This window comes from Triplophysa rosa, linkage group LG11 (assembly GCF_024868665.1).
Source record: "Triplophysa rosa linkage group LG11, Trosa_1v2, whole genome shotgun sequence".
Classification (NCBI taxonomy): Eukaryota; Metazoa; Chordata; class Actinopteri; order Cypriniformes; family Nemacheilidae; genus Triplophysa; species Triplophysa rosa.
Window position 1 is genome coordinate 19,648,639 of NC_079900.1, and position 288,358 is coordinate 19,936,996.

The 288,358-nt window shown below is 39.3% G+C and overlaps 8 protein-coding genes and 1 long non-coding RNA gene across 18 annotated transcripts in view; 2 read left to right on the forward strand and 7 right to left on the reverse strand.

Annotated features, from left to right (window-relative positions):
• Positions 1-11,318: 11,318 nt before the first annotated feature.
• On the reverse strand, positions 11,319-178,991 carry LOC130562076 (uncharacterized). Of its 2 annotated transcripts, none has more exons than XR_008963894.1 (3): positions 178,749-178,991; positions 12,450-12,575; positions 11,319-11,793 (listed from the first exon to the last, which is right to left on the reverse strand). It is a non-coding gene; the product is annotated as an uncharacterized LOC130562076 (long non-coding RNA). The 2 variants fall into 2 exon arrangements; XR_008963895.1 differs by lacking the exon at positions 178,749-178,991 and adding an exon at positions 146,970-147,167.
• On the forward strand, positions 14,066-98,474 carry olfm2a (olfactomedin 2a). Of its 2 annotated transcripts, none has more exons than XM_057346880.1 (6): positions 14,066-14,635; positions 71,955-72,104; positions 81,013-81,168; positions 82,542-82,761; positions 87,168-87,274; positions 97,534-98,474. In XM_057346880.1, exons 1-6 carry the CDS (start codon positions 14,579-14,581, stop codon positions 98,206-98,208), a joined length of 1,365 nt encoding a protein of 454 aa, XP_057202863.1. In that variant the 5' UTR covers positions 14,066-14,578; the 3' UTR covers positions 98,209-98,474. The 2 variants fall into 2 exon arrangements, with proteins under 2 accessions (XP_057202863.1, XP_057202862.1); XM_057346879.1 differs by lacking the exon at positions 14,066-14,635 and adding an exon at positions 56,562-57,184.
• Positions 178,992-180,173: 1,182 nt separating the features above from the next.
• trip10a (thyroid hormone receptor interactor 10a) lies at positions 180,174-207,961 on the reverse strand. Of its 2 annotated transcripts, XM_057346014.1 has the most exons (15): positions 207,713-207,961; positions 196,182-196,297; positions 192,985-193,041; positions 191,818-191,965; positions 189,635-189,697; positions 188,256-188,360; positions 187,943-188,071; positions 187,680-187,826; positions 187,408-187,596; positions 184,005-184,169; positions 182,287-182,396; positions 181,944-182,076; positions 181,772-181,860; positions 181,580-181,704; positions 180,174-181,499 (listed from the first exon to the last, which is right to left on the reverse strand). In XM_057346014.1, exons 1-15 carry the CDS (start codon positions 207,734-207,736, stop codon positions 181,348-181,350), a joined length of 1,752 nt encoding a protein of 583 aa, XP_057201997.1. In that variant the 5' UTR covers positions 207,737-207,961; the 3' UTR covers positions 180,174-181,347. The 2 variants fall into 2 exon arrangements, with proteins under 2 accessions (XP_057201997.1, XP_057201998.1); XM_057346015.1 differs by lacking the exon at positions 184,005-184,169 and having other exon boundaries at positions 207,713-207,959.
• A 467-nt stretch (positions 207,962-208,428) lies between these two features.
• icam5 (intercellular adhesion molecule 5) lies at positions 208,429-222,979 on the reverse strand. Its single transcript, XM_057346582.1, has 9 exons — positions 222,820-222,979; positions 221,842-222,090; positions 221,428-221,751; positions 212,416-212,664; positions 211,992-212,321; positions 211,659-211,898; positions 211,326-211,553; positions 210,965-211,219; positions 208,429-210,798 (listed from the first exon to the last, which is right to left on the reverse strand). Exons 1-9 carry the CDS (start codon positions 222,869-222,871, stop codon positions 210,635-210,637), a joined length of 2,091 nt encoding a protein of 696 aa, XP_057202565.1. The 5' UTR covers positions 222,872-222,979; the 3' UTR covers positions 208,429-210,634.
• Positions 222,980-223,444: 465 nt separating this feature from the next.
• Positions 223,445-227,311, reverse strand: angptl6 (angiopoietin-like 6). The gene is made up of 6 exons (XM_057346584.1): positions 226,829-227,311; positions 226,522-226,655; positions 226,270-226,457; positions 224,208-224,401; positions 223,712-223,982; positions 223,445-223,636 (listed from the first exon to the last, which is right to left on the reverse strand). The coding sequence occupies exons 1-6, from the start codon at positions 227,309-227,311 to the stop codon at positions 223,452-223,454; spliced, it is 1,455 nt and encodes a 484-aa protein (XP_057202567.1). The 3' UTR covers positions 223,445-223,451.
• A 2,831-nt stretch (positions 227,312-230,142) lies between these two features.
• Positions 230,143-235,950, forward strand: nr5a5 (nuclear receptor subfamily 5, group A, member 5). Its single transcript, XM_057346583.1, has 8 exons — positions 230,143-230,249; positions 231,266-231,561; positions 232,110-232,222; positions 233,536-233,677; positions 234,030-234,745; positions 234,885-235,004; positions 235,085-235,232; positions 235,312-235,950. The coding sequence occupies exons 2-8, from the start codon at positions 231,462-231,464 to the stop codon at positions 235,557-235,559; spliced, it is 1,587 nt and encodes a 528-aa protein (XP_057202566.1). The 5' UTR covers positions 230,143-230,249; positions 231,266-231,461; the 3' UTR covers positions 235,560-235,950.
• Positions 235,951-245,016: 9,066 nt separating this feature from the next.
• On the reverse strand, positions 245,017-278,286 carry camsap3 (calmodulin regulated spectrin-associated protein family, member 3). Of its 5 annotated transcripts, none has more exons than XM_057345926.1 (18): positions 277,796-278,286; positions 266,717-266,982; positions 255,100-255,240; positions 254,680-254,766; positions 254,445-254,477; positions 252,578-252,716; positions 252,352-252,491; positions 252,122-252,215; positions 251,983-252,028; positions 251,749-251,813; positions 251,527-251,563; positions 249,011-251,009; positions 248,810-248,934; positions 247,984-248,267; positions 247,802-247,895; positions 247,603-247,715; positions 247,179-247,297; positions 245,017-247,028 (listed from the first exon to the last, which is right to left on the reverse strand). In XM_057345926.1, the coding sequence occupies exons 1-18, from the start codon at positions 277,926-277,928 to the stop codon at positions 246,726-246,728; spliced, it is 4,218 nt and encodes a 1,405-aa protein (XP_057201909.1). In that variant the 5' UTR covers positions 277,929-278,286; the 3' UTR covers positions 245,017-246,725. The 5 variants fall into 5 exon arrangements, with proteins under 5 accessions (XP_057201909.1, XP_057201906.1, XP_057201907.1 ...); XM_057345923.1 differs by having other exon boundaries at positions 248,810-248,931; positions 251,527-251,599; XM_057345924.1 differs by having other exon boundaries at positions 247,984-248,264; positions 251,527-251,599.
• Positions 278,287-279,066: 780 nt separating this feature from the next.
• On the reverse strand, positions 279,067-285,209 carry xab2 (XPA binding protein 2). Its single transcript, XM_057345888.1, has 19 exons — positions 285,044-285,209; positions 284,616-284,764; positions 284,404-284,527; positions 284,126-284,323; positions 283,859-283,993; positions 283,361-283,525; positions 283,125-283,269; positions 282,892-283,043; positions 282,696-282,815; positions 282,466-282,597; positions 282,203-282,334; positions 281,978-282,091; positions 281,394-281,556; positions 280,650-280,840; positions 280,399-280,521; positions 280,153-280,315; positions 279,940-280,066; positions 279,653-279,759; positions 279,067-279,551 (listed from the first exon to the last, which is right to left on the reverse strand). Exons 1-19 carry the CDS (start codon positions 285,077-285,079, stop codon positions 279,490-279,492), a joined length of 2,538 nt encoding a protein of 845 aa, XP_057201871.1. The 5' UTR covers positions 285,080-285,209; the 3' UTR covers positions 279,067-279,489.
• Positions 285,210-285,631: 422 nt separating this feature from the next.
• LOC130561657 (uncharacterized) overlaps positions 285,632-288,358 on the reverse strand; it is a 5,003-nt gene continuing 2,276 nt past the window's right edge. For 2 of the 3 annotated variants that reach the window (XM_057346116.1, XM_057346117.1), the window contains 6 exons: positions 288,195-288,355; positions 287,655-287,813; positions 287,038-287,185; positions 286,559-286,842; positions 286,433-286,471; positions 285,632-286,353 (listed from right to left, as the gene is read on the reverse strand). In XM_057346116.1, coding sequence (XP_057202099.1) covers positions 286,126-286,353; positions 286,433-286,471; positions 286,559-286,842; positions 287,038-287,185; positions 287,655-287,813; positions 288,195-288,355 — 1,019 coding nt within the window. In that variant the 3' untranslated portion in view covers positions 285,632-286,125. The remainder of the gene's footprint in view (positions 286,354-286,432; positions 286,472-286,558; positions 286,843-287,037; positions 287,186-287,654; positions 287,814-288,194; positions 288,356-288,358) is intronic. The other variant, XM_057346118.1, reaches the window with a different exon arrangement.

The following is a 288,358-nucleotide window of genomic DNA, read 5'->3' on the forward strand; positions in this document are numbered from 1 at the left end:
CTCAATCTGGAGATAAATTCTTGACAATTACGTATTCGTTTTTTCTAAGCCCACACCTTAGACCACAGTCAAACTCTGCTCCTAGAGGGCCACCGTCCTGATTTTATCACTCAAACATTAAATCAAGAAATTGAGATGTGAGAATCTGACACTGAACTTGAAAATCACCGGCAGGTGTGTTGGAGTAGAAATGAAACTAAACTATTCATCCTGTTACAGCAACACACAGCTACTCGGGCATGAAGAAGTAACCAATAAGTCCTTGCATAAACGGTGCTGACAGAAACCTCCCATTGTTGGTTTATCGACTGAGACATCCAGAGCAACTACAGCGCCGTTTGATTCTTAATAAAGCACGGAGCACATTGGAAACAGCACAGGATGAGCCGCCAGCATTCATAGTGCTAGAAATTTGTGTAGGGGTACTTCAGTAGTCTGCATTGTGTGAACAAAGGGATTGACTTTTTATAATAACTGAAAGGGAAGCCATTTATTCTGATGGAAAAACAGGTGCTTTAAATAAAGCGTGTCTGGTTGAGGGATTTATTTGCTAAATGGGAAATAAAATCAAAAGGGAAGAGGCGGAGCGAAGACAGAAATTTAGCACAAAAATTAGATCGGCGAATTAAAGGATACACGCATAAGAAACGTGCATAAGATTGAATTTTGAGAAGTCATCACTGAAAGGCCCCGTGGATGTTATTTAGCGGCATCTAGTGGTGAGGTTGCAAATTGCAACCAATGGCTCACTCCACCCCTCCCTTTCGAAGCACTACAGTGGCTGACACAGGACTAAGATGTCATCACGTTTTCACTTCTTTGCCAAAGGAAATAACATATTTACAAAATGCGCTCTGTAGAGCTAAAGAGCATCATTACTGGTCATATGTCAAACTCACTTGTATTCGAGCGCTTTTAGTATTTTTCCTGGTAAAGCGATGCAGTACAGATGCTGCATACTGCATGCTTCCTCCAAAATAAAGCACTCACACCCGCATGTAAGATGAGGATATGCTCCCTCAATACCTTTCAGCACAAATGTAGGGTGTGCGTTTCACCCGATTTGTATTAGAAAATCACACACTAAATTAAAAAAAAAACTATTAGCAGTCACTATTTATTCTTAGTAAAGTCAGCCCATTGTGTGGAATTGAAAATGAAAAATATGCATCATTTGTTCAATTATAACACTTTCATACACACACTGCATAAAAAACTTCTCTTTCCTTCACCCTATATCGGTGTCCATTTTGCACTAATTTATGTTTCGCTCTCTCACACAAAAACACGGATGCTCAAAGAATGGTTTCTTAGATTGATTGTAGTCACAGAGAGGAAAAAGAGGCGAATGGTCCCTTTGACCGGACCCTGCTGTCAAATGAGATATGAAGGTCATCAGAATAATTGAAGAAGGTGTTTTATATGAAGAAGACAGAGAGGAATGAAGTGGAATTGAATCTCGGAGAAAATGAGAAGGGGAGCGAATCTCAGGAGACGGGCTCACAAAAGCTCTGCCATGTTTGAAGAAAATACAGGATAATTAGAGTGGTCAGTACCTTCCTCAGACTGGAACCCTTCTCACACTCACACTCTCATCCTCAAACACAAACACAAACACACACATGCAATTACATAGCAGAAGATTCAACACACACGCACACGCACACACACACCTTGACAAGTATAAATCAACTGGCTTTTGAAGCTCCCATGAGCGCTTTCTGAGACAGTCCACTGTGAATACATATTACTTTGAGGAGCAGCCCGAAGGTCTCGCACCAAAAAAAGAAATCACTTCAGAGCCTTCACATCTCGTTTTGACTTTCTCTTCAAGAGGGCCAATTTTAGCCAATTTTGCTAAAATAGGAGAGCTCACGCACACCTCTCCCCTCCCCTAGTTCAGCTGTTGTGAGAGCTAAAATAGTCTCTCATAGTTCTTCCATCAAAATTGGATGATGGTGTCGAGAGGAAAGAGAGAGACCGGCACCTGCACTCTCTCTAGTACGAGAGAAAACGTTCTCTCTTCAGATCGCCTATTGATCCCAACACCGGTCCCCATCGGCCTGTCCACACGACAGCAGCTAGTCTCCATGACAACAACAGCATTTCAGATGCATATTCTTGTGTGGTTTTACTTGTGAGAATAATACCCCGCCTTTTTAGCATATGCCCACTCTGGAGGATTACAATATCTTGCACAAATAAGCCCAAATTTATGGAAATTTATGGACATGTTCTTCTCGGAATAATTATTTATCCATCTATTCCGCAGCATCTGATCAGTCAACTGTGAAAATGTACGGCTTACTTTGAAAAATAAAGGTTTTTTGCAGGACCCAAACCGGATTTTATGGGGTTGCTGATGTGGCTATATGGATCTCTAAAGCTCTTGATGTTACATTATATTTTCATCAGAACAGCGCACTGGAAGAAAAGTAAAGCGCTCTTGCCAGGATGATTCAAGGAGATTGTAATATTGTAGATTAGAAATACATTTTGTGCTTGGAGTGTGGAAGGTCTTTTATTGATTTTGGTTCGCTTAAAGGTGGACAATGCAGAATTTTAAACTGTAGACTCTTCTTAAAATTGTGTCTACAGCAACTTCACAAGCATCACAATTTAAAACTATTCTGAAACCTCTATTTTTTCAGGAGAGTTGACCTTTACTGAACAGAGGGACAGTGCGAGTGGAAATAAGTCCTGTGGTCTTCCATCATTACCCCTCCCAAACTCTCTTGGCCTAAATCCCTCTCTATTGATTATCCTGGGAGAGTTCAGGTAAGAGAAAATAAATAAGAAGTCAGTGGCCATGAACGTTCCTCTCACTCACAATCACATGAGCAGCAAAAGAACCATTTTCCTCCTTTAACAGCCTGCTGCTCTGAGCATTAACAACCCAAAACTTAACCTTGAAGAAGCTCCCATCACCACAGACAGATGTTGCCCGGCAAGCTCTCGGCTGGATAAGACGTTCCTTCAAGCCCACACGCCGTTCAGCAGTCAGACCTTGAGCGCAGGGTTGATCAGCAGTCGCGGGACCACACGCCACACCAGGCTCAGGGTAAATAACGTCTGATAGCTCGCCGCGCTGTGAGCAGTGAACCGGCGCACCCGCTTCTTCCATCTTTCTCTGGCTGATTTTTCGAACCCATATCTGTATCAGAAACAGCAAACTGAAAAGGCAAATTGCTTTGTTACACCCAGACATGCTTGAGTACACTAAATAATTGCACTGCAGCTCTGGAAAGAGCTGTTTTCCTTTTATCTAATGAAGCCCTTAAGGGACAGGGAGGGAGGCGTGTTTCGCTGAGGCTTTTGGGTCCCCTGAATGTGTATCGCTTTATCCCTTTTCAGCTAAATGTAAGTCAGGGACATAGCTTGAGATTTTGTTCTTTAACGTACAGTATGCAGGCAACTTAAGTTTGACGGTAACACTTTAGATTAATGGTCCGTTGTTAACAAGTAACTATGCAGAAAGTAATAGGCAGTACTACATTAACACTTACCTTAATACTATTAACTAATATAGAAGCAAGATTAACTAAGCAGTAAGTAATAGCTAATTTAGGACAAAGGTAGTTCCTTACTTGGTATTTGATAATTACTAAAGAAAAATGCCATCATTGACAACTACTTGCGAACTATGACCAATTAATAAAGAAAAAACAATTAATTACTAATCTCAAACATTAACGTACATAAAGTGAAAAAATAGGTTGTTTGTGGAAACTAATTTATGAATAAATACAAATACCAAATACCAAAACATGAATGGATATATTCTACATATATAGCCTATCCATAGAGATATATTTCATGTAGTACTGCCTATTACTTTCTGCATAGTTACTTGTTAACAACGTACCATTATTCTAAAGTGTTACCTATGAAAACAGCCGGAAAAGGTTGCTTCAAAAACAGAATGACATAAGAGAGAATAAATTATTACAGATTGATTATATTTGGGTGAACTGTTTTTTTACTAAGCTACAAAGTCATTTTTTTTAATGCCACACATAAAATGTCCCAACACCTGACATGTATACAAGTGTAACATTTTTGCACCTCTAGTCTCACTGGATGTAATTTAAAAAAAAGTCTTGTTTTTGTATGTATGTTTGTGAGTAAGAAGCAAGACAATATCCTGATATTGCAACAAAGCTTCAACATATACCTTTACACTTTCTACAGTTGGATCATTTTGCAGAATCATATATAAATACATGAGAATAAAAACTGTTGAGAGGTATACGGCAGAGAGGAGGAGAAACAGAAACAGTTTGTGGAGTGTGTGGTAAGTCTCTGATCTTCCTGGGTTTTGATAGGGTGGATTTTTTGTTGACTGCAAGCAATAAAAATGTGCATTAACAAACAAATACCACTGAATCAACCTCCTGCACATGCACCTCTCAGTGCTGTACTTACCATTTATGAAAGAAATATAATGAAATATGTTGTTGTTTGACCTACAGTAGCAGGCCCACGTTTTGATTGTTCTTATATAATGTCCAGGGCTGGTTGAAGGATGTTATAAGGTTTTTATTTTGGATCTTTGACTATTATTTCTTGTTGTAATATAGGACATCTCTGTATGGGTGTGAAATTGTACCGCAGATTTTAATCCGCAGTGAAAAAGAAAGTCTTCAGACTGTTTAAATGATAAGGGCATGTTGTTCTACTGGGCGAAAATGTCCATGTTACATTGGAGTAGTATTTTTGGACCTAATTTCTTGTTTTTCAATTGCAACTTTCATTGCATGACAATGCAACAGTTCACACACACATACAGAGAGAACGAGCCAGAATAGTTTTGTCTTTGCTCAGGCATAGATCTCTCTCTCTCTCTCTCTCTCTCTCTCTCTCTCTCTCTCTCTCTCTCTCTCTCTCTCTCTATATATATATATATACTTTTCCTGTCTTAAAGGTGGCCGATCTCTTTATTCTAAGTGTGTTGCAGGACAGAGCATCTAGAGTTTAGCGTCACATCCAATTTGAATATTACATCGTTGTTATCATTTTAATTCAATAATTTTTTGGCTTTCAAGAGTAAATTCTTCATGAAATCATTCAAATGCAGTAATGTGTTTGTTGTTCTCCTTTAGAAGGTATAGTGGTTGGAAGGGGGAGCTGAACAGTGGAAACAGGAACAGATCAATGCCTGTTTACTTCGAAGACTGTGCATTGATTTTGTGGCCTGTCCCGATACGGTAGATGGGAAGCATCGGAGTCTCAAATGTCTAAGCTGTTGTGTGTCCTGCCTGAGAGCAGCTTAAACATCACATTTCTTCTTTTATGCAAGTATGCAAAAGACTTTCAAAACCTGTCTGTCAGCCAAGGTAAAGTTATTGTCGATAATGTGGCATTCAATTTAAAATTTTACAGTATCTACTTGAAAAGTGCAACAAAATTCTGCTTAAAGGTCCAACATATGAAAATTTGTGGCATCTAGTGGTGAGGTTGTGAATTACAGCCAACGGCTCCACCCCTCCCTTTCAAAGCACTTCAGAGGCTGACACAGAACTAAGATGTCGCCACGTTTTTGCTTCTTTGCCGAATGAGGTCCTGTATTTAATGCACTCTGTAGAGCAGTTTGTCTGTTTAGGGCCACTGTAGAAGCAACGTGGTGAATTCCATGCAAGGGGACCCGCGGTGTATGTAGATAGAAACAGCTCATTCTAAGGAAATAAAAAATAACGCATCATTATGCAAGGTCTTTATACACCTCGGAACAAATAGTTGTGGATATCATATTGCATTTCTGTCAATAGATCCTCCGAAAGATTACACAGCACCTTTAAAGTCAGACTTCCAGCTTGGAAAGTGTGATGTAAATTCACAGCCAGTATTCTAACAGCGCAGAGATGCAGGTGGATGGTGCCACCAGGGAGATGTACACAGTTAAGTTTTTACATTACATTAATTAAACCTGCTTGATGAATCTGTTAAAGAAATGCTTGCGCTGCAATTTCATTTCCTTAAATATCGTTTTCCAAGTATCAGAAAACAGAATGCTACAGTGCATGGTGAGAAGCTCGAGTTATCAAGTAGTAATTTCCAACATCAGACTTTGAACTGAGCGCAGCATCGGTCCAGCACAGTCCATGATTATTTCCGTCTCAATGTCCCATTCTCGCTGACATTGAAAAGATTGGTCATTCCTCTCATCTATGAGCTACAGTACTGACTGATTGAGATACTTACTCGGGCAATAGTAATCCCAGCTCTGGACACATCATTCTGCCCTCCTATGGGGCAGGAGGTAAGGAGTGGCTTGTTGCCATAGCAATGTCCATTACCGTCCCAGTAGGGGAAGGTGTGAGAAGCAGATTGCTCTTTGGCCAGCGGCAGAAGGAATCAAACATTTCACACCCTCCCTTGGGTAGTTGCACATTTAGTACCTGCCCATAACCATGGCAACCGGGGCAAGGGCGAAGCGAGTTCACAGAGTGAAGTGTTGTGATGCGGTGCACTGATGCGTTGTTTGTATAAGTCTGTGAACTTAGATTGGCAAACAACGCATATCTTCACTTAGATAAGGCTTGTTGTGTGTTCAGACCTGACTTCAGCTGCCTGTGAATCGCTTCTGCTGGCTGATTGATTGTTTAAGGAAAGTCATTTATACCGTGGCCTCCACGAGACTCTTTTAATCACATCCATCAGTAAAATCACAGCACTTCAATATAAAACGCATATGACATTTACAAAGTTGACAAGCACACACTTATTCAACGCAGAGATGGAATATTGGCTTCTGCCCGATAGTCTGTTTTCTTATTTTATTGGATGCAAAACAAAGCATAATGGGATACAAGAAAAACGCATAACTTCCTGTTTTTTTTTTGCTATCGACAATTCCTTCTCTGTTGTTTTTCTGCTCCATTGAAACAGAAGACATCTCATGTTTTTCCATAAATTATCATTTCAAAACAAGCTTCCTGTGTTTCCACGATGACAAAATCGGCTGAAGGTCTTTTTTGTTGCAGTCGGCCCACAATCTAAATACGATGTCACCGTTAGACTGCTGAACTTCTGATGGCTTTTCTCACGGAGACCGACTTCTCATTTATCAAATGTGCTGTAACATTGCTACCCATTTGGAGGTGTATGCTCGTAAAGGGCATCGTGCTGTGAAATTACATGCTTTTCTTTGTTTTTTATTAGAGGGAGAGAATTGTTCATGCAAATATTACAATTGATTCCGTAAGGGGCTATTAGGGTTGGTATGGCAACACCATTTGTAATCCAAGGGTAGAGGCCTCGGCACACACTACAGATTATGACATGGCAGGAATGGGTTGACAGGAATTCTCCCGCTTTCCGTTTAGCTTTACCAAAGCTCGTGACCTTAGAGGTTATTCCGAATGATGTGTGTTTTCCGTGGCTGTTCCCACTGCGTCTGTGTGTACAAGGAGACGCAGAGAGAAAAGGGGCTGGGGGATATAAAAGAACGGTTTTACATAATTAGGCAGATAGTAGCGATTACAGGAGCTTAGCGGCAGAGCACTGAACTCCGCACACGCTCTGCCTCATTATGAAGTTAAATACTCCAAACTGTCACTGATGGTTTAATTACAGTTCTGCTGCAAAACAATGGCTTCAAACCCGACGGCGCGATCCGCAAACTTTCCCCCGAATGCGCAGAATCAACCCAGAACCCAGCCGCATTTCGCTCTATTCCTGCGTTCCATTTACCCCAGAGATAATGGGAGGAGTAATTACACAGTCATGATGCACTTCCCCTGTTGGCGGACACCACAGCTCTCCACTCTGATGGAGGGTTTCCTTCGCAGTCATTTTCACCTGTTCACAACTCCACACTCTAACTGAGCATATTTACACTGTCACTTAATGCAGTCTTAATAGAGGTGTAATGTGTATCGTGCCCAAAGGTGGACAGTAACGAAGTAAATTTACCTGAGTACTGTACTTAAGTACACTTTTTGAGTATCTGTACTTTACTTGAGTATTATTTTTTCTGAGTACTTGTACTTTAACTTTACTACATTTGAAAGACAAATATCATACTTTTTACTCCTCTACATTTATAAAAAGGTCCAAAAGTAGAAAATGGTTTCTATGCAGCGGGGTTTCCTGTGTGCGCAATTTATCTGGCTTGCGATCTGCCAGGACCTTTTACTGTTGCCAAGTATTTCAGTTTTTCTGAGCTCGCGGTTTTCCGGCAAGCTTTGAATTGCCATTTGGCAGTTTTTTTAACGGAAATCTGGCAACTCTGGGATCTTCCCCGCTAAACTAATGTAAGCGTAGGCGCTGCTACACCGTTGATAGCGCTCTAAAAAAGCAAATAGAACAATAAAAGAGGAAAAGGGCACATGTTAAAGTGTGGTGTAATCATCTGTGGGTTACGATCAGTCAAAGATCGTAGAAACATTGTCATGAAAATGATCGGCATAACGGCTAAACGGTAAATAAGCATCACATACACCTTGAGCTACACGTGCGTGTTAACTTCTGATCTGCTGCTATATCATTTAAAGCGATTTGGAGAATGAATGATGTTTTTACTGAAGTAACTATAGTTGAAGTATTCCTGTTGAAATAAAAACAATAGAACCCTGCCCAAAATACAACATAAAATGTAATGGATTTAATGGTTATAATGGGAATTGTACTATGGATACTTGTTGTCTACTTGTATGTGATGGATTCTATTGGTGGGATGGTAAATCCTATTGGAATAAAACCCAAAACACACTACAAAGAGGAATTTAATTTAAAAATCTCATTCTAATTCAAAAATTCATTGTTTTTTTCAGCAGGGATGGTATTTGCAGTAAAACCACAGTATCCACAAATTTACCATTTTCTATATATAGGAACCATACTCCAATTAATAATCTTTAGTAAAACCACAGCAACTAAAAATACCATAGTTTCATTATACTAGCTATAGTTTATGTTTGTAGTTAAATTATGGTAATACAAATGGTAATAAATCCAACAAACACATGGCTTCTACACTTTACTATTTACAAGAACCTTACTACTTACTGGTAAATTGCTGCTAAAACTGGTGAAGGGAATATACAAAACAAAAGAACACTGCTCATAGATACATATAGGCCTAGGGGGCTAATGAGGATAATTAGGTTAATTATCATACAGGATTATATCTAAACTAAACATATATGCGCTAAACATATAAAGCTCTTAAAGGAGTTGCTCACTGCAAAATTTGCCCCCATTGACCTTCCATAGTAGGAATAAAAATGACTATGGAAAGTCAATGGGGGCAAATTTTGAAGTGAACTACTCCTTTAATACAACTGATCTGTGAGCTACTCTGTGTATTCAGTAGGTTGCTTCAGAGGCATAAGGTATAGGACAATAAAACAATGCACAACTGACATGAAGGAAATTTACTTTTAATACTTGAGTACTTTTAAAAGCACGTACTTCTGTACTTTTACTTAAGTAAGAATCTGTCTTTATAACTTTTACTTGTAGTGGAGTAATATTTGACCAGTAGTATCTGTACTTTCACTCAAGTAAGGAAGTTGTGTACTTCGTCCACCTCTGATCGTGCCACGGTATATTGTGATACAAAGCATTACAATGTATTGTGAAACTTTGGCTCAGTAGTTTCGTTTCCAGTCCAGTGTCTGTTGAATTTCAACTAAATCAAGCCTCAGGAGACATAAAGTCATCCAAAATCAATGTGAAAGACTGAGAACATGACAGTCACAAGACACATGAAAACTGTGATAAAAATCAAGGTTATCACATAAAAAATACTTTTGAACTTTTCCTAAACACATACAAATATGACTGTTGCATTGCTTAAAAGTGAATATAAACTTGTTTTCTTTGCAGTATTTCAGGTCTGAAAAAGTACAGAGCATCTTTCTCCAGTTTTCATTTTCTGCAAATAAATGCAAATAGAAATAATGTTTTTATTTGACATTTGGGAGGAATGTTGTTAGTTGTTCACAGAATCAAACAAAAATAATCATTTTACCTACACATAGTAATTTAAGAAAAAAAATTCAGCGGCTGTACATTGGAGTAAATTGATAAAAATGGTATAATATATATATATTTTAATTTTAACAGTTTGACAATTATTCCATTTACTGTTACTCTAACGTGTTAATCGGTGAAATATACAGTAATATTCTAGAGAGAAACAGCTTTCATTTGATGTATGAATCTATCTGTCTATGAAATTGAATATTATTCAGTGGTATTCACAGGAGGGAGGGGGTGGGTTTTGGGAAGACGAATTCATTGTTTTTATGTAACATAAATGCTAAATTAATGGGACTGGGAAGAAAGCTGAGATTCTAAGCTTTCAAAGTTTTCTAGTTTTGTGCACAACTTATAGATTTGATGATGCAATCTTGGACCCTGCAGGAGGTTTAAGAGGTTCATTGTAAACTGTAATCTAAGCTTCTCTGTTGCCATCTCTTAAAAATGACTGAAAATTATACATAATTATTAAAAGCTCACTGTTGTGAATTGGTTAGGTAAAGAGACAGATTTCAACACTTATAGTTTATGTAGTCATTTATTTATTTATTTTTAACCCAAAAAAGCGTTGGGCATTTGAGTGTCATCCATGACTGCATGTTTTTTCACCTGTGGATTGCAGGGCTCCCAGACTTCCACATGCTAATGTACGTGTCAGGTTTACATTTGTGTGCCTTGCTCTTGGCTCTGGCGTGTCTCGTATGCGTCTCAATCCATCACCTGCGGCGGTTTGTGTGATCAGTCTCGGATATGTCTTGAAAAGCATTTACACTTTGTCTTCTCATGATTAGATATACAGTAGCTGTCTGATCAGTAAAAATACAAATAGTGACCAAGTGTAATACTCTCTTCCTTGCTATTTCTTATGTGTCTCACCCTCACCTTTTTTTCCCCAGACATTCAATTCCTCTGACTGTCACTCTCAATTATATTTTTCTCTTTTAATCAGTCCTCTCTGTATTTAAGTATGAATACTGTCACCTGACAGTCACCTCAGGCCAAGAAGCCACAGAGGTCTGATAGAATTCTTGGCTTTGGCACCGGCTCTCTCTCTCTCTCTCTCTTTCTTGCTCGTCCTTTTTTCTCTCAGCACCCCTGCAGGTATCAGTGTGTGGAGTGAAGCGTCAGCATTTCTTATGGCCTGCTGTCTGAAGACCACTGCTGTCTTTTATTTTCAACTCATCATATGCTCAAAAAGGGACAAACCCAACCACTGGGATAAATTAATTCATTTTTTATATGACCCAACGATGGGTTAAAAAAACCTAGCATATTGGGTTGAAACAACTTGGCATAGGTTCATTTATAACCCAACGGTTGGGTGTGTTCCTTTTTGACCCAGTGGTGGGTTTCAAAATAACTCATCATTTTTTGGAGTGTACTTTATGGATTTTGGGGTAAATTATTTGTTAAGGACTAAGTTAGGAGAGACAGCTTTGTTTACCACTCGTCTAATATTTCTAACAAAGAAATATTCATGGTTTTATTTCTTATTTTCTCACACTTACACTACCGGTCTAAAGTTTGGGATAACTTGACAAAAATGTTTCTCATGCTCTTAAAAATCTTTTAATCTGAAGGTGTTTCAATGTTTGAAATTACTTGTGTGGACAAAAATACAATTGTGCCAGCATATTCATTTTTTCTAGAAAACAAAATAGAAGTAGAATCTGGCAGTGTGTTGTATCATGGGGCTCAAATCTGCAGGCAATGATCACAGATTCCCACCACTGTCGGATGTGGTGATCATCATTGAGTATTAGGCCAAACCAGAGCTGTGTCTGTCAGTCAGGTGTTTTCAGGAGCCTGAAGATGAGACATAACAAGCTGATTTTAGTGTAGATGCCACTCGCATAAGTAAAAATGATGACAAGAGAGAAGTTTGGTTGAGCTGACTCCTGCCATATAAACATGTTTATGCAGTTCATAAAGATAATGTTTGTCTAAAGATTCATTCATAAATTTTGTTGACTGACTGAATGTCACAGAATTTGCCTCAACCATTAAACCAAAGTCAGACCTGCAGCTGTCCAGGGACTATGTTGCGTGAACTTTGCCACTGAGTTAAGACTGTGTATTAACAACTGGTCCCACTGACTAATAAATCTTACATTTGAGATTTTAATTTGACCAATCTACCTTTTTATGGTTCTGACTTAAAGAAGTTATGACCAGTCTTGAAGAAAAAAATCGGATGAGTAACTGTAAGACTAGTCTAAGGAGTTTATGCAACTGGCCCTAGCTGTGAGTTTGGCGTACAGTATGGTTCGCCCAGAGCCATTGAGAGAGAGAGAGAGAGTTGCGCCAACGGAAGTTCAAAATTTTCACCTGTCACGTGATTCATGGAGCCTTCCATGAATCACAGAAGTTCCAGGAAGTTATGTTTTCTCTTTAAATGCTTTATTTCTTTCATTATTTTATTCATTAAATGACTTACGTCTTTAAATGGGTTAAAAGTTTACCTCAGTTGGTCTGTTTAGTCGCAGCTCCATGCGTTACTAGTAACTTCGGGGAACTATTGAGAGCCTCCATGAACTGCCATTGCTGTGAAAAAACTGTTCCATTGGAGTCAATGGCTCTGGATTCGCCTAAAACAGAGACAATTACATGTGCTATAAGAACACACACAACTTCCATTTCCAAAATGATTTAACAGTAAATTACTATAACTTTGGTGTAGGAAGGGTATCAACTTTAAAACAAACGTGAATAAATCAACTTTTTGAAACACCAGACACATCAGACTTCTTAGCTGAAGAAAGCCTTCACTCCCAACACAAGCTCTGAAATATTCATAAATAAACCTACTGTAGACACATGTTGTACCACATTCTGCTTAGGAAACATTAAGATAATGTGCATGAAAATATTTTAGAAAATGGTTTATTGAAGTTTCTGAACCAGTAGAAATAAATAACGATTGATACAATGTCACCCAATACATTATATATAAATGTATACGCTTAACATGTAAAAAAACTATTATTAAAATTATTTATTGAAATACATTTAGTCAAACTGGTAACACTTTAGAATAATGGTCCGTTGTTAACAAGTAACTATGCAGAAAGTAATAGGCAGTACTACATGAAATATATCTCTATGGATAGGCTATACTGTATATGTAGAATATATCCATTCATGTTTTGGTATTTGGTATTTGTATTTATTCATAAATTAGTTTCCACAAACAACCTATTTTTTCACTTTATGTACGTTAATGTTTGAGATTAGTAATTAATTGTTTTTTCTTTATTAATTGGTCATAGTTCGCAAGTATAGTTGTCAATGATGGCATTTTTCTTTAGTAATATCAAATACCAAATAAGGAACTACCTTTGTCCTAAATTAGCTATTACTTACTGCTTTGTTAATCTTGCTTCTATATTAGTTAATAGTATTAAGGTAAGTGTTAATGTAGTACTGCCTATTACTTTCTGCATAGTTACTTGTTAACAACAGACCATTATTCTAAAGTGTTACCTTTTCATACAATAATTGTTCGTAGCGAACCTGTCTGTTGTGCACCAAAAACTCTATAAACGTAGTCAGTTTCTATTGCAAGTCTTCTGAGAGCTTTGACTGAAATCCAGTTATTCGCAGAAACCCTTCCCTCCACCAGAACCATGGTTTTGATGTCACAATCCCATTGATTCCTACAAGTGTCGCAATAGTTAGAATACGTGAAGCAGTATTTCAGAGTTGCAGGAACAATTGTATTTGACAAAACTCTCTAAATTTCAGTCTGTTCCTCACACAAAGCTATCCAATGGCCTCAGAAGTCTTAGAAAGTCATATAATAAATAATAAATGTCAGAATTTCGGAACTGTTCCAAACATTGATGTTATTTGTTGGAAAATGCTATTTTGATATTGATAAATTGCTGTATATACTGTTAAATATTATAGAGACACCAGCAACTCTCAGAACTGGCAATGCACTTTCACATGCAAAGATCCTCTAATCTGCTGCTGAAAGTCTAATCCAATCATCAAGATGCCTGTATCATAATGTCACAGCTTTCCGGGGGACACGCGCGTTTTTTATTCCCGTCTCAAAAATCTATTGTTTGTGAAACAGACCGGGCTGTCAATACAAAGCCTCTGTTTCTTCACCCTTCCCTCTCTCTCTCTCTCTCTCTCTCTCTCTCTCTCTCGCACACATACACTCCGGGCTGCCTCTTGAGTGGGGTATTTCTTTTGAACCCGCTCCCAGCACGTCAATGTTGCGCTGAAGCAGCGCGAGCGCATTTAGTCACTGCAACTCGAGCTCTAGTCAGTGGACCCCACTTCAGAAGATCCTGCTGAGAGGGGATCCGCGCCGGAGCTGACCTCTTGGTGGCGGTCACACGCGAGAAACAGGAGACTGATCACCAAACACGAGGCACAGTGGGGGTAATCTGCCTCCGTGAGCGGAATAAAGCTCGGCGCGAGCCGCTCGGTGATGTGGATCGTCGCGCGCGCTCGACAGAACGTTGACGGAATCCTGCGCGGACCGTGAGCGAGAGCAGGCGAGCACACGCCGGGGGTTTCACAACGAAAGTGTCCAGTCAGAGGGAAGTGCCGTCAAAACGCTGTCACCTCGAGAGGAATGCATCTCTTCAGTGCCATGTTTCTTCTACTGATGTTATCTGCTCTACCCTGCCAGGTAAGATGCCCGCCTGGCACGCGAAATACAGCGGTATTCATTAAAACTTGTGCTGTAAATACACGCAGTGTTGCCGCTGGCGTACACGGAGGCGAATTGTCTGTAGCTTTCCTGCTTTCTTTGATTTGCAGTTTCTAAACAAGTGCTGTGCAGTCTAATGAGCCCATTGGAGTTGGCTGAATCGTTGTTGGTTTGACTAATTCTCAAATAAGCGTCTCAGCATGCAGGGGAGATTTTCTGTGGAAACCGTGGCTTGCACTGCGAACTCGATTTTCTGGGGTAACCGCTCGAGGACAGAAAAGTTGGGAGATAAATGACAAATCCTCAGCAGAGGAATTACGCTTGCTCCACAATGCACAACAATACTTGATGCACAGTTCGTGTTGTTTGAGATGCACTTGTATAAGAGCTGTTTTTTATACAATTCTTGTGAGAAATGAAGTTGCGACTGTATTTGTGAATTTAAGTAAAACACATTGACTGACCCAGAAACGCTGTAATAATGCATTAGGCTGTACCTCACTGTGAAATTATCACAGGCATGCTCACACTGTACACAAGAGGTTATTTTCGTTTAGTTGCTAACGTGGACATGTTAGCTACTGACAATCAACTGTTGACAACGAATATGTAAAAACGGGTGAAAGGCGCGTGTATTTAAGAGCAGCAATGACTGGTCCATTCAGGCCTTGGACAGCGCTTAGCCAATCAGAACCTGTCTTTGCGGTAGCCCTGAAGTTGCATAGACATTTACGACATTTATTTGATCTGCCACGTCATTAAACAGGTTTTTATTAGCTGTATAACTAATCAGTTGGACAAATCCAGCATTATGGATGTGGCATTTTCAGTCAAAACCTGAAATATAAATTCTCAGAGAATGTATTTATATTGAATCCTCTTGAATCATATTTTACTAAACCTTCGATGATAGAGTGCAGACATCAGAAAAATATCAGTATATGCACAAGATTTATGTTTTAAAAGAGGGAAAAAGTTATACGCTATGGATGTGTCGCAAAAGGACAAGTTTTTGTGGGATTTCTGTGAATTAAAATGTACAAACTTGAAGCAATAATACCCAACAAATAGAGAATTCTCTTTATAGAACATAAATTATTTACATTATTTGAATTTTCATGTGCCCATTTATGAGGAATATGGACAGTTATGGATGTGACAATTCTGTTATGGATGTGACAATTCACTTACCTGATGATGGAAAACACAAAAAAAACTAAGAAATTCAAAAGGTGTTTGTTTGTTTGAGATTGGCATCTGACCAATCAATATGGTGAAAACCTTTGGTTAAAAGCTTCATTTTTTATCCTAACATTGACATTTGCATGGAATTGCCCAGTTTCCAGTTAGCTTTGTCATGCTATAAAGAACATGATATTAAATGAGTTCATCTCACCCTTGGTAAAGTTTTACCATAGCACCGTTTGTTGTACTTTTCACGTAATATCGGAAACTATGGTTATCTTGGTAATTATTTGTCAAGATATTCTTAATTCACATAAACAAATTGAAGGAGGGTTTCACCTCATGCTATACAGTATAACTACATCGTTTTAATAACATATTATGTTAAGAATGAGTTTAAATAAATCCCACAGAGATTTAGATTCCCACAACGTGACATAATTGAAGAGCGGTGACGATGCATTTGTATAGCAACCTCTGTGCTCTATTAAACAGTACTGTATATTAAACAGACTGCACCTGATTTTAAACCAAAATTTTAACCCGAGCGTTTGTTATATAAGAGGGAATCGTATTCAAGCGAACATCCTGTAAGTGTCAGACCTTAAAATGCCCTTGTTACTGAAATAACAACTGTTATTGACAGGAGGCTCAGTGAACGCCAGGTTCTGGAATGCACCTATAGATAGGTTGAACACCGCCTCCACAGAAGAATATCAACGCCTATTTCTCGAGCCCCGCCCACTGGTTCACGCATGACAGTTCTGAACACAAGCTGCACGGAACCAGATAGAGCGAGTGTAAGCATCGTGCCGTTAAAGATTGCAAAATATTGTGCAGTGCCTGGTTGTGGAAGAACACAGTCGCTGCATAACCTTCCTTCGGATTCCGACAGTAGGAATGCGTGGTTGAAGTTCATTTTTATAGATGTTCCAGCTCACGTGGGGAAAACATTGAGCGTTTGTTCGCTTCATTTCAACGCGGATTCTTTGTGGAGAGACTAAAATTAAAAAGCAGTGCTGTGCCGTCAATATTGGATCCGATAGGAATGGCGCAGCAATCTTATGTGAGTAAAACATTCTTGTACTATGCGTCACGATTGCTTCGTTAGAGATCGCTTGATATGCCCTGATAGTATTACCTGGGGACCTCTAGTCATTTGTAATAATTGTAATCGGCATCTCTGTGATTTGGCGGGCTCATATATCATTTTTCAAGGTTTTATCCACCGTTTGCGAATAATGGAGGCTGTTTTGAAGTGTTTTGATATTATTTCTGGTGCTGGGTCATATCCATATCTGCCAACACTGTCGTTTTGGCCGGAAGTCTACCGTTTGTTTATTTTTCATGAAAACTATAAAATTTGAGACCCGCGATCGCGGTGATCTTCTGTCCGGTTCGCGGGTCTTAAATGCTGACATGTACGGTCATATATCACTAAACACCATACAACTATAGGCTATACAAACTATACGCAAAGCCTTGCCATCACATCCGGGAAATAAGTCTGTAAATTTGAGTAAAATCACGTTACGTGTCTAACCAAATTCACAGAAGGCTCCAACTAAGTCAACTACGCAAGCTGCTATCCAATCACAGCAGTGGGTGTTTACTTCCGGCCCGCCCTTAAAAACCGAGCATTTCTCCAGCCGGCCTCAAAACCAGGGTAGAAAATAGCCTATTACTTATTGATTTTGATGTTTTCGAAATGTAAAAACCACGCGAACGTCACAAGTAGACATCAGACAATAGTATAAAACAATAAAAACGGCCAGTTCACTGCACCTTTAATATCAGAGAAAATAATGTGGCACTTTGTGTGTGTTTGCAAATTTGGCTGCTGATCTAAACATACATTAGGATATGAGAACGCTAGGAGTTAGAGCAGTGTGAATGGAGGTATTACTGTCTCTTCACCACAAAATGCCCATAATTGGCCCTAGGGGACCATTTGTCGTAAGTGTTTGTGTTAAATATTAAATAGAGAAGAGAAAAAAATGGCACCGCGCATCTCCCTGATGTAGCAATGTAGACATTAAAAATGGATGAATTCTTTTGGTGCGTCTCCATCCCGATAGGAATCCTCCACATAAGATGCAAAAGAACATCCACTGGCACAGACTCTCAAACACACAGACGTAGACACGCAAACCTATCAGCCACACTCACAGGCCTGCATACATACACACTGGCTTTGAACAAGACATGAAATATGCAACATGCTTTAATGAGACAAATGCATTAGTTCGCTCACAACGTGTGTTTGTTAAGTACCCACAATGCGTTGGGGTCATGACATCCAGTGATCCAGACTGGTGCCTCGTCGACCTTGGCAATAACCTATTATGTTGGGGTTACCCCACTACCACATTTGGCATGCTTCAGTAGCTCTCACTGAGATGTGTGTAAGTCTGTGCAGTTGTGTACAGTATATGAATTTATATTTTTGGAGTTTCTTAAATGCAGTCAAGCGAATCCAGTTCTATTAAGGTTTTAAAACTGGGTTTAATTATGCTCTGGGAAAATGTGAAGATTAAAGCAGAATGCAGATTAGCAACAATAACAGTTTTAACAAATTAAAAGATCATTTTGTTCTCTCTGCGGTGACTCAACAATCATTAAAAAGATACTGTGCACAAGCTTTTATTGCTACATTGGACATTATAACTGACATGTTTGGTGTTCTTTCACTTGGCGTAAAGCAGTATATTATTATTTATAGCACAGTGTGGGACACATGTTCTGCCTGTATCAACTGAAGCATGGACTGATGATTTAAAGTAGTTTTAGTTAGGTAGGATTAGCCATCTATTAATGGATATTATTAGTGCAGGCTCAAAGTGACGATCTAGTGCTTTTAGGTAGGGATGTAATGATTCACTCAGCTCACGATGCGATGCGAGTCATGATTCTGATCTCACGATGCGATTTATTCACGATTTATTTTTACAAAATGAGTTGAAACAAATTAGAAATGAACAACTTCCCTTGCATTATTTCTTAAATGCTTCACGTTTCTTTGTATAATAAAATAATGTTTTATTTCAAATAACAAATCTAAACTGCAATTTTATAAATTAATAATAGAAAAAGTCTCTTTAATATAAACAAACTAATACTGTCTGAGCTTTTCTTGGATTTTTTTGCATTTAAGAAATATCAGCATGTCCACGTTTAGATTTGCAGTGAAAATAGTGGCCCCTGCTGTTCAAAAAATGTATTGCGATTCAGTTCACACCTCAACCGATTTGAATCGTCACTCATTATAACCGATTTTCAACCGGCTCAAGGTGAATCGTTACATCCCTACTTTTAGGTTTAGTGCTGGGTGTTAGTATACAGATCCTGTCCTTCTTCAAAATAAAACCCCATAGCTTGTTTGTGCAAGCAGTGTATTGCACCCTATAGTTACGTTCTATATTTGCATTATCCTCTACTTGGCGTGTTGTGTCATCATAATGACTTTTTACATCCACTACCGATTAAAATGCGGGTTCATTTATATGTATTTTGTGAACCATTTTTCCAATATTTTGTGTTTGGCCGATGTTTTGGATAAGCAAGTTACAGTAGATCTGCTGGATTGTCAAAAAGTGATAAATCACCAATATTTTGGCCAATATTGACATTATGTTTATTTAATATGATTACTTACGGACTTATTGAGTTAAATAAATAACTTGTTTTTTTTAACACTGGAATCAACAGAATAAGGAAAGTAAACATATATTACTTCATATATATACAGTATATATAAATAATCTATGGATGTATATATGCAGTTTATTTGCAAAAACTCTGTTTTTAAAAAACAGATAGCTGTCAGATAGCAAAATTGTGTCAGATAGCTGTATTTTATGAGTTATTATTACTTAATTAAAACAACCTGACTTCAGTTTGATTTATATTACACACAATTAATTCAATCATCAAAAATAATTATTTTTTTGTTTGTTTTTTATTGCCAAAATAGAAATTTAAACTTGATTACGATTAATTGCACGTCCTTAACTTGAAGGCTAGTATGTGTTTTTCCTGGGATCAAACCCGTGGGTTTTTGTGCATGGCTTATGACCTGCTGTTAAAGGAAATCAGTTCCATACAGAAGGAACTGTGCTACATATAGAGACTCTACACAACATTTTGAAACAAAGTGACAGAAATTGGCATGCATTTCAAATATGTGCTACAGTATAATTGGACGTTATACATGATGACAGTATTAAGTGTCAATACTACAGCCACACAATGACAGCCATTAGCTACAAATCATCTTGCAATAAACGTCATCAAACGTAATTAGCCAGTGTGTTCGAGGCAAACACGTGAGCTCAGATATGCAGCTCAAGGGGACCAGTGGATGTGTCTGATCATTGCTTGCTTTAATGGCATCACAACACTGTCAAGAGTGAGATGAAGATCTCTTTTCAGTTGGAAGACAGTGTGCTTTCATTTGAAACCATGCATCAATTAAATAATGTTTTTTTTATTTAAAAAAGAGCTACCAGACTGTAGTAGAGGCTCAGTGGCCGGCCCCTAGAGATCTACAGATGTGAAGCCACGTCACTTGATTGTGAAGTTAGCATGTTGAATGAAGGGGTTGTCTGTTTACCGAGTGTTTAGCCCTGTCATATCAAACCCTTTGTGGGGGACGGGCGCTAATTGGTTGTGACTGCGAGACAAACCCTTATAAAGTCGATCAAATTCTGTTTGCGGTCTCCGTTTTTTTCTCGTCTCATGAATACACCAGAGACGCGCATCAAAGGCGAACGGTTGCGATTGTTTAATAAGACTGCTTAAACGTGGAAGCCTTTGAGAAATAGTTGCGCCTCATGCAGTGGAGGGACGTGAAGTAATGCGCTTTAGTATTTCAGACCTGCCGCTCGCAAGAAAGTCTCCGTTGTACTTTGAAATTCACTTAAATGGAGTCATTTAATAATCAGCTCAATGGAAACTGGCTGCCGCAGTCCCAAGATTATATTAAGAGCGAAATTTGAGATAAAACGAATAATTTCAGTTAAGCTGCAGTCAGATGCAATTTCTTCTCTTCCTGTATAGAGATTAGTCATACGGGGTCAAGCGAAGCTTCCATGGATTATATAAGTAGGTGTCGTTCACGTTATTTTATTTAAAGTTGCCAGAATGCATTGGGCTGGTGAAACAGTGTCCATCCAATCAGGAGAATAAACCAGATTTGGTCAGGACACGATGGAAAGCAGCTGCCCTGAAAGCACCGCTACTACCGTTCCACGTCCATCCTGAAGAAAGCTTTACAATTAAAGCGCATTATTCGTCCAGTCCAAGTAAATCCGTCTTGCCCACAAGCTAAAAGGCCTATTATAGACCCATTTGACCAGAAGCGTGATAATGTGCGAGGACCTATTAGGGCTCCTGTTTCTAAAGTTAGCTTGGCAATGAAAATGGCCTCATAGTGGATTCTGGCCGTTGAGAGACTTATAAATATCGTCAGCGACGCTTGCGCGGCTGAGATCAAGGGCACTGGGAGGCAGGTCTGACAGGATGTGCTCTGCCAGCCATCAGTCCCACTTCCAAATGGGGAATTAGACAAATGAAAACGCTCAGGACCAGTGGCATAAATCTCACGGAGGACTGCGTATCAGCGGCCGCAGTAGACCCAGCACTGTCGAGCAGTCCTCGCTAATGCACCGTGACCTTCACTTCAGCCTGTGCATGTGTTTATTTATGTATATGTGAGCGAGCGTCACTGACGTGCAACATCGACGCTGGCCGGGTGGACATAAAAAACAACGTCCGTTTTTAATAAAGCAGGCACACGCGTTGTCGTCCGCTCGTAATGATGCTATAGTTCACGTCATTATCTCGGAGGCTGCGCGTGAGGCGTGCTAACAAGCAATGAGAAATGAATGAGCCTCTTCCCTTTGCCCACCTTCAAGTGTTCCTATTAACATTCAATTGTGCTGCATTACAATCAGGGAGCGTGTGCGGACGCACGGCCTGATGAGGAGATTGAATAGCTCAGCCTACGCTGAGAGAGGTGGCTGATTGAGACCCGCTGATGAGACCGTATTGTGTGCGGCACGGCGGAGGGGTCGAGCGTGGGCAGAATGCACATACGTGCGCATCTACATGTTTGTGCGTCTGGGCTTAACAGAGAAGGTGTGAGCAGGGAAGCTACCGTTTGTGTTGTCTGTGAGAAAGATAAACAAGAAAAGTGTGAGATTAGATTCGTCTTGGTTGTCGCCCTCTCATGACACCTTTTCGTTGCCTGCTGCTTTTAATATTTTATCCATGTATGAGGATTCTGAGGAGTGTCCTCACAAAAATGCAGTCCACATTAGAGCGCAGTCAGAAATTGGGCTATTGTTTATAGAAATCCATTTATTAAAGTGATAGTTCACCCACAAATGAAAATTCTGTCATCATTTACTCGCCCTCAGATTGTTCCAAACCTGTAAAAATGTCTTTCTTCTGCTAAACACAAGGAAAGATGTTTGGAAAAATATTCTCATGTTTATTAAACAAATATTCATCAGATGGATTGAACACAAAGGAAGATACTTGGAAGAATGTCAGTCACCAAACAGATCTCATCCCCCATTGACTCCCATAGTATTTATTTCCCTACTATGGCAGTCAATGGGGAATGAGATCTGTTTGGTTACTGACATTCTTCCAAGTATCTTCCTTTGTGTTCAATCCATCTGATGAATATTTGTTTAATAAATATGAGAATTTCCAGCATTGTATAGACCGTTTCATGGGACGCGCGCATGCCTGACCCCAGTTAACTTCCGGTTTGTGTTTGGCTAGTGTCTAATAATATAACTATTTATATTTTATTTAGTTTATGTTACTTTTAAAATAATTGTATAATATAAACGATTGGTTGAATTTTGTTGTAAGTTAATTTGCTTAAATAAACAATTTGTTGAATGGGTCCTGTATTTGGTCGCATTTAAACAAACCGTATGGTACATTGACATCTAGCGGTTGAGCTTGGTATCGCAGTCTAAATTCAAAATATTGGAGAGACAAGTTTAGCCTAACATCGTGTCTACACCGACCCGACAGACGCGATGCAACATGACAACCTGTTTGTTCTTAATGGGTTTGTCGCGTCGCTTGCGCCGCATCCAGTGTGGACAAAATTTGAAATAATAATGGGTTCTAATGAGTTTCTAATGTCTTTTGTCGTGTCGGGCCTGTCGCGTCCGGTGTGGACACGGTGTAATGGTTCTTCTCGGTTTCTTTTGATTGTTATCAGAAATAATCTACAGGCTCTCTATTGTTTAAATTGGGGTTACAAAAGTGCACATGCGCAGTAACGTTGGTTTATGTTGTCAAGATGAAATTGAAAAGCATGTCATTGCATGATATTTTGTCCAGTTTAAAGTAAAACTGTACATTACAATTTCTTTCAAAAGTTATAAAATAAGTGTAATAATATAGAAAAACATCAACTAATTATTCAAACAGATTGAAATTTTCTGTTAAGCTAAAACTATTGAACTATTATTAAAAGCCATTTTTGTGTACAACGGATGTCCAATTAATATATAGACGACCATTTCATCAACATTCATAAACAAAAAAACTATTCTTAATGGAAATTAATTGTTAAATTTATCAGTAACCTTTTTTATAAGTAATATGTTTTTTATTTATACAGTTAGGGCCATAAATATTTGGACAGAGGCACATTTTTTGTTATTTTAGCTGTGTATCAATATGTTTTCGAGTTACAGTTTTATAATAGATATTGTCTTAAAGTGCACACTCTCAGCTTTATTTAGAGTGTATTCACATCCAGATTAGCTGAAGGATTTAGGAATTACAGCTCTTTAATATGAAGCGCCCCCCTTTTTCAAGGGACCAAAAGTAATGGGACAGTTGAATAAAAAGCTGTTTTATTCACATGTATGGGCTTTTCCTTAAATAATTTTGTCATAAATGAAGCATGTTAAAGGTCTGGAGTTGATTCTACATGTGGTGTTTGCATTTGGAAGCTGTTGCTGTGAACCCACATCATGGGGTTCAGGGAGATCGCCATGCAAGTGAAACAGACCATAGTTAGATTTTAAAAACACTACAAATCCGTCAAAAATATGCCAGGAACATTAAGAGCTGCCAAATCAACAATTTGGGACATTCTGGGGGGGGAAAAACACACCGCTGAGCTCAGTAACAAAACAATCCTAGGTGTCCATATGAGATCAAAGTGGTGGATGATGACATTATCCTCTCCACGATGAAGAAAAACACCTTCACAACGTCCGGACAAGTGAAGAACACTCTCCAAGAGGTAAATATGTCAATGTTTGTCAATCAAAACAATAAAGAGAATACAAGGAAAAATAGAGAGGGTTCACAACAAGGTGCAAAAGCCTCAAGAATAGGATGGGTAGATTAGACTTCTGAAATAGCCGAACAAGCTCTAGAAAGCATTTTTTTGGAGAGATCAAATTAATTTCAGCCTGCATAAGACTAAAAATAATAAAAGATATGGAGAAGGCTTGGAATATCTCATGATATGAGCATACAACATCTTCAGTAAAATAGTGTTCAGGCAGTGTGATTCCATTTCCGTGCATGACGTCCTGAGGCACTGGGTCACTGGTGTTTTTTGGTGATGTAACAGAAGACAGAAGCATCCGGATTAATTCTTCACTTGTCTGGAAGTTGTGAAGATGTTTTTCTTTATCATGGAGAGGATAATGTCATCATCCACCACTTTGATCTCATATGGACACCTAGGATTGTTTTGTTACTGAGCTCAGCGGTGTTTGTTTTTCCCCCCAGAATGTCCCAAATTGTTGATTTGGCCGCTCTTAATGTTCCTGGCATCTTTCTGACGGATGTGTAGTGTTTTTAAAATCTAACTATGGTCTGTTTCACTTGCATGGAGATCTCCCTGAACCCCATGATGTGGGTTCACAGCAACAGCTTCCAAATGCAAACACCACATGTAGAATCAACTCCAGACCTTTAACATGCTTCATTTATGACAAAATTATTTAAGGAAAAGCGCATACATGTGAATAAAACAGCTTTTTATTCAACTGTCCCATTACATTTGGTCCCTTGAAAAAGGGGGGCGCTTCATATTAAAGAGCTGTAATTCCTAAATCCTTCAGATAATCTGGATGTGAATACACTCTAAATCAGGGGTCTCAAACTCAAATTGGCTGGGGGCCATTGCTGTGACTGACATCTCATAGGAGGGCCGTTTTAACATTGAAGCACAAAAAGATAGCACAAAAGTTCTGGAAATTTACTTTAATTGCTGAGATATTAGCTCACATTTCTTTTAAAACATTACTAACATATTTGTGTCATGCTTAACAAAAATACAAACAACAGTGTCTGTGCATTGTTATATAATTTAAAATTTTTAACAGTTACCTACTTTATTTTAACTTAAGTAACTTATCAAAACTGTGCTGAACCTTACATTGAACAACTGCGATCTCTGAATACATTTGCAAACTATTCTATTTCTTGCCAGACACTTGGCAGCGCTTCTGCTCACACAACTGACCCACGTTTGCCCTGATGGAGTTCACAGTTGAAACCCTGAGTACAGCTTCAAGATGAGCATCACGAAGCCTGGACCTGAATTTGCATTTATTGAAGTTCATAGTTGAGAAAAGTTTCTCACACAGGTATGTGCTTCCAAAAAGGCACATTAACCGACTGTACACTTTGGAAAGCTCTGGGAAGCATGGATTTAATTCTCTCAGAAACTGTGCAGTCTTGTCTGCATTTCCTTGTGCCTCTCTGAATTTTGTTTTTAGCTCACTGTTGCACTGCAAGTCAATAAGTTCCATTTGCAACAGATTTGGGACACTCTCCACATCAGCTGAGAAGGGGTCTGCAAACAGTTGGAAAGTGTCACGGTGTGCCTTGAAGTCAGCAAAACGTTGATCAAATTCCTGAAGTAGGTTTTCAACAGCAGAGGCATATTCATCACCATTGAATGCTATGCCCTCCTCCACAAGAGATCTGCATGTTGTGAAATGACTGAGATTTTTTGCAGAAAGCTGAGTTTTCCACAATCTCAATTTTGTGGAGAAGGCTTTCACACTTTCATACACTGCTGTGATGAGCTGACCAGGGCCCTGGAGCTTCAGGTTAAGGATGTTCAGCTCCTGTGTAATGTCCACTAGGAATGCAAGGTCCATGACCCATTTAGGATCATCAAATTCAGGAACATCCATTCTGCCATCTTCCATAAATCTCTTCACCTCTGTTCTTAACTCAAAAAATCTCTTCAAGACATTTCCCCTGCTGAGCCAGCGTACCTCAGTAAAGTAAAGTACATCACCATATGTTGCTTCAATTTCTTCCAAAAAGGCTCGAAACTGGCGGTGCTGTAAACTTCTTGACCTGATGTAATTGATGCATCTCAGGACAACAGACATGACGTGTTCATATTTTAAGCATTTGTTGCACAGTGCCTGCTGGTGTATAATGCAGTGCAGAACAACTGCTGGATCTGCATTTTCCTCTTCCAACTTTCTTTGTACCAGCGCTACCAGTCTATTTTTTTTACCTGTCATAGACGGGGCGCCATCGGTGGTAATGCCTACTAGTCTGCTCCACGGCAAACCAGCGCGTTCAATCGCGTCGCACAGCTGCTGAAATATATCTTTGGCTGTTGTACGGCCGTGCATTGGACACAAACTCAGCAATTCTTCCGTCACCTCAAACTGGACATTAATGCCTCTGATGAAAATAGCTAGCTGAGCAGTGTCAGTTTTGTCTGTACTTTCGTCAAGCGCCACAGAGTATGCAGTGAAAACTCTAGCTTTCCCGCGTAGCTGATCATAAATGTCACTCGATAACTCGGTAATCCGCTCTGCCACTGTATTTGCCGATAAAGAGAGATTGTTGAACATGTTCTTCTTTTCTGGACATAGAATATCAGCGACCTTCAACATGCAGTCCTTCATAAACTGCCCTTCAGTGAATGGCTTTCCTGCTTTAGCGATCATTTCACTCACCACATAACTCGCTTCAACGGCAGCATCAGCATCCTTTTTGGCTCTGTGGAAAAGGCTTTGCTGGGACGTTAGCTCTCTCTGCAACTGTGTGGCTCGTTTTTTTCTCTCGTCTTCCTGGTACTTCTCATATTGGTCTCCGTGTTTAGTCGAGTAATGACGCTTGAGATTGTATTCCTTCAGAACGCCAACTTTTTCTTTGCATATCAGACAGGTGGCGTTTCCATTAAACTCCACAAAAAAATACTGCAGTGTCCATCTTTCTTGAAACAGTCTGTGTTCATCATCCACTTTCCTTTTCGGTTTGGAATTAGACATATTTTCGTTCACAGCCAAACAAAAAAAGAAACTGCTAAAGCCCAGAAACCAGCTAACGTCTTATCAAGTCTTCCGGCAAGCGCAGGGTTTTTTTTAACCGTGTTTTTAGTACATATTGAATTGGGTAGTTTAAATTGCTATAAAACAATTACAAATAATAATAATTTTAAAAATAATAATATTTTTGCGGGCCGGATTGCGTTATATTTTTGATGTCAGTTGCGGAGGGGGAGGGGGAGTGGGGGCCGTAAATGGCCCGCGGGCCGGCAGTTTGAGACCCCTGCTCTAAATAAAGCTGAGAGTGTGCACTTTAAGACAATATCTATTATAAAACTGTAACTCGAAAACATATTGATACACAGCTAAAATAACAAAAAATGTGCCTCTGTCCAAATATTTATGGCCCTAACTGTATATCGTCGCCGTCCTTCTGAAACCTCGGATGTCCAAATTCGCAGTTTTTCAGGAAATGGAAAAAACACTTTCCCTTTTAAATGATTTAATACTGTGTTGTCAAAGTTGACAAGCACTTTTCAATACTTTTTATTGGTTAGATATTTGCAAAACCCAGTGACAAACATAAAGGGTGACTAATAATAATGATTTATGACAAAAAATAAAAATCACGAAATATGGAGATACAAGGATTTTTAAGGACAGCAGCGATATTTTCTGTTACTGTTATTTAATGGAATTTCTTCCTAGATTTACGGTACCAATTTATTGTAGATCTACCTTTTAAAAGAGAAAAGTTAAAAAGGCACTCAGAAGTGTTTTGCGCGGTCTGTAATTTTTTAAACACTTTTTTTAGCCTGAGTCAAATGCTTAGACATCACTGCTGGATGCCTTTCCACTATGGTTGTAGCAATAGTGCTGCATGTACAGAGCATTTGGTTGAAACTGTGAATAATGGCCCTCTGGGCAGTGGTGGCTCAGATATGTCCCGAGGACTGTACAAGAAAAACGTTCTTTATTCTTTAGGGCTTTGCTGATGTTTTTACCTAAAAGCGTGTTTGTCCTGGTGTGACACTGCAGAGCTGCACAGGGGATCAGTAGCCTAAACCGACCACACCAGGTGTTCTGCCTGAGCTCTTATGGGCCTCAAGGTGCTGTTGTGATTTTCAGAGTGGTAGATGTGCGTGTTCCACTGTCTCATGGCCTAATGGAACACCAGGCTATGTATCCTTAAAGGCCATGACAGCTGGAGTGAAAGGTCTGTTTGCATGTCTTCTCCACTCATCCGAAGTGTGCAGGCTGTTACATCAGAACGGCACAACTCAATCTAATCCTACACGTCAGTCACGTTCCTTTAACAGCCAAATAAAAAGCCACGGAGACCGCGTCGTAATTTCGCTCCGTGAGGAAAAAACTCAGCACGGTTGACATTATTAAATTACGTTTAGTACAGCTGGTACATGAAATTCTGCTGTTGGTTCTGCTGAATCTGTCCCGTCGCCCAAGCGGCACATTAACAGAGCGTCCTGTTCAATCGCTGTGTCATGTCTTTCTCTCTCTGGTCTCTCTCTTTGTGTTGGGTTGTGGCTCACTCAATCTGATTGGTGGCATGAATATCAGGTCTGCGCTGAAGGCTGCCTGGCTCCCTCAGCTCCAGGGATGTGACTCTAAATGAAAGTGACATTTCTCTGACAGCAACGAGAGCAGCCCGTAAGAGGCCTGTCCTCCTCTGCTCTGGCCTACTAATACTGTACAACCACACACACCACCGCAGCAGGTCTGACCTAATAAACACACGCGTGCGAATGGCTAACGAGACCACGTGTGTCGTGAATGACAACAACAGCCGGGGGCAGGGTCACCTGGGGCCAACCAGAACTCACCGAGCGTGCAACTGGCGGGAGTCAACAGCGCGAGGGCGGGGCTAACCGCTGGTGGGACTGGGAGGCCGCCTTGTCTTTGTCTGATGCTGGTGTGTTGTAGTAACTACATCCTGACCGGTTTCCTGCGCGACCTTGCTTTCCACCAGCGAATGAATCTTTTATGAGCTCTGCTATGTAGGTTTTCGGTGTAGAAGATTGGAATATAAATATGGCAGTTGCGCACAGAGCCTAGAGCCTCTGCCTGTAATTTTAAATTGTTATGCGTGAACACTGGGAACTGGGTTGGTACAGTATGTGTCGCCTGGCTACACATGCATGTATATGCATGGCCTAACATATGCATACTTCACTTGCTTTACGAAAAACAACGATGGCTTATTGCGGAAGGAATGCATGATCTGCTTCGCGGCGGTATCCACGCAACAGTCTCATCTTAAAATAAAGCGATCTGCTTATCAATTTGGTAACAGAACAATGCACACTGCAATTTGCTCTCAAAACTCTTAGCAACTAGGCATGACAGTGCTAAATATATTGACGGCGTGTTTTAAAGCTACAGTCTCTTTGGTGTCTCATCTGTGTCACTCTGCATTATGTTCTGTACTCCAAATAAATGTGACCATCTGTTTACAATGAATTAAGCTGTGATTCTGCTCGATGTATAGAGCCAATTGACATCATATGAAACTCGCTGTGAAGGTTCCCAAATGAAAATTATGAGCGCATCTATGCGAGTTTCGTGGCTTTACAAGTTTTGTTGTGTATTTTCTATTGAAACAGGAAGCAATGGAAGGACAAGGGACTTGTTATCATTATAAGACACTTCAGGCTTTGTTTGTCAGTCCAGGTTGCTCTATTCTCTTGTGAGATCTGGCAACCCTGGACTTGCCCTTTTTAAAATAGCTTAAAGCCTTTTGTTTGCTACGGTGCCGTAAATCCACGATTTGTCGTGTTTGTTTGTCTAAAGCTTATAGACAAGAATTAAATGCCACAGATTTTCTAGTCTTTAATAGAGATCTCCGGTATGTTTCATTTAATTAACTTGGCCTCAGATGTTTAGGAAAAAATTAACAAAACACTTATTATAAAACGGTCAGTTCTGGTCCTTGATTCTGATTGGCTGAGTTGAGTTCTAATATCCTGATTTATAACGGCTGACCGCATTACATAGCCTAAATATAATTTTATTTACTTTATTTTATGAAACCTTGCTACGCATAAGGAATAACCGTTTTATAAAAACAATTAGCCCCGCAAAGCAGTGGGTTACAGTGCATTTTATAACAGCTAAGGCCGTGTTCACACTTGACAAGAAAAAGTTGACAAAGGCGCTTTTTGGTAAAAAAAAACGCTGGCCGCGTCTGTGCACGAAGGCAGCCCAGAGAAACAGATAGGCAGCGTAACGGAAGTCTATTTGAATTATAAACAGAGAGCGTCTTTGCAATAACCAATCATATATTTAAAAACTACAATACTAATTTCTCGCTAGAAATGCAATCAGAAGTTGTTGAAAGTGAAAATTAAACTTACATTTATACAAAACTATGCTCCAACAGGTGTTTCGGCCGCCATTTTATTTTTTCGAGCTTGAGCATTCTCGACCAGTCACGTTCCTCGCATGTTGTTATGGAAACGAAAGGTCTCTGTCATTGATTAGCTGTGAAAAAGGAGCTTGACGTAGGCCGTTTTTTTTTTCAGAAAAGTTGAACTTTTTTCAACCTCAAAAGACGCTCTGAGCTGCAGAAAAAGATGCCGGCGCTGGCGTTTAAAAAAGCGCTCCGGACGTTTTTTGAAAACACGGTTTACTCTATAGGATTATAATGTAAAACAGACGCTAGCAGCTTCGAAAAAGAAGTCAAGTCTGAACACGGCCTAATGGAGTTTTAGGCACGATGAGAATGCCCTTAGCTGTTATAAAATGCACTGTAACCCACTGCTTCTTGGGGCTTATTGCTTTATTAACATACAAGTATTGAACTTCAAAATTACCATGGATATCACAGTCCAGAAATTTGGTTTTGGGAGTACAAAATGTTTGAGTTCTTAATGAAATTTCAGTTTAAAAGATATTGGCATCTTGACCAATGCATGCACAATTTTTTGACGCTCTTTAGATCTCATCTGACACTTCAGAACAGATCCATGCGTGTTTATGCTTAGTGAAAAAATCGATGAAGAAATACTCAACCAAACATCTCTCCAAGCTTTATTTAATCTAAGTGCTGACTTGAGCACAACAATTGAGACATTAAAGACATCTTTAGAGGCTAAGACTTCCAACCCCCTTCTCTCTTTGTACCCAATGCTTTCACTCGCTTTCGATTTCCATCTCTTTTTAGTCCAACCCCCCTCCCTGCTTTTTTTTTCAAAGGATATTTTCCTTTCCTACACCCTCAGGTGTGACAATGCAGCATCACCTGCAAAAAGATAACCTGTCAAAAAAAGAGCAATACAGAGAGAGAGCGCGCGATAGAGAGAGATTCAAAGAGAGCCGAGGTAAAACGAGATATGCAAACAGGGAGGGAGAGATAGAGAGAGAAGACTCTTTCATCGACATGTTTGTTCTGCCGTAAGACAGACAGCTAAAGAGATACGCTGGCCACTCTGGGTGCCGGAGCTGTCTCGGATGCTTAGACACGTCTCTCTTTCTCTCTCTGTCGCTCTGTGGCAGTGCTTAAAAGAGGTTCAGAAGTGGAAGGAGCCACACAACAGTAGCTACACCTGAACCAAGACCTGTATTGGGGGAATAAAAACAAAGAGTTTCACTGACAGAGCTCATTTGATATTCTCAAAGAGTACAAGTCACTCCTGTCTGCACATGGCAGCACAACCTGCTCGCTCTGATACTCTCTCCTGGGACTGACATGAGGCACATGGGATCTACATGTATGTTTCAGAACGAGATCTGCTGATGCCAGCACACATGAGCGACACCATTTCAGATGAACACGTTTAACTACAAGTCATTTTAAGACCTCATAGGGCTTTTTGCACTGTGTTAAAAAAACACAAAAGGCCAGTTTGAACCTTGTGTTAAAGGAATAGTCTACCCAGAAAAATAAAAATTGTGTCCTCACTTTCTGTTGCTGTTGTATAAAAAAAGCATTTGGTTGCATTTTAATGGCTCGGACATTGTAATTTAAAGGGATAGTTCACGGAAATATGAAAATTCAACACCATTTACTCACCGTCATGTAATTTCAAACCTGTATGACTTTCTTTCTTCCGCAGAACACAGAAGAAGATCATTTGAAGAATGTTGGTAACCGAACAACGGCGGTACCCATTCATTTGTGTCCATACAGTAGAAGCGAATGGGTACCGCCGTTGCTTAACATTTCTCAAAATATTTCCTTTCGTGTTCTGCAGATTAAAGAAAGTAATGCAGGTCTTGAAATGACAAGAGCGTGAGAACATGTTGAGAGAATTTTCATTCAATTGTATTCTAACATTCTTGTCTAATCGGTTAATGGTTATAGGGATGCAACAAGGACTATTGATATAAAAACGATGATCGTTTGAGTCTAAAAAGACTTTTTTTTAATAAAATGAATTTATTTCTGTGGCTTCGAAAGAGCACAGTGATGTCTGGCTTCGTTTGAAAAACTTGACAAAAAGTACAAGATGTGTCGCGCCAGGCTGGCATACAAATCTACAACAAGTTCGATTTGTTGTCATTTTACACTCCGTCTACACCGCACGCGAGCAGCGCCAAGCAAGAAAATAGAAACCATTAAGAACAAGGTACGTTTAAAGAACGTTTGTCGCGTCTCATCGCGCCTCTGCAAGCGCCACGCGAGCGTGAAGCTCAACTTCCATAGGAAAATTTAAGGTGAGACCACTACTATCTGGCGAGCATAAGAGACTTTACCGTCAGACACTGACAGACAAAATGCGATAGGGCAAAGGATCTGGTGCTTCACCTCGCGCTGATATTTCGTTTAAATATTTACACTATTTTCAAAAACATTGAAGCTGAATTTAATGATTTAATTATTTACTCAATCTTGTCATATTTTATCAATTTGATCAGTTTTATCGATTAATTATCGATTAACAAATCGTCGCTGTCGGGCGGAATCCTTGTATCTCCAAAACCATTATTTTTCAGGAAGTTAAAAAAACTGCATATTTTTTGAGTTATTAAACATTGTATCGTTAAAGTTGGTATTATACCTTATATTGCTATCATATACTGTTGTGTACCAACATTAACACAACATTTCCCCAAAACCATGTTTAATTGGAGATACAAGGTTTATGATTTGGGAGATACGAGATTACGCTGTCATTGATAAGAATGGTACGGACACAGACGTCGCTGCTGCCAGCAGTGTTCATCAAAGTCTGCAGTCGCGTTGAGCCTTTTGACAAGAGACGAGGCTTTAAGAGCTAATGAAAGCTAATGATTGTGGTTACATACATCTTCCTAAACTCTATTTTAAACGTTAGCGCTATGAGTGATGCAATACCAAAATAAAACGTTAAACAGGCTGTCTAATATAGGCGGAAATTAATCTGCACGCAAATAAAGTCGGCGGTCGCGTTGAGCCTCTTGACAAGAGAAAAGGCTTCAATTGTTAACCAAAGCTAACGACTGTGGTTACATACATCTTCCTAAACTCTATTTTGAAGGTTTAAGAAATATAAGTGATGTAATACAAAAAACGATGAGCTGACTCTAATAGGCGGAAATTAGCCGAATCTGCTCGCAAACTTACCTTCGTGGCTCACGGACTTCCTTCTGCACCGAAGCATTACAGCTATTGATTTTTAACAAAACAGACCTACTCAAATGTATCTAACCTAACTACTTTTACTCGTTATTGTCTAAAAAAAACTTTCAATCAGGAGACGTAATGCCGAGAGGCTCCCGCGGAGTGAAGAAGAGGTGGAGTTACGAGACTTCTCAGACAGTTGTTGTGTCCAATGGAGTTAAGAGACAGTTGTTGTGTCCAATGGAGTTAAGACATTTGCTCTCAAGCTTTTTCAACACTTTAGATTGGTTAATAATTTGTAAAAATAACAGACCCACATGGGGACTGACCAATAGCATCGATTTGTGAAAAAAATATGAAATTGACCAAATTTGGACATAGGAGGTTTCCGCCCGACAGCGACGAAATGTTGGTTGCCGGTCAGCAAACAATGTACAATGAGCATCCCTAGTGTCTTTTTAAAAATGCTTTTTGAACTGTGGTACATGACGTGTAAAACAATGTTTGGAATGAAACCGCAAGCTGTTTAACTTCAGACAACAAATCATAAACTGTCTCAGTGCTTACCTCATTAAATATTTATGAGCTGTACACAGGCACCCAAACTTTCACGCTGCGTTTAGTTTCAGTGTCTGAGTTGATTCAACCTGAGATAGCAAACGTGTAACTAGGGATGACGAGAGTATACAGTTTTTGTGTTTAAAATGATGCGTTCAGAAGACTCAAAACAACATTTTCCAAGAACAAAAAAACTGATGACTCATCATTTACGAACAGGCATATACAACTTTGTGGTGAACAAAATGATTTGTAAAAAAGAACAAAACTCAAAAAAGAAACTAAGACCAAACTCAAGACCAATAACTTTGAAAGATTTGATCACAAAAAAGTATTTTAAACCTTATGCCTTGTAAACTTTCTCCTTGTGTGTCATTACTTCTGGAAGACACGCAAAACAGTAAATCAGATTAGAGCTTGCCAGACTGTGAAAGTACTTTCCAGTTTTGTGACCATTGGGTGGTTGTGATGCCTGAGAGTATGGTTTTGCCAAGCTTTGTCATAAACTAAAGGCTGCTGGCTATTTGGCTAAAAACGTGGACACGCTCCTTAATCTGTCTCTTTACAAATTCTTGCCTCAAAGCAATAAATCACCCAAAAATGAGAACTCTTTCATCATTCACTCGCCCTCTTGTCATTCCAAACCTGTATGACTTTCTTTCTTCTGCAGAACACAAAGTAGATATTTTGAAGAACATTGGTAACCAAACAACTCTTCTGTTCCACAGAAGAAAGAGTGACATGAATCACATGAAGGCACATAAATGATGGCAGAATTTTTATTTTTGGGTGAACTTTCCCTTTAATAGCAAATACGTCAACACAGGACAAAAATGTGCTCGTAAAACCATTAAATATGTGTGAACTGAGCCATCTCTGCTTTAAAGCAATGAGTCAGTTTTGTTACTCATGCTGGGAAATATATGTGGTTTTATGGCAAAAACATTCAGATATTTATATGTTGAGGCAGGTAGATGAGAGTGCTCCATGACACAAGAATGATACATGTGCATTACACAAGCATTATAAAATGAAATACATCAAAATTCCAGATCAGATCAATGCTAAACTAATTGATAGTTGGTTTGCCACTGTGGGCCCTTTGTGTATAAATGACCCATTTGTATTTGTGACGGGCTTTACTGTCTTTTCTTGCCATAGCAGACAGTAATTAAATGATAAATGTCCAGGCCGCTTGTTCACTCTCATTTCTTTTACAGTAATCGTCCTCTCCCTCACGTTTGCACGTTCTGTTTTTTTTGCACACACTCTGTTTTTTCATCCTATAAAATGCTCTCCAGAATGCAAAACACTTTCGCCTAAAATATCATGGCTCAAAGTGTTTTTTTTTTTGTAAAGATGTCTCTTACAGTTTATTGTACCTTTTAAAAAAACAAAACACATTTTGGAAATAAATAACCAACTATTTAATAACTACCGTGCTTATTTCTGGGTAAGTTATATAGTAAGTTATAAAATGAGGGAATAAAAGTATTTATTTAAATCACATCATTGAAGACAATACTGTAGCTCTGTATTTGAATTCAATTTTAACTTTTGTACATCTGTGGAATTTTATTTTTAATTATTAAAATGATTTTTCCTGAATTTACTATCCATAGATAGTAAAGGTCAAATTATAATTTTATTTTCATTCTGTGAACTACTAACAATATTTCTACCACAGAACGGATGCATTGTATCTTCAAATGCTGCAAAGAAAACAAGCTTATATTTACTTTAGAGGTTGGCGGAATGGCCAAAAATCTATTTCACGGAATGAGTCATTTTATTTAACGGTAACAATATATTTCACGGTACAATCTCCCATTATAATTCTATATCTTATACCTCATTTTTCATAGATTGATTTCCTTTATTCATTTATTACAGTTCATTTAAATGCTCACCATAGTTAAAATGTAGGCAAGTTATGAAAATGTACTGAAGATATTAAGTTCTGATAATGAGATTTATTATTTATTTATATTTATCTTCTGGCTATATCATATGTATACAGTAGGAAGATAGACAACATGTATAACAATAGAGTACAGTATATGACTGGTGTTATAAACTGGTGTTCATGGGGTCTGTACTGTAGGTCTTTATCGCTCTTCACTCTCTATTAAATGAGCACTTTTAGTGTGTTGCGTCTTTAGGTTTGTTTATTGTGGCGCTTGTCTTTGCACTGCGAGTCTCTGGTGACTCCACACACGTCTCCCAAAACGGGGGAAAGCGGCGCGTCATCGCATCGTCATCGCATCATCACATCATCGCGCATTTCAATGCAAGTTTCACCTTGGCTCGCGTGAAGTTAAACTTTATTAAAAGTATTAACAGCTTCACAAAGCAATCTGACTTCTGAAATACGTGAGAATGAGCTTTTTTATATGCTCGCGCAGATCACTGCACGAGCACTGCGAGTGAGAGAAGCGCCGGACTGGAGCGGATCACAAAACTACAGACTATTTGACAGACTAAAAGAATATTTGATATGTTAATTTGTTATGGGTGGAATAATTCACTTGTTTTTTTTTTCAGAATAACGCCCAATTTGCAGAGCGCCGAGTTAACCACGCCTACTTATTTACATTACACGGAATACACAGACTAGAAAAATCTCTTACAGTTGACATTTTATTCTGCGGTAACAGAATATTCTGTCATACCACCCAATGGTATGCAATACAACAGTAATATTTGTGCATGTATTTAGGAAAATTTTAAACCAATTTTTATGTGATAACCTTGATTTTCACGTGTCTTGTCATGCTGTCAGTCTTTCACATTGCTGTTGGATTTTGTTGAAAATTAACCGACGCTGGACTGGAATAGACACAATACATCTAGGAATGCTGATCGAATGAAAATTTGGAATGCTCACTTAATATTTCCCGAGGCTATATCTTTAGTTGACTTAATTCTCATACTGGAAGCAATAAAGGAACGTCATCCTTAAAAAATCATCATACAATCTGTCAAGTGTAGTTTAGTCACACATTTGACATTTGATAAAACTGTGTAAAGTTTACTTCACACGGCAGCTTCTGGACACGAACCACCCACATACACAGAACAACAACATGTGACTAACATATAAAATGCCAACACAGTTCTCCTACTTCTACTGATTCACCTCATCTTAACGTTTTGTGTTGTATCTCTCTGTTTTACACACAACGAGCACTGAAAATCGTTTAATTTCAGAGATGGGTAGTGGAGCTGTCAGTGAACGGCCTGAAGATCTGAATCCATAATCCCTCTGAAGGGATGGACGAAGAAATACTTGGGTATGAGAAACAAAGCGAAAGAGAGAAAATGAGAAAGAATGTGCCTTCGGGGTTATTATCTTAGCCACCCTAATGAAGAAAGGAAGAATAATTAGACCCCTATCGCTCCGTTACTTTGATTTCCCCTCCTGAATAGCACCGACACGCCTTACAGATTGAGTTTAATTAGAATGATATTGTTAAATCAATACATGCGGCACAATGCCTCAACAATAAAACGACAACGAGTCTTCTTACTGTATAAAACAGTGTACCTTAGGGGAGAGTAAACAAGAGGAGGAGAGAGAAATCGAGGGATACTCCGATTTGATGAATGAGGAATTTATGATGCATGTGACATTTCTCTAGCTTTTCTCACACACACACACACACACACAGATTGCCACATCTCGAGTGATTCGACTTCAGATATAATCTCAAGGTGTGAAAACAACAGTGGAGGAGAGACCATGCTGACACGGAGAGACAAAAGAGGAAATTCGATTTAAAGAATAACAATATCCACCCCGATATGCTGTAAGATGGATGATAATGTGCGGTCGATGGTTGCAAACAGCACACAAAGCCCCAGCGAGCATGACGCCGGAGACCAGCCTCACATGCTGCCATCTTAATTCTGAACTTGTTGCGAGCAAGGACAGATATGTCAGCACTCTGGCGGCGCGAGGAGGGGAGGTGAATTTGTCTGCCGCAGGAGGAGGGCCCCCCCGGCCACTGAGACGGCCTCAGAATTCTCCTCTTCATCTCCACACCTCTCTCTCGCAGTCTGCGCCGTGCAGCCGTGAGAGAAGAGAATGGAGAAGTGGAGTTTGACAGAGACGGAGACGGAGAGCAGCACCTCATGCGTGACACGCACGTTTTTCTCGTTAGGTTGGCCGGGGATCGATGGCAGCAACTGGGCTGATACCTTTGTTGGTCTTCCAGCTCTCTAGAAAGCTTTATTAAAAATGAGTGACAGAACGGAGACTCTACCTGGCTTCATTTCTTTAGTATAACTGTCATTCTCTGCTATTTGGAAGACTAAAGGTCATACGCATAAAAACGAACCCGGTCCAAATTTTTTTTATGACGGACGAAAATATCGGAGGCAGTGTGTAAATGTGATTGACACAACATGAGGTCGTATTTATTTTTTAACGTGCGGAAATTTCGGACGCAAATTTCGGACTCAATGTGCAATGGGCTTAACAGTGGAGATGCACAAACATGGAGATGTTTGTATTGATTTTGTCCTCATGAAATGCCAGTTTCACAATTAAAGTGTTGGCACTAAAGGCAGAAGACCCTTTTCAGACAGATATACTTATTGTATAAAATTATGGTAAGCTCACCCTCATATCATTCCAAATTCCTATGACATTCTTTCTTTAAGTTTGGCCTATCACAACATTTACTTGCATACAGACAGTGTTATTTTGCCAAGCCATTAAAATATTCTATATTAATTAGGGACGCACAATACAGTATATTATAAGCCATATCGGTACCGGCTGATAAATGGACATTTTTAAACAGTATCGGCCTGCTTTGATTATTTTTTTATATATTTTTGTTATTTTTGCATATATTAAAGCTGATAAATACCAGTAAGTGTGAAGATATTTATGAATCTGTGAAGTTTAAGAGCAAAAGCATATTGTTTGACTAGTGCAATGTAAGCTTGGTACATGATTAAAAAAGAATTAATTTAGATACTGTATATCGGCCAATATTATTATCGGCTACCAACATTGAAGAATGATGAGTTATCGTTATTGGCCAAAATGTACATATTGGTGCATCCCTAATATTAATATGGATACTACTCATTAACGTTATACTAACACCTACTATACATAGGCATCGCCCCTTAAATCAATGTTTAAAACTGCGATGTTAAAAAGCACATGAATACAAGACGTACAAGTTAACATAAGTGTGATAAAATGGCTTAGTAACATTGTCTTTGCACAGTTACAGTAAAACTCATTGCAATGTGAAGCGGTAAACCATGATACGCTTACAAGGATAGCATAAATGGCATCTTTACATTGAGAGCACATCTGCCAAGAAAAATTCAATCACTTCAAGGTCGATTTAAATGCCAACTCAAACACGCATATACACACAAAGAATTAATATAGCAGAAGAAAGTGAGAGAGCTTAACCAGTTAAAGAGCTTAACTTGTATTTAACCCTGAATATTTCTTTAATATTGTCAGACCACACCACATACAGCATTCAGTACAATCTGCCACACTATGATTCACTGGAAATTACAATAATTTTAGCAGCTATTGCATGCTTCATAAATCTCAGGGTTTTACAAAATCTAATGGCATGCTGGTTTGACCGAGGTTGGGTTGTGTGAATTAGGACATCTGACTGGGTTGACATTTGGTAATATGACAACTAAGGGCGCGTTCACACTTTTTTGGACTTTTTTGTAAACACGTTTTACTGTATAGGATTATAATGTAAAACAGATTAAAAAAAGATGGCAAGTGTGAATATAGATTAATTCTGCGTTCCAGACAACTGGGATTTCGAATATTCTCCACCTCAAAAACAGAAATAAAAGTCTAGAACTGCATTCAAAGTCGGACATGGGACATCTGAACTTGCGGTAGATCGATCAACCCCGACCTTAGGGAGACTTGTTATTTGATGTCACCAAATTGTATTCATAAATTCAATAAGCACAACAATAAGAAATAGGCCTATAATTTATTGTACTGTGACTGAAACACATTGAGGTCAGAGGAAGGACATTTAAACTGGGATGTGCCCACCTCCGACTTCCTCTTAAATGCGGCATAAATTAGAATGTGTACTGTACCTTTCTCGTTCTTGCAAGTCTATATATGCACATATGCAAAACTAAAGTCCTACCCCCTGTCCAGCAGAGATCCAAAAGTAGCCCAGAGGAATAGTAAGACAGAAAGCCCAGAAATACTTGCAATTACTATAATTGAATCTGGTAATGTGATAAAGTGGTATCCTTCGCAATAAATTACAGAAACCGGAGAGTAAAAATGTTCTAGATTACCCTAATTCACTTTATTAGAATAACACAGTTAATACATGTACCCCATCACTGCCTCTAGCCTCCACAACACTTAATATTACCATAGAGTGTGAGAGGGTCTGCAAACAGACATCTCTTAATGAGGGAAAATACAATGAATTGTTAAGTATTAATAAAAGGAAATTTCACTTTAGGGAGGAATCATTTCACATTCCCAGTGCTATTCTGAATGGATTAGCAATGTGATGGCATGCTACAGAAGCAAAGCCAGGATCTCATTGTTATGGGCCGCGGATCTACACCCCAAGTACAATGCTAATACACAGAATACAATGAAAAGCCACAGGAATATTTGCCTTCCATTCAAGAAATCTGAAATTGCTGCTCACAACTCTACGTTAAAGACCAGTTTACACTGTCATAAATTTTAATTAAGATTAGTGCTGACCTGGTTCTAGTCCACAGTAGTGGCCAAAAATGATGTTCTGGGGGGCATATGTGTAGGGTGAATTGCCCTAAAATGGAACAATGTATAGGGGTGTCAAAATTAATTGTTTTTACGATGCATCACGATGCAAACGAGGACAATTCTGTATCGGTTCGGTAAAAGACCATAACCGGTTATAACGTACTTACGTTTTTCTGACGTCATGTCGCATACGTGCTTTTACTGCTTTAGCATACAATGGCGGAGGTAGGCGAGATGCGGGTGTGACGAGGGAGGCGTGACGAGAGCCGTGGGAGGAGGAAGCAAGGCCGGGACGCGATCGATAATGAGTGTCAGCTGGGCGTCACACCGGCCTCGTATCTCTCACGGAGGAGATCGGAAGCATGAAAGGACGAACGGCAGGAGAATACTGTGAGAGAGGACCAGGCCCGGTCATACGTTAAGTTTTGTTTATGTTCGTGTGGCCAGCAGTCGTCCGTGAGGGGCTGCCGGCCTGTTTTACTGCTGGTATATTGTTTATTTATTTTTTATTACAATGTTAGAATGTTCGCCGGTTCCCGCCTCCTTCCTTCCCTTTTATTGAGCTTATTACATCGGTTAATTAAAAATGCTCCAACTACTTTAAAAGCCGACATCTGGGCACATATTGGCTTTTATGAAAAACCCGGTAAGCACGACCTGGACAGGACACATGCTGTGTGTTAATCTTGTCACTCACAAATAAAATATGCAGGGGGTATACCACTAACTTGAGAAACCACGTCAGCCGTTTTCACCCTGAGCTGTTAAGGCCTGTCAGTGCCACTGCTGTCTGTGCTCATCGAGTTGCAATAACATGGCGATTCCTGGACTTCGGTCGTGACAGAGTCGTATGTGACAATAACGGCACATTACATTAGCGAGGACTGGGACGTTCACACTGCAAGCCTTAATGCTCAATTCTGATTTTTTGCTCAGATCAGATTGCTGAAATTGCATACATTAATATCTGTGAAAAGTTAACCCATTTAATACATTACATTGCCATTCAAAATGCAATATAATGCAAATGTATAAATAAGAAACATTAATAAAAATAGAAAGAATAATTTCAAAGGTAAACAACTAACTTTGCATTTAGTTTATCTAAATTAGTTTAAGTTTTTTTTTACTATCAAATAGTAATGTATTTGTCCACATAAAATACCAAGTTAACCGGACTTGTATTTTGGCAGGTTGTCTGAGGGCGCTTATTTTTTAGTATGTCTGCTTCTTCACTCAAACCATAAAATGTTCGTGAAATAAACTCTCAGAGCAACTCTGGAGATGAAGTTCATGTGTTCATGTCCTCATAACACGCAGACGCAGACAAATTCATGAGCATCACGCGTGTAGCACATTAAACTGTGCAGTTAATTTACTCAGACACGCAGAACGGCCAGATGGCATGTGTAAATAACAGGATTTGGCATCAACTAGTCCGAATCTAGTTTTATGGACTCAATGCAGCCGGAAAGCAAGTTTCACTCGCAAAATAGACTAAAACAGTAAAAGAGCAGTTCACCATTTCAATAAGCTCTCAGTTATTTATCAGCATGAGAAATACGTGTGAGCGTGTGAACAGACTAAAATGCATGTGTCTCACGATGAATGCGACAGCCCTGTAACATGAACAGAGTTTAGCGGGCTGTGCGTCAGTAATAACGGTCCGTGGGGAAACGCAGTGCTCCGTGTGTACTGTAGTTAAATGGATTAAACGAGGCTTCGAGGAAACAAAAATTGCCTTGATGATTTTTTGTAATCAAATTACTCTTCAGAGAGCAGCACCTGCCTTCTAACAGCTGCCTGCATGGTTGCAGATTCTTTGTTTTCTCTTGCTATGTACGCATCTCTGCAGAGTGCATGCTTCCGCGATTTACCGTGTTTTTGGACCGTATCTAGTTTAAAATGAGGGTTGCAACAAAGGCTGAGTTGTCATCAAAAATTAGCCATGGGAATGTTTTCTGCCACTGTGGATTGAAATTGTATTTCCTACCAGCAGTGGAGGTTGAACCGTTATCGCCGCTTGGTCCCTCATTTACGTTTTCGTCGCCTTCCCCTTCCATATCCTCCTCAGGATCGACTGTTTCTGTCACGCTCTGACTTATGAAATAATGACTAATTCATGTATGTTCCGTGTCTATCTCTCACTATGCGTTACTGCGTTTATCTGAGTTTTTTTTTTGTGGCGACTGAATGCACTTTGCATGGATCACGTGAGTTTTTTCTGAGACCACGTTATTGGTGTTTTATCTGCTTTTCATAGAAAAAAATCTTTCGCACACGTGCAACTAAATACATTTTCCAGTTCGCACACATCTATTTTTAGTCGCAAATGTGAGTGAAATGCTCGCACTGTCGAGCCCTTGTCAGTAGTCCATTTTCCCTGAACATAGCACAAACCGAACCGAAACCGTGACCCTAAAACCATGACACAAACCTAACCGTGAGTAATTTGAACCGTTACACCCCTAGTTGCGTGTGTTCGTCAGGTCCCTGTTAGGGACACCACCATCCAAAACAACTTGCTGGTGATCAACTAGCACACTCACAAGCAAATGAAACACGCACCGACACAAAGTCCTTGAGCAAGAGAGGACAAACAAAGTTCCTGCATGTCACGCTTTGATGACCGTGCCCATCTATCCTCTCCATTACAATAAAATTCAGCCCTCTTGTTTTGCCAGCTCATTTACCCCCTGAACTCCCTCCTCCCTTTCATTTATTTGTTCAATCATGAAACGGATCAATGGGTTCTACACACAATTACTGAAAGCCTCCAGTGGGACATGGACCAAGTGTTCTACAGTAGTAGTGGGATCCGTTTTACAAGTGAAGAAACATGCTTCTAAACCGTCTTCTATCACTCATCAACGTTATATTTTTTACATGCCTAAACTTAATGCATTTCAATTTCTCATTACTCACTGTAATTTTCTGTCCAAAGCAACACGCTTGTCAAACTGTAACCGGAAATTATTTCCCGGAAAGAAAGCCATAAACAGTTCTCGAAATGCCAAACTAAACACACAAATCTGTTTAAACACCGCAGCCTCTGGACACATTATTCATTTTGAAGTTATAGAAGTTTCCTCTACACTGCACTAAAAGCCTTGGAATGCAGAATTACCCCCCCCCAGAATAATTCCCATTAAGTTGTTGTTCTGGGGATGTGTTTTGATTTATACATGCGTAGCTGTTGGAGTAATTATAGCATCCCCCTCATTAAATGATATACAGTGCACGTGCACATCCATAACCTGCAGAGAAGTGGAGTCTGGAAAACACGTTTGCTTGAAAAACCGCTTTCTGCATTGACCCTTATTTTAACACACCACCACAGGCTGTTCGGTCTCTAAATGGCCGTATGCCCACTCACAGCAGCGTAATACAAACAAAAACTGGTAAATTGCTTGGATTTGTCTTTAGTTTCTTTAGTGCTGCTTTAATGAACACTCAACAAAGAATATGCTGGTTCCAATATGGTCATTCTGTGCCAACCTCTCACCAGCTTTAAGCCGTAAGAAGCAAAAAACATGTACCTTATTCTCTTCTACAACACACAATAGTGTCAATTTACATCTGGTTGCTATAATATCGCGTTCTTTCTAAGCATTTGGGAGCATTAGGAGCTTCACGGTGTGAGGAGAAAACACTTTGAGATGAGAAATGTCCCTTGTGATGTCATCATGTTTTACACGGTTTTTCATCTAAAGACTGCTTGAGCCCACTGTCCCATTTTTCAAATGTATTCCCACTCATCCAGACATACTTAAACCGAACATATGGATCCCTGTATTTTTTCTCTTCTGCTATATAGCAGTAAGCCTAGAAAACGCTATTTACCCGTGATCAAAAAGTATTACGTTCCAGCACATAAGGCGTAGGCGAGTGAGATTTGGATATGTCATTTCTGAACTGAATTTTGAAGAGATAATACACCCAGCTGCAGTCAAACCTTTGAGAGTTGCATTATGAGATACCGAACTGTATGACGTGACTTTATTGATCGCCGTGACACAGAAAATAGAAAATGCACACCACATATATACACTTGTCATCGTAATGACATTTTATATTCAACTAGGTAAGGTACTTAGAATGATGATCGCCGTCTCACACGATACAGATGAACAGCCTCCAGCGTAAAATTTGTGGAACTGTAGTGATTGGTAGGGCACCTAATGCCGTGGAGATGCGGTCGCAACGACATACAGTAAATTCGACGTGGGGGGTAAATGATGTGGCTAAAAATGCAGTAGGTCTTTGTGACTGCCTGTTTCTAGTAATATGAGAGATTGCTTTGGAGGTCACACTGGTGATTTTGGAGCCGTTCTTGGCTCTGATATAATATGGAAGCAGTTCCTGGCAGAAATGGAAAGGAACCGAGGTACAAAGGGGAAACAAACAATGCTGTTTACAAATGAACTGAGGAAAGTTACCGAGCATGAACTTTGGATATGAAGCAAGCACTTGCCAAAATAAAAAAGCATTTAGAAAGATAAACCTGCAGAAATTTCACAATTAAATAGAAAAGAGTGGCAAGATAGTCAGTGAGATAATGAGGCTTGTCTTTGTGTGGAAATGATGCTGGAGGTTTTTCACGCTTTGGTCCAGCGAGGGCTGTAATTTAAAGCGCAGCAGTTCAGCAAAGTACGTTTTGCTGCATACACCATCTGATCCCGGGCCTTTGTGGATTTAAGCTGCTTACACACCTGAAGGTTCAGCCTGAACTTACAAGCGTTGTGATATTTTACTGTAGCTACCTCGCATGCTTTCTAGCATTCATGTGACCTGTACATTGTATGTTGCTGAATGTGTCTGCTAAGGGTGCAAGCAGCTCAAAGTGATAGTTCACCCAAAAATGAGAATTGTTTAATCGTTTATTTGCCCTCATGCTGTTCCAAACCTGTATGACTTTGTTCTGCAGAACACAAAAGAAGGTATTTTGAAGAACGTTGGTAACCAAGCAACACTGACCCTCATTGACTTCCATTGTATGGACACAAAATCCCTGCTCATTGCTTAAAATATCTTGTGTTCAGGTTTGTGGGTTTTAGGCGACATGAGAGTGAATAAATTATGACACTATTTTTATTTTTGAATGAACTACCATTTAACACAGCTTTAGGAGCTCTCCATGATCAGATTTTAGGGTGAAGCGACAAACAACAATCTTATCTACCTACAATGCCATTTCCATCTCATTGCAGAAGTAGCTTATGAATATTTCTATGGTTAGGCCTATAATTGATTGATAGGATTGTTATTTGAAGGCCAAACAGAATTTTGAGTCTAACTTTGTCAAATCAAGTGCAGTTGGGTGAAAAAGTGCTTCTGGGGATGATGTAGGAGGTCAGTCCTCTTAAATCAGGTGTGAAAAATTGAGTTCACTGGTCGGAAAGGAATCGAGTTGAACTCCCTTAGGTGTCACATGTCTTCTTTGGGTCGGTTTGTTCATAGCAGCCATGGTTTTGATTACATTTAGTTGCCCTGAAGTTAGCCTGCCGTGTTTCTGATCTATCTTGATTATGTGGGTTATATAGGCCTGATGTGTTTTTCCCTGATTCATGGTTTCACTGGAGCAATAGCTTTTTTCTTTCTTTCTTTTTTGAGAGTATCAGTTTCTTTGTCGCCCATGGTGTATTATTGGGGTGCACAAGTGATTTTTGGGAGAGAATGACAGAATCAACACATGGCTTGATGTATTTCAAGACAATGACAACCTGTTAATAGAAGTAAGAGCATTTGTCATAAAAACAGGTCGCAGGTGCAGTGGAAAGCGCTTTACAACAGCTTTCAGTACTGGAGGTGGTTTTTGATTTGACTGTCCTCTCGTCCTTCTCTAAATGCTTTACTGCCGGGGTGTAAACATTGACAACCAGGACGACGTTATCATATGCTGAGCCAATGAGAACAGATGCTCATAAAGGGAAGTTTGATTTGTTTACTGAATTGATTTCTAATAGCCTGTTTTAATAAATCATCTTAATTACCCAGAAATGGAAGTCCTACAAGGCATTATACATGATACATATTATTTATGAAATATGTTTATTAAATAACTATAAATAAAATGTTACCTAGAGTTGTTTTATTAGTAAGAGCAGTGTGTATTATAGTTTGCAATGACTTGTCAATTATTTCTGCCACTAGTCAAGGATCACAACTTCACTTCTTTATTAAAAAAAATGTAAAAATTTGTCTTAGTATTTAGGGATGGGCACGAGTACTCGAGTACTTGGACGTGACAGCGACGATCGATGATGAAAACGATGATTGTTTGGGTCTATAAATACAATTTTCAAATAAAATTATTTTCTTTCTTTTGGATTGGTTATGCTGGCATTTCGGGTGATAGTGATACCCAGAGATTTGATTGGTTGCTTTGCGAGAGTTTGCGGTCCAAAGTCAAATCCAGAGCATAGAAGGGCATATTGAAAGCGCACAGCGATGCCTGGTTTCACTTTGATAAACTTGACGAAAACACAGTCAAGTGCAAAATGTGCAGCGCCAAGCTGCATACAAAACATACAAATCTACTACAAGTTTGATTCGTTATCATCTTACACACCGCACGCGCAATGCAACGTGGCAAAAGCAAAAAAATCTTGTCATAGTTTTATCAATATAAATTTTCATGTCAGTGTTGTAATTAAAATCTTTTCATTGTCACCATGTGGGATACGCCCCGCTCCGCCCCCAATTAATCGAGTACTTGTACTCGAAATGAAATATGATCAAAAATACCCATCCCTATTAGTATTACATCCAGATGTATTTGTGTAATACTGTACACAAAAGTGAAACTAAAGCAAGGTAGGTATTTACTGTATAGACGTTTCATCGGACACACACGCATGGCCCGAGTTTAATTCCGGTCTGTGTTTGTTGATCGGTCTGGCTAGTGGCTAATATTCTTTTATTTAATGTATATTAACTTATATTAATATTCTATCATATAATAATTAAACAATTAAATTAAATAAACAATTTGTGGAATTTTAGTGTATATTAATTTTATTAAATGAACAATTTGTTGAATAAATTGTGTAACTTTGTCACATTTAAGTTAAGCTAAGTAAGTGTTCTTCTACTGGTAACCCAAAATAATACTGGCTAGACATACATTTAGCTTGCTAGCTAATGTTATTTACTTGTTATTTTGCTTGTTTTCAGAAATAATTTACAGGAACTCTATTCTTTGCGGATGTGTACCGGAAGTTATGTTTGGGCCACAATAGCATGCATGCGCAGTAACGTTTATGTTGTTGCTTTGAAACGTCTAAAACTGAAAAGTTGTTCCAAATCTATTTGACTTGCTTTCTCCCTTGAAACACAAAACTGGATGTTAGGCAGAATGTTAGTGACGGACACCTTCAGTCCTAACCCAATTTATTGTTTAGGGGAAAGAAGAAAAAAATCACTCTTCATATTTTCTCTTTTACTTTACAGATGCAAGAAAGTCATATGGGGTTAGAACAATTCATTTTGGGTTTAATTAAAATGTTCACATACAAGTCAAGACATATGCAAAGCATCCACAACAAATCAAAGGTCAGCTAGTTGCTGAAAAAAATCAATGTTTTGCACCATTTAAGAACATGCAAACCGGATTAATCTTTCAGTCGAGGTTTGCACATTTTCTTTTCTCAAACCCACATCATCATCATCATCATCATCATCAAGCAGACTGACATTTCCACCACCCACACGCTTTCCATCAAAGCAGCGTCCAAACAGCAAAGAGCACAGATGCTGCACGTCATCTGATGAGTTATTTAAACAGAGCTAACAATGACCTGTCTAACTAGTCTGTTACTTTTCTGGATGACTATTCAACTCATAAAAAACATCTTGCCTTAGCAGTATTCTCAAAGGAGCAGTGACACCTAATTGCTCGGTTTTAATAAAAAAATCTTCTTCGCCAGCTCTAGCAGCAAGCAGAACAATAACTTATTCGAAACACCCTCACAGATCTTCGTCGTTTAATTATTTCTGACATCTCTGCCTACCTCTACCTCAGGAAAATGCTCGCGGAAGACAAATCTGTTGTGAAGGCCCTGAGGATCAGCACAATTCAAGCTGAACAAATCCTGATCTTTGGTTTAAGAAAAGATACATCCATTGGCTGTGAACGCTCTCATTTATTGCTTTTTCGGCTTGTTTTTATTACAAAACACTTCATTAAAATTAAACTGAACTGTTGAAAACATGTATTTACACAAACACAATACTTAAATATTCAGGGTTCTCAAAAACCTTTTAGAAACTTAGCCACTGCTGATAGCAATCTTCTGTGTTCCATTAGCAACATATTCTTGGTTAATGCTGAAGCAGAAGCAGTTAATTGAAAAGCACATAACAGAGACTTTGAGCCCACTGGGTCATAACACTTATTCAGAATCTTCCTAGCACACGTGCCATGTGTTAAACAGCAGTGGAAATAGCGCTCTTCAGTGCTTTGTCCTTGGAGGGTATATAGTTCAACAATATAACCAAAGTGTACAAGCATGTACGTAAACATTCAAAAAGAACAACTTGTGAAGCTTGCGGGTAGGTAAAAGAGGAAGATTGACACCACAAACCACAGGTTTAGTACTTTACTAATGTTATTTCTCGTTATTTATTATTTGCAGTCTGGGGTAATTTCTGGAAGCGCTTCTATTTTGCATAATGCATTGTTTTGCATTTGGCATTCAACATTTTTTCATAACAATTGATATCATCATAATAACTTGAGTGAAAGGTTCAGATTTTTTCTTTGTTTTGCATTTTTCAAAATTTCTGGGTTTAAATGGAGAAATCACAGATTTGCTTTTGCTTAGGTGCTCCTGAGAGTACCCATTTCTTCATTTTATTTAGGTTACAATTGTTTATTAGTCCAATTTAAACAATCTAAGTAACTTTGCATCTACGTGACGACTAACCCTCATTGGCGTTTTAGTAGATTTTTTGGTTGGGGTTAATGGAATATGATGACATGTAGTTGCAAAGTTTTTATAGGTAGTAGAACATCTATTTGGGGACCATCAGAGCTACATTTTTAAAATAGTGTTACCAATATTTGTTTGTTTGTACAATCGAAACACAGAATTGACTATTCCAAACTCCAAAGTCTATGATTATTTACTATACAATCAATTTTAATACAGACAATTGTTTCCATGAGCCTGGAAAGCCTCAAGACAGAGAAAATAATCATTTTGTCCATTGAGAAAAATAGCTCTATTTAAAGATCATTTAAGGCATTTACCAAAGACATTGTCAAGACTGATCCCAAAAGCAGGCGGACGGGTGCTCAGACAGCACACATCACCTTGCAGTGTTGCCCCAATTAACAGTCCCCTCGCCCATGCTTAAGACGCCCAATTTTCCATCAGCAGTTAGTCAAATTACAAGAACCGAAGAGATTTTTTCCCGTTTCCCAGCACGGAACGAATGTACGATTAGTTCAGATCAGTGGGAAGGGTCAGCGTGTCGAGTCGGTGTTCATGTTGAATGTTATTCGCAGAATTAATCTCTGTGGCTGTGGGTGTAATTGGGTCATTGAGGCGCGGAGAATGCGAACGGTGATCATTGTAATCGGTTGTGAGATGAATGTACGTGGCATCATTAACTCAATGGGAGGCATGGCTGTCTTATTCTCACCTAGAGAGACAGTAAGGGATTTGGCTGGCGCGCTACAGCTCCGGTTTGAAGATCTCATTTTCTCCATGTCTACTGACTCATCATGACATACAGCAGGACCAGTCGCAAATAGAACAGAGCGGCACAATGCTATCTATCCCTGCACAACAGCAGAGTTGAGCTGTATTGGCAGAGGATGTGAGGAAAGTAAACTGCTCCACTGCTGGGTTCTGCTTGAAATGCTGCGTGCATGTGTGAGTTTGGGTACGTGCGGTTTGAAAATGCAGTCCAGATGTCAGAATGTCTGTATTACTGCTGTAAATTATATTTTTTGCGGTATGTATACTGTTTACGGTATATTCAATTTATGCATTCCTTAAATTTTTGGTCACTATCTACATTTGCTAAGATCTGTGAGGAATACAGCTTCCAGCAATGCGTTCAACTTGATTTTCCACGTCCATAGTAAATAAACCAGAAGTAATAGTAAAGCTACAATATAGTCCGTTTCATTGGACGTGTGCGCCAGGACTGCCGTTAACTTCCGGTCTGTGTTTGTTTATCAGCTTGTTTATCTATTGATATTTTATTTAATTTGGGTTAATATTCATTTATATTATTATTTTATTTTATAATAATTGTATTAAATAAACAGTTTGTTTAATTTTTTTGTATGTTAATTTTATTAAATGCGTCGTGTATCTTTGTCGCATTTAAAGAAACCGTATGGTACTTTGACATCTAGCGGTTGAGTTTGGAATCGCAGTCTAAATGCAAAATTTTGGAGAGACAAGTTCAGCCAAATAACGGTTCTTCTTGGTTTCTTTTGCTTGTTATCAGATATTATCTACAGGTAATCTATTATTTGCGGAAGTTAAATTCCGTCCACGAACGATCGCATGCGCAGTAACATTTGTTTATGTTGTTGCTTTGAAACAGTCTATACAATAAAGCATATGATGTCAATGTACTTTTACAGTGTTTTTTTTTTTTATAGAGATGCACCGATATATTGGCCAATAATCCGTATCGGGCGATAAAAGCTATTTTTCATAGGCTATCGATCAATAGTTTAAAAACAGCCAATGATCAGGGCTGATATATCTTGTCATTCAAAAGAGGACAGGAAAATGCAATTAATTTGTGCTCTATATATATAAAATGTTTAGAAACATCATCAGTTTGATGTTCAATATTAATAGTCATTACATGAATTAATAACATTCAGAAAGTTAATAAATGTGAATTTAATCTTCAGAATCTGTATCAGCCGATATCACTCTGAATAATCGGCAATCGGTAGAGAAATTTAGTATCGGTACATCTTTAGTTTTCATCCTTTCTGGGGATTCTCAGATGTAGAATCAACAATTTTTCAGAAAGAATTCAGAAACAGAAAAAGTAACAGAGCATACAGGTTCATTTTTAGCTTATAGTCACATCACTCATAAAATAAAATACAATTACAACAGCAACCCCACAGCATCAAAAACTCCAAACCTCTGGAACCAAAGTGCTTCATCTCACATAACAGCCTGTTCACCGCTGAGCAGCAGCTGAATAATGCTGCCAGTTTAGACATATTTATCATGAGAAAGGTAACATGAGCGTAAAACAGGAAGACAGGTCAAAGCAGCTAATGGCATCCGTCATCCCTCATGCGGCACTGTCACTGCTGGTTAGCAGCACATGAGTAAATGCGTAACCGGCCTGCATCATAGCTCTAATGTTTCTCAGAACACATAAAGGGAGTTGATGTGTTCGGGGTGTCGTAACGCAGCAGGACACAGCACTGGCAGTGGCAGGTTGCATTATTTAGCGTGGTTTGTGCAGGAGTTAAGTGATGGCGGTAAGAACCGAGGCGGCCGTTTGTTGTTCAGGGTGGTCGCTGTGGGCACTGGCTCTCGGGGATCTCCTTTGTTCAAATCCCAAATGAACAAAGCGCTTTCTGTCCGTACTTATCTGTATGCAACAGCTGCAGTATAAACCTGACTGACATTTATATGAGCTATGACCGTCAACATGAAATGTTGCGTGATGCTATGAAAATGGGTTTAATCAGGGCTTGTTGGTTTAGAAAACAATGGCTTTTGTATGCTCAGTTTGCAAACTGACAGAACGCTGAATATTTAATGTGATATTTGATGAACGCTGCGTGCACGAGCAGGTGTTGGAAAACTCTTAGAAGACAGCGTCTCTGGCCTTGGATGTCTCGCGTGTTTAAAGAAGCGTCTAGCAGGTACATTTATTATGGTACAGGTTCTTGAATAGTCTAGAAATGTCCTTGGATAGGTTTTGGGTACGTTTGGGAACCACACTAGATCTTTACTGCCATCTGCAGGTGAACACAGGCGTTGCACTTTGCAGCTAAGGTTAATTTAAACGGTGTGAACGGATTAAAATGCCCTTTAAACCAGAAGCCCTAAGGGGAAACACTACAATCTTATTTTGAGTAGATGTGTAGCACAGAGTACCTTTGCCGAGGAACGCGTGTATATGTGTGCACACATCTGCTTGCATGTGTATGTGCGTGACAGTGTTAGCGTGCAAGAATATGAGTAAGATCATTAATGAAGACGTGAATGTCTTGGACAGAAATAGCAGAATGAGAGGCCCGGAGGGCAGGAGGAGAGAAAATTTAGCAGTGGCAAGTCTGCTGCAGCATGAAAGACATTAGCCACGAACCTCCATGTTCAGTCCCAGTCTAATCTAAGTCATGATTTGGATTTGTCAGAATGCGTCGTTGCTATTATTTTGCTTATTTTACCCCATCAATCACAACATATTCATATGCGCTGCAGCATAGACATAGCACTACCCAAAGTAGCTATTTGTTGGACAGCAGTACCATCTAGTGGTCATCTGTAGAAATGACCTGCCAAGAGGCTAAGAACAGATCAAGCTACTTTAAAATGCAAAGCTCATTACCACAAACAATCATGTAAAATGTATTCAATACTGAGAAGGACTTTTGTGTTTACTTACATGATTAAAGAACGTGAAGTCCTCCGATTTCAAACTCAATTCTCACTCTCCATTTAATGAGTCTATCCAAAGAAGGCCTGTTGTGCCAGTGAGGATACAAGTGCTAAATACATTTGACAGTCTGTAGACTGAATTATTCCATTTCCAAAGGTGCTTCAGTTAGAATCTCTGTCTTGTTGAAAGTCTGTTTTCACACACCTTGGTGAAAACAATAGCTGCGTTTACTTTACATGGACGAATGTAATCTGATTAAAGGACCAATGTAATCCGGTTAAAAATCCAATCCGAATGAAAACGCTCCATATAAACACGTCAATCAGATTAAAAATGCCCAAGCCGATTGAAATTTCAGTCGGATTGTAAGGGGTGGTTTATACCGTTTGTAATCCGCTTGATGGGACATATAAACACTTGATCAGATTAAAAACTGAAGTAGGAAATTGTGCGCATGTGCAAAGACGACTCTGGCTCGTACAGACGTAAAGGAGGCGTATGACGCACGGAACGGAGCAGCTGCTGCTAAAGAATCCATAAATCTGACAGAGCGGTACACATTTCCATATGCTTGTCATCTCTAAATGAACATATTAATGTTTATATGCATTTAAAATGTCTTAACTGTTTCCCTGGAGTGAGTTTTTAACCGCAATTTCTTAGTTCCTTTTTAATACACGATACATTTGCAGACGTACAAACATACTGTAGGCTAAAATATCTAATCATAAAATTTCATCAGTAGGCTACCGAACACTTATTTTATTTATCGTTTACTTGCATGTGCTTTGGAATGATTAACTGTTTTTATCATGGTAATTTGCTGTAACGACCTTGCTTCATTGATATGTAGACATTATTTTGCGTATTGTACATTATTATGCTGGTGTCTGTGACATAAAATAAACACATCTGTGCTTATAACATTGTTTGAGTAGCCGTTTTGTGAATATTATAATGATACCTGCGTCCACCGCGCCCGTCTCTGTTTACCGTTAATGCGGATATATGAATCCGCATATTATCACTTCTAAAGTTGGGTATTAGCTGTTGCTAAACATTTATTTAATTATTGTTTGCCTGAACACTTGTGCAGTGTGCGCATGTCAGCAGATTATATCGGATTTGAAGCTTGTCATGTAAACACGCACATCAATCAGATCACTTAATTTACCTTTCATGTAAACACAACGTTCAATTCAATCCGATGTGTCCATGTAAACGCAGCTAGTGTGAGAATACATGACTCAGATGGATGATAAGGACTCATTTTGCTTCAAAAGCAACAACACAGAGAAAAATAATTGGGGTCATTCAAATGAATGAGTGTTGTGCTTTGTTCACCTCTCTGTATGATTGTGTGGATGAGATGTTATATGTGTTACTTTTTAAGTAATTTATTTGAGGTTTGTATGATTTTTTTAACTACAGTACACACAAATATTTTAGATAATTTTTTTTTACTTTTTTATATATAAATTATATTTTGGGTTGTTTCACACTAAGCTGTCATTCTGGCTTATGGAAAAAAAAACTGTTTGATCATCGATCTCAGATTGTTCTTTTGACAATCTATTTTAGTGTTTGCATTGTAGTGTGTTGTAATTGTGCTTAGGCAACCTTAAAGTTGCAGAGTGTAATTTCTGTGGTTTAACGGCGCTACAGAAATAAAAATATATTTTCAAACCCTAAAACACTACCCCACCTATAAAACAGATAGTCCTACACCAAGGAATCAATGTTGTTGTTTTGAACTATGTTCAAACTAAGAACTTTCATTATATTTACCATTATTATACCATACCATTACATTACCATAAAGTAGATGTTTGCCAGTAACAGTCTGGAGATTGTGAACCCTACTACATACACTGTTTTTTACTTCAACCAATCTGCATATTCATAAAATAAATTCCTTGCAATTCCAGAGAAATTAGAACATAGCGGATCAAGTGATTGGCTTGAAAACAGCAACCTAGAAAACAGGTTGTGTACCTCCTGACGGATCTAAGCCAGTTTTGGACTACAATGGATTTCCAAATATTGATAATAAAAAAACAGCCATACTGAAAGAGCCAAAGAGCTATGCAGTTTACACTTTTTGTGGTAACCAATTTAAAAATGGCATTAATGGAAGATTAGTATTTTATTGAAAAGTATTTTTATAAATTGAAGTAGATGCTACTGGGTTATTTTAATGTAGTTGCAGTACTTATATACAAACACATGGTGTCAGTGTTGTGCTGGTTCAGGAAGATTTAGGCGATTTGCATCAGGCGATCTGAGACTTCAAAGGTCTGAGTCAGATGTCACTTTTGATCAATCGTTATGGTAGCTATGACAATCTCAAATCACTTTCAGCCTGTCTAAACACTGAGTGAAGACACCAGTTGTGAGCTAAAGAACCTGTGCAGACACAACAGGACTGCTTATTTACAAAACAAAAAATAAAACAGTGAGACTTAAAAGGACACAGTTCTCCAATATTCTGTTGCTGGAGATGGAACAGCTTCCACTCGAGTCATCTCTTTAATTATGTGACGTATATCGCTTCGGGGTGAAGATGATGGGAAACAGAGAAAGTGGCCTGCATGGCTGAGCTGCTGATGGACTGCAGTCAGCTCTGGTTAGTGCCGAGCACCAGTGCTGTGCTTGTCTGCATTCAGATTTCCCATTATGTTTTGATTAAGGAAGTGTCACATGCACATGTGATTGATGAGCTGTCGGGGAAGCTGCCAACTGGAACGCCTCATCGTCTTCCTCATTAAACACTCCGGGAGCACAGTTCCTCTTCCTCACGCACACACAAACAACACACACACATGGAGAGAGAGAGAGAGAGAGAGCGAGAGAGATCCCAATTTAGCTGCCTCTGTGCAGTTGTGAGGGAAGATAGACCCTTCAAACAGCAACGGCTTCAAACAGCCGATTGTTCCACAAAGATCTGGGAGTCAGCGTCTCCCCTTCCTCTGATTTTTTGTGCTTGCCAGAGAGAAGTGGCACGGGGGAGCCAGAGGAGAGGAAGACGAAGGAATGGATGTGGAACGAAACTGGAGAGAGGCAGGGGCGGGGAGGAGGAAGAGCGAGAAATAAAGAGAGAGATAGAGAGGCAGCCAATGCGCAGGGCTGCATCTTGAAAGAGCAAGTGGAGAGACAGAGCGAGGGAGGGTGAACATTGGCAGTTGTTCCCAAGCTGAAGAAAAGTGTGCGCGTCGTGCACCGCTGTGATGCCGTTGGATCCGAGCAGCTGGCGGGTGTGAGCCAGTTTTGAGATTCCCAGTGTGCACGTGCGGCCGTTCGCTGGAGGAGGAGGGCGCATCAGGTTCGTGTCCTTTCTCGCGTGCTGCATCTGGACCCGGTGCTAGGGAGTGTGGGGGGCACTAGGGCCAGGCGGTCGGCTGGGGGACGACATGAGCGTTCCGCTCCTGAAGATTGGCGCGGTGCTCAGCACCATGGCCATGGTCACTAACTGGATGTCCCAGACGTTGCCCTCACTTGTGGGACTCAACGGAACCACCATCTCCCGCGCAGGCACCTCAGAAAGGATCGTCAGCGTGCGTAACCCTTCACTTTCTTCCCTTCTCTTTCCGTCTGTCTGTTTGTCTTGCTGCATGTGTGTTTGTTCTTCTGAATGAGCTAGGACCTTAGTGTTAACGAGCAGTGGCACTTCTCTACGGTGAGATTTAACAGGCAGGCTTTAAGAGGGATTTTCAGGCAAGCAAATTGAATGGGTGTCTGGCTGCAGGGGTCGCTTACAGAGGAATTGATGGCTGCTGTGGTTGAGTGATTCTCAGTAGGAGATGATAGATGGGGAAGTTTTACCCAGCGAGATTCGTGGCTCCAGTGAGGATATCCTCAGCTTGGCAAGAGGAGCAGAGTTAAGTGCCTTAAGACTGATGCTCAGGTCAGGAGTGAGTCGGGGAGGTAAGATTGTGTCTTTGAGGCAGTGAGGTAGTGACTCGTCTGACTGATGTTACCGAGAAATGCAGGGACTTTAATAACTCTCTTCCGAGGATTTCTCCTTCACACCCCCTCAGACCTTTTTTAAATCAACTCCACTGAACCTCTGGGAACCGTGCACTTTGTCTCTGTCCGTAACAGAAATAAAGAAATGTCTTGTGGGAGAAAGGCCCAGTCTCTGGCACGATCAAGTTACCCACAATCAAAGTGTAATATGTATTTGTATAAAGATGAATGAGGATGATTTAAGCAAAACTCTGGAGCTACAAACATTGTTATAGGCTAAATGGATGTTAAATGAATGCTGGCTTCAATTTTACCCTCTCAGTTCTGCCAGTGTGTGAATCATTTCACTTTCAAGCACCAGCGTTTGTTATGTTTTTGATGGTGATCCCTGGCTGAAAGGCCTCTTATAACGAACTAGACCTTCTTGGTCAACCAGCATTGTGTTGTTGTTTAACAGCAAGTCTGACTTGCTCCAAAAGCTAAGATCTGCACCAAAGCAAAAGACCAGAGTAAACAATCCCCTTGTCACCAGGTCTCGTGTGTGTGAGTGTACTGTGTGTGTATTTCGTGAGCGTTACTAAAAGATTGAACCAGGTGCGAGTAGGTGGAAGGGGGTGGATGGAGGGATGTGTTTTCTGTAAAATTTTCTGGATCATTTATGTTGAGAGATTGCCTGGGGTCTCGGCTGTGTACTATATGAGCATCTGCCCCTCAATAAGTGCTCTACTCGGCACAGCTTATGGCCAGGGATGACACTCCATCTGGATGAGGAAGAGGCGCTGTAGGGGTCGGTTGAGTCGGTCTGGAAGCCCACGCTAATGTCCATCTGTCTAGAAGAGATGTCTTCAGAAACTGTCTATCACAGCTTTCCGTAACACGTTCACACTCGCTTTCAAAGACTGTTACTACTCTGCACCACAGGGTAGAAGCTTTATGGATTTACTCCACACCTCTCTACAATGCAAGATGCTTTCCTGCAGAGCTGTTTGAACCTCTCTACAGTCAATTCCAACAATACCCATATAAAGTTTGCTTTTTATCCACCCATGTGTAAATAGGCACCCAATGGTCACGCCACAGGATAGCCCTCTTTAGGAATGTGCAAAACAGGATAGTTCAAAAATCGACTAGTCAGTGGGTTAACAGCATTTACATAAAACATGAGGGTCTGCAATGGAATGAATTAGTCTTAGGATGCAAATACAGTTTTTATAAAGTGTTGGCATGCCATAAACACATAACCTGTGCAGGGTGTGTAAAAGGCAGCGACACATAGGCCAAAGTCTATCTGATTATTGTATATTTTTGTATTGACATACAAAACTTGGTTTTTAAGCAAGTATATAAAGAAATCTGTTTTCAAAACTTTCTCCTTACCATGATTTACAGTGGTAAGCTTATTTAATGATATTATATTGAGCTTTCAAGTTGAGCTTTAAGGTACAAATTTTTATGCTACAATGGGTTCATAATGTAATAAATTTCTCATATAAAACTTTAACATCATGTGAAAAATCATCATTACATTATATAAATGATTGCATTACGGGCACAAGATTTTATTTAATTGAGAAAATTATTACATTATAGACATTAATATGTAATATTTATTACATTATGTGCAGTTATTACTAGGGATGGGTATTGTTATGATTTTACCGATACCGATATTGATACTTCTTATCGATACCGGTACTTATCAATACTGTTATCGATACTACGCTCTATAATTTGATGCAAAAACACATGATGTGACAAGATGTTAAACATTTTAAGTTTCTTTATTACAGCTGAGCTTTAGAACGGCATTTTACAAATACTTCTGAGCAAACAGAAAATGCCACATAAAATGTGTGTGTGTTCCTTAGCAACCACTTACGGCACTTAGCATGTGCATAGGAGCACATCATAATGTAATTCAACATATTTACTTTACATCACTATGGTTATTTGGCTGGTAGACCGCATTTCTATTTTCCTTTCTGGTTTTAGGTCTACATAAATTTAAGTACTATTAGTATAATAAAGTAATATTTTTTAAATTATATGTACTATTTTTTTATAATTTTACTAGCACATTTACTTCAATTTACTAAAGTAAGTAAATATACTACGTGGCAGAATTATTAAAAACCATGTTATAACTTGTTTTCAAATAAAGGACTTTTATTTTGACGGGTTTCTGCAAAGGGGTGTTTGACGGAAGCTTCCTGTTGTGAAACGCGGATGCTGAAAGCTCCACAAGCGCAACCATGCCACTCTTTCACTCATAAACACGCAAAACAAGCAGATTACAAATACACCGCGGAAATCATATGACCCTAGATATCACACATACGTCGAGCAAACTTCAGCCATTCGGACATCATTCAGGGATGGAAAATGACAGGCAGCAGCCTCTAATTCACCATTTAACACACGAATACACAGAGATAAAACAACGCAAGTATCGATAACAGTATCGTTTGTCATGAAGCTTATCGACCCAATTATGTACCGGTCCAATTATGTACCGGTTCTCGGTACCCATCCCTAGTTATTACATTATTAGTTGTTACAATGTATTTTGACTTAAACCTATGTAATATAACCTGTAATTTTATGTTTCACACAGAGGTGGCGACATAGAGGCAAGCGATACAGATTGTAGCTTTAAAAAAAATGACCTCACCTAGCCAATAGGCTAAATACAAAAATACTAATTTTTTAACTAATACGAATTTTACTTCGCTTATTGACTAGTTGACTATTCTTAGTTTGCTTTGTGTATGATAAACCCAAACATAACCACCAAAGGTTTACCTTGTCTTTTTGGTTAGAAAGCATGAGTAAGGTGCATCCTTTTGAAATTGGATAACACTGTATATTAACAAGCTGCAAAAGTAAAAATTTCTTTGTTAGAAAATATTCCAAAATTGTTCTTAACATTTATTTATCTAGCTAAAGTGGTACCCACTATAGGTAGTTGGCATTAACCAAAACCCATTGTCATTCTGGAACTCCCACGTCTCTCGTTTGAAAACCAATCACTTTAAAACATCGCCTCACTTTACCTGAAGGAAAAACCGAGGGGAAATTAGCATACTGTAGATAAAGACAATCATCTTTAATCTACCCTTAAGTGAGGACTTGGTTTTTAAATTTGAGGGATATTAGACCGATGTTACTCTCATACTGGGGAAAGATTTATTCTTTCTAATAAGTGTGAAGCCATCTAAAGCATTCTGACTTTAAGAGACTCAAATTCTAATATCAAAAGCTACTTTGCTCTCAGTCAGAAAGATATCTGAATTCCACCGTCTTGAGATGAAGTGATGATGGTGTGAAATGAGCTAAAGAGTGAAGGTGTGGTTCATGAACAGAGTGACTGATGGATTTGTAGCGAGGCAGCAGGGATGTCCTCTCTCCTCATCAAAGCAACTCATCTTCCATGACACTGTGGGACCCCGCGTGACCGTCCGTCGTCGTGTCGGTCCTGCACATACTAACCGTGCCATTTTCCATCATCTCTGACTCACAATCACGCCACGCCTCACTTGCTCTTTTTGCCCTTTTGAGCTCAGCTGCTAATTCATGTGAACTCATCACATGTAAAAATCATCGCTGTGCTGAAAGGTGAAGCATGTCATTCCTGCGTCATTGGCCGCACCCAGTGGAATTTACCCTTTGCAAGCAGTTTGATTGACAGGCGAGCTGACCAATCATAACGCCGATATTAAGTGCCCCCGTGACTGACCACCATTTTGTCCGACAAACAAACCAGTCTGACAAGCCTGGCGTAGTAGAGCTTTGGTGATTAATATGAAAAAAAAATGCTTTTTAATGATTGTAATAGTAAACCGAGAGATATATACCCAGCTTTAATGGACGTTCACACTATAACGATAAACAATAACTAAGTTATAACTTTTAATAATCATTCTAAATGAAGGAGAATAGCTCACATCACAACTATACCAATACAGATACTAAACACAATATTGTTGGAATCATTAATGTATGAACTACAGACTGAAGCGTTCGGGAAGTGGTGTTTTATGCCGTATTTATTAAATGATCAATTAAAAAAATCAGAAAATTCACAGAGATATAGTGCGAGGCGTCTAATACAAAGTGTGTTAGGTGGCATTTCAGTGCCTGTATACGCTGCAATTCCTAACCGTATTTCGATTTAATGGCTCAAACTGACATATCCAAGTTCATAACATGTGGACTTTTCATTGATTATTGCCTGATGTTCTTCAAATGTGAAGTCACATGTGATGGATATTAACCAATCCTTCTCATTGTCTCATTACCTAAATCTTACATCCTGGAAACCTGAGAAGTAATTAAGTGGAAGAAACAACATTCTGCTAGACTGTAGTGAATAGGTAATGTGGAGATTTGGACAGATTTTTTGGCGCATTTCAGATCTGCCTGTTATAAAAGCTTTAAAACAGCTCTGCTCAGCTGTTGCTGCCCAACGGGGATCTCTGAATTTGAGAAAGAGAGAGAGTTTTAGCCACTTTGGCTGCCGTGACCAAACACACACAGATGGTGATGTTGGCTTCTACAGCTTCAGAAGCTTAAACTCGACGAAACCTTCAGATTATTACTGTTCACTTTCTCTGGACTGTTCCACCTCACAAGGTACAAAAAAAGCATGTGATGGACAATACGTTGATGATTTCACCTCTGTGCAGAAGCTGATTTCTGTGAATCAGCACTCTAATTTTCTCAGCATTAAACAAATGGAAATCACTTTAAGTGCAAACTGAAACACAATCAATAGCGATATCAATAGTGCTGTAGATAACCAGACCGAGATGAATCGCAGGACTGCACGAACGTCATCAGTCCTTTGACTCTGTAGATCTAAAGAAGTACGAGTCAATCTAGATGTACTTTAAACTTCTCTGTCCGGCTGGTAACATTATCAATCAACACTGGAAAACGATATCTTTGATTTTCAGTCAAAAGCAGGACACTTCTTAAATTCACATTTAGAAACTCACTAAATGAAGGAGAGCAACAGGATAATATGCTCTTTTTGTACAAACTGACTGAGTACCATGCACTTAAGAGGGAACATTTACAAAAACGTACAGTGATTTTACTCAATAACACATAACAGTGTTTTTCTAACAAATGTGAAAAAGTGCATTATAATTCACTTAAAAGTGATAGTTCACCCAAAATGAAAATTCTATCATCATTTACTCACCCTCATGAGTCATTTCAAACCTGTATGACTTTCATCTGCAGAACACAAAAGAAGATATTTTGAAGAATGTTGTTAATTGGCCCCCATTCACTTGCATTGGTTTTGTGTCCATACAATAGAAATGAATGGGTGCCAGTTATGTTCTGTTACCAACTTTCTTCAAAATATCTTCTTTTGTGTTCTGTGGAAGAAAGAAAGTCACAAAGGTTTGTAACAATAAAAGGCAGAGTAAATGATGACAGAATTTTCATTTTTGGGTGAACTGTTGCTTTAAATGTACTTGAAGTGCTCTATTTCCACATACTAACTTTGTACTTAATATACAAAAAATTGTTTTAGGACTCCACTATGCTATTTTGAGACACCATGAATAATATACTAAAAATGTTTTTTTTATGTCCAAGTACAAAATTAATGTGTGACAATAGAGCACTTTAAGTGGACTTAAATAGTGTACTATTTCTTAATAAGTGTGCTAATATAATAAAGTGTGCACTTTTTACCTGGGTATGCCCATTTTCCTTTATACTCACTGTCAAAATATAAAATGATTGAATATATTTGGAAATGTAGAATAATATGGAATAATACGGTGTCAACATATTATAATATATTAAATAATACATAAGGAATATTATATATGAGAATACATGCTGTTTCTTATACAGTATATTGAAAGTCCTTGGTTCTAAAAAATATGTACAGTTGACATTATATTTTCCAATATATTACTCTATATTTTTGTTTTGTAAGGGCTTTTTAATTGCAAAAGGGCCATAAACTATTTAAGCAAAATACTACCAACATATAGATTTTCTTTATAGATTTGTATGGTTCCTGTGGCATTCCGATTTTGTGTTTTACTAGGTTCAATGGCAATACAGAATGAGATGATTTTTATTGCATATTGTCGTTCATGTAACTACGCTCATTTGCTACGACGTTCGGAAGATTTTAATGATAATTTCCATCAGCATCTGTGTGTTTGCGTCGATTCTGAAACATTAGTGCCGTTTCTGAGTATTATGGAATGATGTTATGACAGAAGCAGTTCTCGGGCACATGGCAGAAGCTCACATTTGCGTTTCGAGCGGAGACAGATGCCATTGATGAGCTTCAGGGTAATATCATGTAATCACAAAGCTGACAGAAAGCCTTATGTTGATGAAAACGAAAGAGAGCGAAAGAAACAATGCAAGAGTGGAAGCACCGGGTCGAGAAAATGAACACTCACCAAAGGACATCCAAGGAGAAAAATAGGGCAGTTTTCAATCTCCTTGTTACTGTGGTAACTTGTGGCCGCCTCCCACGCTCTTTATATGAAAGTTGTAATAGACTTTCTGTCACACGTCCATGAAATGGAGCCAACAGATTTACGATCTAATTTATGTCCAGTTTAGCGTTGGGCTCAAGGATCGGTCTAATGAAACCCGCCCTGGGTTCAATCCAGTAGATTCCTCGGGGACCGCGTGAGAGACTGTAGTTGGTTAATCCCTTCCGTTGTGTATTAATAGTGTGCACGAGCAGTGATGGTGTCTGTGAGAGAGGGGATGTGACCCTGACTTTCTCTTCTCAGTACCGTTGAGCTGCCTATTGATCACTTTCCGTTTTCTCAATTGGACGTCGATACCCGGGCCGTTTCTCTTCGGGAGGGAGCATGTGACGGTCTCCAGTTGGGCCGGGGATGAAGATCAGACTGCGGGATCGAGGCTGTTAAAGGTCGAGCGGTGTGTGAGAGTGTGTGGGGTTCACGGTGGGATGTAATGGAGCTGGTGTCAGGCTTTGGCAGCCATTCGGCTGAGTAAGAAACTGCCACTTGGAGTCAGAAATTAGACCTCGGCATCTTCCCCCTCTGCAGCTCTCTGTTTTCACTCATAACTGTCGATCTCTCTCTCACGTACACATACTGTCTGCAGATTCTTGTTATCTACTGCACTCACACTGGCTTCTGCCTTTGGTCTCTTGCTTTCTGTGTGTTCGTATTTGTGCCTTTAATTTGACATCTGTATGTGTTGAGTAAGTGTGGACCTGTGGGACATGTATTTACGCCAATTATTCTTCTGCGGCCCCATTTAGCCCATGATGTCATTCTCTATTCAGCGAGCTGGGCTCCATTGATTTCCGGATCTCCCATCAGCCCCTGTTTATAGATGCTACTGTTATCTTTGTAATAGCTTTGAGCTCAACAACAATTTTGGTTCTCACACCGTGTGCTAACCTGGCACAGCATAATCATTTGAGTAACAAGTAATCTTTCTGTGCACTTTGAAAAATTTTAACTACAGAAAATAAGAATGTGTCTGGTCTTTATATACGTTGCACCAATGAGATTTGAGATTTGACAGCAAAAAATGTATGCACTGCAAAAGTGTGACCCAGTCTGTGAAAACCCACCTAAAGGGCCTATTTTTTGGTGATTTACTGTTTTCTACATAAAATCATCCTACATAATTTAAAGAACATTCAGTGACAACATAATATTGATATCTTTAATATTGACTGAGTAAGGCCATGTCAAAAATTGAAATCATAGTGAAATTAATGGTCAAGATCAAAATTTCATGCTCATCTCAGAATAATACCAAAATAACACCATCTTTGGCAAAAATGTATTTGAAGTGTAATTGGTTTGGCGTACATCAGGAGCGGCGCTAGGGGTGGTTAAAGGGGACTGAAGCCCCAAATGCTGTCAGTAAAACTGTTCTCATTACCCTGCCCTGTACGGATCACTTAGGGGCCGTTCATTTTCGCGTCTTTTGCATGTGCAAGTTCATTATTTTAAATGTTGCGGCTCTTGTTTTCCATGATCTATTTACTCTTTCAGTGAGCTAGGATCGGCAGACTAATTATCAGTCGTATAGCACTGTATAGGAAAAGGAGGATTTTTGCAGTAATATATCAGCGATATGACAGATCCTCTTTACATTGCTGAGCACTTCGTTAAGCCAAGCCACAACAGCACAAGCTCCCGAGCGTTTTGAAAAAACGAGAAAGCAGTTCGGCTTGCGTTTTTCACACGTATGTGTATTCTGACAATTGGATGTCTCTGGGCTAAGCCTCGGATATTCACTCAACCTAGAACCGCCCCTGGTTCTCCATTCGTTTACATGGAGAGTTTATGACCTATACTAGCCAGCCACCAGGGGGCAATCAAATTGCTTTGGCTTCACTTTTCAGGATGTGTTTTACTTAAAAGAGATGTGTTCAGTTAAGGATGGGCTGTGTTGTTTAAGTTCACATTTTTTCACTGAGAGAATTTTTATGGATAAAGCATAACTGAACTTTTTTTAAGAAAATGAGACATATTATCTCAAGTCATTTTGATTCAAGTAAATGTATCATGATTCCAAAAGTTTTAGATATTTATACTGAAGAACAAAACAAAAGTTTCACCTGGTTAGGAAACTTTGTTTTCTAAGTGCCACAGTAGGTGATCATTTGTCAATTGAAGCCATTATGTTAACTGCTTATTGCGATCCACATAGCACCTTGTGGACCCTCCATTCTTAAACGATTACAAATAAGCTGTGCATTAATATATCGACTCACTGTTGTGATTTAAGCAGAATTATTTGTTTCTTTGGAGGGTGTTAACGGCAAATAAAAAAACACATGCACATAATCAGGCTGGCTTTCACGGACGACAGCTCAACCATCACTTATTAAACACTGCTTCATTTTAACCGGCCGTGTGTTCATAAATAACTGGCCTGTTCTGTAACATACACCCACATACGGTCACTGAATTTGACATAGACACGTGTGGGTAATGTGCACCGTGTGTGTGTGTGTGTGTGTGTGTGTGTGTGTGTGTGTGTGTGTGTGTGTGTGTGCGCGTGTGTGTGTTTGTGTGTGTGCCCCCTGTTCTCCGCTCTGCCATTAGCGGTAGATGAGCGGAAATTACGGCAGAATGAATTGGTGGGTGGTAATGATTCCAGGGGTGATTCTAATCAGTTCTTAAATTAAAACCCAACATTTATGCAACATTAATGAACAGAAAGCGTAGTTATGTGAAAGCGCAGCTCACGGTCGCCCCCTCGGCTCATATCTCCCACCCATCGGATAGGCGCACGTGCCAATGTTTAACATGTGAAGTGCATGTACCGCGAGGATGATTGATGCGACAGTTTTATCCGCATGAGAGACTGCGGGCAGCAGATTGGCGTATAGATTGAGTCGCACTTCGACGCTAACCACTTGTGACATTCTCAGACACCAAGCCGCAGGTCCACCAAGATGGGACTGAGACTGTTGATGAAGGTTACTGCGGTAATACACTCAGCACGGATTGAAGAGTCAAGCAAGTGAGAAAATAAAATAATATTTCTTACGTTCGGGCTGGTCTTGGATCAGGTCTGAGCAGTCAGCGGAGCGGACCGCCAGCACGTGCCATCTTGAAACCAGACGTGTCCGTACCGATCACACGGGTCAGGCAGGATTTCTGTTTTGGCTCACCTGTAACATGTTTGGAAAAATTCCATCCATCCTGACCGAGCGGTTTGTGTGTGCCAATGACACAAAGCCCACAAAAACAGCACTAATGCAACACAGGACTTGCTAGACCTGACAGGTGCTGAATGCCAGAGCGGGCAGGAAAATAGCGCGGCACTCACAAAGGCCCTTTATAACAGAATGGGGCATTCTTATGCAAATGAATATGTTCTGTACAAGCGGGAGTTGAACAGAAGGAAAGAGGCTAATGACCAACCTTATCAAATTTGAGTATGAATCCCCGATGGGAGTGTGTGTGTCGAGTGTGAGCGGTCTTATGTGTCTCTGTCTCTCATGCCTTTAGGCTCAGCAAGCACCTTCACTGGCGTGAGTTGCAGGAAATTGTGTGTCCCAATCGACTGGGTCACGAACGGCAGTTGTGTTCATTTTTAAAAGAACTTTCCTGTAGCTCAGTGGTTAGAGCATGGCGCTAGCAACGCCAAGGTCATGGATTCGATCCCAGGGATTGCACATACTACATAATCAAATGTATAGGGGTGTCTTCGACTAAGGATTTACATAGTCGAATCAGAATTGTCACGTCATGCCTATAGTCGACTGATAGTCGAATCGCATGCGTGTGTGTGGGGGGGACGACAACAGGCGGTTAACAAGGGTGCAGCACAACATCGATGCACCAAAAAACAATCAAACATTAATTGACAGTTTTTGCTTAGAACCGAATATACCTATATATTAATTCAAATAAAAACAAAATAAAAATAAAACACCAAATAAGACAGATTAAAGTCACAGGGCCCTATTGTACACCCGGCGCAAGGCGCAGCGCAAGTGATTTGCTAGTTTCCGCCAGACGCAGTTCTCATTTTACCATCCTGCACCGCGTTGTTTAAATAGCAAATGCATTTGCGCTCATTTGTGCACCCATGGGCGTGTTGGTCTAAAAAAGAGGTGTTCTCAGGCGCATTGTTGGCGCATTTTGAGGAACTGAAAATAGACTGCACCATAGACCAACTCAAACCTGGTCTAAAGTCAATGGCGCAATCTTTTTTTAGTTATTTAAAGAGGCATTAGGAATATGTGCCTATTGGCGGGTGCACAGCGCTCGTACATTCTGCTTATTACACACAAAGGGATGCGCAGCAGCACACAATAATACCAAATATTACAAATAAATGGATTACAATGTAAAATATTATTATTGTGGACACAAAGATAAAAATCTGGCTTGTCCTGTAGACGGTTTGCTTGCGCGCTTTAACTTCTCGCACGAGCAGATGCGTTTCCTTTCTGGAGAAGTGTCTGCTCTTCCGAATTCCGCTGTGTAAATAGCGAATCCGCCATGGCGCGAGCGCAACTGGGGAATGAGAGATGAGACTCTGATTGGTTTACTGCATGTTTGGCCCACAAAACACCCATTACTCATTAAGAGAATCGGGACAACCCGTTTAGACCATGCGCCCGGGCGCGCCGACAGTTTTCCCGTCGTTAAATTAGCAAAAGTGGTTTCGGACACGCCCTGAGTGCACCTGCGCCGTGCGCTTTAAACCATGCGCTTAGATCGTGAAAATAGGGCCCACAATGTGCAAAATATGTGTTTAGGCAAAATGTCTGAAATGCAGGGGAACATATTTTCAAAGCACAAGCCACAAATAGTAAAATTAATGGACATTTTCCTTAAAGGTCTCCTCAGACAAGCACTTTCAACAAGTTGGTATGATTTATTAGGGTCTTCATGAAATGTCTGGAACATATTTTGCTTAAAAACACCCACTGGGTGTGTAAACAAAACCCTTCTTGCCTCGTCGAAAACAACTATGATAAAGCACTCCGGTTTGAAGTGATTCGTGCAAACAAGCAGGTTTTTACTTACGGTTTCTGATGGATTTCCACTAAAAATAAAATAAATCCACTCCTGTCTCTTCCTAGGTTTGGACTCTGTGCAGCGACTACATTGCATGTTGTCCACGAACTTTAGCCATGGCGTCACGTACACCGCTGTCGCTTGTGAAAACAACAATGGCGGAGCGCGGTGGGTGGAACTGTGTAGATTAAGGGGCGGTAACATTATAATAAAATCCGCTTTGGACGTCACAATCGGAGCGAAATCTGAACGGCTCGATTTCTCACATGCTTGCTGGGAAAGGCATACCAAAACAAACTTACTGGGTTCTTATTTTTCACGTTTTCTGGGTTGCTAGATGCACCAGGGACCCGATTATAGCACTTAAACACAGAAGAAGTGGGGTTTTCATCTGATGTCTCCTTTAAACATCACGTTACAATGCTGTGCCACTTACTAAGACCAGATCTCGCCTCAAAACTATTTTTAAAACTACTCGATAATAATGAATTATTTTTATCAAACGGGAATACAGCACGTTCATTACCAATGAACTACCAATAAAGTGACTTTATTTACCGCATGTAAAGGAGGATCTTACCATTTAAACAGTCAAAAAGTCCCTTTTACCTTTTTTCCTGTGCACTCTTTCTCCGTCCTCCTGACACGCACGCTTGCTTTCAGTGCAGAGAATGACAAGTTCCAAAAGTCTGCACGATCTCCTTACTTGCTATATGCGGTGATTTGGGTTAAATTACTCACTAAGGACTATTAAAAGCATGCTATTTCTGCTCAATGTGTGCTATGTCATTTTTTTCTTATTAGAGTATCACATTGTCATTTTTATTTCAATAAATTATGAGCCCCGTCCATTATGTGCTGCATGTAGGCACCATTTGTACAGTGATCTGAGTTGCTGTCTATGTAGAGCGCTCCAAATCAGTTACCAATAAGCATTTCAATTATAATCTATTAGGGAAGCTTACTGTATTCTGGAATAGAACTAAAAGGGATGAACGGAAGGAAACCAAGAAAGTAAATGGAGAGGAGAGAATAAATGATCGAAACAGACGAAGGAAGATAAATCAATTGTCGCCTGTGACTCCAGTCCCAAACTGAAAAAACTGAAAACACAAGCATCATTACACAGTTCAAATAAATTGCAGCTCCAAAACAAACATGTCACCACGTCTTCAGCGAGATCAAAAACATGCATGTGACTTTAAACAAGACAAAGATTTGAACAAAAGACAAGACCCAAGAGATGAGAGGTCTTGATAGGAGTCGGTTGCCAAGGGAGCGAAAAGCACTGAGCCACTGCCATTACAAGATAAACAGAATGAAATATGGCTTTCCTGTTTCCCAAAATTAAAAAAAAAAATCATACAATAAGATGTTTATTCCACAAAAACACAATAATGTGCTTCCACATGATAAAGTAGAATAAAAGTAAATTGGAGCCAACTAAATGAATCTCGAGTGTAATAATCAGTATTTTATCAATGTATTATTGTATTCATCTACATTTCTGGAACCTGCCTCTGTATCTAAATTTACTAATCGACTCCTTTAGACTTTGCGAAATTACATTTTGCCAGGCTAATAAAGCCTTATTGAGTGGAATCGCAGTAATCTCGACTAAATTGAGTGGCTGGGAGAGATTGTCCAGGGACAACCAGAGCAAAAGACACAGCTAGTGGTCCAGATGAGAATGATGGGGAGGCGAGGAACACACATCAGAAGAAGAGAAGCGATCTGGAGGAAGGAAAGCGTGAAGGAGAGAGAGAGAGAGAGAGAGAGAGAGAGAGAGAGAGAGAGAGAGAGAGAGAGAGAGAGAGAGAGAGAGAGAGAGAGAGAGAGAGAGAGAGNGGGAGGGAGGGAGAGAGAGAGAGAGAGAGAGAGAGAGAGAGAGAGAGAGAGAGAGAGAGAGAGAGAGAGAGAGAGAGAGAGTAGCAGGGATTGGCATGATGTGACAGTGAGCTCATGGGCAGCCACTGCTTTACTCTCCAATCACATAGTCTCCCCGTCCACTCGCTCATTTAATCTGATGGAAGAGAGTAACAGACAGAAGGAGGGAAAGAGAGTAAAGAAGGGAAGGTTAGAGCAGAAGGAGACATTTTATTGCCACTCCCCTTTCTAGTAAATGCTATCTGTCTTTAATGACATTGTCAATGGTTATTTTACGTTCTGACTTCTAGTCTTTGGTCTTCTCTTGAATACTGACGTTTATATCAGTGTAGGAAATGGGGCTGCCCCCCAAAAAATTAAATGCTGTATTAAAAATAATAAACAAAAACAAAACAAAGGGGAAAACACAATATCATTAGCTCTGTATAAAAAATAGAGTCCTCACAATGAAAAGCAAAACGGATTTGGATATACTTACAGTATGAGAAGCAAAACGGATTTGGATATACTTATGAGTGCCACATTTTTTAAATGTCCTCACAAATATTGATAATAAATGCTCATAAATTGTCCAAAGAAGGTTTTGCATCAAATCTAATCATGTCAACGGGTTTCAATGAGGGTCAGTTCTTGGAGTACGGTCCAGCAAATACCATTATTTCAGTACAAAATCCATTCCGCTAACATTAGCTTCAAAGGTCTGTGTGTGTGTTTGTGCGCGAGCCTGAACATTGATTCTGATTAATAAACGAGACATCCATCACACAACTCCACCCCCACTGAAAAAGCCGCTTTATCGATCCGAAGTGGCTCTATTTCCTCCAACTGTCTAAGCTGATCAAAACCTCCTCTCCTCAACAAATGCCACATTCCATCTTGCTCATTTTTTTGCTCTGTCAGTGCATCTCCAGCTCTCTTTTCTCATCCCTCCATCTCTTCCTCTGTGCAGGCACTGTACCCGAGCCCGGAGGAGGGCTGGCAGATCTACAGCTCGGCACAGGACGCAGATGGGAAATGCCTTTGCACTGTTGTGGCTCCAGCACAGAACATGTGTAATCGAGACCCACGCAGTCGACAGCTCCGTCAACTTATGGAAAAGGTGACAGCCGTCCTTCACGCATCACAAATGAGACACACGCTTGTACAGTGTTTCTAAGCAAATCCCAAACAAATGAAGAGTTTGGTTCCAAAATGAGATAACGCCTTTTTCATTTTTTCAAAAATCATGTTTTTTATTATGTTATGTTTTTATTGTGTTTTATTGTGTTTGTTAGCTGTATTTTTTTGTTATTATGGCTTAAATGAAAACGAACCAACGGCAGTTTGATTGATAGTAATTGGAATGCACAACAAAAAACGGAGTTATCTCATTTTGGAACCAAACTCTTCAAATATTGTTTCGTGGATGTTGCACAGACATTACACGTACAGCTCTAAACATTACATAATTCTGTCCCTCATTATAGAAAGTTTGTGAAAGCACATGATGCAAACAACCGCCTCAAAGATGTGTCCTAAATACGTGAAATTAGAGAATGTTTTTGTACCCATTAGACTAAGAATAGGCCGACTTAAGACATTTAAAAATAACAATACTTACTAAATCTGGAAATGGAGCACTCAATGCACACCGCCTTATTAAAAGACAGAGGTCTGCACACAGAGACCCTGTTTAATATGGCAACAGATAGCATCATCTATGCAGCTGCGGGAGGAAGAGGGGGGTCTGCAGACTTGAGCGGGGTCTTGAGGAGGAGAGATTATGTAAATGTAACATTAAACTCGATGCACCCCATACTGACCCGGTGTGAAGGAAAGAAAGATAAACAAGGAAAGAGGAGAGGAAGGAATGAGCCCTGCTCAATAAGGTGACTTTCACACTTGCAATTTAGTTTGGAATGCGGCACGGTTTGCAAGAAAAATCACACATTTGAAAGCTTGTCAAGCGAACTCGGGTGCGCACCGAGGTACCGAACCCGAGACTACCTGAAGGAGGTGGTCTGAGCGTGGATGCATTCAAACTGTGGCGCGGTTTTCGTGAATATGAAGCAACACAAACCCGGGTGCGCACTTGTTCAGGAAGTAAAGCAACCTGCTAAAAATGTGTTTTCGCAGATCGTGTTCGCAGAGGCTATTTAGCAGATAAACCAATTCACTCAAATGAATCAGACTTTCCAATTCGGCAAATGAAAAAGCACCTCTTGGAAAGCGCCTCTTTTGTTAAAGTAGCTTAAAAATAGCTGACACCAACTAAAAATGTTAGAATTGTTATTTTGGTTACACGCGATAACTTGGTCTTGAAGTTGAGCACACGTTATATTCAATTAGAATGATGAAGCTGCACAAACAAACAAAAATAATGGAGGTACAAGTGTGAGACAAGAGGTAAATGGAAGTATAAAGCTATATCAAGAAGTGAGGAAGATGTTTCACTACAGTGAGAGACGGTTGGATATTGACTTCACAGTTCTATCAGAATATTGGCATGGAAAGACTATCAGGAGGATCTCAGCCAGTTTCCTTTTCCTCTTCTTTAATCCTTCAGTCTTCTACCTCATCGGCCCCTCTGTGGTTTTGTGGACAGCAGCCCATTGATATCACGCTTGTTGATTTAAAAAGAGCTGGAATCACACAACAATGCAAAGCAGCTGTTTGACTCGCTAATGAGGACAGTTAATGGAGACCGTGAAGAAGAGACAGGAATAGACTGACATTGAAACTGTTTGTAGAACAGCTGAAGAACGCAAATTTGAGATGCTGAACGTATGCTTCAGTCAGAGTGAATCAATGAGACGTAACTCCTTTGTACCGAGCTCACAATCAACCTTCTCTTTCACAAACTGTCCCAAAACCTCTTCCACAAACTAAGTTCTCTTTAACGTTGTCTTACGCTTTAACGGACATATCCGCACAAAATAGCAAGTATCCTTGTAAATGCAGTCCATTATGTAAGATGTTAGATTCGTGCATTAGCTCTTAAAGGGACAGCAGTATAATAAACATGCTGTTTATAAAACTGTTTAATGTACAATAAAGGACAAAGACAAAAAATGACTCACTGGTTCTAACTGATCTGCAGTGTGGTATAGTACTTAAAGGGGTGATATGACACGGCTAAAACAAATATTATGGTTTGTTTTAGATGTGATGCAATGTGTATACACGATTTAAGGTTCAAAAACGCTGTATTTTCCACATACCGTGCGTGTTTGTATCTCCTCTTTGCCCCGCCTCTCTGAAACGCACAGATTTTTTACAAATTTCATCGCTCTGAAAAGCGAGGTGTGCTATATGATTGGCCAGTTAACCAGTGCGTAGTGATTGGTCGAATACTGCAAGCTTGTGAGGGAAATGTAACACCTCTTACCATATTTATAACATCAGGTTATAAAGCAATTGTACTGACAGGTACGCCCACCTTACTTGCGTATACATTTGGGTGGTCTTAGTCAAATCATACCACGAACTGACGTAGATTTGTGGGGGTGTGGTTACACGAGGCGTTTCAGGCAGGTCTGGGTGAGCATTCGCTTTAAGATAGAATGCATCTTTTGTCCCCACACTTTCATTTGTGCCATTTTACGTGTCTAATACATGCATGGGCAACTTATAACACACCAAAGACACAGAAAAACACGTGTTCAAGCCATATGACCCCTTTAAGTATTTTTAGGTTTACTCAAGTACATCAAGTATCTGTACTTTTTGAGACTACTTTACGTTTTATTTTGGAAAAAAATACTGCGCTGAATTTTAAAGCATATATCATGTATTTTACTCGACTACATTTCATAAATAAATTTTACATGTTTTTTCTACCTTTAATACATTACTAAGTACATTGTTAAAACATATATATGAAATGTAGTGGAGTAAAATATATGAGTAAAAAGTGTGATAAATGCTTTAGAATGTAGTGAAGTATTTGTTTCAAAGTAACAACACTGAAAAACATACAGATATTTAAAAATGTACTGTACTTGAAAGTGAAAACATTTAAAGCAACACTTTGTAGTTTCTTCGACATTAAAATAATGTCTCTAAAATGATTTCAGTGGTAGAACAACTCTTAACCGGACAAATTCTACTCCCCCTGCTACCTGAGCAGCCTCATAGTGGCTACAAGCACACTCTGTAAGTTCTGTGTTCGGGTCGGTACACAAAGCCCCGCCCATCCCCTGCCTGCGGAAGAGTTGGAAAATGGTTTCCAAACGTTTCTGCATTCGCCGGTTTCATCAGTTTAGTAAACAAATTCACATGTATTGCACTGCCCAAGGAGACGCTTATATGGCAACATTATTTACCACACTGGTAACAGACAATTGTGCTTATCAACCACATGGGGGAGCCGTGAGCAAAAGTTCAATAGTGTGGCTTTAAAGCGGCAACGAGTAACTTTTGCTTACCGTTGCCCCACGTGGTTGTTTAGCAGAATTGTCTGTATGCAGTGTCGTAAAAACTGTCGCAAAGATTTCCCGCTGGCAGCTCAATACACGTGAGTTTGTTTACTAAGCCGACAGACCCAGATACATCGTTCAAACTATGTCCACCGATCAGGTAAAGTAGTCCGTGTTACCATATGTTCTTCTATACTACAACCTCAAAGTAGACTCGGGGGTAGCAGCTGATTGTTAGAAGTTAGCACAGAGCGTGCTAGCTACATGGAACATTTGTATTTACCCAAAACTCAACGCATGGACTTGAATGTGTTTTGTAACCTATAGTACTTTTCTTTTGTTATTATATCGGAAGTCACTAAACACAATTGCGACCAGGCGTTGTGTTTTGTGTAATATATGTAATAACTACAGTCAACTCGGTATGAAAACAGCGCATAGCATGTACATATACACTCACCTAAAGGATTATTAGGAACACCTGTTCAATTTCTCATTAATGCAATTATCTAATCAAGCAATCACATGGCAGTTGCTTCAATGCATTTAGGGGTGTGGTCCTGGTCAAGACAATCTCCTGAACTCCAAACTGAATGTCAGAATGGGAAAGAAAGGTGATTTAAGCAATTTTGAGCGTGGCATGGTTGTTGGTGCCAGACGGGCCGGTCTGAGTATTTCACAATCTGCTCAGTTACTGGGATTTTCACGCACAACCATTTCTAGGGTTTACAAAGAATGGTGTGAAAAGGGAAAAACATCCAGTATGCGGCAGTCCTGTGGGCGAAAATGCCTTGTTGATGCTAGAGGTCAGAGGAGAATGGGCCGACTGATTCAAGCTGATAGAAGAGCAACTTTGACTGAAATAACCACTCGTTACAACCGAGGTATGCAGCAAAGCATTTGTGAAGCCACAACACGCACAACCTTGAGGCAGATGGGCTACAACAGCAGAAGACCCCACCGGGTACCACTCATCTCCACTACAAATAGGAAAAAGAGGCTACAATTTGCACGAGCTCACCAAAATTGGACAGTTGAAGACTGGAAAAATGTTGCCTGGTCTGATGAGTCTCGATTTCTGTTGAGACATTCAAATGGTAGAGTCAGAATTTGGCGTAAACAGAATGAGAACATGGATCCATCATGCCTTGTTACCACTGTGCAGGCTGGTGGTGGTGGTGTAATGGTGTGGGGGATGTTTTCTTGGCACACTTTAGGCCCCTTAGTGCCAATTGGGCATCGTTTAAATGCCACGGCCTACCTGAGCATTGTTTCTGACCATGTCCATCCCTTTATGACCACCATGTACCCATCCTCTAATGGCTACTTCCAGCAGGATAATGCACCATGTCACAAAGCTCGAATCATTTCAAATTGGTTTCTTGAACATGACAATGAGTTCACTGTACTAGAATGGCCCCCACAGTCACCAGATCTCAACCCGATAGAACATCTTTGGGATGTGGTGGAACGGGAGCTTCGTGCCCTGGATGTGCATCCCACAAATCTCCATCAACTGCAAGATGCTATCCTATCAATATGGGCCAACATTTCTAAAGAATGCTTTCAGCACCTTGTTGAATCAATGCCACGTAGAATTAAGGCAGTTCTGAAGGCGAAAGGGGGTCAAACACCGTATTAGTATGGTGTTCCTAATAATCCTTTAGGTGAGTGTATATAACAACAACATTAGCCTAATCAACCACTGAACTGTTCAACATTCACGTGGTTTACTGGTCTGAACAAAATAATCTGCTACTTTTTACCACAACACGTTTAGTGTGGTTGTTTAGTCTTTATTTACAAGCACTACACACATTCATGACGAGACACGACAACATGATAGCTATCGACACCGGCAACCATATATTATCTCTCAGCTACCTTACGCTTATAAAGTGCGAACCGGTGTTGCGCCAATGACACAGACTAATAACAAATACGTTCAAAAGTACAGGACAGTAACAAAAAATTTACAATAGGGCTGTCACGATTATTAAATAATCGTCTCATCGCGATTGTTTGACCTCATCGCGATGGTTTCAGATCATCGCAATTATTGCACATCTCTATAGAAGACACTAGGGAGAGCTGTAGTGCATCTGCATATTGCATATTTTAGTGTATATATGGTTACTAAAGCATGGTAATACTTGTAAAATGTACCACCACAACACAATCACTTACCTGCAGTACAATTTAATATTATTTAAGCAAATCTCAGTGTGAAAACCAGTCTACCAAAATTTCATTAACATAGAAGTAAACTTTTATTGTAGTCTTGCAAGTGAGAAAAAAACAGACTAGAAGCTTTTCTATGACTGATAGCATTTTAATGGTGGCTTCAATTCACTCCTGATCAATTTACTTAATTTACAAGTATTTGGTGGTTGTATTATTGACAGGTAAAAGCCTAAACCTTAAATATATGATGACCCAATTTTTTCCAATGTATTTCCAATAAAAAAACATAGTCTTGTATTCAGAACAATATGGTCGTTTCAATCGCTGAATCAAAAATCTATGAGAATTAAATGTCAAAGCTCAAAAACAGACAATTAATCGTCATAAACGCCAAAGCCCTAAAACAGACAATTAATCGTCATAATCGCAATGATTTATTAGACAATTAATCGTCAGTCAAATTTCATAATCGTGACAGCCCTAGTCACAAATAACACTTACAAATCCAGGAACAGGACCGCTAGGTCTGCATCCATTTTGCAACCCGTTGCCTCTTGCTGCTCGCGCCACCAAGTGTAAGCCCGTCCGATATTGATTCGTGACCGGTAGGGATGTTACTTCACTCAGCTCACAATGCGATGCGATTCACGATTCTGATCTCACGATGCGATTTATTCACGATTTACTCACGGTTTATTTTTACAAAATGAGTTGAAACAAATTAGAAATGAACAACTTCCCTTGCATTATTTCTTAAATGCTTCACGTTTCTTTGTACAATAAAATTGTTTTATTTCAAATAACAAAACTAAACTGCAATTTTATAACAAATTAATAATAGAAAAAGTCTCTTTAATATAAACAAACTAATACTGTCTGAGCTTTTCTTGGATTTTTTTGCATTTAAGAAATATCAGCATGTCCACGTTTAGGTTTGCAGTGAACATGGCGGCCCCTGCTGTTCAAAAAATGTATTGCGATTCAGTTCGCACCTCAACCGATTTGAATCGTCACACATTATAATCGATTTTCAACCGGCTCACGGTGAATCGTTACATCCCTAGTGACCGGCCTCGTGTCCGATCACTCTCTCGCTTTCTTTTCTTTGCTTCCTCTGACAAACCCTCTTTGGTTTTTTGGCTGGCTCTGCCATGGTGATGTTCTGGATAGTTTCGTCTTACTGTTAGCTCTGCTGTTGGCCAACTTCTCCCAGGCTACGAGTAAAACATGAGGCATGCCGTAAAGCAGGGGATAGGCGGGGCTTGTACCGGCCCGAATACCAAAGTTACAAGTGCAATTTCAGCCGATAGGAGGCTGCTTAGGTAGTAACGGCAGTAAAATTCGTCCAGTTAAAAGTTGTCCTACCACTAAAATAATTTTAGAGACATTATTTTAAGGTCAAAAAGTTACTCGTTGCCGCTTTAAGTACTATACAACTAGGGCTGTCACGATTATTAAATAATCGTCTCATCGCGATTGTTTGACCTCATCGCGATGGTTTCAGATCATCGCAATTATTGCACATCTCTATAGAAGACACTAGGGGGAGCTGTAGTGTATCTGCATATTGCATATTTTAGTGTATATATTGTTACTAAAGCATGGTAATACTTGTAAAATGTACCACCACAACACAATCACTTTAAAAAAAACTAAAACATATACAAATTACCTGCAGTACAATTTAATATTATTTAAGCAAATCTCAGTGTGAAAACTAGTCTACCAAAATTGCATTAACACACAAGTAAAATTTTACTGTAGTCTTGCAAGTGAGAAAAAACAGACTAGAAGCTTTTCTATGACTGATAGCATTTTAATGGTGGCTTCAATTCACTCCTGATCAATTTACTTCATTTACAAGTATTTGGCGGTTGTATTATTGACAGGTAAAAGCCTAAACCTTAAATATATGACGACCCAATTTTTTCCGATGTATTTCCAATAAAAAAACATAGTCTTGTATTCAGAACAATATGGTCTTTCAATCGCTGAATCAAAAATGTATGAGAATTAAATGACAAAGCTCAAAAACAGACAATTAATCGTCATAATCGTCAAAGCCCTAAAACAGACAATTAATCGCCATAATCGCAATGATTTATTAGACAATTAATTGTCAGCCCTATATACAACACTGCTGATCTGAAAACTACTGACAGACCAACCTGAAACACCAAAAATGTACTGTTTATTTTATTATGTATGTTTGTTTTATTGCCTTTATTTGGGTTATTGTTTGTAATTTGATTATTTGTTTTTATTATATTGTTGACTGTTAACTCATCTTTGACTATTTTTAGTTTAAAAAACAAGGAATCAATAACTAGACCTTTTTTATTGTTCGTTAAGTTTTTGAACCACTGGCTCAACCAGGCCAGTAGAAGAAATCCTTAGCGTTGAGCCCTGACCTTTACCTCAACCTCTTTCACCAGACACAAACGTAAAGGGAAAGTTCACCAAAAATCGTTTACTCCCCCTTGTTCCGAACCGTTTTGTTCTTTTTGTTCTGTTAAACACAAATGAAGGTATTCTGAATGTGAAAAAAACAGATAGCTTTGGGACACTATTGACTACCATTCTTTTCCTACTATGGTAGTCAGTGGTGCCCCAGAACCGTTGGTTACAAACATCTTTGTGTTCAGCAGAATAACAAACTTTTTTACAGGTTTGGAACATGAGGGTGAATAAATAATGACAGAATTTTCATTATTGGGTAAACTATCCCTTTTCAAATTCTACCATAAAGGCTGTTAAGATCTAAACATCTGCATCCAGAGACTCACTAAAGAACAAGACAACCATTTAGAAATGTATGTGGGCCATTCCAACAATGGTGAAGTACAAATGCTCTTACCTAATAACACCTAGACTAATGAGAACACCTGGGTCAATCTCTATCCCTCTATGAGCGAGATGCGTTCAGAATGAAACTACCACCACCCACGCTCTCCTGTGAACTTGTTAGCGACATGCATGACAAACAAATAACCGAATGCTCAGTGAATTCGTGATCCCACCTAACCCTTGCCCGCATTCAAACATCCACAAACTAAGCGTGACGATCCAGTCTGACAGCTATGCAGATCAGCTCATTAGACACGACCCCTCATGTGTATCAGTCTAAACATGGACGTGAGCAGAATACCAGCATATAGACCGTGTCCTCTTCCAACAGAAGGGAAAGTGTGTAAATGTGCGTGTGTGGGGCCTCTGGGAATATGTGGGAGTATGTAGGAGCTGGCTAGGTGTATGCGTTTCGCTCAATAGTCACGCTTCAATCGCTCGTGCGTCCATGTGGGCGAGATGCTCGGCAGGAGGTCTGAACATGTAGGAACGCTGATTTGAACCACAACAAATTGAAAGTGCCACATTGTCATGCCCTCAGAAAACATGCCCTGATTGAGTCTGACTTTATTTTTACAGGTTCAGAATATAACGCAATCCATGGAGGTGCTAGATCTCAGGACGTACAGAGACCTGCAGTATGTACGAGATACGGAGAACCTCATGAAAACAGTGGACGGCAGACTGAAGACGGCCTCGGAAAATCCACGCACCATCAACCCCAAGAGCTTTCAGGTACAGAAGAACAGCTTAACTATAAAGAACTGCCTCAAAGCAACAGGCGTACGAGGTTTGACCTTTTACAAAAGACGCTCACCTCTGATTTTAGTGTCTAATTTGGACGTACCAAAGATCCTCTGAGCGAATTCGAACGCTCTTACATTATTTATACCCGGGACCCCAGGGCAAGGATGCTGTTGCTTCAGTAATGACTGTGTACAAAAGGTTCTGCTTTCTGTTCTTTTTAGCTACACAACTGCTCTCCCGGAGGCTAATGTACAGACCTTGGATTATTGGAGCTATTTATCTCTCGAATAGGACGCCATGTTTTTTTACAGCCATACGTCTGAGACGTTCCAGTTGAAGCAGTCACCGCCCATACGTAGAGCACTTAATAGCAAAGTGTGCTTTGAGATTAGTAACATGTAGTCGTCTGCCAAGCAGAAAAAAGGGAAGCCGCAGATGCTCTTCATCTCTGGAGGTATCGCTCTCATTCTGTATACTTACCAATCATCCTCCCTGCATGTCTGCGGTCTGATTCATCCTCCCAAATGTTGCATAGAAAATGATTCCGAAATGTTCCAGAAATCGTTCTTCATCTATCGATACAATTTCAAAGCACCTAATCCTTTTTCTTCTTTTCTCTGCTGGCGCTGTGAAAAATTCGTGAGATGCCCCAATGTTAAAAGCACCATTTCAAAGAGCGGGAGTCTCAAAGCCAGGCTTTATTGCGCTGAGGCTGCTGATGAATGCGGAGAGCTCAAAGTCGCCCGTGGCAGGGCGGGAGATTAACGAGACCAAATTTTTGTGTCTCGGAACAGGAAAATGAGATTTATGATGTGGCGCCGCGGGGCTGAGAGCAGCTCCATCACCAGATTTATGATAAACCTTAACAAGGAGGAAACAGCCCCTCCTGCGGTGTGCATGCTTTATGGATACACCTGCTGTTCGGACCCCCCCATTGATATACCTCAGCCCACGCCTGGCCTGACACCCCTACTGGCCGTCGTAACGGATTGCCCTGGGTGAGCTGAGATGTGAGCTTCAGCTTCTATTCACAGCGAAGTGGAGATGTGACAGTTGTCTGATGGGTCGCCACTCTGGATGGGCAATAGATTGTGAGCAGTAGCAGATGCGCTTTAATCAATAATCAGTTAGGCACCAGCTAGACATGAGATGTAGTTCCAATGTGAAGATGTATGGGAGCGCAGCGAGAGAGATCGGTTACGCGAGTTGGATGCAGGACGGTCTGGCTACTGGAGATGAAACGCATTAGCACGTTAGCTATTCGGTGTGTTTACTTCTCATTTAGGAAACCCTTTTGGACGGAAGATTAACTCTGTTCTTTCTTTTCTTCCCATACCACCTTGTCCCACTTGCCGCCTCAGGAGCTGAAGGACAAGGTTTCTCAGCTGCTCCCCCTGCTGCCGGTGCTGGAGCAGTACAAGACGGATGCGAGAATGATCCTGCGGCTGAGGGAGGAGGTGAGGAATCTGTCCCTGGTGCTCATGGCCATTCAGGAGGAAATGGGAGCCTATGACTATGAAGAGCTCAGACAGAGAGTGCTGCTGCTGGAGACTCGCCTTCACTCCTGCATGCAGAAACTTGGTAAGAGTTTTCATTTTTCGAGTGTGACGGTGTGTAAAGATCATGGGTTCAGTTTCCAGTAAAAACACATTACTGGTTTACTGATATGTTGAGAAGGCTTGAAAATAGGTGGACATTTGGTTGTTTTCAAATATCAGCATTGGCTGTTAGCATTGGCAACTTAAATATAACTCTTAAATATATAACTGAAATATTTATGTCCATGGACCTTGCAAAAAAAGGTAACACTATACAATAAGGTTGTATAAATTAGTAAATGCATTAGCATGAGCAAACAATGAGAATTATAGTTTTTCAGCATGTTGCAACATTTTTGTTAGCGTTAATGTCAAAACTAGAGATGCACCGATCGATTGAAAGTATTTTTTCACACGTCAGGGTCGATATATCCTGTCAATTAGAACAGGACAGGAAAATGCTATGAATTTGTGCTGTGTAAATAGAAAATGTTAAGAAACATCATCAGTTTGATGTTCAATATTAAATAGTCATTATATGAATGAATAACATTTAGAAAGATATGCAATATTCATTTAATCTTTAGAATCGGGATCGGCAGGTCTCACTCTTAAAGGACCATCATTTACTCACCCTGGAGTTGTTCCAAATCTGTATAAGTTTCTTTCTTCTGATGAACACAAAGAAAGATATTTGGAAGAATGCTTATAATCAAACCGTTCTTGGACCCCATTGACTACTACAGTAGGAAAAATAGCTTTATAAATTTCTTTGTTCTGTTGAACACAAAAGACGACATTTTGAGAATGTAGGACAGCAAACAGTTCTGCAGCACTTTTGACTTCCATAGTCATTTTTCCTATTATGGTAGTCAGTGGGGTCAAAGAACTGTTTGGTTACAAGCATTCTTACAAATATCTTTCTCTGTGTTCATCACAACAAAAACATTTAAACAGATTTGGAACTCGAGAGTGTGTAAATGACAGAATGTTTATTTTTGGGTGAACTATTGCTTTCATAATCAGCTATCGGTGGAGGAAATTAGTATCAGTGCATCTCTAGTCAATACAGTAGTTCATGTTAGTTCATGGTGCAGTAACTAATGTTAACAGTTACAACATTTGTAGGGATGTAACGATTCACCGTGAGCCGGTTGAAAATCTGTTATAATAAGTGAAGATTCAAATCGGTTGAGGTGTGAACTGAATCTCAATACATTTTTTGAACAGCAGGGGGCACTATTTTCACTGCAAATCTAAACGTGGACATGCTGATATTTCTCAAATGCAAAAAATCCAAGAAAAGCTCAGACAGTATTAGTTTGTTTATATTAAAGAGACTTTTTCTATTATTAATTTGTTATAAAATTGCAGTTTAGATTTGTTATTTGAAATAAAACATTATTTTATTATACAAAGAAACGTGAAGCATTTAAGAAATAATGCAAGGGAAGTTGTTCATTTCTAATTTGTTTCAACTCATTTTGTAAAAATAAATCGTGAGTAAATCGTGAATAAATCACATCGTGAGATCAGAATCGTGACTCGCATCGCATCGTGAGCTGAGTGAATCGTTACATCCCTAAACATTTGGTTTTAATAATGTATAAGTAAATATTCAAATTAACATGAACTAAGAGTAATAAATGCTGTAAATATTGTTAATTGTTTGTTCATGTATTAACTAATGATAACAAATACAACCTTATTGTAAAGTGTTAAAAAAACGCATGACAGCATTATATTTGATCGCCTAAAGAGAAGCAAGACAAAGCTTACATTTTGTTGTTTATAGATTTTATTAAGGTGCATAGCATAGTGGTAGCATTCGGTTAAATGAAAGTTTTGAAGCAAATCTTAATTAACAATTTAATGTACACCATTTACAATTTACTATGCGATTGACCCTAAAGCCCATTGCACATTGAGTCCGAAATTTGCATTCGAAATTTCCGCACGTTAAAAAATAAATACGACCTCACGTTGTGTCAATCACATTTACACACTGCCTCCGATATTTTCGTCCGTCATAAAAAAAAATCGGACTGAGTTTTTCGCATCCGTAGCAACTTAGCAAGCATTTTGAGAGGCCTTTTTTAACAATTCAGAGACACCGTACAAACGAGCGCCAAATACGAAAAAACGCATACGAACATTTCGGACTGTACACTGCGTTCCAAATTATTATGCAAATTGGATTTAAGTGTCGTAAACATTTAATTTTATATTGTTCAATTAAACTTATGGATGGTATTGTGTCTCAGTGCTCTTTGGATCACTGAAATCAATCTCAGACACCTGTGATAAGTAGTTTGCCAGGTGAGCCCAATTAAAGGAAAACTACTTAAGAAGGACGTTCCACATTATTAAGCAGGCCACAGGTTTCAAGCAATATGGGAAAGAAAAAGGATCTGTCTGCTGCCGAAAAGCGTCAAATAGTGCAATGTCTTGGACAAGGTATGAAAACATTAGATATTTCACGAAAACTTAAGCGAGATCATCGTACTGTGAAGAGATTTGTGGCTGATTCAGAGCACAGAAGGGTTCGTGCAGATAAAGGCAGAATGAGGAAGGTTTCTTCCAGACAAATTCATCGGATTAAGAGAGCAGCTGCAAAAATGCCATTGCAAAGCAGCAAACAGGTATTTGAAGCTGCTGGTGCCTCGGGAGTCCCGAAAACCTCAAGGTGTAGGATCCTCCAGATGCTTGCAGTTGTGCATAAACCTACTATTCGGCCACCCCTAACCAATGCTCACAAGCAGAAACGGTTGCAGTGGGCCCACACATACATGAAGACTAATTTTCAAACAGTCTTGTTTACTGATGAGTGCCGTGCAACCCTGGATGGTCCAGATGGATGGAGTAGTGGATGGTTGGTGGATGGCCACCATGTCCCAACAAGGCTGCGACGTCAGCAAGGAGGTGGCGGAGTCATGTTTTGGGCTGGAATCATGGGGAGACAGCTGGTGGGCCCCTTTAGGGTCCCTGAAGGTGTGAAAATGAACTCTGCAAGGTATGTAGAGTTTCTGACTGAGCACTTTCTTCCATGGTACAAAAAGAAGAACCATGCCTTCCGTAGCAAAATCATCTTCATGCATGACAATGCACCATCTCATGCTGCAAAGAATACCTCTGTGTCATTGGCTGCTATGGGCATAAAAGGAGAGAAACTCATGGTGTGGCCACCATCCTCCCCTGACCTCAACCCTATTGAGAACCTTTGGAGCATCCTCAAGCGAAAGATCTATGATGGTGGGAGGCAGTTAGCATCAAAACAGCAGCTCTGGGAGGCTATTCTGACATCCTGCAAAGAAATTCAATCAGAAACTATCCAAAAACTCACAAGTTCAATGGATGCAAGAATTGTGAAGGTGATATCAAAGAAGGGGTCCTATGTTAACATGTAACTTGCCCTGTTAGGATGTTTTTGATTGAAATAGCTTTTGATTTCAGTAAATATGACCTCCTAATGCTGCAAATTCAACAAATGACCATTTTCAGTTTTTTACAACCTATGAAATGTTTTCAAACTCTGTTGTGCATAATAATTTGGAACAGTGCATTTTGAGTTTTTCATTTTTTAAATAAATACTGTTGTCAGTGGGAGGTTTGTTCAATAAAATTCCAAATGTACCCTAACTGTTGATTACTTGAAAATTATACTGACTGTCATTTGCATCGACAAATTAGGAAAACCAGAGAAAGATATCATTTGCATAATAATTTGGAACGCAGTGTATGTGCAAAGACCTTTACTCGATATATACGCTTCCATTATACACTGGCATTATATTGGCCATCAATCCAATCTGCTCTTTAAATAACACATATTGGTCAACCACTATCTCACATTGATAAAATGCTCTCGTTATACTGTAAATTGCTTTGGATAAAAGCATCAGCTAAATACCTAATTTAATAACCAGGAATATGCTGCAACAAACCAACATTACTGCCAACCAGGAAATGACCTATTCCAAAAAAAATCAGAAATTTGACCTATTGAATTTCTAGCGCAAGACTCCTTTGGCATGTTTCTTAGCCACTGCAGTAATTTACTGTTAAGTGGAAAAAGCAGAAGTAAACTAGATGATGTTAGATGGTTGCAGAGACCACGTTAGACTCAATTAAATCAAAATGTGCTTGCAGTCTAATTAAATAAGCCATTTCGGTTCCAACGTTAAAAGCCAGCTAGACTCATACCGTGTTCGGAAAACCCAAAGTTCAAGCGGCTTAAAGAGTGATCGCCTTTCATATGCGTGATGAAGCAAACACGTGTTCTATCAAAGGCGAAACTGATGACTTTACAAGAAAATTCAAAACGGTGATTTAACAGATAGTCCTTCTGCACTGTTTCGCTTTCTGCAATTTATGCTGACTGGTTCATCAGAGCTCCGTTGAGCCGTGTTGAAGACTTCCATTAAACACACCTTTGTGTTTTATTACCAGGTTGTGGAAAGCTAACAGGCGTCAGTAACCCCATCACTGTCCGCGCCTCAGGGTCAAGGTTCGGCTCCTGGATGACTGACACAATGATCCCCAGCTCTGATAATAGGGTATGAACAGACGCGCCACAACACTATCACTCCATCACTGTCACAGCGATGATGAGCTGCCTCTCCCTGGAGACACACGCACACATAACGTGACTGAGTCAGTGTTTCGGTACAGTGATGCTGCCCCTCAGCATTCAGAGAGCTGAGTCACTGATAAATTGTTCTTCCCCCATATTATCTTCCTCCCTTCTTTCCCCTCTGTCATGCTCACACTCTTTTGCTCCATCACTGCATCCTTTCCTTAAATCTTACTTTGCCTGTCAGAGGCACAGCCCTCATATTAATCACTCCAACAGGGGGTCGGATATTAACAACTTGTTTATGCGGCTATGTCACCAATCACTGCCAGTAATTACACAGCTCTACAGGCACTTGACAGTCTTGGTGATGAAGACTTTCCAGCTAAGCACCAGCTCAGCCCGGCTGAGAGACCAGTAAGACCAGCTTGAACCATCTAAGGCTGGTTTAGCAGTATTTAGCGGTTTCATTTCTTATATGACTATTTTTTTCACCAAGAAAAACAATTCTCATTAGAGAACAAAATTTAATGTTTTTGAAATTCGTGACTTGAAATGAATAATAAAGCAGGCCCGAATAAATGGAAATCTGATCCCAGGGTGAAACCTCAGAACATTTCTAGAATTCTACGCAAACTGTGACAACACTGAATATACCAGTGGCGTAACTTTGTTTTGAAAGTGGTGGAGACAAAAACAATAAATACTTTAATAAGTTGTTTCTGTAATAACACATTTGGAATATTTATCATATAGTGGGCGGCAGGGCCGGAACTTTTGAGGGACATGTGCTGAAACTGAAAAAGGGCACCCCCCCTTTATTGGTCACATCTTTATGACAAATTAAATCAAACAAAATAACAGTCTCAAAAGCTTTAGATTTACTCACTGTTAATAACAGAGTCGAACAGGTAGAAAATATACAGAAATCGAATGAAGTTCTCAAACACTTTCCAGTCTTTACTGCTATATTCTAAGTTAAATACAGAAGAATACTCATGAAAGCTACAAAAAACACAATCATTTCTTCTTTTCTTTTGTTCTTAGATTAACATTAGTGACAGGAGTCACAGCAGCAAGTTTAAGATTGCGGCCCCTTTAAGAGCTGACGCTCTGCACAGATCTGATGCGTTCCCCAATTTGCTTTGTGCTTACAAAAATACTAAACAAACTGTGCTTTAAGGCATAATCTTGAGTGTTTTTGTTCATTCATGCACAAAGGAGAATGTAATACTGGTGCGCTGTCTGACACATTCTGACAGAGATCAGTGACACATCCTTTAGCCCGTGTATATATAAGGTGTATAGGCTACACTAGACGGGACCGTTGTAGCATTGCGTTGTGTCGCAGCTAGCTGTCTCTATACTGTGCGCGTCAAAGCAACCGTTTAAAATCACGCCTAAATGGTTTAAAGGCTTTTACATGAATAAGAGCATGATTGTATAATGTAACGCTAGAAGGATGACAGAAAATTGCGTTAAATATTTTTAAAGCGTTATTCTGAAAAGGTGATGCCATTTGGGAAAACCCATCACATGGCGAAATCGTACATATTACAAGTTTTGTTTACATATAAAAAAGCTCGTTCAAGTCACTTCCAAATCCAAGTTTTTACAGCGTGAACATGAATTAACCATGCGATCATACAATACGATTTATTAACAAATGAAGTGTATCATCAATCATAAATTAAAAAATAAATGTCTTCGATATATTTTACCAAGGTGACGAGGATCACTCAGTGGCTCAAACTCAAATGCAGTTAAAGGTGGGGTGTCCGATTTCTCTTAGCCTTTGCTGATGTTCAAATCACCAAAACAAACACACCCCTACCCCCATCTGTCGCTTTCGTCAGCACTCGGCTCATGTCCGTCCTGTGCACCTTACTGCTGATTGGCTACAAGGTTGTGTTGGTACTCGGCCCGACTAAGTTGTCTAAAGCGTAATTCGGAAATCGGTTACCCCGCCTTTAACGTTACAGGGTTTTTGACCAGCGAATGTGTGCAAATGTGCTCTTTGTCCGTCATCATACAAACACCGACATCACCGTTTTAATCAACAGGTTACAACGTTGTTGTATATGGGTGCTCAGTTTTCCTGTTGTAAAATACATTTGGCCAAAATCTAATTTATAAAAGATGAAATGCTACTGTGTGTACAGGCTATTGTGTACGCAAATGCTAGCCCTCTCTCTCCGGTCCCAAATGTCTCAGACCTCAATTACATAAAAATGAACATTTTAGACAATGTTTCTTGCGTAAAGAAAACGCTGTACTTGTTCAAACAACAAGACCTTTATTTAATGACAACATTAAACTGCAGTTCAGTGACAGAGGGGGTGGAGCCATGAGGTTTTACTGACAGTTTGAGTGTATCCAACAAGATTTAGTCACAAGCTCTTTTTAACCTTTCATTGGCTTAATATTTGTAAAACAGGCAGACAGACGTAAAGGGTGACCAATAGCACTGATTTAATGAAAAAATACACCACCATAAAAGGGCATTTCGGAGTATAAGGGCATGTGCTCTGCACAGGTTGAGCCCTATCTGTGCACGTGCCTGGTGGGCGGTCCGTCCATTGCCTACTCCGCTTTTTGACTCCAGCTCTCACAGTATGTGGTTCCCAACCTGTCGTTTGCGGAAGGTCACTTGACTGTTGCGGTGCAAAAATTACACTTAAAAAACAGTTTATTCCTATGACTAAAACTGTCACTTGTTCGTTGGTTTATGCGTTTGTGTGCTTGGACACTGGATGCACAAGTAAGCGCGCGAACGTGGATGATGCACGCATTGCATTCTGGCCGCGTTTCTGGAGTCGCGACTCTCTGTCTTCTGCAAAAATAAATAGAGTGTGAGCAACGGGAGATGGTGAGAAAGCGCCTGCGTTTTCCTCGACTTTTAGATGTTAATGGCCCCTAAACAATACACACCCCCGGCAAGCATTTCTTAATTTTTTTATTTCTTAATTTCTACACATGTCCCACCCGCAAATTGCGACTAAAACATGGTTTATTTTTGTTGTTGTTGTTTTCAACAGCATAACATTTGTGTTATTTTATTGTTTTGTTCTTACAGCTGTTTACTATTATTAACAAGGAATGTGACCCTAAACTTTTGAAGGTACTGTCCCTGTCTGTGAAATCCAGGCTAAAGTCTCAAAATCTAATTATGAGATTAGGACCCGGTTTCAAGACACGTTTTAGTTTAAGCCAGGCCTTGCCTCAGTTGAATTAAGATATTTATGTCGCTTTTATAAAAATGGCTTATAAGAATACATTACTGGTGTGCATCTTGAGACAAATCAATGTAACTGATATATTTTAAGTAGGGCTGTCAAAATTAACGTGTTAATAACACGTTAACGCAAATTCCTTTTAACGGCACTAATTTTATTAACGTGCGATTAACGCAGCGCACATTTTCTGTTTGAGCCTTGGCCTTGCCCGTAGTTTGAGAAAGTAAACGATGCAGCAGCAAACAGAAATGGAGAAATAAATAGGTCTTCTGAACGTAAAATTCATATATAAAACGATGTCTGATGGTTCTGTCGACAAGACTAAAGTGATCTGCATTTATTGTCGATGTGAATAAGTTATCACCGCAGCACGTCGGGTTTAAAATATCACTTGATGGCGAAGCACACAACTGACGCAGAGAGCTCTCCTCCTCGCGGCAGACCACACTAGATTGTTTTCAGCAGAGATGGATGGACAACTCCACAAGCAACAGACTCACCACATCGAGAGCTAAATGGGTGGCTACAGCATGTAGGCCAGTTAATGTAGTGGAGGACGAGGGTCTACTTGAAATTATTCGCATCGCATCTAACGATTACACATATTAACTACCTTCGAGAGCCACTGTTACAAGCAAGATTCACGACTCTTACGAAGAGGAGAAAGCGAAAGTCGAGGAGGCGATAAGACAGACAAACTCGGTTGCGCTCACCAGAGATTACTGGACTTCCCTCAGTAACCATAGCTACCTGGGGGTCACGGCTCATTATTTTGACACACACTGGAAACTACGGTCGTACGCTTTGACCGTCATGAAGACAGACGAGAGGCACTATGCTGACGTTTGCGCTGAGCACTTTCTGCAGGTAGCCAGACAGTGGAATATTGAATTCAAAATTAGCCCACTGACCACCGATAGTGCACGCAACATGATTGCCGCGGCCAGGCAGCTTCCGTTCGAGCATATGCCTTGCACTGCACACAGCCTCCACCGAGCTATCACAGTTGCGAAATGTAAACATGCTTGTGTAAGTAAATAGCTCAGTGCAAAGAAAGAAGTAATGGGAACCTGTGTTTTTCCTGTTTTTTTTCATGTGTTTAATAGACATGTACAAGTTCTTTGAAAAACATCTATGACCCTTGAAACATGTCTAGTCTTCATGCTCTATGTTGAGTATGGTTTCACTAATAATAAACAATATACATTTACATAAAGCATCAATATTTGTCCATGCCCATGTTAATTAGAGTATTAAAAACTTGAAAAGTATTCATGTAAGGTACATTTATAACGGATGAAAATGTGCGATTAAATTGCGATTAATCACGAGTTAACTCATTACAATCATGCAATTAATCGCGATTAAATATTTTAATCGATTGACAGCCCTAATTTTAAGATATTTCTGGCCAAGTTATATTCAGTTAAGACATGTCACACATTAATTTTAGTCTGGGACTAGCCTTGAGCCTCGTCTGTGAAACCGGGCCTAAAAGTCATAAATGACAAAAACAGGTGTTTATCTCAAAATCTATGCTATAATCTATTCTAATGCACAGTCATACGGTATTCAGATGTTTAATACAGAAATTGATTTTGACACAGTTGAATTATTATACACAAAAATACTGAAAGTTGACTAAACAAACATTGATTTCAATCATTGACGTGGTCTTTGTCAATATTAAACATATGAAGTATTTTCACGCAATGTTTTTTACATTATGGAGGGTGATTTCATGCAAAAAAAGATGAATATATAATAAAATATATTAGGGCTGAAACGATTCCTCGAGTAATTCGAATACAAAAAATCTGTTTTTTTCTCACTTGCAAGACTACAATAAAAGTAGAGGTGCACCGATTTACCGGCCAGAGATCGGAATCGGCCAGTTTTTCGTATGATCGGCCGGACCGGTGACTGGCCGGTCAGTCTCACGTCTCGCCGATTCCAAGCCGATCTTCTGTTTCCCGTGATGCGGGCAAGAACGTCACAGCCGTCAGTACACTCAAAGCCGCAAGTAAACTTGTAAACGTGCGCGCGCACAGCCTGTCTTTCACGGCTCGTTTATACTCGCATGTGTGTCCACCGGACTGCGAGTCTCTGCTGACTGATGCACATCTCTCATATCCGCTGACTGCACGCGCACCATGTACTGTACAGACTGTAGTTCATCTCTCGCTGCTCCGTATACATGGGGTATGTATGCTAACAGTGACGCTAAACTCTGACACATGCTAAACTCATGTTGAAGTCGTTCACTCTGTGTAAAACAAACGTAAATTCCACTCAACCTGATTGCTTGTCTTACGTTAAAACTGTGGTCATTTCACCTAGGTAAAATGACATTCAACATGACTTCTACTTGTTTTTAAAAATCCAAAATATAAAAAAATGAATAAATCAACCAATATATGTGATATATATCTGATTGAGTTCTTTACTAACACAAAAAACTGCAAATACATATACATCTTTAGAGTAGAATTCACTCATAAGATTTTTAACTTTTTTATTGAAGTTGCAGCAAAAATCAACCCACTTCTTTTAATACAACAGACCCAAGATAAAGACAATTTATTTTACATTTCAGAAAAAATGAAATAAAGCAATGTTAGTTTCATAAACGGAAACAGACGAGAATAAAGTTGAAGTATTTTATTGTTATCTTAGACTTTTGTGAGATGAGTACAAAAATGAAAAAGGTCAATTAAGTGACATGTTTAGTTATATTTTATTATTTGTACTTCTTTTCAGTCACAGAGTTCTTCAATTTAAGAGTTGTTTGGGAAAGAGAAGATTCTGTAATTTAATGCAGCTTGGAGAACTAAATTTAGGGAAATTTGGGGAAATTGTAATGTTCAATCATTTATTCAATGAAAATAAAAAAAATGTGTATTGAAGAAAAGTTAATATGGTTTTATATACAGTATACAGTCAACTATAGTTTGTGGATAGAAAATCGGAATCGGCAAAGAAAATTGCAATCGGTCGATCTCTAAATAAAAGTTGACTTCTATGTTAATGAGATTTTGGTAGGCCGGTTTTCACACTGAAATAATATGAAATTATACTGCAGGTTATTTTGATGGTATATGCTTTAGTTTTTTTTTTAAAGTGATTGTGTTGTGGTGGTACATTTTCCAAGTATTACCATGCTTTAGTTACAATATACTGTATACAATAAAATATGCAATATGCAAATGCAGATGAGATGTGCAATAATTGCAATGATCTGAAACCATCGCAATGAGGTCAAACAATCACGATGAGACGATTATTTAATAATCGTGACAGCCCTAGAGTGAAGAAACAGGCATACTAAAAATAAGCATCTTCCGACAACCTGCCAAAATAAAAATCATAGGCTAACATATATATTACTATTTAATAGCAAAAAAAGAAACAAACTAATTTATATAAACTAAATGCATCATGCATAAGCTGAAGTTAGTTGTTAACCTTTGAAATTATTCTTTCTATTTTTATTAATGTTTTTATTTATATATTTGTATTATATTGCATTTTGGATTTAATATGGCAATGGAATGTACTAAATGGGTTTAGTTTTCACAGATATTAATGCATGCAATTTCAGCAATAAAAACTTGAATTGTTCTAAAAAGGAAACAAATTAGTTATTTTCTCTTGTATATTTAGTATTGCTCTTTAATAAAGAAAAAGTACTTAATATCCGAGTACCCGATTAATCGATGGAAAAATTTGTAGAATACTCTATTACTAAAATAATCGATAGCTGCAGCCCTAAAATATTTAGTTAAATAATAAAAACTATAAAATCATATATCTGTTCGCCTGTACATTATCTTATCTAATAGAGCATTTTGTTCGCAGCTCGGGGGTCTTACAGTAAGTTCGATCCCTGGAGAGCACACATACTGATAAAATGTCAAAATCTTGTAATGCACTGGTACTTTGGATAAAAGCGTCTGCCAAATGCAGGAAAATATTGTTGCTGCCAGACTGCAGCCTGCAGACTGTAGTTGAGGTAACGTCACTTGATTCAGTGTTTTTTGCTTGTACACTCCAAACATATATAGCCATTACAGTGTACTGTACTATACGAATTTGCGCATTACATGTAATATCAATAACCAATCAAGTATATTGACAAAAGTACACCATAGCAATCGAGTCAACAATCATATCAATCAGGCAGACGGTCGGTCGGCAGATTGCCTTTGGAGTCTCACACATGCATGCAGAAAGAGCCATTCAAACAGAGCTTCCACATAGGCCGATATGAGGCGACCGCAATGTGACCACAGCTCGACTCTGTGCTCTACAGGGACCCATTTAGCCGACAAAGGAAATGCTATACTTAATGTTCCAATTATCCTGCCTGTCCATAAGTCACCTGCTCGCCTCCACTCCAGTCGAAATGCAGCCGCACAGTAGCCTAAAAATAAAACCATTCAGTGCATCTCTCTGTGGAATGAGAAATGGAGGGAAGAGGCAGTGAAACTGCAGAAGGGAGGGAGAGAGGGAGGAGGAAAAATATAGCATAGGCGCGTTAAAATCCTCCGAGGGCCTTCATTATACGGCAGCGAGAACATAATAACCATCCTAAATAAGATAGCGTCTGAGGTTTCATTAGGATTACTTCATACAGACAGTGTGTGCGCACGGCTCTGTAAAGATATGGGCGTCGCATGGATGTCGTGCGCATGACGGATACTCCAGTTACATGAGAGAGGAGGAGAGAGATGGAAAGCTGCTAACCGGATTGATTTCCTGTGAATGTGGAGTGGGAAAGGGCAGGGAACGTTTGCTGAAGCCGAGTGCAAAGCACATGCAGCTTTTCCTCTTCCACACAGAGAGGAGATCAATAGATCTGACACACACACACACACACACACACACACACACACACACACACACACACACACGCTGTGCACGGGGAGAGTCACCGCTGGTTACACAGGAAGAAAGACTCAGCTGTCACTCTGTCAGGAGATGGCGTATTGTTTGATGTAGTGTACTATTATCGCTCTTTATGCTCTCACTTTCATTGCTATTTCTTCATTCGGATGGTGCTTCATTCATTTCTATCCATCATGCATTTTACATCTGGGTCATTCGTGCTTTACAGGGTAGTTTAATATCCAAGTAATGTAGTCTTAATATGTTAGATCAAAGTCATATTGCACGGCTAAAATGAATATTATTGTTTGTTTTAGATGTAACGCAATGTCTATACACCATTTAAAGTAATAAAAACGCTGTATTTTCCACATACCGTGCATGTTTGTATCTCCTCTTTGCTCCGCCTCTCTGAAACGTGCTGATTTTTTACAAAGCTCGTCGCTCTGAAAAGTGAGGTGTGCTATGATTGGCCAGTTAACCAGTGCATAGTGATTGGTCGAATACTGCAAGCGTGTGACGGAAATGTAACGCCTCTTACCATATTTGGAACATCAGGTTCCAAATATGGTACTGACAGGTACAAGGTACAGGTACAAACACGTATTTCCGCCATATGACCCCTTTAAAATCACAATTTATAAAGATGAATTTATATTCTTTTACTGTCATCACAGAGTCACGCAGGGATGAATCTTTAATGATTTCACTTCTTTGGTTTGAACTGGTGTTGGTTCCATGTCCACGAAAAACATAACAGGCGTTTTTTTTTCATCTTTTTTGTGTGTCCCCAGTTCTTCCTCCAGGAAGTAACATTTTTGGTTGGACAGCAGCATAAAACATGCACAAATATGTGACCCTGTCTGTGAAAACCCAGCTAAAAACATTTTTTTATGTTTTCTACATAAAATCATCTTACGTAATGTGAAAAAAAACATTGTTAAAATATCTTCGTGATGGGCTACCAACATTCTTCAAAATACCTTCTTTTGTGTTTTGCAGAAGAAGTAAGTCATACAGGTTTAAATTGACAAGAGAGTGAGTAAATGATGACAGAATTTTTATTTTTGGGTGAACTATCACTGTAATATCTTTGATATTGTCTTAAGGCCATTGGCAAAGATTCAAATCAACGTTTAGGAAGCCAACTATTTTTTTATTTTTGTAAAATACATTATAATTACATACATTATTATATTATACATTATAAATACATATTTGAGTACTCTATATTAATCTATCATAACGTCACTGTCCTTCCGAAACCTTGGATGTCCAAATTCGCTGTTTTTCAGGAAATGGAAAAGACTGTGCTGTTTAAATGTTTAAATACTGTGTTGTCCATGTTGACGAGCACTTTTCAACAGTTTTTATTGGTTAGATGTTTGCAAAACCCAGTGACAAACATAAAGGGTGACTAATAATAATGATTTATGGCCAAAAATAAAATCGCAAAATATGGAGATACGCAATTTCAGAAGGACAACAGTGTTAAATTCTACTGCATAATTTACAACAGCAAACACACATTACCTATTTTCATCATTTTTTGCTCCTAATCTCATAATTAGATAATACAACTTTAAACTGGATTTCACATTAGCAACGAGTGATCTAAAATGTATCACATGATGGTTAACTAAATGTGAAATTTATCATCAGGTTGACTCTCAGGTAAAACACATCTCAATGCCTCACTGAGCAATGGCTCTCTTTAGTTCTTTATTTCCATCCTGTTAGCAATCTTGTTCATTTTCACACCATTATTATGAAGAACCACGCTTCAATTAATTAGGATTAAGTGTCTGAATTGAGAATCCTTCTCTTCCTTATGAATCCCTTCCATGCATTTCAAATAGCAGATTCCAACCTCAACTGCATTAAGAGAAATATCTACTAGAGCTGTGAATCTTCACTTGCTCATTTGCTGATTTTGAAAGAACAGAATGAAAGACGGGTTTAGAAAATGTATGTTAAAAGCAACGTTTTCAAATAAGATAACCTCATATGGTAACTGTTGGCATATACATTACATTTAATTATTTCGAAAATATTTCGCATCAGAATCGCAATGCATCTTAAAAATGACCCATCTCTGTTTTTACTCTCCATGTCTCAGGTATGGTCAATGGACGGTTACTTCAAGGGTCGTCGGGTTCTGGAGTACCGCACGATGAATGACTTCATGAAGGGCCAGAACTTCGTGCAGCATCTCCTGCCCCACCCATGGGCCGGCACAGGTCACGTGGTCTACAACGGCTCGCTCTACTACAACAAATACCAGAGTAACATCCTCATCAAATATCACTTCAGATCGCGAAGCGTCCTGGTGCAGCGCAGCCTCAGCGGCGCAGGCTACAACAACACCTTCCCCTATTCCTGGGGCGGATCGTCCGACATCGACCTCATGGCCGACGAGAACGGCCTGTGGGCCGTCTACACCACCATTCCCAACGCGGGCAACATCGTCATCAGCCGTCTGGAGCCGCAGAGCCTGGAAGTGCTACAGACGTGGGACACGGGCTTTCCCAAACGCAGTGCCGGCGAGTCGTTCATGATCTGCGGCACGCTCTACGTCACCAACTCCCACCTCGCTGGTGCCAAGATCTACTTTGCGTATTACACCAACACCTCAACCTACGAGTACACGGACATTCCCTTCCATAACCAATACTCCCACATCTCCATGATGGACTACAACCCCCGGGAAAGAGTGCTGTACACTTGGAACAACGGACATCAAGTCCTCTACAACGTCACGTTGTTCCAGGTCATCAAAACCGCAGAGGACTAGGTTGCGCGGACCTCGAAAATGCATCTGCTCACACACAAACGAACACACACACACAAAAGCCCACACACACACACAAGTGGAGGAGGACGTGACTAAAGCTTAGACTTTTTTACTGCATTCCAAAATTCATAGAGTGCTATTATTAATCTAAATTGGTACAGCTATGTGGACCGAGCCTTCATTTTCTTTCCTGTGATGATTCAGCATGAGTACTTTGTTTTTATTTGTGGAAAAAAAGAAGTAAATAAACATCTAACTTTACCTTTTCTCAGAGTTTTGCTTTCATTTCAAAGGCCTGTGGTGACTGATAGCTGTGTTGTGTGGAGATCTTCTGTACATGTTTGTTGGTTGAAACACGTTAAGCTAAGCCCTTCTCTGAATTCCAGCTATAAGCGAACTAGAGCCGACTGCTCTCGGAAGTGAGTCCAAGCCGTCCTGCGGAGAGATGTCAGTCAGACGGAGCTCAGTGTCATGAAGGGCAGAAAGGTGAGGTATCAGTGGAGGAGAGATGAAGGATGAATAAAAACGTAACAGCCTTCAGTCAGACAGATGAGGCCCTGGGCTACGGCAATGCCTCCTGATGTTGTTGTTGCTGTTTGTTTGCGCTTGCCATTTACAATCTGTTAGATGTGTTTTTATTTCACTTGAAATAGCAGCAGGTTGAACGTGTGTACAGTATATGAGTGCTGAACTGTACAATCAACTCCGATGAATGCTTCATTCATATTTTTACTTTAACAAAACCAAACTGGATACCAGTGTTGGGTAAGTTACTCTGAAAAAGTAATTAATTACTAGTTACTAATGACATATTCAATAGTGTAATTAGATTACTGTACAAATGACTCTCTCCAAAAAGTATTTCATTACTTATTACTGATTACTTTCTATATCCTACATCAACCTTGATTAGTTAAGTGATTGAAGGATAGACATGAAACGGCTCTTTTAATTCATTCAAACACATAATATAAAACTACATAAAGTATTATTAACTGACCAAAGTATTACAAATGTGAGAATTATACATTAAAGCACAGATTTTAAAGTTAGACTTTGAATTTGTCAATTCCACTATTACACACACATATTACACAATGTATTTAATTTAATTAGTTACTTCTGATGTAATCTAACTACAGACAAACTACAGAAACTAAGAGCAATCCCTTACTTTACTTTTTCAAGGGAATAAAATTACAGTAACTCATTACTTAGTAACTAGTTACACCCAACACTGCTGGATACAGACAGTGTTGTTACATATGTTTGGTAAAAATTGCTTTCAGAAGTCAAATTGTCATGGCAGAAGTATAATTAAGTGAAACTAAAATATAAAAAGAAATGGTTATGTAATGCTTGGACTTCTGGTGTCAATTAAAAGACAACTAACACATGACTGAGCCTATTTCATGTTAAGCAACTTGGTCTGGCTAACCGCTGGGAGATAATAAGGATGGAGTGGGCTAAAAATACAGTTCTTAAAAATATCAGATTTTTGGATAAGAATCTGTAAAAAGAGGAAGTCATCTAAACATGCACAGATTCGAGTTGTGCCACACTATGTATCCTTCTGAAGAGCATTAGAAAAGAATGGCTTGGGGTTGATTTTGTTCTGACCCGAACACTTTCTTTTTTGTGAAACTGTTACATTGTAATGCAAGCTTTGCAAAGAGGTTGTTATTAAAAGGAGGGAGCAGAGCAAACTATATCAGACTCAATATAATAGAAGGTAGAAATGGTCAAACTAAATTACTGAAACTGAAGCACAAGCATCAAATGAAATTCCTAAACTAAATCATCACCCCATTTTGGTGCGGCTAACATCGCAGGGGACTAAAAATACACAAAAATCGTATGTTATAACACCTATAAAGAACTATAAAGTTGTTTTATCATTTGCTTTCCCACATCGTTTCAAACCTGCAAACACAAAAAGAAAAACTTCTAAACTTAGTATAAATACACTGGCCTCTCTTCCTATTCCAATTCCTTATGGCAAGATTTCAAAACCATTGCTACTCATTAAAGTGACCCAAAAATGAAAATTCTGTCATCATCATCTTGTCATTTCCAACCTGTATGACTTTCTTTCTTCTGCAGAACACAATGCTGGTAACCGAACAGCGGCGGTACCCATTGACTTTGATTGTATGGAGACAAAACCAATGCGAGTCAATTTGGTTTGGTTATTTTGTTTGGATAACATCATTCAAAATATTAAATGGCAGTCAATGGTGGCCAAGAACTGTTTGGTTACAAGCATTCTTCCAAATATCTTTCTCTATGTTCATCACAACAAACAAAAAAATGATTCAGATTTGGAACACCTCGAGGGTGAATAAATGATGACAGAATTTTCATTTTTGGGCGAACTGTTCTTCAAGCTTGTATACTTTATTGTATAAATGTAGTACTGTATAGTGTAAATGCAGTTATCAGATACAGGTCACTTTTAAAAGATGATGTAAGCTGGTCATCAAAAAAACTGGACATAGCGAACAAATCGCACTATATTCTTAGTTTTCTAAAGCCAAGCAATAGCTTTGTGTAGTAAAATGTAAACGTCTTGGCACACCTACACCAGCATCTTGACATCTGTTTAAGCACTACTTGACACGTTAAAGAGAGAAGGATTGATTTCTGTTTTGTGAATGAAGCAGATCTTTTCAAACAATACAGGTTCATCCAGTTTACAAAAGCAGCCATTCGTGAATCACACTGCTCAGGTTCTTCACATAATAAAGTCTCACGGAGTCTATCTAAAATAGGCCTACTTGAAATTTTATTCTGCTTTTGTTTGCTTTAAAAGCTTCTCAGTCCCATTCACTAAAAGACCATTGTAAAAACTACCGGCAAAATTATTCCGTTTCGCCTCGTTTTTCACTGAAGAAAGTCACGCGGGTTTGGAACGACACACGAGTAAATTATGACAGACTTCAAATGAACTATTCCTTTAAAAGCCACAACAAAGATGCAGTTAGTACAGTCAGACCCTAAATAAAGTCAGACAGAGGGGAAGGAGAGAACAATGCAAGTTCAGCAGACTCCACAAGAATTTACAGATGCCACTGTCTCCTTTCAGGTCCTCCTCTGCGAGTTCTGCAGACTCCTGCTGCAAAGCCTCACACAAGCCTCACGGATACGTTCTAATAATGAGCACATAAATGAAAAATAATCGGATATGTGTCAGACGTCTAAAGCTGGCAGAGAGCCCTAGATAATCGTTTCATTTGTAAACATACAGGGAATTAGAGCTTTGATGCAATGAGGGAACTACAAATAGAACCCGTGCTGAGAATGCAGCAATGTTCCAAAGCCAAGCAAAAGAAATCTCAAGTAAGCTCCACCTCTATGGAAGCATATTGGTTGCTATTTTCAATTTGAAATGCAATCCGCAAAATGGCAATGCAGTATGTAAAATGACAGTGCAATTGTGTATTTAAATATACATTTGAAATAACATATGTACAACATTAAGTGCACAATGAAAATAAAAATTAAATTATATCAATTACATTTGTCAGTTCCTACACTAGTTTTAATATGTTATTTAAATGGATATTTTAATGCTCTTTAAGTTGCGAAATTAAAATGAAAATGCATTCCCCGGATTGATTATATATGTTTAAGAAAGTCAAGCAAAACTGTAGCAAAATGAAAATTCTAATGTTATTTTCCCTAAATGCATTAACATTAACAGGTTGAACATTTGGGATTGCATTTTCATTTTAATTTGCACACAGCGCGTTGGGTGTTGCAAAATTCAATGTGGACTTGAAAATGCATTTCGAGCTGGCCACGCCCCCTCCCCGGTACAGCGTCATTGTGTGAAGGCGGAGCCCGCATCACTCGTTACGTGCATGGATGCGCAGCTGCAGATCTGATAAAAACATTTAATCGCATGCACACGAATTAGAGCACAAAGACAAAAATTACTTGCATGTTTTTTTAAGATTATTACATGTCTGTAGACGATAGAACTAGTAGCTACATTGCTAGAACATCTCGTAGAGAATTCTCTGCCTTATCAAGCGGTGAACTCGCCTGTTAAATGTCTCATAATCACTATAAATTGACTTTCTCATACGCGTTTTCATCATGAACACATTCAGTATTTTGATTATTGTCACAATATCTTCACAATAGTTCAGAAATGGTCGTTTTGTGAGACCACTCTTCAGTAACTTCAGTTATCAAGTTACACTGCATCTGTACAACACAAACGCGATCCATCCACGTGAAAAAACACCTGTCTGTACTGTGCTACTAACACACCTGTCTGTACTGTGCTACTTTCGTGCTGGAGGCAGTGTAAGGGGAGAGATTATGCACAAATATACATAAACATTGCCAAAGTGGAGATCTGCCCTTACGAAAATTAACCTTAGTTTCTTATTCATCCGGATGCTGCAGTTTGGGCCGTGACAGATCCACTGTAACTCGATTCCTGAAGTTACGGAAACGTTGCGCCACAAAAACAGTTTCTGAATGATTATGTTAAGATATTGACTAAGACAACAAATACTGAATGTGTTTATGTTGAAAACGTGTGTGTGTAAGCGATTTAACGCTTTTATCATCTCTGCAGTCGTACGTGTTTTCAGCACCTCAAAACAACACATGTAACGAGTGATGCTGGCTCCGCCCTCACACAATGACGCTGTACCGGGGAGGGGGCGTGGCCAGCTCGAATTTTGCAACACCCAACGCGCTGTGTGTAAATGAAAATGAAAATGCAATCCCAAATGTTCAGCCAGTTAATGTTACTGCATTTACGGAAAATAACATTAGAATTTTCATTTTGCTACAGTTTTGCTTGACCTTCTTAAACATATATAATCAATCCGGGGAATGCATTTTCATTTTAATTTTGCAACTTAAAGAGCATTAAAAATATCTATTTAAATAACATATTAAAACTAGTGTAGGAACTGATAAATGTAATTGATATAATTCAATTTTTATTTTCATTGTGCACTTAATGTTGTACATATGTTATTTCAAATGTATATTTAAATACACAATTGCACTGTCATTTTACACACTGCATTGCCATTTTGCGGATTGCATTTCAAATTGAAAATAGCAACCAATATGCTTCCATACGCCTCAAACTCTCTGAATTTCTCCTTCACGCACATACACATACACACGTCCCGGCTGTGTGAATCTTGATTGCAGGTGGAACAACATTAACTCAGTCACATCTCTTATTTGAGTGTCTCAAATCAGCAGGCATCCCTGCTGAATAAAACATGAGTCTTTAACCACCTCCATTGCATCGTCTCACTGCTATTCATGCAGACTAGCGCGCTGGGAAAACAGAAAACTTTCAATGACAAAAGCAAAGCTGTCTGTTAGCATCCCACTGAATGTCTTTATAGGGGACGGAGAGGATGTGATATAGAGAGAGCCTGTTTGTTAACGCGTGGGTGTTTGTGCAGGCTTCTCTGTGGCGAGGCTGTGGACACCCCAGAATTCACTGCAGTTTAATTAAGACTTACAGCCCATACGGTGAGCATGACAGCTGTTTAATACACAGCCAATTAAAATAGCCACCGGTCCTGCCTTCCTCAGTAGTGTAACACCATTTATTACTGTAAAATGACCATCTCTCGGTGATTCACACCTTCTCTTCTCAGGCACACAACACGCATCAAGGGTTAACAGTTATGAGACGTGCAAGTATAAATTCAATTTGGTGGTTACCGTGTGTAGATGAAACACAGTTACGGTAAAATAAGATACAGGTCAGCTGGCTGGTAAACATTTGGGCAATTACAACATACTGTTTAGTATAACATAAGCAGTTGCCACATTGAGAGTTACACTGTGTCATGTGACATTTAAAAATAACCGTTGCTAAAATAAAATACATTGTAGCTTGTCGCGTATCACCATCGTGGCCGGTGTGGACAAAAAACCCTAACATGAAAAAGATACATTTTGTAATTTTATCTCCCATTCATGCATTATGTAGGCCTATATTACATCCAGAGTAACGGATTACATGTAATCTGGATTACATAATCAGATTACAAAAATGAAGTACTTGTAATTAGAGTAAACTACATTTTAAATTCTCGTAATCAGTATTACATATTATTCACGAAATGACAGTAAGTTGCTTACAGTTCAGTGATTTTCCCATTTTTTTAGTTCAATTTTTTTCTCAATTTTTTATAATAAACGTCATTCTTGCCTCTCGTAAAGGACTTGGATCTTGCCAGGTGCTCTCTTTTATTAGTGAAATTCGACATTGTTTACAAGGCATAGATCTGAAACTGTTCAGCTGCGCACAATTTTAATATCCTTTGCGATTTACATATTTCACATTTAAATGAGAGGCGTATGCAGGTTTTCTGTGCAAATGTCTGTTTTTTCTACCCAACATATTATACAACAATAATAAAACCACAAACACCCAGCATGTTATACGCTTAAATTGGACGTGTGAGGGAAAGCGATCGTATATAATTGTCAGTCCTCTTCCTCCACTGACTGAACCCTCATTGCTCATCATTTCAAAGAAACAGTTACTATATAAATGTTATGTTATATGCGGCACAATCGCTTTTCTGAAGGGATCTGTTCCTGAATGTATTTAAAACAATGTAATGCGAATTTGCAATTGCTATAGGCTACTTGTAGTACAGTCAGCTGCTGTTCAGGCGACGCGCGCGAACGGTAAAACACATCCGTCTAGCCTAGCACATGCTTGCATGGAAAAAAATTGAAAAGTTGCACCACCCCTGTGGAATGGAAGAACACGTTCGCTGTAGCTCACAGCATGATGTGCAGTAAAAAGTAGAGTATAAACTTACCGTGTTACTTATACAAACAAAATCCGATTAATATGATTTGAATTTGTGATCAACATTTGGCAGGCAATTTGAGGGGTGGGGGCACACTGGGGGGGCCAATCATCTTTTAGAGTGGGCAAGTGCGCTCATTGTCCCACCCCTGGATACGCCAATGAGTGTTACTATCAGTAAACAAACAGCAAGTTATATCAGTGTTAGTATTTTGTACGTACTGTACTTGATGTTGAGGCTCTTGTTGGTGATAGAGAATGGAATATTTTTCCTCGTTGTATCTGTCAAAATAGTACACAATTTTCCTGCTTCAATATATGTAACATCAAATAAGATTCAAGTCGAATGTAATCTAAATGTAATCCAAAAGTAGTCCAATTACGTTACCAAAAGTGTGTAATCTGAGAGATTACGTTACTGACTACAAATTATGTCACGTAATCTGTAATCAGTTACTGATTACAATTTATAAGTAATCTACCCATCTTTGATTACAGGGAATTCGTAACTATTTTACAAGGTGGCTAATTTATATGCAAGCAATGTGAACAAAGAAAAGGTCAAGCCTTTAGCACATATTTTGATTGGTACCTTATTGGAAATTGTACCACCAGAAGTTTAAAGAACATTTTTTGTCATAACTCTAGAAGCCCACGTTTTTATTGTTAGGCAACCAAAACAAAATAATCAGAAAGAAGACTTTTGAAGTGGCTTTTTACAAATTACTAACAGTAATTCTTGGCTTTCCTGTGGCTCAGTGGTAAGAGCATGGCACTTGCGACGCCAAGGTCATGGGTTCGATCCCAGGCGATTGCACATAGTCAGAAACAAATGTATAGTATAATGCAATGCAAGTCGATTTGGATAAATCATCTGCCAAATGCATAAAACATTTTTTTTTTTGCATAAGGTGAATGCACAAACTGGACAAAATAACAAAAGAGGAAATGTTTTCAGACCTTGAATACTGCAAAGAAAACAAGTACATACTCATTTTAAAATACTAACTTTTTCATGTACTGTATTTAAGAAAAGTAAAAAATGAATATTTGATGGGATAACTCTTATTTTCAATCACAGTTTTCATGCATCTTTGCATTCAGTCTTTCACATTGCTGCTGTGTGACTGTATCATTTTTGAGGTTCGTTTTGGTTAAAATTCAACAGATAGGCCTATTAGAATGGACACAATACATTTAGAAATGCTGATTAAAGGCACATTTGGAGCAGTCTCTGCATTTTCGAGCAGTATATGTATTGTATTTGTTAAGATTGAACACATTAAAGATAGACATTTATGTACTGTAGATATTTGTGTTCACTAGGAATCACACTAAAACAGGAGTGTATTCTGTGAAATACAGTGTTATTACAGCTAGGAAATATTTATGACCAGAACATTTTCTAATTTCACTTACTGTGGAATAAAGTTCATTTTGAACCCAGTGCACATCCTCATCTAAGGTCAATACTCCCCAGAACATTTATCAGCCCCACACATTATTTTAGGTGCTCCCTTACTACTGAAACACATTACTTCAATAACAACTGCTCTTTCCCCATTCGTTTTCACCTCTTTACTCAATAAAGCTGAAGTATTGAGTGGCAATTATGCAACACCGACAAACCATCCAAAGAAGTTAACTCAATCTTTCTCTATCGCCTAGCAACAGAACAAGAAGCAATCCAGACTCAAATTAATTCCTGCTCGCTCCAAACTTTAGACAGCTGTTCCCACGTAAAAGGAAACGGTGTAAAGAGGACAGACAGAACGGAAGCGGTAGGAAGAAGTTTTCGTTCCCTTCCTCGCGTCCCGCGAGACTCCACTTGGTAACTGGTCCTGTAATTGTATTTTTTTCCAGTCATTGATTGGTACTCCAAGCTCTAATTTTATTACTTGCTGATTTGTGAAAGACAATAAAGCAGAAGTATGATGCTGTGAAACCACAGGTCATTTGTCTTCATAACCCTTCTGTCTGGACACGGTTCACTCCGCAGAGACAATAAAGCTTTAAGGGAGGTTTAATAACATAAGGTTGCTGCAAAATCCGATTTGACGTCATTGTAACGTCTTAAAATCGATGCAGCAGGAGTACAAGGCTGTACGGTCATGAAGGTGTACAGGTGGTTAGGGTTACTGGGTCATTACAGAACGGATCCAACAGGCAGAGAACAAGTGTAGCAGGTGGAACAAAGATACCCAGCAGTAAAGAAAAAGAAACTGCCATATTGTCCCTGGTGTAGTTATCGGGTAAGAATGGTGTAGCTGCAGTGTAGACATCCAGGTGTAATAGGAATCCAACTGCTCAACCAAGCTGCAAAGTCAATGTTGTTAAAGCAGAAGCAGGACCTGAGCATCACAAATGGAATATCCATAATCCTCCCGTGGCCATCTCAGACAGCATTACCTCTATTTCTCTCTCACACGCTCAGATTCTAGTCAGAGCAACAGCTGTATTATATTTGTGAGCGGACTTCATACTGTCAACGATTGAATTTCCCATGCTCTCCTCTCGCTGTTTGTCTCTCAGTGGGAAATCTGTTTTCTGATGGACTGCCTGTTTTCTTACAGAAACCCTCGAGTGTGCCATCTGTGCTCGTGTTGCTGTGGGAGTGTGCGTAGGTGTGGGCTGGACACAACGGCACAAACTAACCTGCACAAACCAGAGTACAAAACTACATTTCTAGCTCTTAACTAGGAAAAATAGTGTCTCCTAGACCCGGGTAAAACCGGCTAACATTTTTAAAGGGATTCTGTGGAATGGATTTAAAGTAGGGCTGTCAAAAGATTAATCGCGATTAATCGCATCCAGAATAAAAGTTTGTGTTTACATAATATACTGTATATCTGTGTACTGTGCATAATCATTTTGTATTTATAAACACATACACATCCATGCATATATTTAAGAAAAATCTAAAAATTAATAAACATTTATATATCATTTAAATTATTGGTAAATATAAATAAATACATGTAAATATTTGCTAAATATGTATTCATGTGTATGCGTTTGTATTCATAAATACAAAATGAATATGCACAGTACATAGACATATGTTATGTAAACACAAACCTTTATTCTGGATGCGATTAATCACGATTAATCGTTTGACAGCCCTAATTTAAAGTCAACATGAGATAAAAATGAAGTCAATTCAGATTCTTAATACATTTCCTCGTCTCATTGTGAATAATTCATTAGTTTGTCTTTGTCATCTTTTATCAAAATGTAATAACTTACTATGCTAAAGAAGAAATTACTCATCACCAAGCTCTCTTATCTTCCAACACCTCCTCTCCAACCACATTAAATTGACCTGTTCTGACACAATTCCTGATGAACGAAATAAAATCTTTTTTTCTTTCATTTTTCTGTTTCAAAGAGTCAAAGCAGATAAAGCACAAATAAAAAGGTGTTTACTCCTGTTGACTTTAAACGTGGTAAACTGTATTTGAGTGAGGAAAAACTGTAGGGCTAGGCTTAAAGTCACCACGAAACGGAAGTTGCGATTGACTTCTTTTCCGTATCGTGACGTGTCTCCAAGTGAAACGGCTTCTAAAATTAGAAAAAGAAGTAGGGCGGGGCTTTATTTTGCCCATCCCTTTTGGATTGGTTTGTTGTTTAAGGGGAGGGCTAAAAATGCGTGGCCATTGGACAGTCAGTATAGCCCTACCTCTTTTTTGTTGCTGACGTCTTGTGGTAAAGAGTTGTTGTTGAGAGGGGGAGAGGAGCTTAACGTTTTTGATTAAAGATTACAAGTGCAAATGAATGAAAAAAAAAAATAATGGTGTGCACGGATAAATCATTTATAATAATCACTGCAACACTGTGTAAATTTTAAAATGACCTGCACAAATAAATCATTTATAATAAACACTGCAATATTCCATCAAAAACTATTGTCATTTTTTATTTAAAGGGGTGATATATGACACGGCTAAAACAAATATTATGGTTTGTTTTAGATGTAATGCAATGTGTATACACGATTTAAGGTTAAAAAACGCTGTATTTTCACATACCGTGCATGTTTGTATCTCCTCATTGCTCCGCCTCTCTGAAACACGCTGATTTTTTACAAAGCTCATCGCTCTGAAAAGCGAGATGTGCTATGATTGGCCAGTTAACCAGTGCGTAGTGATTGGTCGAATACTGCAAGCGTGTGACGGAAATGTAACGCCTCTTGCCATAATTGGAACATCAGGTTCCAAAGCATTTGGGTGGTCTTAGTCAAATCATACCACGAACTGAGGTAGATTTGTGGGGGTGTGGTTACACGAGGCGTTTCAGGCAGGTCTGGGTGAGCATTCGCTTTTACATAGAATGCATCTTTTGTTCCCACACTTTCATTTTGCAATTTTACATGTCTAATACATGCATGGGCAACTTATAACACACCAAAGACACAGAAAAACACGTGTTCGCGCCATATGACCCCTTTAAATGGTGACTTTAAAGTAGGGATGCACCGGTATCGGTATTGGGTCTGATGCCAAGCTCATGTACTCGTACTCATATACACTGATACCAAAAACCGATAACTCACAGAACTGCCTGAAATTTGTACCTTGAAAGTTTGTGACAAGCACATAAGTGTCTTTTTTCATAATGTGTTTTGATGTTTTGAGGCAGAGTTAAAAGTTTCAGTGTGTTGTGCTCGGAAAATTGCCACCTCACAAAGAAAAAATACAGGTACAGGCATCGCTATTGGTCTTGGTATCGGCAAGTACCAGAAAAAAATATCGTTACTCGTTCTTTAAAAAACGGTATCAGTGCATCCCTACTTTAAACATCATCGCATTACAACAAATGTTTAATAAATGAACACAAGAGCGTTTGGAAACACATAGGTCTTTTGCATATACATATTGGTTGATGCGTTTGAATGGGAAAAAGACTTTCCCCAAACTTTTGGTACCCGTACCCGTGCTTGAATTGAGTCACGTCCCATCAGTTTAAGCGTCTGGCGAAAGATCTGGAGCTCTCAAACAAATGGCCTTGATGAGAACGCTGCGTGTTTCAGTTTGATGGAGCTGTTCTCTCTGCCCGAGGATTCGGAGCAGTCACAGTTCACTTGAAACAGAGTTTTCTCTCTCACGCCAGATAAATGAGAGACCTGCTGGAGAGCAGATTAGAAAAAGACAGTCTGGACAACTGCAGCCACAGGCAGAGAGGAGGGACGAAGAAAGAGAAAAGCAAAGATAATGTTTAAAAGCAACACAACTAATTTGTGAATTCAGACAGACGTGAGAGGGACTGACCTCTGGGACCGCCGCAAAAACTGCAAATTCATACAATAGTCCTTTTGCATTTCTGCTGTTTAAATGCGAGCTGACTGAAAAGAGATTCTCTCTCCAGCATCACATAAATCTTTATTATGTCTATGGACTCAAAGTGTCAATTCGCCTCACTATACATAATACATCAGAACGTACGTTCAAAGACAAGAGCGTCTGCAGATTTATAAGTGCTACTTGGAATTTAAAGTACTGTATACAGAATCTATATGATGTTGTTGGTATGCAGAGATGCAGAGGATTGTGCTTACATTGCATTGCGGTGTCTCCCCATGTTGTTTCATCAGTGCATCATGAGATAGATTGTCCTGAACAAACAAAACCGCTACGGGAAACGAAAAGGTAATAGGTAACCCCACCACCTCCAACCCTCCCCGAAACACTTCATGCGCTCGCATTCATTAATATGGAAATTGGGGCGAGGCCACAATCACAGTGGCGTACTGATCTTGTTATTAAATTAATTTCCTCTAAACAAGCTGCTGGCGCTGTCGAGCTAGCCTCTTGTTTGTGCATTTCAATGAGCCCATATCAATTTTGCATTCACCACAGCTAGCCGGTGTCACCAGGAGAGTCGGCACTGCGGCGTATAGCCTGTCATTGCAACGTACGCACGCTAGCAGTCATCTCTCCAGTGTGGGGCATGCCAACGACGGGTCACGCAGGACCCCTTGGGGTCCCGTTTCAGGTCTCTGAATCAGGCAGGGATTCCACTCACGTCCCGCTTTCGCCCACTCTCAGACAGTTATTTTCCAGACTTCACTGAGAGATGGTGTAGGTCTGTCTGCGAGAGCCCATTTCCCAGGCTCTTCACTGTCGACAGAGTGATAAAAGGGTTTCGGGACACAACGATGAGAAAGATCAAACAGCATTTAAAGCAACAGGTCTAGTCGTGGGACTGGCCACACGGAGGTCCCAACTGGTGCCATTTATAATTTGTCTCCCTACTGAAAATTACAGCATGGCTAATCACCAGCATATGTTGTGTTATGGATGTTAGGAGCCTCGGACGGCACGCCCCCACCGACCATCTGATGCATCTAGCGGACAGAAAACGAAGGCACTTGGGCAAGATCTAATTTGATTGGCTCGCATCCGGGTGCATAGGTTTATATCAGAACTCAATCAGTGAGTGCTTTGAGAAGGATGTAATTACTAGATTTACCAAAATTTGTCAGATTAGTGGCATCAAATCTTGGAATAATAATACTCAAGGGGGATTAACAAAGAATGAGTTTCGACTGCGGAGTATTCTTGATTTGCTCCTGCATTGTTTTAGCAGCTAATTTACTAAATGAAGTTTGATATTAAAATACACCCTGGGGTAACACAATCTACCTGTGTTACGGTACCATTGCGAGGCTAAAGTTGAAAAATACTCATAGTACCATAAGTAATGTTCCAGAAGAATGAAACAAGCAAAAAAATTGCTGTGAAGAAGGACAGGAGCAAGAGTTTTACTAACACCACACTGGCAAGAGTGATTGATGTTATACAGTATACAACAAACAAAATGCTACTATTTTTGCGTTATTTCGCCAATTTAAATAGTTCTATATAGAGCTGAACAATTGTGTTTTTCTGAATAAAGTGATTTCTTCCAAAATGAATCTGTGTTTTGAACGATTCAGTGTCATCGAAGAGTCATTCATAAAGACAAGTGCTTCGTTCTTGAATAAATCAACTGAGTCGGAGTAAGACTGTGCATGTAAACGCACTCATTGTTGTCTTTAAAAAGTGATTTCTGTTAAAGAAAATATCTTCCCTTTTCTGTAAACTTTGAACGTTGCGATTTGGCAGATGTTGTTTATGCTCAAACAGCTAATATACTCACTAACTAAATTTAAAGAAGTGAAATTCCATCAGACCTCCCCTCTAAAGTATACTACAGTATTTTTTACAGTTTATCCAATTACTATAGATAGCCTTATACTACAAAATACTGTAGTGTACATTAAAGCTACCATTTATAAAAACCGTTGCTAGAGGGCGCACGATCAAAACAACAACAATGCCGTTGCTTGATGATGCTGTGGAGCGTGGAATGATGGGATCTGTTGTCTTCAACTCCACCACTGATGGCCATCAATCAGACGGGAATGAGAAATCATGTTAGCGGATGAGGTAATGTAATAAAGTTTTATAAATGTTGCGTATAATTGTGGTCCATAAATAAGTGACTGCTCGAAACAAGCTTGTGACTTGCTAGACGCTAGATACTACTTCCGCATTTGTCCACGACACTGTTGTCATGCGGTTTCTACATCAGTAAATGCGGAAACGCGGATATGACGCCATTGACAGGCGACTGCACAGCCCCGTGTCACTGTTTAGAAATTTCCGATTTACAAGTAGTTGGAAATATTTGAGATATTGTAAGTACTCAGCTGAACAAAATATATAACACTGGCCTAGTGGTTGTGGGATATTTTACTGCAAAACTGTTACAAACTGTACCTTTAAATAAGTGTAGTAATACTGAGTAAACTACAGTTTACTATAGTAAATACAAATGTATACTACAGTATTTTTTATGCAGGTTGCTTCATGCCATTTGTATGATTGACTTAAGGTTTTCATATAGCCAGGTTACACATTTAATAAAAAAAGTATTCAGAATTGGGAAAGTTTGTTAGGAAGATTCGATTATTAAATACCACTTGGTATCGTGATACTTCTGCTGGTATGGTATTGTAAAATATGTTCATGGTATCGTGACAACCCAAATACACTCTAAAAATACTGGGTTGAAAATAACCCAGCATTTTGTAGAGTGTACTTTCCATAGTCACTTTGTTACCAGGCATGTTTCAACTTTTCCAATTCAGTTACTGTACTGCATGCACACAACTAAATATTGACACAATATATAATTGCCCTCATCTGCCGCTTTATGCGTGCCTTTAATCACAACATCAACATATTAACGTCCCCTTTAAACATTATTGTACATTAGTAGCCTATTAATACATTTTTGTATTGTTTATGCGAGTCTGCATCCCTTGTTTGTCTTCAGGTGACCTTGGACAGTTGCTGCTGGTTTGGGACAGCTGAAGCACAGTTTGCAATCGTTAGAGCAATTACTACTAAAACAGAAGGCCACAGGGAGCAATTACACACTCAATGTTTACTCTCGGATGCTGGGGCCAACGGGCATGAGGGAGAGAATGAAGCAGAGCGGTGGACATCCAGTGAAAGTGCAATGAAGGAACACAAGCAATAGGGCAGAGAAAGAACAGATAGGGAGAATAAAGAGAAACATTTGACTTGAGGACAGCGAGAAAAGGTGTTGTAAGCGATGTCAGCAATTCTTGAACTTCCTCTAGACTAAACCAATAAATGAGACACGCCCCCTCCTCTCTAAAACCACGCCTCCAAAAACATGCATGTGGATAGATGGTGGATAGATGCTTGATGACTGCGGTATTCAGAGACGGAACATCATCTCAATGTCATATGAAAGAAAATTCAATCTAAACAGAACACAAAATTGATTGACAGGCTGTGGAAACAGATAATAGCAACATTTTCTGTGTGCAGTCCAATAAAACTACATACAGCACCTTTAGGAAAGAATCTGATGTTTGAGGGGATTTTAGAAATGGTCAGACAAAGCCAGTCCAACATTCAATAAAGCAGTCAGCTTTAAGGCTATAGTTGGTACTGAGGTTACTTCTGTTTCAAAAAAAATCTTTCAGGCATCTTTCAAACAGACAGACACCCTGTCTCTATGTCGGCTCCTATCTGTCAGCACAGGTGCTAACCGAACTGAGCTAAAGGCTGTTCTGAGAACAGTTTAAAGAGGCAGAGGTGTAGGAGGTCAGCTCTCTCGCCGGTGACAAAGAGAGACGTACGGCCCCTCAATCTCATCTCGGAAAGGACAAGACTTTCGGCTCCAATCACAGGCTTTTATTCCGTCTCTCAATTCTGACCTTTTGTCTGCCGCGCTGAAGGAGAGGAAAAGGTGGGGACTGGTGGGGGGATTAGCAACAGCCGGCTAAATCTTCATTTCCAGTTCCAGCGATTTACAGGCCGTTCACATGAGACCGTTTTCAACTAAAAACTGAAAACTTTTATGCGTTTTGGCTGTTCTGTTACACGAAAACGGCGTTTTGGGGGACTGAAAATGCAAACTCCTGAAAACGGGTCTCAAAGTGCAAGTTTTTGAAAACAAGTTTTCCGTGTAAACTCTGAAGGTGGCGTTTTCCAAAAACGATGAGATCTTATGCATGCGTATTACGCGTCCAGTCTGTAGGCATGTGCGAGCATTCCCCAAACAATAATGGCGGCCTCATGCTGCATGTTTGTGCCGCATATTTATGATAATTTCTCCAGCAAAAAGTAGATTTACTGCACCACTACAACCAGCGGAGACATAGTATTTATATCCACAAACTATAAACACACATACACACCCAACAAAGTGTATTAAAAGCGCTTTTAGATTAAAACAGGGTATGTGTATGTGCGCAGGCACGTAGTGTTTCTTTACAGCTCAACAGCGCCACCCACTGGCCTGGCATGCATAATACATGGTTTTTATTCGTTTTCCTGGATCCATGTAAATGCAGATCGTTTTGATAACGCTGTGGTTTGTACGTGAAACCTTTCAAAAACGCAAAGGAAAAGCCTTTCCGTTTTTTATCGTGTAAATGTACTCTTAAACAACTGATTATATTGTACAAGCGTACATAAAAAATGTACACAGTGTTAATGAAAATATGTCTACGTTTCTAAAGTAGTTTCTTATATCGAAAAATTGGTAAAGTCTGCAAATATGCTTTTTTAAAAATTATAACAAAACAGTTTATTGATTCTTGTAAGTTGAACTGTGAGCGATATAATATGAAAGTCCTATCACATCACATGTAGTACACCCATGTGCAGATTGCAGTGCACGTGTTTATATGTATGCCAAACAGTGTTGGGCAAGTTACTCTGGAAATGAAATGTAATTAAATTACTGATTACTCCTTTCAAAAGTAATTAGTTACACTACTCGTTACATTACTACCCCCACCCCTCAAAAACACAAAATAACCTCTTTAGCCTTCTCAAGACTAAACTTTATTGGGAAGTGCATACTCTACTCTATCTCATCTTTAATTATTTTAATACACTCTTTCTGCTTATTCCATACTAAAGCCTGTCATAAATAATAATAATAATAATTAAACTCTGTGACATTTTAACTTAAAACATTTTTTCATATGTTAACTAGTATTTCTAAACCTGCATACTCCATAATGTAAAAAGTCTCTCCTTAGTTTCTTATAACTTGTATATCTTAACTAGTGCTTCTGCATATTTCTATGATGATTTCTTCGTCATTTAACAAATATAACAGCATTAGAGCAGCAAAAACTAGTCTGACAAAACATAACATGTTGCTAATAGCAGCCTGGCACTCGACAGTAGAAGTTGATTCATTGCTCTCCGTGCCCGGTGACGTTACTTTCTCCAGAAGTGTAACCGTGCTGTACTGCCCTTTCAGGTTGTTTTTCGAGGGGGAGAGGGTTTTGCTTACCTCCACATGACCGACAACGCACAACAATGTTCTTGCCTTCGACAGAAATAAACTCAATAATGTTTGTATTTCCAGCTACAGAACGCATACGTTTCTCTATATACGGACATGTTTTTATATCCCGGTGGGGACCTAAACCTGAATGCACACCAACACATGGGGACTCGTGTCACCGTGGAGACCAAAACTGAGGTCCCCATGGGCAAAAAAGCTTATAAATTGTACAGAACAATATTTTTTTTAAATCTAAAAATGCAAAAAGTTTTCTATGATCTTTAGGTTTAGGGGTAGGGTTAGGGGATAGAATATACAGTTTGTACAGTATAAAAAACATTACGGCTATGGACTGTCCCCACGGAGATAATAAACCAGACATGTGTGTGTGTGTGTGTGTTGTGTGTGTGTGTGTGTGTGTGTGTGTGTGTGTGTGTGTGTGTGTGTGTGTGTGTGTGTGTGTGTGTGTGTTTGTTTCTTCAGAGTGATGCAGTTGCGAGGACAGCTTAGTCCGAGTTAGTTTAGTGGCGGAGTGATACAAGCAGTCAGTGAAGCGGTTCCCGTGGTGATACTGTTGGCAGGCGCGGATTAACGCACAGGATTGTCTAGGCTGCAGCCTAGGGGCCCCACCTGCTAAGAGGCCTCTGATTGGCCAGATTTTTTTATTTTAAATTTACTTCAGTGAGAACAAAAAATAGACCCTCATTGGCCCATAAGAAATAAAACAAAAAATAAGCCGGTGATTGGATAGATGTTACATTTGGGTCACATCTGTCCAATCAGCTGCAGGTGAAATCATGTCAATCATTTTCATTTACGTCACTGCTATTGCTAGACGGCATAGCGGCAAAATGTCTGAAAGAAAGTACAATAGTGGAGCACAAAAATGGAAAATACAAAGGTTGAAAGAACAACGTGACTAAGATAGCAGCAGGAGGACTGGCAGCTTGCATTGGCTAACATCGGTGCTGCGGTTGAAACGACTGCAGCGGGATCCTTCGCTGTTGCAGCAGTTACTGTAGCTCATCATGTCATCTGTAATATTTCAGGGAGTTATTCCACAATGACACGCATATTATACAGGTTGGTTTTTAATTATGGATTTGTTTTATACATAGTTTATGTAATGCACAGTGGTTTATGTCTCAGTAAAGATCCACCGAGGCGTTTTTAGGGGCCGTTCATATTTGCGTATACTTGTACTGTACATTTACATTTAGCAGACACTTTTATCCAAAGCGACTTACAAATGAGGTAAACAATGGAAGCAGTTGGAACAACATACTTGTATAAAACTGGAGCTTGCGCTCTCCTGGTGTTTGCCGTTGCTAAGCAACCAGGAATGTAGAGGAAACACTGTAGTATTTGCTGTCTCAATGTGTGTGTATCCGTGTGCGATTGTTCCCGAAGGCCCTCGCAGCGTAGGTTGGAGTCTCAGCTTGATTCTATTGAACCCTGGTGCGTTTGCATTCATCTTACGTCATTGCGAATGTGCATAACACATGACAGTAAACAGAACACGGGTCAATATGTTGTGTTTTTTATTCACTTGATGCTATTATGCGCAGCGCAGAGTAAACAACACTTGGTCTTACTGTATGTTCGCTTACAGAGCTTTCTGCTCCTTGCAAACGGACAATTTACGACAGACGAAAGACTAGAAACATCGTATTACCATTCATTTGCCGCTCTGGTTCCACTCGCAATGCGCACAACAATGCAGGCTCAAATCCAAGGTAAATTACCAAGGCTATCCTCTCTAACATGTGTTTTTTTTTAATCGGCTAAAGCGCATGCACAGGGTTCGGTACCCTGGTGCGCACCTGAGTTTGCATGACAGCTTTTACATTAGCGATTTTTCATGCAAACCATGCCCCGTTCCGAACTAAACCGCAAACATGAAAGGCACCTGAAAGCCACCTGAGGGGGGCCTCACCCAAAGAGCAGGCTAGGGGTCCTTGACCACCATAATCCGCCCCTGACTGGTGGAATATTGCATGGCTCTCAGCCAATCAGATTTGAGAACCAGAAAGAACTGTTGTATAATATTCAATAAAACTAAATTATAATGAATAGGCCTATAAATTAAATAAAAAATAAATTGTTAAATTATAACCAAACACAGACCTGAAGTTAACTTTAGACCAGGCGTGTGTGTCTGAGGAACCCATCTATAGGACAATAACAGCACAAAGCGATTGAATAACAAACTAATGCAAGGTGTTTCTACAAATGTGGCTTTCATATTATTCGCATAGATTTAAATGTCAAGTTTTCATGTTACAATTGTGATATTTTAGTTTACATTTTGCAATTTCGATGCGTTTCTCTCACTTTATTAATTATTAGCTTATTTTTATGTTGCTATATGAGTTTAATATTATAGTTATTCATAAATTATTTTTATTTATAGCTAATAAACTATCAGCTTTAGTTTTAGTTTAGCTTTATTTATTTTCAGTTGATTATTTTATTGCCTCAGCAATGAACTGAAATAAGTATAAGGTTTCCAAATAACATTTAGGCCAATATTTAATTTAATTTAAATGAAATGTTTTAATAGTTTTAGTTTTTGTAAACAAATAACCTTGACTATTAGTGATAGTGTTGTGTTGGTGCTGGGTGGCTGCTCTGGCAAAACCACAGCTTTTGCCTGTAGATATAGCAACGCTCCAGATGAGCACCTAAACTTCCAAAAACAACATCCAAATTAACATTTTCGTTGTTACTTGCATTATTCATTAGCTTTTTATGGAACTCAGAGTTGCTCTGGACACCTGCCGCGGAACGAGCTCCTTCCCCGACTCCTGATTGGGTGGGCGGATGGAAGGATGAAGAAATATGGGGACAGAGAGAGAAATTTGCCTGCCAGGGGACTCCAGGGAGGAGGAGGAGGATTTGGTGGAAGTAAGACTTATTCTGGAGGTCAGAGACCCTTAGTGACCATACATCAGCCTGGAACAAAATAAAAGATTTAGCGTTCTGTCCTACTTACCATCAAACATCCTGGCATTCCCTTGTTTTTTTAACAGCTCCCGGTTCAATTTTTAATGCTGGCATATGGCCATGCTAAAACCGCATCATGCCCCCCCATCCCCATGTTTCTCATCATCACCTCGCAGATGACAAAATTCTCATCAATCTAAGAAAAATCTGATAAAAAGGATTTGGGGGGAATTAGCGTGCGTTTCAGTGTGACAGTAGCAAAGGCGCATCGCTTGCTGTGAAGGTCAACACATCAAAAGAGTCTTGGTATGTATTGCAGTATTTGTAGCTGCTTTCACTCAACTGGCAACAGCCATGCCAAGGTCATTTGTTTGATTTTTAAGGAACACATTAAACATCTGATTAAATACATTGTGACTGTACTATAAGTCACTGTGGATAAACGTGTCTGTCAAATCCATGAGCTGATTCTTGACATGAGGAAAGACATTCTCCCCAGCTGTTTGTGGTGAAGGCTGTTATTCTGAGATCTGGGACTCACACAGACACATGCCACAAATTGCAACAAGAAAAATTCTGATAGATTTGACAGAGGGATTAAATTCAACATGAACCCATTTAAATGTCATAACGTGACAGTCCCGAGTGAAACGGGATATTCAACAAAAACTTGATTTCATCCATCAGACTGGATTGAAGAAAGTCATCATTATATAGAGGGACAGATCAGACGTACATGTAGGTTTGAAGTGGATTCGGGGACGTCTCTCCTGAAACACACCTTGACTGTGGACATTAAATAAAATGGATATATACAATGAAACGTGCGTGGGATGCAGATACAGTGAGGGAAATAAGTATTTGATCCCCTGCTGATTTTGTAAGTTTGCCTGCTTACAAACAAATGAAGGTTCTATAATTTTTATGGTGGGTTTATTTTAACTGATAGAGACAGAATATTAAAAAAAATCAGGGGAAAAAATGTTATATAAAGGTTATAAATTGATTTGCATTTCAGTCAGTGAAATAAGTATTTGATCCCCTACCAACTAGCAAGAAATCTGGCTCCACAGATTGGTTATGTGCCTATATGGAGCGCAGATTAAGGTCAGTTTATGGTTCTGCGTAGGACCTACGCCGCCTACGCAGAGCCGCGNTACAGTGAGGGAAATAAGTATTTGATCCCCTGCTGATTTTGTAAGTTTGCCTACTTACAAACAAATGAAGGGTCTATAATTTTTATGGTGGGTTTATTTTAACTGATAGACACAGAATATTAAAAAAAATCAGGGGAAAAAAATGTTATATAAAGGTTATAAATTGATTTGCATTTCAGTCAGTGAAATAAGTATTTGATCCCCTACCAACTAGCAAGAATTCTGGCTCCACAGATTGGTTATGTGCCTATATGGACCACAGATTAGTCCTGTCACTTTAAGAAAGTACTCCTAAGTCAGCTTGTTATGTATATAAAAGATGCCTGCCAACAGAATCTGTATCTTCCATTTGAACCTCTTCACCACCATGGTCCAGACCAAATAGGTTTTAAAGGATGTCAGCGACAAGATTGGAGACCTGCACAAACCTTGAATAGGCTACAGACAGAAGCTTGGTGAGAAGGAGACAACTGTTGGCGCGATTATTTGGATATACAAGAAATACAAAATAACTATCAATTGCCCTTGGTCGGGAGCTCCCTGCAAGATTTCCCCAATGGGGTAAAGATGATCATGAGAAAGGTCAAAGATCAGCCCAGAACTACACGGAAGAAGCCTGTTAATGATTTCAAGACAGTTGGGACCACAGTTAGCAAGCAAACCATTGGTAACACGCTATGCCACAATAGATTGAAATCCTGAAGCACCTGCAAGGTCCTCCTGCCCAAGAAGACCCGCCTGGCTCGTCTGAAGTTTGACAATGAACATCAAAATGATTCAGAAAAGGCTTTGGCGAAAGTGCTGGCACTGCTGTGAGACCAAAATGGACTCCTGTGTTTGGAGGGAGAGAAATGCTGACTATGAGCCCAAGAACATCATGTCTACAGAGAAGCACAGTGTTGGAAACATTCTGCTTTAGGGCTTTTTATCTCTGCTACGGGTACAGGATGACTTCACCGCATTGAGGGGCTGAGGGACGGGCCCATGTACCGTAAAATCTTGGACGAGAACCTCCTCCCCTTAACTAGGTCACTGAAGATGGGTCATGGATGTGCCTTTAACATGACAAAGACCCAAAACATATTGCCAAGACAACCAAAGAGTGGCTTAAGGAGAAGCACATTAAATGTCCTAGCCAGTCTCTAGACCCTAGTCCTATAGAACCTCTGTGAAGGAGGCTAAAACTCCAATTTGCTGAGCGACAGCCAAGAAACCTTAAAGATTGACAGAGGAGTGGACTAAATGTATCCGGACACATGTGCAAACCTGCTGACCAACTATCAGAAATGTCTGACCTCTGTGCTTGCCAACAAGGGTTTCTCCACTAAGTACAAGTTATGTTTTGCTCGGGGATCAAATACTTATTTCACTGACTGAAATGCAAATCAATTTATAACCTTTATATAACATTTTCCCCCCGATTTTTTTTAAATATTCTGTCTCTATCTAGTTAAAATAAACCCACCTTAAAAATGATAGACCCTTCATTTCTTTGTAAGCAGGCAAACTTACAAAATCAGCAGAGGATCAAATAATTATTTCCCTCACTGTAGCCTTAACACCACATATGTTGACATTTTATTTTGACCCATTTAAAGAAATAACTAAAAATAATTGATTATATATACTATAGATTGATTCATTGGTTAAAAAAAATCATGGATTCAATCTGATGGTAAACAGCCAAGAGGAAAATACGACAGCCTATGTAAGTTTAAACTTTATCTGACAAGCATCCTTAGTATCACTGTCTATTATGTCCTTTTGAGCACTGACATTTACAGCATTGTCCAGTTCATCGACTTGACCTGGTGTGTAATATTTACAAAGCATATTTTTAATTCTGTGTCCGTCACTGGCCGACCTTTTTAACATTTGTTGCCATATTTGTGGGTTGTGTGCAGAGTGGACCATTGAAAAATATAAAGGCTATAAGGTCAGAATGTGAACCTGATCCCCTTCCAATCTAAATCAGACAGTACAGCCACACTTATCACAGTCGGATAACCAAATGCAACCTTTTTACATTTTCAAGGTTTTAATCAGCAAAAATAAACGTTCATTATGGGAGAATGTTTCTTGATGGTATGCCAGATTCCCCCTTAAGAGCAATTTCCACATATCCCACTGTTTCATACACTTCATATTCAAATGTGATATTTGCTATAATTGCTGTAATCTTCGTAACATTAAGCCAGCATTAAATTACTGCATGACATATTGGCAGAATTATTTGAAGTTTTATTTATTTATTTTTACATACTAGGTGATGGCAGTCATTTTAGAGATCTAGTGTATTTTCACATTCGCTAAAATACAGGAAGAGAAAAGAAAGCGTAGAGAAACAAAGAAAAAAACTAGAAGAGAAAAGTAAAGAAAATAAAAGCTGTGGGAAAATCTGTTTTTCTCATTTTAAAATTAACTTTATAAAACGGTCAGTTCTGGTCCTTGATTCTGATTGGCTGAGCCGAGTTGTAAGCCATTATAAACTACCCCGATTTATAACGGCTGACCGCATTACATAGCCTCAATATAGTTTAATTTACTTTATTTTATGAAACCTTGCTGCGCATATGGAATAACCGTTTTATAAGAAAAACGGTTATTCCAGAAAAATGCTTCGCGTCGTGCCACAACGGCCTTAGCTGTTATAAAATGCACTGTAACCCACTGCTTCTTGGGGCTTACTGCTTTCATTTATAGGTATGCTTTTAGGTAAAATTATTCTTGTTATATAGTCGTTTCATTCTGTGAACTACTAACAATTTTCTTCCAAAATTTCAAATAAAAACATTGTTACTACTTGCATTTATTTGCAGAAAATGAAAACTGGAGAAACCGGTGGAAATATGTTACAACAGTAATACGCACATGTACATGTATTAAGGAAAAGTTATTATTTTTATGTTATAACCTTGATTTTGTCATGCAGTCAGTCTTTCATATTGCTGTTGGATGACTTTATGTCACTCCTGAGGTTTGATTTTGTTGAAATTCAACAGACACTGGACTGAAATGGCCACAACACATCTAGAAATGCTGGTTAATTGAAAAATTAAATAGTCTCTTAATTTTCCAAAAATAAGAGAAATGCAAAGCAAAGAGAAGAGAAAAGAAAAGTTTGTCTCTAAAAATTCAAAAACATTCTAATTTGTATTGTGTACTTTACGATTTCTCTGTAAGTGCAATTACAAATATAATTGCTCAGTTTATTGTTGATATATGAAGAGTGAAAATTGAGCTTTTGCTTTTTTGTTTTTGGCACAGAAGAGAAAAAAACCCATTTGTGCCAATGAAAGCAGAACAAAATGGAGGCAAATGTTAAAATCAAAGCAGAGCAAGAGCGAGCGAGAGAGAGAGAGAGAGAGAGAATGGTGGCAAACTAAAATGAATGGGGGGTAACGGATGGCACAAGTCTGAAGAGGAAGTGATGAGAGGCCCACAGGAGAAGAGCGCCTGATGAAATGATTGCAGGATAGAGAAAACACAAGGAAAAAATGGAGGAGATGAATGCTAGAAACAGGAGTTTGTGGCGGCGGATTGCTCTGTAATCATCACAACCCTCATTTCCTGCTATTCACTGCTGATATTGTTTCCAACAGCAGCGTCACACACACACAGCACGAAAAACCCTCAGAGTAAAAATTCAGACCTGATTATCTCTTGTGCAGTGTTTATTGTTGTAGAAAAACAAAAACGCAACGCTCTTTAAAGCTCAGCCTTTTCTTTCCTTAGCCGCATTAGTCTGGTAAAGAGAGATGGCTCACAAAACCCAGCTGAAGAGTGGAAGGAACCAGGCGACCTGCCGTTTCTATGGTGATTTCAAACTTCATCATTCAGCCACCATTGCGGGCTCAGACGGAGCCGCCAAAGGTCATCATTTATTATATCTCTCATCAGCCTGGTGTGTGTGCATTGAGTTCACGAATGTGTGGAGCGGCGTGATAGCGAATCAGAGTATTCACAGTAATACTTTCTGGGTATGAATTGTGTTTACTGTGAATGGCCAGTTGTATGGCTCGACTGCTTCGAGGAGAAAAACAGACAGTAGTGGATGGAAGGGAGGGAGGGGCAATGGGAGGGAGGTGAGAATGGGAAGAAAGAGAACAAGCTTCAATGATGTCACTCATACACCGGTGCTTCATTAGTCAGAAAGCAATGCTGAAAGTCAGCCGTGAGATTTCATACAGGTTTTCTTTCCATTTCCTTCACCTGTCATTTTCTCCCTTTTTATATCCTGCCATCTGTTTCACCTGTCAGTAATTCTGTGGCCTTAGTACGGCTCAAGACTTTACACTGGTCCTCCCCATCTCTTTTGGTACAGATTATATAATTAAATGACAAAAAAAATCAAGTACTTGTAATTAAATACATGTAATAAGTTTACAATTACTTTGGTAACACTTAATATAAGGTTGTGTTTGTTAACACTTATTAATGCATTAACAAACATAAACTAACAATGCACTTCAACATTTACTCATCTTAGTTCATGTTAATTCAGCATTTACTAATACATTATGAAAATCTAAATCTGATGATGATAATCAAATTACTGGTGAAAATAATAAAATTACTGGTGAAAAAAAATCAAATCACTGGTGAAAATAATCGAATTACTGGTTAAAATAATCCAATCACTGGTGAAAATAATCGAATTACTGGTTAAAATAATCCAATCACTGGTGAAAATAATCGAATTACTGGTTAAAATAATCCAATCACTGGTGAAAAAATCGAATTACTGGTTAAAATAATCCAATCACTGGTGAAAATAATCGAATTACTGGTTAAAATAATCCAATCACTGGTGAAAATAATCGAATTACTGGTTAAAATAATCCAATCACCGGTGAAAATAATCGAATCACCGGTGGAAACAATCGAATCACTGGTGAAAATAATCGAATCACTGGTGAAAATAATCGAATCACTGGTGAAAATAATCCAATCACTGGTGAAAATAATCCAATCACTGGTGAAAATAATCAAATCACTGTTGAAAATAATCAAATCACTGTTGAAAATAATCAAATCACCAGTGAAAATAATCAAATCACCAGTGAAAGCAATCGAACTACCGGTGGAAACAATCCAATCACTGGTGAAAATAATCCAATCACTGGTGAAAATAATCCAATCACTGGTGAAAATAATCAAATCACCAGTGAAAGCAATCGAACTACCGGTGGAAACAATCGAATCACTGGTGAAAATAATCAAATCACTGGTGAAAATAATCAAATCACTGGTGAAAATAATCCAATCACTGGTGAAAATAATCAAATCACTGGTGAAAATAAATAAAATCACTGGTGAAAGCAATCGAACTACCGGTGAAAACAATCGAACTACCGGTGAAAACAATCGAATTACTGGTGAAAATAATCGAATTACTGGTGAAAAAAAATAATTACTGGTGAAAATAATCGATTTACTGGTGAAAATAATCAAATTCATTCCTACATTCTTCCAAATATCTTCTTTTGTGTTCAACAGAACAATCATATAATATCAAATTACAAGTTATTAATATCACGGTTATCGTCAGTGTATTGGTATACTGCAAGACCCCTAATGTGAAGTGAACACAACAGTAGTATCGTGAAGAATTAACACCCAAGAGTGTCAGCAAAACTGATGAAAAACCACCTGACATTTAAGCACTTTTACGGCGGCCACTCCTCTCTTGTTTTTACATATATGAAAGCATTTCTTGTGTAAATCCATGAGGTTTAAGCATTCTCATGAACAAGAGCAATGCTGGCAGCATGATTTTACTGTCAATTTTATGATGGTTCCGAACAAATGCCATCCTGGGGTCCTAACAGACCATCGCAATCTCCCTGAAGAGCACATCTCGAAACTTTCCTGCATGCTCTGAAGCACCGGGACGCCTTCACGCCAACAAAAACACCAGCGCAAACAGTTTATTGGTGATCGCTCGCCTCAAGTCGTATTGTCGGGAGCTACAAAGACATGAAAGAAGTCTGAGAGGCAGAAATAAGAATGGAGGCATCTGTTAGCTGCAGATGAGTGAAAGATTGAGGTCGTCCTCCTCCAGATCCTCATTAAGTATTGAGGCTCCAAATCGGAGTCTCCAAACCCTGGCGCTCCACACGGTGTCAAATGTCTGATCACGATCTCCAGCTGCAGGGTGAGAAGAGGTGCACAGGGACCCGTGCGGCTCAGAAGCTCAATGTTTCTGTCAGACAGGGAGCCTGTGAGTGACTCAACAATCCCAGACTCTCACGCAGACTTACGTTCCATTTCGTTTCATCTTACACATCGAAATCACACCTTCAGGCGCTCTTTGCTTGGGATTCAACTGCACTAGACTTTGACAAATGAAATGAAATGTTTCTCAGATGTAGTCAGTAGCGAACTCAACCTCACTGTACGTCAATGAATTACGACTGTCTTCGTCACAAATATGTTGCGATTTCCATGAGGCTTGATATTATTTTTGGCATATTATGTATTATGGTACTAAAGAGTACTGCTGTGTGCTTCCAGTAATTCTATAGGTTTCATATTTGGGTCAATGACGTATAAGGATTTTTGACATGCCAATTTTAAAATACAAATAAATAATATCTATTGCAGTTATTCCAACATTAAGAATGTGGTGTACACATAAATCGAGCTTAACATTTTAAATGAATTGATTTTAGTGTTTTTCATCTATGAATAGGCCATTGAAAATGTCATGTGGTACAACCGTGATTTATCTTAAAATGAATTCATTTCCTTGACATGCTGAACTATTTTTTTATACAAATCTTTAGTATTTAAAGTGTTTAGAAACAAAGTATTTGCATTTCTTTGAGTTTTGGCAAGTCATCATATTTTTATTCTATAATTCTGTCTTTTTATAGGAACAAAATAAACGTATTTTTCCTGAAAATCGCATACAACTGATCTAAATGTTTTAAAAATACCATTCACTTAAGCAAACTGTATCAGAGATTCATATTTCAGCCACAAAAATTTTATCTATTTTAGTTTTAAATGAATACAATTATTGATATTATTGGTCGCACCACATGGTCATTATACGTCACTGACCCATAAACATTCACCTTTTATAACCATATGCAGTATTGGTGTCTTAAATAGGAGATTTGATTTACAGTATAACCATCCACCTCATAAACCCTGCCATCTAATGATGGTTTGGTCGTAAACAACTCTTGTAAGTGAATGAATTGTTCTCATAAGTCATATGTCATTCTTTTGTAAAGCACTTTGCAATGGCTCACAGTAGCCAGAAGGAGGATTTCATTGATTGAGCTTACTGAACTACCAGGATGGTCATTTAAGCCTGAAATGAGCGAACGGAGGAGGACTGGACAAAATGAATGATAATCTACTGACGAACAATAGACTGAACAGATCAACCAGGCCCATATGCGGTTTAGAAATACTGTCTGGGATGTTGAGATGTCACGCTGACTTGTGTCAAAATACTCGGAACAGTGAGGCATCGGAAATTTTCAGAGCCATGTGGGATAATGGAAAATGACTTAAAGGAACACTGTACCCAAAAATGAAAATTCTCTCATAATTTACTCGCCCTCATGTTACTCCAGATGTATATGACCAGTGCTCAAATCAAATATAGCAACATGTTGATGACATCAAAACTCATTGGGCAATTTCTTAAAACGACCTGTATAACTATTCACAAGACACAAGAAACAACCACCAATTTTGCTAAATAAGCTCAAGATATTTATTGCTTTCTCGATCACAACTATCGTTTCGCTTATTTAGATAGGGCCTATTTATAAGTTCTTTGCAGTAGTTTGGATTACTTTTATAATGTCTGCACTGCAAAAAATGACTTTCTTACGTAGTCTTTTTTTCTTGTTTTCCAGTAAAAACGTCTACAAATTCTTGAATCAAGATGCATTTTCTTGATGAGCAAATTGACCTACGAAAAAGTCTCGTTTTTAGAAAAATAATTTTGAATTAAGGTTTACCTTTTTCTTAGTCACTCAATTCAGGATTATTTTTCTTAACCCGTTGGCAGATTTTTTTTGCTTGTTTTAAGCACAAATTCACTGAAATGTTATGTTTTTTTTACTAAAAACGAGACTTATTTTCTTAGGTCAGTTTGCTCATCAAGAAAATGCATCTTGATTCAAGAATTTTTAGACATTTTTACTGGAAAACAAGAAAAAAAGACTAAATAAGAAAGTCATTTTTTGCATTGTGTACAAAGACAATGTCACAACACTTTATATATCATGTATTGTCTGTGTTCAAACATTTACATCTGTAATTTGGGATATATAACCGAGACGTTTCTAGAAATTTCCTTTGTTATTTCTCATATTATGTAGTCTGAATCTGAAAAGTCTTTAAACTAAAAATAGGTGACACCGATTTTTAGGGATTGATGTTGTGGTATCTCAATTGCATCAAATTAATTTAATTAGCATAACAACCATGAATATCAGAGCTCAGTATACTGTACGAAATGGGAATGAACAGACTTAACAGCTCTTTTTTGTGAGTGTAAACGCCTACTCTTGTCAACTTTCAAAGCGAGGTGCTTGACATCTCAAACAAGCCTAATGACTGACTGAAAGAGAGAACATGTAGTCGGTTTAGTTCCCTGTGCGAGTCTGTCCTTCTCATATCAAGCGGAGAAATGGGAGTGCAAGCACAGCGATAAATGTGTAGCGCTGAGGCAGGTTTTATAGGTAGGCGTGTAGCATAATGTTCAATTTATAAATGTGTAGAAATGACTGATGACCATGCACAAATAAAATGACATTAATTGCGAGAAGCTAATTGGAAATGCATTGCTTTGCTGCACAGTGTAACAAAATGGTGGCAACGTTTTCCCAGCAGTGTTAATGGTAGTTATTGAAACTCATAATTCATTTATTTAGGCAAAAGTTGTCTTTTTATAGCTTTAGCAAAATCTAAACCAGGAGAAGGAAAATACATACCCACTATAGCATAAGGTGTACGAATGTTTTGTAAAATTATTTAAAAAATTATAACCTGTTATTTATTTTATAATATTATAAAATAACCATTATAACTTTAGCTATAACTGTTTTATAATATTATAAGGAGTAATTATAACTCCTTATTTGGCTTGTAGACAGAGCAGATGGATCCAGCAACATCTTTAAGGGTCCAACTTTAAAACAAATGCATTCACTCTCAATGACAGAAAACAAAGCTGCACTATAGGTTATCAATACACGTATTTTCCTCTTTTGTCAACTTTTTAACAGCATTGTTTGTCCATGTTGGGTCATAGGGGCCATTTAGCCTCCACATTAAAGGGGTCTTTCAACCCAAATACTACCATTGCACAATTGGTGAAAAATAGTGATTTAATCACTTTATGGGAAACTTAAAATAAGCTGAATGCCTGAGGCCAGCAGTTCATACTCATTGAAAACAGAACAGAGCACCTGAGCACCCTGGCCAAACCCGAGTCTATCAGCATCAATTCCTCTCCACAACATCCTTGAGCAACCTTCCAACACACCCCTACTCTTTCTCCACCGCAGCCTCGTCACACGACAAAGCCTCAATGTCCACCTGCCGTGTTCTGCTCAACTAAGTGGAAGCACTGGGTCACAGTTCACGGTAGTAAGCTCGAGGTATTACTCAAACACAAACCGTAGGGATGCTGGAGCTGACTCAATACTCTGTACTTCAGAACAACACTAACACCTCCCCTGCAGCTTCCTGTTAGGACGAGCATCTCGTTCATTCGACCGGCTCGGGGTCATTGCCACTCGCGCGTACCGTGCAAATACAGCACGTTAACCGCCAATATTTTGACTCTCACGAAAATGAAATCAGTTCTTGCTCTAATTACACTGGGTCGCAGTTTGAAACACGTAGCCCAACCTCCAAGCTTCACGCGCGCGCACACATACCTCTCATTACACGCCACACGTCGGGTGCAAGCAGGCAGGTGTGCTACGTTCCACGTTGCCTCCAAGGAACCGGCATATTTAATTAACCTCCCAGCTGGCCTCCTGCCTCTCCCAACACGCTCACACACACCAGACATATGCTCCGTAATTACCATGCACATTTCCGTGACTGCTAAGAAAACACTAGATTGTACTGTAGATGGGGGCAATCGCTCTGCACGCATTTAAATATGCATTAATTACTATGCGTGCCAGCTTCTGCAGTAAGATACCAAGGTGCGCGTGGTACGCACCACATTCATGGAATAAAGTTTGCTTTGTAAATGCCACAGTAGTCGCTTGCATACTAATAAGATAAGTAGACCGCAGAACCCCAGAAACCCTAATGTTTTTATGCTCTCCATTTGCATACCAGCCCTCTCTCATCTTCACAAGGTTTTATTGATGATACTCATTTATATTTGTGGGAAAACTAGGTCTACTGCAGCTCGCAATGCAGGTAGCCTAATTAAACGGCTTTATAAAATATGGATGTTGGTCTTATACTTATTCCCCTTCTGTATCATATGGTAATGCGATTAAATTGAATGAGAAGAGAGAAAAGTCATCAATAAAGAAACAGCGGGACAAGACGAACGCTTTTGCAAGCGGAAACCGGGCTTGAGTGGAGGGAGTGTATCGCAGGAATTATCCTTTTAATGCCTCTCCTTGAAACCACGGGACACTTAAAGGGGTCATATGACATGGCTGAAATGAATATTATGGTTTGTTTTAGATGTAATGCAATGTGTACACATGATTTAAGGTTAAAAACGTTGTATTTTCCACATACCGTGCATGTTTGTATCTCCTCTTTGCCCCGCCTCTCTGAAACGCGCAGATTTTTTACAAAGCTCATCACTCTGAAAAGCGAGGTGTGCTATGATTGGCCAGTTAACCAGTGCGTAGTGATTGGTCGAATACTGCAAGCGTGTGACGGAAATGTAACGCCTCTTACCATAATTGGAACATCAGGTACCAAAGCATTTGGGCGGTCTTAGTCAAATCATACCACGAACTGACGTAGATTTGTGGGGGTGTGGTTACACGAGGCGTTTCAGGCAGGTCTGGGTGAGCATTCGCTTTTACATAGAATGCATCTTTTGTTCCCACACTTTCATTTGTACAATTTTACGTGTCTAATACATGCATGGACAACTTATAACACACCAAAGACACAGAAAAACACGTATTCGCGCCATATGACCCCTTTAAAGTCAGTTAGAGGTTGTCCTGAACGCCTGGAGTAACTGACCTACCATTTACATTAGCATCGGTCAAACTTTGCACCATCTGCCATTTACCTGGTTTGAACAATACAACAATCTTCCATCGTTTTCCATTTACTGTATTGTTACTTCTTGTGCTCTGCTAAGATATTTTCTTTTCATCTTTTTGAATTTCTGTCATTTTCCACAAGTTCAAATCAATCTACGCTGCATTTTATCTGGCCTTTAAAAGGCCAGACACACCAAGGACAAAAACAATAAAGGGATAAGCAGCGTCCACACAACAATGCAGAGGAAAGATATCTTTGGGATCACTTTTAGAATGATTGCTTTACAAAATATATTCATGGAACATGATGGAACATGATGAGAAAAATTGATCATTTTGACCCATACAATGTTTTGTTGGCTATTGCCACAAATATACTTGTGCAACTTATGACTGGTTTTGTAGTCCAGGGCCACATATCATTATCATTTTTTGAAAAGCAAACATCCAAATTAAAGACTACTATACTACGTCATAGGGTTTTTGAATTCCCATTTATAGTGATGCCTGTGAGGAAAAAGATCATCTAACTTAAACAGATGAACAGTTTCATCAGATCTAAATTCTCTTGCACTGTAAAGACAGCTCTAGGCAAATAATTGTACTAGTTAGGTCTACAATGTACCACTCTAGGGCTGATTATGTAAGATCATGGCCAAAATAATCCCCAATAACAATATTATTAAACTGTGTTAAATTAACACAATATCAAAAATCATGGTTAATAATATTACGATTATGTTCAATACCAATATACTGTCGACCCCCCTATTCCACACCAGTGTTAAGTTCCACAGGAAACAAAAAGATGAGACTGACCCATGCTATACATGGATTATTAAAAAATTAATTCAAACACTGAGGGAGAGGTAAAAAATATCACTTTAAAAAGTTCTCAAGAGCCAAATGGATAACAATGAGTAGCAATAATGATTTTATTTGCCAATGAATGATGCTTAATTTCGGTTTCTCGTCTTGGACGAGAGATTCAAAAACATTTGGCATCAAATTATTTGTTCTGTGTTGCACGTCGCCAACACAGGTAAAATTGCGTTTTTCCATCTTAAGAATATATCTAAACTACGTCATATGCTGTCAATGTCAGATGCAGAGAAGTTAATTCACGCACTCATGACATCAAGACTAGATTACTGTAATGCACTGTTAGGTGGTTGCCCTGCAGGCTTATTACAAAAACTCCAACTGGTCCAAAACGCGGCAGCTCGAGTTCTTACACGTACAAAAAAGTTTAGCCCGGTTCTGTCAACCTTGCACTGGTTACCTATAAAGCATTGCGTTAACTTAAAAAATCTTGCTTATTACCTATAAAGCCCTACATGGTTTATTTCCTCAGTACTTGAGTGAACTCCTCTTGTATTACAGTCCTTCACGTGCATTACGCTCTCAGGCGTCCTGTCAGTTGGTAATACCTAGAATTTCAAAATCAAGTGCAGGTGGTAGATCCTTTTCCTATCTAGCGCCTAAACTTTGGAATAGTCTTCCCTGCACTGTCCGGGAGGCAGACACACTCTCCGTTTAAATCTAGACTAAAGAGCATCTTTTTAATCTTGCATACACTACTCTTCCATAATATAAATCCTCTGAGGGTTTAGGCTGCATTAGTTAGATCAACCGGAACCAAAAACACAACTGATGTACTTGTTGCATCAAAGAGTACAGAACAGTACTCTACTCTCAGCCAGTCTTGTCTCATTGTTCCAAGGTTACCACAGCGAGCAGGATGCAGTTCATGCCCAGACCTGATGGTAGAGCGGAGAATGGGAAGCGGCGATCTGACAAGAGCTGAGATGATAGAGCTGGATAACGAAGGACGCGGTCACCTGACACATCTTCATGGCCTGACCTGATGGTAGAGCGGAGAATGGGAAGTGGCGACCTGACATGAGCTGAGATGATAGAGCTGGATAAAGAAGGACGCGGTCACCTGACACGTCTTGACCACAAAATTTCAAATGCTATTAGATTATTAATGATAATCTTAAAACTATAATTTACCTTATTAGTATGTTTATTTTTATTTAGCCTTGTTGTGCAAGCTCTGTGGAGCTTGTGCAGAGGCAGCAGCTTTTGCCAGAGGGGAACTGGAATCCCCTGGTTGGGCCTGGGTTCTCCTGAGGTTTTTTTTCTCGATTAGAGTTTTGGGTTCCTCGCCACCGTTTGCATACTGTTTTGCACTATTTTCCTGGCCGGGGGGCTGCTTTAGAATTTTAAAGTTTTACTTACTTAATATTGCATATTGGAATTTATAGTCCGTTTAATATTTGACCTGTGTTTCTCTCTCCTTTATCTTAAATGTGTGCTTTCACTGTGCGTGCGTGCGTGCGTGCGTGCGTGCGTGCGTGCCTGCGTGCGTGTGCGTGTGCGTGTGCGTGTGTCCGTGTGTTAGTACGTGTGCATATTGTGTGTGTGGGGTGTTTTGAATGTGAGTATGTCGGTCTTCTGAGTTTTCAACTTTTTCTTGTTTTTACAGGTATAGCTTTAATTGTTTTGCTTATAGTCAATATGTCTCATGTACAGCTGCTTTGTAACAATGAAAATTGTAAAAAGCACTATATAAATAAAGTTGAGTTGAGTTGTTCTGCTGCCAATAATGCCAATTTGAACTTTAACGTTAGTCAGAGTACACGGGCAGCGAGGGAACAGGGCGGCGGGCGATCCGAGAATGGGGTGGGCTATGGTTGGTAAGTACAATCAGTCACAGATGAGAGTCATTTGTCTCAGTCTGAGAGGCACTCATTCAATTATTCCCTAACTGTTTACTCTGGTGGGAACAGAGACATGCAGGCAGGAGTATTGATTCATTTATTTTTACACCACACCATTAAACAGCAATACGAGAGCAAAATAAGATTGAATTAAGGCTACTCACTTCCACCGTTGCAGCAGACAAATTTAAGGTAGCGCTTACAGCCGCTGGCCTCCGGCTCGCCCCCGGATCGCCCACTCCTTTTCCACTTCTGCGCGTGTCCACGCCGGCCGCGAGAAATAGCAGCAAATCGTTTCTCACAAATTGCTGACTCATGTAAATAGATAAGGCCCAATTACACAGCGGGAGAACCTGGGAATCTGCAGCTAATTGAACTGCTATTTCAAACTAATTTGCTATTTTAAAGATTTTTTGTCCATCTTAAAAACTCCTGCGAACGTCAGCGCCGTGCTGAGGAGAGAGAAAGCGGCTTACGGACAAGTAGCTTTTACAGGCCAAATTAAGTTCTCGATCATGTTGGCAACAGCTCAGGCTCCCAGCAATGTTTGCTTTCTGTTTGTGCCTTTGCATTACTTACAAAACTTTTCCATGACATTGACTCAACAGCTAAGAGGTCCCCCATCATATGTGATGTGTGTCCAGTGAGCCATGCGGCCCGACGTCGGGATAATTATTCAGTCCGGTGACAGAACGGGGCTACAAACCCAATTTGCCGGAAAATGGAAAATCTAGATGGAGGATCGAGATGGACATTCAAATGGAGGGTAATAAAGCAGATGGGTTATGATGGGATTTGGAGTTTACAGCAGCAGCCAAAACAACAGATCTGGGATGCAAGTGTAACAGTAACAGATCCACAGGGGTTTAGTTGTAGTTTTCTCTCACCATCTAAGCTATTAAACCAAACCAGTTCTGTTACGTATGATATCTAACCGAGAACATTGACCAATCAGAGGTGTTTTAAATCTCAGCATATCAAACATTCTTATGCTGTATCACTACACATGCGAGACAAAATATAACATTTTCAGTAATTGTCTCATTTAGAGAGTCGTTTCATAGCAGAAGCAGGCATTTGCTTCTTTACACTCTTCTTGTGCCTGTGGAAAATGTCTTTACACAAGAGAGCACAATGTGTAAAACGCTCTTTAAGGTCGAGAGTAGACTCATTTGGTAAAGAAAAAACATTTTCTACCTTTGTAGAAATAATGTAAGACCGGTGAAATGGTCCATCCAGCGCTAGAATTGAATCAAGTCTCATGGGGGGTCTCCACCATGAAATTACGATTTTTGGTCCCACCCAAAAAAAATATGTAAAACTATAAAGTCTATTTTTACCTCTTATAGGGGGTCCGTATAGCCTTATGGAACCCCAAGCCCCCCACACCCCCCCAATCCGAGCACTGGATCCATCTTCTTTACAGTCACTAGTTCATCAGTCAAACTGATTACTTCCATACAGTGTAAAGTAAAAGGCAAATTCATGCTTCCTGCTTAATAAATCCAACTAGACAATTTAGCTCAGCTTGCAAGCCGACATTACTTTCCTTCTTTAAATTACGGTAATCTGTGGAATGTGACAAAACCTTAACATAATACTAACATCCACAGCATAAAGGAAACGGCCGTTTCACAGATGCTACGTAATAAATCGGACCACCGCTGTGTGAGACAGCCAGCACACACAGACCCGACGACATTACTGCCAGTTAAAGAAGAATGTAATCTGTGGAATGTGACAAAACTTTAATATAAAACTCATTTCTGCCCGCAGTCCGAGTATTGGAATACAGAGAAAAAGATTTCGGAGGAAGTTTGCAGACATTAAAAGCCAGCTTTGGTGAACGGAGTTATATTTCACATCACAGCAGATGCACGGCAGACACTCGCCCGCTGAGAGGCATTTCCACCCGATGCAGTTCACACCCTGTTACAGCCTCATTTATGGGTTTCCTTCTTAGGTCAAACCTTCTGGCAAGCTGGTCTGTGCTGAGGGACGGCCTGTCCACACCTACCAGCCACTATATAAACAGACTGTCTTCTGGGGAGAGGAACCACAGTAACTTGCTTTCTAATGTGAAAGGAGTAAATAATGTTTTTTTCCAGGTGGCTACGAGGTCATGGTGCTTAAAACATGTGGGAAAAAAGTCACCCACAGATTTGTTGTTCATGACTGTGAAAAGAATAGTCGTCTCAACGTCACTGGTTTTAAAGGTGCTGTGTGAAATATTTACGAGTAGACAGAAATGCTATTTAATATACATAACTATGTATTCAGAGGTGTATGAAGACCTTTAATAATGAGGCGTTATGTTTTTATCATCTTAGAATGAGCTGTTTCTATCTACATACACAGCGGGTCCCCTTACACGTAATTCGCCATGTTGTTTCTACAGTAGCTCTAAAAGGACAAACTGCTCTACAGAGTGCGTTTCGTAAATATGTTATCTCCTTCGGCAAAGAAGCCAAAAAACGTGACGACATCCTGTGTCACCCACCATAGTGCTTTGAAAGGGAGGGGTGGAGTGAGCTGTTGCTAGCAATTCGCAACCTCACCACTAGATGCCACTAAAATTTCCGCATTGCTCCTTTAAATGTTCTTTTAGAATTGTTTATTAAACCAGTTTATTAAAAGGGGATTTTGAATTTAGGAGGCGGTCCATATTTGTCATTTGACTCAAATGAATGTAGCCCGGCAAAAATGAGTAGCAGTGTTGCATAACCACAAGCCAAATGTTCTACATTGTAGAATAAATCAAAAACCTGACATAATACACTTTGAATGGAGCTAAAAAAAATTAAACTAATAAGGGATGAAGTTTATTATTTTCGTTTTAATTATTTTGCAGCTAAATATCAATTCTTATTTTGTAACTATATAATGGAGTATAACTAAAATAGCAATTGTATATGTTTTTGTATGCATACTACTGTAGGTGCAGCGACACCAATTACTTTGTGATTTGATGGACTTGACTATGCCGCTATTTTCATTCTTTTCCTATTTTTGGCTTCGAGCAGGTGAAGAGACATTAATTCACGAACAGGCAGTTTATCCATTTCTACAGTGCAGACAGATAACAGCGGGGGGAGATGGTGAGGTGGGTGAAGTACAGCACAGAATGCTGCTCAATAAAAGTTATGCACTGTATCACAATTCATTTTCAGTACGAGTGTTCCTGTAGCTCGACAAGTATAGCATGATGCTTGCAACGTCAAGCTCATGGGTTTGATTCCCAAGGAGTGTCTATACCGATAAAATGTTTAACATGAATGCTCTGTACAGAAATTCACCCTAGACAGTATGTGAATATGCCCTCAATATGAAACACATATGGGGATAAGTTCAGGATTTCACCAAAAAGATGCGTGTTGACCAGTAACACCTTACATGATACAAATAAATTAACGGGGCCGGTCAAAGTGCTTGGTCGCACAAGCTAAACAATTGGTTTAATGTAAATGAGATTCTGAAAGAAGAAAATGGATGTCTATTGAACGGGTAATATGCTGCAGTTGCACACATCAGAGCCCTCTGTGGCGCTAATACATGAAACCAGCATTAGACGTGATGTTAAACTAATGGTGTTTGTTTCTTTTTCCATTTTTATTCCTCAAATTAGAGTATTGAACTAGTTTTTGCAATCGTTGCCTCTGATAAACGACTGATATGCGTACAAAGGTACACTGCAGCATTTATTATAGAGCCATTATTTACTTTTGGTTCAGGCCGGCTGATATTAGGTACACTGAGAATCTAATCTCGTTGTCTAGGACAGGGGTTTTCAAACTGGGGTCTGGAGACTCCCAGGGGGCCTCCAGAAGGTTGCAAGGGGTCCCCCAGAAATTTTCTAGGAAAAAAGATTAAGCCAAAAACGATAAAAGTCCACAGTGTTTATCTGCTTTTTTTGCTATGGATAGTTTCCAGAATTGTTTATATTTGAATCTTTCTAGTGAGTTTTTCTCACCATAGTTTCTTTTTTTGGACTCGAAGTGAAATTGTTGCCAACTATTTAGGTTAAGAAACAAGTTGTTGTCTTTATAATATCCTATTAACTATTTATCTAACAAATTTTAAACGTTTCTTTACACAGAAAAAATATATAGATTGATATATATTTTAGAAAAGGGGGTCCCTCACAAAAGGTTAATCATATTTGGGGGTCCTTGGCATCATGAAGTTTGAAAACTCCTGGTCTAGGAGACACAATTGAGATATTAAGGAGATCTCATTTGTGATTTTCATTGCTATGGGAAGCAGTCCTTCCAATAGGGACCATTCATTGAAATGTCACTTCTACTACCATAAAATAGTGCAAATTCAGCTTCCTTGAAGTGCTGCCATCACATCTGCCAAAACTACCTTTATTCCTTCATCTACAGCTCAAAAATTTAATATAGAGGAGAAAAAAATGAACAGACATTTTCATAAAATGTTTAGTAATTTCCTGACCGCTCTGCACTAGTCTGTCCTCTCTCAGTCCCAAGGGCACAAGAGCACACTGAACTGCAGATTTCAATCATACTGTGTGTGTGTGTGCAGGCGGTGAATGAGATTGGTAAAGAGATAGAGGAGAAAGAGAATAGAGTGCTTGAGGTAAAGCGCTGTGCTGGCAAAACAGACATGAAGAAATGAGGGAATTGGTTAGATATGATATGAATATAACTGCCAGAGCTGACAGGTGGGTGATGTATGTTTGGTGTAACCACAGTAATTGGTAATGATATTTACAGTAATTTAAAGAATTGTTTTGTGTATTTATCCGTGTCGTGATTATTTAGGGCAGATTTATGGACAGCCGCAGTGATGACCTTGGTTTGACCAATTTAAGAAATCAGAAAAGGGGTTTTCAGAGTCTAGTGTTGAATCATGGTGTTTGGTTCATCATGCTGTTTTGCTCCTGAAAAATGAAGCAGATAAAAGTATTTTCTGTTGCTATCTTTCGATGGAAAAATAAAAATATCTTCCACAACTAGGGTAGCAGGGTGTACCGGCGCTATGGTAGCATTACAATGCCAAAGCTTCTACATACTGTCCATTTTTTTAAAACAGTAGCATATGCACTGTTATACTGTTATAGCATATTCACCCCCTGTATGCTATATAGTGCAATATATCAGGTGTCCTCCATTTTGTAGCCTAGGGTTGTCCAAATTCTGAATGAACAACTCATTCCCTACATTCGTTCACTACTACCCAACTTACAACAAACTAGAGGTCTGCAATCCCGCGGCTCTCCTGCGGGACCCGATGCGGATTTTTGGGATAAAAAAACAGTAGCGGTCGGAAACTCTGGTACTATGGACGGGAGCAAGTCATTGGACGGGTGCCCACTCCCGACATCTTTCTAACTGACCACATGTAGAGCCTGATCTGAGGACTGTGTTATGCATGTGCTGGGCGCAAGGACCAGTTCTTACTCAGTTTTAAGTTTAATTTGCACGCTTCAGCCCCAGACAGAGTGGGCAGGTCGCCGAGTGCACCTTAGAGAAGAGAGAGAGAGAGCGTTCGTGTTTTTTAGAGGGGTCATCAGGACATTTCTTGCATGGATGATAAATAGTTCGGTTAAAAAAAGGGATTTCATTTTGCACGAGCGCTAGCTATATACAGGTGCTGGTCATATAATTAGAATATCATCAAAAAGTTGATTTATTTCACTAATTCCATTCAAAAAGTGAAACTTGTATATTATATTCATTCATTACACACAGACTGATATATTTCAAATGTTTATTTCTTTTAATTTGATGATTATAACTGACAACTAATGAAAATCCCAAATTCAGTATCTCAGAAAATTAGAATATTACTTAAGACCAATACAAAGAAAGGATTTTTAGAAATCTTGGCCAACTGAAAAGTATGAACATGAAAAGTATGAGCATGTACAGCACTCAATACTTAGTTGGGGCTCCTTTTGCCTGAATTACTGCAGCAATGCGGCGTGGCATGGAGTCGATCAGTCTGTGGCACTGCTCAGGTGTTATGAGAGCCCAGGTTGCTCTGATAGTGGCCTTCAGCTCTTCTGCATTGTTGGGTCTGGCATATCGCATCTTCCTCTTCACAATACCCCATAGATTTTCTATGGGGTTAAGGTCAGGCGAGTTTGCTGGCCAATTAAGAACAGGGATACCATGGTCCTTAAACCAGGTACTGGTAGCTTTGGCACTGTGTGCAGGTGCCAAGTCCTGTTGGAAAATGAAATCTGCATCTCCATAAAGTTGGTCAGCAGCAGGAAGCGTCAGAAGCGTCTCGCCTGGGCTAAAGACAAAAAGGACTGGACTGCTGCTGAGTGGTCCAAAGTTATGTTCTCTGATGAAAGTAAATTTTGCATTTCCTTTGGAAATCAGGGTCCCAGAGTCTGGAGGAAGAGAGGAGAGGCACAGAATCCACGTTGCTTGAGGTCCAGTGTAAAGTTTCCACAGTCAGTGATGGTTTGGGGTGCCATGTCATCTGCTGGTGTTGGTCCACTGTGTTTTCTGAGGTCCAAGGTCAACGCAGCCGTATACCAGGAAGTTTTAGAGCACTTCATGCTTCCTGCTGCTGACCAACTTTATGGAGATGCAGATTTCATTTTCCAACAGGACTTGGCACCTGCACACAGTGCCAAAGCTACCAGTACCTGGTTTAAGGACCATGGTATCCCTGTTCTTAATTGGCCAGCAAACTCGCCTGACCTTAACCCCATAGAAAATCTATGGGGTATTGTGAAGAGGAAGATGCGATATGCCAGACCCAACAATGCAGAAGAGCTGAAGGCCACTATCAGAGCAACCTGGCCTCTCATAACACCTGAGCAGTGCCACAGACTGATCGACTCCATGCCACGCCGCATTGCTGCAGTAATTCAGGCAAAAGGAGCCCCAACTAAGTATTGAGTGCTGTACATGCTCATACTTTTCATGTTCATACTTTTCAGTTGGCCAAGATTTCTAAAAATCCTTTCTTTGTATTGGTCTTAAGTAATATTCTAATTTTCTGAGATACTGAATTTGGGATTTTCATTAGTTGTCAGTTATAATCATCAAATTAAAAGAAATAAACATTTTAAATATATCAGTCTGTGTGTAATGAATGAATATAATATACAAGTTTCACTTTTTGAATGGAATTAGTGAAATAACTCAACTTTTTGATGATATTCTAATTATATGACCAGCACCTGTATATAGCTATATAAGCCAACGGGTTTCGTTTATTCATATCTTGCTTATAGTTTGAGTGAAAGACGTTGTATTTAATGTATTTAATTAATTTTTCTCTGTGACATTTTGTCTACTGATTGACATTAAAATGTAAGAACAATGTTGTATATTGACAAGACAATAAAAAATAACTGATACTTTTTTGTATAGCGTATTTTATATTTGTTATGGAGAAATTTAAATGTGAGATCTGGAAACGTGATCTAAATTTAGCGGGATCCGATTACTGCGTATACTGTGTATATTACAGTATAATACAGTTTACAGTATAAACCTATTTGCTGTTTTTTGTTGGTTCAACCTAAAAATGATTGCCTAAAGTTAAGTGATTCAACATTAAAATATTAGTTAACTCAATGAATTTCAACTTTGTGCCACAGCTGGTATAGTATCGTAAGACATGTATATGTGCTTTCATGACAACCTAATCTGCTACAGAAAACAAAGAAACAGCTCCTACAAAACGAAAAATTGTGTCACACATTTACTCACCCTCGTGTCAATCTAAACCTGTACCATTATCTTTTTCTCACTCGAACACAAAAGGAGACGTTCGACAGAATGTCGACTTGCCATGCAAATGGAGACCCGAGACTGTCAAGATGTCCCACGCAGCACTGTCAAGAATCAAGAAACGACAGGCACAGGATGTCCCTTATTCTACACAGGCTGAGTGGGACTATACAGACAAACAGAGGCCTAGATGTAAAGACACCTTCTTTGCCAAACATCTGCATGAAATCCCACATGGAAGTTATGTCAAGATTAAAGATCATTGTGGAATGCTTAAAAACTGCACCATCAACACTCAACAGCAGAGACGACACAAAGAGTAAAAAAACATCATCCACAAGCCCCATAAATCCAGCAGGCGGTGAAACTTGCATGACTTAAACACACAGTCTACATTATGCATTTAACACATCTTCAGCAGACGTGTGAGGGGAAAGTCAGTACAGCTTTGATGTGATCAAACCTATTGTATCCCCAGACGAACTGAAGGCTGAATCTTGAGAAAGATTTTTCTGTTTATATAAAATACTTGAAATGCAATATCAACTACTGGGAAAAAGAGAAAAACAGCCACTACACTGCAAAATAATGATGTACTTGATGAGCATTTTTTGTCTTGTTTTCCATTCAAATGACTACATCCTATTCTATTGCGTATTTCTGTTTGTCTGCCGGTATGATTTGATTTCTTTAGAGATTTGATCTTTATTTTTATATGGAAATTGTTTGTAAGGCTATGTCTGAATGTCTCTGGATATTGGAAAACTGACAAATACAAAAAATAGAAAACATTCTTAAAACAAGATCAATTTACTCGAGAAATAAAGTGATGTGAGAAGACTTGTTTTCAGAGAATACATCTTGGATTAAGCTCATTTTTCTTACTCCATTAACAAACAGTTTTGGTCTCCATATGTTGATTTTTAGCTAAAAACGAAAAGGGAAAAACATTGAAAAAACGGAACTTTATTAATTTTTTTGTTTTGCAGAAGGTGGAGAGTACCCAACGGTTAGACACCGTAGGTGGTAGGTGTGGTAGGTGTGTCTTTGCCTATGTGAAAGCTCTTGACCAATTAGCATACGTGTAATCACTTGGATCAATGTTTGTCCATGTGTATGGGCTTGTGCCTTTGAGAGCGTGCTCCTGCATACATATTTGTTCTCCGCACCCCCTCTGCTCAATATGTGAGGGGTGTCAGCTTGCCTTACCAATGACATCCATGTTTAATTTCCATGCAATAACAGAAAATGCAACTCTCCGGGAGGCCGGCGGAGCAATGTGCTTTTCATCAAGGCCGCTATAACGTTATAATGCCGCCGTACATGCAAACACCACGTGTCACGTTAAACTTGCTGATAGGAACTCAAACAGTAAACAGCCTTAGCAAACAAGGACGTGAGGGCGTCACGATCACAGAGACGTGTGAGAGGTGACCTTTCCACCACCTAGAAGAGCACCAAACAAAAGCCTAGAGCGATTATTCTGTGCAACAGACATAAAACCATTAGGGCATGAAAATGTCTCCGAGCTTTCCGTGCATCATGTCCAGCTTCTCCTGGTGTAGCAGGAAGTGTGCTGAAAGGGGTCACTGCTGATCCCAGGTCTGTAATGAGGCAAAAAACATCACCTACGCAGTGTAGCTAATGATGGGCTCACACTGATCCGGCTTCCGCTACTAATCGTGTTTCAGGCAGCCGAGCGCAGAGCCTGATCCTCGCTCCCCTACTAACAACAACAACAAATACAGGCGAGCGGGAAAAAAGCACCCCCACAAACTTTTTCTGAAACTCTGAGCAAAGATGAAAGTGCTCGGCTTCCTGATGCAAATCCTAAAATGATGAATATTTATGCACATTTAGATATAACGGAGCATGTAGCGAAACCCGCGCGCCTCCCTCAACCTCGCGAGCTGAGGGCCAAAACATCAGGCAGCAGCTCTATGCAGATTTCAAAAAATACAGTTCAGACTGCCGTCAGAGAGCCATGGGAGTCCTGCATTTGTTTAAACCTGTGTCAATAGTGCTCCTTATGAACCGCTCTAAAAGGAGAAATACAAATAAAATACAGAAAACTACTTGTTTGGTTTGGCACATAGATGCATTTCTCAACAAACAATGGCTGCCAGACAAAATTACAGCCGGTTCTTTTCGTCCAGAGATAGATAATCCTGCTACTAATTTCAAAATACAGGAGTTGGTGACATAATAATGGAGCCGTTTAACACAGTCTGTTTAATAAGGGCAAAGCTGACTCAGACCTCCTGTTTCAATTTGGACATAGAGAGTGAGTAATGGTGCAATGGGTAGGATACATGCTGTGATCTATAAAAAAAAATCGTAAAGGGATACAGTGAGCCAGGACCATGTGAACTGAACCTTTTAGTTCTGCTGCAGTCTTAATCATTAAGTATTATTTAAACGTTTGCTTGTTCCAGAGCCAGGCTGACTCATTTCTTTTGTTTTCGTAAAAGCACTAAACCTGACCAAATGTTAAACAATCATGCCGTTATCTTCATTTCACTTTTCTCACTTGCGTCTTAATATAACATACAGTAACCAACATAACGAAAATCAATTTCTAGCCACTTTTTCCTAGTTCACCTTATGGCCTAACACTAGATAGTCAAGTAGATGTACTTCCTAGACTGTGACACTTTGCACTGCATGATTTAGGTCACGGTGATATAGTATATCCATAATAATCAACTCTAAAGTCAGAGGGTGACAGGTGGATTAAAACTTGTCAGCTCTAAGAATAAGACATTTCTATAGAAACACTTATATCAATCAGCCATGCTAATCATATTAGCTAAAAAAATAAGCCTCACCCAAGCAGACAACAATCCCAACGATTTAAATGGTGTGGTCACTCAAAAAAATGATGTGGTGGATTTAATGAATTTTTTTATGTCAACATGTTCCACATTACTGGATTACGTTGAATTTAAGCAACATTATCTATTTCAGTAAACTTAAGTTAGTTAAGTAAACTGGACAAGCAGCAAAAAAAATTTGTTTTCAGTGTCTGATTTAAGGTAGCATCTTGTTATCACTTTCTATCTTTCTATCTCTATATTTTAGTTGAACAGCAGCAGAGTTTAGTGGTCGACCCATATGTTTTTTAACGGCCGATGCCGATAGTGATATTAAGAAAGCACTGAGGCCAATAAAACACAAATGCAAATAAATAAATAAGCAAATGAGAAACATACAGAAAATCGATGAGCAATGATCGTAATACATGCATAGTTTGTAGCATGTAGCTTAGCAACAAAACAGACATGAACACATAAAAAGGTCCATATGTGACATTACGTTAATCGCCGGCATCTTAACGTGGATTAATATGAATAAAATACATTTAAATTCAAACGTATTATTAATCCTCACCAGCGTTTCCGCTAGGATTTTGTGAAACTATATTGCTAAATTACATGCTGATTAACATATTCATGATGTCATCGCATAGTTTTTGAGTTACAAATTCAGACGTGTTTTGCTTTTACTTTCTAAACATTCTGTATTTTAATACAGCTTATTTGCCCAATAAATCCATTCTCAGGTTCATATTTTCTGTTTCGCGAGACCTGGAGCTCAGGTGGCAGTACTGACGATATTTTCCCACTGAGTGAAAGCTAAGGTTTAACCTAAAAGATGCTAGGTTTGTCTGTATGTGCCTCTACTGAACAAAAGTCGCTAAACTAGTGAATGAGTTGCAACTGATGCTGCCTTCAAGTGCTCTCGGAAATTGATCATTTCCACTTCAACCCGGAAATAATTTATTAGCAGATGCTTGTAATGTTTTAATGCCACTAAATCATTAGTAACATTAATGTCCAGTTACACAATAATCCAGACATCACTTCTGGGTTGAAGTGGGAATTATCAAATTTCCAAGAGCATGTGAAGGCAGCATTAGCAACATTGGCTGCACAAATTGGCAATGAATGGGAAACAGTGCGTCACCGAGAAGCTGCAGCCATGGCGAGGAGGATTTTGGTGTAGCGGCACGTCCTCAGCAAAATGAATATAGCGTAAACGCAATTTACCATACAGTATTTGTATCTCATCCACATCACACCTATGTAAAACACTGGCTTTACATCTGAGTGGCCTTTTTATGAACAAAATGCTAGAACAGAAAGAAAATATAGATCAATGCCAACACTTTAAAAAATTCCCAATATCGGCCACAGAATTGTATCAGTGTATCACTACAAGATTTAATCTAAAAGTGGACCGAGGCCCAACTTTTCAGGGTTTTTCAGGGGTCCACTTGTTTGGTGTGCACCAGGGTTGGGTTCACACTTATTCAAATAAACCACAGAACAACCGAACCAGTGTTTCAATTGTTTTAATCGAACCAAACCCACAAATGTTAAACGGGTGATATGACACAGCTAAAACGAATATAATCATTTGTTTTAGATGTGATGCAATGTGTATACACGATTTAAGGTTCAAAAACACTGTATTTTCCACATACCGTGCATGTTTGTATCTCCTCTTTGCCCCGCCTCTCTGAAACACGCTGATTTTTTACAAAGCTCATGGCTCTGAAAAGCGAGGTGTGCTATGATTGGCCAGTTAACCAGTGCGTAGTGTTTGGTCGAATACTGCAAACGTGTAATGGAAATGTAACGCCTCTTACCATATTTGGAACATCAGGTTCCAAAGCAATTGGACTGACAGGTACGCCCACCTAACTTGCATATTTGGGCGGTCTTAGTCAAATCATACCACGAACTGACATGGATTTGTGGGGGTGTGGTTACACGAGGCATTTCAGGCAGGTCTGGGTGAGCATTCGCTTTTAGATAGAATGCATTTTTTGTTCCCACACTTTCATTTTTGCAATGTTACGTGTCTAATACATGTATGGGCAACTTAAAAAACGCGCCATATGACCCCTTTAACACACCCTAAAAGTTACAATCTGAATGTTATTAAAATAAATTCTAAGACTTCATATTTTAGCACAACCTTTACACAGTCACCCAAGGGTTGAGTGCCAAGGTTTTACTGTGTGTATTGAGCTGAAACATAATCCTTGTTTTAGTCTCGTCCGTTGATACGACAGGGAATCAGAATAGGAAAGTATGATTAGTGGAATGTAGAAATTAGATTTCCATAAATACCTCAAATCTAATTTCCATCTGAGGGCCCTGTTTGGAGAGGTGTTTGGACATCTGCCAATGTTTGCTAGAGCACTATGTGCTTATACTGTAATGATTTATAGTAGGCAGCCTTATGTAACTAGACTACAGAATGCGAGACCACACAAAGTTGAGAACTACGTAAACATGTTACCCAAGTTTCACAAAATCAAATTTGTTTACCTTCCCAAACCAGCACGCCGACCTCCTGGCTCTGCGGAAATGTTCTCTTCATTAAAATGAAACGAAAATGTCCCTGTCTGTACGAACAACAAAGTACTTCATGAACAGTTCAGTTCCCTGCAGGAGACAAGTGCTGGGTAGCTCTCCATCTCAACACGTGCACAGATCCTAAGCAGAACCACCAACCGTCTCCTTCAAACGGCGCCGGACACACACTGTTCGCCAGCGAGCATTAGCTCAGCTGAGACTATAGTATACAAAGTGTGCTGCGTGTCTTGTTTGGCTGCACAGCAAGCATCTACAGTACGTCTGCTCATGACACGTTTATCACTTCTGCAACCTTCATAAAGCTGCAGCAAAAAAAGACCTCTCTGGTGATAATAAAAACATGTTATGAAAAGTTGCTAAATTGTTCCTGGACTGTGTAATCTAAAAGATTGATACCACCCTCTGCTCTTATTTTGGCTGCGGCTGCTCTCGTCTCGTTGCTTTGGATTTGGCAGAGAGGGATATGCTTACTGCAGCAATGAGAGCAACGGCCAGCGATTACTCAAGATGCACAAGCTGTGTGTGGACACTTGACACACGCATTCCAATCTGCATAGTCACATGGACATGCAGACAGACGTGCCATTCTGCAGAAACTTTTTAAGAGGAATCGAGCCATTTTATTATAGCACGACGATGGGGAGAGTATGGGGTCAGCCATATATTTTAAAATTATGAGCCAAATAACAGGAGAGGCAGAGGTCACATGATCTACACTGGGCCAATTAAAGAGCTTTGAACAGATGGCAAGATCAAGTCTGTGAGGGATGAGAGAGAATCTCTCTCCTGAGATGGACCGTAGCCCGCGGTCATAAAGGCCCAGACTGGCTAAGGTCCTTAAATGACGTCTGATACTTGATTTCTTCACTGGAGAGTTTTGTTTGATTGGCCAACGCTGTAAAATAAATCAGTCTGCCTGAAGGCATAAGACGAAAAAAGATTTAAAACAGAGACATACATTAAAAAAAATTGGAATATTTTTTTTATGACAGCTACGCACCTTTTCACCCAACTTTTTCATTACCATAATGCATCCAATTTACTTTCAGCTTGTTTGTAATTCTCATTATTCTTTATAGTGATTCTCATTACTAGTTATGAGTCATTTACAAAAGATTACTACAATACAATTTATGCTGATTAAAACCGCATTATCTGAAAGTAGGACAACAAATGCCATAAGACTTTAATAAAGACTAATAATAGATCAATTTTTTCGCACTACAGTAGAGATTGTGGTAATGAGGGTGTGGGGTAAATGCCCTAAATATAATATTACAATGCAAAAAAAATATTTTTAAAGTTTTATAAAAGCTTCAGAGAAAGCTACGGTCACAGAAAAAAATATTTAATTCGATTTTCTTCAGCATTTCTAGATGTATTGCGGTCATTCCAGTGCAGTGAATTTCAACAAAATCAAACCTCAGGAGTAACAAAGTCATCCAACAGCAATGTGAAAGACTGACAGCATGACAAGACACATAAAAACGGTGAAAAAAATATAACATTTGAACTTTTCCTAAATGCATGAACAAATACTACTCTTGTATTGCTTAAAATTGAATCTGAACTTGTTTTCTTGCAGTATTTGAGGTCTGAACAAATACAGAGCATATTTTCTGTTTTTTTTGACCTGTTTCTCCAGTTTCATTGTCTGCAAATAGAAATAATATTTTTATTTGAAATTTGAGAGAACTATTGTTAGTAGTTCACAGAATGAAACAAAAAGGATCATTTTACCCACATACCTATGAATAGTAAATTCAAAAGAACAAAATAATTTTCATTTTATCCACCGGCTGTATATTTTTATGCTTTTGGGCTGCAATATGTTCTTTTCAAGTATCCGTTCATCCAAACCATCGCCTGATGTCATCAGCTCCAATGTATTAATTATGGACTGGTTGCCACCAAAGGAGGCTCTTGTGACTTCAGCATGAGATGAAATATCTTCTCGTGCAGCCTAAATGTCAGTGGTGCACTGCAGTGGGCCACGGTGTACCGACGGGAGGCACAGTGAGTACGAAAAACAGGAAAAACAAGTGAGAGAAGATAAGCAAAGGTGATAAATGATGTAACTCCAGGGTTGCTCACAGACAAAGAGCACTAATTTACAGTACAGCTATACTGAGATTACAAATTCACAACTAAATGCATTCAGTCACCACCATTTATACTCGTAAAAGACACTTTCTTAGTAAAGCCACTTATAATGAAACACACTTGCTCTATTCTAGTCATCCAATTATGAGTGCATTAGTTTGCGAGTGTGCGCGTTATAAATCTACTTTTGATGCTTCCTGGAACTCCTTGTGCTACAAGGATCTACTCCAATAAACCCTCCTTAGCAAAACAACGGAAACATGTTAACAAACAGCAGAATTAGCACTGGGCTGGAGACATATGTTTGATGCTGGAAATGGAGAGCCAGCTGCTGCCGTAAGGGCTGATGGGTAACTGCAGACAAGCCAAAACCAGCGTGTGCGATCGAGGATGAGATTGACATGATCCGAAACCAAGATGAGCAGATGAGAAATAACAAGTCATTCTAGCCCCTTCTGTCTCTGGTCATGTTATCAGACTGCCAAGCGGATGAGTCTATGCTTGGCCTGTGTCAAGAGCCTCTCCACCAGGTGCTGACGTTTCGCCTGAAAATGTACTCTGCAACACAAATGTATTTTCTTGAGAAAGAAAGAAAAAAGGGTGTGAAGTTTAAATAATTTTATTGAATTGGGTTATTTGGATGTTAGTTTAAAAAAAACTCATTGGCATTTTACTTCTTTTTGCATTGAAATATTGAATCAACATCTGCTGGTCACCATTACGCTTCATTGTTTTGCTTAAATGAGCAATGTGGTGATTTTAGCGGCATCTAGTGGTGAGGTTGCGAATTGCAACCAACGGCTCGCTCTACCCCTCCCTTTTGAACACTGGGCGTTTAATTGACAATCTAAAACGATATCATGACATTATTAGGCTTTTATTTTTAAAACGACTATCAATATCTCTATTTTTCTATTTTAATGTGGGAATTGGGGGGCTTTAAATATCATTGAGGACAGTAGGGGGGCTTGAAGTCACCGAATCACTGCCCTAGCAGCAACAGTGAATTACATGGTTAGTAATTTTAATGTAGCATTTTATTTCTATAAAAGTGGGCTTGACTGTAATTTAGCTGCTTATGAGCAGTTTGTACCTCGAGAAGCCACAGTTTCAAATTAGCTTCTCAAACACAGTTTCAAGGTGACAAACCAACAAGAGAACTATAACAATGAAAACCCTCTTTGTAAACTTCATCTACTCGTATCAGATTCATTCCACGTTCAAAACAAATAGGCACGTCATAAGCATATACCCAACAGCAAGGTTAGGTCTTTTGGCAAAGCCACACTGACTGCTTCAAAACTATCATTAGCATATCCACCGCTGTGCATGAGAGCAGATGGACAGACCATTTGAGCTTTATAAATAGTGCAGTAGGTCAATGCGGCTCAATCTATTATAGTTATGAAAGACACGGTAAAAACTAACGAGACTGCGGGTTTGGAAAGAGCTCAGCCGCAAAACTCACAGTCTGATGTTTTTATAAAGCTCATCTCAAAGGCCCACCTCTTGAGATCATAAAAGCAGAAATTATATTAATTTTCTGTCAGTCTGAGTACTTGACACACAGAGATTGATTTTTGGTGCATTCACAGCAATTGAGCGAGCGACCACAGACTATAAAAGAGTGAGACGTGTTCATATTAATAGGTTTTCGCTGGATTTTTCGGTTGAAGTTGAAGAAGCAGCGACTAGGAATAGAGCAGACACATTTTCATTGATTTAAATTGTGGTAGTATTGTTGACAACGTGAGGCACACAAAACACAAACAAATGAAAAGGGAACCATGTATTACTTGCTGGACCCCAGGCTGAGGGAGAGAAACTGAAGCCTTGTAGGGGTGATCAAACACAAACATATAAAAAGAATGTAAAACAGAAGCCTCTGCGTGAACCTTCTGCCAGACACACACAAACAAACAATCACACAAGGGTGTCCAACAAAGAAAATCGTCTTTAAATAAATAAACCTAGGAAATAAGAATGCCGTCCTGTTTTAAGCAAGTCACATAGAGAGGTTAACAAGAAGCAGATTTAGTATTTTTATTTTGCGTATGATATTTGCATAACACATTGTAGTAGTTACTTGGTATGTTATGTTACATGAAAAATATTATACACTGCGTTCCAAATTATTATGCAAATGATATCTTTCTCTGGTTTTCCTAATTTGTCGATGCAAATGACAGTCAGTATAATTTTCAAGTAATCAACAGTTAGGGTACATTTGGAATTTTATTGAACAAACCTCCCACTGACAACAGTATTTATTTAAAAAATGAAAAACTCAAAATGCACTGTTCCAAATTATTATGCACAACAGAGTTTGAAAACATTTCATAGGTTGTAAAAAACTGAAAATGGTCATTTGTTGAATTTGCAGCATTAGGAGGTCATATTTACTGAAATCAAAAGCTATTTCAATCAAAAACATCCTAACAGGGCAAGTTACATGTTAACATAGGACCCCTTCTTTGATATCACCTTCACAATTCTTGCATCCATTGAACTTGTGAGTTTTTGGATAGTTTCTGATTGAATTTCTTTGCAGGATGTCAGAATAGCCTCCCAGAGCTGCTGTTTTGATGCTAACTGCCTCCCACCATCATAGATCTTTCGCTTGAGGATGCTCCAAAGGTTCTCAATAGGGTTGAGGTCAGGGGAGGATGGTGGCCACACCATGAGTTTCTCTCCTTTTATGCCCATAGCAGCCAATGACACAGAGGTATTCTTTGCAGCATGAGATGGTGCATTGTCATGCATGAAGATGATTTTGCTACGGAAGGCATGGTTCTTCTTTTTGTACCATGGAAGAAAGTGCTCAGTCAGAAACTCTACATACCTTGCAGAGTTCATTTTCACACCTTCAGGGACCCTAAAGGGGCCCACCAGCTGTCTCCCCATGATTCCAGCCCAAAACATGACTCCGCCACCTCCTTGCTGACGTCGCAGCGTTGTTGGGACATGGTGGCCATCCACCAACCATCCACTACTCCATCCATCTGGACCATCCAGGGTTGCACGGCACTCATCAGTAAACAAGACTGTTTGAAAATTAGTCTTCATGTATGTGTGGGCCCACTGCAACCGTTTCTGCTTGTGAGCATTGGTTAGGGGTGGCCGAATAGTAGGTTTATGCACAACTGCAAGCATCTGGAGGATCCTACACCTTGAGGTTTTCGGGACTCCCGAGGCACCAGCAGCTTCAAATACCTGTTTGCTGCTTTGCAATGGCATTTTTGCAGCTGCTCTCTTAATCCGATGAATTTGTCTGGAAGAAACCTTCCTCATTCTGCCTTTATCTGCACGAACCCTTCTGTGCTCTGAATCAGCCACAAATCTCTTCACAGTACGATGATCTCGCTTAAGTTTTCGTGAAATATCTAATGTTTTCATACCTTGTCCAAGACATTGCACTATTTGACGCTTTTCGGCAGCAGACAGATCCTTTTTCTTTCCCATATTGCTTGAAACCTGTGGCCTGCTTAATAATGTGGAACGTCCTTCTTAAGTAGTTTTCCTTTAATTGGGCTCACCTGGCAAACTACTTATCACAGGTGTCTGAGATTGATTTCAGTGATCCAAAGAGCACTGAGACACAATACCATCCATAAGTTTAATTGAACAATATAAAATTAAATGTTTACGACACTTAAATCCAATTTGCATAATAATTTGGAACGCAGTGTATTATTAAGTCCACTATGGCGTTGATGTATTTTAAGTAGTTTCAAACAGTACGCTATTAAGGGTTCTGATATATAGTGAATATAGAAAAGGAATTACAATGAATGGGGAGGAATACAACGCTCAATACAGCTGCTCGAAAATGTTGATTTTAGCACAATTTAAGCTCGGCAAACCAAGTTATGGGACAGTTTAGGGCTGTGTGACTAATCGCAATTCCCATTCAAATCGCGATTACATCGATGTGGCTATCGCGATTGTAAAATCGCAAAGGCTGCGATTGTGTTTTATGCGCAGCTTAAGTTCAGTTCGTGAAGCACGGCTCTGTGATCAGCGGGAAACGCTGCTCCGTCTGAAAGCACTGCACGTTTGAGACGCTTATAAACAGCATTTAAAAAAGCAACACCCGTCAAACATCATCATTATAAATATACTTTATTATCTCGTAGGACTCGTGAGGAAGCTTGAAAAACAGGGAAAGAAAGACTGCATTTCCTGGTTATACGTGGTGGTGTTGTTCTTCTGTGGCACATTAGTCTCGAGTGGGAACTTTCGCCGCTTTCTTAGGCCAAGGCCCACCCAAGAGGGCCAATGACTGACAGGTAAAGCAACCAATCACGTTTCGTTTTGTGCAGCATCATGTTTAGAGGCGTAGAAATATCCTCGACTGGTGTACATTCACAAACGTGTCAAAAGTTAACAGCAACAACAATGACTATACGTTTATGCCGTGATCTACGCATACTTTTAAGAATTAAGCGTTTAATCGATCGTGATGAATTCTTATTTCAATAGTTGTAAACACGACAGTTTACTGTATAATATCAGCTTAATATCCACCCTATAGTTGCTGTCCTCTCTACGTCAATCTCTTTCAACCACCATCCTTCTATTGGAAGACATTTTGTTGCCATGTAGCAAAACTAATAATTATGGGTGCTATGGGTGATGCTCAGTGACAAATAGTAGTTCAGTGATGAGTTCATAGCATGATTTATCATGAATACAGCTTGACCAATCAGCATTGGGGAACAGAACGGTCCATTTTCGAAGCACTCCGAAATGCCACGTGAACAATAAATTTATCCTCCTTCCCCGCTTAACATAAACTGCACACTGCAGTCTATCTACTACAGAGACACAATCTGGGGCATTACAAACACACCCACGAACACAGTGACTAATCTAACAAGAGGAGTCATACGCTGTTGTGCTTATTAACACATCTCAACCGAGGCAGGGACGAAATGTCATACTGGGAGCATTTTCTCTATTATCAGCAACAACAACAAACAGTAAAGCACTACATAGAGCAGGAGTAGCTTACATTTTACAGACTATCAATGGGGACATGTTTTGCTTCCCCTTTAATTCACCGGCCCCTGTGGATGTGGAGTGGCCCTGTGACCCATCGGGCCAGAGTACCGCTCAGAGGTGCCATCCATCACTGGGCCAGGACTGTAGCCTGGGGATAGATTTCCACTCCCTCAGCTGACTCATCAATCAGCGCTGGCTCCCCTCTGCATACTGAAGCAGACTGGAGAAGCCCAGCAAGGCCAGGCAATGTCACACTCTTCCAAACCTGCCAGGTGCCCCTGAAAAAAAGACTATGAAATCAAGATAGAAGCATGCGGCTAGTGGGACCTGTGTGTACTGGTTTTTTTTTCATTTTTATCATTTAATACATTTATTACATGTATGCTGTTGGAACAGATGCTGTTGGAAAAGGACCAGGTTAAAATTGTGACAATGCACCGCTTAAAGGGACAGTTCACCCAAAAATAAAAATACTGCCATCATTTACTCACCCTCCAGTTTTTACAAATCTGCATACATTTCTTTGTTCTGATGAACACAGAGAAAGATATTTGGAAGAATGTTCTTGGCTACCATTGACTACCATAGGAGGAAAAATGACAATGGTAGTCAAAAGTACCCCAGAACTGTTTTCTGCTTTCCTACATTCTTCAAAATATCTTCTTTTGTGTTCAACAGAACAAAGACATTTATAAAGCTGTTTTTCCTACTTAAAATCTATTTTGGACTATGCAGTCAAAGTAGTACTATCATTCACGTTTGAAGATGAATGAGCAGCACACAGAATATTATTATTACTACCCGGAAATCAATGCATTAACGAAACTAACTTTTTTTATTAAACTGTAATACTTAAGGTAATAATAATAATAATAATTTAAAATTCTTGCTCCATTACTTTGTCAAAATAATGCATTTTGCATGTTAAGGAGTTTTTCAAGTGTTGCAATGTGAGACAGATGTGTGTTTGCTCCAGGTTGCTCTGCATGCTCGATTTGAATAGTTAAAGTAAAAAAGTAGTCTACACACTGAAAACATACAAAAAGACCAAAAAGGTCTATCAAAAATATTACTTTTAATATATGCAATGTGTACAAGCGTTAAAAGTGCAAAACGTGTTTTAAAAACGGACCCCAGAGCAGACGTTTCAGTAATATTTTTGATAGACCGTTTTGGTCTTCTTGTATGTTTTCAGTGTGCTGACTACTTTGCTTTAACAATATTTTGCTCTACGCACCTAAGGATCACACTTTATTTTTTTTAGCGCACACAATTGCTTACAGCGTTATTTATTTGTTTTATTTTTACATTTATTTTCATTTATTTAAAGCACAGACTATAGTTTTATTTTCATCTGGCGTTTCTCTGGAGGAGGTGTATTATGAAAATCTTGCCAACCTTTGTGTATAGCGTCTCGGAAACAACGCCATTACACATTGCATTTTGTCATTTTGTATGGAACACATAACAGGGCATTAGTATACAGCAACAATAAACAAAGAAATACAATAAATGGAACTCAAGAAATATCAGATGGAAAATTACATGTGTAGAAAATCCTATACAATAAAGCAGTACTTCTGTACTTCTGTGCTGTACTGCTAAACATTAAAGAAAATCAATGGGCTTGATTCTGCAATAAAGGTGATAATGAAGCAGTGTGGATTCATAATAATGACATAATTTCCTAAGGCTGATGCATTACCTGACTTATCTACTGCGCATGTTCTGGGAAAGGCTGTTCGGACAACAAATGCACATTTAAAGACCACAACAACGCCATCAAGTATAGACATGTGTACAAGAAAACAGCAACTTCTGTGTCCAAGCTAACTGACAAACTAACACTGGAGCACAAGTTTGTGCCTCAGTGTTATGATATGCAAATAAAGAGATTCAGAACTGAAGTACATTTTGACATTTATTATAGTAACGTGGCCTGAAAAAGATTAATAATGCAGGATATTCTGTTCATAGTTGACATGTTTTATTCATAGTTTACGTTTTATAACTATCAAGGCACAGCATAGCTGATGTTCATTCATCTTTTAATGCTGCCATTCATGCTAGGTCCAGTGCGAGTTGCCTCAAAATAAAAAGGCTGAAAAATCACGTTCAGTTTCGGAAACGTTTAGATCATGAGTGCAGTTGTGGTAGTTAATAACATGTGGTAGTTTAATGTGTTGTAACTGTATGATAAACGAACTTTAATGAACCTCCAATAATGCACAGCGCCCACCGCAGCTTCTGTGCCGTACAATCCCAACCTGGATTGCATTGCTGGCATCACATTACCCTTCTCTATGTGCACAGTGGCTAGAGCAACCTGGGAACGTTTTTTATTTTAGCACAATCGGAGCTTAAGAAACTCATTTATGGAACAGTCGATGTTTATAGTTTTGCATGTGAGGCAATATAAAGTAATTTTTTCACCATGTTGTAAAACTGTGAACACATTTTACGCCTACTGATCCTTACCGCTCTTGAATCAATTTCATATAACCGGATAGCTAATTTTTCTAACTACGCTTAAGTAAACCCCTCTCTCTCAAATGTTACTGTACTGTTGCAAGTCAAACCAAAGAAATATGTCCTCGAGTTTCAGAAGATATCAATAGCTCCAAGAAAACACCGGCAGCACCTGATGCAATCACACTGAAAGAGGATGAGGAAGAAGAGTTTGCGCCTGTCTTTAACGCAAATACAGCACATAGCGTTTCAACGAAGAAGTGATATTGCAAGGTTAAGCAAAGCCATGATCACACAGCTGCTCTGGGCTACCATGGCGACAAAAGAGTGTGGGGTCCATTCTTGCGAATATCTTAACTTAAACTACTGCGTAAAGCATGTGACCTGCCAATTCAATGTAAGTTTATCCATCATTTAGTAAAAGATAGCTCGCTCGCTCTCTCTCTCTATCTGGACGAGTACAATATTAAAGCGCATTCTCGAGTACATCTCAACCTAAACTAAATTTGCCTACTCCATCATTCAGACGCGAGAAAGTCGGTCGAGATACTTACTACATGATCGCCACCTCATAACATTAATCACACTTATCATCTGATCACAAGAGATCCAGTGGTCAGCTTTTTACTTTGACTGCACGTTTATATCATATTTATATGTTATACATATTGTCAATTTTCAAAATAATGCAGGCATACTGTACAACGTAGCCTAGAAGATAATAGTGTTAAATAATCTGTTGATATCTTCAGGGTTCATTTTTATTAAATTCGTTAAACTGCTTATATTATTATAATAAAACTATGCGGAGCATTTACATCCAAAAAAATGATCCGATCCGAGACACAAAATCCGTAAAATGATCCGAACCATGAGTTTTGTGATCCGTTGCACCCCTAGTGTCAACAGAACAATGTGAAAGTATGCAGTTGTCCCGGTCGTATACAATCTATATACACCCCGCCATAGCCCACTCTGTTGACTGACAGCAAGAGGCCAGCACCGCTAGCAATTAAAAACTTTAATTAATCAGAGCTATTTAAAGATGCCCATTCATTCCCCTCGGCAGGCGCACAGACGAAAAGATAAACGGAAAACTGCTCTCCCCTCCCTCTTGTTCTGATTTTCCTTCATTTCATCTCTCTGCCTCTTGCTCATTCAGAGAGCCAAAGAGGTAATGACACAATAACACAACGGTAAAGTGCGAGCAAATTGTGATCAAAAGAGGCACCTAATAAGATTGTATGGATTTATGATGTAAACATACAATTCTTTCAGAGCTCAGTTGGATCACATAGATCTGTAATTATTGGTGCTTGCTGAAGCAAGTATTGCTTATACTTAAGGTTAAACTAAACTCGCCCAACATTGGTACAGACATAATACCTCAATTGTGTACACTTGAAAAAAAAAAAACGTAAATGGACGAATGTAATTTAACCTACGTGGGTTGTTTTAATCTATTGTTGAGTCAAATATAAACGTGTGACTCTCATGAAATCTCTACTTCCTTAAAAGAAAATGTGTTGATGCAAGTGTTTTTAATTCATAAAAACAAGTTATGACATGTTTAAAAGCACTCATTTCAAAACTGACAGTTTAACACACTTTTTAACCTTTTCTACAAACAGCCATTAAAATTCTCATTACCATAACGATTTAAAACTGTAAATCCCATAGCATGTTTTGCTCAAAAAAGCGAAGCCATGATCCCTAAGAAAGTGGTTATTAATCATACATTATAATTAATGAGTGAGGTATAATTTAAATTATACAAGTAACATTTTTAAATGCAGAAAACTACCTGTATCGGTAATGAGATTGAAAAAAGAATTCTGTACACAGTGTGACAAGAGAGTTTTTAACTATAAAAATATAAAGTAATCTGTTGACCTGGCAGCCAGTTGAAAGATACTGGTGGATGTGTTCTTCCAATAAATTCAAACTTTCATTTAAACGCCATTGTGTGTTTTAGAAATGTTACGGAGGATGAGATATCAGCCATGGACAATTCTTTCTTTCTTTTTTTCTTTTTTGTTATACATGAATATCCTGTCATTTTTTTTTTTGCCATTTGAGAACATCTAGTAGAATATCCACCTGCTTTTTATTTTAATTTACAACAAATAAAGCACTCAATTCAGGGCGCGTTACGGTAATGAGAATTTCAGCAGAAAAAGCAATCAAATACATAAATAATTCATTCCTACAGTACATAGAAATTATGCTTTGTGCAACACAGTTATGTATATTGTGATCATTTTTTGTGTTACTAAATATGTTTTATAACTAAAATCTTGACTGCCATGTTTCAGTGGTTTCGTGAGAATGACTCAAACATTTAAAAAAAAAAAAAAAGATTTACCCAATGCTGGAGTGTAGCTTGATGCTTTAAAAGACAATGTTCACTAGACCACCTAGAAATGTTCTTCAAATGACCAACACCACCCTAGTAATCCTGACAACCCTACCAAATAACCCATGACACCCAAGCATCATGGCTGCAAGTTTTGGGCAAGAATCACGTTTTTAAAATTGAGAATTAGGGTCCTCATCATGAAGCAGTGGTTGTGAATGTCTTAAATTAAAGGTCTATCCACCTTTCATGAAAATACTCTCGGGTTGTGAGCGTGGGTGGTACATCATTTACTGGCTGTCATGACTCTGAGATGGTATGCAAAGTAACTGATGTGCTCAAGTGTTGTTCTGGGCCAGGTTCAGCTCACAGAACATCTTTTATCTCTGCTCTCTTTTAACCTAGACTACACGATGAAACTTTCATCAGCCTTACTAGGCAGTGAATTAATTGCTTGTTTCATTGTAATGTTCAGTGATGAAAAGATGGGTTATATGCCACAAACACTGCCAGTGACAAGTCAGATAAACTCAGGGGTTAGAGAAAAGACATTCGTTTAATCCTAACACAAAATCTGTGATATTATCTAGCTCATAAGATACTTCTGAAACAACTGAAATGCAATAAAAACACAGGTCTGTTGACCCTATCAAAACACTGAATATAGTTTATGCTAAACAAAACACAATTGATGGATGGATACATAATTACTTTTAGGCAATTATTCCTCACAGGGGCCATGCTGGTAATTGTTTTGTTTTTTTTGTCTTAATTTTAAACCATTATACCAAAATGTTTAATACTATGATTTGTCTTCACACACTTCCATCGTCTAATGTAACAATTTATTTGACAACATAAAACCATTCATTGAAATATGTTATGTAAGAAAATTAGTAAGTGGGTAAATAAAGCATGATTTCACGGGAATTAGTAACTATTTTACGAGGTGGCTAATTCATAGGAATTTGTACAATGTGAATGAACAAAAACATATAATTTAGGGATGCTCATTTCGGTTAATTTTCCTAACCGAGAACCGACGCTCGTTATCTATACATTAACCATTAACTGATAAGATTTTAATATTAAATTGGAATTAAATAAAAATACATGCGGAGTCTGATTTCGAAGGCTGTGTCCTCCGGAGGTCGCATTTGTCGGCCACATACGCCTTCGCATGCGACATCTGGAGGAAACAGACTTCGAAATGAGACACAGCTACAGTTGACGAGGGTCTGTGACACGTTAAAAAGCCAAACATTTTTTTCACAGATTTATTTTAACATGCAAAAAGCAGCATAACGAATAGATCAACAGCAGAACCTGCGTTCATATATCACATTTTCACCAACCTGCAGCGTTTTGGACAATGGAGAAAAACTAAAATAATATAAATCCAAAGCATAAAATAAACAGGCTAGAAAATAACTTAAAAAAGTAACAAATTATGACCACACGAAAACACAGAAGAACCGGCAAAGTTTATTTCCGTCAGAAAGTTTTTTCATCAAATAAAAATAGCAGGACTACCTCAATCTAAAGCTTGGCTAGTTTTTATTTGATACAGTAACATGTTTACGTGTTGTGGGGGCAGTCTGGAGCCTGTTGACAGTTAGACCCACAGCAGAAAACACCCTTTCAGATGGCACGGATGTCCCAAGAATGCAGAGATAATGCCTCGGGAAGTGAGTTTCATTTGCTTTCAACCAGCCAGGATTAAAGGGGTCATATGACGCGAATACATGTTTTTCTGTGTCTTTGGTTTGTTATAAGTTGCCCATGCATGTATTAGACATGTAAAATTGCAAAAATTAAAGTGTCGGAACAAAATATGCATTCTATCTAAAAGCGAATGCTCACCCAGACCTGAATGAAACGCCTTGTGTAACCACACCCCCACAAATCTACATCATTTGGTGATATGACTTGACTAAGACCACCCAAATCTATACGCAAGTAAGGTGGGCGTACTTGTAAATCTCATTGTATCGTCGCCACCGCAGCCATGTCGTGGAAACGCTGTGTGTTTCGTTGCGAAAAGAAAGCCTTTTTGTTTGCCCTTCCAAAAGATGAGACAACTAAAAACGAATGGTTACATCTTATTAACAATACTGTTCCAGAACAGCACAATCCGAATATTCAAGTGTGTGCAGCTTCATGAACCTGGGAGAGATCAAGGCCGGCTGTGCACGAAAGCTTTGGTTAAAAAGTGGGGCAAATCCAACCATTAAAACTTCGCTGGCGCTTCAGATTCGCAGCCTGTAAGTATATTTTCATTGTAAAAGACTTTGTTACGGACTAACGCGAGTCGAGTTTGTTGTGTGTTTGTAGCGCATGTTGTTTCTTTGTGTGATCTGCAAATGCAGACACGCGCACCATGAAAAACGACAACATAAGTCCTAATAATCAGTAATTATGTTCCAACTAGAGGCCACAAATGTCATGTTTATAATGGGATTTATTGTCTTTGTTGAGTCGCGACGAGACATGGCGTAACATTGATTGATCACTAACGGCAAATCTTTATAACGTCGTATATAAAAGGTAAAACAGTTAGCTATAGTTTTTAACTATTTAACATATATTTTTTTTAAAACCTTACCAATGCTTTACATCCTGCTCAAGTCGCCCTGGAAAAGTTGATGTATCGGCTTGATCTTCATTTTCAGGATCAGATTCGGACTCGAATTGATAAGGAATGTACCGATGACATTTTATCACCTGTCAGTACAATTGCTTTGGAACCTGATGTTCCGAATACGGTAAGAGGCGTTACATTTCCATCACACGCTTGCAGTATTCAACCAATCACTATGCACTGGTTAACTGGCCAATCATAGCACACCTCGCTTTACAGAGCGATGAGCTTTGTAAAAAATCTGCGCGTTTCAGAGAGGAGGGGTAAAGAGGAGATACAAACATGCACGTTATGTGGAAAATACAGCGTTTTATAACCTTAAATAGTGTATACACATTGCATTATATATAACAATAAATGATAATATTCGTTTTAGCCATGTCATATCACCCCTTTAATATCCAAAGAGGGCACTTGGCCACATAAATCCGATCTGCTAAACCCGCACAAAATACAAACATTATTTATTACTTATTCATATTTCACGTTCGTATTTTTACAAATGTGAAATATGAATAACTATTTTACCATTTCAACTGATAGTATTAATTGGTCTAAATTTTCAAAAAATCTGTTAAAAGTGAATTAACGTCAATTTGAACTAGGGCTGCACGATATTGAGAAAATATGTGATATGCTATTTTGTTGTTGAATATTGCGATAACGATATTTCTTGCGATATAACATTTCCTAGAGAAATGCCTTTTTTTATTTATTTATATACATGTAATTATCATACTGAAATAAACAGGTGATATATATTCTTCTGATGTAATTAAATCTAATTCAGGCTAAAAAAACTATTGAGGAAGAGGCAAACATTTAGACTTCATTCATGTTCAATTCAACAGGACTTTTATTTTGATGGGTTTTCTGGGAAGGCTCAAGTTTTTGTGTGTTTGCCAATAGCTTCACTCAAACAGTAAAACGCTCATAAAATAAACTCTCAGAACAACTGTGGAGATTAAGTTCATGTGTTCATATCCTCATACAGTGCAGACGCTAGATAGTGCAGATAAATCCTCGACCATCACTCGTATAATATGTTAAACTGTGCATATAATTCACTCAGACAAGCAGAACAGCCAGATGACATTGAAATAACGCGTTCATATCTAGTTAACGTACGTTACATGGACTCAGTGCAGTGCACTATTGATTACTGTTACACACAAACAAGCACAACCACGACAAACGCACTTCACACATACACGCAGCTCTGTCTAATGCACATATTCGTATTATTCTACTGTACATATATGTCGCACTGTTGTTATCAATTTTTTTTCAAGGTACTTGTCCTGTCGGGCAAGTAAAATTCTCTCTCACTTGCCCATACAAAACATTCACTTCTCCCGAACAAGCGTTAATTTCGAGCCCTGCAAAATATTGCCATATTTCAGACGTAACGTACTGTTCTTTTTAGGCACAAGTTCGTCGTTGTCATTTTCCTCGCTCGTCTCCATTCCTGCCATATTTATTTTCCGCTCTCTGCTTTGAGCCGCTAGGTTCACCTTTGGGCCCGCGATCTAGCCAATAGTATAATAGCAACTATTTGGCGGGTATAAAGATAGTAATGCTCCTTCTGATTGGTCCAATTTGGACAATCTAAGCATGCAACACACAAATGATTGACACATGAAACAAATTAAATTTATCGCATCGAGATAACGATAATTTTTCGATATATCGTGCAGCCCTAATTTGAACATCCCTAGTATAATTATAATAGAAACAGCAATACTGAAGCCACACCCCTAACTCTGCCCTTAAACCAAATGTCACTGTGGATAAATATGTTTATTTAAGGTCCAGTGTATGAAACTTAGCAGCCTCTAGCTGTGAGGTTGCGAATTGCAACCACGGCTCACTCCACCCCTCCCCAAGATGTCATCGCGCTTTCGCTTCTTGCCGTGTTTCCCATTCATTAATTAGACTATGGGGGCCCGCCATAGTCTAATTTGTTCTGCCATAGTTTCGAAACGAACCAAAAAAAAGTATATACTTATAACATATCTTTGTGTTGTCTGTTTCCCATATTGATTTATTCATCGCGGCCTGCCAAACTATCAACACTAGCCACAGTTTCTTCATGATTCCCATTTACATTTTAATTTGACCATTTAAAACAGCTAAATTCATTGTAGCGTTGCAAGCGCTCAGTGCCTCTCTCTCGCTCTCATGTTGCGTGCAGCGCCTCGACAGCGCCTCTCTCACATGTCAATGAACGAATTAAAATGTGGCGTTGTTTTCAATATGCGTTCCTCCATGTACTTGCCTTTCCACATAAACAGTCACAGATGTTATTGACAGAGAAGAAGGCTGATCGAGTTTATCATGACTTAACGAATGGTTAGAAGTGTTTTTCGCACACTCTTTCTCTATGTGCTTGGTGTGAGTCTGTGTGCACGCATGTGTTCTGTAGTTGTAACCATCTCCTGTTTCTGAATTTGCGCGGAATTGTTTGCACTATACGCGATATACAATAAAACTATCACTCGCATTTAAAATACAAAAAAGGCCCTCGTAACACAACAACACACTGATGAGAAGAGCAACAGCAGCAACTGCATGAGACAAACAAGTAGGCTAATATAGCCAAAATCACCTCATATATCCGCTCTTCAATGTAAATGTATGGTGACTGACGATGACGATGTCGCGTTTATAAATCAGGATATTAGCAGCAGTTAATTTCATACAGTAGTCAATTTTATACTCGTTTTATGTCAGACAACAAAACAGATAAGTGAAAATAGCATTCAGTTGTGTTAAAATACAATATAATGTGATCAGAAAGTAGAAGCGAAACAGATTTCAAGTGCCACAACTAGACCAAATGCAACATGGCGTGATGACGTCACAAATATACTAATTAGTGTGTGACGTCATCAGCGCCACAGTCTCTCAAAATCCTGTGGGAAACACTGTATAACATTTATGAAATGCGCTCTGTAGAGCAGTTTGTCCGTTTAGGGCTACTGTAGAAACAACATGGTGAATTCCATATAAGGGGACCCCCTGCGTATGTAAATAGAAATAGCTCATTCTAAGGTAATAAAAACATAACGCTTTACTTTGTAAGGTCTTTATACACCTCTGAAGACATAGTTATTATATTGCATTTCTGTCAATAGATCCTCCAAAAAATAACACACAGCACCTTTAATTCAAATGTACACCACCCCTTCAAAAAATATATATACTGGAGATGACCGAGTACGAGTACCGATATTTGTTTTCTGGTACTCGCCGATACCGATGCCTGTACGAGATGCCTATACCTTTTCACAACACAGTGAAACTAATAAAAATAGAATAACTTCATAATTACAAACAACTCCACCTTAAACGCATTATGAAAAAATAAATCATTTTATGTGCTTGTCACAAACTTTCGAAGCAAAATTCACAATAAATTTCAGTCAGTTATGTCACATGAGGTATCGGTCTTTGGTATCGGTGCATTTTTACGAATAAGAGTACATGAGCTTAGTATCGGGCCCGATACTGGTATCGGTGCATCCCTAATATATACTACATTATAAACTATAAAACTATATTATATTACTGTGGCGAGGGAGGCGGGACGAGAGCCGTGGGGGAATGATGCGAGGCCGGTGGCGCGAGTGATAATGTCAGCTGTGCGTTACACCGGTCTCGCATCCCTCACGGAGGAGCTCTGGAAGCATGAGCGGAGGAGCGACAGGAGTGTACGACGAGAGAGGACCGGGCCCGGACATGTGGGAAGTTTGTATTTATGTTTGTGTTCACCTCACGGGCGACTGCCAGCCTTTTACTTTCGTTTTGTTTATTTTATTTTATTAAAAGTTTATTAAATGTTCGCCGGTTCCCGCCTCCTTCCTTCCTTTTTATTGAACCGTGTTACAATTACATATAATGATCATCCCTTTAAATGAACAGAATACAAGGTGCAATTCTCACTTTCTAAAGATATTTACAATAGCCGTTCCAGCTGAACTGCACTAGCTACCAAAAGATAATGTTTGTGAAGTACGGTAGGTAGGAGACTAATGTTCTGTGAAAAGAACATTCAAGAGCTCACTCAGATGTTCAAATGAGCAATTCCATCCCTGAAAATATTCACTCGCTGTGATGTGAACACAAAGCAGAAATTGGTCCTTTGATACGCTGTAAACAGAGCACTCGTGCATATATACAGTTGCTATGTGACAAAGCAGACATAGAGACAAAACGTGTATATGGCACGCACACACACACAGTACACATGATGACAGACAGGGAAATAAAAGAAATATTGTAAATGGCAAAATAATTCATAATTTTCCCATGAGAAGTGCCTCTATCATCCTCATGTTTTTGCTTCTTGGTATCTGTCATGTCAAATCAATATTTTGAAGGCTCGTGTGCCATGTTTTATTGAATTTAAAATCATTAGTCGCTAATAGATTACATTCACTAGAACACCAGAATTATAAATGAAACGCCCAGATACCCACATTACAAATCAAAAACATTACTGAATCCATTAACAGAATCCATGTATTCCCTGTCACAGATTTGACTGTTATTCCACTAGAGAGCAAGTAATCCTGCTGCGTGAGCCACCTTCAATAAACACAAACCTTGGGGCCCTATTTATTCCGTAGTGCGAATAATGTCGCTCGAAAATGTGCAAACATTGTCATGCCGTAGCATCTTACTCATCCTGATACGCGCTGTGAAGTGTGGAGTCTTGAAAAAGGAGAAAATTAGATGACTTTTTGAATGTATTGTTTGCTGAGTACAGTATAATGCAGAATGGAGCTGATGTTTTATGTATTTGCTGTAGGAAAGTGCTGGTCTTGCTTGCAGCCGGAAGAGTGATAGTTCCAGTAGTGGGGCAGCTTATCTTTTGGAGGAGCTCATTCCCCCAGAAGCCCCTTCTTTACCACACACCTATCAGTTTCAGGCAGGTTTGCGCAGTGTTATGGTAAAACTGACCTTTAACGTGTTTTAGAGACTAGTGTCAAAGCATACAAATGAAGCAGCGCACCGCCCGAGGAGCAAACAAAAGCGACAAAACCATAGCACGGCACAACAAAAATAAAAAGTATTGGAAAACCAGCAGCATTCAGAACATTTCACTAAAATGCACTTCAAAAAATCTTGCTTGAGCATAATGAAACCTTAAAATCACAAATATCGAAATGTATTAGTCAGTTTTACACGCACGCGTACACAGTTTTGGGGTTTCTATGACAATATTTCTTCAACAATTACAAAAACAAAATAATCGAGGTAAAACAATTACTGTGCCGCATTCCATTTTGCATGGCTCCTCTCTTTTTTTGTGGAATAAATCCACCGTATTTATATATATTTATATAACCATATATAAAGCGCACCCCTTTCCTTTACAGTGGCTCAGCTGTGCTATTTCTTTGCATTTATTTTTCAGTTGAATACACAGTTTAAAAGGCAAGTTTTTTCATTTTTCTAGGATTGTTTTAAAAGGTAACGAGTAATCGTGTTAAATAATCGGGATCTCAATACTGGCCAAAATAACCGTGTAATACAGTTCGAAGTAAACTTTAATCGAAATAAACAAACAATAACACGGAAGTAAAACGGCCGACATCCACCTCACGGTAGACTGCCGGCCACACAAACATAAATAAAACTTAATGTCCAGGCCCAGTCCTCTCTCGTCGTGCCTTCCTGTCGCTCCTCCTCTTATGCCTCCGGAGCTCCTCCGTGAGAGATGCGTTCCCTCGCTTCGTTCTCTCACGGCTCTCGTCCCGCCTTCCTCGTCACAAACCGTGATTATGATTTTTGTCATAATCGAGCAGCCCTACTACAGAGTAGTATTGCATACTTCGTATCTTCGAAGAGTCTTTAGTTTGATAAAAACATTTATAAAAGACAGATACAGCTGTATGATTATTTCCAAAAACAGACGGCATCCTGAAGGCGTGCAGGGGGGCAGAACTAAAGCACGAGCACACAATACATTGCATTATTCCTGTATAACTGTTGATTCACCAGTGGTGTAAAGTATTGGAGTAAATGTAATTAGTTACTGTACTTAAGTGTCTTTTTGGCTACTTTGTAGTTGTACTGAGTATTAAAGATATTAGCAACTTTTACTCTCTACTTGACTACATTTTTGAACAAGTATATGTACTCTTTACTCCACTACATTTGTAATAACTAATGCAATTACACATTACATTTTGCATGGCACCTATCTTTTTTTGCATCAGTTTATTTTTGCTAGAATTAATATTGCCATTTACAGGGCATTGCAGGTACTATAATCTTGTGGATTTTCCCCTAACTTACTAAAACTTGTCAACATGGCTTCTTGATGTGAATACGAGTGCAGTATCAGGTAGTTGTCAATCGCTGGCGGTTTATATGTGAAATGAGGACATGACTGCAGCTGGCGATGAGGTCAAAACCAGCATGTCCAGTGCAAAAGGGCTTTGACTTTTTGATCTTACTTAACATTATTTTATTTATTTGTTATATTGAAGAGACCTTTTTGAAGGAGTTTGGTTTACTTATGAGCACTTGAGCTTAAATGAGACTTGGGTGTTTGTAATGACATAGGTTATGGTGTCGGCCATGATTTGTTGCAATTTTGAGGTGTTCAGTCTTATTATGATTTCAGAAAATAAATGCGATTGCTCTCCTCACGTATCAACTGTTTCTTGTTTTTCACTGACGTGTCTCTTAAGTGTTGAGGACTAGTGCTGCTTTGAGCCTACATTCAGTATGAGTAAAATACTCAAGTACTGTTAAAATCAGATACTCGAAGACTTTTACTGAAGTCGTTTTGGAATTGGTGACTTGTAACTTGTAATGGAGTAATTTTCGCTGCAAGGTATCTGTACTTTTACTTAAGTGGTTTTCAGGTACTCTTTACACCTCTGTGATTCACTATAAGTTTGTGCTGTTTTCCATATGCACGTACGCACCGATTGCCAACAAAACACAGACATATGACTTAGTTTCACTTACCGCCAACGGTTAATGTCCGGCATCTTTTAGTGCTGGGTCCGCTCCATCTATCAGTTTCAAACGATCTCCAAATCCAGCATTATGTCCACCGTTTATATAACATCCAACACTGAAATGACGTGAACAAACAAACATAGCTGAACTTCGCGAATGAAGGAGCACATTGATGGGCGTGCTCTTTCTCCAAATCTCCCTGGATGACGGGTGGGCATGCTCTTTCTCCCACTCTCGATGGGTGATGTGTGCGCGTGCTCTATCTCTCACTTGACACGTGAGAGTCCCTTTTTGGACAATTCTCCAGGAAAAGCACGAAGAAAAGTTGTTACGTAAGGGAATTTCATGTTTGAAAAAAACTTTCCGAAATCTATACGAACCTTGGTGGGAGTGTATCGAGCACAGACATACTACGTCATATGTCCAACTCATTTTTTGACAAGTTGACCATGTCAAGCATGAGAAGCCAGCACATTTAACATTGCAAAGAAGTCAGAATGCATGAAACACAACCCCTTTAACGTTTCTCCAGCAAAAAGTGGATTTACTGCACCACTAAGACCAGTTGAGACCCATTATTTACATTTGCCAGACTTTAAACACACATATACATCGACCAAGGTTATTTAAAAACACTTTTAGCTTATAACTGCGTATGTGTATGCACGCAGGCACATTGTGTTTTTTTTTCAACGCAACATCGCCATCCACTGGCCAATGCATCTTTTTTATTCGTTTTCCCACATCCGTGTAAATGCAAATCGTTTTGATAACGTTGTTGTGTGTATGTAAAACTTTTCAAAAACGCCAAAGAAAAACGTTTCCGTTTAAACGTACCCCGAGGCTGAGGTTTGCAGAATACAACAGATTAAAAACACCACGAAATGTTTTGACCACCAGGTCTTTTCTGTGTTGAAAAATGTACTATTAATACAGTAAGTTGGGGTGGAACACAAAATATTAAAAGCTAATATTTCCTGAAAAATAGCTTAACGTTTAGTCTACAGTTGTTACAGATGGGAACCATGATATTCAACTTGCCATTTCTAGAAGCAGGCCATTCTAGAGAAAGGCCATTGTTATTCTGAGAAGCATTTTATTGAACAAAGTGCAAGATAAGCCATCAATATTTGAGTTCATTTAAAAGTTAGCAAATGGGTCCATGACATGACATTTTTTTGTGTCCCTGTGATTTAATTACATTTAAAAGGGTTAAAATTTGCTAATTACTGGCATACATTCTCTTTTCCGAGGACCAAGACTGAAATTTTGGTTTTAATTTAGCTTAAAAACAATGAAATTCTCAATAAAACAACATATCAAATAGCTTGGCATAATTTTACATTAGCCCTATTTAATAGTAAATAAAAGTAAATGGAACACCATTGTTCTAAATATTATAATTAATTCGGGGAATCATGCTAGTTAAGTCAAATTCATGAAGTGTCACGGTGGTGTGACCACCATTTAAGGAGTGTTAATATTATTCAAGAAGACATGTGACAGGAAATGAAATCACATAGAAGAACCCCTGGTGATGCTAACAGCTCCATGCAAAGGTTAGAAACACTTTTTAAAAAGTGAGATAATTTGACATTTTTAGGGTGTGTCAGGTCTTCTTATATATGAATGTCAAATGGTATGACCCCATATGTGTTTACATAGGTGTCAATTTATGCCTGTCAAATTTGATTTTAAATTGAAATCTCAAATAGTGTTACCGGTTACACTATTGGACTTCTATAACAAACCTTTCTGTAAGGGGCCAATTTAGTCAAATATCACTCATTTATGATGTTAATTAAAGATGTAATATAAACCTAACTACGATTTGGAACTATTTTCAAGTGTTCAGTGTTATATTTTTTGAGAAAGTGGTGCAATCCACAACGTCAGAGTTAAAGTTCTGAAAGTCCAATATAAATTATGATCAAAAAGATATTTATGTTCCTTAACTTTAGTAGAAATATTTAGCTTTAATGCATATTTCTATTCCATTCATTTAAAAATTTAAGCAATATATAATATAATATAATGTAATATATACATGCATGATTTAATAATGTAGCAAGTAGCAGAATGAAGTGGGTTTGAACATTTGAAAATAAATTCAGTGCTAAAAGAAATGATTAAATTTCGGATATTTTATAATTAATACGGTATCAGACTATGTGCATGCGCCAGGACCTCTTGTGGACGGGCTTTGGAGACTGGGGCAGAAGTCAGGAAATTGTTGAATAAAGTTGAAGAATACCAAAAATATTGTTCTCGGTTCATAAAATTAAAGTTGATTTTAATGATGTCTTTATATTTAACCATCATGCTTGATTTTCAGTGTTACTGTATTAAACAAACAATGGCCTTTGGCTGTAGAAGCAACATGGTCAGGTGGTGTAACTGGTTTGTGTCAATTGGCGTAATCAGTATCTTTCATAAAAATAGAATTATATACAGGGAAATGTATTTGTAATAAAAGAGAAGCATCTAGTGTAGTGTATTAATGTGGTTTTTAGCCATTTCTAGATGATTTGTCCATGATTAATTGGAAAACAAAGGTGTTTTCAGCATATGTGCCAATAAATGTTGGCACATATGCTAAAAAATTATTAAATAAAAATAATATTTAGAGATAACAAATAAAATTTATTTTGTGTGATATTTTAAAATAAATTATTTATTTTTATAGGTATGTTTACATTCCATCTAGGTGGATAAAATGTTTAATATTTCTCATTTGCCAGTTACACCATTTGACATTTTCAGGTACCTTCAGTCTTAACTTTTGTATAAAATGGTGCAAATGTGATTTGTTATTACACAAAATCAACAAACACACTAATTACATTTTAAAATATATGATACACTCTTTTAAAACCAGTTTTTAAAAGATTTTTTATTTTCTCATCTCACTCATCAAGTTTTAATACTGCTCTTTATGAGTAAAAGGATTGTACATATGTGACCCTGGATCACAAAACCAGTCTTAAGTAGCACGGGAACATTTTTAGTAAAAGACAAAAATACATTGTGTGGGTCAAAATGATCGATTTTTCTTTTATGCCAAAAATCATTAGGATATTAAGTAAAGATCATGTTCCATGAAGATATTTTGTAAATTTCCTACCTTAAATATATTAAAACTTTATTTTTGTGAGTGGATGGTCTGCCACAGTGCCCCTGATTAACAACTTCAAAGGCAATTTTCTCAATATTTTGATTTTTTTGCGCTCTCAGATTCCAGAGTTTTAAACGGTTGTATCTCAGCCAGATATTGTCCTATTCTAACAACTCATATATCTATAGAAAGTTTATTTATTCAGCTTTCAGATTGTGACCCTTTTGTTGACCCTGGACAACAAAACCAGTCTTATGGGTCAATTTTTCGAAATTGAGATTTTTACATAATCTGAAAGCTGAATAAATAAACTTTCTATAGATATATGAGTTGTTAGAATAGGACAATATCTGGCTGAGATACAACCGTTTAAAACTCTGGAATCTGAGAGCGCAAAAAAATCAAAATATTGAGAAAATTGCCTTTGAAGTTGTTAATCAGGGGCACTGTGGCAGACCATCCACTCACAAAAATAAAGTTTTGATATATTTAAGGTAGGAAATTTACAAAATATCTTCATGGAACATGATCTTTACTTAATATCCTAATGATTTTTGGCATAAAAGAAAAATCGATCATTTTGACCCACACAATGTATTTTTGTCTTTTACTAAAAATGTTCCCGTGCTACTTAAGACTGGTTTTGTGATCCAGGGTCACATATAGTGTAGGGATGCACCGAATGTTCAGCAACCAAAAATATTCTGCCAAATAAGTGAAATGGCCGAATAAATTTTACCGAACATGATGTGTGAAGTTTATAGTCGTGTGTACTCTGTAGGTACGGCGTAGCCTACGCAGAGACGCGCATCCTACGCCGTAGCCTGACACGCACCTCTCCAAAAATGTAACAGTCAATTCGACATGGAACGCAAGCGCTGTGATTGGTCTGCTTTCAGGTAAAATAAAACCTCTGCGATAGCGTCAGCTTTACTTATACGCATTTATGAATGAATTTTCTAAATGAATTATGTGTTTTTATGTATTTAACAACACAAGCTGCAAAAATGACTCTTTACTTTACTACTAAAAATGACTCTGCCACTATCACTGCTAAAGCCGCAGGTATACTTGACTTTCCGTGTCCGTCTTGCGCACAAAGTGTCCGCACAGCTTCTTGAGCATACTCATCTCTGATTAAGCGTGGACGTCCGAGTTCGACACATGTGCAATACAAATGAGTATGTGTGCTCTACCAGACCGTCAGAGGGCAGCGCTGAGTCGCGTCATTCACAGACCCACTGCAAATTGATGATAGAGGAAGTCATTCGCCATTGCAAACAATCCCAGCAAACGGCACTCACTAAATCCTTGGTGTTTCGAGTCAGACGTGATCACCCAAACGTGTTTTTTCGTCAATTTTAACAATCATAGGTAGTTTAGATGGTTAGAGTAAGGTTAGGGTTAGGGTGTGGGTTAGGGTAAAGGTTTCGTAAGACTTGAAACACCAAAGATTTAGTCAAAACCAACAAGCCACGCCCACGGATCTGACTCGAAACACCAAGGATTAAGTGAGTTCCCCCAGCAAACAGGAAAGACTTACTGTTCTTGGTGTCAGCGTGTTGGTTTTATATCATTCTTTCTTCAACAACGGCACACTTTCTGTGTGTGTATTGACCCCTAGTGGACTAGTGCACTTTTCTCGCCCATGTGCTGTTGTACGTGTCACGTCCACGCAGTCTCCAAAAATGGGCTGCATGCAGACGGGGTGTGCTGACGACCGCGGACAAAATGATGTCATGCGGACGGCCGGACCATACTTGTGGCTTTAATGCTTCTCAGACAGCGTACACATTGGCTCTTGTCTTGGTTACACAAGCAACACGCCTGTGGACACTGACGCCTAGTGGCCATTGCCTGTCGACGTGGACAATGATGCAAAAGTATAAACGAAAACCGGCTCTTTGCCTACGGCTTTATTAATGCAGCAAACATGTGTGGAGCATTTTTTAAGTGTCGGAGAAAGACACAGCACTGAACTTGCCGCACAGGAGTAAATTTCTGAAAGAAAACATCTTTACTGGTCGGTAACTTGTGTACTTCAGCAAGCAAGCAAGCTTTATTTATAAAGCACTTTACAACAACCGAAGTGGACCAAAGTGCTGTACAGAAAAAGAAATAGATAAACACTTATACAAACATGAGATATAAATACATCACATATACTAAAACAATCAAATTGTCAACATCAGATTTTAAAAGCCAAGGAGAAAAGATGAGTTTTCAAAAGTGATTTGAATGAAGAAAGCGAAGAAGCCTGTCTAATAAATCGTTCCCCAATTTAGGAGCTGCCACAGCAAAGGAACGGTCCCCTATCAGCTTACGGTTTGTTTTAGGCACACTCGGTAACAGTTTATCAGCTGACCCGAGAGAACGGGTGGGCATATGAGGGTGTAGCATCTCAGAAGTGTAGCGTGGGGCAAGACCATTTAGCGCTTTAAAAACATATAAAATGATTTTAAAATTGATCCTAAAGTGTACATGCAGCCAATGAAGTGAGGCTAAAATGGGAGAGATGTGCTCGTATCTCTGAGTTCCAATTAAAAGACGCGCTGCTGCATTATGCACCATCAAATGTTCCGTCTATTTTTTTTACTTAAGACTGGAGCGGGCAGTCTCACAATAAGCCCCGCTGCTTGTGACATCCTTTGACATCATACAGTGGTCGCGTGCACAGTTCCATGTACTAAAAACTTGTCAAAGTGTGTTCTGTGCATCCCGGCCACGAGTCCACCTTCAGAGAGAACAGTCAGCTTTTGTGGGCGGAGTTTGGAGGAGAGACATGAACTGAAACGGTTGTCAGTCAGAATAGCTTGCATGGATGTTTTTTTTCTTTAAATCATTTTGCATTGTAGCCCATATTCCAACAGTTTTCATTTATTCATATTTTTAGCTTATAATGTTGAATGATACTTTATAATGAAGTGTTTTGTTGTAGGGGTACAGAGTACAGTACATTCTTTCAGCAGTCAGTTATAGGCCTAATATAGGCTATTCAAGAATGGAGAGGGCTCAATTTTTTGTTTTAATTTAGCCTACTTGTTTTTGCTCAAATTGATTTTAAGTTTATATTGTATTATATTAAAAAGCAAAACAAAATATAAAAAGCACATTTTGATCATTCAGTTTATGCAATAGTGAAAAAATTGGCTAAATAAATAGAAGAAATACAAAAAGCCATGTTCAGTACTATTCGGCATTCGGCCAAGTGTTTCATTTCGGTGCATCCATATATCCATATATATATATATATATAGAAAAAATTGGCTAAATAAATAGAAGAAATACAAAAAGCCATGTTCAGTACTATTCGGCATTCGGCCAAGTGTTTCATTTCGGTGCATCCATATATCCATATATATATATATATATATATATATATATATATACACATACATACACCATATATACATATATGGGTAGTTGACTAATAAACTGTACATGTGTCCTGTGGTGTGACATATCAAACATTTTGAAAACAAACTGTTAATAATATATTGTTTTATATTATTAATATTAATGTTTATCATATAAAATAGCATTAGAGAGATTTATCTTTTACATGTATGCTGTCACACCACAGGACACATGTACTGTATGGTTTATATTAGGGCTGTCGCGATAAACCGACGATAAATATCACGTGATTTATGCACAGCTTTTGAGTGAAGTACGGGAAAATGCTGCTGCATCCGAAAGCCAGAGGGCGCTCTCGTGCGGAAACTCCAAATACGCATTGCAGAAGAAAACCATGACACGTTCTAGAATCTAGGAAATGCCTATGGACATCTTTTTATCACTGTTACTCAAGCCTCATCAGGTATTTTTATGATAATAAAGTATATTTATAATGATCATGTTTGACGGGTGTTGCTTTTTCAAATGCACATTATAAGCGACTCAAACTCGCACTGCTTTTAGATCGAGCAGCATTTCCTACTGATCCCAGAGACGTGCTTCACGGACAAGCTACGCATTAAAAAAATGTCGACACATTGCATATTGCAGCCAGCTTGATTTCAATAGGATTTAGTGGTATCGCGATAAATTATCGTGCAGCCCTAGTTTACATGTACATTTGCTTTGTGTACAATAACAGATGAATGTAAAATTACCATGGTAGCCCACCAGCCAGTTTAGTTCTACTTAACATGGGTTTTTATGTCAGCATGGCAACAACAGCTGCTTTGTTCGATAGACCAGCCATTATTCGCCTCTTCAAGACTACCAAGTCGAGTCAAATTCCAATTAGATATGTGTTCTGCCACAATGTAAGGGACAAAAAGTGGAACAGCCCAGATAATTGGGTTAATTGCAAAGAGCATGCAGTTAGCGCTAATTGAAGCTGAGAGTAGCAATGGAGCATATCTTCTATCAGCTACATAGCTGGGGGCGCAATAGTGTCCTAGTGGTAAAAATGGAATAGATGCTATGAAAGATTTTACAAAAAATATATAAATGTATATGAAATGGACAACAGTATTCCAAAGTCGTCTAGATGGATTCTGGTGGATTATCTACTGTAAGTGTGCGAGTAGGGGGTTTTAAGGTAAAATGACTAAATTCCTTGTGCAATGGAGGAACTTGTGATGGAAATACAACAGCAAATGCTGACAAAACTGATTTGTGAAACTCAAAGTAATAAATCATATAAATTCTTATCTATATAACACAAGGGAATGTGTGGTTTCAAGATTAAATTATATGACGCTGTAGGACAGTATGTCCCAAAAGTCAGATATTTTTTAAAGGGGTGATATGACACGGCTGAAACAAACATTATGGTTTGTTTTAGATGTAATGCAATGTGTATACATGATTTAAGGTTCAAAAACGCTGTATTTTCCACATACCGTGCACGTTTGCATCTCCTCTTTGCCCCGCCTCTCTGAAACGCTCAGATTTTTTACAAAGCTGGCCAGTTAACCAGTGCGCAGTGATTGGTCGAATACTGCAAGCGTGTTTGACAGAAATGTAACGCCTCTTACCACATTTGGAACATCAGGTTCCAAAGCAATTGTACTGACAGGTACACCCATCTTACTTTCGTATACATTTGGGTCTTAGTCAAATCACACCATGTACTGACGTAGATTTGTGGGGGTGTGGTTACACGAGGCGTTTCAGGCAGGTCTGGGTGAGCATTCGCTTTTAGATAGAATGCATCTTTTGTTCCCACACTTTCATTTGTGCAATTTTACGTGTCTAATACATGCATGGGCAACTTATAACACACCAAAGACACAGAAAAACACGTGTTCGCGCCATATGACCCCTTTAAAGTCAGAGAAATGCCATAGTACATTTTTAATGGCAATGAAAATGAGGCTATGAGGGACAGAAGCACAGCGTGTTCAATGAGAGATCCTGTTGTTGAAACTGATCCTAAATGTTTAGAAAAAAAATGCTAAGTTAAGATGTTAAAAAACATATTATAAAAAAGTAACAGCAACAGACAAAAAAATCTTACGAAGATATTACATTTTGGGAAATTCTTGCTTTGCTGCATTTCATTCTGATGACAATTTCCAAATTCCTTCTTGGAGTAATGTAATAGAATGCAACTTCCCAATGCCAAATAAGAAACCTGTGTGGAAATCAGTTCTCTATGTTGTAAATCAGTATAATGTGAACTCAAAATCAGGTAAAAGCCACTGAAAACGGGCACACGAACGACTCAATTTCCAACATCACAGTATAACAATCTCTTTCCTATACATTATTTGCTAGTGTAAATAATTTGTTTTATTTAAATGTACATTTTTGGATAATTGGAAAAAGTATTGTACAGTGCCACGAATTTTCAGACTTAAAAGATTGACTAGGAAGGCATGACTTAACCTCCAGCAAGTTAACATAGTGAGCTGCCAATACACAATGAATTTTACAATGTTTCATACATTGTGGGAAGTTCCAGAGTGAATGGTTCAATGCACTAAAAGGATTTTGACAACACACAGGCAAGTCCTAGAAAATGGTTGAAGCGGCGTGCTGCATATGAACCTGAGACACACTCTGTCATATCCCAATAACCCTATATTAATACAGGCTACTGCCGAATTTCCTAGGATAATAATACATCCAATTATCAGACTCATTTAAATATGCATTTACTATAATGAAACCATGTTTAATCTTGTAATTATCTCACAATTTACAAATGTGTGTAAATGTACGTTTGATGGATTGAAAGGTGGTCTTTATTCATAGGAAAATTAGCTAAAAAATGGTCACTTGGTAGTACAACAATTAAAATATTTGCTCTAGTTTGATGCACATTTGCAGCTGTTGTCGCCCTCTAGACATGCGCTGATGCCGAACAGGAATAAGCAACCACAATTTCTAGAGCACAACAGAAATATTTGTATTAAGCGAATCACTGTTCCCTCAGATCGATAAATAAATGTATGGCGAGCAAAACCTGATGACGCGTCACAATGATGTGCAACACGTTGGTGGCAATTTAGACGCTTTGGATATTTTTGATATTTCGACACAGACTCCACATTCGTGATGCAGGTGTGTTTTATATGCGTGCATAAATCACTTTTAATATTAAAAGATTAACATTTAAATCAAGAATATCAATGTCTCGGTTCCCAGTTTGTGTTTATGGAGGAAACAGCTGGAGCATGACGAGTCACAGGTTATAAAATCGCTGTAAAGCCTTTGAAAATAGTAACAGTGTGTTAGCACTGAAGGCTTTAGTTTAGTGGGTTTGTACTGTCAGTGTTTAATGCCAGCTAGATTTTTTTCTCATCTTAATCGATGCTTTTTGTTTCTTTGGCAGCTAACGTTATACACAACAAGAATCAAAATATGATGGACTTTGTTATTGCCAAACTAGCTTGGTTTAACTGTTAGTTTGCCCCCAAAAAGACGTGTGTTCCGTTTGGTAAACAGACAAGTCACCTTTATTTTTTCCAAGTCTTATTATTAGCAAAAATCCGTTGCAGTTTAGATTTATTGTACAATACTACCACCTGTCGGTCGACTGGTTCAGAACCGTTTTAGCCTATATTAAAGGTTCAGAAAGTGAAAAATCTCTCAAAACGTACTCACCCTCTTGCCATCCCAGATGCATATGACTAACTTTCTTTAGTTGAACATAAACGAAGTCCCAAAAAGAAATGATTAAACTGGTCCCAAAAAGCGCATCCATCCATCATGAAAGTAATCCAAACGACTCCAGTGGGTTCATAAATAACTTTTGAAATGTGATTGACAAAACAATTAACACTTAGCTTATTTCACGAAACTAAAGCAAACATGTTAGCGCTAAATGAAAACATGGCGACACGTTTATAACGTCAAATCACTGGATCTTGCGTGTCTCGTGACGAAAATCACATGACAATTAGTCACGTGTTAATTACAGGGCTCATTCACCTGTTCACACGCTCACACGTTGTATTTATTACGCTGATTAATAAGAGATAACTCGTCCCGCTTTATGCAATTAATGGACGAGGCAAATGAAATGTGAAGATGAACGAAACGTGTCCGTTACAGCATTACGTTCACGTCTGATCACGGTGCATCAAATATGTTTCGTGTTCACAGCGCTGAGCATTGCAACCAATCATACACAGCGCATGAACGTAATGACCAATCAGAAGTTTAGATGAGTCACCGGTGTAGACGCGTTTTGTTGCGGCTGGCTCGCAGATACGATCTGTCTCATTTATTATAACGGGAGTTTCATGTAGGCCGTTTCATCATGTATAACGCGACATTACTGAAGTTTACTTTTTTCCTTCGCTTTCTGTTTATTTCCTGTTTAAATAAAGGTTTCTTTTTTATGCTGCTGAGAGACAATGCGAAGATTTATTAATGCAAAAACTGCAATATAATCACTCATAAACAGTTTGTCTTCCTAACCTATAAGAATATGACATACAAAAACGATTTTAATGTATAATCATAATTACAATACCAAAAGCAACAATACTGTTTTTTTTATCTTGCAGTGCCTGTTTTTATATTTATGACATGTGATCATTTGCTGACTCTTTAAGGGACAGTTCGCCAAATAATGAAAATTCTGTCGTCGTTTGCTCACCCTCAGATTGTTCCAAACCTGCATACATTTATTTGTTCTGCTAAACACAATGGAAGATATTTGGAATAATGTCAGTAACTTAAATTTACTGCCATAGTAGGAAAAATAAATACTCTGGGAGCCATTTATCTTTGATCAGATTTATCAATTGGTAGGCTATAACTTTTATTTGTGCTGGTCATTTATAACCATAGTAAAATTGAACTGTTAAAAAACCTTGAGGGATTTGGGTGGGGCTGAGGGTCCGCTGACGACACTTTGAATGGCTCCTCTCCTAACAGATCTCACTCCAAACTTTTGATCAAACTTGAGAGCGCTGTAATTATGTTAAAAACAGAGATTCACTCGTTCCAAATAAGCCATGAATATTTTTTCATGGAGTAGAACATTTCACCAAAAGCTAAAGAAACAGACCAGACATCATATGAACTTGGAAATGTGCTTGACATTTATATAGACAATAAAATAGTGTATTCTGAATAATGGTATATACACAAAGTTGAAGGCACCTTAGCTAAACAAACAATTCTGTCTTGGTCTTGGGCTCAATCAAAAACAAAACAAATGTAGAACACAGAGGCTGTACCCCATAAATCTTTTTTACCTATACAATCTTTATTCATCAAGAATAAAAAGCTAGAAAGACAATTAGTGGTGTTGTGATGCCTAAAATATATTATTTTATATACCAAACAACTCCTAGTTGCCTAAAAAAAGTTTGCTGCTTTCCGTTGCGAGTATACTTTGTTGACCTATCTGGAAAAAACAAACATGTGCAGCTCTTAAAACGTGATTTGGTTTTATCATTTAATATACACTTATTTATATACTGAATAAATTATATTCTTTCAACAAACTTTTCTATGTATTTTAGACAAGAGAACTTTGACTTTATTCTGTCGATTCCGAGGCGGCTTTGATTGTCTTTATTTTATACTGCTGAGTCTGTTTAACTTGTGTATTTGTGAAACAGTCTTATTAGAAAAATGGCAACCACTTATTACTTAAATGGTATTCCTCAGGGTTTCTATATACATTAAGGTAAGGTCTTATCGACTCGCGGATGTGGCATTCAGACCAATGTTACTGCACACAGAAAAGCATATGCATGTTTCTACTGTAAAATGTCATTTTTGGCCACTCAGATCATCAGAGCAAATACTTCCAAGTTGCAATGCTGTTCCACACAAGAGAGGGGAGGGCTTTCTGAATGTCTGTCAGCAGAGATGGTGTAAGAAATTTTTGCTCCAGTACGTTCAAATGATTTCTGATGTCAGATCTTCGTGGAAGCCGTGTTGAGTGAATCGTGTTCACTGACGATCCAGAAGACCTGGCGTGTCTGTTGACCAAATAGGTTGTGGACCCTGCTGCACTGTTTTTCATGTAGGTTAAGTAATGAGACAAATTATTCCAACTTTCTCATATACCGACACAATACACACCCTGAGAAATTCACTTGTTTTTAAGGGAATGAGTGTATTAGCTCACGGTGCACTATTTCCCCTCTCTAAGATTGTTGGGACGTAAATGTTAGGACTGCTAATGTGAAGCTAGTGTTTGGTATAGTGCATCTCTGCTGCAATAAATGGAAAGATGATGTCATTTATTAAGTGTGATGTTGGCATATGAAGTCGGGATGTAGCCCTCGTCACTGTTGTTCCGGCGCACCCGCGTCCATCCGTCGCCCTTATCCTCCTCCACTACGAAGAGCACCTCCCCTTCCTGCATGGATATGGTCCCCTCACTGGAGCCTGCGGGCAGAGGAAGGTGAGAGTCAGGAAACAGGATGGGTGTATATTCCCAAAAAGGCCTGAGAGGCGTATAATTGTACCTGGGAAATTGTAGAGCGCTGTGCATTGACCGATAGGTGCGGCCAGCTCCTCTCCCTCAAAGTCGTCATCAAACTCAGTGTAGATGGCCTGGGAGGGGTCGGTCTCATCTGAGAGAGCTCCAAGACTGAAAAAGAGATATGTTCCCTCAAAGTGCTCATGTTTACATGCGCATTTGATTGTGTTTGACCGACCTGTTGTGGTTGTGTGCGCCATTGTTATTCAGCGAGTGCGTCGAGTATCGAATGGAGTCTCCGCGGCCCCCTGCTTCCGTGAGCCAACACTATGACAAACAAAGACGCGAGGGTGTCGAGATAGTGTTTGTAAAGCATATAACCATTTACAGAGAGCGTGTGAAATGGAAACCTCATATTTGTTGAGTTCTCCTCTCAGTCGTTCCATGTTTTGTGCCGTCTGAGCGATCTGAGGGGTCAAACTGGCAGGATCTCCCATCTGAGGGTTCTTTTCATACACATCTTTCATCTTGCCCAGAGCCTCGCTGCACACGGATACATATTTATTTAAGATGGAGAGAAAGATTGAATGTCACCGACAAAAGACAAAGACTTGTGTCACTCAACACATTCTGTTCCTCGGAGACCAGAGGAGCTTTGTAAACAAAGCCCAGACCCCGGTAACCCTGAGGTTTCTGCTGGGGCTGGTTGTCATAGCGATGGTCGTCGGAGAGACAACATGCCGGGAAGCTCACCTCTGATCTACTTCCTTCTGCAGCTCCTTGCTGATGTCATCGATCTTCTGCTGTAAGCGTTTCCTGCGCTGCTCTGGAGGGAGATGGGTGAAGCCCTCTGCGTCCACGGACTGAGGAGATGGGCGGAGAGAAACTGTCACTCATAGACGTTCATACATTAACACCGCGTCTACACCGGATGCGGCGCGATGCGACACACAGAGCTTGTTCTAACGGGATTGTCGCGTCGCCCGCATCCAATGTGGACAAATTTTTAAATTATAATGGGTTCTAATGTGTTCTATTGTCGCGATGCGTCCGGTGTGGACACGGTGTTAGCCACACCTACCACACCACAGAAGAGGTGAACTGAAACACCATCTTCTAAAATAGTAATTTATTTTAAGATTGTGATATATGAGAGGTAAATAGGAAATACCCTTGTATGGTGTTACAAGTCATGATAGTGGTCAAAGGTGAACTACTTGGCACCAGACACTGTTTTGTACAGTACAGCCCACATCAGTTTATACTTTATTACAGTTTCCTCCACAGACGCATATTGTGAAGCAGAAAGAAAACGTTTTTTTTTTTTTTTCGAGCCTGGCGTCACTAGCCGGTTTCGGAATTGATATTGATAAATGTTGGGGACATGGCCGCATGTGCCAGCGACTTTAAAGGGATAGAAAAAAATAAAAATTCTGCCATCATTTATTCACCATCATGTCATTCAAAACCTGTATATGACTCTTTCTTCTGTGAAACACAAAATAAGATATTTTGAGAAATGTCTCTGTGGTTCTGTGTCCATACAATGGAAGTCAATAGGGGTCCAGTGTTGTTTGGTTGCCAACTTTCTTTAAAATATCTTTTGTGTTCTGCAAAAGAAAGAAAGTCATACAGGTTTGAAGTGACATGAGGGTGAAAAATAAAACGGTCCCTTTACAACCCCAGATACTTACACCCTACTCACATTTGTTTGCCAATTCTGAACATCCAACACATTTTATTTTTAGCATGCAGTGGGATGGACTCTTTTTTCAGTGATCAATGAACTTCTTCTCACCCCCAATATTACACCAAGCTTCTGTCTTTTTCTTACCTACTGTATAATAACTAATAACAAGAAAGCAGAGGCAGAACAGCCCCCGGCTCACATAATGTATATTTTCTACTTCTGCAGGTACACATCATACATCTTCGTCGCTCTGTGAACTGCACCCTTAGTCATTTTAAAACATGATTTACGTTTGCATTGTACTCCTGTTCTCATTTCCACGAGTGCCAAATTGATTTGTTGCCAATCTGGGACACCGTGATACGTGATGGGGAATCCGAGAGACATGTCGGAGGCAGTTGTTCAATCCGTCACCCCGCTTACATTCTCAATCTGTTAGCGTGACAGAGCCGCAGGGCTGAGGATGGCGAGATTTCAGTCAGTAGGTGTGACGTTCCCCACCGTTACGAGTTGTTTGGAGTTGGCTAGTCGTGACGCCAGCCTTGGCTACACCTCAAGAAGTGCAGATTTAAAGAATGTGGTCGAAACAGGTGAAGAACTCGTGAGTGAAAACCATTAGATGTGCAGTGAAACGGATGTGATTTCATTGTGACCACTCATGCACATGACCATTTCTCAGACCCAGATCAATCTAGGCTTTAAGTGGGCACTGAATGCCTCAAAGAGCCGTGGCACACAGTTTGGCAGGTTGCCTGGCCCCTGACCTATCTCACTCACTCACCGTTTTCTTGAGGGTCCGGAAGGAAGAGATTCTGGGTTTGACTGTCTTATTGATTTCCTTCAAACAGTACGACAGGGGGTCCCGGCCAAACTTGGGGGAAGGGGGTCCGTTAGCGGGCGAGGGTGTGGGGGGGGTGGAGAAAGGACTGAGCATAGATGAGGGAAGCTGGGACAGACACCAGACACAAGCCCAGAAGAACACAAGGACAGGATGGTGGAAGAAAGGTGGAGGGGGAAAACAAAACATATGACAAGGGGACACCATCAATCACCTCAAAGCAACATTAAAACAGCAACGAGGACAATACTGGACCGACTTCTGCAAGAGGAACAGAAGCAAGACAAGGAACCCCAAACCACCCAAAATCTAAAAGCCCCAACACCAGCAATGCCATCAGCCAGATGAAGAGGCAAACAGTGGCTTTATCAGTAAAACCTCACAAAGCTGCCTTCAATTCATATAAAAATGTTAATATTTATGAAATGAGCACATACATGCCACCACGATGTTGTCATTATATATGAGGGAAGTTTCATTGTGAATGTTGACTACAATTTAGTCTGCATTTGTGTGCTGCTTGAAAAAAAATATTAAAACAAACAGCCAATCAACTTTAATTCTCTATCGCAGCAGACCGCACCCATTTCAAATGAGTTTCGCTTGGTTTTATTATTACTAAAAAGTTTCCTGTTTGTGTGGCGATGCCAAAAAAAGAGGAAGAATGTAATAATGAAACGCGTCCATTTTATTTAGACCAAAATCAGGATTACAACATGCAAGAACTTTTCCAGAAGACTTGAAGGCAGCTTAAGCATAGACAACATGAGCAGTTTCCAAAAAATAACCAAAACTGAGCTGTTCACGTTGTATTTTGTACAATAATAAAGGTTTACGATAAAAAAAAAAACTAAATTCATGAAGCCACTCTTTGCCCCATTAAATGATGAGGTTTCTATTTAAGTACACAGAAACAAAAAACTCTTGAAATGAACATACTGTAATTCAGAGAGTCTTAGCACGCAGATTTGCTGTGACATTTTAGTTGTGTTATAAAAAACAAATGAGCTGTCTACATAGCCAACAAAATTTAAAGACATACTAACTTAAATAAACAGTAACTCGCAGTGAGAGATTTTCAAATATTTTAAAGCACACGAGAGACCTGACAATTGAGTACCACAGAGATGACGTATTTTTGTATGCAAACCCCGGAAGCGAGTTAGCATTTTAAGACTCCGGTTCCATCGCCCCAAAGTCTATGGTTTTTCGGTAAAAGGTAAATCGCCTGAAATAAGGTCTGTAGCTAACAAAACCTATAAATATTTTCACGTTTTAATCTATGACATAAAACACGTTGAAATGGTTGAAAAAAAAGGTTGAAATGAGCAATTCGAAAATATTTCTTTATTCACGCTTTCCGCATTGGATGCTCAACTTTAAGCTTATTCCCAAAACATCAGGGTCCGGTTGCAAGAAACCCCTTAGGGTAAGAAAACTCTTCATTCTAATTTTAAAGGAAATTTTACTAAGGATTTTCTTACCTTGAGGGGTTTCTTGCAACCGGAACCAGGTTCTCAAAGAAATACATCTTAAGGTAGGCATTCCAATTCTCACTTTTATTTATTTAATATGTCGGTATATAATTAGCTACCTTATTGCAAAAAACAACATGTCTGTGTCCGTTCTGTTCTTTTCGTTTTAAGTGAAGTATGTGCATCGTCTGCATGGTCCGGTGGTGCTGAGGCAAAGCCAGTGCTGTAAACGTTATATAGTGTAATAATAGGTTCAGTACAACATGGTAACCACAAATTAATCAAGATTTTGCAACAAAAATACATATTTAACAAACTTATTAGCAGTCTTTGCAAGTGACTGTCGGTGTCTGGTGGCATTTGTCTGTGCGGTGTGAATTGGCCTTAAGATGTTTATAATTTAGAATGTATGTAAACAGTTTATTTCTAATACGTCTATGAGATGTTTTTGCACAGCAGATGTTCTCCAGATTCTTACAGACAGGCGTACCTGTGCTAGCTGGGATGTGATGCTACTTTAGATAAGGACCAACAGTGATGTCAAGGTAGACAGCTCATAATGTCTTTTGGAACACAGCAAATACATTTTAGCCTCAAATAAAAACTTCAACGTTCTGAAGATTAAAATGATCAGCAGCAAGTCCTGTTTTCCAAAACAAATGACTGACTGAGCGCTAAAAATAAACATTTCCCCCCAGCTCTGACTGTCTCAACCGGAAAAGGGACATGCAGAGAGAGCAAAACATGAAGCAGCGAAGGAAGTTTGAACTGCTATTGGTTGAGAAAGAGCAAAGAAGATTTGTAGTGCAAGTTTTCTAAAACACAAACGCACATTTGCCAACTCAAAAGGAAAAGAATGAATCAATACAATGATAATGACACCCTAATAAAACACAAGAAGACTGAACAAACTCAAGCAGATTGACAGCGCTGATGGAAAAGATGAAGAAGGCCAAGCGATGAAGAAGCAGGAAGTGGGGTTATTCAGGCGTCAGGAAGAACTGTTATTATTTCCAGAACATCTTCCTTCAGACCTTAGCAGAAATCTCAGACAATCCATTGAATTCAACGTGAACTGGAATCATCACATGACTGGAGAGAGGAGAATGTTTTTTGCTATGCTTCGCCTCCAACCCTCATTTTAAGAGGATTTTGCTCCTTAACAAGCTAACCAGATGCAACCAAGCGTCTTTTCTGACAGGAGACAGTACACAAGGGTGTCATTGTGATGGGACTGAGGGATATATTATACGATGTATAATAGCATTAGTGTGTTTGTGTTTTAAAGCCCAATGGGAGATAGAGCAGGGTCTATGCCATGCCCTAAGAGAAGCACAAATGCAGTAGAATGTTACCAATAAGAGCGCCGGTCACACGCCGAGCAAAACAACAAGAGCTGGGGGTCTTTTCCACCCCCCCCCCGCTTACAGCCAAACAGCCATGCAAAAGATGCATTCTTGAAAAGTGTGAGGATCTGTATGGGGTATGTGTGAGATTGAGAGTTAGGGTAAGAACGGATGAGGTGAATTTAACCATCATGCATCTCTCTGTAAAGGAGACAAGGTGACCAAGATCTTCTAAACTCGTATTCTATACCCTGTTATTATTCTCTACCAACCTGTAGGAAGGTCATACCCTGCTGGAAAATTCGGCTGAAACCAGTTTATAATAGTTGCTGGGTCATTTACGATCATTGGCTGGTCAATCCTGCTTTGTGATTGGTCAGGTGGACTACGATCCACCTGTCAGGGTCAACCTGAGCAGAACACCAGCCAGACCACTTTAGACTGGTATGACCTGGTTTATCCAGCAGGGTAAACTCCTTCCATCTCCACCAGTAACAATGAAATTTCAGAAGTAGTGACGCCTACCTTGGTCTTCTTATTGAACAACCGAAAGGTTTTGTTCCTGTTCTTGCTCAGCAGCTCCAGGGGACCTTTGGGAGTGCCGAGACTGCTGTCTGAGGAGGCACGGTTGATGCCCTGACTGTAATCCTCAAACTCAAGATCTCCTGGTCTCTCGAAGCCTGACTTATGTTGCTCGATGAGTACTATTGAGTCCTGAATAACAAAACGAAAATACACTTCATTCGTCGGCTTGCGTACGACCGTACGCTATTCTGGGAACATGGCGGCACACTCACGTTTCTCGAGTTGATATTCACGCCGGCTCTGCTGATTCCCTCCAGACACTTCCCGATGATGGGCATGACGTGGCGCTCGGTGTCTGCAAACAGGACGTAGCCTTGCGAGAGTTTTTTGATTCGTCGTTCATCCGTGTCCTGCAGTTTCTGTTGCACGCACACAGATATCAGTTGCTTTATTAAAGATTGTATGGGAAACACTTTAGAAAGAAAGCAGAGGGGAACAAATGTGTTAAAACATGTCGAGACCCGAGGCAGCTTACGTTGAAAATAAGAGGCATGTCTGTGAAGTAGAAGTTGCTCTGTTCTTTGTTGTACTTCTGCAGCTGTGAAGCGTAGTCGTTCCTGCACTCCTCTGCTATGTGCGTGCGCATGTGCGCCTGGTGTTTAGCCTAGTTACATCCATAAACACACACACACAGAGTGGCACAGTTTAGTGAAATCAGGCATTGGAACGCGAGGTGGAACAAGGAAATGACATTAGGATACGATGAAAATGAGATGGCATGTCGTGAGGATGTTCAGCATGCAAGGGTGTGGCAACATTTCGGAAGAGTAACAAACGCACAAACGTACCTTCTCCACATCGGCTTTGGTGGCGTTGAGGTCCTGGTCGGTTTTCTCAGCGTACTGTGCAGCTTTCTCCGCTTCTCTCCATTCCCTCTCGAAGCGCTTTTTACTCTACACACATCACATAAATAACAAGGATTACTGTTGGTCACTTTCTTTTCTATGTTGGAACAATGGCTACAACATTCATTATGTCACAACAGACATTGCATGTCAAATGTATGCAAACACAAATGATATTTGAGGTGTGGCAGTATTTTCACAATTTACTTAAATTTTGTTTGTTAATCCATTGTATGGTTTCAGATAACATGTCATACAGTGTTAAACTACTTTTTTACAGTCTGTTTCCACTTACTGTCGTTATGTGAAAAACACGGGCCGGCTTCACCTTTAATGACATCACTTCTTTCCTGCCTTTTTCAAAAACCCTTGCTTCCTGCTTCTTCAACAATCTGCCTTCACTTTCACCTCAGCGCATCCTCGGACAGCCTTTCCGGGCTTGTTTGCCTATTACACATCCACTCGTATCCCATTTCATTACAAACAACTTTCTATTTTATGGAAAAGAACAGCGAAATTCTGACTGGAAAATGATGTACACTTTATTTTATACAAACATCAACATATAAACAAATGTTGTTGTTTTTTTAAAACAGCACGCACTGATAAATTATACACAACCTGGGAGACTTATAAACAAACGGGGTCAGTTCTGACCGCATGTTTAGAAACCTAAACGGTTTAAATATCCACTCACTGTAAACAGCTGACATATTTTGGCTGTTACACCTTTAAAGGGATAATTCACCTAAAAAGTCTTTCATTTCATTTATTTACTCACCCTCGCCTCATCTTAAACCTGTATGACCACAAAGCAAGATATTTTGAAGAGTGTTGGTAAACAAACAACACTGGCCCCCATTGACGTCCATCATATGGTCACACAAAACCACTGACATTTCTTTAAATATCTCCTTTTGTGTTCCACAGAAGAGTCGTATACAGCTTTCCAACAACATGAGGATGAATAAATGATGACAGAATTTAGATTTTTGGTTGAACTGTCTCTTTAAGAGCGTATTTGAAAGCATCTGATTACGCTTCTGTCCCTCACCTAACCAAACACAACAGCCACAGAAACGGCGTGTAAACAATCACTATCAATCGCCCAAACACAGGCACGCACAAACCTGCTCCGAGCAGAGACAATGAGAACAAAACAGCCTCCGTAGTCAGCGATTACACAACAAAGAGCCCTAATGCAAGTGTCTGACATCGACGTGAAGTCATCAGGAGAGGACTGATCTGTCTGCTCAATGAGATGATCAGAGACACGGTGGGACACGCCGGTCAATCACGACCAGTCACAGAGACAGACTTACATTATCCAGCTGCTTGTAGGTGCCTTCCAGAGACTGCTGTGCTTTCTTGGCTTCTATCAGATGCTGCACATTCCAAAGAAAGAGAAAAAGAGAGAGAATGTTACTATAACTTCGCAACGTAAAGCTTCTTTTTTTCTTTAAACCCCCCACACCTGCGATGCCAAGATGTTTTGGGGGGCTCCAGCAATGCCGCTCTGTTTTTTTAAAAGGCAGTCTCGTAGTGCCGTAACTAATGTTGCATATGCGCATTAACGTTCATTTGAACACTTTCATCTGTCTTTTTGCTGTGTTTCTCTCCTAAATGAATCCGTGTTTTGAACGACTCGGACGATTTAATGATTCAGTGAGTCATTCATCAAGACACTTGCTTCGTTCTTGAATGAATCAGCTGTTTTGAACGAGTTGGTTGAATGATTCAATGACACACAAAAAAATTGCCTCCACCTACTGGCCGTTTTAGTCACATTTAAAGTAAGCCTAACATTTTCCTTTAAAAGCATTGCTATAGAGAATGTCAAGTTGACGCCCTATGTTGCATGTTGCAGTGGCGCCGCCATCTTGGGAGGATTATACTCCACTGTTATTATTGTTTTGATATGGACCGTTACTTTGTTTTGTTTGATATATGGAGAAGTCGAAAGTGAAAGAACCATGGGCTTTTCCTGAACGACTCTGCGTAATACTATTGCAGTTTTTAACACAGCAAGACTGACCTACGATAGTTATATTTCCTATTCAAAGAAGAATAACAAAACACTGCATTGAATGCTCTAGCAGCCATCCTCCCAAGATGGCGCAACATTCAATGTGGCGTGACGTCGATTATCAAGCTTTATTTTGAATGGCGCACATTGATTGAATTCGTTCCAATGTTAAAAAAATGTCTTCCGTAGTCACTACAGTAAACGTTGCTAAAATTACTAGACACTAGTGCTTTTAAATCTTACCACAGTAAATATTAAAGCATACTGCAGTATTTGCTAAAACTTATCCAATTATTACAGTTAATACTGCAAATATTGTAGTGTGCAGTATAATACAGTTCTATAATTACAACATGTTTAATTTAGATCTGTGTATTAAGGAATTTTGGTCTATTTGGTCTATTTTGTAGATTTTAATTATGAGCATGACACAGCATCGCAATACTACTTGGTATCGTGATATTTCATAAGGTATAGTATCGTAAGATATGGTTATGGTACCGTGACAACCCTACTCTTTACTTTATACAAAGTCTGCATTTTGATCCCTATATATATGACTTGGGGATCTCTCATAATGCAATACACTTTCTTGATTCTGGGGTGGAAGAAAGGTGGACACAGCTGAGCTGCGACACACTGTATGCAAATGTTCAGACGTCACCCAAATGTTGTTTTAAACTGCGTTACACCTTGTTCTTCAATGTCATAAAACTTCAACTCAAGATACGAGCCATTGTTAGATGATGAGTCAGCAGGCACTACAGTCACTTCACAGACCCAGACAAAGAAGAGGAGACGATGTCTAGTTTATCTGGGGAGCATCTACTGTTCTTAATGGAGATAAACACCAGTGGGCTCAACCCAAAGCATTCCAGTGTGGCATAAATTAAAAACAATTCCTCCAAAAGAGACTCTGATGTTACTTTCTAAACATGCCAATTGTTAAATGCTCTCCACTATTGCTCCTTCAAGCCTCCGGTGTAGCCACGGGGCGAGTCGGGTCGACCCACTGGGAAGGTAGGCTCAGCCCATCATTGTCTTCAGAAAACAATCAGGGGTGTCATTTTTTTGCTCTAGCCCTAAATCAAATTCATTTATGTTTATGTAATGTTTTTCGCTGCATTAAAATCATCATCCTTCATTGAAATGGTTCTGCTGCGGCTGAGCAGATGAATATAAAATGAACGTCTGTTCTCAGCCAAAAGACATTTATGAAGCTTTTTTTTTTTTTCATTTTGTTTAGTAAAACTGTTGTCTCTAAATGAACTTTAGGACATGTAGACACATGCTTAGAAACTTTTGGACAATACAATGATTCAAAAATACTCAAGAATTCACAGATGTCATGTAATCCATAGTTTTTCTTTGGCCCATCCACCCAAAGTGTTTGAAACCGTTCTGCATTCTTCCCCCCCTGGTCCTCTGTCCCACAGCAAGCTTTATTTTAAGCCTGGCCCAGTTCTTTCAGTCTCTCACCATCTTGCGCTCCTGTTTGAGTTCCTGTAAGTATTTGGTGAGCTCGATGCAGATGTTCATCATCATGTTTTCAGCGATCAGCTCCCTCTGACCTGCATAGTCGTTCAGCTCATTTAGGATGTCCAGAAAAGCCTGGTGATTGGAGAACCTAAAAACATGTTCAACATATGAAGAGATCACACAGAAGAGATGATACGTTGCTAGTTGACATGATGTGATGAAGATGATGTGTTTACATCCTCATTTAAAGGGATAATTCACCCCAAATTCTGTCATGAATTACTCACCTTTGAGTTGTTCCAAATCTGCACAATTTCCTTGTTGTGATGAACACAGAGGAAGATATTTGGAAGAATGCTTGAAACCAAACAGTTCTTGGACCCCATTGACTATCATAGTAGGGAAAAGTACAATGGTAGTCAAAAGTGCTGCAGAACTGTTTGCTGTCCTACATTCTTATCAAATATCTTCTGTTGTGTTCAACAGAACAAACAAAATGTATAAAGTAATTTTTCCTACTATGGTAGTCAAGAACTGTTTGGTTACAAGCATTCTTCAAAATATCTTTCTCTATGTTCATCAGAACAAAGACATTTATACAGATTTGAAACCATTTAAGGGTAATTATCCCTTTAAAAAAATTAAAGCGGAAATTGGAAAAAAAAACAGTATCCTGCTTAATATTTTTTCTTACTAAAATATAAAGTACTCCTGAAATGACTCTTCTTCATTGTCCAAAACCATGTGGCCAGGGCAAATAATATGAATCAATAATATCTCTGCCCAGTTTTCATATGCCCATTTACATAAATTATGTGTTACAAATGATATTTTCTGTCATCTGTATTTCTGTGGCTGCTTTAAACGATGCCTGATTTTCATGAGTGACTTCATTAGTTTAGCTTTCCAGAGGGAGAATACGGCAAGTAATTTGCACGTCTATGCGTTTGTTTGTTGAGCTCATGTGCGTTTGTTTGTAGTCGGCAACAATCCCATAGGTAACGCTGCTCAGTCGCCGTAGCAACATCAGACACAGCTCTGTGATCTGATTAAAATGACTGGGGATTTGTCAGATTTCTCATCTAACATTACACTGTTCAGGTTGGATAGATCACTTGTCATCTGTGAGGAAAAGCAGGATGTATTTGATGAAACGTGCAACATTACCTGCATTCCTGCTCCTCTTTGCTGCCTCGTTTAGGGCTGTATTTCTTGGTTAAATTTCTAGAAACCAGATAAAAAGATTTGGATTTGAAAAATCACTGCCTGATGCATCAGTTGCATCACAATAATGATATTTGCAAGTGGACAAGTTTCAAATGGCAAAAGGTGGAAGAACAAGCCCTGCAGGTGACCGTGAAGCATTTACATGAGTTATTGCATAAACATTTGCTTCTAAACAAAGACATCAGTGTTTTAGGCATGTCAAAGAGAAGTGTATTGCTGTAATAATATAGCTATATTTAGTATTGATCTACGGTCACTTAAAGGTGCGATACGCGATTTCTGAAAACCACACACACTACTACTCAAAAGAAACACGCCCCTCCCTGCATTGCTCCCCCCCTCAAAGTATAGAATGTGCTACACAGCCATGAAATGATCATGTCTTTATCATAGCTGACACCATGCAAAATAATAATTCAAATGAAGAACAACCAAAGACATATAAATAGGGTTGGGTACCGAAACCCGGTGCCGTACCTATATATCCGGTATGTAACTGGACCGAATCAAAACGCAGATTTCGGTGCCACTTAAATGCTGACTTACTGAGCGTTCCCACCAGAGGCAACTTGCGTAACTTGCATAAAACTTGAATAAAGGCCCGTTCAGATTGCGGTACATGCGAAAAAGCGAAACGAATACCCGACGAACCAAGTTTTCATATCAAAGATGAAACGAATGTTCGCTCTCTTCTATTTGACGCTCGCACGGTAGATGGCGCTGATGGAGAATACATTTCACGCCTAAACATTAGGTGGCGCTCAACCGCTATTCAGGCTTCGGCTGCTGAGAAGAAGAAAAGCTTAAAGCTTAGCACGTAGCAATACAGGCTACTAGTACTGTTTGCTTTACGTACTTACAACAGCAGAACAAGAAATGCATTTCTCCAGCAGCAGCGAAGATGAGTTTATTGTTTTTTGCCTGAATGAGCAAAGGAAGTGAAAAAGACGATACTGGGTTCACCCTATTTTTGAGAAGAGAGAAGAGCATGGGGAGTTTAATAGATTGATCCAGGAGTTAAAGCTGTACCACGATTGTTTTCATCGTTACTTCAGGACGATGATCTGGGTGTTAATTAGTTACCAAATGGCATTTGCATTGCAGCTGTACTATTTAAACAGTTGTAAAATATGTGTACACTTGACTTGATGTTTGTTTACATGTTCCTGTGCTTTCTGTCCTGTGCTTTTTACTCTGACTGCATGTTTAGGCATATACTGTAATTATACTTATTCGTTATACATACTGTCAGTTTTTAAATAAATACACAAATAATATAAACTATGGTCAGCATTTAGTTGTAGCTGGAGGGTAAACAGTAAACACTTATAACATCTTTCTAGCAATGTTATTGTCCAAGCTCATTTCACATTCACTTAAAACTTTAATTGTGAATTTATTGTGTATTTTTTTCATTTAATAAATATTTTTTAATTGGACATATTGTACGTTAATGTCATCCACCGGTGTTTGGTGGCTCTTTTTTAAAAGTTTCGATTTAGGCACCGGTACCGTTTTAAAAGTATCGATTTGGCACAGGTATCGAAAAAACCCAAACGATACCAAATCCTACATATAACAGATTTTTTTCAACAAACACAGAACAGATGTTTTGCAAATAAGCACAAAATATATTGTTTAGGTGTCGATTTACATTTTTAACGGCGTTTCTCAGAAATCACATACTGCACCTTTAACCTGCAATTAATAAAAGGTCTCTGCACAAAATAAAACAAACTATAACACTGTCCAACCAAAATGTCTCAAACCTTAACTTAAGGCTGTTTCTTCTAAACAAAAAGCATACAGCATACAGAGGCAAAAGTTATGGATTGCAGCTTTGAAAATTTTGGTTGTGTTTTTTTTAAATAAGTTTTGGTCACTAGTACTAGGACTACACAATAAACAAACAAAAAACTCCTATATAATCGCCTCTATTTTTGAACATGTTATTGAAGTTCAGAACATAAATGTCAAGTGTTTCATCTTTTAAATGATGCATAGTTTGTAATAGTTGATTAAATGATAATGTATAACGAAGGTAATAAATATGCAGACACTATAAAAAACACATTTTCCATGAGCTCATGGGCCCTGTGCATGTTAAGGGGTTAAAATACTGTATCATAAATGTGCATATCACAATGGTTTGCAATAACATTTGTTTTTATGTACTGCAACAGTAAAACAAGGCAGTTCATAAGTTGCAATGATGCTTTCTTCTCCGAGAAAGACTATGAAACATTTAAGTTGGCTATGCAATTTTCAGTTTTTAGATGTTGTATTACAAACTTACAGTATTATTGTATCGCATCACGAATATGGTATTATTTAGGGGGTTTCTGCATACTGTATCACATTTGCCTTTATATGGTGCAGCTCTAGTCACTACCTAAGTTCTATATTTCCATTTTCATTTATGTTGTTTAATACCATTAATTACTTTCCACTGTTCTAAAATGTGAAAAATAGCAAAAAGTATATGTACGCACTTTTATTGTATTAAGGCTGCTTTAACTTTAACATTTCTAATTTTGGAACAACACAAGATTTAAGAAACAGGGACAGAACTATTATTAACTACTAGTTTGGTTAAAAAACTTGATGCATTTTGTGTTATCTTTGCACAGGAGGGGAGGTAGATCATGACACTAGTAACCATCAAGGTCATGGACTCAGTTGCACTGCAAGTGGCATCTGCCAAGCGTATGAATGTAAAATGTAAATGTACTGACAAATGCTTTCACTGTATCCACATCCCTAAAGTCATATGTTCGTCTGCTCCCACTTCCTCTCTCTCTCTTCTCTCTCTCTCTCTGTGTAGTAAGCAGAACATGAAGCAGTGTGGTAGAGCTGCCAAACACACACAGATTAGCGTGAGAATCAAGCGAGTGTCAAGGCCTGGCGTTGAATGAGCCACCGAGCAGACATGCGGGTATGCGCTTATCCTCTGGTCCAAAGCAAACACTAACGCTCTGAGATGCAGACATGTTCTGTTCTGTTCCAAACAAGTCACAAGACCCATTCATTTCACAATTAGCCAAAGCTCTGCAAGAACACGCACGCTGCAGGTCCACACATGTGCGTGTAGCATACACTCTACGCAGCTGCACTGACCCCATACTCAAATCACTCACCGTAACTGCTTTGCATAGTTTTGTTCAATCTCTGTTCGCTCCTTCACAAACTTCACGTATTTCTCCACCAGGTCCAGCCCATATTGTGTATGTTTGTCAATGATGTCATATTGGTCCTGCAGGTAACACAAAAACAAGACACAGGTCAATGCTGACTTTAAAAACAAATGCGCAAAGCTAGACTGGTGTACAATAGGGCTGGGCAAAAAAAATAAAAAAATTGATTAATCTGTTTTTAAAAGGCGGTCGATTCAACATCGATTATCAAAAGCTGTGAATCGATTTTTTTTTCTTTCATATTTCCGCAAGTACTAAATATTCATTAACATGAATGTTATCCTCTAGATGTCACTTTTCTTTTTACAACGGGTGGATGTTAGAGAGTCGGACTCGTGACCAAAAGGTTGCCGGTTCGATTCCCAGGGCCGGCGGTTAACGACTGAGGTGCCCTTGAGCAAGGCACCTTACCCCTACTTGCTCCCCGGGCGCTGCAGTGATAGCTGCCCACTGCTCCGGGTGTACGTGTGCAGGGTTCGTACACATTTTTACCAATACATTTCCATGACTTTTCCATGACTTCTCCATTACTTTCGAGGCAAAATTCATGACCCATAAACTCTGAGCCAATGTAGTTAGTCTTCACCTCACTTCCGTCCCACAGCCTAACGTGCATGTCTAACTGTTTCGTCTATAAGTAATGATTCAGGCTTTCGTCGAATAACATCACATACGCTCTTTGCTTCGATATGTTTGACAAAGTTAGTTTTTTAAAATAAGGAGCCAGTCCAAACGTGGAAATATACGAACATTTACGTTCGCCGCATGCAAATCTGGCAGCTATCTTGCTGTCGGGAAACATATCAGGAAACACTTGCCTTATATCTTCACACGACTTGTAATAGTGAGAATTAGCCACATTTAGTGCCCACAATACCTTTGCAGTTAGGGCTTCGTTTCTTGACACAGCATCCGAAATGGTCCCTTGTTTGATGGAGGACTTAAGTGAAGCACCGCAGCTGGCTGTGGGTGTCATGGCGTTCCTCGGATTAAAAAACCCGGTGATGGTGTTCAAAGTTTCTTTGTGCGCAATGGCAGACTGGTGCTTCGCGCCTTTAGCGTGGCTACTTAACACTGCCTCTCCCATGTTCGAAATGTCAAAAAAAATTAGCAGAGTCGACATTTTGCACATCCTGGATGATGACCTCTTTCAAGCCATATATTATACTTATCTGAATGAAGCCAAGCATTATTAAATCGGCATTTTCCTGGAATTTTCTAAATTTTGAGACATTTTTTGAGACATTTACGTTTACGTTACGTTGCTGGCTGCAGCAAGGGCCCTCTCGCAGTGAGCACTCCATCTGCTTTGCCTGTTCGCAAGATCGCCTGATTTACCAATTAGTTAAAATTAGCAATTAAACATATTTTATTTTTTACAGGTATTCTTTGGACAACTTCCATGACTTTTCCAAAACTTTTTTGGTTTATTCGTTTTCCAACACTTTTTCGGACCTGGAAAGTTCGATTTTAAAATTTCATAACTTTTCCAGGTTTTTCATGACCGTACGAACCCTGCGTGTGTTCACGACTTGCTGTGCGTGTGTTCACTACTCTCTGGATGGGTTAAAAGCAGAGGTCACATTTCGGGTATGGGTCACCATATCTGACTAATAGGTCACTTTCACTTTTTTCTTTTCACTTTTTCACTTCCTTGCTTAATTAACTTGTTTCTGACTATGTGCAATCCCCTGGGATCGAACCCATGGCCTAGGCGTTGCTAGCACCATGCTCTAACCACTGAGCCACAGGAAAACTCTTATGCACACCTCTTCTGTGAACTACGGCACTTTCATCAGTAGGAAGTACTGCTCAATCTAAAATCATTACGAGATTAAAGGGGTCATATGGTGCGAATACGTGTTTTTCTGTGTCTTTGGTGTGTTATAAGTTGCCCATGCATGTATTAGACACGTAAAATTGCAAAAATTAAAGTGTGGGAACAAAAGATGCATTCTATCTAAAAGCGAATGCTCACCCAGACCTGCCTGAAACGCCTCGTGTAACCACACCCCCACAAATCTACGTCAGTTCGTGGTATGACTTGACTAAGACCACCCAAATGTATACGCAAGTAAGGTGGACGTACCTGTAAATCTCATTGTATCGTCGCCGCCGCAGCCACGTCATGTTCATTTTCCGGATCAGATTCGGGCTCGAATTGATATAAGGAAGTACCGATGACATTTTATCACCTACAATTGTCAGTACATTTGCTTTGGATCCTGATGTTCCGAATATGGTAAAAGGTGTTACATTTCCATCACACGCTTGCAGTATTCGACCAATCACTATGCACGAAAAACATCCAAACATGCACGGTATGTGGAAAATACAGCGTTTTTGAACCTTAAATGGTGTATAAACATTGCATTACATCTAAAACAAACCATAATATTTGTTTTAGCCCTTTCATTTGACCCCTTTAAATCGCTAATAACGTGCACTTGAAAAAGCAACACTCGTCAAACATCATCATCAAACAGCGCTTGACATTAAGCACTGTCATGTGGTTGTCCTTCGGACAAGTAAATTTGTCATTCACTTGTCCGAGTACAAATATTACTTGTCCGAAGATAAAAAAAAATGATTTCATTTGAAATGTCAATATAATTGTTTCGGGTCCTAATTGGTCGAGTTTGCTTAGTTTTACCTAGTGTCCACTACGGCCACCTAAATTTGTTAATACTCTCCATGATTGCTATAGAACAAAGGCAAGCAGTAATTATTATTAGTGTCAGGGCTGTACCTTAACTTTTTTTGCACACAGCACTGTGCTACAGAGGCCAAACAGTTGTAGCACAAGTATAAAATGTCTGTTGTCATCATTAACTGACAAAAGACATTAATGTTACATACAGATGGATAAATTAGTAGGGGTGGGAGAAAAAAAATCGACTCGCAATGAATATCGATTCAAAATGCTAGCGATTCGAATCGATTCACAAATTTCAAAAATATTTTTTTTACATGTTACTTAATATAATAACGTGACGTCTTTGGAACAAAATAAGGCGGAAGTCAACTGCAAGAGCGGTGCAGCACCCGGACCTTTTACAGAGTGGACACCTCACGCGCAAGCACAGCGGAGCATACAGGAGCAGTAGAGAAAGAGAGAAAACCAAATACATTCTGCCCTGTAGGTCTAAACTGCAATATAAACGGAACACATTTTTAGGATGGTCTTTCTCTGCATCTGCTCTGTGCAGTGAGTGAGCGGCAGGGAGAAACAGCACATTCAATTTACTATACGGCAGCTGACTTGTCATATAAATTAGGGCCATATATTTTTTTTGTTTAATTAAATTTGTTTTACTCTTTCTAAGTTCTGTGTATTTCCATTTTTTTACTACGGTATACAATAGAGGTATATTTGTCCACATAAATTACATTACATTTACATTTACTCATTTGGCAGATGCTTTTATCCAAAGCGACTTACAAGTAGGCGAGCATATAAACATTACTGTAGTATGCTACAGCAGGGTTTTTCCTGCATTGAGAAATTGGAGGCGGCCGCCTCCGTCAAATGTCGTGCCGCCTCAGACTCTCGCCAAAATTATGTTGTGTGTCTTCACAAGAAATGCTGCGTGCATTTAACAGACTGTCATTTGTAACTGCAGTTGCGTCTTTATGCCACAGTGGAGGCGCTGTTTCGTTATCAGCACACAGAGGCGCTAAAAAGAGTTGCAGAACAAGAGCCGGCTGTTTGTTTTGCATCCAAGTACGTTTCATTTCTTTAAATTTATTAAATTAACATGACTGAGTGAATGAGCTTTGCTCATTTAGAAAGACTGGTTAATTCAGTTGGCTATTGTGGGCTTAAAAGTAGTTGAAAATGATAAAAAAAAGCTTTATTTGATTAAAAAAAATTCTGTTTGGTTGAATAAAAGTAATGTTTTATATAACTTAATAATTGTCATTTTCATCTAATTTATTAGAACTTTTAAAATGTCAAAGTCACTATGGTTAAGCCACTTAAAGGTACGGTAGGCCTACTTGTGTGTGTACGAAATCAGGATGGCACCACCTCCGCCTCATTTCGAGCCAGGAAAAAACCCTGTACAGTGATATTTACTATAGTAAACTGCAGTAAAATTCCTAGATACTATAGTGTTATTGAACCTTACTATAGTATACTACAGTTTATCAATTTACTACAAGGGTACTACTGAGCGTTCAAGTTAACAGGACTTTTATTTATTACATTTAAATGAACTGTAATAAATTAATTAATTAAATCAATCTAAGAACATTTTGGTATATAAGATATAGAATTATAATGGGAGATTGTTACCATGAAATAAAATTACTCATTCCGTGAAATAGATTTTTGGTCATTCCGCCCACCGCTACGCTTGATTATTGTCACACACAAACAAGCACAACCACGACAAATGTACCTATGTCTAATGTACCTATTCTTATTATTCTAAGCACAGACCCATTTTTTCGTAGCACTGTTATTACGGTTATTTTTTTTTTTTTTCAAGTTACTTGTCTGGTCGGGCAAGTAAAATTCTCTCACTTAACAATACTAACATTCACTTGTCCCGGACAAGCGGTAATGTTGAGCCCTGATTATAAACATACTTTATTATCATGAAAATACCTGAAAAGGTTTGAAGAACAGCAATAGAATATGACCATTGGCATGGCATTTTACGTTTGTAAATCGTTCTTCTTCTGTTTCCCATATTCAGAGTTTCTGTGCGAGAGCGCCCTCTGGCTTTTGGATGTGGCAGTATTTAACCATAATCTATTGAGAAACTGAGCATAAAATTACACAATATATCATCCCAGCCCTAAGTAAACCATAGAATTTTATGGTTTTCCTACAAAAAACAACATAAAACTATGGTCACTAAAGTTAAACCAAGGTTAATTTTAAGGGTAAAGGATAGGCAGGGGCACAGTCCACCAGACAGTGATCGCGTGCATTTCATACAAAGCACCTTGAAAAAGTTGAATAACAAATATTTAACAAATTAACTTCAAATAACGTTTTATTGGACAAAAATATCAAAGACTTTTCTGAGAGAGATTTAACATACTGTCACGATTATGAAATTTGGCAGATGATTAATTGACTAATAAATAATTGCAATTATGGTGATTAATTGTCTGTTACAGCAGTTAAGAATTCATTTTACCTTTTCTAATGTGTTGCAATGTCGTGTTGCATCTGTCGAGGTAATCGATTTAGGGCTGTCAAACAATTATTTGCGACTAATCGTATGCAAAATAAACATTTTTTACAGATATATACATACATTTAAAAAATATTTACACGTGTACATTCATTTTAAGATTTCTATATAATTTACATCATATTTAAATTTTAATATATTTAAAAAAAATCTTAAAATTATACATGCTTGTGTTTGTATTTATACATACATAATTACTATACACATATATTATGTAAAAGTTTTACTTTGCATACAACTAGGCTCGAATAATCGTTTGACAGCCCTAAATCGCTTAGACTTATTGTTCCAGTCCTAATGTATTTAGTGAAGAAAATGTTTCTTTGTGAAAAAAATGTGTTCATAACCAAAACAAATCACTATAAAGTGACTATACAGTAAATCCTGACTGTAAAAAAGCACATAAACTAAAACTGGGATGACAATGGTGTCATCCGCCTCCTACTTTAAATAAATGTCTCACTCATCAAGGTGTGCAATATTAATTGTGGCTATCTAAAATAATTGTGATCATGCCATTATTTAATCATCGTGACAGCCCTTATTTATTGCTGCGAGTATGAGTAACAAGCTAAAACCTTCTCGAGAATTTGTGTCTCTATATTTATCCCCTTTTATCACTTCTAGACCCCACTTACAGACTACCAGCCCGTGCTGACCCACCCATCTCATCTCATCTCTGAACACTCAAGGTTGTGATAATAATACATGTAGGGCTGATGATGTGTTGCCTTACAGTACAACATATAGATTCACTGCCTGCTCACAACCTCTGACCCTTAGTAACATTATCTGTGGGAGGCAGGGGGTTCCTCAGGGCTGTAAACTCATCCTGTCATAAGCGTTCCAGCAGACAGGACACAGGAAGTGGAAGTCGTCCCCACTTCCTGCTGTATTTCAACACAGCTCAACCAAAATATGAATATCACATGCCAGTTCCTTTGGCACACCCAGAAAAACCACACACACACACAGACAGACAGAGGGACTCATTTGTCCAACATTTGTCAGCATGTTCTCTGAAAAAACTTTTCGAAACAGTTCTGAAATGAAAGAGAAATCTAGCTCTGCTGTCTTTACCCCAGTTCCTTATTTGGTGGGGCTATTTCAAGTACAGGCCTGAGCGTTTGAGAGTAATGATGATATCTGGAAATGCCCCCCCCCAGCACTATAGTACCTCTATCTATCGCCTGGACATACACATGCGTTTTGAAGTGGGAAGGAGGGAGGTGCCTTTGGGATGACATTCCTAACAAGCCGTGCCATGTCGCTGACTCCACCTCCTCTCTCCTCAAAATGGAGGATATTAATATAGAACAAGAAAATAATTCCCTACCCCCTCACAACCTACTCGCTGGGAAAAATAGAGCGCTTTTCAACTTCATTCAAAACAACGTCACGTGAGGCAGTTGTTCATGCAGACGCTAAAGACAATGTGGACATACTTGTTTGTGTGCATCTTTGTATGATGATCATTTACATAACACATCAACTTTGGTTAGCAGTGACAACCAAGAATGACAATGTGGTAAATAAAGAAAAATTCCATCATAGTTCCTCCCATATCTCTTTGCATTGTCATATTACTTTGGTGAAAATGACTCAAACGTTCTCTAGTGTGAGGTAGAAAACACACATTTTCATTACTGCGTTTAAGTAAAGAACATCATCCTTCCTCATGAAAATAAAGCATGATTTTATATATATATATATAGTAAAACTATAGTTACCATGTTTTTGGGCATGTTGATACTTACTTGTATTATGTTTTACTAAAAATTGTATGGTTAAACTGTGGTTACTGTACCAAGACCATGGAAAATGTATGGTAACTATAGTTTTATCCTTATGAACATATGATTATAAATGACTACAAGTACTAAATACATAAAAATACTTTACAAAAATGCTACACGGTATCGTTTAAACAACATTTTCAACTGAAAACGGGGGACCGAAACGAGTGTCAAAGTGGAAGATTTTGAAAATGACAGCGTTGTCGTCTCCTGTAAACTGAGAAAACGTTGATGTCAAGTCAAGTCAAAGTTTATTTATAAAGCACTTTTTAAAAAACACCACGTGTTTAACAAAGTGCTGTACATGCAGAGTATAATTATCAATAATAAAACCGGTCAATAGAAAAACAATAAATCAATACATGGAAGCAGCTCTCACAGTGTCAAATGCCAAACTGTAAATAAGTTTTAAGACTAGATTTGAAAACAACAAGTGTCTGGGCCTGTTTAATGTAGAGGGGCAAGCTATTCCAGAGCTTCGGGGCCGCCACTGCAAATGCCCGGTCAGCCCTACTCTTTAGCTTAGTCTAAGGGGCAGCCAAAAGCAAGTGGTCAGCAGACCTACTGTAAGAGCTCTTAGTGGAGCATACGGCTTAATTAAGTCGGACAAATATTTAGGGGCTAAACCATTGAGAGATTTAAAGACAAAAACTAAAATCTTAAATGGACCGGTATTCAGTGAAGAGAGACGAGAACAGGGGTAATATGTTCCCGCTTTCATGTGCCAGTCAACAGGCGTGCAGCCGCATTCTGGACCATCTGCAATCTGGAAATGGAAGCCTGACTAACGCCTATACAGTATATAGGCTATTACAGTAGTCCAGGCGAGTCGAAATAAAAATATGTAAAATTCTTTCTAGTCTTTAGGAGACAGGAAAGATGTCATGCACATGCGTATTACATGTTCAGTCATGGGCATGCACGAGTATTCCCTATGGCGGCATATGGTGGTGTGTGTCTGCTACTCAATAACTCAATACTAATTAACGTTTCTCCAGCAAAGTGTAGATTTACTGCACTTTATTTACACACACCAAACTCTAAAAACACACATATGCAAACAAAGGATATTAAAAAGCACTTTTGGGTAAACCTGGACAGGCGCGTGCGTGCAGGCACATAGTGTTTCTTTACAAAGTGACATCGCTATCCACTGGCCTGGCATGTACAATACAGCATTTTTATTCGTTTTCGTGGATCGTTTTGACAACGGTGTCATGTATACGTAAACCTTTTCAAAAACGCTTCCGTTTTTAACTACATCAGTGTTGTGTAAACGTACCCTAAGGCTGCAGGCAATTGGGGGCAGAAGTTTTAAACGTATTGGCATGCAAATAATGTCACAATGCAAATCATTTCAGTGATCTTATCAATGGGCTCCTAATCTTCCTTGTCTTTTGATTTTGGGATGAAATAAACCAGACATTTCTTGGACAATTTTGGTGAGAATCTCCCAGAAAGATACCATGAATTTAGCTATGACACAACACACACTAGATCCGCATCAGCGGAGACTCAAAACAAATTCACACCAACCGCTATCATCACAATCTTTAAACAAGCAGAGATCCCCTTTGACAACCACTGAAGCTATGAAAACAAGTCTGGGCATAATGTACAGCAGGGTTCCTCTTATCTGTAGCACTGTATTCAGCCTGGTCTTGAACTTCTACCCCCTTCATTGACTCCTCCTTCCCAAAGTGCACTGCAAAACTATTGTCCCAGCCTAGAGCAACAGGGTACCACCACGACAGTGCACAGAAACACGCTACCGGTGTTCGTCATGCTATAATGACTTTAATAAGGAGCCTGCTGCGCTGGATTTTTGAGACATGTAGAAAGAATTCATACCAATAAATATAGAAATCACTCAGCCTCTTACCAAGCGGCAGGAGGGAATCTTGCATAGAGATGCTAAAAAATAGCTTACGCATTACAAGCAAGGAGTGGACAGATGCCCACGTGAAGCCATGGGAACGGCACCTGATGACTAAAACACCCACACCAGGTTAGACAGCTCAGAGCGACAGTAATCCAGGGTTTACCAACATCCCCGCCCTGTCCCTGTACTCATTATCACACCGTGCTAGTCATTCAAATCGTTTAACCGCAGACATGCCTACACTTTCCACTAGGGATGCACCGATATGTAAATTTTGGTCGATGACGATAACTAGGGCTGTTACGATTATTAAATAATCGTCTCATCGCGATGGTTTCAGATCATCGCAATTATTGCACATCTCTATAGAAGACACTAGGGGGAGCTGTTGTGCATCTGCATATTGCATATTTTTGTGTATATATTGTAACTAAAGCATGGTAATACTTGTAAAATGTACCACCACAACACAATCACTTTAAAAAAAACTAAAGCATATACCATCAAAATAACCTGCAGTATAATTTCATATTATTTCAGTGTGAAAACCAGTCTAACAAAATCTCATTAACATAGAAGTAAACTTTTATTGTAGTCTTGCAAGTGAGAAAAAACAGACTAGAAGTTTTTCTATGACTGATAGTATTTTAATGGTGTCTTCAATTCACTCCTGATCAATTGACTTAATTTACAAGTATTTGGCGGTTGTATTATTGACAGGTAAAAGCCTAAAAGTATGACCCAATTTTTTCCTATGTATTTAAAAGAAAAAGAACATAGTCTTTATATTCAGAACAATATGGTCGTTTCAAAGCTGAATAAAAAATGTATGAGAATTAAAAGTCAAAGCTCTAAAACAGACAATTAATCGTCATAATCGCAATGATTTACTAGACAATTAATCGTCAGACAAATTTCATAATCGTGACAGGCCTAACGATAACCGATCGTTATTGAACATTGGAAGTCGATAACCGATATATTGGCCGATATACCGTACCTAAATATTAATATAACATTTTCTGAGACTTAAATTCTTTTTGTCTCCTGAAAATCATGTACCAAGCCTACTTTACACTGGTTAAAGATTCTTTAACTTTTAAACTTTTCTGGTATAATGTTTATTTAATAAACAAATCAAAGATTTTCTTCCAGAGCAACCCAGAAAGGTGTCCTCAATAGCCACAAGTCTAACAGGTCTCAAGACAGAAAGCATTCAGACAGCAGTCTGCTTCAAACAATATGCTTTTGTTCCTATAATATACACGTTCATAAATATCTACATACTACAGTACATCAACAATGTTTTGCTAATAACAGTAAGTGAATGATCATGACAGAAAGATAGTACTGTACTGGATTTTAACTGTGAGCAGCGCGCAGATGAAGTGGTTCAACTTGAGAAAATGACTAAACGAAATTTATCGACCATCTCTACTTTCCACCTGGACTGCCCGTATTGACTACACACTGTCCAAGAAACGCAAGCCCATATGAATCCCTTTTAGCTTTCACTTCTGTTTAATACAGAGCTGAGACCCGTGTGATGTCACTTCTTTGGTCACCACAGACAGCCCTTAAAAACACACAAGACGGCACAAACATATGTACACAATGAAAAACTTTCTAGTGAAGTAAACACGGACTGGTTGACTGGTTGGTGTTTTTCTCAAATTAGGCCACAACTAATTAGGCTGGCGCAGTAGCCTAGAAGATGTAAAGGGGACAGGGCACAGAGGCCTAGAGTGAGACAGCAATGAGGTCAGAAAATCTCCTCCCACTTTTGCCTAACGCCCCATTTACATACAGTACTGCATGCATGTGCAGATGTCAGTCAAATCTGTCTGTGGCTGAAAAACACGGGAACTTGTGTATAGGGGACATTGAGGAGAAATGAAATCGAACTGACTGAAAATTTCGAGGTCAGAACAAGAGTCTGACTGTTTAACGCTAATAAAAAGTGTCGCCTATAAACTCAACTTTTACCACGTTTTATTGTTGAAATCCCAAGACTGTTTGCTGGACCTCTTAAATGCATCAACAACAAACACAAAAACAGGGAGTATAACCATTTATTCAAGACAAACCAGCAGAGTAAACTGTCTTATTCAAACAGGTAAACAAGGGCATTATCAGAACAGCTTGAGACCGAGTGCTGTAACTTTGAATAAACAGGTATCATAAAAACATTAAAAAGTCACCAATTAGCTAAACTGAAGTTAAACAGTAAATTGAATTGAATAATATTTATTCATTAACTTGTCGCTATAAAAAACGAGTGCAGATGGAAATTAGGGCAGTAGGGAGAGATTAACGGCGACGCTGCTGTCGCAATGATACTGTTGAATTTCGTATTAAAGTTGATGTTTATTTCAATCGTGATTATGCGACTGCAACTAAGACTTTCGAAAAACCATCTGTTTAACAAACTGCAAAAAAAACGATTGTGTGCTTTTTTTTGTTATGTCCTGTAATGTTATGTCCGCATATATTCAGCTGCATAAAACGCATTTATTGTAGTCGAAAGATAAATATCTAACAACATAAACAGAGCGATTAGAGGATGAGTTTCTTCTCCTAACTTACCCAAAGCTCTGTTCCCCAATCCATGTTCAGCTCTTCGTGTCCCTCCACTGTCTGAAAAGTTATCCCAGATCACGAGTAACAGATGTTTAAAGTATCAAAGAAATCGAGTCATTTCTTTTGTCCACATTCACGCGCGATACAGAATGAGTATAAACAGCAGTCATCGGTATGAGCTACTTTAAACTGGCGAACATAATTTCTGTTGCAAAGCGCGAGGGATCAACTGGATCGCGCTGCCGCGTCACTCCCAGATCTCTCGTTCTTAAAGGGATAGTTCACCTAAGAATTTCAATTCTGTCATCATTTACTCACCCTCGTGTAATTTCATGCCTGTATCAATTGCTTGGTTCTGATGAACACAGAGAACGATATTTGGATATCTGCCCCAGAACTGTTTGTTTTCCTAAATTATATACATATTTCATTTTGTGTTCAATAAAACAAAAAACAAACAACATTTTTTTTCCTACTATGGTAGTGGATGCTGTCCCAGAACTGAAAATTGCTGTCAATCTTTCAAATATCTTTCTTTGTGTTCATCGGAACAAAAGAAATGTATACAGGTTTGAAACGATCTGAGGGTGAGTAGACGATGACAGCATTTTCATTTTTGTGTGGAGTATCCCTTTAAAGGAGCCGCCGGCTCGAGCTCTTCAGAGAGCTGTGCGTACATGTACAGGAGGCAGTGAGAAAACGTGTACAAAAACAAAGGGCAGGACTTTTATTAAAATATTAACAAAACACGTAAATAATGATTAACAGTGCTTGTCATGTTGAAAATGTTTTTCATCGTAGTTATTATTCAGAAGAAAGCAATGTGTTATACATAAAGTAATGAACTGTAAGTGTAATCATATAACAAACACATGAGCAATTTTATCTTTTCTTTTAGTTGTCTAAACCCTTAAAGGTCCAGTGTATAATTTTTGGAGGCTCTATTCACAGAAATGCAATATAATATGCATAACAGACCTTACATAATGAAGCGTTATGTTTTTATTACCTTAAAATGAGCTATTTCTATCTACATACACTGCGGGATCCCTTACATGGAATTCGCCATGTTGTTTCTACAGTAGCCCTAAATGGACAAACTGCTCTACAGGGCACGTTTCGTAAATACGTTATCTCCTGCAGCAAAGAAGCGAAAACGTGACGACATCTTGTGTCAGCCGCCGCAGTGCTTAGAAAGGGAGGGGTGGGGTGAGAAGTTGGTTGCAATTCGCAACCTCACCGCCGCTAAACTTCAAACACTGGACCTTTATTTATTTATTTATTTGTATCTCCATTGGATCTTCCTGGGGTCCCAACAGGTATAAAATACAAAACTACATCAAACAACAACAATAAACAATAAACATCAAGTCAATAAAAGTCAAGTCAATAAAAGATAATTTTTTTTAAAACTATCCATTTGTAAAACATTGTGTCATTAAATATTCCTTTAAGGATTTTTAAACCTTAAAAAATATAAAAAAAATATGTAATATATGATGGTTAATCATTCCATATTTTCATTCCTCTATATATTACAGTTCGTTGCCTTGCATTGGTTTTTGAAAGAGGAAGTAAAAAACATCCTTTTGATGCATGCCTATATATAAGTTGACAATGCAGGACATTAGCAATTCTAGACACAGAAATATTTCTTACAAAACAAAGCATGGACATAATCATCCTATCCTTCACCAATTACCAACCTAAAGTCCTATGCATTCCATTTATATTAGCCCTTCGATTACAATTTAAGATGAGTCGTGCAGCTCTGTTCTGGACTAATTGTAGCTTATTAAAATCTTTACTTGCTGCACTTGACCACACTACTGGACAATTATCTAAATGACTAAGAACCATTGTTTGTACGATTTGAGCAATGCACTGTTGTGGTAAAAATGTTGTGCATCTCTTAATAACTGACACACCTCTTCCCACTTCAACCTGCTGTCTAATGTCACTTTGATAAGTCTTATTTCCTCTACCTGTTCAATTTGCACATTATTCACGGACACTTTTAACTGTGGTTTGAGTTTACATTTTGAATTTGAACCAAACACAATACCTTTTGCTTTTGTCACATTTAAAACTAATTTATTCTTCCACACCCAATTTGTAACCAATTGTAATTCCTTATTCAAAACAGTAGACAACTGCTCATTTGATGTTGCTGATAAATATAATGTTGTATCATTGGCACACATAACTATCTTTGCACACTTTAAAACAAAAGAAAGATCATTGGTAAAAATTGAAAATAATAATGGTCCCAAACAACTTCCTTGAGGCACACCCCTTTGCAATTCTTTCACATCTGAATAACTTCCATTATAAAATATGCATCGTTCCCTATTAGACAGGTAACTTTTAAACCACTGTATTATACGAGAAGTAAATTTCTAACATTTCAGTTTTCCAGCAATAATTTATGATCCATTACATCAAATGCTGAGCTAAAATCTAACAATACTGCTCCTACTAAATTATTATCATCAATCTGTGCCCAACAATCGTCTGTCATCTGTGTTAATGGTGTTCATGTTAAGTGTCCCTCTCGATATGCATGCTAAAATCAGAGAGTAAACTATTCTCATTAAAAAAGGATTGAATTTGCTCACAAACTATTGTTTCCGGTATTTTGCTCAGAACTGGTAATAGATTTATTGGTCGACTATTTGCACCATTAAGTCCTAAGTTGCATTTTTCAACAGGTTCTGCCAAAAGCTGACTACTAATTTAACAAGGCGACCGTCCAATTTATCCATCCACCTTTAAGAAAGTTAAACATGGTTTTATTAATAAAAGTGTAGAGGTAGGCTAACCATGTTTCTTAGCACACTGATGACCATATATACATTATAAAACCACAGCTTTTGTTTCTTTGTTTTACTTTACTCAAGATGTTGATGCTGTAAGGATAACACTTCATCATCTGTTGCTTAATGACCTCAGTTCCTGGTCTGTCTGTATTTGATACCGTCCACTTGATTTTCTCTTTCTCCACACGTACAGACAGAGTAAAATAATCAATATCAGCGCAATGAGGACAAATAAAATGTAGACTGCAAAAATGTGTCTGGGAGAGCTGTTTTCTGAAAAGGAAAAGGAATGTTTGATAAATGTTATTGTCATTTGCTTGTGGTATAAGGTACAATTTTTTTAACAATTTAAGCACCAAACATAAACGTGCTTTCTGTCATTCACAAATTGAGAATTTGTCACAATATCATTGTCTATTTTCACAGTTCTAGATCTAACCTTTTATCTCCACAGAGAAGGTCTTACTGTTGTGTCCAAATCTATTCGTGGCACTACATATGTACTCCCCAGAATCGGTAGACGTGGCTTTCAGGATGTTTATGGTGACGTGGCGCCCCCCAGTGGAGATGTTCGCGTTTTTAAAGCTCCACCACATGTGAGGTTCAGGGTTACCAGAGGAGCTGCAATTCAGGGTTATATTGCCGTCTGCTACCACCTCAATGTTTCCGTTTATGGGGTCAAATACTGGAGCATCTGTGTTAAAGGATTAAAACGAATGAGAATAAATTCGACTAAAGGCGCAAAGAGAATGTGACAGTGCGTGAAAAATTAAAGATTTTTTTGAAGAACAAAAACGTACACAGAATGTTGATTTGTAATGGATGATATACTGATCCATATTTGTTACTTGCAGTTAAATTATACAAGGCACTATCATTCCAGCTGGGAGAATATGGAAACGGGATCAGTTTTCCATTTTTGTAGAGGGAGATACCAGGCTCTGGAACACCATCAACTGAACAAGGAAGTTTAAAGAGCGTTCTCTCTTGTATTTGGAAGCTTTCATTGCAGTTTAATCCGGGGGGGTCTATATAGGCGAGAAAACAATCTTTGATATCAAATTGGACCAAATAAAGACAGATAACAAAAGATTGGGTTTTAACAACAGTCGCTCAAAAAGTCTGATACTGACACTCTACTGTGATGTTTATGATACAGCTGGATGCACCATGTTCATTGCTGGCAGTGATTTTATACTCGCCCGAGTCGTATTTGTCAAGAAATATAGAAGCGTTGAGAGATGATGATCCACGGCTCCATGAGATGTTTGCTGAAGGGTTAGCCACAATGGAATAATAACTTGTGGGATATAAACTCAGTGTGCTTTCGATCTTTGGTGCCCAGTGATTACAAAAATATATTTGTGGTTTATCTAAGAAAAAAGAACATGAGATTATTACTTCAAAATTTTTTTGAAAAGTTTCTTGTTCCTACTTTAAGTGTGTAACATTTGTTGATCTCTTACAGTATACAACGATGTTAAGAGGTTCTGATGTCACTGCTGGAGGAGGTTGAGGTCCTTCTGCTCCCAGTTCCAGCTCTGCTTCACATCTGTACTGAACTCCATCATCACTTCTGTCTGCAGTGATCTGAAGTATAGGTGTTGTATTCACTGGTGTCTTGATGGGGTCTGTGAAGGTCTCTTTATGCATCAGAGTCTCTCCTTTATACCATTTCACAGTGAGATTCTGAACAGGAGCCACATTCACAACATCACACTGAAGTTTATATGTGGAGAATTCATTCATCGGTCCTGTGTGATCAGCTGTGTTGATGGACACGCTCTCTGGAGTCTCTGTGAAGCAAGATTTGAACCACAAATCATGTAGATATTATATTCTGAGAATAAAAATCACATTAATGACAAGGAAAATGACAAGGAAACTTACTGTAAATAGTGATTGGAAGATTACTTCCACATTGTGTCCTGTCATAGTTGATATAGCAGATTGGCTTTATGTCCCATTCTCTGAGGCTCGACACTCTCCAGGTGATCAGATTCTGCTCTCTGTTCGTGGGTACTGGTCCCTCACTGGCTTCCCACCCGATCCCTTTATGTGTGATATTAGTGCTGCAGTTCACTGAAACAGAGCCGCCGTACCTCACAACAACTCGCTGTGGGTTGAACTGAAGTATACCTGATGGTCAAGAGTAGCGTATGATTTCAATCAATGGATTTTTAGAAAAAATTAAGGCAAGGTTTGCCTTCTGTGTAGAGTTTTACACAAAGCATGTATTTTAGAGTGTATGGCATATTCCATAAATTCATTACACTTTGAAATGTCATTAACCAAACAGTTCTCATCCCCCATTTAAACACTATGGGAGTCAATGGGGGATGAGATCTGTTTGGTTAATGACATTCTTCTAAACATCTTTCTTTGTGTTAAGCAGAACAATGAAATGTATACAGGTTTGAAACAACTTGAGGGTGAGTAAATGATGACAGAATTTTCATTTTGGGGTGGACTATCCCTTTAAAGCACTGGAGGCACTGTAGAAACCCATTTTTGTGAAAGCTACTATATAAGATAAACCTTTGTCTCAATTTCACACTAAACATAAACTAGCAAAACGTATGTCTGTATGCTTGCCAAATGGGTATTTTAGTCTCAGGAGTCCTGACCTTCAATATTTTTTTAAATGCAAATCTATAACCTGATTTTCACCAAAATGTAACTGCATGTAATGTAATTTATTATAATTGTGACACAAAAAACCCCCCCACAATTTTGACACTTTCGACCACAATCAGAGAAGTCAATCAAATACTATAATTTCATTTGTCAATTCTTAAAGAAACCGTAGTCTTGACCGATTAACATCGTACGAATTTATACAAATGAAATTAGCCACCTCATAAAATAATTACGAATTTCCGTGAGATCAGGCTGAAACACCAAAGAAAAGAAAAAAATGTATATTATTAAAATAATAATTACCACATTATTTAATTAATATATATTTTGTTTGACTTCTTGAGGTTATCAATCATTGTTTTCCAAAGATTGAACATCCCCTTTTATTTGTTATCAAAGATGCAGAGTAATTGTTTGCAAGGCTGGTCAGTTGTCAGGACATTAAAATCCCCAAAAAGTGTTTGTTGCTACACTGTAAATTTATAAAAATCATGCTCTAATTAAACAGATTAATTAATGTACACTTAATTTAAAGATGGTCTTTTATTTAAAGTCCAAATATTTCAAGTTGTAACTTTTGATTGATTTAATTACACTTTTTTTCTCATATATGATTTCCAATCAACTAATTTGATTCACTTGAGCTGGAACAACACAAATTATTCTTGTTAAAGTAACATTACTAACACTGAGCAGAGGATTTGCAGCTCCCAGCATGCCTTGCACGGAACTGCATTAGGTGAATACATTTTTAAATTTACTGTAGGCTACTTTGTGTTTTTCAGTAAATCCTTTAATCAAAGACTTTGGTGTTTAACGTTAATTTATGTTTGTTTTAAAGGAGTTTACAATATTGTTGGCTTTACCATTTTTCAGAAGATTGATGCTTGTGTTTAGGCTATGGGAAGATACATGGGAATCTTGATGTATGTTGCATCACTCAATGAATATTAACATGTGTCACAACTAGTCAGAGTAACCAGGCAGAGAAGCGGATCCATATGCAGTACAAGATTTAATAAGACAAAAACGAAACAAGATAATCCAGTGACAGAGGCAACATGCAACAACGACTGACCCATGACAAATGAAACACAAGGGTTATATAGACAGGATAACAAGCAGACAAGAAACACCTGGATAGACAATCACAAAGAACCAAGAGAAAACAGAACTACAAAGGACTACAAAATATGACAGGACAGAAAGTAACAAAAGTCCACAATACACAGGGAAAACACAGACTGGATCATGACAGAGCCCCCCATCTAAGGGTGGATTCCAGACACCTAAAATGACAGTCCAGGAGGGAAGTGGTGCGGAGGCAGAACAGGAGGCAGGATGGAGGGCCAGGCCCCTGTATGGGAACAGGGCCAGGGCCGTGGTGCAGAGGCGAACCCAGGCCGTGGTGCAGAGGCAGACCCGGCCCGTGGTGCAGAGGCGGCTGCACCATAGCCGGCAGGGCTGGAAGCCTGGGCATGGCAAGCAGGGCTGGAAGCCTGGGCGTGGCAGGCAGGGCTGGAAGCCTGGGCGTGGCAGGCAGGGCTGGAAGCCTGGGCGTGGCAGGCAGGGCTGGAAAACTGGGTGTGGTAGGCAGGGCTGGAAGCCTGGGTGTGGCAGGCAGTGCTGGAAGCCTGGGCGTGCAGGCCTGGAAGCCTGGGCGTGGCAGGCAGGACAGGAAGCATGGGAGTGGCAGGCAGGGCAGGAAGCCTGGGCGTGGCAGGCAGGGCAGGAAGCCTGGGCATGGCAGGCATGCCTGGAAGCCTGGGCGTGACAGGCAGGACAGGAAGCATGGGAGTGGGAGGCAGGGCAGGAAGCCTGGGCGTGGCAGGCAGGGCAGGAAGCCTGGGCGTGGCAGGCAGGGCAGGAAGCCTTGGCGTCAACCATCTTGCGAGCGGGCTCTGGACTGGCGCCCATCTTGCAAGCGGGCTCTGGACTGGCGCCCATCTTGCAAGCGGGCTCTGGACTGTCAACCATCTTACATGCGGGCTCTGGACTGGCGCCCATCTTACAAGCGGGCTCTAGACTGGCGCCCATCTTGCAAGCGGGCTCTGGACTGGCAGCCATCTTGCGAGCGGGCTCAGGTGAGGCAGCCATCTTGCGAGCGGGCTCAGGTAAGGCGGCCATCTTGCGAGCGGGCTCAGGTAAGGCGACCATCTTGTGAACGGGCTCAGGTAAGGTGGCCATCTTGTGTGCAAGCGGGCTCTGGACTGCCGCCCATCATGCGAGCGGGCTCTGATCTGGCGGTCATCTTGCAAGCGGGCTCGGGTGAGTTGGCCATCTTGCGAGCGGGCTCAGGTAAGGCGGCCATCTTGCGAGTGGGCTCAGGTAAGGCGGCCATCTTGTGAACGGGCTCAGGTAAGGCGGCCATCTTGTGAACGGGCTCAGGTAAGGCGGCCATCTTGTGTGCAAGCGGGGTCTGGACTGGCGGCCATCTTGCGAGCGGGCTCAGGTAAGGCGGCCATCTTGCAAGCAGGCTCAGGTAAGGCGGCCATCTTGAAAGCGGGCTTAGGTTAGGCGGCCATCTTGCGAGCAGGCTCAGGTAAGGCAGTCATCTTCTGAACGGGCTCAGGTAAGGTGGCCATTATGACCAGGGTGGCCACCCTCACATGGGAGTAATACAGGAATTGTTGAAATGACCCTCGAGGACCATTATGAGCTAGCTGATTTTGAAGTGGTTGGTTCAGTCCATAACAGAAAAAAATCTATCAACATGCAGTCAGGAAGGTTGGTTGTGTTACTAATGTCTAAAAATACCTGGATGTGGTCCTCGATAGGCAGATTTCCCTGGCGTAGACGGACTAAGCGAGCTGCTGGATCCATTGGGGTCAGTCATTCTGTCACAACTAGCCCAGGTAGAGAAGTAGATCCACATCCAGTACAATATTTAATAAGACAAAATCAAAACAAAAAACGAAACAAGGTAATCCAATGACAATGACAGAAACACCTGGGTAGACAATCACAAAGAACCAATAGAAAACAGAACTACAAAGGACTACAAAATATGACAGGACAAATGTAACATAAAAGTCTACAATACACGGGGCAAACACAGACTGGATCATGACACTGTGCTAATGCCAGTACTGAGATCAGTCTCTTCCTGCCTGTCTCTTCTAAGTCAAGGTGTTTGACTTATGTATAATAATAAGCAGTGGTGTAAAGGAACAAATTACTATTACTCAAATTACTGCAATTGAGTAATTTTTTATAGGAAATGTACTTTTTTAAGTAGTTTAAAAACAGTGTGTTTTTACTTTTTACTTGAGTACATTTTTAGTGCTGTATCGGTACTTCTGTATTTTACTGCGCTATTTTTCCTCACATTGTCGTCGCTACTTTGTATGTTTAATTTTCATGTGATTGGCTAAGGAGAATCAGTCCCGTCACGTGACCCGTCCACTTAAATGGCGCATAGAAAACGTTGAGTTGTGCATATAACTACTGTTCCCAGAAGAATAAACATGACTATGGGACATGTATTCACACCCCTTCAAGTCACCGAACTAAACATAAGGTACCAGCACCACCACATAACCTGTGCATCTCACAAAAGCAACGGCCCCTGGCCTGAAAACCCTCCGGTGAGTACGGACCAAGCCACTGTCGCTGGAGTGACATCTAGTCGGTAAAACCAAACGAACGTGTGCAGTGACGCCCAACTGGCTGCCATGCAAATGTCCTCTACAGGGACTCCTCTCAACAATGCCCATGATGTTGCCATGCCCCTTGTTGAGTGCGCATGCACCCCAATAGGCAGGTCCAAACCCCTGCTCTTGTATGTATGTATCTTAAATGTGTGCTCTCACTGAGCATGTGTGTGTGCGTGCGTGCGTGTCTGTGTACGTGTGTGTGTGCGTGCGTGCGCGTCCGTGTGTGTGTGTCTATGTCTATGTGTGTTAGTACGTGTGCATATTGTGTGTGTGGAGTGTTTTGTATGTGGGTATGTCTGTCTTCTGTGTTTTCACCTTTTTCTTGTTTTTACAGGTACAACTTTAATTGTTTTGCTTATAGTCAATATGTCTTATGTACAGCTGCTTTGTAACAATGAAAATTGTAAAAAGCGCTATATAAATCAGATTAGATTCGATTCAACTTTATTGTCATTGCACATGTACAAGTACAAGGCAACGAAATGTGACCTCTGCATTTAACCCATCCAGAGAGTAGTGAACACACGCACAGCAAGTGGTGAACACACGTACCCCCGGAGCATTGGGCAGCTATCACTGCAGCGCCCGGGGAGCAAGTAGGGGTAAGGTGCCTTGCTCAAGGGCACCTCAGTTGTTACCCGCCGGCCCTGGGAATCGAACCGGCAACCTCTAACCATTAGGCCACAACTGCCCGACAATAAATAAAGTTTAGTTGAGAGTTGAGTATGCAATAGAAATCGCCTCCACAATCCAGTGTGAAAAACACTGTTTGGACAGCAGCATCCCCCGAAGTGGGTTGGCAAAACCAACGAATAGCTGATCCGAGAAACGCGTGGCCTGCGTCTGCTCCACATGCCTCCGCAGAACCCGTACCGGACACAAAGAAGGTCGTTTTTGTCCTCCTCAGAGTCAGCAGAAAGGGTTGACAGAGCGGGCAGCTCAAAGGGGAGTGTGTTATATGTCCCCGACAAGACTTTAGGTGTATACCCTGTGTTTGAGCGCAGCGCCACCTTCGACCCATCCAGAGCAAACTGCATACATGAGGGATGCACTGACAGTCCGTGCAGATCGCCCACACGTTTCTTAGATCTATGGACTGCCAGGGTTCAAAAGGGGGTTCACACATAGCCTTCAGAACTCGGAGCAGGTCCCATGATGGCACCATCGATTTTGCAACAGGCCACAGACACCGTGCCCCCTTAAGGAACCGAACTGCGAGTGGGTGTGCGCTCAGCGCAGCACCGTTTATGCCCTCATGACAGGGTGTGGTTGCCGCTAGATAAACTTTTATAGTGGAATGCCATTCCTGCAGGAATGTCAAAACCCCCGCAATGGGGCACTGATGCGGTGATAACGCTCTCTGCCCACACCAATTTTCAAACATGCTCCACTTGAGCGCATAAAGCCACCTTGTTGATGGCGCTCTAGAGCTTTGAATCGTCTCCACCACATTGGTAGGGAGCACCGGTGCCATCAGGTTCTCCCTCTCAGCGGGTAAGCCCACAGAGACCAAAGCTCCGGACGAGGATGCAGAATCTGCCCTCCTGCTTGTGAAAGCAGGTTGTATGACTGGGGAAGATGCCATGGTGTCTCCGAAAACAACTCCATGATGCCAGTGAACCATGTCTTTTCCTGCCAATGAGGTGCCACTAGAATTAGTGACAGACCCTCCTGCCGTACTCGGTCTAGAGTGGGTTGTATCATGTCCACAGGCGGGAATGCGTATAGCAGGGTGCTGGGCAATACATGCGCAGCGCGTCCACCCACAGTGGGGCACTCCTGTCTGTGATCGAAAAAAATAGTGGACAGTGTGTATTCTCCGCAGACACAAAGAGATCCACCTCGGCTGTGCCGAACGGATCCCAGATCTGCACCACCACTCCCTGACCTGCGGGATAGCATGTCTGGGACGTATACCGCTCTGAGCGACGCTACATGTTCGCTGCTCCAAAACAGGAGCTTTCGTGCCAGCTGCAACAGGGGAAGAGAGTGAGTACCCCCCTTGCCTGTTTATATAGTATATGACACCACTGTCGTGTTGTCCGTCCTGACTAACACATGTTTGTACTGCAGGCACCAGGCAAAGTGTTTCAGCGCCAGATGAAGAGATCCCCATCCATGTAGTGAAGCATCCATCGACACCACTATACGTGACATAACCCTACCCAGGGGAACTCCCTCCGATAACAAAACTGAGTTTCCCCAGGGAACCAGAGTCTGAACGCACGAAGGCGTGAACGTCACCTGTCTGTGTAAATGTCGTGCCGCGTTTAATCTCGTGCTCAGCACCCATCTCTGGAACGCATGCATAAAGAGGAGTCTGGGTATAGCGGCAGGCGGGTTTTCACCACCGTTTCAACCCCCCGAAGCGCGATTTCTTCTGTACCGGTAGAAATCTTCGCCCGCATCTAACGAGACAGAGTCATCTTCTCGAAAGACAAACTCAGGAATGATCAGAGGGACGCCCGTTTCCTCTTCTGTCTCCGCACGATCACCCCAGGTCCCTGCGAGCTCTGCAAGGACAGCCAAGGCTGCCTCTGGATTGTCACCGCGGACAGGAGTGGACCATGCCTGGGGTTAGAGACAGCCAGCCTCGCATGGACGATCCCCAGACACACCGGGCATTGTGCTTGTGAGTATCCCTTTCAGATAGTGAATACCCACATGCCATGGGGAGGGGCGTCCATCTTTTTTGGACATTTTCTTTCGAAAAAGAGTTACTTAGCCGTTGTTAGCAGTGCTAAACTTGAGCTAAAACACTTTTCTTTCATAACTGTTTCAACCGGGATCACCACATGGGTTACCTCTTGTGAAAACAGAATGGCGTGACGGTGTCCTAGCAGCAGGTGAAAAGCTGAAGAACAAAGGGAATGACACATGCGACTGTATTTGTATGCTGTGGGCAGGCAATCCCGCCAGCGTCGTCATGCGTCATTTGCCTTTTCAGGTGTGAATATAGGTGTCATCAGTAGGTGGCGCAAGAGCGCGATATCCCATAGTCATGCCAATTTAGTTTAATCATGGAAGAGGATGGCAGGCAGGGCGCGTATCAAACAGAGGTTTTGCACGCTTGAAAGTCACTGCGGGAAAGGGACACAATACGAAGGCTCGTCCGAGATATGGATAAATATGGAGTTCCTGTATCACTCCATTTGCCAAGTGTCATCGAAACGGCTATATCATGAGATAAAATTGTCCATCTCTCTCCAGAGTCTCTACATCAAGTGCTCTGCCCTTATAAGTGAGTAGGGAACATAAGCAATTGGAACGCATGTGTAGTAGTTTCGCAAACTGTCCATTACCAGTTATAATGTTGTAAATAACATTCAGTTTTTTGCACAGATCGATCCGCTTAAATAAGACGTCATTAATACATCGAAAGAAGATTATTTTTGTTTCCTCTATCTGTATTTTGAACTTTTAAAGACATGAACCTGTGGACTTGCATTTTATGAAAAACCATGGACCACAACTCCAGGTAAAAATCTTTATTGTTCTACCTAAGAAATAATGTCACATACGTCTTGGATGGGTTGAGGTTGAGTAATTGATCAGCCAGCTCTTCTACAGATATGACTGTTTATGCTAATCCAATGCAATTTAGGTTACAAATGTTTTGCATTTTTTGCATGCAGTATTGTAGGCTCTTATTTATTAATTTATTCATTGTGGGGCCTAGTACACATGATTGAACAGTGTTGGAAGTGCATAATAAAGCAATAAGCCCCAAGAAGCAGTGGGTTACAGTGCATTTTATAACAGCTAAGGGCGTTGTGGCACGACGCGAAGCGGAGTGCCTAAAACCCTGTAGCTGTTATAAAATGCACTGTAACCCACTGCTTCGCGGGGCTTATTGCTTTTATAAAACGGTTATTCCATATGCTTATCAAGGTTTCATAAAATAAAGTAAATAAAATGATATTTAGGCTATGTGGTGCGGTCAGCCGTTATATATTGAGGTATTTTATAACGGCTTAGAACTCCGCTCAGCCAATCAGAATCAAGGACCAGAACTGACCGTTTTATAAATGGTTTTAACAGCTCATAATAGACAGACAGACAGACAGACAGAACAACACATTGAATGGTTATTTTGTCTGAGTTGTATCCAGTTATATGCTTTATCAGTAAGGTAAAGATGTGTTTTGTTAAAAGTAGCTATTTTCTATATAAATATCCAAACTTGATTATTAATAATTATTATTCATTAATTCATAAAATAACACCGCCTAAAAAGTAACGAGTAACTAGTACTCTGAGTAGTTTTTGAGAAGAGTCATTCTTACTTTTACAATTACTTTTTAACACCATTACTCTTACTTGTAATTGAGTACAATTTCAGCAATGTATTCAGCAATTGTACTTAAATACAAATTTCCAGTACTTTTTCCACCACTGATCATAAGAAAAAACAATATTGTGAATGGCATAAAAGTGCATATTTGTATATTTATAAAGTTCTGCTGCTAACTTAAAGCCATAGGGAAGAGACGGCTAAGTAGTATTAACTAAAATATTTCTATTACCTACAAAGTGTATATAAAGTATATAATATAGGCGATCATGTTAATCTAATACTGTTGGGTTTAACGATGCATAAACTTACTATATACAACGATGTTAAGAGGTTCTGATGTCACTGCTGGAGGAGGTTGAGGTCCTTCTGCTCCCAGTTCCAGCTCTGCTTCACATCTGTACTGAACTCCATCATCACTTCTGTCTGCAGTGATCTGAAGTATAGATGTTGTATTCACTGGTGTCTTGGTGGGGTCTGTGAAGGTCTCTTTATGCATCAGAGTCTCTCCTTTATACCATTTCACAGTGAGATTCTGAACAGGAGCCACATTCACAACATCACACTGAAGTTCATATGTGGAGCATTCAATCATTATGTTATCCCCTGTGCTTATAGACACACTGTCTGGAGTCTCTGTAGAAATAGATTTCAAGAGATCTTGATCGCATTCCCAAACATACAGTAATCCTTAGTTTTGCATTATTTTTTTTATTTTTTACTTACTGTAAATAGTAATTGTGAGTTTCTGCAAACACTGTGTTTCATTGGAGATGACCACACAAGATGGCTGTATCTCCCAATCTGTCATTTCATCCACAGTCCAGGAGCTTCGGCCTTCAGTCATATTGATTTCTGTGTTGAACCCCTCCCATCTCAAGCCCTGGTGTGGGATGTCGGTGGAGCAGTTCACTGAAACTGAATCTCCATATTTAACCACCACCTCCAGTGGGTCAAAAAAAATGGGGCAGTCGTCTGCCAAAACACAACGAACGAATAGAAACTAACTGTGATAAAAAGATCTAGAACAATTTGCTTGACATTAATACTTGACCATTTTTTCTTAATTTAGTTCTGAATATTCTCAAAATGCAAAACAATATATCTAGAATTTGTTCACATTCTACAGTACATTCAGTACTTCAGGGTGGTGGAGGTGTGAAACTTAAAGAGCTGACTAACATGCTCAGTTTCCTATTCAGAAACTAACATCAACCACACCCTCTAAAACCACTTTTCAAAAGTCACAGAATATCAGACTGTGCATGTGATTTCGTATGTTAAAGTAATGTGCTCCTGAAATGCATTAAAATGGATGTTGGAGAAACAGGAAGTGTTTATAAGTCACCGGTATGAAACTAGTATCAATGAAAACGTTTTGTGTCTCCAGAATTACATGAAATTACTGTGAGAAGATAACAGTTACAAACTAAATCCGATGGAAGCCCTCCAACTTTCAAAGCAAGCAATTTTAATGTACAGTAAATGTGCTTGCACGTGCAACCACGTGACCAAAGAGCATCTGAGGCAAAGAAGCTTCAGTTTCCCATAAAATGCAGAGGGTTCGCTCCAACTAAATTGTGAGAATTAACTCTTTTATTTTCCCGCAATTGTTCCCTTTAAAGATAGCTATGATACTCAAAGACACTAACAGATCCACAGAAAGATGCATTGCAATGACGAATAAAGATGCTGAGAACTTACCGCCATGCGTAAGGGTGAGCAAGATACTTATCAACAGATGAGATAAAAGCATCGTGGGCACCAAACAAATGATGTCTATAATGCGAGTGATGGAAGATGGATGTAGCGTTTCTTGATGCTCAAAAATGGATTATGAAAGTGAATGTACCTGCACTCAATAAGCATGGTGAAAAATGTCTGAGATGATGATAAATGAACAGGATATCCTGCTGCAAGCTCTAGAAAGAGGAAAACCACTGATGGTGTAACGCAACATTGTTTAAAATAAACAAAACATTCGGCTTTGATACATTTTTTGTATTGTTCAGCAGTTAAATATAAAAGCCTACATAATAATAGCACTTTAAAGTAAAGCAATAATTTTACAAATAAGTATATATGCAAAATGCACACATACATTTTACAGGTGAAAATAGAGCTCTATACAGTAACGCAAATAATAATACAACACAATTTCATATTTTCATGAATAAAAATGAGGTACAGACGCTTATCAACAAGAACTTCAGAAAGTCAGTGAATTAGGAGTGCCCTTCTCAACTGCTCTTTGTCTTCATCTTTGCATCATTCTTCAGTCTATAACACGTTTGTCTTAGCAATGATTATAAGAGCTCTGTTTAATTCTGTCCAGCTCAAACTGGTTTGATCATCATGGCCACTCTCTTCAAGGAATACGAGCCTCCGTGAAACTCTGCCCAGTAAACACCATCCTGGTATCGGCTTCGGTAATGCCCACCTCGATACCACACCCCATTCAAGTTAGAGTGGGCGCACATGTGGTACCACCAACCGCCCTTCTGGTAATGAGCACAGTTACCTATGAAAGACAGAGATCAGAGAAGTGCAGAAACATTGTGGTGTACTTTAAAAGAGAGCACACAGGATGGATTACCTGAGTAAGCGTCTTTATCGCGGTCCAGAGTTGTGAAAGCTTTATTGTTATGCCATGACAGAGAGTCTCCTGCGTTGCCTTGGTAACTGCCTAACCGCAGCCGAAACCAGTCGCTCTCGGGTTCAACTTGAAAACTGTCGTACTCCGCATACATCTGTCGTCCCTGCCAGTCTTCCATGCTTACTCGTAGCTTGTAGGTGACCTGTGAGGTGAGCCAGTACAGATTCTCCAGACCCAGCCAGTACTCTCCATCCAGATTCCCAAAGCCTTGCTGTGGACAGTCAATAATCATTTTATTTGATCATTTCATTACTAAGAATACATTTTTATATTAATACTTCTTACAACTTACAAACCAACATATAAATAAAAAAAGCTCAACATTAATCTTGCAAATAAACTTCAACTCGCCTAACAATCTACACAGTGTACAACTAGTATTAGGATGCATTGATTAAGATTTGACAGACGGGGTTGATAGTTTTGTTATATCCACCTTGTATTGATCCCACGTCCTGAAGAAGTTAACAGAGCCGTCCTGTCTCCTCTGTATAACCGTCCAGCCACCCTCAGTTCTGCTGTGATCACACCAGGCCTGCAGCAGATGGTTGGTGTTACGCGGGCGCAACAGGTAGATACCACTGGTCTTCTCTCCTGACTCCAGCACATGTTGACAGTCCTGCCACGGCCCTTTAACAGGAGACAGAGTAAGCACTTTCAGAATACTTTTCACAATACAGTGGCCCCAAAAAGCATCTGGACACTTTTAGATATGTTTTAATCTCATTTTAAAATATATCGTTTCATTGCGTTAGAACAAAACATGTACTTTATATCCTAGATTTGTTTTTTCAAATAAAACAATAAATTAAATTACATTTATACCACACCTTTCTAAGAACTAACTTTTGATAATCTCTAATCAACTGGTCACAGAATTGTAGTCACTTCCCCTTACGAGAAACCACAGGTATTCACTAACTACATAAACATGATTTGTTACCTGGTTGTCTTTAAATTTTGAGTTAATTCAACTTAAAAATATTAGTTAACCCAACGAGAAATGAATTGACTTTACTAATATATTTAAGTCCAATTAACTCAAAATTTAAAGGCAACCAGGTATGTTATTTTTTAAAGTTAAACAGTGTTTGACAAGCACAGCACATCTAAATGTATCTAAATACCTCTTACCTTAATTTTCTTAATTAGAAAAATTTGCTTTATTCTGTTTACTTTAAATGTAATTTTTCAGTTTTATTTGAAAAATATTAAAAGGTGCTGTCTATAAAATAAATGCCGTTTGATTTTCAATACACTTCATTTTTAAGTACAGTTTAATAAATGCAGATACTGGTGTCACTGTATCTAACTGTTAGACTAAAAGTGAGTTTAAAGTGAGGAGAGTGTGAGATGGGAGGTGTCTGTAATGAGCAGATGTGTGGAGGATCTGCAGGGGCTGTGGCGAGGTCACAGTCTCAGTCTTTATCTCAGACTTCTTATCAGCTCACCATGAAGGAACTCTTACTCCCACAAAACCAAAAACTAATTCACCTACTGCACATCTCAAGCAGTGCACACATTTGTCTAATTCTCTAAATGGGTGTAAATGATTCAACATGAACATCAATTGTTTTTATCAAATGCTAATTATATTTAATACAGACTAACTCCCAAACTGACCAAAATCCTAACCACGTACCTAAAAGAAAACATTGTGCATTGTTAAATGGTTTTGTGTTTACAAAATAGAAGTTAATAGGGGCCAGTGTTGTTTAGTTACCAACAGTCTTCAAAATATCTTCTTTTGTATACAGATGAATGAAAGCCATACAGATGTGGAATAACGTGAGGGCGAGTAAATGCGAAAAGGAATTTCATTTTGGGGTGAACTATCACTTTAAACCTGCCCAGGGTCCTCTTCTGTTGAAGATCCCTATTGAAGTATAGCAAACACAACCGTACACAAATGTACAGTAAATATCACCATTATAACAGGGCCTGTAATTTGGGAATGTCAGGGTCATTGAATAGAGCTTTACATGTGTCCTTTAATCTTACACCCCGGTTAAGCAGGCAAAAAAGCACTGTGTCGTAATTCAATGGGTTGAGTCGCAAAACTTCATGAAGGTGGTGATTATCTGATCTGTGTTCTGTACACATGCACATGTTTGTGTGTGTGCTAATGGTAACACACGGCTCTCAGCCTTCTCAGCCTTCCATCATATGAAGTGTGGGGGTCAGTACCTCTGATAAGACATTGTTTGGAATTCTCTGAGATAAAGCTTCCTCGCTGTGGGTCACTGACACATGGGCCGTCTGAATTCCTAAACGTGGGAAACACAGTGACCCATATCTGGGGTTCTCACTCATTTGCTATGGCTCTAGGGTTGGGGATTTGTATGTCAATGCTGTGGTATATCAGTAGACGTACAAATTTCAGCTTGAAAATGATCAAACTCAAGACACATGACTAGAATATAATGGGGTGAGCTCTTTTGACCAGGAAACCCTTCGGAACACCCTAGCAACCCCTTAGCAACAGAACGTTAGGTTACCTGGTGATTTAGTGACGGGGTAACTGATGAAAGGTGTTTCAGTGGGTGAGTCATCAAAGGTCTCCGGCGGTTCCTGCGATCTGTGTTCCTGGGCACTTTGGTCTCTTTGGACATTGCTGGCAACGTATTGAGACTCTACACTCAGCGATTCGCTTGACTGTTGAACCGGAAGTGGTGTAACTTCCTGTGAGGATCGTCAGAAATTTCTGTTAGTGTTTTGGGGGTTACCCCGTGGGTTTGTGGGATATCTGGAGTTCAGCTCGTACCTGTTGTGCTTTGCACTGTTTCTCCAGTTGTGTGATTATCTGACTCTGGTTGCTCACGAGAGAAGTGAGCATGTCGAATTTCTTCTCCAGGTCTCTGTAACTGCTTGTCACTTGCAGGACCTGATGGGATTTGATATATCGCAGACGCAGAAAGCTGATTATCAAGACAAATCAAGGAAGCAAATCTCAATTTGCTCTTCAATAAACCTCGCTGCTGTCTAGGACAAACACTTGAGATATGACCAAAATCTCATTTATGATTGAAGTTTTCTGTGCAAAAATCTTTGAGCTACCTGGGATGTTGCGTTAATCACCAAACTCTCGAGCCGCCGTTGCTCCGAAGCCTGATCCTTCTTCTGTAAGATCTCATTCAGCAGCTGGGCGTAGAGTTGGGTGATGCGGGCGTTCATGTTGACGCTCTCCCTGCGCAGAACTCTCATCACATTGGCCAGCGTGCCTTCGTGCTCCAGCTCCCCACGCATTCCATCCAGCTGTTCTTGCTGCCGTGTCAGCTGTGCCCGCAGTGCCGCCATCTCCGAGCGGTTGCCACGGGTGGATTCGGTGCTCACGCAGAGCGCCCCTGTTATCTTCTGCTGGGGCACGATGAAGGTGTAGGAGCAGCGGTTTGGCTTATTATCTGATGCTCGAGACGGCCTCTTCTGACTGACATCATCCTTGGAGGTGTCTGCATTGGAAGCTTGCTTACGGCTCTTGACGCAGCACGTCCTCTCAAAACACAGCAGGAGAAGCAGGCAACAAGTCACTGGAATCTTCATTAGGGTGTTTAATGGTCCAATAAATCGCCTGATCACATCCATACAAACACAAACAAATGAAAAAATCTTACTGATGTGCATATGCAAGATCAAGGCTTATAAGATGCCTGTTGTATTTATATACTTTGCTATGATGCTTGAATAGCAAAGCAATTAAAATAAACACGTTCAATACATTTTGTACATTACATTATGATTTAATACAACATTTCAATGCAGGAGGCAAGTTTTTCTTAATGTTCAGATTTAATGTGACTTGCAAAAAAAGGCTTTTTCTAATGAGCTAGAAATTGTTAGACGATGCAACCGTCTTAATATTGTCAACCCACCTCCCCCAGCTTTTACACTCGTTGGTCGACAGTGAACAGAAATAAAGCGGCCTGCAGTTTATGATGTATGCCAGATGTTTCTTGTTTTCTTGTTTAACTCAGGACGTGAAAGTTTTGCCTTTTCCTGGGTTAATTAACACGTCTACATGAGCGAAAGATAGTCAACAGGAAACAGCCTGAGTCAACCTATCATTTCATTCAATTGTCTAAATCAATTGCTAAAGTCAACATGGATGAACAAAACACAGCTTTGGTACACATCATAAACTTAAGCAATTAAGCACTCAACCAAATTACCAAAACATTACTCAAATAGAATTAGAGCGGAAAATATAAATTGATATTGCAAAATATATTGAATATGAAAGATATGAAAAAACAAAAGATTTTAAAAAGCATGTCTTTTATAGTGCGTTCCAAACAATATCAATCAAACTGCAGTTGGCTTATTTTCAGTAATAATAATTAAAAAAAACTAACTAGCACAACAACAACAACAACAAAAAAACAATATAAATATGATTTTTAAGTTTATATCAAATGTTTTGTCAAATTACCTGTTCTCAATTGTACATTTTAAAATTTAAGAAACTTTTTAACTCTTGAAAAAATAGTTGTAACTGTAGCTAGCTCAGAATACTTTTCTTAACATATTTTAAGGTTCAAATAATGTAACGGATATTTGAAAACAAATTTTGTGAGGAAAACTACATTATAATCATAATTATATAAACATGTTTCTTACCTTCTCAGGAAATACCACCAGATGAACTTCTCTGCTGGTTTTGGTTCGTTCAGTTCTATTCTCACAAAATCCAACCTTTAGATCTTTCTACTTTATAATCAACAGAATGTAACATTTACACAACATCACTATTAAAACTAATTGTTTTAAATGGCTTTTGCCATCAGTACTTTTGTTATTATTTAGAGGACTGTGGTCCACGCTCTGGCTGCCCTTCAGTGGAGATGTTCAAAGGAAGTTAGCAGTGGAAAAATGGGAGACACCAAGACTGGCAGTATACTTTTAAAGTGGGATTATCAGCTCCTGTCAGGGGATCTGTAAACAAAGAAGAGTGTAATTACAAAGCAGTCTAATGAGACCAGCTCCCCTCCTCTTTACTTCTAAACGGCTCTGTCCCCCCTCGCACCAACACGCTCTGCCTCCACCATATCCATTGATGCACACTGTCTACATATGGGAAGAGATAGAGTGTCTGTCTGAATCTTCAAGAGTATATTCAATGTTTAGTGAAAACAATAACATTGGCACCAAGCCCATACAATACATCAAATATGCTACATACACAGCATATAATTGCTTAGGTTTATGTTGGTTCTTGAAGATTCTTTAGGTCATTCTCTGTTGACCATATGTCATTTATTATAAAAGATGTTTCTTTATCTCTATAACGTTAAATAATTGTATATTTCTCAAAATACCATGGTAGAGTGGTTACACATGAAGTGCACACATGACGGGTTTCCCGGACAGGGATTGTTTTATACCAGGAATAGGCCTTAGTTAAATTAGGATATTTAAGTCGTTTTTAAAAACATGCTTTACAAAAACATTAATGGTGTACATCTTAGTACAAAACGATTGCACTAATATATTTTAAGATTTGTCAATGCAAGTTGTTTTCGATTAAGATACCTCTAACATTTAAGTTAGTCTGGGACTAGTCATAAACCGTGTCTGGGAAACCGCCCCTTGTAAGAACAAAGTGTGATTAAAATATGATCCACAGCATCTTTTCTTTTAAACGTGTTGTGAACGAATGTATTGTGCCACTGAGCCTTACTTCATTTTGCTTAATTCTGCCTTTATAAATGCTGCCATTCACTGGCTGAATTGAAGTTATGAGCTAGTGAAATTTAAATGGTTATTGTGCTTAAAACATTAAGGCGGAAGAGTGACAAAAACTCCTTGGGTCTAACAAACCGTTTGATAAAACATTTTTGTTATGAGTGTTTTACATGATACTTGCCAAAATGTTGAATCGAACGAACGTCTGAAGACAGCTTATAGCGCCACCTGGTGTCCGTGGACCATTGGACGCTGTGCAGACTATAGATATATAGAACTAGATGCCTCATTCAAGCGCTCAAGTCACGTAGACGTGTCCGCCATCTTGGAACGGTCCACTGACGTCACTTACAGTTTGCTTGAATGCCACACTGCGGGCAGATAGGCTTAGAAAACCACGGGGATTTAAATTCCCGAAAATGGGATATGCTTTCGTTGTTGTCATGTATTAGTGTAGTAAATATAATGATTGAGTTTACACAACAATAAATATGTTCTTCACAAACAAAGTCAGCTTGATCTCGAGTGTTTACGGACCGGCTCAAACCGTTCCAATATGGCGGACGCCCTACGTATAGCGGTCCATTGAAACATAGACATAAGAAATACTAGACCGCGCATTGGCTGCTTTTGTCAGCTGCTGCGATACGTCAACGGCGCCGCCATATTGGTCGTGGCAAGAGTAGCATGTAAACAAATGCAAGTAAACGGGGGAGCTGCGCTTTTTCGGCATTAAAAGCACAATAACGTAGAAAAATTAGCCGTCGATAACTGGAGCCGAAACATACCTGTACACCATGTAAGTTGTAAAGTATTCAAAATCAGTTGAGAAATTGGGTTTTTCCAGAAAACCCGCATTTGAATTGCTCTCGCGGTACTTGATGTCATACACCGATCCGTGTTCGAACACACCTATGGTCAGTTGATGGCGCTGTTGTCAAACAAGTCTGTTTATTTCAATATACTTGCACTTATGATTTTCTTCTGCAAAACTGAAGTTATTTGTACTTTTTTTTATTCCAATCTGTTCGTGCAGACATTTTACAAAGTTTTTTGTCTAAGTTGACAAGCACTTTTTAATACTTTTGTTGGTTAGATATTTGCAAGACCCACCGTCAAAGATAAAAGTGACAAATAATAATGATTTATAGCAATAAATAAATAAAAATAGAAATCACGAAATATGGAGATATGAGGTTTCAGAAGGACAGCAGCGGTATAAACCACATTGTCAGTTATTAGAGTTGTTTTTATCTGGTTAACAAATGGTTATCCTTGGCAAGATTTTATTTGATAGCATTTTATCTTTTTTCACAACTCGGGATAATCGTTTACCCTTGAACTGTTTTAATGCATCTGACGTCAGACCGCATCACGTCCCCGCTCTCTTAATCATCACTGGGCTAATAACTTTATCATCGATGTCAAATGTGCTGAAATGACACTCTTTGATTAAATATAGGCTATATCACTTACCAAAACTGGTTATGTCAGGTTTGGATACAGCATGAAGCATTAAAGTTTTATCATTTAAACGTATTAATCCTGACTTATAGTAAATTCGGAATGGTATAAAAGCCTTTTAGTTTACTTTTACATTTTACAAACCAATTCGGAATGAACAGCTACTATAAGGATGACTATCTTTTAGGCTTTGGAGCAACATTGCATTCTCATGAAGACAGATTATTAATGTGTAATATATGAAACTAACAGTTTAATGAATGTGCACCAACAAGGTTGTTGTTAGGTATTTGTTTATATACTGTACCTTTATAAAGAGCATGTCCCTCCTTTTATCCTGTGCCCATGTAGAGGTCTTTATGCTAGTTGGGAAGGTGTGACAGACTCAGGTTTATTACCCTCAGCATGGAGCAAAGTCCGACAGAAGGCCTTCACACGGCACCATCTCTGGGACAGTTTGAGTCTGTGCCTGTTTTCCGTCCTGAGAGGCCTCAACAGTTATGAATGACAGCTTACGGTGACCCGCACCTCCCCTCTCCTATGGATCATGAACATCCCACACTATCTCCAGGATCACCCCCAGCCCACAGCTTTCCACCCCACCGACCACACGCGGGACATTGTGACCCAAGAGGCACCTTTAACATGTAAGTAGATCTTCATATCTTCAAGAAAGAATCCCGCTTTTTCATGATTCTGATTCATTAATGTATTGGAAAATAGTTCAAATCAATTTAGTGTTTTACTATCCTAAACCTACTTGTTAAACTGATCGGACAAACAAATTGATTAGAAACTCACCTGGTATAATATAATTGTGTTGGACGGTTTTAGTAAGCATACTGAATAGTTGAATAGGCCTACTTGTCATTAAATAAATAAATCTAGGAATTCTATATAAGACCGTAAAAAAGTCATTTTCAGTGATTTCTAAAAGAATCAAACTAAGAGTTATGTAAGCAATATATATCTGAGCGCTTATTCGTCCTTTGTGATAAGACACTATAGGGCTATATTTTGAGAAATAATAGACTGCCCTGTAGATACATCAGATAGGCAGAGCAATAAAACTGTTTTTCAATCTTACAACCCTGGTAGATCATCACCATCCCATCTTAATAAACGTTATAGGATCCCTACAGATGACAAATAAAACTTATTTTAAAACTTGTTTTAAAACTGTGATATTCCATAGCTCAGGATTTAAAGCCAGACCCAGATGGAAGGGCAGGTCAGGAGGGCTGTCCCGTGTGTGGTGACAGGGTGTCGGGGTATCACTATGGTCTGCTCACCTGTGAGAGCTGTAAGGTCTGTTTTCACTTGATCACTTACACAACTTGAATACAAAGGGTAAATCCTATTATAAAGTAAATCCTACTTACTTCTTTTCCAGTGTAGCGGTTTAGCATGTATTAATCTGTGTTAATGTCAATACAATTGTTCATGATAGTTCATTGTGCATTAACTAATGTTAACAGAGACAATGTTTGATTTTAATTATGTATTATTACACGGCTGGTTGGAATGCTTGATTCTGATTGGCCAGTCGCGACATTTGCAGGTTCGTTATTCCCAGATAACAACCGCTCAAAACTTATAACACACGGTAACCCGGATGCAGCAAATCATTTTGAGAGGTTTTTTGACAAATTAAATATAAATATGTCTTTTAATAACATGTATGACATTATATTTACAAATGATTAAACCAAATTGCCTATTCGTGACATTTGAACGCGTTTCTTACTTTAAAAACGGAAGTAAACGGTTCGCGGAAGGTCTGCATTCGGTAAAAATGAGCTAATAAAATATTTCTAATTCACATTTCATGTCCAGTTTTTTTCTCATGTGGCAAGTAGCCGTGTAATAAGCGGGATAATGTACAATCAGCCGGCTGTTATCACGAAATAAGCCCATTCAGTGGTGTACACACTGTCGGGGCTTATTTCTGCGATAACAGCCGGCTGCCTGTTCATTATCCCTTAGTTAGTAAATGCTGAAACTAACATAAACTAAATTAATAAATGCTGCAATCAAACTTTCATCAATAAACAGTTAATCCAACACACTTGCATACTTATAATTAGTACATAGGACAACAACTAGACCACAAAACAATTGAAAAAATCGACATTAATAAAGAAAGATATTTAATTTTGAATAATAACATTTGTTAACATTTATAAATGCATAAACACGAACAAACTAATAATGAACAAAGTCATTTTTTCAGCATGTATTAATCTTTGCAAATATATGTCAGTACAATCATTCATGTTAGTTCATTCTACAATAGCTAATCCTAAATGGTTATAACTTTTGATATTAATTATGTATTAGTAAACACTTAAATTAACATTAAGATCAATAAACGCTGTAGAAGTATTGTTCATTGTTTGTTCATGTTAGCTAATAATGTATTAAATAATGTTAACAAATACAGCCTATTTGTAAAGTGTAACCTTTGAAAACTTGCAAGTAATATAAATATTTTAATTATAAAACTTGCAAGTAATAAAATGTTGGTCGATCCTTGAAACTTGCAAGTAAAATATATTTTAATCATAGTGTCCAGGATTTTCTCTTTATAAGTATTGAAACCTTGCGAATACTCTCATCAGGGCTTTTTCAAGCGCTCCGTACAGAACAACAAGCGCTATATGTGTGCAGAGCGACAGAACTGTCCCATGGACCCGGCCCAGAGGAAACGATGCCCCTACTGCCGCTTTCAGAAATGTTTAGCTGTGGGAATGAAAAGAGAAGGTAAAGCCACACACACACACACTGGATCTGTGTTCACTGTGGTTCTGTTTTACAGTTCTGACCTATTAAGTCTCAAGTGTCAAAGTCACTATAAAGTAATATAAGATATGGAGGGATAGCTATCCTAAATACTTACAGGTATGACCTCTTTTCCTATCTATAGAATCATAAACCACTGCAACAGCAATCTCTGATGACTCACAAAAATGTGCAAAAACACATTATGCAACAACAGATGTGGTTTTCCTTACTGTTCTTGTTTTATTGTAGCTTTTTTAAATCATGAATTATTGTGATTGTTTTGAACATCACAACACAATGTGTCATTCCTTTCTGTCAATCCTTCTCACAGCCGTACGTGCAGACCGCATGAGAGGTGGACGAAACAAATTTGGGCCTCTATATCGACAGGACAGACAAATGAAACAGCAAAGAGGGTCCTATCACACGGCCAACAGCGCCCCCTACAGGGTCAAACAGGAGGGACCACAATCATCAATGCATCATGATTTTCCTCTCTCAAACCCGTCCCCTGCTACTCCTGACCATTACCACCCACCCCAGCCCTTTCCTCCCAGCATCAGCCAATCAGAGTTTCCCATGTTACTGGACTGCACCATCCCCAGAGACCGGACACTTTCTGATCCATCCCTGTCTTTTCACACGCTGTATTATCCAGGCTTTCACGGATACCCTCAAGAGAAAAGAGACCTCACGCTCAACTACAGTCCTGCTTCAACGTTGCCCTCTGCTCCCATCTCCCCTACTGTTCTCACCACACCCGTATCAACACCAGCTTCTACTCCAAGTTCAACCCCGAATCCACATAGCCTGACGCCCACAGTGACCCCAAACCCTATTTCATGCTTCTTAAGCCAGCTCCTGCAAGCTGAGCCGGATGAGAAACAACTCTGCATGCGGGTGTTAGCAAGCCTACAGAGAGAACAGGCATGTCGAGGAAAACACGACCGCCTTAACACATTCAGCATCATGTGCAAAATGGCCGACCAGACTTTGTTTGGACTGGTGGAGTGGGCTCGCAACAGCACGCTGTTTAAAGATCTTAAGGTTTATTTCTGTTCAAGTATTTGTCAACGGAATTGGGTTAAAGTTTCTTCATATGCCATAGCACGCCCCTTATTTTAAGTTGGGACCCTTAAAAATGAAATCCGGGCTACCTTGCTCATACCTGATCTCTTGTATATAGGTAGAGGACCAAATGGGGCTTCTGCAGAGCTGTTGGAGTGAACTTCTGATCCTGGATCACCTGTGCAGACAGGTGGCTTACGGAAGAGACGGCCGCATCTGTTTGATTACCGGACAACAGGTGAGAGTGTCATGTCTACTACACTAAACTTCGAAAGACGTGTATTCACGACAAGCTGCCATTTCTTTCATGTGTACCAGATCGAAGTATCCATCATCCTCAGCCAGGCTGGAGTTACTCTCAGTAGTCTGGTGTGCAGAACCCAGGACCTTGTCTCAAAGCTTAAGTCTCTTCAGCTGGACAGAGAAGAGTTTGTGTGCCTCAAATATCTTGTTCTCTTTAACCCAGGTGTGTCTTCACTCCTGTTCACGCTAAAATATTTATTGTTTTCTTAAGCACAGTTTAAAGGGTCAACCGTGTGTTGCAGATGTAAAATCAGTACAGGATCGCAGGCAGGTCGAACAGACTCAAGAGCGTGTCAACAGAGCACTGATGGATCACACCATGCAGACCCATCCGGGTCACTCGGACAAGTTTGGCCAGCTGCTGCTCCGTCTGCCTGAGGTGCGCAGCATCAGTCTGCAGGTGGAGGAGTATCTGTATCAGCGCCATCTGCTGGGTGATCTACCCTGCAACTCGCTGCTCACTGAAATGTTGCACGCGAAGCACACGTAAGACACAACGAGAACAAAGCTTGTCTTTTCATATGCTCTTGTGAATCTTTATTTGATCTTTAAGTCCTGAATCTGGATAGGTGGAACAAAATGTGTAATTTTGAACGTCACTATTTTTGAATAAATCAAGATGCCAGTTGTCATCATTGGCTGGTATTATCTGTATAATAACTACAGTATAAAATGTGAAGTAAGCTCACACACTGTTAACTAATTAGTTATTTGTGGAAATCACATCTGGTCAAACACTGCCACTGTCTAACTTGCCTTAACCACAGTCACACATTCTTATTATAAAAGAAAATGGTTTGTTTTTGATATTACTTCCAAGTTTCAAATTTTGCATCTGTTTTTCTATGGTCTGATTTTATGTCCAGAAAGGTAAATGTTATAAAGCCTGCTAAGAATGTTTGCAGATCACCATTAAGCTCAAATAGGAAAATAAATGACTTAATAAAATAAAGTCTATTATTATAACCTTTTGTATGGTGTATTTATCTCATAAATTAATAATCAGAATTATAAAAACAAAAGTAAAAGCCAAATAGCCTAGACGCATGATTTTTTGGGGGGGAGGGGGGATTTGGGGAGGGACTGGGAGTGTGTAATGCCTCAGGACGACAAACCCTTGATCCGACTTGCGTTTCCACAGAAATGCTCACAAATAAAATTTCTCTGTCTGTTATACATTGTAAGATGGTCATTTTGATAGATTTTAAATGTATTCTATCATTATAAGTGCGCACCCATAGGTGTCACGGAATGGCAGAAGAACCCAAGTGCGGGCAACGGCAATGAAGGGGTTAACAAGGGTATTTATTATATAAAAAACACAAAACAAAACACCCTCGATGGGGGAAAACCGAAACTAAGAATCTGTATTAAACAAACAAGACTTCCCACGTGGGGGCAAAAGGAAAAACAAGAACAGCAAAACCCTAACTAAAAAACACGACACAACGTCTTAAATAAAACAAGGCAGGATAAAACTAAAGCAAAAACACAAAACTCACAGTTCTCAAACAAGGCATGGAACAGGAACACGGGCGACAACACGAGCATGAACACATACACAACGCACGAGACACGAACAAGCATGTGCACATGAAACGCAATCCAAAGGCACAAGACAAAGAAACATGAGGTCATTTATAGGGGAACACAAACGAGGGATAACGAGCAAGGACAGGTGTGGAACATCAAACACTCAGGGAAAGATCACAAGGAAACGAGAGGAGCGGGGCCAATGACAAGACACTGGAGAGAACGTGTATTGTCAAAAGGACAATAATATGTTTCTCTCCACACCTAACCAAAGACTTTGTCATGGCTCTGCTACAGGACCAAGAAAACATGACTAAGTGAAGCAGAGCCATGACACATAGGCTTGTCTCAATCAGCCCCTATAGGGTTTTGGCTAGAAGGGATACAGCTACCTCCACTGGGCATGCGCACTTCAATACCGCACAATTTTTGTCACGCTGACAACAGTTAATTACTTTTTTATTGTAAGGTTAGATGTAGGGTTGGGGTAGGTGCATAAGATAATGCAATTTATTGTAATTTTATGGTGAGATTTTGCATCACTTCCGGCCATAGCTATATCCCTTCTAGCCACAAAGCCCCATAGCTCCCGACAACTTGCACATAGTCTTCCGCGTTCTCTTCAATGCAATTCTCTTCTTCCGGTAACAGTGTTAAAGTCCAGCTTGCGTTTTTTACTGCGAATTGATTGGATGTATAAAAACAGCTGTTGCATTTTGAAATGAAACTAGCAGCAGACTGAAAGTTGAAGGGGAGGAGTTAACGGATGCTCCGCCCAAATAGTCTCATTTTCGTCATTTGAGATGGACCGTCATTGGCGGAAGTGCATTTTTAGATTTTAACTGAAGATTATGAGGGTATTGATCAACTATTTACTATAAACGCTACAATATTTCATGAAAAAATAAGAATTGTAATTTTTAATTTAACTGGGACTTTAAGTGTATCTACATGCTGAGATTATGGTAGATTGTTTCTATTTTTAGGGCGGTGACTTAATTAAAAACAAAAGCAGAAGTCTATGTCTAATAAACGTAAATTCATCTGCCGTTGTATGCACCCTGCAGCATTTCTATCTTGACTGACTCTCAAATGATTCGTTCCGCGATTCATCTGTCTACTCTCCACCTTTCCGCTAGTCTAGTCTGATGTAATTGGTCAGATGGTCTAATCTGCTGTGATTGGTCTACCGCGAATGAGGCGAATGAGCTACAGGTTTGGGGGAGAAGAGTGAAGTTTTCGCAGGCAGTCCTAGCAAAACGTAGGCGGGGACTATATGTAGTGACGTAAATCCGGGGTGGTTCGCGAATCGTACTAGGGTTGACTCGTTTGCGTGATTCAGAGTCGACTCCCTTTTTTCAAAGCCAGTAACTTTGTTATTCATTCACCTTCGGATTTACAATTTGGCAGACTGCTTACTTTTAAACACTGCAACATTACACACTGCATGAAATGTACTTTAGGGCTGCCCCCTTACAGTTGAGTCGACTATTTGTTATTCGATTATAAGTCACTTATTCAAACAAATTTTAATTAATCGATTGTCTGCTTCTCATTTCAAAAGTGTAAACGCACCATGTTAGTCGCTTTACATAGCCATACACTACCGTTAACTTGGATAAAGGAATGCTATTATAAGCATATTTAAATGTTTATTTGTAGGGTCTAAGAGTAACATAGCGGCTAAAAAAGAAGGAATGCAATCCTACATTTGCCAGATCTGCTAAGCACATGCACTGCATCCCTTCCATACATAGCTCAGTTTTCCCGACAATGCGGACAAACTTGGGTTCCTGCAACATTCCAAAATGCGGCTTAATCCATTAAAATCAAATTCAGTATACAGTGAGGGAAATAAGTATTTGATCCCCTGCTGATTTTGTAAGTTTGCCTACTTACAAACAAATGAAGGGTCTATAATTTTTATGGTGGGTTTATTTTAACTGATAGACACAGAATATTAAAAAAAATCAGGGGAAAAAAATGTTATATAAAGGTTATAAATTGATTTGCATTTCAGTCAGTGAAATAAGTATTTGATCCCCGAGCAAAACATAACTTTGTACTTTGTGGAGAAACCCTTGTTGGCAAGCACAGAGGTCAGACATTTCTGATAGTTGGTCACCAGGTTTGCACATGTGTCCGGATACATTTAGTCCACTCCTCTGTCAATCTTTAAGGGTTCTTGGCTGTCGCTCAGCAAACTGGAGTTTAGCCTCCTTCACAGTGGTTCTTTAGGACTAGGGTCTAGAGACTGTCTAGGACATTTAATGTGCTTCTCCTTAAGCCACTATTTGGTTGTCTTGGCAATATGTTTTGCGTCTTTGTCATGTTAAAGGCTCATCCATGACCCATCTTCAGTGACCTAGTTAAGGGGAGGAGGTTCTCGTCCAAGATTTTACGGTACATGGGCCCGTCCCTCAGCCCCTCAATGCGGTGAAGTCATCCTGTATACCTGTAGCAGAGAAAAAGCCCTAAAGCAGAATGTTTCCAACACTGTGCTTCTCTGTAGACATGATGTTCTTGGGCTCATAGTCAGCATTTCTCTCCCTCCAAACACAGGAGTCCATTTTGGTCTCACAGCAGTGCCAGCACTTTCGCCAAAGCCTTTTCTGAATCATTTTTATGTTCATTGTCAAACTTAAGACGAGCCAGGCGGGCCTTCTTGGGCAGGAGGACCTTGCGGGTGCTTCAGGATTTCAGTCTACTGTGGCATAGCGTGTTACCAATGTGTTACCAATGTTTTGCTTGCTAACTGTGTTCCCAACTGTCTTGAAATCATTAACAGGCTTCTTCCGTGTAGTTCTGGGCTGATCTTTAACATTTCTCATGATCATCTTTACCCCATTGGGGAAATATTGCAGGGAGCTCCAGAACAAGGGCATTTGATAGTTATTTTGTATATCTTCTATTTCCAAATAATCACACCAACAGTTGTCTCCTTCTCACCAAGCTTCTGTCTGTAGCCTATTCAAGGTTTGTGCAGGTCTCCAATCTTGTCGCTGACATCCTTTAAAACCTATTTGGTCTGGACCATGGTGTTGGAGAGGTTGAACTGGAAGATACAGATTCTGTTGGCAGGCATCTTTTATATACATAACAAGCTGATTTAGGAGTACTTTCTTAAAGTGACAGGACTAATCTGTGGTCCATATAGGCACATAACCAATCTGTGGAGCCAGAATTCTTGCTAGTTGGTAGGGGATCAAATACTTATTTCACTGACTGAAATGCAAATCAATTTATAACCTTTATATAACATTTTTTCCCCCTGATTTTTTTAAATATTCTGTGTCTATCAGTTAAAATAAACCCACCATAAAAATTATAGACCCTTCATTTGTTTGTAAGTAGGCAAACTTACAAAATCAGCAGGGGATCAAATACTTATTTCCCTCACTGTACACCTTAATAAAGCGTATTATGTAAAGAAAAGAAAGAAAAGAGCCTAGAACGTGAATGGAAAGCGCATTAAAAAAGGATCACAGGACAAAGTGTAAGCGCTTTGCATTCATGTTCTGGGCTTCGGCTTTTCTTTACATAATACACTTAATTATATGGTATACCGAACATTTAGTGTAGATTTTAGCTACTGCTTAAAAAAGCTACAAATACTATTGAAATGCTATAAGCTTTGCATGAAATATTTAAATAAATCCTTTTCAATATATTAAAATGTTACACATGACAGTATTTTTATAAGATGACATATTAAAAGTGTTTTACTTCACTTTTATTAGATTTAATAAAAAGGTTGAGGCAATTTAACCCTTTCATGCATGAATTTCTGACAGTCAGGATAAGACTTAGACATAACTTACTGAGTGGACAGTATGCATTTGTTTTTGTTTTAAAGGCACAATATGTAATATTTGTTATGAAATACCAAAACAAACCTTGCACAGTGTGATATATTTCATGCAGTTATGTACTTACATTATCCCAAATGTTCCCAAGAATGTGCAAATCCAGAAAAATTTCTATTTTAAATAATGGCTCGTCCCTTGTCACCCTTGTAATTGTCGCATATCAGTGACTTAATATCCGCACTATCCTCAGTTTACGGTTGTAGAAACTACGGCAACATGCACATGCGGAAGTGGCGGTTATACAGCATCTGGGACGCAGCTGTTTTGTTGTTCAGTTATGGCTCACGATTACTCGTTGGCGAGTAAAGAAAATCCAAAAAACCTAAACGGTGAACAAGTCTATGGCAGTGTAATTAAATACAGTATGTGTTACACAAAAATATGTAGCCCAGTAACGTTACTTCTAAATACTGTGGGTTTTTAGATGTAATGAAAAATGTAAATTTAAAATGACGACTGTATGACTGTTTTAAACACGTAAAACTGCGCAGCATTGCGCTACCAAATCATTTGACAAAGTCAAATATCAGTGACGAGCTAACGTAGCATTACATTGCACGTTTCTTACAGCTAATTCATTACGATGACATAAAATAATGTTATCAAACGTAATAAATTCATTCATTACCTCGTCCGAGAATATGATGGGCGATCTCCATACGCCTCTGGATGGTGAAAACGATCTCCCATCATTCCACTCTCCTGCATAACGTCAAGCTTCGCCTTTGTTGTTGTTGTTTCGAAAGTGCACCATCTAGCGGTCCAAATTTACACATGGTGCCTTTAAGAGATACAAACTGAACTCTATTAAATTCTATTACATTAATTCCGTTAAAATGTATTTCTGCAATGCTTTCTATGGTGCTTCACAAAAAATACATATTAGTAGGCCTATGCAATTAATCGATTCCAAAATAAATGTTTGTGTTTATATAATATATGCGTGTGTTGTGTGTATATATATATATATATATGTGTGTGTGTGTGTGTGGGTGTATGTATATATACACATGTTATATTAAAGGGGAATTTCACCCAAAAATCAGTGTAAACGAGAGCACTTCTTCTTCGTCTTCTTCTTGTACGAGAGCACTTCAAAGGTAGACAGGTTTGTGCTGACTCACAACGCGGAAGCGCAACTCTGTGTTTACATGCAGAAGACGAAGAGGTGCTCTCATGAACGCACGCCATACTAGAGGAGAATATATCGATTGAAGTCGGTATTTTGGTTTTTTTTTCGCACATAAAGCATTCTCGTCGCTTCAAAAAAATTCAACTGAGCCACTATGCGCAGATGGACCAATGTAACGATGTCTTTAGTACTTTTCTGGACCTTGGCAAAAACTGACACCGTGATGTCTATGAGGAGGCCTGGAAAGCTCTCGGATGTCACCTAAATATCTCTATTTGTGCTCCGAAGACGCCGGAAGTTATGGGTGGGTGAGTAAAAAATCACACAAAGTAGATTTTTGGGTGAAATTCCCCTTTAATACATATTTCCGTAAACATATATGCATTTATAATTTATAATTTAAAATATTACATATATTTCTCAAATATATACGTGTATGTTTATGTTTATACATAAATGTACTCGCCACACACAAGGGGGGCGGAGTGTAGGAAATTAATTTCAAAGGGGGACTGAATTCTACCTCAAAATGTAGAGGATTTCCATCTTTATTCACATAATAGCCCCCATTAGCGACATCCCCATGTGCTGACATTGCATGTGAGTAACTTAAATCTTAACAGTTAAAAATATGATTATTCAAGTCAAAGTTTATATACAGATGTGCTTCTTTGTTGTTAGGTGGTTATTTTGTTTGGTTAGCAACACCACATTTTTATAGTTCTTGGGTCTGCATTATTCCCCTATAAAGGAAAGAAAATAACAGTGCACCTTTATTTGTTGGTTGTGCTGGAGTTAGTTAGAAATACGCATGGCCATATGTTATGTTCATATAGATTGGTGCAGGGATGACGTATTTTTGTAGGCCAACCGGCAAGTTAGTGCCACACTGGTTCCCTCTACCAAAAGCCTATAGATTTTTTTCCCAGATTTGTGGAAGACGGCAAAAAATAAGCTCTGTGAGGTTTATGATACTACACGTTTAGTCTACAAAGACAACCTTTAAAAATGAACACAACATTCATTATTTTCGAAGCCTAAATACAATCATCAGCAGCAAGTACGGATTATGACTTAAAAAGGCCTGGGGCCAGTTACCTCCGCCCCCCCACCATATTTTCCCTGTTCTTACCCTTACACCAGGGGTGTCAACCTTAATTCCTGGAGGGCCTCAGCTCTGCAGTTTGGCTTCAACCAGTTCCAACCCACACCTGTTTGTAAATTTCTAGTAATCCTAAAGACGTTGATTAGCTGAATCAGGTGTGTTTGATTAGGGTTGGACCTAAACTGTGCAGTTGAAACATGGTTAAAGTAACGCAAAAACATATGTTGCCATGACTTGTTGATGATATCATTTTTTTACAGTGTATTCAGGGCCCAATAGTAACAGGAATGCCAGGGAGCCCCCACAGACAAAAAGCCTTGTCAAAGAGGCCTTGTATAGGCCATGGGACCCATATATTAAACATTAATAAACATTTGTTTTCATTGGCGCTTTTCCACCATCGCGCCGAATCATTCTCATTGCTTGATCGTTCCACTCCGTCCCGATCCATGCCAGCCGGTACGTAAATAGTCTCATTTTCCACCACAGGGCTGATAACGGAAATTTTCAGAATGTAAGCGCGTCACGCGCTGCCTTGGAGACACAAGAGACTGAGCTATAACGCCTCTGCGCGCATTCATCAGCATTCCGAGCCGAGAACAGTTTGTCATCGTGCCGTGTTGAACCAGGCTCACATGGAAAATATAACTGTAACCGTTTCAGACTGTGCTTAGAACGGTTCGGCGCGATGGTGGAAAAGCGCTCAAAATTGTTGGTGGGGTTTTCTGTACTAAACTGGATGGCACAACCTTAAAGCCCAGGGCCCCCTTGGGCTCATGGTAGTCAAGGACCCCTGGGTACTGGCCACATTGGCCCGGTTAGTAATCCATTCCTGGCTGCCAACAGTACCCTTACTTGATAGTCGTGGTGTATGTCCGAAAGTAGTAATCGACGTCACTGCACGGCTACATTACTGAGGTGACTTGTCACCAGTATGGAAGACCATAAGGGCCAGAACGTGTGAAACTAATGCTAGGCTAAGGTGACCAATCACCTTGCTCGTGCACACTAGTCTAGCTCCACCCTTTTGGTACCGGACTATGCTAGGTACCCCAATGGAAGGGTCCCAAAAAAGTAGTAAGGTACAGTTTACTATTTTGGTACCATTCACAACTTCGGACCATGGAAACACGGATAATCAGTCCCCACATGATTTTGCTTTTTTTTGTGATTTCTGCGGCCAAAAATGCTTAATTTTGCAGTGGCTTCATTCAAAATTTGCAATAAAAATTGCAGGTTTTTTTACAGAAAAGTTAAAAATACTACTTCAATTGGCGAATAAGGTTCTTCTTTAAAACTACCACCTGTGAAAACATTATTTATGCATTTCCTATGATTAAAAGGCATGCAGCAGATTCATACTGAAGGTCTGGAAACCTTGGTCGCTTTAAGTTTAAGGCCCGCCCAAGAGGCCATTTTGACTGACAGATCAATCAATCAATCAACGAATCACGATTCGTTTCATACCGCTTCATGTTTATGGTTGTGGAAATGTCTCTGCGATTACGTTTATGAGTTTATGCTGTGAACCTCGCATACTTTTAAGAAATCAGCGTTTAGTTGATTGTGATGAATGTTCATTGACACCGAAATAAACATGACAGCTTTCTATCAGATGGTTTTATGTTGTTTCCAGGTGTGTTGTTTAAGAACGTGACACACACATCGGTGAGGCTGACTTGACTCAAAGCCACTAGCCTGCAACATTTAGCCAAAAAAAGAGTAACGGCGACCAGAGGCTAGTTTTTTTAAATAAATGGCAATGGATGTTGTTAGCAAATTGTAAGTGCTACAGACCCTTCTATCTCCCTTCTATAGTATCTCTGCTTGACTTTCGGAGCAGATTTTGATGGAATGCGTGATGTGATGTGATGACATCACATGGCGCGTCTTCAGCCAAATTATGCGTAAAATCTGCGACAATCTCAGAATTTTTTTTTGATTATGCGTTTTTTGACTGCATTATAAACCTAATTTTACAAACCTACTTTTCTGCTATTAATGCAAACTATCATAATGCAAAATTTCTTAAGGGTCCTTAAACAGAACTCGTTTTCTTTAAGAAAATATATATATTTTGTTTTATTATATAATCATTTTCGTTGGATTTTGGCACGAAATCAAATCCAGGCATGTTTTTTATCATTCCTTCAGAAATTCAAACATGAATTTGAGTTGGAAAAGTGTGAATTGGGCATGACAATGTGGAAAACAAGAACATGGAGACTACGTAAAACTTAAACTGAAATTGGCAACAAAAGTTCAAAATCATCATGAACTTAAATCAATGACAATGACAAATTAGAGATGAGATTACTTAAAAAATTTATTTTTCTAATCCAGTGGGAGTGATTCGTAATCAAAGAATTTTGGAAAAGAAAATTTACAGACATGAACATGGAAAAGAAAACGCAAAACATCAATGTGCTTGGTGAAATGAGAACATAAATAATAAAATCTGAAACTAAACACAGAACAGAACCGAACGCTAGCTCATCTTTACCCAATAAATACACCTCAGGTGACCTAACATCCTAAACATTGCACGGAATCCACTTACATTTCACCATTAACCTCTCCCAAACTGACACACACATTAACACAAATACACCTCACTCACAAAAACACATCATTCAACCATTTCAACATGTCATTTTATGCTCTTTACAAAAATATGTACATCTTACGGCAAAGTACTTCATCTGGTTCATCTCGTTCATAGATGAGAAAGTGGCTGATTCGATCAGTTTTTTTAGTGCTGATGAAGAAAAACAGACAAAATGCCCATTTTATACAAAATGACAGACAACTCATGCTATCTAAGAAACTAAGGCCAAGTTAGACAGTGTATAGCTGATTCAGAAACAATATTATATATATAACAATATCTGCCTTATACCTGTGGCTGTTTCCTTTAAATCACTAATATATTAGCAGGTGTATGTCAGTGTGTAATTCTTACACAAACACAAGCACTTGTTCACTCAGCTCTGGATAAAGAAGTGAGAGTTACATGACAGCCGATTAGCGTTTATTGTCTAATTCTCTCTTCCATTCCGCTCATTCGTTTATTCACACACACCAGCGCATCCAGCAGGGTAGCTTATTCATTGCTTACAAATCTTCACAATATACAAATCATTGTCAAAAATGAAAATAATCAGCATTTAACAGCATTCAAATATACAGTATATTAAATCAGCATTGATTTGTTTTCTTTCATCATTGTTTCCAGTTACAGCTAAACAGTGAAAAGACTTCCTTCCTTTTTATAGTATAGTTAATGGAAATCAACAGCATGTTCTGGCTTATTTTATTTGTATTTTTTTTTTGCTTTTCATCCATAAGTAAAGCAAAGGAAAAATGATTGAGTTTTTAACATGCTCTCCTGAGGTCCTCAAGCTCGAGAAGTAATAAGAAAACATCCAGATGTCTACAGATGTACTTCAGGATGGGCACAAACTCTAAACCTACAGCAGCATGGACATTTTTCTTACCACGTGATGAAAAAGTGTACCTGCACCCCTGCTTGTAATACACTTCTACAGTCAGTCCCATAAGACTGAGCTGAAAAACATAAAGAAGGCCTGTGTTGGTTTGCGCCCTACATTCATCAAAGAGCAGTGCAGATTTCATCCGTTTACATGATAAAGAAGCTGGTTCATAGAGTAAAGAAAGCAAGGAGCTGGAGAAGGAGATGAGGTTTTCTTCTGCTGCCTAGGGGGCAGGTGACATTCATTTTACTTGGAGGGCGAGAATGGAAGATTTAACTGTGACGGACTGTTCTCATACAATCATAGAAAATCAAGCTGGCCATTTTCCTTGCAATCTGTCTTTCTTGGGTCACCTGAGGAAAACAGCCATGTAGATTTCTGAAAAGATCTTTTTAAGTTGACCTAGTTACATAGAAAGTCAACAAACTCTGAGGGCAGATTTATTTCTGATCCCGCACTTTCTCCTGGCACACACTCTCGGGTGACGTGGCGAGCTCAGGCGTAGTGGCAAAAGCCTCGAGCTTTATTTTGGAGTCCCAAGCTTTTTGGGGGTTCCCGGGCGTTTGCGCTCCCACAAATGGTTGGGAATGGTGAAGGCATCCACACTCATAGACATGGTTTTGGACGGGATGGCCGTAAACTGTTTGCGGTCAGAGCTGTACTTATAGATGGACTCCACCATATCCAGAGAGATGACGCGTGGGCCGATGCCCGTCAGCCGGACCATCTCCTCCGTCTCGGGGTTCATGGTGTAAACCGCCCGGAACTGACAGCTGGCATCCCGGAACAGGATAAGGAAATGGTTTCCAGTGGCTTTCTCCATTTCCTTAGTGCAGTGCAAATACAAATTCAAATGATCAGATTGTAAGAGCATTACATCATGTATTCAAATGCATTATGCAAATATTTGTTTGGAGTGAGTCACGGGCAGAGCACCCACAGAGCGGCTACAGATGGTGACTCATAGGTGGCTCACCTCTACAATCTTGTTTTTTTGGGGTTCGTTGACCTTCCCTGCCAAACAACAGCGTGAGATGGCATTATGGATAATGAACTTATTGGATTTAAAGCTTGGCTCCTTGTAGAGTTTAGGCCCTGAAACAAAAAGAGATGCAATACCGCATGATAAATGAATGCTGTGAAAATGGGAGAGGCGTCAGATCTGCGTAGAGAGACAGCTCTTAAAAGGGCCGCATTCTTAAACCTGCTGCTGTGACTCCTGTCACTAATGTTAATCAAAGAACAAAATAAAACAGGATTTATGAAAAAATAGGTGATTAATCAGATTAATTTTTTATCGATTGACAGCACTAATAATTAACCATCCACTAATATAAATGTTTGCTTAGCAAACACCATTGATTATAATATATTTCAATTCACACAGTGTTGTTGTTTACCAGTGTATTCTGGGATGGAACCCGGAGATGAAATAGTAGATCCAGTCTCCCAGTCTCCATTCTGTGCAGCGAGACGGCCCGGAGACATCAGTCTGGATGGTGAATGAGATCGACTGCAAACAATCGTCAGAGGTTATGATGTCACAAAACAAGTTTTATTATCAGTACATTATATACAGATCAGATTGAAATAATCTACCTTGGAGATTTCCTGACAGTTAGTGTCCCATTTTCATTGGCCATGGAGGACAGGTTCATTGTCGAATGGGAGTACACTTTATTAAGCCTAGAACCTAAGACACACAAACAAAATCCACTCATGATACAGAGCTTTAACACAACGTTTAACAATGAAAGGACAATACGGTACCAGTGACTTACCCATGAACCCTTTGGCAGGGCTGCGGGAGAGGCCGGAGTCATCTCTGAACACAGTTTTGGGCCTTTGCTTCTTCACGCCTCTGACGGTGGTGGGTTTTTGACGGAGAACTTTGTCTAGATCCTCCATTATTTTAAGCTGGTGCCGACGTTCGTACTCCTGGCGAGTGAAGTCTCCGCGGCGCTGAGGTGTGCCCTCGGGTGGTGGGGTGCGGGGTGGCGGGGGTGTGCAGGGAGTCTGGGGTCTCTCCTCCCCTATACGGGGATCGTCCACTGATGATGACCTGCTGTTGAACGTAAGCATGGATTAATGTCAAAACACTATAAATGATATGATACCAGTTGCATATTTGCTCTAGTAAAAAATCTATGATACAAGTCTCAAGTCCCTCCTTCATGTAAGGCTATGGGATTTTGTTGTTGCTGTTGTTTTGTTTTACTTTACTTGTTTTATATAATTTTACTGTCTGGCAGGTAAAGGTCTGAATCCAGATATCTTGTAAAAAAGCAGCTTTCTTTAAAGCTGCAAATTTTGTGATAAAAAATTAACAAAGTGTGTTAATAAGGAAGAACATTAAAACATCTCATTCACAATGGTAAGCTTATAATAATGATTTTTAAGTTGAGCTGTCGGTAACAATTTTGCTGAACATATCGATTTCATCTGACTTCAACCCACGTAAAGGTGAAGTATGTAAAGTAATGTAAAACTTTGAACACAGGTGGCGATAGAGAGGCAAATGTTACAGATTGCAGCTTTACAAGACTATTTCTAACCCTAAATATCAGCAAACACTTTCAGTTTGCACAGCTTTACAGCAGCTCTCACCTGGCCTCTCTCTCTCTTTCCTGCTCTTGTTTTCGTCTCTTCATCTCTTCTGCCCTCTTTTGCTGCTTCTCAAGTAACGCTGCTCTTCTCTGAGCCATCTCATCTTCAGGTCGAGTTTCATCCTGCTACAAAAACAATTTCAGACAGTTAAGCCCATGCTTTTAAAACTGCCAAAGTCAAGCAATAAAATGAATTCCTCACCTTGAAAAAGAACCCAACTCCACCCCTCGTTTCTTGCTCCGTCTGGTCGCTCATCGAGTCGAAGAACATGTCCTGGTTCTGATCCGCTTCCCCACCCTCAAACGCTTTTAGAGAGGACAGGGAGACCTCGATAAGACTGCTGCGCTTGCCATTCAAACCCGCTGTGGGAACATCGCTCTCAAACGAGCACTCGGATGGAGCTCCCGAGCTGCTGCCGCCATGGCGCACCGTTCTGGGCAAAGTCTGTGAAGATCCGCCCTCCAACTCCATACTAAAGATGGTCTGATCCTCACTGGAGCCCGTGTCTGAGAAGTTGTCCTCAGGTCTGGCCAGGGAGGATGCAGAACGGGATTCGCTTGGCGTCCCTATGTTGAAAGAGGACGAGTTCTGATCCCTGCATTGCCATGGCGACCCTCGTCGTAAGTGAGGGATGGTGTCCACGCTCTGAGGGGCAGTAATGACTCTTGTAGAATGCGGCTTCTTAACATCTGCAGATCGATTCATTTTGGGGCTCTTCGGAGGTGCAGACTGTGCCCTGCGGTGAGACGCTGGCGATTTGGGTGGGGCGGTGTGATTAGAGTTCTTGCGAGACGGGGAAGGGGAAGAGGAGGCAGAGGGTACGTTACGATTGGACTGCCTTGACAGACGAGGAGGGGTAGCTGTTGAGGGTTTGGAGCTTGGTGGGATGACCCAAGCCTGGTTGTTGGTCGTGGTTTTCTTCTTCATCATCTGGTTCTGTTGTTCGGAAAGACGCTGCATATCGTTCTGAAGAGAATTGAGAGCCGCACTGAGTTTAGATACAGCATTGTTGTAATCACCCAACGGTGCCGTGCCTTTCTCTCCAGGTCCGTCCACTCCGGACTTTTCATTCTGTACTAGATTGTCTTGTTGCGCGGAGGGCTTGACGCATCCCTCGTCCTCCACAGAGGGACGCTTGTGTTGTTGCTCTTCCCGCTGCTCCTCATTCTCTAAGCGGGCCAGTCTCTCGTCCAGTGCCAGTCGGCTAAGATCATCCTCTACAGAGGAGGTCCCAGCCTCCCCTTCCACTCCATCCTCTTGTTCCTTCTTCAGTTGTAGGAAGGCGCTTTTTCCCAGTCTCTGCCGATGTTTGGCAAAAATGGCTTCTATCCGTTTCTTCTGAGCCTCGATGGCCCTCCTCTTCTCCTCTAGCCTCGCACCCAACTCTGACATTTCTGTGCTGAGCGCAGGACTTTTGCTGGGACTCTCCTCTGACTTCTTAGCCCAGGTAGTCATTTGTGTGGCTCCGGGCTCATTAGGTCGTACCTGCTCCGGAACCAATTTCTTCTTTCGTTCAGCAAAGCTGGTCATCTTCACACCGCTGTCTGGCGTCTCATGCGAACGAGTTACACGAGGTCCAGCGGCAGGGGTTGCAGGGGTGGAATGGGTTTTGGGTAGGTCTTCAGAGGCATCCGAATCCACGCTTCCATCTCTTAACACAGAGTCGTCGTCTCTAGAGCCGTCTGAGGTAGGTCTGGAGCGATTTGACTCTGACGGCGCTCCTGAAGATCGATGGTAGAGCATTCCTGAGCGGGGCGGGGCTGAAGAGCTAAGAGGTGGCGGATCGCCGTTGTGCTGACTGTTTGCTAGATCATCCGATGAATGCAGGAAGAAACCGTCAGGTGCCCCGTCAGGGTGAAGCCGGGGCTCCATTTTCTCTTCATTGTGGATGATCTGCAATGCCTCTTCGATAGTGGGCAGCTCACCTGTTTCGCTCTCAATGCCGTTCTCCTCGGCCAGCATTGGACGAGTCCGAGTGGTCCAGGAAGCTCTTTGAGGGCCGTTGGGGCCAGGGGACTTACTTAATAAATGGCTGAGGTCCTCTGGAGGGGTGGAGGGGACATGAGTCATGGATTGACCAGTGGGGTTGACATTGTCAAAGCTGGCAGAGCGAGTTATGACAGGGTTACCCATCACAATGTCCACATCACTGTCCAGACCAAAGGGGATACTAAAGGACACTGCAGAGGACAGGGGACGACTGGAGGGACAGAAAATAAGATTAATGGTCTCATTAAGTATAAATAAAAGAAAAATGCAAGGTCATTATAGATTAAAAACTACCATTAACACATTTCTATTAATTATAATAAAAACCATTAAAACATTTCTATTAATTATAATAAAAATCAACTATTAAAACATTTCTATTAATTATGATAACAACATTGGCCTAAATATTGTAGGAAAAACAAAAACAGAAATGTTGCCTTTTTAAGTTGAGGAACTATAGTTATTTCCTGGAACAAAAACGTAAACGTAAATAATAATACATATTAAACTTAGTTTAGCATAAATTATAGAGAGGTTAAACTTGTATTTAAAAAATAAACAATTACATTATAAAATGACAAAAGCACATAACAAAAATTGAAATTAACATGAAAACCGAAAATATAAAATAAAGCTAATTCAAAATATCGGGAAGGATTGATAATGGCAACTTAATAATTAATAAAAATGTAACTCTTGGAAAAACAAAAATTGAGGGCTCTTACCTGAGCTGGTTCTTAGTCCACGTCCGTCCAGCTGCCTCTACATGAGACATTGAGGTAGACTGAGTCAGAGATCCTGATCATACACAAACACACACGTGAATGGATGACACAGACAACATGCAAATACAGACCACATGGTTCTTTCTTTGAATAGACGCAGCGCATACGACACAAGAGTGGGAGGCACAAACACAAAATGAAAGCTGATGACTCAACGCTCACCTGTTGCTCCGGTCACAGGAGAGGAGATGGGCAGGAAGGGCTTCTTGAAGATGGAAGGAGAACCACTGAAACAAAGAAGGCACTGATCAGAAATTGAGGGAAATTTCACTGTATTCATTTTGAAACCGGAACACACTGTGTAAGTTGTGTAAAAGTGTAAGTGTTCTGATTCAAATCGCATATCAAATCTATGCACATGTTTTAATACAACCACTGTATTTGTCTCTGTTGTACCTTTTACGTGTCCCACTGTTGCCATTATCAATCCTTCCCGATGTTTCTATACGAACCAAATTAGGGAAAAGATGAAGAGTATTCTATTCTATTAAAGCCTGTTTAAACACATTCTTTAAACCTACAAATAAACACTTACCAGTCAGCTCTGAGTCCTGCAGGGGCTGAACAAACTCCGGCTTTGACACTTCAAACCAATACAAGAGCTCTGCCAGAAAGCTCAGTATGTTTGTCTGGAAAGAGAAAAAACAGCACTGGAGTTAAAAAATGTTTTTTAAGAACGAGCACTTTTAAATCTGAAGGGTCAAAGTTCACGTCAACACTGCGAAAATGTCTGTGCTTTAGTGTATGCTGTTGTGGTAATAACACCTTTAGTTCTGGTGGGCTGTAGAGTAAATCCTCCAACACTAGAGGGCAGCAGTTCTTCAGACAGCTGTCACAAAACTCCCGAATCAACTGCAAGTTATACAGGCTGTCAGCCGCAGACATGGAGTCCTTCATACAAACATCTACAAGGAGAGATCAAGTGTCAGTCAATTGCGTATTTAACAATATATTAATCATAATGTAAATGAATACACTTGAGATGTCGTACCCTCTAACCGCAGCAGTCCAGGACAGTAATGGTGAATAACAGCAGCGAGGGCACATCCATTTGACAGATCCTTGACTTCATTCACCACAGGAAAACAGGGTTTGAGTTTAGACTGCATCCTGTCCTTCCTGTACCGGATCTGAACAACACAAAGATTGGGTTTCATTCTAGTGCCTGTGGAAGGGAATATTTTGCACGTTGTGTAAAAGATAAATTGACTAAGCCCAGACAAAATGTATTTAAACAGTGGTGGAAAAACAAAAAATGGTGGTTGCAACAAATACCAAAAACAAGTATGGAAAACATGCCCATATTCAACAACAACAACAAACACTAGATGACAATTCAACAAGCAAAAAACATGGAAACAACCAAAGACTGGAGTCATGGACTGCTTATTCTTCAGAGCCAACTACAGTATATACAGCTACGGAAATAATCAAGAGACCATTTCAAAAAGATTTTCAGTTTTACTGAATGTACCTTTTCTAGTGTTTAGGTAAAATTGTCATTTTTATTTCATTCTGTGACCCACTAACAATATTTCAAATAAAAATATTGTTTCTATTTGCAGAAAAGATGCTGTATTTTTTCAGACCTCAAATACTGCAAAGAAAACAAGTTCACGTTCACTTTTAAGCAATACAACATAATATTTTCAGATGTATTTACATAAAACATTTTTATGTGTAACCTTGATTTTTATCACAGTTTTCATGCGTCTTGTCATGCAGTCGGTCTTTCACATTGCTGTTGGATGACTTTGAGGTTGGATTTTGTTGAAATTCAACAGACACTGGACCGAAATGGACACAATACATCTAGAAATGCTGATTAAATGACAATTTGCAATGCTCTCTTAATTTTTTCCGCAGCTGTAAAACCGCACTAAAACCTTCGCATAAAGTTGAGATTCATTACAAAAGCACTTCATGGACCATCTGTGAGCATGTCGTCTCATTTTGCACGTTGACAAAAGAAATATCGTACCCCCGAATTTGTCTCAGGTGGCTAAATGTTGGCAGAAATCTCAAGCCGTCTTAAGAGCGTGAACATAAACACAGCAGCGCGGGCAGTCAGAATGCAGTAGAGTGAGATAAGCCGAAGAACAGCAAGGACATTGTTAGCAGGATGTGGGACAGCACAGACTCAAGAGACTTAAAACTTCCACAGTTCAGCGTGATGAACAGACCAGCCAACACCTGATACATCAAAAGAGACCTTTTACACTCGATACCCAGCGTGCACTAGCAGAATGCACATTAACGCCACAAAGACACGCTATATTCCATTAACCACCACAGACTATGATTTCCTTCTATTCGAACCTCACATTTCCATATCACGCTATTTTTTTGCTTTATGTTTTTGTAATGCAAATGAATAGCTGATTCTTCCAGTGGCAGAAAACAACTAGATGCTGCTGCTTTCTTCTGTACTGTAGAGAAAAGCATTTTTATCCTTTTGATTCGATCTTAGACATTATTAACTCGCCCTCGTGTAATTCAAACCTGTATGAGTTTCTTTCTTCTGCATCGAATTGACCGTAAACCGCTGAGACATTTCTCAAAATATCTTCTTAACAGAAAAAAAGAGTCATTATGCAGGTTTTAAAGGACATACGGGTGAATAAATGATTTTTACTTTCACTTTAACACCGAGCAACTCCACAATCAGCTTACTCGCATGCATGCATACATGTGTCATGACAAGTGCATTGCCACCCCATACGAGGTGCGATAGCCCAGGCGGTTGATGGATCAAACCAAAGGTAACTCGTGCAATCAGCAGGAGGCGCAAGAGGACAGCTTGAGGTGGGTTCAAAGGAGGAAAAGAGGACGGAATGGAAGACGAAAGGGAGACTTACAGGAACAAGTTTCCAGTACCAGCGAGTGGGACACTGTCAGAAACAAGTGACAAAACATGAGAAAGAGGAAAAGGAGGAGGGGGAGGGAAAAGAAAGAAGAGGCTGGGACACACTATTTAGGACAGCAAAGTTGATCTAGAGAGGAGAAATAGGTCTCCCAAAGAAAAGGAATGATATTTTGCACACAAAAAAACGTGTAGCCTGTTTTTTTTATGTCTGTGTGTTTGTCTCTTACCGATGGCTGAACAGGCTGTGGTTCATTGTTCAGCTGAGATCCATCAGTCTGTGTACCTTCCGACTGCTCTTTCAATTTTTGATTCAGCTGCACACAAAAACAAATAACTACAATTTATCCAACAATTAAATAATACAAGTAAAACCTTTTTTGCTGAGAAGGACAGGGTACTTTGTGAAGACGTGATATTTTACATAGTGGTTAGGTAAGTAAACACGAGTGACGGGTGAACTTTGATCATTTAATAATCATTTATTCATCCGCACGTGTGACTTCCAAAAGCTTTCTATGAGACACAACAGGTTTAAAACAGTAAAAGTGTGAGTAAATGAAGTCCGTGTTCATTTTTGGGTGTCAATTTACGAGTGCTTTTTGGAACTCGTGTAAGGAACTCTGTGGTTGTGGAGATTGTAGACTCACCCTGTTCACCCAGCACAGCAGGGCTCTGTCCCAGCTCGCATCTGTACTGAGCAGCTCGGATCCGCCGCTCGCCGTGACTGCACTCACCGTCTCCATGGCACCCACTGCCATTAAAGCATCTATCAACTCCAAGTGGGCACTCTGCACCAATCAGAGGAACACAAACATGGCCGTCAGAGCAAGAGAAAACCCAGCGGTCATTAGACTCTTAATGTAATAACCGCGTCTGGTGACATTAAGGAGAGCATGGAAAGGCGGCGCCTTTACTAATGAGAGTCTACATAAGAATTAAGAACTGTTCTACAATTAAAATTAATATAATATTTACAATGACAAGCAATTTGTATGTACAGGCAGAAGATGAAATCGCTGTGTAACGAGATACAAAAGCCAATTCAGTTTTTGTAGAATGTACAGTTTCGAGGAACAAGATTTTGGACCAATGAGATTTCACAGTGGGCGGGGCCATCTAGTGTGACATCACAGAAATGGAAATCAAACAAAATGTTGCTCATCGACTATAATGGCCGTGACTGGTTGAGACAAAAACTCGCATTTACTGCTTTTGCTTTATCGCAAGTAAGATGGAGTATCACAGTAAATAACTTAGTGAAATAATGCAAATTGATTTATGTACACATGTATTCTGTTTTTCTGCATAATGCAACCGTGAATAATTGTGCAATCGATTCTGGATCAATAGTCAATACTGACAGACTTCCTGTAGTTTTTGTTCTTTTAAGTGCTACAGCAAGATTGCCTCTCTCTCTCTCTCTCTAATATATTGCAGTATGACTCATGTGTGATAGACTCCAGATCCAGTGCGGAACTCAAGCTGTTACAAACCCCCAGCATTACACAACTGTAATGTACAGTCTGTGTCTGGTCACATCACATCCACAATGTGAAAGTGCACAGAAAAGTGCACTAAGTACCAAGTGCATACTTCATGTGGTGACAAGCGGTTGCTTATAAAGCCCATGTGGCACTTCAATGAAGAGCACTTGGTCAAAATGACTGTTTTGGTTTTGAATTCATATAAACACAGTGAGTTTTGTATTGAGTACATTTAAACACGTAGAACAAAAAGTGTAATAGTGCAATAGTGCTGCTAATTATTATCAATATTAACTTTAATAACATATTTTGCATGAAATGTGTTTATTTGATTTGATTTTATTATCTGGGCAAGTAGACATTTTGGCACCATAGAAAGCGATCAGAGTCTGATCACAACAACATCATCCCCGATACAGTAAGAAAAGCTTTGGACACAGATGATTTGTGCTCTCTCATGTTCACGGGCCATTACAGAGGCCGCTCACACCCGAACCCATTAAAAACAGCCCAACCACATTATCAGCTCAGTCAGCAAGAAGCTCATCTGTAGTCATAAGAGGGTAAAGCCATTAACTTTCCCTTCATCTCAACCACGGCCCGTTTGCTACCTGCTGCCCAAACCACTGACACTTCTTCTGTGGTCAACAGAAAGTGACGCTCTCTCGAGTGCACAGAGCCACAGTGGGCATATGAGGCGTTAAGACTAGATGAACCCAGTGTTTGAGTGTTACTGTAGGATTGTGGATATTGAAATATCGTTCAGGTTATCTCAAGAATCAGCAGTTAATCATTTATTGTTGTTAAATTCAAGTTAAATTCTAACGATCCCACTCGAGTTGAAATATCACAATATTGCAAATGTGCACATCGCAATGGTTTCTAATAACAGAATGATTTAATAAATGTAATAAGTTATGTATAGTCAAAGTTAGAGACTGGTGTAGATAGCAGAGAGACTGGAGTGCAAGAGTTAATGCCATATCATTTTTAGTGTTCAAATCAGTGTTGGGTGTAACTAGTTACTAAGTAATTAGTTACTGTAATTTAATTACTTTTCCCTTGAAAAAGTAAAGTAAGGGATTACTCTTATTTTTTCTGTAATTTAATTAGTTACGTTTGATGTAATTAAACTAAATACTTTGTGTAATATATGTGTGTGCAATAGTGGAATTGACATCAAAATTCAAAGTCTAACTTTAAAATCTGTGCTTTAATGTATAATTCTCACATTTGTAATACTTTGGTCAGTTAATAAGAGTACTTTATGTAGTTTAATATTATTTATTTAAATGAATTAAAAGAGCCCTTTCATGTCTATCCTTGAATCACTTAACTAATCAAGGTTGATGTAGGATATAGAAAGTAATCAGTAATAAGTAACTAAATACATTTTGGAGAGAGTAATTTGTACAGTAATCTAATTACACTATTGAATATGTAATTAGTAACTAGTAATTAATTACTTTTTGAGAGTAACTTACCCAACACTGGTTCAAATATAGTTTAGTATAGACGGTTTCAAAGAAACCACATAAACAAACGTTACTGTGCATGCGCACGTTTGTGGATGGAACTTAACCTCCGATACACATCCGCAAACAATCGAGTGCCTGTAGATTATTTATTATAACAAGCAAAAGAAACCGAGAAGAACCGTTACTTGGCTAAACTTGCCTCTCCAATATTTTGCATTTAGACTGCGATGCCAAGTTCAACCGCTAGATGTCAATCTACTACACAGTTTCTTTAAACTTGACAAAACTACAGGACCCATACAACAAATTGTTTATTGAATAAAATGAACATACAACAAAATTCAGCAAATCGTTTATTTAATACAATCATTATACAATAAAATACTCCACAAGTCAGACGGATAAACAAGGCGCGTGTGTCCGATGAAACTGCCTCAAAGTATTTTAACTTATACAATACAAGAATGCTTTATTAGTTTGTATCACACAATTGATCAAGTTATCGCAAATCTCATTGCTCTTCAATGTTGTGTTTATTTTGCTGCCCTAATAACATGTAAATAAATAAAACCGAACACACTGACTCAACGAAAAATAAAATAAAAAAGATTATTTCAAAATTGAATAAATACTGGGACCGTTGACTGTTAAAATACTTTACATTCAAAATCGAGGGGGTGAATTTATTTACAGTAAAGGCAGGAGTGGTTTACAGGACATTTTGCAAGGACAAAACTAAAAGACTTCCTCTTGGTTTATGACTTAAACAAACACTGCCAAAGCCAATCATTCACTATCAGCTGGAGCTAGGCCAAACACTTTCTCGGGACATTTTCTTCGGGACAAAAATCAATCGAGTATGTTGCCTTTCACGTGTCCGCCTTGACTGCCTTCTCTTGGCGGCATTGGCCACGCTCGGCCTGCTATAATCATTAACTCTCTCTCGAACAGTCAAACAGGTCAGAGGAAAACATTCCCCACCTCTCGAACTCGAATCCTTCCCTTAACACGCAATACATGCAGCGAATGTCCCTTGCAGCGCTCTCCGAGCATGAACTGAAATGCTGACCTCCGCAAAGCATTGTGGGAGGAGTCGCTCTGTCAGAGAGCGTTTATACTCTGGCCTCCGACGGCTCGCTCAGCCAGGGGGCCGGTGTGTGAGGATAAGCCACAGTGGGTGGTATCCGAGCGCAGGTTTAAGAACAAATGCTCTGGATTACAGTGAAAATAGACAATAATGAAACTTGCGTTCAACCGTGATACGTTTTTTATGTAATGCACAAATGTGCAACAGGATGCGAGAGAACGTGACAAACATTGCGAGACAGATATCACAATGAACTTTGAGCTTTCAATGGACTATTCAGATCTGCTCCCGACAGAAAGAAGAAAGATAAGAGAACTAGTTGAAGTGTGCTAGGGGAGCGAGAGCAAGCCACGACAAAAGAGAAGAATTAACGTGAGAGGAAGGGGGAGGGACGGGGGGCTTGGATTTCCCGTCCCGCCGCTCCAGGACTGGCTAATCCAAATCACAAGTTCCCCTAATGAGGGGGGATCGAAGAGCTACACTGGAACGCAGAGCACCACCAGCTTGCCAAATCCCCATAACAACCAGCTACGACCCACAATGCACCTCAGCCTCAGCTTAGAGCTGTCAGTGAGGTGACAGCGAGGCTGGAAATCCTGAGGTAACACAAAAGAGCAGTCGAAGACTCGTTAGGCCTGAAAAACTGCAGTCGCTATGAACCCAAACAAACACGCGACAGCCTCAGAAAGAAAAATCCACATGCAGGAGCAAAACACAAACCAAGTTCACTGGGGTTATTGTAAATGTGGGGGGAAATGAATGTTAGTTTAAAGCCCAGTGTGAGATAAAAGATGCAGAGGCAAATATGCGGTGATTTGTCAGGGGCCTGAACTTCATGTACTTCATCCTTTCTCCGTGTAAATATACAATACACTACACCAGCAGTAACTGACGTTGCAATGTTAATACACTTACTATATTTGGTAGGGATGTAACAATATTATCGATATTGTGTTATCGCAATAGCAAAATTGTCTCAATATTATCGTGGTCACATGACGTTAGGAAACGATAGGTCTGCTGGGCCTAACATAGAGAATGTTAGAAAAAAGAATAGATGTTACCTTTGGCAAGGTCCATCTGGTGCAATTATTTTATTTTATAAAAGGGATTTTTAGGTCATTTGACCCATCTCATACTATAACTCACACCTCTAAGCAACAGTTATGATTAGAGGATAAAGAAAAGAGGACGCTTATGGCACGTTTCCAAGTCATCATTTGCCACGCAAAATATAGCAACAAAAACCGTACCGTGGTCTTTATAACGAGGTATTATTGTACAGTGAGATTTTGATATTGTTACATTCCTATATTTTTGTTCAAGAAATTGTGTAGAATGTCCAAGCTACTTTTTACAAATCTCAACATTGTGTTCATTTGTTACATTGTATTGGGCATGTGAGCTTCAAACGAAGTGAGCAAAAGCATATTGAGAAATTCTTTCAACAAATGAGTCCGAATATAACAAAACAATAACATTCACTCAGCCGTGTCCGAAAATGATGTCCATCTTTGGAAAATGTCTCTGCTCTTATTAAATATCTTATTAAATATGTAGAAAAAATGACGTAGAAACTATTATGTAGTTAGTATATAGTGATATACTGGGAATATTTAGAATTGTATACGAGGTGGGAAAAACAATAGTGTTTGGTTTTTCCCCACTCCTTTTCAGACAGATTTATCACATCCAGAATAAAAGCTTGCGTTTACATAATATATGTCTGTGCATATTAATGTTGTGTTTATAAACACACACAAAAATATATCTTAGAAAAATCGAAAATATACACAATCTATCAACACATGTTTATATATACCTTAAATTATATATAAATATTATAAACATGTATGTGTATGGGTTTAGGAATACAAAATAAATATGCACAGTACACAGACATATATTATGTAAACACAAACTTTTATTCTAGATGCGATTTTTCGACTAACACCCCTAATTGTAAATATTGTTTAAGATAAAGATACTGTTTTCTTTCATGTGTCTTTTTCATTTCTACTTCATTTTCTTTGTCCAAAATAAAAGACTAATGATAAAACTGAAGGTCAGCTTTAGGAAGAATTTAAGGAGGCTTGACAAAAATATGACAATACAGAACTTACCAAGTCAGGACTTGGGAGAATGACTACACAATTTTACCACAAGATCACCTATGAATTACCTATGAATCTTTGTATATTTGAATAAAACCCATCTAATTTGTTTTGTCCAGTTTTTACCATACATACCTTAATCTAACCTCGAATTTAAAGTGTATCAACGGTACAAATATGCCCCCTAGACATCACTTTTGGCCACTACTGTGTCCAGCTCATAGATTAGAAACATATAACTGAATGACAAAGGTTTGAGCTCTTTGACCCAACTGAGAGTTAGCACGTCTGGTTTCAGCGTGGCATACGTCTCAATCGGTGTTAATATTCATCTGGATGGTGACGCTGAGTCTGGACCACAGATTAACACTAATCTTCACAGATCCTCTAGCTCCACATCCATTAGACATGCAGAGAGCAGCACAACCGACCGGGAAGGTCAGACTCAGAGCACTGTGTCTCCAGATGTTACTGCATTCAGGAAAGATTAGGTCTTGCTCGTAACCTGAATGCTACCTTTACAGAAAATACTGCGTAGTACCATAGTACAGTGATGATGATGTCATTGAACTGTATCCTACTGTACTGAATGCTTAACAACCGCATACACCATAGTATCCAAAGTACTTCTATTGTATATTTACATCAATTTTAATTTGATCCAAAAGGAATGTGCATTCAGTCTATACATTTTCATATCAGTGTGCGATCGAACCCATGACCTTTTTGTTGCTACTGCAGTGCTAATCAGTTGAAAACGGTAATACTTTGTCCTTAATACTGCATACATGTAGCATGTTCAAAGCATCCAGCTTTAGTTCGCCATTCCCTGTATATAAATGATGCTGATGTTGTGCTTTGATGCAAAGTCATCAGCCCCAAAGCTGTTTACTGGCCACGCCTGATGTTGTTGTGCCTCCATCCTCCTAATTCTACAACATGACCCACTTTCCTCATACTGTTGCAGCATCCAGCCAGCAGCCACCCCCGCAGCCGGGCCTGGGAGCCACACACAGTCAGACAACACTAGACGCGCCCAGAGCTCCTCAGCACAGCCAGCTACAGACAGAGGCAGCCGAGCCCAGAACACACACCCGCCTCCACTGAAGCAGCACGCTACAGCAAACATCCTCAGAGGATGTGCCAAAACACTCGAAACGTCTCTGTTTGAGAGCCAAGGCAGAGACAAAAACAGAGGAATTAAATCGGGTATACAGGGGTGGGACTAAGTAAAAATTGGGTCACTGCAGAGAATGGCAGTAAATGAAATGGTATGGCAGGCAAGGCTCTTATTTTTGGATTACTTTGATTATAAAGTCTATAGTAAAAATAAGAATAAAAAAATATAAAAAATAAACTATAGTACACTTGAATAAACACTAGCATGATTATTATTTCAAATAACCAAAACTACTTAAAGCTGCAATACGTAAGGTTTTTGGTCAAAAATAAACTAAAATAAGTTATTATGCAAATATTTATATAACAAACAGCGTTCAACCCTGTCTCCCTACCCCGATTAATAACTATAAGCTTATAATAAAGATTTATAGGTTTTGAGCTGTTGCCTTAGACTGTGTCTACACCAGACGTGGCGCGATGTTAAAAAATTATAATTTTACATTTTGTCCACACTGGATGCGGCGAGGCGCGACAATCCCATTAGGGATTAGCGTCCGGTGTAGACATGGCGTTATGCTGGGTTCACACCAAATGCGAACAATCGAGTTCCACGCTCTTTATTACTAGCGGGAAAAGTTCATTAATTTCGCATGAGTGATGCGATATGACAGATATTTTCAACCTTCGCTTAATTCGCGTTTGGTGTGAACCCAGTGTTAGATTTTGCAGGAAACGTCAGTTTGATGTCATTTGACTTGACATGTAAACATATTATGTATGTAAAGTAACCTGCAGTTTTATGATTTAAATTCAGATGGCGATAAAGAGGCAATAAGATGCAGTCTCAATAGAGTACCGCAGAGATGACGTATTTTTGTATGCAGCGATTTAGCACTTCTGGTTCAATCACCCCAAAGTCAACGTTTTTTTTTATGGGGTTCTGGTTAAAATGCCCAAAATATGGTGTGTGGATAAAAAAACCTCTAAATATTTTCACGTTTTATTCTATGACATAAAACACACCAGTTATAACCCAATCGTGATTTTTAAAGCTTTATCGTGTTTTAAAAACAGTGGTTGCTAACAAGTTTCTAAAAGCGACTAGGCCCTACACCATTTGGCAGGGAGATTAAACATCATCATGCTGAAAAAATGAGGGCTACACGATTAATCGCGATTCCCACTAAATCAAGGTTAAATCGAGCTGTCTAGTGCGATTATGAAGAGGCTGAAATTATGTTTCATTTCATTTCATTATTTATTTCTAAAGCACATTTAAAAACAATCAGGGTTGGCCAAAGTGCTGTACAGATCAGGAAGCTCAAATAAAAAAGAAAATCCTTAATCTATAAAATAACATAAATGAAAGAAGATAAGTAAGTAAATAATACAATACAATAATTACGATACAATACAATAATTAGACTAATACATTAAAGACCCACATTAAGAAAATGAGTTTTCAGTTTCGATTTTAAAAGAGGAGAGTGATGACACCAATCGGATCGATATCAGGAGGCTGTACTATTGCGAAAGCGCGGTCCCCACGATGTTTTAACCTCGATCTATCAACAGAAGGCACTCTAAGATTACCGGATCTAAGTGCCCTGGACGGATTATGACAACGTATAAGGTCAGATAAATAAGGTGGAGCTAGACCATGTAGTGCTTTAAAAACAAAAACTAAAATTTTGAACTCTATTCTCTGTTTGACTGGTAGCCAATGCAGAGAAGTTAAAATAGGGGAAATGCGCTCAAATTTGCGACTATCAGTCAGCAACCTGACTGCAGCATTTTGAACCATTTGAAGGCGTCCAATCAATGAATGGTTTGCCCCATAATAGAGTGAGTTGCAGTAGTCGAGGCATGAAGTAATAAATGCATGGATGACAGTTTCAAAGTTCTTTCGAGAGAGAAAAGGTTTAACTTTAACAAGACGCCGTAGATGATAAAAACATGACTTAACAACAAAATTGATCTGTTTATTGAACTTGAGACCTGATTCAAAGAACACACCTAGATTTTTCGCAAATGGGGAGACATAAGAGCTCAGTTCGCCAAGGTTGAGATCACCCAAATCATAAAAATCACTTGGACCAAAGTGATGTTTCATGCGCTGTTTGTCCGTAAAGCACGGCTCTGTGTTCAGTAGCAAATGCTGCTCAATCTGAAAGCAGTCGCTTATACGCTTATAACATGCATTTGAAAAAGCAACACCCGTAAAACATCATCACTAAAAATATACTTTATTATCACGAAAATACCTGAGGTTGCTTGAAGAACAGCGATAGAAGATGCCCATAGGCATTTCCTAGAACTACGTGTGTTGTGGTACTACTTCTGTGGCGTATATTTGGAGTTTCTGCAAGATAGCGCCCTCTGGCTTTCAGATGCAGCAGCATTTTACCGTACTTCACTGACAAACTGTGCATAAGAAATCGCAGCCAAACGCCAAATCGTATGTTTGTTTGTTTGTTTTTTCGATTAATCGTGCAGCCCTAATAGAAATCTCACAAATAACAGAAAAATCTCAAAAAACGTGGATGGATATTCACAGAGTAATTACTTACCAGAGAACACAAAAGTTGTCTCACTAGCCTTCCAGACAACAAACACAGTTACAGTTATAATCAACAAAGCAAGCGAGAGACATGTTGAAGGACACAAAATACGCACAAATGACTGATAGCATGAGACATACTAAAAACAGAAAATACAGAATGAACATCAAGAATGTTTACAAGAGCAATCTGACATGACCTCATACACAACACGAGGTCATGCAAACCCCTTAAAGGTCAAAATTTTTCTGTGTTTAAATGTTATAATCGGGTCCCCGGTGCATCTAGCAACCCAGAAAACATGAAAAACAAGATCCCAGTAACTTTGTTTTGGTATGCTTTTCTCTGCAAGCATGTGAGAAATCGAGCCGTTCAGATTTCGCACCTGATGTGACATAGGAGCGAGAGGATAGGCTCTTATTATAATATTACCGCCCCTTAATCTACACAATTCCACCCACGGCGCTGCCGCCATTGTTGTTTTCACCAGCGACAGCGGTGTACGTGACGCCATGGCTAAAGTTCGTGAACAACATGCAATGTAGTCGCTGCACAGAGTCCTAACCTCGGAAGAGACAGGAGTGGATTTATTTTATTTTTAGTGGAAATCCCTCAGAATCCATAAGTAAAAACCTGCTTGTTTGCGCAAATCACTTCAAGCCGGAGTGCTTTATCAACCTGGGACAGTACAAGCAGGATTAGCTTCAAAGTTGTTCCTCAAGAGGGATCGAGACCGACTGAACGAGACAAAGCTGCTATTATTTGCTAATATTTATCAACAGTCTGAATTGACGTACACGTACCGTATATATAGGAGGATAACGTTTGCATATGATAGCGAAGGGAGCTAAGTCAGTCACGGGCTAAATAGAACATTCAAAGCCAGTGTTAAACTTACTCTATATTTATGTTATTTGGCAAATGGGCACTTGGAGTTTAGCTGTATGTATGTTAATACATAATACATTATGTGCATTAATATGTTCAGCTGCGGCAAGCTGTTTGTTTTGCTAATAAACAGGGGCGAACACTGCGGTTAGTTTCATTTTAAACGTCTCAAATCATTCGTCCTTAGGCTGAAAAATCCGTCACAGCATACTAGTTATGCTCTCACGTTGTGTGTGTAATGTTATAACTTGTCAGCGACAAGCGCTAAAATCCACGAGATCTGCAGGTGCGCATTCCGCGGATTTTAGGCAAGCATACACGCACAACGTGAGCTGTTTGCTGTGACGGATTTTTTGGTCGCCGGATGAATGATTTGAGACGTTTAAAATGAAACTAACCGCAGAGGAATTAAGGACACGTAGTTTAGCTAAACCATTGCCATGGCAGTACTACACGTGTGTTGTGTTGACACGCCGGACAGAAGGGGGGTGGGGTGCGCTGTAATTCATTATCATTTAAAGAGACATGCACCAAAACGGGTTGCTGTGAGCATAGCTGTTTTTGACGAGGCAAGAAGGGTTTTGTTTACACAGCCATTGAGTGTTTTTAAGCAAAATATGTTCCAGACATTTCATGAAGACCCTAATAAATCATACCAACTTGTTGAAAGTGCTCATCCGATGAGTCCTTTAAACTGTGCTTTTAATCAAGTGAAGATCATAAATGGGAAAAGCAATGGATTTTGCTCATTATGCTGATTGATGCCTCTCGCCTAGTCGTATTTGGTTAAATCTTGTAAGAGGAAATCTATCAAGACACAGTGGCTAATGTAAAAAGCGCCAGGCTCAGGAATAAACAAACACTTGGTGTCCATTAGGCCGATCCCCTGCTGTGAGAAATGACCCTCTCTGACAGGGACTGAAAGTGCTACATCAGTACAGGGTCTGCTGTCTTTTGTCTGTTTATGGTTTTAAGGCCTGATCTCTCGACCCCGCCACTCTTTGTCACCCTCTCCAATGTGTCTCTCCGGCGAGCCTGAGCCTGTCTCTTACAGCTGGATCTACTTCTCCTCTGATTTATGTGCTATAATATAATCCCTGATATCAAAGCATAAGCAAGACTCAGCCCTCCACAAAACCCCCTTCAGCAAACAACCCCCTACTCTGCACTGCTTAGAGCAATGAAACGATTCCCACGTGTCCGGAAAAAAAGGATCAATTCTTGTGAGAGCAAATCAGTTTTGATGTGCCCTGAACTGACCTGGTGAACAGCCATGAGACATGCATGCTTAAAAAAATGATAGATGTATAAAACCTAGAATAAAACCAAGCCCGTAATCCATTGCGACAAACTCAAACCAGCAAAGTAAGTTTCCATCCAAGAGGGCATATATACCAGAGGAAAATACTACTGAAAAGTGCCACAAAATAAATGATACTCAAAAGAATCAATTATTTTGTAAATGGTGGTTCACATAAGAAAAGGCATTAACAAAGTTTCTGTTTATACAGCTCGTACTAAACATCGTACCATTTTTATGGGCTTCTTGAGGAGATCTGCCTCCGTGACAGGGACATTCTGGTCTTTGGGTGTCAAGCCCTTTTTGCTCAGGAGCTGTAGGAGGGCTGAGATGTCTTTGGGGGGACCCTCGGCCCCCGGGCTTCCGCCCAGCAGAAGGCCGTAGGTGCGACAGTAGAGTTCAGGAGACACCAGCAGATGTGTGACGGGAGGCTTCAGGTGTTCCTGCTCATACTGGTCACAGTAGAACGGATCACGCAGCTCCACGGGAACATTCTCTACAAGAGAGACAACAAGATGTGTTCAGAATGGAAAACTAACACGCATGTTTTATATATACAGTATACAGTACAAGCCTTTTTCTTAATATATATGTTGAAAAATAATGCATGTCTTATGGTGTGACAGCAAAAATTTGGAAAACAAACTGTTGATAACATATTATTTTATATTGTTATTATTAATATTTATATTTATAATATTAAATAGCATAACACCGTGTCTACACCAGACTGGCAACGCGACAAAAGACAATAAAACGCATTAGAACCCATTATAATTTTACAACAAAAAAATGTACGCGACCGCATCCAGTGTAGACACAGTGTAAGAGAGATTTATATACATTTTTGATTACTGATTGCTCGTAATATGCTTATTTATGATTACTATTTTTCTTGTAACATTTTAATTTTGTAATACATTAGGCTGTAAAGTTAAACACAGTGTATTGTGGGATACAGTACCATTACTATATTCAGTAGCATGTCTGTTTAGTGTTTACATTACGTTTGTTTGTAAATAGCCTCAGGAAAACACATTTTTATGACCTAACGATTACAGTTATTTGCGTCCTGTTGTGCATGTAAACAAGGTGGTGTCTTAAAGTGATAGTTCACCCAAAAATAAAAATTCCGTCATCATTTATTCCCCCCCATGTCATTCAAAGCCTGTATATCACTGCTGTCCTTCGAAAATCTTGTATCTCCATATTTTGTTATTTTTGCCATAAATCATTATCATTAGTCACCCTTCATGTTTGCCACTGGGTTTTGCAAATATCTAACCAATAAAAAGTGTTAAAAAGTGCTTGTCAACTTTCACAACACAGTTTTTAATTATTTAAAAAGTACAGTGTTTTTTTTCCATTTCCTGAAAAACAGCAAATTCGGACAGCCGAGGTTTCAGAAGGACAGCGATGGTGTGACTCTTTCGTCAGTGCAACGCAAAAGAAGATATTTTGAGAAATGTGTCAGTTTTCTCTCCATACAATGAAAGGCAATGGGGGCCAATGTTGTTTGGTTACCAACATTCTTCAAAATATCTTCTTTTGTGTTCTGCGTAAGAAAGAAAGACATACAGGTGTAAAATGACATGAGCGTGACTAAAAGATGAAAGAATTTTCATCTTTGGAATAACTATCACTTTAACTACAACCTGTGAAGATGTCATTGCTGTTATGAGGAAGCAAAATCCACTACAGAAGAAACTGCACATAGACTAACAATCGGGTAACCCGGCTTCTCTGTGCCCTACGGCCCAAATCTCCTGCCTGAATGAGCAAAGCAGGGTTCAACAAAGCGTACACCGTACACAAGTTCGTGTTTGTCACCAGCAAGCAAAGAGACACAGGAGCTGTAGTGTGTGATGGTGAATCCGCTCGTGCTCCAATGTCTCCTAATTGTCTCCCTTTTGCTTTCCGCTCACTGGCTCTCTGATAATCGGCTCTCGGGGCAACAGTCACATCACTTTCCCCAGGGTCCACCACAGCGGAGCACACACTGGCACCCAGATCCCCGTCTCAAAAAAACCACGCACACCTGACGGCTTCAAAAGAGAAGCCAATCAAAGCCAGCTGTGTGAGATCTGCGTTTGATGTGCTGGACAATAAAAAGCACCATTGTGGAGAGATCTAACCTGTCTCTCTCTATTTTCCCAAACACAAACAGGTGAGACGCCTGCTGAAAATGTAACCTGAACCACGTCGACTGAAGAACAGAATCCATACAGATGACACATAAAACTATTTCTAATGAACTATTCTTTTATGCATTCACGCTTTGTCTGTGTAGACATTCAGGTCCAAATTCTCAGCTTGACAAAGGAAGACAGCTCCTGGGCTGGTGCGAGACGGTTTCTGTAAACAGGCACCAAACACACACAAAACCTTGTGAAACGCAGCCTTGAAACGTACACCCCACACGCCCACTGCGAACTGGTTCTGCTGCATTCACCACCAATCGTGACTCCACAGTAAGACTGTTACTTCCCTAACACATCCATGTTCAGCGAGCAGCCTGAAGCCGTGGGACCTGTTCTAGGACACATCAGAGCACCAATTTGTTTCAACATCAGCTTACAGGACCAAATTGTTTTAACAGCAGTTAAAAATGGAGACACCCGTGTACCCGTTTACATCATCTCAACTATATCTGGTCTCGCTCGGTTCCAATCTGTGTGTACGATCAACACATCATCAGTAATCCACTTCACTTTCAAAACTCAGCTACACCCTCTGATAACACATACATCTTGGAGATTTACATCTGCAAGACATCTTTTTTATTATCGTTTGCTCATCTGCAATACGTCTATGAGACGTGCCCTGTCAGACGTCATATAGACATCTAGAAGATGTCTGTAAGATGTTTATGATTTAGAACTGCCTTTTCGAAGACGTTTATCAGATGTTTTTAAACAGCAGATGTTTTCCAGATCTTTAGCAGACATCTTACAGACGTACCCGTGCTATCTGGGTGAATGTATTATTCACCCATGTGTTAAATTGTATCAACTGTATTGTATGCATTCCATTATCAATTTATTTTGTCCTAAAAGGTCATTCATGTTTATAATGCGACGCATTTTAAAGTGAAACCAAATTACAGATTAAGAGAAATTCATTTGATTATGAAAATGAATTGTATGTTTTCTAATTCAATGGCTATGACGTAAGGAATACTGTTTCCATGTCCAAGCCTACACTTGTTTCAAGCCGTTTATGAGCACTATTTATTAATATCACTTGATTCTGATTGGCCAGACTCGACATTTGCAGGTTCGTTATTGATAACAACCGCTCAAAACGAATGACACACAGTAACCCAGATGCAGCAAATCATTTTGACAGTTTTTTTTACGTTTTAAATATAAATATGTCTTTTAATAACATTTATGACATTATATTTACAAATGATTAAACCGAATTGCCTGTTCGTGACATATCTTACATATTACAGCTAAACTTTCATACACTCACGGTATAGTCTCCAGGCTTAAAGAGTCTCCAACGTCAATATTTAAAAAAAGCCTAAAAAATTGCTATGATTTTGTTATGGAGATGAAGATTGTTGTTTTTATTCAGTTTTACAGCACACCATGAGTTTATATTAGCATTTTTTTGTTGTTTGCCATTGGCATCTGATAGAGCATTTGGACCCGGAAGAGATGGGTCACGTACCATCAGACTTTACAAGCAGATAGAGTTGTAAGTCTACTGTAGCATTTTCCAACATTGGCTATGGTGACACTGACCATAAAGGAAGCTACAAAATTTAATAAAACATTATGAAGAGTAATAAACATGGATATGACTAGACATGTGTACTATAAGAAAGTAAATTGTGTTCATCTAACATTAAAAAAGTAATAGAGAGAGGGGCCTGGTGTATTGCCCACCAAATGGTTCACGCATACAGTTTAAATTCAGAATGCAAAGCAGGATGCAAAAGTCACAGCGATGTGAGATGAGGGTGACTGATAGAGGCTTCATTTCCCTGTAACACTGGCAGTCAATGAATGACCGGTCTGTACTGCACCTTCAGAGAAAAGATGGAAGATGGTAAAACCTGAAAATAGAGAGGGCTACGCTAAACTAGGACAGAATTAATGGGCCAAGTCCTGGATACACACACCGCTTTTAGGGACTTTGAAACCGTAACACTGCAAGCCTCTCACATTTGAGTTAAACTACAGCCAACATGACATTTTGGAAAATCGTGAGCTGTTAATAATCTAAATGCGCTTAAATGAATCGGAGTTCAAAGAAGGAATCCCATTTGTTCCTTACCATTTCTGTACGAGCAACAACCAAAACAAAACTCTATCGAAAACATGCAGTCTTGGCCAAAAGTATCTGGGGAGGTTTTTTTTTGCAATTTAAAATGCATTTGATCACTCTGCATAATAATCTATAAATGAACACCACAACAGTTTAAGCAGAAACTTTGTAAAACACAGCATGACTGTCATGACTGTAGTTGAGTTAGCAGCACTGCTGCTTTTAGTGACTGTTAGTAACACTGTAAAATTTATGTTTTTATTTTTATTTTACACCGAACTTGTAAATTTGCAGTATTTCTGTCATTTCTTTTACGCATTTCAAAAATACATGAAAATTCTGTCAAATAAAACTGTAGTTCTGTCATTTTTTTTACAGCGACTCTGAAAAAGCATTCAAACACACTTAAGATATTACGTGTATATAATGCATAATAGATGAAAACAACACATGAGGAGAAGTAAATGCTCAATAAGAAGTGTGTGTTAGATGACACCAGTGATCAGTGTCCTGTAAAGACACTATTATGACAGCAAACACAAACTCCAAGTGTAAACATTACCCATAGCATGACTCTTCTCTCTCCAGATCTCCCGCTTTCTATCTTGCACACGCACGCATCAATGTCAATTATTGGAGAGGTGAAAGGTTAAGAGATTGAGGAGATTTGGCCTAGTGGCAGTGTTAGAAACATGAAATCAATGGGAAAACCTGGACAATCGCTCTGAGGGTTACTCAAGAAAACGGTTCGACTCGAGTCAGCTGAGCACGACACCAAAACTCAAACAGACATTTTGCATAGACGTCTCCAAAAGACATCAGCAAATAGGATGTAGCGTCTCCACACCCTGTGACAGACGGCTCAGCTGATCTTTACACATACAGCCAGAAGAGGATTAAACCATTAATGATCCATCTCATATGACCCACTGCTTTAAATTTCATATACAGAAAAGCTCCTTTCCACTACAGAGAAGTGGCGGTCAGTCTCGGGTTTGAAGACGGTTGTCATGGGAACGTGAAGCATTAAAAGTCTCATTTGGTTTTAATTAAAGGCCAGCAGCTAAATCCACGCACAAGCCTTTTCATGACCGTCACTCTGTGATCCGTGGTTCACAATAATTCATGTAAAATGTAAAAAAAAACACAATAGCATAACTATTTTAGTATGTACTTACTAAAATACCTAAAATAGAAATATATGCACTGATGTAATGCATTAAGGACAGACAATACAACCAATGCACATAAACTGAGTGTATATTTTTTCAATGTTAAGAGTGACAGTTCACCCAAAAATGAAAATTCTGTCATCATTTACTCGCCCTCTTGTCATTTCAAACCTGTTTGACTTTCTTTCTTCCGCAGAACACAAAAGAAGATATTTTGAAGAAAGTCGGTACAACCGAACAGCACTAGCACCCATTCACTTCTATTGTATGGACACAAAACCAATGCAAGTGAATGGGGGCCAGTTAACAACGTTCTTCAAAATATCTTCTTTTGTTTTCTGGGGAAGAAAGAAAGTCATACAGGTTTGAAATGACAAGAGGGTGCGTAAACGATGACAGAATTTTTGCTTTTGGGTGAACTGTCACGTTAAAATCTGTCAAATGTCGACATCCGAGTAATGCGTCTTCAAGACATTGCTTTAGATTGAAATACATTTGTTTTATGTATTTCTTCGAATATATTACTAATCTAAAATGATCTTTAATGCAGGATCTACTGTACATTCTTTACATGTCACAGGAGGATAATCTGACTGAGATGCTTGCATAACGGTACAGAGATGCTTTTATATTTACGTACAAACAATCAACAAAATAACATACTTTGAATGAGCTGCTTAGTGACGTCTTAAGTTACACAAAAAGCACAACTTGAATAAAGATCATAAGCAGACTGCCTTTTTTTCTATTTCTATTTTCAATTTTCTTTTTTCTAAATCTATTTACCAGATGACCCATTTCTGCACAGAGCTTACTTCTCCCAAATCCTCTAAAATGAAGCACTTATTTTGAAGTCTGTGCTTGTGTTTGCACCAGCAGCACCTGTATGCAGACATGCACGTATACACACACTGTTCTTCATCCCAATACAGCTGAACACGCAGACAAAACCTACACTCAAGGGGCTCTTTGGCGTCCAATGTTCAATGCAAAAGCCCATTCAGGAGGTTTAAGGGCGTATTCAGAGGTAAAAGTAATTATGCCAACGTGATAAACATAAGCAAAGGCTCTAGCCATTCACTGATGCCTCACCTGTTGAGTCATGGCAGTGACACAAGGATGATTTAAGCGTGACTAATGCAGACCACAGGACCGTCACGTCATATCAGCACTGGCTGTCCTTAAACATCCATAGACAAGGAGCATTTTATCAGTGAAATTATGATTATCAATAACAGTGCAGAAGGAGATAATAGGAAGAATTCTGCCATCTGTGGATGGAGTTTGAGTTCTGAGCGTTAGAGATACGACTCAAGTCATTTTTGTTTTTTGCTGACGTGACTGTAAAACATTCTGGCAGCGTTGATGTCCTACACAGTTTCAGGCTCAAGTACAACTCTTGCTTGTAGTCTACAACATATGTTTAGGCTGTAAATGAATTCTCTTTTAACCAGGCCAGAGCTCAAAGGATTGAACTTTACAGAGCAGAGTTCATCCTGAATGAAGCTGTGGATTACAACACGTAACCACACTGACATTTCATTTTCTGAAGAAAATATGAGTGCTTATAAAATATGAGTGCAGTGCTTGCCAGTGCAAAACCTGCTGCCATGATGCTGGGATGGCTGGGTAGTCTCTAGCGTGTTGCCATGTGGTTGCCATGGTCTTGTGGGTGGTTTATCTAAGCGCATTTTCTAAGATCGGAGTGTTCTGGGTAGTTTCTCAACAAGAAAGATCCTTAAAGGTCTTTGATATTATAGTCTATAAAAACGCTTCAGGTCGCCTGCAAACTATATCTGCACAATATTTTGGTCTGTTTCATCGTGAATCTAAAAAGAAATCAAACAAGTATTACTCCCCCATATTGAACAATCTGACTTTAAAATGTTCTCCTAACAAAGAAAATAACAGATCTAGGAAGACGTTTGTTGTTGATTGGAAAAACGATTTTGCATAAACAAGCCGTAAAAAATGTACAATTCCTGTAAAAATACGTGTAAAATAAAATGTTTTTCTTGTAAATTTAGAATCTTTTTCTGTAAATTTTATGTTTTTACGTATTTCAAGAATACATCAAAAATCTGTCAAATATAACGGTAAAATTGTGTGAAATTACTGTTTTTTTTTCAGTGAGAGCTTTAGTGCATGCATTACAGCATTGTTCAATTACGTGGTTATAAAAATAAAAAAAGATTACCGGCTTAGTGTTTGTTGGCTTTAAATATTTATTTCTTGATTTATGTTGTTGTCATTGTTGTTAGTTAGCATAACTGAAGCTTTGTTTTCAGTGTTGAGGTCTAGCGGTTACTTGACCATGTGACTAATGGTTTGGTCTCTTAAGTCAAGAATGTATAATCAAATAATGTAACGGAAACTATTATGTAATAGTTAAAGAAACCTTTTTTCAGTTGGGCGAACTTGTCACATTGACTAGCAAATAAAAAATAGCATTGCATGAATGACTCGCTTAATAGGACAGGTGTTATAATCCCACTATTTAAGCACCGTTGAATTGCCCAATAGGACATTTCCCACGCCTTATGCATGACAGGGGGATCAGTCAAGAATATGAATAGAAAGGAGGTCTGAGGTTTCACTGGGTTCCTCTGTGTTTGGGCGATAAATAATTATAGAAATACTTAGCATATTTACAATGAACAAAATGGCTAAATTGAGAAACAATCACTGAAAAAACTCCAAAATCTTTGCCTTAAGTTTTCTCAACTATTTATTTTTTGAAGTGCGCAAGCGGTGCAGGACAACGTCTGCACCAAAGTAGTACCCACGGTTAGAGGTTTCGTAAAATCCTTAACCTCAATTATAAGCAATAGCAGCAGCGATTCATGCCTTAGCAAGCAGAGCTAATAATTTAATCACTTGCGTTCAGGCTGTTCTTGCACTCAACGCTCTTTTAACTAGGACAGCGCTCCAAGGATAGAGCTTTATTGAGCCATCCGAATATGAACATGTGGCTCCCAAGCCAAAAAACCATCACAGAGAAGATAACCGTGCTCATAACTCCGGTAGCAATTAGCGGCACAGCAAGTCTCGAAGTCACGGGTTCACCGCAGGGGCACAGCACACAACCAGGACATTACATTTGAGCACTCGGACCACCAGACAGATGATGTCATCAAACAGGAACACAAGTGCAGCCCTGCATCAGAGAGGTCACACACAATGCTGAAATACAGCCATCACTGTCACTGCTCTCCAGCCAGGACTCTTTAATCTCATCTCATTTCTATTCGGCTGGGCTCGGTGTGACTTTGACCGGAGGGTGTGGTCGAGCGGGCTGCTCTTGATGCAGGGAGTGAATGCAAACACACAAATGCCTCTTATTGGAGTTTAGAACTTAATTACACGTCAACTGGGGGAATTAAACAAAGTTCGGTTTCTCACACCCAGGGCTGATCCTAACAGTTCGACTATTAATCTGAAAATGGTTTGAGCAAAGTCAAGAATGAGACCATTCTGTGGGAAAACTCAACGGGCCAGTTCAAATAAGGTGTTTCTTTATTTAGGGATGGGCAGGGAAACTGGGAACGGACTGTTTTGTCACACAGTGAAACTACATTAATGATAATGTTTACGAATCTTATCAGAAGCACAACAGCATGGCAGCGCAGTGTTATAAAATTGCTATAAAATCCCAAACATCATTAAATTCATGTTTAATGAATGATAATATAAAATCGTAAAATACAGAATTGCAACCATTACTTATTCAAAACTCTGGTATTACGGAAGACTGTTATATCCCTCTCTCACAACATGCCAACACAAAACATAATAAGAATTATCAAGCAGTTTCGGTGTTATGAGTAATGAGAACTGTAGTCTCCTATTTGTGCTCTTGCTCAACAAATGCTTGAAAAAAAACCTCTCCAAAAACTACAGCAAGTAAAGGAATGCAGACTTCCAATCTGAATTAACAGTGCCTCATTAGATAAACACAATGGGGCTTTTAAAAACAATCCAAGCACACACAACCACATACTCACTGCCCGGTCTACTGCACAAGACCGAAAAAAAACCCTTCTAGGTTCATGGACAAGTGACCTGTTGTCATCTACAGTGCACCTCTACACACAACAAAGTTGACCCTGGATGTCTATGTCTTGCAGTCGCTCAATACTAATTCATAAGATTTCTCACTATTGTTAGTAGGGTTGGGAATCGAAAATCAATTCCAATTTGGAATCGGAATCGAAAGGCTAGGAATCGGATCGGAATCGAAAGGAATAGGAATCGGATACTTGAGATTAAAATTTGAATTCCTCTTATCAATTCCTGTGTGCATATTTTCAGAAAAGTACATGCGTTGCATGATCTGCTGATATCTCAATAAAAGCCCTTATGAAAATTATCGATATTTTTTACTATAGTAAGCATAGTTTAGCTATAGAATTTGCATCAAAGCACAGGAATCACAAATTAACCTTAGTTGCATTATAGTAACTGCAGTTTAACCATGATGTAGTTCAACTATGATTATACAAATTGTAATAAAGCAGAAAAAGTGTGTTTCTATGTGTAAATATACACAAAACGGTGCTCATAAATATATAAATATATTTTGCAAACAAGTCAATAAGCAGGCTAAATGACCATACAGGTTGATATCTAAATGTTTTACTTCTGGAATCGAAACTGGGAATCGATAAGAATCGAAATCGATAAGCAGAATCGGAATTGGAATCGGAATCGATAAAATTGAAACGATTCCCAACCCTAATTGTTAGTGGGAAGCAGTGATATTGAGGGAGGGACATTCTTGAGACATTTTACTGGATCAAATGAATGAGTGCAGTATGAGTCATCATTATATTCATTCAGTGTTACACAAAGCCAAACTGCACATTTTAAACCTATATCTGCGAGTACACAAACAGCGAGCTTTCTAATAGCACAAATATTTCATGTAGTCTCTGAATTCATACTAGGTCCTAAAAATAGACAGCAACAAACTTTAAAAATAGGTTTAGATTAGCAAGTCACTTGACACGTCGTGGCTCACGTAATTATTGTTTTAAATAATGAAACGTATTATATTGAGTTTTAAATTAATTTACAAAAAATGATTATAACCTTCATCATCTTGTATATGTTCTCGTAGGTGTATTAACAAAAAGATGTGAGTGGGACGCGAGTGAGTGGGACTGTGACTGTCACTGACACGCGCTCTCATCATTTAGGCCCTATATCACATATACGTGTTTATATTCAGGTTAAAACTAAGTTCCTTCACATCATAGCATAATTCCCTGACAATAGTGTGTCTACAGTATTATTTGCGAATGTGCGATTAAGCCCTGATGTAAAACTACTGCACCATGGGACATGTTTAATATAAACAAAACATAATGAATGTATCCCTTTATATAATAACGTTGCATAATTTCTTATTTGTTTTATGATTATCTTTGTCAAAATAGTGTCTTGTTGTTAATACGTCTGCCTTAAATTGAGAAAAAAAAATACGTCAGAAATACAACCATACATGAATAACAGTATAAGCTGGGTGAATGACCAGCGTTTGCCCTCATGTGGTCTTTGTGTGGTGAAAAACGCTGAGTTCACACACTGTTCACCTTCACACATGCTTTCCCCGCAGTCACTGAACAATGAACAAATTCTGTACACAAACACACATGATCTGAGAAGGAAATAAGATGTATCAGACACCACAGGCTGCGTCGCAAACCCGCATGCACTGCCCACCTAGACCGCATCTGGGGTCTATTTTTGCGCATTTTGGGGACACCACAGGCTACGATGCCCTCAAATGTACAGTTGACACAGAAATGCTGTCTAGGTAGTCATCTCAGCGTGTTTTGAGACACCCCCGCTATATACCTGCATTGCCGTAAGATTTTGCCAGCAGCCACCCGACACTGGCGCAGATCCTGGCTCGGGTCACATCATACTGATCCAGCGGCTTTATGTCCGGAACCACAAAAGTCTTCCTCATTGCATTCGAGTCCACCATAGCAGGTCCAAAACAGACGGGCCGTGAAAAAGAGAGGAAGGCGTTGCGGTGAGGAACGAAACGCAATCAAACAGTCATCCTTTCCTTTCAAGCGACCGCAGCATTGGGACTGTGAAAGGCCAATATATCGGCTAGCGTCCCGGCGAAAAATGAAGTCATTCACAAATGATTCCCTTGTAAATCTTCTTTCCGCATATCCAGTACAATTGTCCGACGTACAGGGATGTTTTTAAACTCAATCGGAGCGATATGTTTCACTATTTTTCACCCCGTTTCAGTCCACATCGCTGATACGCTCCGTAAGCTACTGATTTCCAGGTACTCCATGCTCCTGTCAGTCACCCTGCAAGTGCGTCCAATCAGCTCGCGGCGTTCGAGGCACGGGTGGACGTGGGCGGGGCCACGCATGTGACCGCGAGCAGCAGGTAGGGAGGAGCTGTTGAAACAGGTGCAGGACAGGTAAAACTTGCCCAGGAGGTGCGACTTGGAAAAATTAGTCCGAATGTACCGACATAATGCAATTAATTTCCATTGCATCACAACGCTAAACTGAGATTTTATTATGAAAAACGATGTTTTCTATGTATTGTATATAACGTATGCGTTACCGGTTTCCTTTTAATGTTAAATCATTTTACCTCACCAATATGTTATTATGGCTGTTTAAAACAGAAAGACACATTGTCTTGAACAATACATAAGAATTTAGGCTCAAGTATGTCATATGCTTGTTACTGTACTCCATTACTGTATGACAACTGTATTAAATCCTGTTAATTATCAAAGAAATGTATTTAAGACGGGATTTCCCTCAAAATTGTTTAAGTGTAAAGCTGCAGACAAGCTAACAAAAACCAGTATTTACAGAAAGCCCAAGTCACATGGTGTGTTAAAGGGCCCACTGCTGTAACTTTTTAAGAAGATTAATTTACACAGCTATTTTAATCTAATTATAGAGGAGCAGTGCGTTTGTTTTTCTTCATTCTTTGGTTTTCTAGTTTGCTTTGTAGTGCATAAGCCAACGCAAAAAATGTACTGTAAACATTTCCCTTTTTTTCCTATTTTTAAGCCCGAAACAGTTCAGTACTAAAAAACCTATTATAGGCTATACACAGAAGAAACTTTCAGGTAGGAAACATGTTTACGTACGAGGAAATGTTTGCCGTGTTTATTGAGCAAATATGTTTTGTTTTTACTGTCAGATTCTTGAAACCACAGCTTCAGATGTGTGCACAAACAAAAGTCTGAACAGTGTCATTACAATTCTCGCTTTTTTAGCTCCACCCAAATGTCCTTGCGATAATGCCTTCAGATATTACAGTGTCACAATCTGATAACAAAAATGTTAAGGTCATCGCTCTTTTAATGTCGAAGATATTCAAGTTTTAATATGTTATTGACTGAATGCCTTTTCAGAAAAATGAAAGCATACGAATGCAGATTAGAGTGCCTCCCAGTGGTCTGAGCCAGTATTGCATGACAATGTTTTCAAACACCAAACATGTATATTTATTTCAAATAACCGATGTGCTGGTTGTCATTGTCCGTTCGCTGTTTTGTTTCAGTCTTCCTTTAGTCCTCCGAAGACAGCAGTGGGGACAGACTTCTGCTCTAGCTGGACCTCTGCAAAGACACAAACTCAAGATGATCAGGCCACTGTCCTAAATCAGACAAATCAATCCAACATCATCATCATCAAAGTACCAAAGTTTCCAAAAACTAACCATCGGGTTCTCCATCGTCTGCATCCTCATCATCATCATCAATGTCAATCTCATCTGGATTGGCTTGTTTGGCCAGTTCGGCGAGCTCGCTGCGAGAGGTGTCACTCCTGTGCACACCAAACAAAGGTCAAAAAGATGTTCAAGTAAACAGTACAATAGAAACGTCATTTTCTTAAAACCACATAAAGAGGGCGGAATCCTTCAAAAAGCCCTTTGAGTCTGGCTCTATCACCACCCAGGCATGGTTTTATTTGGTGGCCCGCCTTAAAATAGGGTGCACCACAGACCTGACGAAAAGGATCTTGTCTTTAGGTTTGGGTTTGTCCTGCTCGGCCTCTTTTGCCAGCTGCTGAGCCTTCTGCTCCAACAACTTCATGTCATCCACCCCGCTCTGCCCTGGAGCGAGATCTGACACTACAACACACGTGGAATTAAAGGGTTTACAAGACTAGTCTTTACGAAGACACATGTATCCTTCAAGAAAGTAACTAGAATAATACCTGTTCCAGTGGTGGCCTTTATGATCTGAGAGGACATGAAGTTGACCTGTGTGTTATAAGTGGCCTGCACACTGCGTTTAATACGCAGCATCTCACGGATTGTGTCCTCGTTCCCGTGGCGAATCTCAAACTCTTTCCAGTTTTGCCAGAAATGAGCAGTCATCTGTTCGTTGAGAGAAATGAGTTTGTCAAAAATTCTGAAGCATTATTAAAGTTGTATCCTTTGGACAGAATGTGAAGAGTTACCCTTGGATCACAGATCTGAGAGCAGTAGGAATAGATGGCTCTTGCTCGGTCGATCTCTCCAAGTTTGCTTTCCATATCAGCAAAGCGCAGACACATGTCTCTGGCGTGCGCATCTGGCAGGACCTGCGGCAGAACAAAAGGAACTCGTAAACTGAAATGAACAGATCCACATGTTATTCGGCCTTGTCACACGTTATACAACTATTGGAACTGTGTCTTATCATATACAACTATAAGGAAGGACCGTTTACCTCAATGGCTTTCTGATAGATGGCTCTTGTGTGTGTGACCCCATAAATCTCTGCTGCCCGCTTGATGTAGATGTTGAACATTTGATGGCGCTCCTCCGATTCTACAGCAGAGGTGGCTCTCTCATACACAGCCATGGCATGACGTGCAAGACCGTATTCCTCCTCCAGCTTAGCATACAGCAGGTAGATCGCTATTAAACACCAGAAATTAAATATAAACATAATTTGAGCACAAAACATCATTATGGTAAAAGGTTTTCCTGTAGATTTAAATGGAGTTGTTGAGCTAGCCTATATGTTTTTAAAGGGATAGTTCACCAAACAATGAAAATCCTGTCATCATTTGCGCACCCTCAGATTGTTCCAGATCTGTATAAATTTCTTTGTTTGGTTGAACACTGAAAAGGATATTTGGAAGAATGTTAGTAACCGAACAGATCTCGTCCCCCATTTACTGCCATAGTAGGGAAAATAAATACTATGCGAGTCAATGGGGGACGAGATCTGTTCGGTTACTAACATTGTTAAAAAAATCTTCATTTGTGTTTATCAGAACAAAGACATTTATACAGAATTGGAACGATTCAAGGGTGAGTAAATGATGACAGAATTTTCATTTTTGGGTGAACTATCCCTTTAATATACCAAAGATATTTAAATGTATTATAGATTTTACACTGAGTCACTGAAAAATCTATTTGACTTATTTTGAGATCATATGGTTTAATTTAATGTGTGGTTTACTTTTGGCGTATTTAACAGGGCACCCGTCCAGAGCTTGCTCAAACAGATCTCGTGCTCTCTCCAGCTTCTTGCCTCCATATCGATCGATGAACTTCGTGAGATATGTGTTCCAGATATCATGGACATTAGGCCATTTAAAGAGGGCAATGCCACGCTCATATGCCTACAATCACAAAACAAATATAAAAAACATGAATCACTGTCAATTTATTGGAAAAACTCTGAATCAATGTGTTTTCATTAAAGTCCCAGTGAAATTAAAAATGACAATTCCTATTCCTATTGCCCTCATAATCTGAAAATGCATGTTTGCCCTCTAGTGACTATGCATCTCAAATGAGGCAAGTTAGACGGCTCGGGCGGAGCATCCGTTAACTCCTCCCCTTCAACTGTAAGTCTGCTGCCAGTTCGCTTTTCAAAATGCAATGGCTGTTTTTAATACATCCAATCAAATCGCAGTAAAAAAAACAAGCCGCCACTACTTTTCTCATTTGAAAAATCTTTCACTCGGAAATGCATCAGAAAACGCAAGCAAAAATCGGGATCAAGGCGACTTTAAGAATCAAATAAATATGTGCACTTACCTTGAAGCTGTCCTCAAAGTAGTTGTGTTCCTCAAGGAACATGGCATAGTTTATAATAATCTGAGGTGTGGCGATCCTGAGATCAATGATGCGATCATACACTGCCTTTGTAGACTAAAAAAGTAACAGATCCATTAATTCTGTGCATACATCGCCACATCCACACTCACGTCCCCTCAGTTCTGAATGCAAAAAGAAACCGACAACCAGGTACCGATAACATACCTGGAATGTGCCCAGACTTTCCTCTAAGTCTGCAAGCATGGACCAGACTTTAAGGGATTTGTACACTCGATTCTGCACCGGTTCAGATGAATCGAAATACTCTGCTTTCCTTGCCGGAATCGCAGTTGCTTTCTGCAAAGAAAGCGTATCCTTTGAAATCTGGAAGATCTTACTGATATGAGAAATTCTCATCTCTATTTTAAGCGGCAAAGAAACCGACTAAAACACTCATGCTGACGTGTGGCAGTTTCTTTGTATCTCACCCTTAGTATGCGTAGAGCCTGATCATAATTTTCATGTCTCAGCTCCATCTCTCCATACTCGCACCATATTGCAGCAAGATCATCCACCTGTTTGTAAATCACCTTGGTGGCCTTTTCAAAGATGGTCCGAGCCTTCAAGTAAAGAGGCGAATTTATTCAAGAGTCTACAATAATGCTTTTACAAATGAAGTACAATAACCTAGTTTAGGTGAATTCGAAAGACTTCATACATCATCCAGTTGCTCATTATCTTCATAGAATCTGCCGAAGGAAACCCAGAGCATGTGAGGCTTTCCTGTGGCTTTCATTGTGTCTACTGTCTGCACAGCCTCAGTATACGTGTTGATTATCTACAGAAGCACAAAAACAATCAGCAAGGCAGAGAAAGACATCAGCTGATTGGAGGATTCTAGCGTCGTTTCAGACCTGTCGTGGTTGACCCTCGTAGAGTTTAACTCTCTTGTGCCACTCGTGAACATTGTGAGGATTCTGACGCAGCAGCACGCTGTTCAACAAGAGCGGCCGTCGAGTTATCAGCTGCTCGAATCGTGCCAACCGTAACTCCAAGTCAATGTCCTCTGCATAGGAGAGATCAGGATTCTGTTAGACCATCATCAAGGCTCATCTGCAATAAGAAATCTTCCCAAATAAACCCTCACCATCTTCATCCTGTCCCAGTTCAGACGTGGTCTCCATTTTGGCGGCGATCATGCTTTCCTCAAACTGTGCGTAGCTGTCGAACACCTGGGTGAAATCTCGCACCGTGACTACGGTTAGGATGGCTTCCTCGTATACATCTCGAGCCTAGACACACATAATGACACGTGTTCGTTTTGCTTGAACTTAGGTTGGCATATGGAGAGAAGTAACAGATGTTGTACTTGGGCATGTTTACCTTCTCAAAGTGGCCACTGCGGATGTAGTAATCAGCCAGAGAACACCAGAGCTTGCCAAGTTGGTCAGTAAAGCGAGTGAGACCTCCTCGAATAATGGCTCCCACGTTGAATGACGTCACCTTGTCTGGGTTTTGTGAGATGAGGTCGCAGAGCTCGTGCCAGAGCTGGAATTCAATTAGATTTGAATGAGTTTCGATTCTATTTCAAAGAAATGTCTGCATTGTATTTATTCATACGTCTAATATTGTATCATTTACAGTTTGTGTCTAGGTGCTGCTCTGACAATGCATTTCAAAATGCCTACGCAAAGAAAATGCCCAAATAGGATCATTTGGTTATTTGCTAGCATTAACCAACTATGTTTGGGTTAGAAATGTGCGCTAATGCTTCCTGACACATTTTTCTTATCTTCAGCAATAAATCATTCCAAAATATCAGAATATGGGCATATGAGTAAACTCACGTCTAAAGTGTAAAAAAGTGTAAAACCTGCTGACCTGATAATTTGACTTTCCCTCTTTAGAAACAAAGTTTTCATCATTGACGACAGCTGCCAACCGAAGCGCAGCTTCATCCAGATGTCCGACCGTTCGTAGGTAATCAATGTATTCTTCTGCATTCTCAGGAGATAACTAAACACAGTCACAAATAAACATTAGCGTGATAACTTTATAAATAAGACAAAACCTTTCAGTATACTGACATACAAAGCTTTACCTGTCAATCAAGCAAGAGTGTGGATTTCAGCGTAACATTATATTTACCTTCAGGTAACGCCGGTAAACACGGATAGCCGTTTCTGGGAGAGGTAAGTTACGGCCAAAACGAAGATACAGGGGCCAGATGCGACAATGCTGGGTTACGGGCAGCGCTCTTAAAGCCCTATCAAACGTCCGTCTGCTCCGTGTAATTTTACATTGAGACACCATGAACTGACAGTAATCAATCCATATCCTCGGCATCTAAAGAGACAGTAAAGAAGAGTTATAAACAATGGCTTTTTCATGCAGTACAACTATATAACCAGAAGTTTTAACTTTGCCTTGTGCATAAACACTAGAGCTCTCTCGTGACAGTTGTTGACCTCCTCATTGGCTGGATCTGTGACACACTTGCCTTTCACCTGTTTCCTCCTCTCTCTCAGGTAATTGTACCATAACTTATAACTGGAAAACATTCAGTAGAAAGTTAAGATCCAGCACTCTCAAATTGAAGAAACACAATAAGACTATGTGTGTGTGTGTGTGTATATACCTGCCAGGCAGTTCTTTTAAAGCTCTTTCATAGATCATATTGAGCACAGACTTGGGAGCATTCTGCTTGTGCTCAATGTAACGCATCCAACATTTGACTGAATATGGATTCCTGATGATCTCTTCTTCATAAGCCAAATCATCTTCTTCCTGGAAACCACACATCGATTTACAGTTAAGATGTGGAGACAGAAATAAATGCAAGTGAGGCTCAAAGTGAAGTATATTACATGCACGTAACGCGTTAGCTATCTACTAAATCTGGTGATAATCAAACAAAAACATAATAACACCGTTTATTGATCTAAACTCGTTTAATCTCAAGTATGTTTTGATGTCGTTAGCTATGGAGCTCGGTTAGCATCCACAGCTAACTTAGCTAATAGCTGAAATGAAAGAAAACGCGATTTAAAAAGCTTAAATACATACGAATATCACGTCTGTTTTTCCGCTGAGAGTTGGCATTTTGCCGGCCACAGAAATATTCCTTTAATAACGTCAGAAACCTAAAAACACTTGGTAAAACAAACACTTTCCAAAACGTGCTGCTAACGAAAAGTACAAAAGCCCCGCCTCTTCTGAGTATAATCGCTTCCAATTGGCTGACGCATCCTACGAGTGCACGCGCTGCGCAGACGGAACGGCCTAGGATAAGTACCGCGAGAGTTGACTGCTCCGTATGCTTTCAAGTCACTCTCGCGGTACGTGATGTCAAAGGCGCATCGGTCTGCGCAGCGCCTCACGAAGTTGAACCCAAACGGCCTCTAGAGAGCGCTTGTACTGCTTGAATATTGTATTATACTAGCGTACAGTATTTTAAAATTAAATTAAATTATTCAGGTACTTACATGTAAATTGTAAATATGTCTTGTAATAAACGTTTGTATTTTGACAAAGTGATCAAATAAGTAAGACAACTGTTCTGATTCATTTGTCACACTAAATTGAGCATCAAGTCGTCTGTTCATTCCAAATAGCATAAAGGATTGATAGGCAGTGACAGTCATTTAAACACCTGGAGTTATCTAACAAGAAGTTTGTTGTTTTATTATTTACAAGAGATTGTCAAACACAACAAAGAGACATATACGATCATCCATCATACAAGATATTTACAAACACTTTCACGTTCTCTTGATACATTGACACACAAATTAAATAAACTTCTTTTAATCAGAAAAAAAAAACATTTTTCATAATACAACCTTCTAGTGCGAACATTATTTTGAAATGCTCATTTCCATTTTATTACACAAATTCAGTGGAAGAAAGGCTAGTTGTCCATAGGTCATATAAAACCAGCGTGAATGGAAATAAATACTGACTGTTGAGTCTCTTATTTTTTCTTTTCTCTATTTCCTTCTTTTTTCTCTTTCCTTCCACCACTTTTTCCTTTTGCCCTCTTAGGTTCCCTGTTCATGTCTCCTCGTTCCTGTCCATTGTTGTGTTGCAGTTGAGCAGTGTGGACTCTCTGGATCAGAGAGAAATAATCCTCACGTGGGCTGATGGGACTAGTCACATTGACTCGGTTTGGTGAAGAAGATCTTCCCCCTTTCTTGTCTGGCAGGAGACCTGCGAGGAGATGCAGACCTGGAGTGTTGGTTTTTGGGTGGATTAATATTGAAGGAGACAGGTCTGCCAGGTTTGGGGTTGAGTGGAAGCACAACAGTTCCTCCTGGTTGTCCAACTGTGAGAAAGACTTCAGGCAATTGACACGGCTGTATATTTGGTTCATACGCCTAAAGGGAAACCAACAATGAATCACAATCACTCATAGACATCACCATTTCTTCATGGTTTTGTGGATATTAAACTTACTTCATGTGGGGGGAAACGCATGGAAATTTGAAATGTTATCTGTAAAACGGAAAGATTGTAATTCTTATAATCCTTCTATCAGCCAATAGACATAAATAATAGCTGAAAGTGTCGTCAATGTCTCACCTGCATGGGCATGTCATCATACAGTAACCTTTGCTCATCTGACCCAGGGCTAGAAGATCTGAGAGGAGGCCTGACAGGTGAGTCACAGAGCATCAGGGTGGGAGACGTCGATCTGGAAGGAGCTTTTTGGGGTACAGCCGGTGATGCGGGAGTCAGGGTGATCTGAGGGGTGGATGCTTTATTTCGCCCTTTGTGATGCTCTGTGCTGTAGGTCTGCAGGCCTGGCGGTGACTTCAGTGCACATTGGCCTGCCATGGATTTAAATAACTGTTCAGCGTCTTCAGCTGCATGCAACAAGTCAATGCAACATGTTACAGCAATACACATAAAAATAATAAAAAAACACTCTGAATTCGAAGAGATACGGCAAAATTGTCCTGTGTGGACATTGAAGACCAATAAAACTGGAGAATAAAAAGTGTGTTTTTAAATATAGCCTTTTTTTTTCTTCACAAGACTGGATAATAAAAGTGTAGTACCAATGGGTGTAGTGTTGGGAGTCTTTATAGTGGAAGAACTATATTTGCTGGGTTCAAATGAGCATCGCTGGTCATCCATTCGACTTTGCTGTAGATGATGGACAAGAGAGAAAAACTGGTCCTGATCAAAACAGTTTTGTTCCTGATTCTGAGGAAAAAGAAATGCATCAAATTTAATAGGAGGAGGTTTATTGTTCTTGCCGTTTGCAGTACTAAGCAACTCCATCTTCCATAATTCTGTTATTTTGGATATTCGTGTGAATTTCAATATGTAGTCTTTTTAGTTGTTTTTTATTGTAAAAATCTAAATTTATATGATTAATTCGAGATGTCTCTTTGTTCATGTTTAAATCCGACTGTATGCCCTGCAATAACATCAAAGCTTTAGAGATATATCATGTAAACTAAACTGTCAGATCTGGTGTGTACAGGGGCTATTCTACACAGTTAAATAAGCAACACATTGGAGTAAGTTAGTTAATGCATTAGGCATCATGAACTAACACCATTTTTATTGCATTTATTAATTGATCAATTCAAGAATCCTCCGAAGAATTAGCAAGTAAATATGTTTTTCGCCGATAGGTGCTAGATTTTTTTGTGTGCAGTTTGCCCACCTCTGAGACTGGACTGAAGGATGCTGATCTCCGGGGTGGCCCTGATTGAGATGGAGGGAAAATCTGGGACGCGGGTTGAGAGTGAGACTTTCTCGGGGGGGCTGGGGACCCCAGCTGGATGTGAGGAGCAGAGCACCGTTGATCATCTATCCGAGAGCCCTGCCAAAGAGAAAACAAATCGAGAGTGCACACATAGTGTTATCACAGAATGCTTTTACATTAATGATACTCTGTCCTGGTTTCTATTTCTGTATGACATGAGATCCCTAAATGGGGATTGCGACCTTAAAACAACCCACTTATTGCTGGACCGAATTTGCCCTACTTTGAATCTTGCTCTAATTTTCAATAAAAAAAACAAATGAAAAATAAATAAATATGACAGTGTTTTCAATACTCTCACATTTGTTTAAATAGAGTCATATAACAATAAAGAACTGCTTTGAATCATTTCACATGTTTATTAAAAAAAACCTTGAATTGCTTTTAACTTTATAATATGACCCTTTCAATAGTAAAGTATTTAAGTACATGACACACCTGTATTCTGGAGACGATATTGAAAAGTTGATCAGATTCCTGACCAGTAACACCAGTGGATTGTTGTATTTCTGGAAGCAGGTTAAGTGTTGCTCGCTGGTCATCTAACCGTCGATTTTGTGTATTAGCAATAAGAGAAAAAAACTGCTCAGCATCTTGATCTG

Excerpts from the sequence above, each read along its gene's own strand:
- olfm2a (XM_057346879.1), top strand. The coding sequence starts at position 57,041 with ATGAGCGTTCCGCTCCTGAAGATTGGCGCGGTGCTCAGCACCATGGCC. Across the intron at positions 72,105-81,012 it reads TCCGTCAACTTATGGAAAAG|GTTCAGAATATAACGCAATC; the intron begins GTGACAGCCGTC and ends TTATTTTTACAG. Across the intron at positions 81,169-82,541 it reads TCAACCCCAAGAGCTTTCAG|GAGCTGAAGGACAAGGTTTC; the intron begins GTACAGAAGAAC and ends TTGCCGCCTCAG.
- trip10a (XM_057346014.1), bottom strand. The coding sequence starts at position 207,736 with ATGGATTGGGGAACAGAGCTTTGG. Across the intron at positions 191,966-192,984 it reads AAAGAGGAGCAGGAATGCAG|GTTCTCCAATCACCAGGCTT; the intron begins GTAATGTTGCAC and ends ACATGTTTTTAG. Across the intron at positions 181,705-181,771 it reads GGCGCACACAACCACAACAG|TCTTGGAGCTCTCTCAGATG; the intron begins GTCGGTCAAACA and ends TCTCTTTTTCAG.
- icam5 (XM_057346582.1), bottom strand. The coding sequence starts at position 222,871 with ATGCTTTTATCTCATCTGTTGATAAGTATCTTGCTCACCCTTACGCAT. Across the intron at positions 222,091-222,819 it reads GCTCACCCTTACGCATGGCG|ACGACTGCCCCATTTTTTTT; the intron begins GTAAGTTCTCAG and ends GTGTTTTGGCAG. Across the intron at positions 210,799-210,964 it reads CTTCTCTGTGGAGATAAAAG|AAAACAGCTCTCCCAGACAC; the intron begins GTTAGATCTAGA and ends TTTCCTTTTCAG.
- angptl6 (XM_057346584.1), bottom strand. The coding sequence starts at position 227,311 with ATGAAGATTCCAGTGACTTGTTGCCTGCTTCTCCTGCTGTGTTTTGAG. Across the intron at positions 226,656-226,828 it reads TGATTAACGCAACATCCCAG|GTCCTGCAAGTGACAAGCAG; the intron begins GTAGCTCAAAGA and ends AAATCCCATCAG. Across the intron at positions 223,983-224,207 it reads GGACGTGGGATCAATACAAG|CAAGGCTTTGGGAATCTGGA; the intron begins GTGGATATAACA and ends GACTGTCCACAG.
- nr5a5 (XM_057346583.1), top strand. The coding sequence starts at position 231,462 with ATGAACATCCCACACTATCTCCAGGATCACCCCCAGCCCACAGCTTTC. Across the intron at positions 232,223-233,535 it reads TCACCTGTGAGAGCTGTAAG|GGCTTTTTCAAGCGCTCCGT; the intron begins GTCTGTTTTCAC and ends TACTCTCATCAG. Across the intron at positions 233,678-234,029 it reads TGTGGGAATGAAAAGAGAAG|CCGTACGTGCAGACCGCATG; the intron begins GTAAAGCCACAC and ends TCCTTCTCACAG.
- camsap3 (XM_057345922.1), bottom strand. The coding sequence starts at position 277,928 with ATGGTGGACTCGAATGCAATGAGGAAGACTTTTGTGGTTCCGGACATA. Across the intron at positions 252,216-252,351 it reads ACAGCCCACCAGAACTAAAG|ACAAACATACTGAGCTTTCT; the intron begins GTGTTATTACCA and ends TTCTCTTTCCAG. Across the intron at positions 247,029-247,178 it reads AAAAAAACAAGATTGTAGAG|GAAATGGAGAAAGCCACTGG; the intron begins GTGAGCCACCTA and ends CACTGCACTAAG.
- xab2 (XM_057345888.1), bottom strand. The coding sequence starts at position 285,079 with ATGCCAACTCTCAGCGGAAAAACAGACGTGATATTC. Across the intron at positions 281,557-281,977 it reads ACTTTGAGGACAGCTTCAAG|GCATATGAGCGTGGCATTGC; the intron begins GTAAGTGCACAT and ends TTGTGATTGTAG. Across the intron at positions 279,760-279,939 it reads GACAAGATCCTTTTCGTCAG|GAGTGACACCTCTCGCAGCG; the intron begins GTCTGTGGTGCA and ends TGGTGTGCACAG.